The 276,580-nt window shown below is 39.3% G+C and overlaps 1 protein-coding gene and 1 long non-coding RNA gene across 2 annotated transcripts; both read left to right on the forward strand.

Moving 5' to 3' along the window:
• Positions 1 to 25,947: 25,947 nt before the first annotated feature.
• Positions 25,948 to 197,484, forward strand: grin2da (glutamate receptor, ionotropic, N-methyl D-aspartate 2D, a). The gene is made up of 19 exons (XM_067611993.1): positions 25,948 to 26,182; positions 28,313 to 28,386; positions 29,477 to 29,614; positions 35,658 to 35,924; positions 45,104 to 45,291; positions 59,412 to 59,552; positions 96,891 to 97,005; positions 111,891 to 112,096; positions 115,051 to 115,219; positions 122,909 to 123,062; positions 144,230 to 144,355; positions 149,028 to 149,140; positions 152,508 to 152,624; positions 153,241 to 153,401; positions 159,650 to 159,719; positions 164,411 to 164,528; positions 178,258 to 178,319; positions 180,478 to 180,648; positions 189,584 to 197,484. The coding sequence occupies exons 3-19, from the start codon at positions 29,534 to 29,536 to the stop codon at positions 192,761 to 192,763; spliced, it is 5,439 nt and encodes a 1,812-aa protein (XP_067468094.1). The 5' UTR covers positions 25,948 to 26,182; positions 28,313 to 28,386; positions 29,477 to 29,533; the 3' UTR covers positions 192,764 to 197,484.
• A 31,904-nt stretch (positions 197,485 to 229,388) lies between these two features.
• On the forward strand, positions 229,389 to 232,944 carry LOC137198124 (uncharacterized). The gene is made up of 3 exons (XR_010931584.1): positions 229,389 to 230,222; positions 230,586 to 230,635; positions 232,460 to 232,944. It is a non-coding gene; the product is annotated as an uncharacterized lncRNA (long non-coding RNA).
• Positions 232,945 to 276,580: the final 43,636 nt, after the last annotated feature.

Raw genomic sequence — 276,580 nt, forward strand, 5'->3', positions numbered from 1 at the left:
TTACAGTATTATGCTGTAGAATGTGAGGTTGAGGCCTGCAGTAACATGCTATATTTATTACAGTGTTACATTAACAGTTTCTTACTGTAAATGTTGCATATATATTAATGCATATTAATAAAAACAACTATAAATTGCAGACATACATGTACTGTAAATTAAATGTGTCTTCAATCTTAATGGTCCAGTTATGAGATCTAATGACATTGAGTAATGACTTCAGCTCAGTTTTAAATTTAAAAACGCATAACCCTTTAACATCTAGCACAAGAGGATGAGACAAGTGACAACTTTATGGAACTGAACATTTATTCAAAGGCTTTCAAATATGACATCGTGTTTGAAAAATTCATTCTAAAGGTTCACACCCTGTCACGGGGGGGAAGTGTAAACTGTTAAGTTGCTGTTTAGTCATGAGTTTAAACAGCAACTGCTTTGCAAACTACTGCTCAAAAAACATATAAATAACGAAACTTCTTCAAACTTCTTCAAATGTCCTCTGTTTTAATTGGTAGAAGGTTGACTTCTAGGCTCACAGCTCACTGAGTGAGAAAGAAACAAGAATGAAAACTGAGCACAGAGTGAGAGAAAGAGAAATGAAACAATTAAACAAGAAGGACACTTAAGGACACCTTCATGCAGTGACGTCAAGCTCTTGAGAAAAGTAGTGAAGAGGATTCACTGTGACCTTGCACGTCTTCTTAGGCAATACTTTTCTCTGGCATCTAACACTTGTATGAGTAATTGCTATTGCCTGGAAATCATCTATTATATCTCACATTTTAGTAGAGCTTGGCAACAAACTACAGCAACCTAGCCACAGCTTAGAAACACACTTGGGTTGAGCTGAGATAACAGATATAACCACTCTTTCTTTTGGGGCTCAGTAACCAACAGATCCAACTTGGTTACTTATTTGAATCAACTTAAATTGCTTTTGATAGGCTTTATTAATTATGAAAAGCAATCAATCAAGTTTATTTGTCACATGTAATCATACAAGGTACAATCACAGTGAAATGTAATCCTGCCAGTTCCTTCAGTTTGTGCATTAAAATGACATTAAATAGAATAGTGATAGTAATAAACATATGTGTATGACTGGGGGGGGGGTCTTAAGCTAGGTTTATGCTCAACGCAGTGTCTCCAGCATGAAGATGCACATGTCAAAAATTACATCGTTGCATCTTTCATGTTAAGTGCAAAGTCTCCACAAATTGTTGTGGCACTTGGTTTCGCACCTCTGAATTCTTGAAACTAGGCATACACTGCACACGGACACGCGGAAGTAGCTGAGGTGCATTTTTCTTGTCGATAGCACGCATCGGCCTCACAATATGGCCATCTCCTCTTGCGTCACCTTTGTAGTTTTAATAACCATAAGCAGATAAATTCTTCCTCAGCAACGATACGTTGTGTAGCCATGTTCTTTCGGTAATGCGCATTGACTTCTTGCTTATTCGCAGAATATTTGGAGTATTGAATATTGCAGAGAATACTGCAACAAGCAACGTGTTGAGCATTACACCTCTGTGCATGCTTGTAGCTTTTGCACCATCTGCCGAGGCCCTGCACCATGGTGTCTTGCACGAGTATAAACAAGACTTTAGGCAGTTATCTCATTTAGTGGCCTGAGGGTAGAAGCTCTCTCAAGTGGGATAAACACGGCGATCAGGCCGGTCTAACGTTAGCATTCACTGATACGTATCAAGAGAAAACATCCAAAATCCAAACTGATGCGCGAATTGTATGCTATGGGCATCAAGTGATGTGTGTCACATGACGTGATGGTCCACAACCCAACCGGTGTGTGTTGCACTTTCGTTTCATTTCATGCCATGTTATCATCATGTTTGTGTTAAGCTTCAGGCCTCAGCAGCACCTATGATGGTAACAGCACTCCCAATGGTAACCATGAAATCCATCCAAACCACTATTACCAGTATTACTATACCACTATTTTAAAACAGCATTGGCCAATGTCAGATGATATGGTTAGCAGCTGATGTAATCTCAGATTGTACTTTGGCACTAGTAAATGTAGATCATGATTGATATTTAGTAGTTTAACAAAATGTTGAGATTTTCTCATTCAGTGTAACTCTCATTTTACCCTCCATATACTTTTCTTGATCTACTTTTCTGCTTAAGTGTCATCAACAAGTTTTGGTCTTATATAAGTGACATAAGTTATCCTGAAACAAGAAAATAATATGCATAGTGTGCAGGTGGATCCAGAGTGGCTTTCCACTGGTGGCAAAATAGTAGCCGTGTTTAAATCATTTATACAATATCTAAAAATGTTTTCATGGTCATTTTAAACCATGTTAAGATTAGTTCCACCAGTTAACTGGGAGAAGTGTTACTATGGTTACCGTCAGTTTAATTTTTAAAATACTTGATACACAATTTCTGTGGACACCCAGCAGCTACAACAAAAACATGCATTCTCTGGTGTAGACAAAGACTAGAAAGTCATGCTCCTTGTCTTCTGTTGTTTTATTATTAAGTAAGTAGGGTCAATAAACTTACTGCACACTGAAAATGGCCACAGAGTGAAATATTTACACTACTACACAAGATGTCTGCTGATCCTCTGTAACTGCAGTTTAATGATGTAGAAAAGCAGAGTTGGATCAGTAGAAATTCATTTTTTACAGACATAAGTGTGGAAATGAAAAATGATAAAGGTCAGGTTGGGGAGATGTGGAAAGCCACACTGGGAATCCATGAATCACTGTGTTTATATAAAAATACAAGAAAAAAACTCTAAGGCGCTCTCTTTTAAAAGAATGAAAATGTCTTGGCATGGTCATGTTTGACTTTTAAACTTTGACACTTTTTATCATCAAGCCTTCATCAGGGAATCAGATCTCACGGAACACATGGCCCTTTTCTATTGGTGTTCCAACAATAGGAATCTTCCACTTGGACATGGTGTTGTGGCCTAGAGAGGTTGTAAACATGTACAAACTCCAGCAGATGGTGTCGTTTTGGCTCACAATATTCATCAAAACTGAATGAAAGAGCAAATAGTGAATACAAACTATGGTTTTGGCCCATAATATTCATCAAAACTGAGTTAAAGAGCAACATAGTGAATTCAAACTATGGCAATACTCACAAAAATAAATAAATGTTTATAAAACAGCAGTAAAATCTAGGTCCTCATTTAGGATGGGTGTTTAGTAGCCTGTAGTTTGTTGATCCAAAAGGCTTCCCATTGGTTAAGTTTCCTTTGTCTGTCACCTCAAATGGAAGATGGGATGTGGTCAATGCCAAAGGCTTGTAACATGGATGGGTTACTGTTATGGCAGTCCAGATAGTTTCTAGCTATAGAGTAGTTTACATTCCCTGTGCAAATGGCATATTTGTGTTCTGCTAGCCTGTCCTGTAAACATCTTTTTGTTCTTCCAATGCAAAAAACTTTGCAACTGGGACATTCTAGCCTATAGATAAACAAGCTTTTACAGTTAATGAAATGATTAATGGTGAACTCCTTCCAAGATGTAAAATCCATAAATGTTTTGGTCTGTATAGCTTTGTACAGCGGTTACAATAGTTACATTTGTAGGGTTGTATTTTTATATCCTCGTTCCTGAGCGTGTGACACCATTTCCTTCGATTTGGCCTCAAACTCCTTTTCTTGGTCACAAATCCTCCTCACTCATTGGAACTGGCCATAAGGCACATTCTCTTTGAGCCACTTCGGATGAAAGCTGCTGGCATGTAGTATCGTGTTTCTGTCTGTTGGTTTCTTAAATACAGATATATGCAAAGTCCCTCGATGGTCTTTAAAGATCATAAGATCTAAAAAATGTATGCTCTCCTTGTTGTAATCTAGAGACAGCTTGATGTTAAAGTTAATACTGTTGAAAAAAACATGGAAAGCTTGTAGCTCTGCCTCTGACCCAGACTAAAACAAACAGACATCATCAATGCACTGACCCCACCAGATAATAAAACTTTATTAACATAAAGTCTTCTTACCCAGGTATACATCTGCATAAGAAGGACTATAGCAAACCCTCATTGCACACCCCTTTGTCTGTTTAAATAGTTTGTCCTGAAAAATGAAAATGTTATTAGTCAAAGTCCATTCTGTCAGTGACAATAAGAAATCATTGGGTGGCATTTCAGATTCACTTATTAAAAGTGCTGCTAGGCCCTGTTTGTGTTCTATGGTTGTGAACAATGATTCAACATCCATAGTGCATAGACAAGTCTTTGTGCCTGTGTCTTCCAGTTGCTTGATCTTACTGTGCACATCAATAGTGTCCTGAACATAAGCAGAAACGGAGGTAAAAATGGTTCAATAAAATAGTCAATATACTTTGACACTGGTTCAGTAAGACTGTCAAGGCCTGATATCACAGGTCTACCTGAGGGATTAACCACACATTTTCGGAAGCATGTAGAAAGAAGCCATTCATGGATTTTCGTTATATAGTAATCCTAATTCAGCTTCAGAAATCCAACTATTTTCCTTTGCCTCTATGTGCATCTCTCTTCTATTTGGTTCTTTGAGAGACTTGGTTGGATTATATGTCAGAGGTTGGTAAAACTCAGTGTTATTTAGTTGACATATATGTCCAAACCACAATAGTGCCCCCTTGTCTGCTTTCTTGATGACAATTATTGGACAATGTTTTGGTGCATTTTTGTTCTTGAATAAGTATCAAAATCCACTTTTTTTTTTTTTACAAATGTATTTAATGCAGCACTTTGAACCGAGGGACAAAAGGTGGATTTTGGTTCACTGTGTTGATGCCTATTAACTTGCTTTTGTAATACCACTCCACCGCACACCGCTGGCAGTAATGAAAGGTATCTCATTTCGGCACAAGTTGGTGTATAAACATTTCCATTATAATATGTACAATGAGATCATCCATTGTGTGGCTTACGTGCTCAAACATGAAGGACGGAGTGCTCTCTACTGTACAAGACTCTCCGACAAACATTAGGCAGCAAACGATGTATAATGAAGAGAAAGCAGAGGCATGGATATGCTGCGTAGACTTAATTCCATGAGTTAATATTTCCGAAGTTGTCTCTGTACTTGGTTGCTGCCTCATGTAGAAGGACACACAGTATTTCTGCAGCATTTTTACAAAGCAGCACGCTTACAGTAAGAGATACTTCAACAGTATGAATGGGAAAATTGAACACTAGGATCATAAATCGCTTCTGTTTGGAGACATAGTCTACTGTGTTGGTGAGGACACACACACACACACACACACACACACACAAACACACACTCTTTTGCCATCTCCTCCCATCATAGCCTATGGCTGTGTGAGCCCTTTAATATCTGCCTGAATAATGCAGCAGCGTTTCACAAACCAGGAGTCGTTCCCGGCACATTCCAGGCCTCATCGCCTGAGCCCCGCCTGAGCGAGAGGTCTCAGGAATACCCCCCCCCCCCTTCTCGCCTCAATATCTCTTTTCTCCCCTTTTACTCTCTGCTCTCCACTTCCTATATCTGGTTCTTCTCCCCCTGCTGCTCAGCTCATTATATGCTGCACTTACTGTAGTTCATTACACGAGTCTCTTTCTTTCTGGCTCTTGGGCTCGTTCCTTCTCTCTGCGAAAAGGTGCGAATGTATATTTAGTCACGTGCACACGCTCACCATCACTCTGATTTCCCTTCTCAATCACCATCTCTCTCACTGGCTCAGGATGTATTAACCTTTTTTTTTTTTTGTGCGTGTGTGTGTGTTATAGTTCCACCAAAGCTACAGTGCATTTTTCCTCATCTGTTGAGGGCTAGCTCTTTTCATTTCCCGAAATGAACAGTTTTCATCATCTTAATCCCCCTGCCACATCTGTTTTCTCACTCTTAAGAATCCTCACAGACTGAACAAAAAAAAAAAAAAAAAAAAAAACAGGGACAGAGGGATGTGGAAATGGAATTAGAGGGAGACAACAAGAAAAAGGGAGATTGGAGAGTCGGAGAGGAGAAAGAGAAAGAGAGAGAGAGAGGGAGAGCAAACATTACGTCAGAAAGCATTCTGGCTCAAAGCAATAGCATTAGTAAATGATGTTTGGAAAAACGCAGCCAATCTGGGAAGAGGGTGATAGATATGAATTGTGTGTGTGTGTGTGTGTGAGAGAGAGTGAGAGAGAGAGGGAGAATTTGTAGGCATGTGAGTCTGCATACCCTCAGTGTTTCTTGTCTCTCCATGGTGGATGTACAACGTGTTTTGAACTGTAGTGCACCTTCTACAGACACTGGGCTGCATCCCAGCTCCCTAATGATATAAGATGCATGTCATGTGGTTGCAGTGTCCCTTGTTTGATTCAAGCTGGGTGCTTGTCGTACACTATCTCATTTGCTCTTTGCAACAACAACAACGAAAAAAAGAAAGGCTCTGTTTTCTTAAAATGAGTTCAGTAAGTAATTAGTAATTCTTAATTTTGACACAACTTGTTTGAAGAATGTCTTATCAGTCTTACCGCACTGCAAAAAAATTAATTTCTTCAAACAAGCAAATGTTGTGTACTAAAAGAATCTGAAAAACATAAAAATGACTTAAGCCTCTGACCTTAAAACTTCAGAAAGTCAAGATGAAGGTGCTTGAAGCGATGATTTGTGTTTGAATTCGGCTCCATTTAGGACTTAATAAGACATAAAATCTCGGGCTTTTTTTTACACCTGATAGCAAAAGGCTTTGCAAAGAAGCAGATGGGAGTCTGCAGTGTAGTCACGGCCACACTCCTTATTTCTTATTTCCTACTATAGAGTGCATTATATTTATTGTCTGCTATTTTGGGTGCCCAGATTGTACGTGTAATGTGATATAAGCACTATATGGAGCCCTTGAAAATTCCCATAATAGAATGAAAAACGTAGCGCTCAAGCAACAAGTACTACTTTCTAGTAACAATCCCGTAATGCAATGTATAGTATTCGATAGATGTGCAGCAATGGATTATGATTCATAAGTGTACAAAATGTTACTTTACCGCTAAAGATACTATAGTAGTGAAGCACTGAGAGTCTGTTATATAGGGAAAACTGAATGAGTGAGTGATATCGGACACAGGAAATGTCTCTACAGTAGTAGAGACATTTCTCTGAAAACATTCATTACACACACAAGCACCGCCCTCTTAATATAAATTGAATGATCTAATGTAAGTGGTGCTTGACAACATTATCTCGGATGACAGAAAATAAGATTTCAAACTTCCTAAAAGAAATATTGTGACTTTCTTATGTCTTTCCCTTTTGCAGTGTGATGATCATTTCTTCTTGAAACTGGTTGATCTGTATTTAAAATAGGTTTAAGTATCTCACTGCACTGGCAGAAATATTCACTTAAAACTTTCAGGAATGAAAAATCGACAAATGTATTTTATAAGATGTGACCAGAGATTTTTGCGATGTAGTGTGTGCAGGTGCGTACTTGTGTGTGTGAGCGCAAGTGCTATTTAGTAAGGAAAATGTGTGTGTTTCGGTGCTTTGGCATGCATTTGTGCAAGCCTGAGGGGAGAAGTGGGGAGGAGGGAGGGTTAATTAAAGAGAGTGAATGGAATGAGGGAGTGTGTAATGGAGGGTAGTGAAGGCAAGAGGAAGGAAAGATAGAGAGTGTGTGTCGGCAGTGGTTAGGAAGTGCATGTTTGTGTGTGTGTTGGTGTGTGCATGAGACATTTGGCGAGCTCAGTGACTTGAGGATGATACATTCACTTGCTCTGTTTACATCTCCTTACGTTCCTGTACGCCCAGTCAAGGCCTCAGTTGTATAACTTCCTCGCCGTGTGCACACACACACACCATCCTAAAACACAAGCAAATATCTATCTGCACAACATCCTTCAGTGTTTCCCCTAGGTTGAGTGAATTGGCCTAGCAGGGGTGAGGGCGGCGGGGGGGGGGGGTCGTCAGGTTAGGCTATCCCATTGTTGCTAATTCTGAAGCTAACCCCCAAGCTGCAGCATTTATTAACTGACACACTGTAGTCTGTATGGTAAAAAAGACGAGAGAGTGAATGGAGGATGACGGAGGGTGAATAAACACACCCACATCCCCCCCCCCACACACACCTCCACTCGACCCTACGGCTGAATGCCGCATCGCCTGATTCAGTCTCTGCTCCGCTCACATTCACCGTCACTTTTCTGACACTCGCTCACTCTTTCGCTTAACCGCTCACTTGCTTACGTACTGCCCTATTCTTTAAAAGGAAGGTTACGCTACCTGCGGTTGCCCAGGCAACGACGCAGACGTTGACTCGCGTTTCGAAACAATGCTCCCAAACGCTATTGATTTCTGAATGAATGGATATTTGGCGTTATTTTTGGCATTTAAAAAAAATATTTTTTGGCCTGGCGGGGGGTACTCATTGGTCTGTACTATTATAGGGGAGACATTGTCCTTGTAACTTACCTGTTGTGACGAGAACATAGATACCAAAATTATCCTCCTGTCTCTGGTGGATGATTCACTCCAAACCCTGACACTCAGCATACTGTATACGGTTTTGAGTTACACTGCCACTTGCATTATCCAGTGATAGATGACTGACCTTTAAATGAAAAATGGCTATTGGCTTATGGATTCATAATAAAAAATATAGTGTCAACGGGCCTTTCCCGTGGCTTACCCCAGCAGGAAAAGCACAGGTGTAACTTATAACACTAACAATGACTCTGATCCATGTAAGTGTTCCAGTAAGTCATGACTGCACAGTGGCTCGGTTCTGGAACCGGAACATATTAATGGAACGCAGCCACGGTTAATGTTATTAGCTACACTTGTGCTCCTCCAGATACGACAAGTAAAACTGTGCCGTAAGTAAGTTCTGCTCAGTCAGAATACTCTACAAAAGTGGGACAGGCATGCTTCCGACATGCTTTTTTAGTGAGAAATCCTCAGAGAGTCAAATCCACTTACATCTGAGGGGCACAGCTGCTACAGGGTAGGTAAGAGTGTGATGTGCTTCCATTGTACATATGCAAGTTAGTTACTTGCTAACCTTGAAGAGTCTAAGGAGAGGAAGGGTTTTTTTCTCTTTTTGTAGTTCATTGGTATGTAAAGCTCTAAACTTTGGTCACTTTCACACCTGTAGTTATATATAAGAGTAAAGTATTAGTCTTATTATGTGAGAGCTGTGTCCAAAATCCATTTGTTACTTTGTGCACTATATTTACTCTATGCCATTTTATTTTAATATTAATCAAATAGAAACTGTGAAATATATTCCCAATATAGTGACCTCAAGAACTTGCACAATGGAACGAACATAACATAACACTAACATCCCATTATGCAATGTGTTTCTTATGTGTAAGATGTGTAAACTACAGTTATGGGACACTGTACCTGTCAGCGGTGATGCAAAATGATGATGATTCATACAGTCTGTGTCAGAAATATTAATTTATTATCTAGTAAACTACTGAGTATTATGTTAGGAGGGAACATAGAGTGAGTAAATGAGGGAGTGAACAAAGCGGAGGTCACATGATCTGACAGGGAACTCCTTCTTTAGACACTTTTGGTTACACTTGATCATCAAAATGCCTGCCAGGAAGTCATGCTGCACTTCTGCATGCTTGACTCAAGTTACAAAAAGTTTACTCATGTATATTAAAACTAAAGTTAAAACCACTATCCAACGACCTCCCTGTGAAACACCTGCTTCTCCATCCAACAAGTGCATTAAATGAATTACACTTTCATATGTACTTATTTCAGTCAGAGACACTTCTGTCATGGAACTGACTGTTTACATCAAATTTAGGGAAAAAGGCTCTTCTTTCTGAGAACTAATCCACCATTAACAAACACAGTCTGAATATTTGGTCCCTTAAGTCAACGATATTATAAAGCATTGGCTCAGTAGGAGGAGGTTTGGGTGGTGGACGGAGCTGTTAGCATGAGGCTATCAGCAGAGGCAATAAGTAATACCGTTATAAAGGCCACCTCACACCTGTATGAATATGATTAGACGTTACTAGTCAGCTGGTGGCCAAGCAGCTGATGAACGAGCCCCTGATGGTAAAGCATGAATGAAGAGGCTGATACAAGCCAGCGCTCTGTTTGATATATATTATATGCCCGGCAAATTAAGCCACAAAATATTTGTGGGGGCACTGTATCTTCTTGAAAATTTCTCATCAACACCAGACATTTATGTCTTCTCCTTTCGCTGAGCATACATATACTGAAATTATATTCTATCCTAAATGTATTCGGCTGGTGCAAAGTTGTGCATACTGCATGCACTGCTGTATTTCTTAAAAGATATCCTTGATCTGTCTCCCTCTCCCTCTCACACTCGCACATAACCGCACACACACACACAAACACACACAGAGAAAAATCATTATTTGCAGAGGAGCTGTACAGTAAAGGGACCTTTAGCCCCCCTGCTTGTTATGAAGCCAGGAGTCGTTTGCCGCAAACATACAGAACAAGATGCACAGCAGGTTGCTGCCTGTAATGATGGTTCGCAGGGTGGACGCTGTACACACACTGCTGATGGCTTTTCTACATGTGTCTGTGTGATGTGTGGGTGTAATTGCCTGTTGTGCATGTGTATGAGTGTGTGTGTGTCGATGTTCACGCTCTGTTTCATGCACTATGTTCAGTTATCCATGTCTTTGATATGCTGATATGTATGCAGTGTAAATTTGTGTTGTTGTTGTGTGTGTGTACGTGCGTGTGTGCGTGCATGCGTGTGTGTAGTGGTAGCGTGTAGCTGCAGATTTATAGGCATGCCTCCATGCTCTCCAATGATGTGGGACTGAGCCATGAATCAGCTCAGCCTGTAATGAATTCTGATGGCCCACAGGAGAGGAAGAGGAGGAGAGAGGGGAGGAAGAGGGGAGGAAGATGGAAGAGGTGGCGTGGGGAAGGAGAGGAGAGATGAAAGAAAGGAGGAGAGGAGGCGAAGGAAAGAGGGCAGGAGCGGAGGAGAGGGGAAAGAAAGGAGGAGGAGGTTAGAAAATCGAGAGAAAGGGAGGGAAAGAGTGAGAGGGTGAGAGATGTGGGGAGGAAGGAGGCACATTGCGGAGCAGTGTGGGTTCATTGATTGATGAAAAAAACACAACTCAGTCCTCACACTCAGGGTTCTTTAAAGGAAAATACCTCAGTTTACTCTATTCCTTCTACAAATCGCACTGAAATATTTGTTATTACCTGAGAAACTGACATTGTGTAACTTTAAACATCTAAACTCCATGGTAGAGTAGTCTTTGAATCAATGGTGAAACTGCATCACATCTGCATTTTAAAACAAAAGAAAAGTAGTTCCTACCCACCATCGTTTTGAATGAATGCTCATATTCAGAAAGATCTCACAATCTGAAATCTAAAACAAATGTGTGTGATGTTGGGTGAAAAGTAACATACGACCATACCAATATTTGATGTAGAGCATCATATTTTCCTCATGTATTTTTGCTACCTTCCACAGTGTTTTCCATTCATTACCATACTATATCAAAATGAACTGGCAAGACTTTTAAAAAATTGCTACAGATGTGTAATCCATCACTTTGGACAAGTCTGTGTTACTTTTTTCTTTGACAAGAGTAAATGGGCTCTAACTTTCAAAGTCACTTTCTTTAATGTAAAAAAAACAAAAAAAAAACAACTTTTGTCACGGCGGACATTTTCACTTGTGACAGTAGGAAAAGCACAGGTGTAACTAGTAACATTAATGATGGTTTCTGCTCCATTTAGTTGTGTCAGTAAGTCAGGCCAGTGAGCCAGAATGCACCATATCAATACCAGCACCCTGGAAGTGGGACATCTAATTGAGTGCAACCTTGGTTAATGTTGCTAACCTTTCTGTGGTTTTCTGGCATTTTACCCTTTTACTCCGTAGAAGGGGCACGGGAGCATGACATACTCTCAATATGTTGTCATAATGTCCACCATAAGGAAGGTCTACTGTATAGTATTATAGCTGTACCATTAGAAAAATAAATGCCAGATCTTTAAAATAAAAACATAGCATGAACCTTGAACATCTCTAATTCTACTGGTCAGAGCATACACTTCATTATGTTATTCAAAGTCTAAACCTGGCAAAACACTCTCCCATGAAAACTGAAGATAAAGAACACTGCATCTAGAAAACAAACCAATCAGCAAAATGTTCAATGACTACATATTTGATTTGTTTTCCCTGCAATATCCACTAGAAGCAACAAGAGGATGCTTTTTATGGTTATATTTATGCACGACACATGGTTAAGGCTATAAGACTGTGAACTTCAAGTCATAAGTGACATAAAATAAGACACAAGACATATTTACTTTATTTAATTGTAATAAAACCACAATATTCCCCTACAATCTTAACCAAAGTGCTTGTGTTGCCCAAATCTAACAACCCATAAAAGTTAAGTACACCCACCATCCAACACAACCTCCTTTATGACTAGCTTGTGGTAAATTAACGTGGCGTTTCCTACACTAAAAAAAAAACATGAAATGAGTAAGATAATACAGTTACAATGCAATAATGCAAATGTTTCCCCTCCAAACATAATTGGCAAAACAAATAAGTATTGCATTATACAGTATACAGCCCACAGAATATCTAGCAGACAGGGTTGTGTCCCGATGAAGAAAACATCATCGTGATAAAAACATTTGTGAAATCCCTCAAGAGTAGCTGCACATCTTCAAAGAACAACCAAGAAAATTCAAACTAAAATAAAAAGCTGTAATCTCACAATGAATAAGAAAGCGAGAAAGCTTCATTCTCTCTATAGCATCCCTTTAAAAAAAAAAATCCTTCATGACAAACCTCAGAAATATAGGCTGAGTTGCAGCGCTCAGCGGGAGAAAGAGGACGGGCCGCTGTGCCGGCATGAGAGCAGCGAGTTTCATAAAAAAAAAAAAAAAAAAAAAACATTAAAAAAGAAAAACCTACAGTAACATGAAACTCCTGGGCACCATAAGTAGATGTAATTAATACGCAGGGGAGGGGGCACGCTCGCTCTGCCCTCGGAGTAGGAGGCTCAAAGCTCCCGAGGATGTGTACTGTACTCGGCTTTGTGGGTAAGCTGACCTAAATTGATGTTGATTGATCGTAGCGTAGACTCCCAACCGCTCCCATCTCCCCCCCCAACCTCATCTACCACCCGTCTACAGACATATTTCTGCCACTGCATCCCTACATATCTTCATCTCACACTATTATTATTCCTTTTAGGTTTCACTGTATCCCTTCTTTTCTTCCTTTTCCCTCCTATTTCTTTTTCCACTACGTCTATAAACCTCGTCTTTGTTGCCGAGGGAATGTTGATGGTGGGCATTATTTCCTTTAAGGCTCACAAAACATAAGTGCATCACATCATGCAAGCACAGAAAAAGAAACAGTCATGCATTCAAGCACACGTGCACCTGCGAAGCTTTGTTTGAGCCTTTGTTGTCGTTCATACAGTGAGTTTAAAAGCTTTAAAAGTATGTGCTTTGACAGTCTCTACAAAAGGATTCGGTGTTTGCTTTCACAGTTGCAGATGTTTAAAGTGCTCTAGGTCTGGTGCATCCCCCTGCGTCTCAGGCAGCAGAATACTGATTGATGATCAATCATGCATTAGCAGCCTTCACACAAGCACAGAAAAAAAAAAAAAATCCATCTCACAAGCCACAGCAATGTGCTAAACTCACAATATGCTCCAGTATCTACCCCACAAGCAGCCGTTCTGACAGCGCTCCTTGTTCTCATCCATCCAGAGGGCGTTTGTGTAGGATGCATTTTGTTTTTCCAACAACAGCTTAATTTGCATACGCAGGTTTCGACACGTTCGCTGCCACCACAGCTGTTCATTTCAGATTTTTTCCATACTGGTTTTTTATTAAGGCTCATTAAACATTCAGTTCAACAACCTGAACTCTAACCCTCGTACCAGTAGTGAACTGTCCCACGCTGTTAGGATCTTGAAACATTGGAGGCTGAGCCCAGTCCAGAAATCTGTAGATTTTCACCCGATAATTGCACCATTTTCAAGTTATTTCATAGTGAAATTTATATAAGATATGTGACACTGTGCTCTACCAGAAGGTTCCGGTCAGGTGTGTAGGCTGGCTTTCACAACATGAAATCAAAAATAAACTAAATGAGAGCAATCTGGGTTCTCATTAAACTTCATTATTATTTTTATTTTCAGCAGTAGGAGTAAAACCCTTAGAAATAATAAGAGCCTTGATGATTGTATGCTGCAGATGCTTTGTTCACTTCCGAAAATTGACCAATCCCGGTCTCATAGCTTCTGTTTCTATTGTGTGACAAGGACTCCTTATGAACTGTGACAAATTTGAACTGTGACAGACTGTGTTAACTCTGTGTCTTATCTGTCTGTCTGATACTTTCCTCTTCTTCACCTCTCCAGCACCTCTTTTGGTGTCTCATCTGTCTGTCGCACTCTTTATCTCCTCTGCTCTCTCTCTCCTCCTTCTGTTCTCCTCCTGTCCTCCTCATAAAAAGGATGCAATCAGCATATGCCAACCAAAATCTAACCGAATCTCTCATTTTTTTGGATTATAAAAATGGACTCAACCAATCATTTTAGCACACCAACCATTATCAGATTGTACAAAAGCAAACTATTAATGCACTGCTCCATTCCACGGGGGCTAAATAGTCATCAGTGCTCATTATTCCATAAGGGCCGACAGTCATAAAACACTACTGGATGCCAGCTACGGGCCCATATTTGATGCAGCAACAGATGTACATCAATCAACATTCTATTGCTATTTATTACTTACTGCAGTGTAATCACTGGATTATGTGCTCTCTCCATCTGATCATCCCTTCCTCTGTTGCACTGAGCTAGACTACCTCACCAGCTAAATAGTCCTCTTCTCACCAACCCCAGCTTGTAGATGAGGCAGCGGGACTCTCATGTCCTGACTCATCTGCTGCTACAGCAACAGATAAGTCTTCCTCCACCTTCTCTAGCCTTGCCTTTGCTTCATTGCCTTCATCCTTTTTCTTTTTGAAAAAGCTTCTTATATCCATAGCCTTCAAGTCTTGCCTTAGTGAATTAGCTAGCTAGCTAGCTACAACCAACAATGACAAGCCAGAGTGCTCTCTGACTCTCTTTCTTTCCTTCTCTTGAACTCACACGTGCCAAGAATTGTGAAGTAGATCTGCTGCTTGAATGACAGATAAGACCCAAAACATACTTGCGTTTTTGATCAACAATATCATACCATTTTTAAGGGCGTTAATGCATGATCTGGGACTATTGACTGTTGGCTGTTCATAAAATATTTGGGGCTGTAGCCTCAGACACCCAGGCCTAACAATGCCACTGGTCCCACCTCACCTTTAAAGTGACTACAGGTTAAACTCATAACTGTTATACTTATAAAGAAATGCAGTGATCAATAGACCTGATTGCAGGGGTGAAATAAATATGTGCAAATCTTTCTCATCATGTTCAACTTTTGCAGATTTTGACAAGCTAATTTGCGCTGTTGAACATTAGCAAACCATCTTTATTTGCAGATACACCAGCTAAGTGTCTGACTGTATATCCACTCAGGGTGTGTTTGCTGTACCTCGTGGTCATCATTAAAACACACTTGTCTTGTTATTACCATGAGTAAAGAGTAACCATGCATGTCACTCATTTAACCATGGATGCAGTCTTAAGGTGTATAACTAAAAGAACAATGAACATGTTTATGCTACAAGCGACAGTGTCACCAATTTCATTTTTTTTCTTACAAAACAAGCCTTTTTGGACATTCTACTGTGGTACATTTTATTCAATAGTTGTGTTTTGTAAGTACACAATGTACCAGTTCTGTAAAAGTCTCAAATTTCTCAACATCCTATCTCTGGAAGACAAAAAAAGATACACATTAAATGGGGATTTTTAGAGAATGGAACATGTGTTTTGGGGATCAATGGTAACCTTTACCTTTACCATTACCTTCATTTCCACCATTCACAACCTGTAAGATTGGAACAACCCCTCCACTAGTTGCTGTCAGTTTGAAGGGAGGTTTGTGACGGTATAAATCTCTGCTACATGCACAGACTGCTAAGAGGAAGAAAACCTGTTCGATAGTTCTCTTCTTCTTCTTCTTCACAACACAAGCAGACACAAATGTTCTGCAACATGTTAATCGATACAGAGAAGATAATCTTGTCCTCTGAAAAGATAAGACAACATGAAACAAGATGGGATTTTAATGATGCTGATGGGAAAGTGGGTCACGGCAGCAGCAGAGAACAAGATTTTGAAGAAAATATAACAACTAGAACATGCTGAAGATAGGAGAAAAGATAACAAGCAACCTTTATCATCATAAATCAAAGTGACGCTATCAGCCAAAAATTATTATTATTATTTTTTTCTTTTATTGTACTGGACAACTTATATACTACATTATGAAGAATCCTAAACCGAGCACAGGTGAGCTTGTTGCATCCTTGATTGCCTCCTCATTTGTGCCTCAGTGTTTCATCTAAAATGCTTTTCAAAACCAAGCAAACAGTCATTTGAATAATAATATCTGGACAGTCTTGGTTTCAGCATTTAACGTTTCCTCAAAATGTACATCCCACCACTGAAGACTGAGACCGTGCCAGTACCTTGCCAGCTGTCTGGCTCTACTGTTTGGCAGCCTGCGGCCCTCAGACTGCTTCATATTCTCAATGTATCCAAGGCTGATGAGTGTCAACAGCTTGAGCCTGCACAGACAGTACAGCCAAGGCCAACAACATGACTAATGGCTGGTATTAAGACCACGTAGCATAACAGGAATGATTCACATGCAGGTTTTTCTATGCACCCTTCAGCCTTCATTACATTTTCATCCACAGTGTGTCTGATACATGGCCACCCAAAAACAGTTGAACAAACTTTACATGAATTCTGTCATCATTAAGGCAATTACGGTATTCTGTCTCTCTTTATTTGGGGTTAAAATTTAAAATAACTGCTTTTGTTATAGTGCTCCATAGTGCCACAAAGGTGCCTCGGTGCAAGCAACCAACCAATTTGAGATGTGTTGAATTTGAGAGCATAAACAGTCAGCTAGCAAGAAATTTGGGATTTAAAAAAAAAAAAAAATAACCACAATAAACCTTTCATAAATTTCTTGTAGTGATTTCCAACCATCAGGGCACCCAATGTGCCTCTCCATTCAAATATTAGAATACCAATATACTTTATCTATGAATTCACAATCTACCAATCACAAACATAAACAGATCTAATCCCTGCAATATTTGAAAGACCTGGCATGTTATTTTTGAAACCTTGAATTTTGTTCTTGGCAAAAAATGCTTGCCAATTTTAACATTCACCAAAGTTTTCTTCATAAACTTATCCAACTCAACCAAAGTCAAATATCATGGTATGGTAATAAGGTTTTCTTAGAATTTGTCTTCTCAGGCAGCTCTTGTCCACAGGCTGTGATTTCTAATGTAATATAATATGTGGCCAAAAGTATGTAACATTACATCCATAAGTCTCTTGAACAAGACCATGGGCAATAATCTGCTACCACAACAGCCTGCACTCTTCTGGGAATGCTTTCCACAAAATTTTGGAACTTGGCTGCGGGGATTTGCTTCAGTTGAGCCACAAAAAAAAAACATCTGTGAGGTCAGAAACTAATGTTTTTGGTGATAAGGCCTGACTTGCATTTCCAGTTTATCCCAAAGGCGTTGGAGGGGGTTGAGGTCAGAGCTCTGTGCAGGCCAGTCAGGTTCTTCCACACCAAACTGTGAAAAACTATTTATTTATGGAGCTTTTTCGGCAGTGCTGCACTATGTGGCAAGAAGCACTGAGGTTATCATGAAGATTCTTTTCACGGGGTTAAGGTTACAGAAGCATATTCAAATTGCTGTTATGTGACTGTTCAGGCTACTGACCACCAAGGCTTGCAAACCTTCAGATACAATGCAGTTTTATTTTATTGTCAACAACAATGACCATCATTTCAGACTTGTAGTAAATAAATCTGAATCATGTGGACAATAAGTCTGTTTCATGAATGAGATATTGAAGTATGTGGTGCTGAATGGGAGATGGATATTTTTAGAGCATATGCTGTAGCTCGAGCTTCGGTGTATTACCTGGTCCTCTGCCAATCCACAACACGTCTTTACACAGTCTGCCTGAAGTTCACCTAGTTCATCCTCAGGAATTCAGCATCCTCTAGGCGAGCGAGAAGAGATCCATCTCCTTTCACAACTCGCAAAAATACTCAGCAGTTATAATCAGCAGTTATGGGAATAGCTGCTGAACCTTTCTCATCTTTTTTGGTTTTCTGCACTCATTCATATACAAATAATTGTTTCAGCTGCATCTTTGCATTGCATGAAGTCTGAGTCTGAAGTCTGTAGCTGCTCAGCTGCTTGATTCCTTGAGCAGTTTTGAGTGATTATATGCTTGCAGATATTATTATATACTATTCTACTATTATATACTTTTCACCCAAAGTTGAACCTAAACCTGAAAACAACAAAGCACTTTTACACCCTGACTGAAACTGAGGGAATCACAAAGTGAGGTCATGCTAATTTGAGAAGAAATTGGGTACACCCAAAAAGAAAAATACAGCACTAATCAACTATCGAACAGATTGTTGGTAGTAGACGGTGATCTCCTGCTGTTTTTTTTCTGTTAAAGATACAACTGGGACTAATCTGATTTCATTAGCTATCACTCAGGAAATCTGCTCTCAAAGACATTCTAGCAATCCAATAATGCACTAATGGAGACGTAACTTGACTGTGTCTTAATATGCACTGAAAGACGTAATCAACATAGACTGTACTCACAGTGAGGTTCATCAGAAGGTGATGTTAGTCAGATTAGTCACTTATAAGACTTAAAAGGTCACACAGGTTTTTGATTTTAATGTCCTCATATTGTTGTTCTACATGTATGATAATATAATACACAATATAATAACACTACGAATGATATATTAACATTTGGTTGAATTTCCTATGTGCCATTAATTTGTTGTTCTGGTACTTTCTATTATCATATTCTTGGATCTTTGAGCAATTTCTGGAGTAAAAACTGCTGCCGAATGGTGGTTTAACTGTGCAAAAGGTTTTCTGAACTAGATGCCTTTTCACAGATGAAAATTACAAGGGAAGATAAGAAGTTCAAAGACAAGACATCTATTTTTTTTTTTTACATTGCACTAGCACCAGATGAAATCACAAGGCCATCTTTGATGTTGTTGAAACCTAATTCCAGTGAACACTTGCTGCTAGAAAGAGCAACAACATACTTAAATATACTTTCAGTTTCTATAATGTATACTGTATAAGATAGCTGTGCCCGAAAGCACTGCCTTATTTACTCATTCACTACAAGATAAAAATAAAATGGTACACAGTAAATATAGTGCACTATATACACTGTAGTAAATAAATGATTTTGGACATAGCCAATATTTGATATATTGCAGACCTACGTAGATCATCTGTGTTGACTGTCAGTCCAGATGAAGTCTCTGATCTGTATTTTTCTTTGCTCATATTGCACATATCTTGTGTAAATCACCCTGTTATCCCTCCACCTGCCTCCAGTCACTAAGTGAATAGAAAAAGGGCTTTGGTGTCTCGCTCAGGAACTCTTTAATGAAACAAGGATGTTGGAGGACCTGCTGCAGGACTGTGTCTATATACTCTCCCAGCCACTAACTTCTACACAGAAATCTTAAGTAGAGTTGGACACAATACACACACAAACACACACACACAATGCAATCCAACAACTACTACCACCAACTGTAACATTTAGTCTCAGTGTATAAAGTGAGAAAAAAAGAGACTCTCTTTACTCCCTTCACAACTTCTGTTAAGGTGCCCTCAAGCAAGATGCTTAACCCTGACCTGCTAGCAGTCAATAAGTGTTTGTGTAAGTGCTGGGCAGCTCCCAGATGTGTGAATGTGTGGAACCCTTTAGGCTACTTGCCACTGCCTCGAATACCTCAGATACCGAATTGCTCATTATGATGATCTCCAGTGGTTGAACTTCTCACAATGCTGCAGTGACGTAGAAGTGAGTGCACTCAGGGTGTGTTCAGGACACTTTGACATCACCGGTACATGATGGTGTCGGTGATAATATTTTCATCATTATGTCATGCATACAAATACGCCAATTCATTAATATAAACCAGATCCAGAATGCAGCACATACATTTTTATGTTACTGCAATTGCAATAAACAGCTATTCCATGTTTTACCATCTGTACATGTGCAACAGACCTGAAGCTTTCAACCAGACAGTGTCACCAGCCTTCATACATGGTGTTAAGTTACTTTTTAAAGTCTTAGAGCTGTTGTTTTAATTGTATTTGTATACGTCTTGAACTAAGTGTCATGATTGTGATCTCTAATATCAACTGTAAATAAAATAGCATCAGCGGCATGGCAACATCTTCCTCTGAGAGAAAAGATTTGATAAAATCAAAGGATTTCATCCTTTACAAATTATGTTACATCTACTGATGATATTGTTGCAAAATAGACATTTATTTATTTGAAAAAGTGTCAGATTATGTTTATGTGAAGTGGTTGTCTTATCAAATAATTAACACAGTAAACATTCACTGATTCCTCTGTGTTGTAACATGGATTTTCAACCCTGTCTCCTTGAAATTACTTTCATATATGACTAAACCGCAGCAGAAAATATGTTTTGCTAGAAATGTAATGCTGGCTGAATTATATTTTCTCTCAACATAATGAGAAAATGTTAATTAACGCTTGGCAAGGTGCAAAAATGCTGAATGTCAGAATGAGATGTTCAGAGACGACCTTTTTTCTACCAAAATATCCAATCATGCAGACAATATCTGCTAGTAGAGACTAAAAGCAGCCGTAAAAATCCTGTTTGTGTTTTTATTATGCTTTTAATTTTAGAAAATTGTCAAAATAAGGGTTCTTGAATAAACTACCTTATGAAGGAGGTCCCCACACCGGGTGTCGAACTCGAATCTCCCAGATCATAGACGACTGTGCTGACTACTGACCTAAAACTCTGCTCATTGCCACTGCACATACAGACCTCTATGGATTTATACACCCATAACATGTAGTGAAAAACTTCAAAGGCGATAATTGCTTTGCAATTTTCATTTATTGCTTATTTTTTACAACCTAACTTTGGAGAAAGCGGAGGGGGAACAACAGTTTATGGAGAGTCCCTTGAAAACAGTTTGTGTGTGTCAGTAGCTCAGCTTTATCTCTGGGGAACACCCTCAACTCCGTGAGTGATGTTCAAATTAGGAAATGTGCGTCATGTAGCAGGTGGATGTGACTCCCCTCGTTGAATCCTGCTGATAGACATAACAGCAGAGCAGAGGAGAGAGACTGAGATGTAACCGACCTGCACGCCGATATTTGACATGTTTTTTTTTTCTTCCGAAAACAAATAATTTTAAAATATTTACGAAATATGTTAAAAACCCACTATTTGTGCTTTTTCGAATAATGTATTCGGATTTGGACCCACACCTTGTAGAAACTACAGCAATATTAAACTTTTCATGGTTATTTTTAGGCCCTGGCAGCACTTGGTTAAGGTTATTGAAAGATCATGGTCTTGGTTAAATAAATAGTCTGCAATGACTTGAAGCACAACATGTTAATTAACATGTAAGCAACGCCACAGTCTGTCACTAACCTGAACAACATGTGGGACTCAATTACTCACATCTTGTACACCTGCCATCCACCCCAACCTCCTCCCTCTGACTTCAAAGTGATATATAAAGTAAATGTAACATGTCATTTATTCGGAAAAAAAAAAGCCTGTGAACATTATCCCATCAGGGGGAAAACAATTTAGTGGTATATGAACATAATTTCCAGGGGACAGGGTCAAGATTTCACATCAAACAATCAAAATAAAGCAGAACCTGTAACATTTCATTTTAAACAGTTAGCTTAGGCTGTAAAGTACAGTGTGTAGTGTGCAATTATGTCACCAATACTTTTAGCAACCAGTACCAGAAAACTTGAAGATAAGAACCACAGTTTCCTCAAAGGATTATTGTGACAGAACTGTGTCAAAGTAGAGAGAAGTTGGGCAGCTGTAGAGTGAATTTTTCGCTTAAGTTTCTTTATTGTGGTGTTATTTTGTGTGAATTTTAAGCTCAGTAAGAACATTTGACTCAACCATTATGTTGAATCATGCACAGATTGCTTTCCAACGCCAGTAATCATGCTACAGGTCCTGAGCGGGGCCCCCGATGGACAGAATATGCCTTAACACAGCTGGAAAAAGTTGTTAAAAGTAGTGAGTGAATGCAACATGTTGTTCTAACAGTTTGCTTTATTTTCAATGCTTCTTCACACATCTTCCATGTTATTACAATTACATTTCAGGATAGATTGGTCTGGACTGGTATTCTATGCCGATAGTAGTTTGTTCTGTTAGTACAGAATGAGTTTCTGGAATTTAAAGCCGGACCTCTTGTAGACCACTAACCGGACATTTTTTACTGTTGTGCTGGGCATTTTAGTGCCGTTAAATGGGTCATTTTTACTGTGTTTTACTGTTTTAACTAAAGCCATGATCTACCATGAAACCTAACCATTTTAAGCCAAACCATGGGAAGGATTGGCGTATCACCTGCAATCAAAAACCTCCATTTTGAAACAATTCGAATTTGGTCACGTGATCGTGCGGAATCAATACCAATGTGCATGTGTAATAATTCCATACCAACAATAAACTGACACAGAGGAATCTGTACCAACAGCCACTTCTGAAGGAAAAACCCAGTACATAGACGACAACTTAGGGTACATGAAACAGGCAATTTAGCCCTTGTTTTTAATATCATTTAACAAGCTGTAACAACAAAACATTATACTCTGAGGGAACATGATTTTTAGAGACTGTGCATACCTACTCACCTGGAAAAAGCTGTAAACAGTAGGAATGAGTAAATGTCACATGTTGTTCCTTTTCAGCAACAGTTTGCCTTATGAATTCTAACGGCACCTACAAACTCCGGTCCCCAAAGGAATCACTGCTAAATACTACCACCTACTGACATAACAGAGCATAACAGGACATACTAATGTGGTGGTCGTAAATTTGTTTTTCTTTGTTTTAAGACAAACAGAAAATAACTTATGTGTATATGAATTATTTAACCCATAAAACCCTTTTTTGTGAGCATCACACATGCAGTGGAGTCTCATTGTTCAGACCCAGGTGCACTGCTTATCTTTTTTTCTCTCTGTTGCACATACAAATATATACACTCGCACTCTGTATACCTTCCTCACAGCCTCTGCTCATTCCTTTTCACTCTCATACATATGCAAGTCTCATTTTGCACCCTTTTGCTCTCCCGTATAAAACACACACTGCATCTGTCCTCCCACTGCAGCTGAATCCACAATCCTCTATCTAATCCTCTCTCTCTCTCTCTCCCTCCATCCCTGGCTTCATCTCCTGGCTTCATCACCTACAGGTCTTCCTCTGCTTCTTTATTCTGCTTGTACTCACCGTTTATTCTCTGCGGTCTTGCTCTTGCCTGTTCCTCTGGGTCCATCCACATGCTGGTATGTTGCGATGTTGACCTCGGTCCTTGCTGGATTGTGGAAAAACTAAATTGGTTAGAATTGAAAACCAATCTTCTGGACTGTCTGTCTCAGAGGAAATGACCTGACATACTGCATACTGTCCTTTTCCCCCCTTCTGCCAACATAATCAGCCAGAAACCCTCGCTGCGTCTCAATTCCATATAGATACTATAGCATACAGTTTGTAATATATATGTTACATACCATCTTATAGCATCCATTTGTGCTACTAGACAACTCTGACATTTTCCAGTAGCATCAACAGCAAGTACACGTCAACAGAATAAGCCCTCCAAGTACAAAATAATAATTATTTGCAATTAAAGGATAAGACTGGCGTTATATTTGACAAATCTCATGAAAAGATCAAAAACAGTTTGTCTCAATACTTTCCAACTCCCCTACCCCGTCGGTGGCACCCGTCCTCACATCCATTGGTTTCTGAAAATGTAAATCATTTAAAATGGGTCACAGGCACCGGGATAGTGCCTTTATTCATTGTAATGAAGGACACAGTGCCACCAATTAGATCATGTATTTGTTTATCATAGTTTTTGGAGCTCTATAGCACAATGGAGTAAGCTATGGGAATCCATATCAAAAGCGAGATGTAATAATCACTATCGAAGGTTTTGTTCTTTCAATCAGCACCAACTCTGACTTCTGTTTGGTTGTCTCTGTCCTCAGAACCAGCTGTCTGAGGACAAACTGCCTTAATTAGTTTTCATGTAGGCTCCACAGGAAGAAATAAGCATTGCTTTTTGAACAAGCTGCGTAATTTATTTTATTTTTAGCCGCTGTTACAACCTACAGTGAAACCTGCAAGCTCAAGGCCACAGATTTGTGTTATTTAAGCAGGTGTCTGTGGATTACGCTTCACCGAGGGCAGCAAAGACACAAGACATCTGGGATGATGCATGTCTCAAAAATGGAAGTGTATCTGTTCTGTGAGACAGGCAGGTGATGGACATCAGTTGCGGATTGGACGTTAGATCAGGGGAAGGCCAGTCATTTCCTATTATGACCTGAGATCTTGCTTTCAGTGGAGAGCGTGGCGCCACAATCTCCTTCCTGGTGTCAACATGATACCACAGTAAGTTGGGAAGAAGTCTGACAGAAGTTTAACTGGAATGCATTACGCTATGATTGGTGATCAATTCTGCTCAAACCTCTGAAAGTAATGTACTTCACTGCTTTGTACTAATAGTAAATGATAAACGACTCGTGCAGACAAAGTCAATTACACTGCAACTTTGGAGTGTGACTGCCAGTTAAACTTTTACAATGCAAAGCAAAATGTTTTACCAACTTTAACACACATTTTTATGTCCCTCTGGAGCAATATGCCATATGGAGATGGGACACAGTTCAGTAAAGTTCAATTATAGGTTGCAGGTTTTTAGAGCTGGAATAAAAGCTGCCATGTTGCTTGCTGAAAACTGTCACCCATCTTATATTTACAATATCACCAATGTATTTAAACTACCAATTCTCAAGATCCTCTTTTTGATTTAGGCAACATCTTTGGTGATAAACGGTAATCACTGTAGAGTTTTTGAAGTGCACTCTGACAAATCCTTGTCTTTCAACTTTTATTGTTGTCCTGTTTAATCCTAAATGTCAGCAGAATTTAATTATTAGGAATGTAAACAGAATGGGCACCATCGTGTTTACAGACTTCCAGGATGTCTGAGCAGGAGCAATAAGTACAAGGATGAGTAGGTGCAATGTGTGTCATTTATTTACATTGTTTACTGGCAAATAAGTGCTTCGCAACGACCACATAAATCACCTGTCCCACTTGAGATAACAACCCTCGCATGTATATATCAGAGAAAAGTGACTGAAATTCGACTTGTAGTTGAAGGCTTATGACAGCAGAGTGATGACAGTTTTTAAATTATCATCTCATTTTCTGTCTTCTTTCCAGGGTCTCCTCTCCTCATCAGGTGAAGCACTGTGAGCCGCCAACCCTTCCCACCCCCCCAACCCCTCTCTCTTCTCCTCCCCCCACAGACGTCACCCACTACCCCCAAATCCATAAACCTCACCCGGCCTCACCTGCCAAACCCCATCTGACAGCTGCCACTGGCCCTCCCTTTACCCCATGGTGGCCCCAAGGCCCGCCCTCTCACTGCTATTGGCTGTCCTGGCCTGCACGGGGCCCGTGCGCCCCTCGCCCCCCCTGCTGCTCCGGCCCCGGGAGAGAGAGAGGGACTCGGGTGGCGTCAACATAGCCGTGGTCCACTCGGGCTCCTCCCTGCTCCCGGAGACGGCGGTGGTGGGAGGCGCGGGGGTCGGTGAGTCAGGGCCGGGGCTGGGGCCCGGTGTGGGAAACGGTCCAGGTGGAGGTGGAGGAGGAGGAGGAGGAGGAGGGGGAGGAGGTGGAGGAGGAGGAGGAAGGGGAGTAACGGATACAGCTTCGTTGGCAGGAGCGGCTGCGATGGCCTCGCTTTCCTCCTCCTCCTCGGCATCCCTGTCGTTGGCAGCGCTCGTGGGGGAGACGGTGATGACGCCTTCGGGTCAGGCCAACGTCATCTACCTGGCTGTGAATGAGAGCAGCCCAGGCAGCCTGCTGCTGCAGCTGTGTGAGCTGCTGGCCACCACACCACTGCAGGTACACATACTGTATACACAAAACATAAAACAATCTGTCATTAATTTCTCTGAACATTTCCTTAACTATTGCACAAAGTTTAGAGAATGTTTCACATATGTTCCTGTACAACATAACATTTCCAAAACATTTCAGTCTGCATACAAAGTTGTCTTGGATAGAAAAATTTTAGTGTTTCCTTAAGTGCAAGAAACACCAGGCTGCAGCACATAGCATCACCTCTTGACCTCTACATACACTGGAGGGGTGTGATTTCAGGGTGTTGCCATTGTTTTTGTTACATTATTTTATATAGAGTTTAGAGGTTAGAAATAGATAGTCAGTAGAATTAAATTAAAGGGTACATATAACAGGTAAAGCCTACTTTACCTACTTAAGTTAATCAACCCTACGAGCAACCCCTTTCACATTAACATTACTTGTGGTCATTTGACTTACTCTTAATATAAAAATATCAATAAATGCAGCTTTAAGGCCAGAATTAAAACTTAAGATAAATGATCTGATAGTTAAAAACAACCCAACATTAATTGCAAACTCTTTGGCTTCACTTCTTCATATCACTCTAGCTATTCAGTTGGCATAGATAGAAGGCTTTTTACATTACTCTTCAACATTTCTTTAATTAAACCAGTTTAATTGATGTTCCTGTAACATTTTCAAATAATTTCAATCTGCATAAAAAGTTCTGACGAAACTATGAAAGAGTACAATGGTGTATCCTGACAGTGACATGTCAGTCCATGATGACACACATCTTGATGCCTCCGGTGTGCAGGCTTTCAGAAAATTTGCACAGATGTTTTGATGCAAGTCATATGCTGGCAACCCATTTTTGAGTAACTATTCCATATTTTCCTTTCAAAAACTTTTAAATACTATAGATCACTTGACATCTCATAAAGTTCTGAGTAATGGGTTCTCAACAACATAATATAACCAGAATGTTCTGTGAACTTAACTATTTTTTTTTTTCCAAACCTTGAATACCTTTACAAAATGTTCCATGAATATAATTGAAGACTTGCTATTACTAGTAAGGTTCAGCTAACATTTCAGTAACCAAAAAGAAATGTTCTGAGATGTTATGGAAGCTGGGAGCCATGCAGATTTACTCTGTCAGACCTTTAAAGGGGACCTATTATGCTTTTCCCTATTTTCAGTCATATATATAATGTTACAATGTTGGATGTTCATTTTAAACATGGCCTAAGTGTCAAATAATGAGGGAAACAAATGTAGACATTATCCCTTTGAATAAAAAGCACTGGCCGAAGCACTGTACTTTCAGCCCAAGCCGATATTGGCTCATGATGGATTTCTTTATATGGTCATCGGCTCCACACACAGTGTGCATGTTCACTGCTCCGCTCCACTAACATTATGGCATTTTTCCATTGTTTTGGGGGTAGTCGCGCCAAGCCATAACTGGAGTCGAGCTGGCACGCAGTGAGTGTTTTTCCATTACACAGCAGGGCAAAGTAAAATAAGCTGTTTACCTGTTGGAGTTGTGCTGGTTGTCTGCAGCTCTTCATCAAACATTACCACCACTGCGGTTGTTTCTGCTTATACTATTCTCCTTGTATTATTTCTAACTGGTCCGTGAACAATGAGGCTCCACTAATTCGGTGAGGAACATGTTTCATTTCCTGTAAATTCCTCACAATAAAAGTCTCCCATTATTGAGTCATTTAAAATATTTTAATTTGAAGCAGTGAAGCAGGAAATGTTGGGTTTTCATCGGAGGTAACTTAACACGACTGGCAGGCTTTCGGAAAGCTGGCCAATCAGAACAGAGTGGGCTCATCAGGAGGGGGGCCTTAAAGAGACAGGACTAAGAGTGCCTGTTAGAGACAGAGGCTGAACTGAGGGGCTGCATAAAGGGCCAGTATAAGATACATTTTTTGAACTGTGAATCATGCAAAGCTACTCTACTGGAGTCCCAGAATAAAAGTATAGAGCTGGAAATGAGCATAATAGGCCCCCTTTAACATGTTGCTGACACGTCCTTTTGTTTGTACCTTTGTTTATTCACTTGTTTCAGAGAAAATGCAAACGATTAGATCGTTCATATTCATGTTCATTGTGTGGTTTGTTCATCTTTTCATTCATTCATTCATTCATTCATAGTATGATACTTGTGGATGGGAGTCTGAGTCTGCAAGGTGAAACTCTGAAAGCTGCTTGCGATTATACTGACGGAGGTAATAAAATACTGCATGATTTAATCATCATTCATGCATTCATTCATTCATACTATGACAAATATACTGTACAGTATTTATGTATCTATTCATTTATGCGGTCAATGTCTAGCTGTCTATCTCTATATTGATTTCTGATGCCTGAGCAGTGGAAAGGCCTTGTTATAAACGCCTTACATTGAGTTATTAAGTCTACTTGCTACATTTCCAGGTCCTCTCTGTAGCCTATTTGCATATCAAATGCTTCCCTGTGAGAATTGGGCTGTCAGCTACACTTTACTTCAATTTGCTCCCCTGAATCGCTACAAGAAAACAAGCGTTAAGTCATCAAGCCAGCCTCAAATCACTATCACTCCTCCTTGTATCATTACGTAAAGTAATGGCTATTGCCAGAACTTCATGCATTTATCTCTAATTCATTAACACTGCTGACAGTTATTTCTTGAAGGGTAATCACAAAAAAACAACCCAAAAAACCTGATTGCCATAACATTTGTAAAACATGGCTTTCTTGCAGCAGTAGTTCAGCATGTATGCAACAGCCACACCTATTAGTAAGCCCTGTAGAAACTGAGGTGGCCCATAAGCCAGGAGCTTATCTGTTGTTTCTGTGGTGTGAAGCAGCTTAAGCTGTACAGGTACAACACATACTCTTCTCCTGACAGGATGCCAGTCCACTGCAGGGACTTAACTCTGATTTTATCTCTATGTGCATTGATTGCCAAGCAGAGCAGCAATGCAATCCCAATTTTAAAAGCCTTCAACATGTTTTTCATTTCTTCATTAAACTCTTTGGAAAGATTCTTAAGGTAGCAAGAAATTTGTCAGTAGGATAAGAAAAACTTGTTGTAGGGTATGAGCGCTTATCTTTAATAATTTGAACAGTGTGTAAACATACACATTGTTCTAATATATTTTAATCAACTTTTAATTCATTCTCAGGCATTGGTGCATAAGAATGAGAGAAATTACAGCTTTGATGAGTAAAAGCTTGATATGAAGCTTATGAAATTGTGTCTCAATGAAGGTGATGTAATGCGTTTTTATCTGATGTGCTTTATTTCATTGTGCAACCTTTGTTTTACTTCAGGGTTTGGTGTTTGAGGAGGAGAGACCGCCGCCGCCAAACCGCGCCCCTCTCGCCCCCATGCTGGAGTTTGTCTCCGCCCAGACGGGGGTTCCTGTGGTTGCTGTAGGGGGAGGGGCTAGCCTGGGACGAGAGCCACAGGTAAAAATGAATTACCTAGCATTGCATCATCAACCCAGCTAATTTCATTTGTACTAAATCAAAGACTGTCTGTGGCTTAGAAGATGAAACGCAGATACACGAGTGAAATGATTAAAGAATTACCTGTTGACCTGAACAGACCTTTTAGAGGTATTATTTTGGGGTGTTGCCATTGCTCTTGTTATGTAATTTTAATTAGAGATTAGAAAAATATATTCTGTAGAATTAAAAGTCAAAGTTAATCCCAAACTCTTTTGCTTCAATTTGTTGCATCTCAATTTAGCAAGCATGGATTTGACACAAAGTTTTTTCTCATACATCACTCTCCACAAAAAAATTACATTTTCACCTGTGGATGTTAAATCTCTAGGCTTGTGAATAATCTTGATGTACCAAACAACATCTATAACAGAGGGCTGAACCTCTTGGTTCTCATAATAGGAGCCGAGTAAAGAGTTTTTATTTCCCCTCGGACAACATTCCCTTGTAGGAGACATTTATTTTCCAAATGCTCTCTATTTTCAGAAAACATGCTGTTCTGACCTCATCTCAGAGCAGTAATGAAGAAGGGGGAAATTAAATTTTTGTCAGAATTGCTCTAGTTCTGTCAGTGCTCCTAAGCTCATCAGAATCAGAATTGCTCCTATTTACTGAGTACTGAAAATGTGCTAGTAATTGGATATTATTGAGTGCACACCATACAGTTCAATATTGCAGTAGTCTAGTGTACAACATATAGTATATATATACATACACACACATATATACACATTTTAGTACATTTTTAGTAATATGAATGTTTATGTTCTGATCATTTTAATTTTTTGGACAGCACAAAACCAGAGCTCCAGTGTCCAAATTCCATTTTGTTAATCACTGCTGTCTCACCTTGTTGTAAATGATGCTTGCATGGCCATTGTTACAGACTAATTAATGGGTGTCAGCTCTCCAACTGGATAATCCGTGTGTGACAAAAGGTTTTTTTTTTTTGGTTGGCAGATGTGATAACTTGATCAAACTAACAAAGCTGTTTTGCATAACAGGTGTGATATTTAATAATGTGGATTGTCTTTACAGTGGGATGCTGTTATTATGATTTTTACATGGTTGTAACATCAGCTACAATGGCAGTTGATGCTGCACAGTGCTGAACAGGTCCTAATCACAAGGGTTAAAGTTCTCAGGCAACATGCCTGATTTTAGGCATAGAGCAGTTTTAAATTCATATAATACATAATTCAATACATTGTACACATTTCCTCCTGGACAACTTTTCAAGCTCACAAATCTTGTCTTGCTTTAATCCCTGCCTATCAAAAAGCAGCTGTGTTTATGGTGGGAGGAAGGTGTAGAAACTACATTTGAAGATATTCGACTTAGTAAGCCTCTTTCATTACATTTGTAAAACTCTATGAGCTTCTGCCACCAGATGTTAATATAAATCCCAGAATTTTACTTAGCCTGATATGGTATTTACCTTTTAATATTCTGACACACACTGCAGATTCACTGAGTTTTACCCTTAAAGTTCTAGTTTCTCAATCAAAGATGGTGATAAAACTAAGTTAAGATGACGCTATTGAGTGCCAAAGTGAAACCAAAACTTTCAGATCCTATTCCAGACCTCATTTAAAAAATCACATTGACATTTATAATATCACTTACAACTAAACACTCCAACAGTATATCCCATACTTCCCATAAGCCCTTGACAATCATTGGTTACACGCCAACAGAAGAGGTTAGGTCATGGGTGAGTTTAGGGGCTGCAATGACTTCAGACATGTAATAACAGCAGGACAGAGAGGACAGAACAGTGTTGATGTTGTTATACAGCAAAGATTACAGCTAAAAAGTTGGAAAAATTACTTCAGAAGAAAGAGGGTGGAGGATTATTTAAATGGACAGAACTGAGATACGAAGACATAAGCTGCTGTGCTGATAAATGTTCGTGGGAGCTGTAGTTTTTTGTATTCTCAGCAAGTTATTTTGTAGTTAAAATTACAAAGGTTTCCATTTCTAACAGCAAGTGCTGTAGTGCAACAAGAATTTGTCTTATAATATATGTATAGTAAACCCTGGAAACACAATACATTTTTACAAAAAGACTGATGAAAGTTATAAAATCCTTTTGTAACCGAGGCTAACATGGACATGATGTTAGGACTGTGGCTCTCTTTTAATCTCCAGAAGAGAGAAATAGTATCTCATTGGTTGAGCACCAGTCAGCTAACTGCCAGTTTGACCAGCACAAAAGGAGCTTTAGTTATAGTGTATAAATACTTTATTTTTCATTCAGTCATAAACATGGCTGTTATTTTCTTGGAAGGCTACTTGATTGGCTTTTGGAAAAAGCTTCAGGCTAGTTTGAAATTGCAGAGTGAGGGTCTCTGGCACAACTTCACCTACTTCCAAGGTGCACGGAGAAGGGAGATAAGTCTAGAAAGATGAGAAATCCTGCAACGCTTGTAGTATGAAGAACAACTTTATTAGTTGGGGGTGGTACTTGGGTTATTTATATTGTTGTACTATGCATCTTTCTGCTCCCTCTATACACAGCACTTTATAAAGCCTGTATGCCATATCTAATAGGCACATTTTTGGATGAACCCAAGTACCACTCCCTAGTTGCACCTTTCTAGTTAAGGGACCAAATATGGTGTCACCCATGTCCCTTCTTGGACAACGATTGGCCTGAAACCACATGACCATATATCCAACCCATCTTTATAGATGTCCCATTGGCTGATATGTATATTTGTATATGATTGGTTGTCTTTTATATATATTTATATATATTTTTTTCATGCCCAACTTACTTTATTTAAACAGTGTTTGTAATGTGTTTTATGATGACCCTGATGAAGACCACAAGCCGAAACACGTCGGTCAACTAATAAAGTTGTTCTTCATACTACAAGTGTTGCAGGAGTTCTCATCTTTCTAGTTGGAAATTGCAGACAGAAAGGCTATAGCATAGAGAATTTAGCATGTATGAGTTCATTTATGAGTTAGTAGCAGAGTGCCAGGATTCAGTTGACTCTTCTTTTACCTCTCGCCTTTACACTGTGATTGAGACAAACATTAAAGGTTATGGCTCTTTAACCCTACCAACAGAGGATATAAAACACAATTGGGTATTTTTGTCCCCACAGCAGCTCTACCCTTTGATAAATGTTTGTATAATTAAACTCTAATCAGCTCTCAATTACCTTTGGGATGCTGAGTCATGCATGTTCCTAATACACGCCAAGAATCAATCAACCTTGTGTCAACAGTGCCTCTAAAACTGTGACTTGGGGACGCAGTGTCAGTCAGTCATTGTTTCTGGTGAGTGCTCACATGACAACAGTGCAAGTAGAGTATTTTATTTTAGCTCTAGCCTCCAAGGGGACACGGAAATTCATTTTTATGTTTCCTGCTACACCACCACTCACTCCCAGCATGTTCCCTGTGCGCGCGCCACTCTCAGTTGGGTTTAAGGAAAGTAGACAAGCTTACATCATAAATGAGACTGCTGGTTTGATACTTGACCTACTTCAGTGCGGCATAACCTCAGGTGAGCCCCGTCGACATGGGAAGGCAGTGTGATTTCCTCTTTGATCCGCTAAAGGTACACACAGACTGAGATTCCTGATGACTAATTTAAAAACATGTTTCACTGCCTCTTTGTTTAATGGTGAGAAAGCACTAAATAATTAATTGCTAACAACACTGCTGAAATCTTTGGGCCATGTCAGAAAGTTCATAGACATACGCATGAAAGGTCCTTCATTTTATTTCAGGGTTTCAGCTCGTATTCATTAAAACAAATAACAACAACAAATAGACAAATTTGACGGATGATTTATGTGTCGCGCTCTCAAGCACCACCACCGTTACTGTGGTGAGAGAATAGAGATGAACACATTCACACCGACAGTGAAAGCAGACGTGTTAAATGCAGTCGACAGTCTCTCCTTCCAGAAGATGAAGATAATCTGTGTGAACGTGGAAGTTATTCAGTCTCAAAGCACTAGTCTGACATTGGTTATGACACAAGCTTTTGTCTGACCTCCACCGTCTGGATGAGAAAGTGTTGTTGTGGAGTAGCTAATTAAACACAGCAGGAATATGTTGCTAGCTCATGATTTAAAATCATTAACCTCCATGATTTCTTGCATTGTAATCAGAAGTGCATCATTTAATAACAAAAAATTGGAAATGCACAATAATACTGTAAAAAAAAGTGGAATTTGAGCCAGGAAACATAGTACCAAGCTGGCTAAAGATCAGTGGGGTGGTGGCTCACCATTGGCCCCATGTTGGCAAGCAGTTCAGAATGTGAGTGAAAAAACAGGATTTAATGGAGATTTATCAAAGTAAAATTTCCATTGAGCAGCTGCTTTTGGCTTTCACTTCATGTTTATTCCAAAATAAGTTTATTATTGGAGCATCTGACAACAGCACAGCCCAGAAAAGACTAACTGTCTGTTAAAACTGGACTACCTCTTATTTAAAAGTCAGTTTGTATATTATATATACCTATTTTAATGGCATTTGATGACTATATTTTTACTGTATAGTCAGTTCTAAAAGATCTCCTGGAAAGTTTTCTTGGCAAAAGTGCTTAAAGTGAAATTGCTTGCATACATTAGAGAGATATATGCTGGTTTATGGCGGCTTGTCTACTTCAGACTACAACTTGCATGCGTCTATAGTAGCGGTGTAATGGTACGTATATTACAACCCCCTAGTCTACAGCGCATGGACTTTTCTTTCCATTCTGTTCTTTTGTTCTAGTTTAAAAAAAAAAAAACACAATAGATGGAAAGCCAAAAGAAATGACTTCCTCTTTCTGTCAGTGAGCAGCTCATCTCTTCAGATTAAATGTGACTGGAGCAGCAGGGAGGAAGGCTATCATTGTTTCATTCATCGACACTGAAAGCCTTATTCACAAGTCAAGGACTTTTTTGACAGAAAAGACTGTTATTCCTCTGTGTTCCCCTCTCACTAAAACTGAAGTCAGATGAAGTCAGTCAGCCACGAGGCAAAAAGGAAAAGAGCTGAAGTATGAGAACAGACAGAACTTAGATGACTACTGTATGGATACGCATATTCTTTCAAAATGTATGTGTTCGCCATCACAGCGTCCCTGAATTACAATATTAGTTTCATGACAGCTCAGCAGTCTGTGAGTTATGGCCAGTGGAGGAAATTGTCTAAGTAGTGGGAGAGAAAGTAAGGGTGTTGTCGGAGGGAAAGTGACAAGAACTTTTGTAATAGTTCTTATTATGGTGCTTTTACGTGTACAGAATGGCACGTGTACAATCCTCAATCCTTACTGAATAGTGAAAGTGAGACCTGTATCCCCTGTTTGTTAGTTATTTTTACTGTTTTATTTTTTAAAAATATGAGGAAAATATATGTGTGTTTAGTGCAGGTTTCTGGCTAGCCAATTAGTATTTTAGCCAGTTATCAGTAACTTCTCTCTTGGTCTCATTGTAGAGTTCAACTGTTTACTATCATTATTGATTAAATCTATGTTATCTCCAGATGAGCTCATGTTATCCTGTAAGGTCTGACAGTTATTTCAGAGATAATTTAGTTGTGAGGAGTTGTAGTTGTTGAATTTAATCCTCAGTATAGATCGAGTCAAAGTCTCCTCTCACCATTCCCCCTGTTTAAGGGCTCAAAAGAAATGACTGGTATGTGCCTGACTTTCATACTGGATACTGGAGTTTGCGTTCCATCATGATATGAGACTTTTTTACTTACCTTTAAAGGAAAACTACTTACTACAACTTTTATTTTCATAGCTGTTGCTATTGGCTTTATCAATGCAAATGCTGAAATCTCAAAATGCAGTGACCTCGCTTCCAACGAGGTTCAACGAGGCAACAAACATGACTGTTCAGAGTTGATAACAATGATAAGTTGTCCAATTTTCTTGTGGTTTATCTTCATCCATACTTTATAAACATGAATTCAAGGGCAATATCTATCCACCTCAATGCCCAAATGCACTTGTGGCTTCATGTTCTCTCTCCCTCCTTGCTTTCAGGAGAGCGGCTCCATCTACCTCCAGTTCACCTGCTCCACTTCCCTCCAGCTGGAAGTCATCTTTGAGGTGCTCGAAGAGTACGACTGGACCGCCTTCTCTGTGGTGACAACCCGTCACCATGGCTATGAGGACTTCCTGGCCATGGTGGAGGGTATGACAGATGGTTCCTTCATCGGCTGGGAGAAGAAGAGCGTGGTGACTCTAAACGTGACGGACGACCCTGGTGGGGCGCGAACCAAAAGGGTGCTCAAAGACAACGAAGCACAGGTGAGGCATGGACAGAAACATGAATGTTGATTTGATTCATCTCTTAAGTGTGAAAATAATTTCTATTCTATCAAGTCTTCTATCGAATTTTTGGCAGTGCTACAAAATTCAATTCTGCAACACTTCTCACCGTCTACCTTGAAGCTGCTTCTCCTGTAGTCTGAGGCTGAGGTGACTAACATCTGTAAAGGCTCTACAGGCCTTGAAGAGTCAGATGGTGAAAGCAGTCAATCTGCAGATAAAAAAAAAAAAAAGATCCCTTCCTCCATTATTACTATAACCTCCTTATTCTGCAGCAGCTAGCTTCAACTTAAAGGCCACAACTTGCCTACTGTTGGCCGTGCCCATAGAGAAGATTTTGCACAGCCTAAAAGTGCAAGGTTCTTAATATTTTAGTCATGAAGATTTTATGTACTCACAGAATCACTGACAGACTCTGATTGGTAACATTTTATGATCAATGCAAATAAAAATGGTGGAAACATACACTTTTTGAATGAATGGACAAATAAACAGAAAAATAAATATGAATGAAAACAATTGCACTCAAAACATTACTTAAAGTCCAACTGAAATCACAGAAGTCATCACTTTTTGCAGTCAAAAATAATTTCATTTCATTCATCATTTTTATTTAAAGAATCTTTGGAGATATGTCAGAAATGCTTCTTTAGCCTTCAAGTCTCTGATTGGGTGGGTCAATGTATATATGACTGACAGCAGACACAATGTAAACAAACTTGACCGAGGAGAAGGACGCATTTGGTTGCTGTTCAAGGCTCTTTAGGTGTTAGGTTGTCTTGTCAATAGCTTATGATAGAACAGTGAACTTTACCGCTTTATCTAAATACAGTTTAAGATGAAAGGACTTGATTGGCTATATGAAAGAAACAATGACAATCTGATGCACACACAAGGGACACAATTATGACTCACCTTATGTATAAAATACAAACTTTTTAGCCTTTTGGGTGCTGATCTTTCCTCTGTACGCTGTAGCAGAAAAAAAACCAACATGCAATTTAATTTCAACTGGCCTCTAAAAACTCTAAAAAAGGTTAATCATCTTATCCAGATCAATATATATGGAGTGCTCTCACTGACTCTATACCCAAAGTTATGAAATTAGAAGTTACTCAGGTGTTTTTAACCAGAGGCGAGCCATTGAACGAAGCTATAGCAGCTTACCTTTTAAAAACAGCCCGCTGCTTACAGCAAAAGCCTTACTTAAGGGGAGGTTGACTGAGGACAAGCTATTCATTTACACTGACATCCTAAGAGACTACTTCAAGGATTGAAGGAGCTTTATTTGTCACATGCACAGAGATACAAAGTAAAACATGCCGTGAAATGAAAGGGATGCTCAGTTACTGTGTAAGAATATCCAAGGGATCAACAAAAAAAAGTAAATATATAAAATAAGATAAATAGAATAAGGTAAAATAAAAAAAAATACTAGGATAAAACTATATAAATATATATACACTAATCTTAAAGTTAGGTAAAAAACTATATATACACATACAAATCTTACCAGTTTCCAGAATCTCACAGTATTTACAATTAAAGTGACCTGGTGTGCAAATAAAAGTAAAAGTGACAGTGGTAGTAACAAACAGTGTGTTCAGTATTGCAAGAGTGTCTGTGTGTGTGGCAGTTTTTGTTAAAATGAAGCTTGTTTGTTGAGGATCCAGATGGCCTGAGGATAGAAACTCCTCTTCAGTCTTTCGGTTTTGGCCATGTGACTGCACGGACGTCTGCCTGACCTCAGCAGTCTAAACAGTCCATTGTCGGGGTGTTAAGTGTCTCTTATGATATTTTGGGCTCTAAGCCTCAGTGTTGCACACACCTGGGAGCTTTGTAGTATGAACTATGAATCTAATTGTTGCTGATCTGAATTGAGCGGCTCTTCTCCAACAGCTGAGTGTTCAGTGCTTTGCTCTGGGGCACTTTGGTAGTGTCATCATTCATCAGAGAACAGATTTAATCAGATGTCCTCACAGTTACAAGTCCGACTCACTAACCTGTGGGCCTTTTTTCTTTATCCTCTTCATGATTAATTTGTGGTGTCTATGATTTGGGATTTGTCAGTGCAGAGTTCCAAACAAAGAAGTATCTCAAATCTACAGCTTTAATTTCTGTTGATATAACAAACATTTGTGTTCGAACATTTTTGTATTTTGTATTTTGTCATTAGACTATAAATGAATCTCACAGCATGACATTATGAAATGACCAGTAGGCAACTACAAACAATGATGGAAAGAAGATTAATGATGGTCAGCCGAGCTGTTTGTAGCGATCAGTGTTTGTGGTTTTTAAATCAATTTTTTTCAACCAACTCGTCCTAACACCTGAATGATAAAATAGACCTTTCATCAGTGCTTTCCTAAACCCCTATGAGTGCCCCAAAATTATGTATGAGTGTTTTCTGATCTGCAAACCCAGTGATTACAGTCTGGTGAAGTTTAGACAACTAAAAGAAAGGAAAAAGGGAAAAATTGGTTTCAGTCTTGCAGGTTAACCACCAGGAATTACCAGTTAATTTCCAGGAGTCTCTGAGTGCTTCTTTTTTGACAGTCAGACATTTTCTTTTTTTTTTTTTCCTTCTTTTCGTACTTGTCACTTTTTACAGCTTTTAGAGAGATATGCCATTCACTAAAACCTATTTTTGGGAAAATATGAAAACTTCAGGGTCTTGTTCAGCAGGAATAAAATGTTTTATTGTAGCTTTGTAAAAAAAAAAAGGCAGATATTTATACATGAAAAATTTTGGTGGAGCAAAAAAATGAGCCATTCTTTGAAGATCAGACTCAACAGTGAGCCAGTACCAAGAAACTTTTTCTAATATTTAGCCTGATAAAACCAATCTTTTTGAATCACTGTCGTTAAACAGCTACAGACAAACAACACCCAAGAGTAAGGTAATGGCCCTTTGCAGAGGTGACCTTAGCCGTGGTCTAACACATCTGATAGGGAGGAAGGAATTTCTGGGTGCCACAGGATCTTTTCTGTTTTTCCTCCCCAACCGCTGTCTTTGTATGAGCATAATATATCCTCCATCTCTATGTTTCACCATCTCTCCCTTTCACGCCATACCCTTTTTATTTGTATTCATTCCTTGCTCTCATCCTTTTACTGTTGTCAGCGTAAATGACCTTTGTCAAAATGAAGTCCATGAAAGGGATAAAGAAAGAAAGAAAGAAAGAAAGAAAGAAAGAGGCGGAGAATGGACCAAAAGTAAAGGGCCGGAGTGAACATGATGTAATGGAATGAAAGTGATATGAAATGTTGAATACTGAGGGAGTGAATGAACCCTCTGCTGGGTTTTACAATTTAGATGTACACATCTTTTTGAGAAGATATTGTAAAGGTTATTGAGAGGGTACTGTAGGAGATGGGTAATGGCACTTTAAAAATCTGTATTCAATCATAGAAACCAATGAAGTTTCAAGCAGCTTGTTGCTTGTTAAAGATTTTGAAAGTAAATACACTAATGATGGATAGATGGATGGATGGATAATGTTTCCATAACATGAGGTGAACATATGTAAAAAAAAAAAAAAAAATGCTGCCTGGAAGTCAAAAGCCAGGGCTTCAGCCTGCTCTGAAAGCTTAATTTGCAAAGTTACGTCAACATCCCCATCAAATGGATGTCAGATTGTTCACATATGCCCACAAACAGGTGTCCGTTCTGCAGTCTTTGTTGCTAAGGTTGCTGTTAAGGTTGTTCCACAAGTTGTTCCAATCAGAACAGAGTGGGCTCATCAGGAGGATGACCTTAAAGGGGAACTATTATGCTAATTTCCAGCTCTATATTTTTTGACTCCACTAGCTCTGCATGATTCACAGTACAAAAAACTCCTTATTTATCTTATACTGGCCCTTTATGCAGCCCCTCATTATAGTATATCTCCTTACAGGCAGTTTTAGCTTCGGTCTCTTTAAGGCCCCCTCCCACTGAGCTCGCTCTGTTGTGACTGGCCAGCTTTCTGGAAGGCAGCCGTATCGGACTGTGTTGTATTGTATCATGTTAAGTTACCATCGATGTAAACCCACCATTTCCTGCTTTACTGCTTTAAGTTAAAAGCTTTTAAATGACTAAATAACGGGAGACTTTTTATTGTGAAGAACTCCTCACGGAGTTAGCAGAGCTTCGTTAGTGGTGCAAAAAAACAGTTGAAACAACAATATATTGACATATGTGGAGCTCTTTGTTCAGTGTATCAGTTAGAATAATGCAGGTAGGAATAGTACAAGCAGAAACAGCCACAGTGATGATGATGTTTGATGACGACCAGCAAAAGGTAAACTACTTATATTACTTTGCCATGCGGTGTAATGGAGTCATGGCTCAGTGTGATTACCCCCAAAGCAATGGAAAAATGCCATAATCCGTCACGACATTGGCTCAGGCTGAAAGTAGAAAAAAAACGTTGGAAAGCGAATGTTTGGAGCAGTCTGAAACCTGTGCTTTCTGCTCACAGGAATTACTTCTACATATGTTTACCACATTATTTGACATGTTAGCCATTTTTAATATGAACAGTCAACACTGTAACGTTATATATAGATCTGAAAATAAGGAAAAACATAATAGGTCCCCTTTGACGAGGCAGAACCTAAAACAGCCTGTTTGAGAGGCTGAACTGAGGGGCTGCATAAAAAGGAGTTTTTAACTGTAAATCATGCAAAAATATTTCAGTAGAATAGGCCAGTAAAGGTGCAAGATACGTCCCCTTTATGGGTTGTTCTGAAGTTTGAACCTGCTGCATGTTTCAGATTATGCGTTTCAAAACACATTGGTGGTTTTCAAAAGGTCCAACATGTACTGGAAATGTAAGGTGGCACTTCAAACTACCTTAACACACTGGTTCTAAAATTCATTTGTCAGCTGATGTCGAAACAACTGCAGAGGCTGCTAAACTATTATTAAATGACCCCCTTAAAATGTCCACTTCCACACGAACAATAGTAAAACAAAGGGGAGTGATGCGCAGGGCAAGTGTTTGGACAGTCTCCAAGAAGGTGTTTTTCACTGCCACTTGGTTATTGTATTCCTGAGTTCCAAGGTCAGTGTCATCCATCTAAATTTGGTATTTTCAGCAGCAGTATATGGGCACATGTCCTTGAAAATAAAAGAAGTAAGACACAAGGAAAATGCAGAGATAATTAAGACAGGAAATATACACCATGTTCTGGTAGCGTGAAGTTTTAGGGTCCTGCTGAGCCTGTCTAATCCCTAGATTTGCTTTATACCAGTAGACAAGGTAAGACCGAAAATCTAGATCTAACTAGCGTTGGGTTGTGTTGGTTCCTTGGGGTCTCAGGAATGCAAGTCTGCCGCTAAATCTCTACAGCGAATTGTCCTCCACTGTAATATGATACTGTCTGTTTTTTCATTATTGTGCAGTGTTGCTCACACGCCGTCTTTGGCCTGTTTTGAAAAGCAGTAGGGTTGCATGCCAACTTCTGCATAATCCTCCCATGAAGCTCAGTCCTTTGATGGAAAACCAAAGGGTACTGCCTCATAATGTGTCTACAGTAGCATTACAGTGCAGGTTTAGTACTGAATGGTATTTGTGAATTGGACAAGCCCTGCACTGTGAGTGTATACTAAAATCCCCTCCTCTCTCTCTCTCTTTTTCCTCACACCCCCACATACCCACTTGTGATGTTGGAATCATTGATTAAATTCGGTTCAGCCTTGTCTGTGCTGCGATATGAATATAATTCAGAGAGAGAACTCTTTACCGCTGAGAGTTTTCTGCACTGCTCTCCCTGTCTCTCATCTCTCCTTCTCTAATCATCCCCTCTTTCTTCTGCCTCTCTTCCCTCCCTCTCTCGTCGTACATTAACATGTCTCGTAAGCAGACGGAATCTGGATGCAAACAATCTGTATTTCATTTACACCTGAAATTAAAATTAGCCTCCGGTACCCCCAAAGTATTCCCCTGCCCCTCGCGAAGCATAAATATGCCTCGGTGACCCGACAACTTTCTGTCGCAGCTAATGCAAAATTATTAATCTTACGTGTCTTTATGCATAATCTCGGAGGCACCGGGGAGGCTGCGGTGCTGCATGGGCCATTTATTTTACTTCAAAGCTTGCCTTCACCAATTAGCATACCGCAGGCATCAGCTGATCATGCACATCTCGGTGTTGTAACTGGTAAGCAAGATAGCAGGCATGTTGTTTTCCCTCTACACGTCTGAATCACTCACGTTTATCATTACAGGAGAACAAATTCATGATAAATCAAGCGGTGCAGCATCAGATAGCACTTGTGTGGTGCTATTTTTTTTCACTTTTCATTCAGACTTTAGTATTAAATATAAAAAAAAAACAATGTTATCATCTTCTATGGTGGTTTGGTCCAGTTTCACAGTCAGAGGAGGATCTTAAACCAGTGCTTTTCAAGACTCAGACTGAACTGCACATTTATCTGTGTGATATATTTTGGGGGGTTTTACAGTCTCAGGAATTATTAAATCAACGAATAAGTAAATAATATTACAAATGTAACCAAATATTTGGTGCCAAGTTTCTGTTCTTGACGATTTTCAGAACTCAACACATTTCAGCATTGAGGTTCAACACCCGACTATAGTTAGAAATCATTCTCAAGGTTTGCAAAGAAAAGGAAAGTTCTTTAAAAGAAATCAGAATTCAAAGAGCAATAGACAGAGACATTTTCATTTAGTCTTGCACAGTCTAGCACTAAACCTGTGCGCTCATACCACAGGCTGCTTGACCAGCTGACAATTGGATCAGTGCCTCCGTCTGGCAGTCACACTTTTTTGTGCCAAAGTTCAAGATATTGGTTACAGTCAAACTGTGGCGTTTATCCCAATAAATCAAGCCAGCATGCTGTCAAATGCTGCCTAACGTGGGCAGCAGCATTTATGTAAACACATGAAGCAGACACGAAGCAACATTAGCATTAATTTGGTGGCATATTTCTAGAAACTTTGTTAATGTAAGTCCAATATTCACTCTTCTTTCAGCTCAGATCGACTATCCACCAACTCTCTTTAGCAGCTACAGTAAAAGCTTCACTATATTCACCTGCTAGTTGCTAACTTTGTCTGTTTGGTGCTGTGCAGGTAGCGTACAGTTAGTGATAATTCTGTGTGGGTTTGTCACCATGAGCAACCTTATTTAATCAATTGATGGTATGAATATATTGATAATTGCAGCTTTCGGTGAGCTGTTCAATATATAAAGATTTGTTATGTTTCATTATGGACAACATGTTGACTTTTAGTTATGCTGTGTGTGTTTTGCAGTCAGACCACTGATGTTATATAAAATTCATGTTGAAAATGTTGCCTCTGATTTAGACTGCAGATTAAAACATTCATCCAAGATGCCTGAACGCTGGCTGTCAAGACTATTAACTGAAATGCTCCACAGTGAAATTAAATTACTTCCTGTTGACAACAAACAAAAATGATTATTGGGACAAAATTAAATTTAATTCTTTTTTTAAAAAAACATGTTTTCTGTATTTCACTTGGACATTCACACTTTTTGGGGAGAGACTTTTCCTTCATTTCAACCTGAATACTGATGCTGCTAACTTCTGTCACGATAAAATATGAAGACCCATGGGGATCTAGATGAAATGTTTTCTTCCAAAATGAAATGTCCAACATTTGAAAAATGAGACGTGTGTGCGAACAAAGTGATTGATGGCAGGAAATTATAACAAATTACTTCTCTTTCTGGGGGATTGCAGAAAACAGGGAACTCAGGATGAGAGGAGGAAAACACTTTGACAGACTGGATCCTCTTTATTTCAGGCATACACAGTAGAGTGACAAACTTTTGATCAAGCGATGCCAACACCATATGTAAAGACGTCTATACCATGACTGCTCAGAGGATGTGATTGACAGGGATTGAGCGCTAGCGTGGACCTCATGCTGACCCCGTTCCCGTCCGCTGTCAGCTGAGTGGGAGGGATCGGCGTCATCTCGCCATCCTCTCTGACGCGAGTAACAGGCAGTGAATGTGCAGCATGTGACAGCATCCACACAAAACGTGCCTGCTGCTGGTTTCAGTGTGTGTGTGTGTGTGTGTGTGTTAGTAAAAGCATGTCACGTTTTGATCTCGACTAATTGCGGTTTTATAACCTCGTGAATTGTCCTACAGAAAGTATGGCGTAAATTTTCCTCAAGTGCTTCCTCTAAGTAATCATCTAAAGTACCATCAGCATCAACTGCACACACATTACACAGCCTCTTTCTCACCCTCTTCTAGTTTCACACAGTTTTCACAGTTCTCTCACTTTGTCTGTTTAATCCACACACACACACACACACACACACACACACACACACACACACACACTTAATTCCTCCTCTTTAATAATGTATGAAGGGGAAATGAAAGCAGACCAAGAGGCACCATTTTTCAAGCATAGCCCATGTGTTACAAATAAATTAAAAAAGAGAAGCACTAATGTATAAGTGCACCGAGTGTATTGATGTATAAATGAATATAATCCATAATTGTAAAGGAAACATGAAAGGGCATTATGGGGCAAGGAACAAGAAACATGGAGGATGAGAAATGGGATGGAAATGTACTTTTTGCTTGTTTTTCTTCTTTCCTCACATTCACCCATACACCTTTTCTCTCTCTGTACTTTTCTCTTTTTTGATCCTCCCTCTGTCGCTTTTTTCATCCTCTCCTCCTGGTTCATTATTCCTCCTTTTCCTCCTTCCTTATGCTTGTGCTTTTTCCTCTTATTGCACTCTTCCTCCTTCTCTCCTCTCCTTTCCTTTCGTCTCCCAAATGTCTCTCTGTATCTTCCCTCCGTTCATCCCCTTCCTCTCCCTCTGATCTACTCTGTCATCCTTCCTCTTCTCCTCCTCTGCTTTCTTCCTTTGGATCCCTCCTTCCTAACCTTCTTCTTTTCTAATTACTTCTATAATCCCTCTCAAATATCTCTGTTTCCCTGTCCCTTTCTTTCTGGTGTGTTTTCCTTTCTCCCTCCTTCTTTCCTCTCTTTCTTTCCCAATTTTTTAAACCCTCTCCTCCTTATCTTGATCCATCTACTCCTCTCTTTTCCTCCTTACTGTCCCATCTTTCCCTTTCCATTCACCCCTTCTTCTTCCTTTCCTCCCTCCGCTAATTACCTCCCTTAATTACTCCCTCCCGTCTTTCTCCAGGTCCGTCTGCTCTACTGCTCCCTGGAGGAGGCTGAGGTGGTTTTCAAAGCAGCCTGGGCGGCAGGTCAGGCTGGGCCCAGTCACATGTGGTTCGCCGTGGGACCAGCCCTGTCTGGTTTGGGCCTGGAGGGGCTGCCCAAGGCCTTGTTCGCTATCCGGCCACAGGGCTGGAGGGACGAGCCACGCAGGTAAGAGCAGAGCAGAAAAAAAGTGAGACCTGCAAGGTATTAAGATGTGTTACATACATGTTCTCTATGCAGTGACAGTTGGTTTTATTGTGCTCACTGCCTACTGCTTTACTTAATTTACTTAAAGGATAGGTTCACAGTTTTTAAAGTCTGTCTTAAACCAAAGTAGGTGCCCAAATGAACAGTGAAAGAGGTTTTCTTCACTGATCATTCCCCCTGTTCATACTGGATATTAAAAGATCCTTCAAATGTGCTTTCAATGGAAGTGATGGAGGCCAAAATCTACAGTGTGTCCACACAGTCATTTAAAAGTTGATCTGAAGCTTTGATGAGTCTTCAGCAGTCTGAGTTAGTCATATCAAGTGGATATCTGATACATTTACAGTCTTTTTAGCATCGAATTCCCTCTTTGTTTCCTTGGACAGTGTTTCCTTGTTGAGCTGGAAGTGTAGGAACAAAAAGAGGGACTTTGGCACTAAAAAGACTGCAAAATACCTTATAATAAGACCGACTATGGTTTCTTTATTTTCAAGAAATTTTATCATTTTCTGGTGCAGTGTAAAGTGTACAGTGTGTTGAGCGACTACGATACTGAAAAGTTATGTAATTTTGTAATTTCCTCTATTTCTCCAGTTGAATTAGGAATTTACGTCTATTGAGTTTTGCACAGCCAGGCTTACTGTAGACACTTGTGAAAAACCCAACCCTTTTGATTTTAAAAATACATGAGGATTAGTGAGAAAAAATAAACATTCTCTCCTTCATCCCAGAGAAAATACACTTTGTGCAGATCCATATTTTTCCCTGCAGCAACGCACAGAGCTACACAGTGAAATTTTACAACCACTTGCTCTGTCCGTGATGTATTCTCTGCTGTGGGGGTGACCTGATTTCACCGCAGGGATCATTAAAGTTTTATCTAATCTAATCTAAATAGACTGACCAAGTAAATCCAGATGAAAGATACAATCCCTTATTGATTTGAATTATTAAACCCACCTCAGTCATAAAGGGAGGCATAGAGGGAGACAGGTTAGAAAGAATTTTTACACTTCATGAAGATATAAAGCAGTGAAATAATAATACAGTAATGGGAAAAGATGAACATTTATATATATACACACACACACTCATATTGAAAATCTCTAATATTTTCATGTAAACTTGGAAATAACCAGAAAGTTTGAGGATTCAAATACATTTAAAAATGCAAGTTATGACATAAATGAAGAAATATTTAAGATTCTTCACTATTTCTATGTCAGCAATCAAATTTGTGGCATTGACTGACTTTACTCCTTTGTAAAAAAGGTCAGATTTCCTTGAGTTGTATCCCCTCTATCGAAGCATGTGTTCACCTGTTATAAATATGGCTGTGTCTCAAGTTTCCAGCAGATCATTGCTTATTCAGTAGCATTGTGGTAGTGGGAAACACGGCATAAGAACTAAGTGAAAGTCAAATTGTCATTCTAAGCAAAGCGGGGCTTCCTCAGCGTCAAATCATGACAAGACTAAAGGATTTTAAGGGGGCAGTGCATGGAAGTCTAAAACACTACAGAAACTGGATCAGTTGTATCCAAAGCATGATCAGTCAGACTAAAAGTGACCACACCATCAGAAGATCAATACATCAAGCTTAGTTCCCTGAGAGATAGAAAAGCAACTTCATCACAGACACAGAATTTACTACATAAAGAACACAAGACTCCAATCTGTAAAAGTACTGTCAAAAGAAGGCTGTCTTGTAATGGTCTCAGAGGACGAGTAGCAGTTTCTAAACCATTTCTCAGGAGGGGAAACAAGGCCAAACACTTGGGATGGGATAAGACATGCCAGCATTTCACAGTGGATGACTGGAAAAAAAGTCCTATTAACTGATGAGTCCAAGTTTGAGATGCATGGCAGTAACAGAAGGGTGTATGTAAGGACATGAACAGGAGAAAATGATACATCAGTATATCAAAACTGACAGTGAAACATGGTGGTGGGAATATTGCCTACTTTGGAGTTGGACACCTACACTGAATTGACCAAGGAGTGCTGACTGTCATGGACTTTCCTCCACAGTCACCTGACCTGAACCCCATTGAACATTTATGAGGGACTACTTGAAGACTTTTGGATCCCACTTCATATGTATATTATAATAAATGTTGCTTGACAAAAACATCCATTGATAATACAAATCAGATGTTATTCCTAAACTTGACTAGATGCACCATGAATATTGCAGCATCATCAAACATTCACTGTAAACTGACCATTTTGAATCCACTTGAGATGCAGGAATCGGTCCAGCTTGCCAGGCAGCATTTCAAATGCATCATGATTTCTATGCTTGTAAAATTAGTGTCCATGCTAGAAAGAAAAGCCCAAGTGAGCAGCACACTTGTCACTACCAGGCAGAGCTTCACGGTTCATTCTGAAACACAGATGCTGTGTCCCATGACTGACGCTGGATACTTAGAAGGATGTGAACCATGCAGATGGGTCCTTCTGAAGACCTGATAATCAGGCTGATTAGATTAAAATATTTAGCATCATTTAGCATCACATAAACCAGAACTAACAGTGCATTCAAGCGTCATCAAGATGTAAAGTCAGACATTTACAGATTTATCGCCAGAAACTAAATAGCGGTGATAACTTCAAAGACTTGAGTTTACACTACAGAACTACAGCAACAACAGTGTACCATTTTCTGTTCATTACATTCATTATGTTACATTTAAACTGGCCTGACTCAGTTAAAACTGATTTACAGCAGGTTCCTGATCTGCAGCATATAAAAGAAATGTCACACAAACAAAAACAACAACAAAACAAACAGCTACACAGACACTACAGAGAAGAGGACTTCAGTGGAGTAAGATGATATGTGAGTTGGATCAGTGATTGCGGGTGTGTCCTTCAATCAGATAGTGCTTATATGCCTGTGAAGTGTGTAATAGAGGTTATTGCTGTTATGTAATATGGGATCTCAGTCCAGATTTTAGTGTATGTGTGTAAAAAATGATAAATGATCTCTGATCATAGTTGTTTTTGTAGGCCGGTACTGGAATAAGTGCATGTGAAATTGATCTAGTGATGTGTTCCTGTCTTGTGTTGTGTCTTGGAAGTAGACCAGTAAGTGTTGGAGGGGAATTATTATTTTGGATCTGAAAGTAAAATTTAATGGCTAGATTATCTGTGTAGTTCTGAAAAGTCAAGGCATTAGAGTGTGAAAGTGCAGTGCAGTGTTGAGTCCAAGGGGGAAGGTTGCCAGGGATCTTATAAACTCTATTGCTATTGGGTCAATGGTTTCCTCTGTGGTGAGGGATTAAATTGGGAGACAGTAAGATTTTGTTGAAAGAATGATTAGATGTAGATGTGTTTCTGAGGTTAGTGTTTGATTTGCAAAATGAATGGGGTCAGACATAGATTTCTTAGAGGAATAGAAATAGATACATTCTGTTTTCTTGACACTGATAACTAGATGATTAGATTTCAACCAGTCATGTAAATAATGAAGATCAGAAGAGAGTTTTGAGTTTATGAGATCAGGGTTTGAATCCGAAGGAAAAAATACAGTGTCATTGGCATATAGTAGACAATTAGAATATTTACACAAATTGGCAAGGTCATTATACAGAGGAAAGAGTAAAGGACCCAAATTGATGCCTTGTGGAACTCCCATATTACAAGTTATAGGGGGAGGTGTTACATGGCCAGTTTTAACCACTTGGGACCTGTTAGATAGATATGAGGAGAACATCATTACCACAGAAGAGGAAAGTTGAAATGAACTGAATTTGTTCAGCAGAATCTGATGATCCACTGTATCAAAGGCTTTATAAATATCAGTGACATGACCTTGTTGAGTGATGTATTTGGTCAGTAAATAATAATAATGCAGACATGGTTGATCGGGTAGGAGGAAACCATCCTGAAAGTCACTGAGGAGGTTATTGCTTTTAGAATGGTTAGAGATAATTTTTTCCAATAATTTTGATGTTACTGGGAGAATGGATATTGGTTTGTAGTTCGAAACAAGAGTTGGGTCCTCAGATTTAAAAATGGGAGTGATTTGAACAGTTTTCCAGCCAGAGGGAAAGATTGAAAAGCCTGATACACAGATTGATCAGATGGTGGTGGAGGAGAGACATAAAGCTGTCAGCATGAGTCCTTAAAAATGCATATTTAAACCATAAATATCACAGGTACGAGAATTTTTCAAATAGTTCAAAACATCAGACAGCTAATTCTGTGTAATCTCAGAGAAAGAGAACTGGCGGGATGTAGAAGAAGAAACATGTGGGGGATAGAAGGGAGTATCAAAGTTAGATGCTAGTTCTTTAACAGATGTAACAAAATAATCATTAAAAAAAGAGCTTGCAACCTTTTGGGCTTCAATGATAAAAGCACCTTGAAGAGAAATTTGAATATTGTCATTCTTTTTCTTCTCATTTTCACCAGTGATGACTTTAAGTGTCTGCCATGATATTTTAGGTTTAGAAGCAGTTTGGATAATTTGCTTTTGGAAATAGACCACCTTAGCCTTGCATAGTTCAATAGTGCATTCGCTTCTGATCATTGTATGAATTACTCCAGACAATGCATATTTAGAGGGTTGATTTGTAAATATAAAAAGGTCAAGGACTAAACTGCGAGTGTTCCCAATTGTAGTCGGCTCCTTGATTAATTGATAGAGACCAAGCTTTATCGCAGTAGCTTTCAATGATTTTGATGAGCTCTCATTCCGGTCCAGATTGATATCACCCAAGATAACAAGTTCCTTCATTTTTACTGATTTTATGACATCAGTGACAAAATAGACACTTGCACTGATACTTAGGTGCTTATAGGTGACAATAATTGTAATCGCATGTTCACAGGTGAAATTTACAATCAGTTGCAAGGTCTCAGTTTCCATTTATGTTGTTGAAGGCACATATTTCAGACTCGCATAAAAGGCAACTCCACTGCCAGTTTTATTAGTGTGGTGACCATGATATAGATAATTTTCTGGTGAGAGAAAAGGATCAAGAATAGTAGGAGTTAATGTCATGTGGGTGAGTTGAGCAGGTGGACCCAAACACAAGAGACGGCAGGCAGGCAAATTAGATGCAGAAATTTAATGAAAAAATTCAAAAGACACAGGAGACACAGGAACCAAGAACAATGACCATAACCACCAGACAAACACAGGGCATAAACACAGAACAAACACAGACAACTCGACAAACAATGAACAGAAAACCACAACTTAAAAAGTAACTGAACTAACGAGGAGATGAGGTGCAGGTGGGGAGTTGGGTGGAGAACTCAGGAGAGGGGGAATTGATTGGCTGGGGAAACACAGGGAGCAGGGCAGGGCTAATGACTCCAAATGCAGGGCAGGTGTGGAGGAGTACATGAGCACACAGGGGAAACACAGAGCAACAGAAAACCAAAACCCAGAAAATACAAACTCTCAACGCAACCTACACAAACCCATCCGAGAATACCCACGAACACAAACCTAAGTACACAACACAACAAGCAAGACATATGACCAGAGGGACTCAACAGAAGTTCAACACAGAAAACCCCAAAGAACACAAGAACACAAAAGAGTCCAAAAACTCACACAAAAGTCCATTCAGAATGTGACAGTTAACCATGATTCAGAAATTGCCATTATATATACTTTTGACTGCACAAGCATTATTTCAATTTCATCCATTTTGGGGGCAAGTTAGGACAGGGTAGATGGATTTTTTTCCGAACCGGATCAATCTTCCTTGTGGTTTAACTACTTTAGCTTCAGGACATGAAACAGATTTAGAGGAGGGAGGGGGGATTATTGTTATTATTGTCATGATTGGAAACATGTGCTATGGTTGTATTAATGACAGATGAGGCTGGTGGTGGGGGGACTCTGAAGTACCACCATAGACGGAGATGGAAACGGTCAATCATGTGGAGAGTACTGTATGGCGTGCTGCAAGTTGGCTGATAGCATTCGGCCGCCCAGCCTATTGGGGTGGTCTCCGTCAGTCCTGAAGAGGGAGAAAACAGATTAAAATTGTCAATAAAACCTACATTGTGAGCGCTGCAGGCGGATTACAGCCAAGTGTGGAGGCTGAATATTCTGCCTGAATGCCCAGCTCCACGGGCCAGTGTGGGAATAGGACTGGAAATAAAAACAGACTTTCCGCAACTACTTAGAAAGTTAAAAAAGGTTATTAAAATCATTTTTGGTCAGTTCAGACTGCTGATGAGCTGCCTTGTTTGTCCCCACATGAACTATTACTCATTTGGTAGAAGATGGGAGTGACTCCAGTGGCTCCAGGGGAGCAGTGTGTTGCTACACTGAAGAAACGGATGTTCCTGATTATGGAATACCCAACCATTAATGTGGTTGAAGAGAAGAGGGGACAAGGAGATGACGGCTGTGGGTTCTCATGGCAGAAGAGTGCACAAGCTGTTTCCACACTGTGTGTTGTAGTTGCCGATTGAGGATGGGGTGTCCGAGCAGGCGAGTGTTGTGGTGATACAGCGACATCAGACTTGAGAGAGAATTTCCTTGCTGGCTCGGGGTAAGGAAGACTTCCAGAGCATCTGATTACAGCCTCTTTCAAGATCTTACAACAGGAAGAGGAGGACATTACCTGAGATGAAGGCCATTGATTTAGCTTCACAGTGGAATGGGGAGCCACTTGAACACTGCTAGCCACCAGTGGTGAAGAAGCTGCAGTGTCAGCAGGCCCCATTCTCAGAGAGGTGTCCAGATCAGGACGAATCGGAACTGCAGGAGCATCAACTGGGTGGTGCTACCATGCTTAACAACTTAAACTTTTGTCTTTTTGGAGTTGGAGTTTATGCAGGAACTCTGCTATGTACATGCTGAAGTTGGAAAAACCTGAGTAAATAAGTAGAGAAACATCACTGAATGTGTATGAATATGGTGAATATCTACATGTAAACCATATGCTATGGAGTCACGAGATCTCAACCCAGTTGAACACCTATAGCTCCTACAGCTTGTCTCCAAGGTTTTGCATGACTAAAATTTCTTCTTCTACCCATGTCCGCAATGGTAGACAGCCCAAAATATATGTTTATGTGGACTATACGCAGCAGATATGTGAACACACGAACTGTACAAACACCCCAATGTAGTATTAGCAGAACTGCATACATGCCTGCTGTCTGCTTTCCACCATGTCTATGTCTTTTTTGGAATATAGGGCCTCATGAAAAATTTTGAAATGATTAACCACCACCATCAAAAACATACAGTAGAAAAACCACTCTAAAAATCCCTATAGTCGAGCTCCAGAGGCTTGTAGAAGTGATGTCAAAGAGTGTTGAAGCTGTCCTGGAAGCTTGTGGTGGCCTAACACTTTACTAAGACACTTTATGTTGGTTTTTACTTTAATTTGTGACCCATCTGTTCATGACCACTTGAAGGTGAATATCTGGTAAAAACATTGTGGTCACGAGACTTCATGATTAGATGAGGATTGACCGAATACACCATTAAGAGCTGACCAGTGCAGAAACAATTATTGCACACTGAGGGATGCAAATACACCAGCTGTGTCCTACAAATATTTCAAATGGATGTGACACAGTAATCCTCCTTCACCCCTCCAGTGGTATATAACAACGTAAGTGTGTACTGTAGCTCTCTGCTGCAGTGTTTTATGACTGCTGCTGCTGCTGATGGAACCTCCAGAGAGTCTCTCTAAACACACAAAAAAATGATACTTATGATTTGGACCAGTAGTTTTTCTAAACATATTAAAGAAACGGCACCGCACTTGCTAAGTTTCACCCCGCCGCACCGCTAACAGCTCTTTCAAGTCACATGTGAAATTGAATTGAACCTTGTTAACTGATTCAACCTATCATGACATGGAAGAGAATATTTATTTGAATTGATATCAAAAGCCCACTTAATATTTTATTAATCATTTGACCAGAACTTTTACCAGCAACATTACAACATTGGAAGTGACCTAGTAAAGATGTGAACATCCTGCCTCCTCTCCGGAGGACACCATGACTATGAATTAATTCTCAGTAAGAGGACAGAATTTGCTCAAATATATGCATGCAGCATATGAATCAGTAGTAGTTCATGTGGGGACAAATGATGCAGTTCGCCAGCAGTCTGAATTAATCAAAAAGGATTTTAACAATCTTTTTAACATTTTAAGCATTTGCGGAAAGTCTGTTTATATCTCCAGTCTTATTCCCTCACTGGCCGATGGAGCCGGGCGTTTCAGCAGAATCCTCAGCCTCCACACCTCCAGTCCGCCTGCAAATAGGTCACAATATAGGTTTTATTGACAGTTTTTTACTGTTTTGGGATCGTCCTCTTCAGGACTGATCGAGTCCACCCAAACTGGGCTCACGAGTGCTAACCGCTAACAAACAGCATGTGGTGCAGTCCTCTCCCCATGACTGACTGTTTAAACTCCACACATCTCCCCCAGATCCTACCTCTTTTCTCCGTTTTCATCTCAGGCCACTGTTTCCAGCACTAGCCCCCGCTACCGCCCTCCCCTGGCATTTCCACCTTCACTGATTCATTTCCCTATTCAGACCATTGTTAACCAGAGGGCCTCCCCCCCAGTAAGACATTCTGCTGTTCGCAATGAATCAGACCCTAGTTACCTGCACCCCTTGACTCGGACTTCTGCTGTTGCCAGCAGTGGGTCTGTGCCCCTCAGGATGGCGCTGATAAATGCTCGTTCCATTGCAAATAAGTCTTTCATACGGATTTTCTGTTTCTGACCGAGACTTGGCAGAGGAGCTTGGAATATGCCCCCCTAATCGAACTGTGCCTGCTGGATTATATACTTTTATTAGCACACCCAGGACCTCCGGTCGGGGTGGAGGACTCGCTGTGGTTTTCAGGAAGTGCTTTCAAAGTCAGACTGTGAGCACTAGGGCTTTCTCCTCGTTTGAACTGCAGATGAACAAAGTTGGTTGTTCAAATCCGTTTTATTGTATTTTAATTTACCAGCCCCCTGGTTATAGTAGTTCTTTTATGTATGAATTCAGTGATTTTTTTTTTATCCTCTATGGACAGAGTTATTATGGTTGGTGAATTTAATATTCACATAGATGATGCTTCTTGTAGCTTTGCTGCTATTTTTATAATTGTCCACCTGGTCCAAACAAATAGGGGGCAGCATATCACCCCCGTCCCCTCCACCCCCCCAAATGCCACCTCACCACCATTATCACTCACTGAATATAGTGCAAAGCTTACTGTTTACAGTGAATCTGTGCTATGGCGTTGTCAAGATATCAAAATGCTACGGAGACATTAGAGCCAGCAGTAAATTACAAATGAGCTGTACAGATCAGAAAGTGCCATTATTTAGATAAACTGACCACATATTAGGAGTCTACATGGTTACTTTCTTGCCTGAAAAAATATTAAAACTTAATAAAATATTAACAGTCCTATAGTGAAAATGTCAACAGCATTCAGCCTGGCTTCCACCATTACTGCCGGTGCTACTTCTTCTTCCTCTGATGTTGGACTGAGGGCAGACTGGACGCTACAGTGACTCAGTATCGCCCCTGAGGTACAAAGTGGTATTATGAGACAGTAGGGGCCTGAGCTAGCTGGTTAGCATGCTAGCTTCAGTAGATATCTCTGCACTACAATACATATAGGTCATTCTGTTGATAATTTTAGTTAATTTGGAAATGTTTTAAACTCAAATTCTGGCCAGTTCTTACACACTATACCTTTAATGTCACTGAGTCTTTTAATTTAATTCAACATGTGTCTGGTCCCACACACATTAGGGGTCATACCCAGGCCCTGGGTTTTACACTTGGTTTAAATACGAATTCTGTTTGCTCTGAGGTGCTGCATGTTGCTGACCATGAATGTGCTCTGTTCAAACTCTGTCTTTTAATTTAGATTCTTTGCCCAGTAAACGTGTGAATTGTTCTCACATCTCGAATCGTCTCTCAGCTGAGGAGTTTTCTGCAGCTTTTGATCTAGCAAAATGAGACTTGTTCCCTCTGTCAGTTCCTCCCCCTGGTTAAATCACACTATTTGTTGTTTCCAGCATTAATGTCAGAGGGTAGCATGACTGTGGAAATCCACCAATCTCCATGTGCACTGCCTCCATTACAAAGACCTTTTAACTGAGTTTAATAACATGGATAAAGATGTGAGGACTTCTTACTTTGCCAGCCTAATATCTTCCAGGAAACGCAACCCTAAAGTCCCATTTTACACCATCAACAACACTGTGACTCCTGCACCTCCTGATAAGCATGTTTTTTTCAAATAAGGATTGCAGCAACTTTCTCTCTTCCTTTGTGGATAAGATGTCAGGGCTAGCATCATCCCCTCCTCTACTCCCTTTTCTGCTTATCCAACTCAGCCATCGATTTTGGACTGCTTCTCTCCTATTTCCCTGCAAGATCCTCATTTATCTGGCGGGCAGTATGAAACCTTTCTTAAGTCCTGGAGATATTTTACCAACATCCATGCTTAAAAATGTACTTGGGTCTATTGGTCCATGCCTGGTCTCTATTATAAATAGCTCCCTGCAATCTGGTTGTGTCCCAGCCTATTTTAAACATACAGTTGTTCAGCCCCTTCTGAAAAATAGAAAATAAAAAAAAAATAACCTTCACCCATGATTTTCTAAAAACTACAGGCCTATATCTAAGCTGCCTTTTATCTCAAAAGTTAAGTTAGAGAAAGTTGTTGCAAAACAGCTCGCTGCTGTCTTGACTGCACACAACATTTTAGATAAATTCCAATCTGGTTTCCGTCAGAAGCATTCCACTGAAACAGCTCTTCCCAGAGTCTCCAATGACATAATGATGTCTTCTGATGTGGGTGAATGCTCTGTTTTGGTACAGCTGGATCTTAGTGCAGCTTTTGATACTGCAGATCACAGCATCCTGATTGAAAGGCTTAGGCAGTGGGTGGATGTCTCTGGGAGCGCCCTGGACTGGTTCTGTTCCTCCCACAGGGTTCTCTCTCGAGTCCTATAATATTTGCTCTATGTTTCCCTTAAGTCATATTATTAAAAAATTTAAAGGTATCGCTTATCATTGTTACGCTGATGATATTCAGCTGTATGTCTCTTTTAAGCTTGATGAGACTGGCTGGATGAGATCTGTTTTGCACAATTGTCTGACTACCATAAACTGACTGGATGGCTAACAACTTTTTACAACTAAATGCAAATAAGACTGAGGTCCTTATCATTGATTCACATAGCATAGCTTCCGAGTTTGCTCAGTGTATTGGTGTATTGGGTCTCTTTCTTCAGCTGCAATCTTAGAAATCTCAGGCTATGTACTCTGATTAACATATCAAATCATTAACCCATACATGTTTCTTCCATTGCAAAACTCAGATCTGTTGTATCACAACCTCAGCTAGAGATGATTCTTCAAGCTTTCATATCATCCCGGCTAGACTACTGCAGTTCCCTTTTCACCTGCCTCAGCAAGTCGTCTCTGGGCTGTTTACAGATGGTCCAGAACGCTGCTGCAAGGCTGTTGACCGGGTCCAGCAGGATGACTCACATCACACCCATCTTATCATCTTTACATTGGCTTCCCATCAAGTTTAGGATTCATTTTAAGGGAGCCCTGCATGTTCAGGCATCTGTGTACATCTCTGACCTGCTCCATCCTTATATCACCAGTAGGTCACTTAGGTCTTCTGACCAGGGCTTACTGGTTGTCTCTTGACTAAAAACAAAAGGTGATTGTGCCTTTGAAGTTGTGGCTCCGACACTGGAACGCTCCTCCTATAGTCGTACGATCTGCGGTCTTTGTTGACGCCTTTAAAAAGCAGCTGAAGACTCATTTATTCAACCAGGCCTTTGTCTCGCCTTGTGCTGTCTAGTGTTGTAATTTTGTGTGTTTTTAATGTCTTCCTGTTGCTTATATTTTATTGTTTGCTTTCTTTCTTTACTGCTTTTTATGGTCGTATTTTACTCTAGTGAAGCACTTTGTGACTTTGCTTTGTGAAAGGTGTTATACTAAATAAACTTTATTTACTTACCTACTTTCTGTTGAACTGTTGAACTCTCACTCACTTCACGTCCTGCCCCGCCAGCTTGTTTGAAATGGTAATACAATGAATTATGGAAGCAAGTCTCCATTGAAATGCCTTATGAATTTTGGATCATTAGATGGGGTTACCTACCTTATCAGCACAGAAAGTATGTATTTTACATGATAAATATTTGCATCTTACACAATAATATATGAGAAGGGTTAGGTGTTGTTTTAATGCTGTGAGTTACAAATCAGGGTTGACTTTACAGCCATTTCAAGAAGCTATGCTGTTTTAGTTTTTGCTGTGTGAAAGCTTCTTGCAGATAAAAGTCTGTTCTATTTTTAAATCATTCTGTGACAGATAGCAAATGAGTCTGCTAAGATTTATATAGGATCGGGGAATGCTTGATACAAAAACACATTTACAGGGGGTGCCCTGGTAGCTGAGAGGTTAAGGCATTTCCTGTCATCTCTCCACTACTGACTCACCAATAAAAGGCATAAAATGCCCCCCAAAAATACTTAAGAAAATTGACAATATCGAAAATTTACAAATAAACTAGGTGTAAATCAGTTTTGTAGAAGTTCAAATCTCACTGTATATCAGATCTCTTAGTTTTACATGTTCACTAATCCGAGGTGTAAATCAGATTTCATCATCCATGTTCACAGTATCATGTGAGTTGCCTGACTGTTAACTACTGTAAAATATTAAGCTGATCTAATACAAATGAAACACAATGACACTAAAAGTTAAGAAATCATTAAGTATTTTTGCTCTCACTGACCACGATATAATTATATTTATAACATATATAACATATAAAATCAAGAAGCAAAGACAAGAGAGTAGATGTGAACAGTTTCCTGTTGAACATGGAAAATGTTCCAACTTTTTGTCTTCATTTATCAATTATGTACAGAAACAAGACTCACTCCCTACATAACAGCCGTTCTGTATGTTGCTATCAGGCTACAGCTAACTTCTGTACAGTCAGTGCGTAGGCTGTTGGGGAATATAAACACAGACTGCAAATGCATGTAAAAACAACCATAAAATCCATGTAAACCTTAATGTTTCTACACTTTTTAAAGCAGTTCTTTGTTTCTTTGTTAAGTTTTAAACAAAAATGACGGCTCTAGAATGTCTTAGCAACTAGTCTGCAAGCTAATATGATGCAACATGTAAATAATTCAATTTTGGAACTGTTGGAAGGTGTAAATTTAGTCTTTTAAAGGAAGCCTATCTGTTATCTACCTGCAGGACAACAGTGCCTTAACAAGCCGTTACATAGAACTGTTTTCTGAACAGCCACAGTTACTGTAGTCACTACAGCCTCACTTGGACATGTGAGGCTGTAGTGAACAGCAGCCTCACATGTCCAAGTTAAATACTTTGTTGAACTTCCTCCCGAGATCCTAACGGTGAGGCTACTTTTGCCTGTATTCCTAACAGACGAGTCATAATTTGCATGTCCACTAGAAGTTTGTGTAAACAAATGTATTTCCCAGTATGTTGGAGTATCCCTTCAATACCCAGAAATCAAACAGCATATTCACTGCTCCTTGGTAGTCTGTGATAATTAATACAAAAACAAAGAAGAGAGATAAATGATCTAATAGTGATGAGTCAAGCTTTGAGCTGATGAAGAAACATTTTTGGATTTCGGTGAATCATCAGTCTTTCAGAGACACGCACACATCCGACAACAGAACCTCATTTACAGAAATCGGGAAATTCAACAGCGTCTGAGACAGTGGAGATGTAATTACTTTTAATTTTGTTGAAGTCACACATATTTAAACTGCTAAGATAGGGTGTCTTTAATTTTTTTTGCTCATTTCAGCTTTACGTCATGGAGGAGACAAGTTCATTCATTCTTCCTCATGAATTGAGTGCTATTAGGTTTGAGCTTTGTTGCATTTTCATTGTCATTGGCTATGTAGTTACTCAAGCAGTGACAACTGCCTTCCACCCAGACAGTCTCTCTACTCCCCTGTAGCCATTTCCCTGGGCTTCAGCAATGTCAGAAAAGACCTTTGAAAATGTCCCAGTGTCTGCAGCTCACATTGTTCTCTCCCTAATCCTGCAGGCGCATTGCCAAGGGCGTCTCTGTGCTCACCCACGGGGCGATGGCTCTGCGGAGAGACCAGGGGGCCACCAGCCGGTCGCAGTATGCCGGCAACTGCCAGAGCGACGGTAACCAGACCCACAGAGTGCCAGATAGAATCAGGTGAGCGGGACTCAGAGGAGGGGACCGGGGGGGGTGACTTTGAATTTTGATGTCATTCACACCGGCTTCTGACATACAGCAGAGCGAGCGAGCAAACAGCAGAACAGCACCGAAAAGTAAATAGTAGCCAGGAGCTTTAATGAAGCTTCTACATTCAGAGCAAAACCTGGATAGCTGAGTCATCCTGGCCTAAAAAAAAAAAACAAAACTGCTGTATTGCTTCAGTTGTTACGTTTCACAGGCGGCTACATGATGACTACTGATTGAAACCTGGATTGCTGTCCTGTGTTTGTGAATGCTGCAGCACAGGTTGTATTTGTCTTGCTTCGGCTTTATATATTAACTTTCTTTTGCACTTTTATATTGAAAGAACTTGACACTGAACGCTTACTGATTCTGCAACTTCAGGGTCACTTTCTGTGCTGCCAGTACATTGACAGATATTGTGGTGTGAGCACATCCTGTAGGAAACTATCAGTGCTAGTTGTTATTATGTCAGTGAATATATAGATTTGTCTGTGTCCTCGCACAATGAAAGTCATGTTTGAAAAAAAACAAAAGTTATTTCAGGGCTGTAACTTTATACATCACAACTTTTTTAATGAATGAATGTGTAGGTTTTTAGCACTGCCAATGCACAAACAGAAATGGCGGTGTGATCATGTTCAGTACATGAGGGATAATAGATTTCAAAAGTGGTTGCAAAATGTTGGGATATAAGCTCAGTCTAAACATCAGGTTCTGCTGCCTTTGAAGGATGTTTCCTCGTATGTCTTTCAGAGGACAGAAGGTGAGCTTGAACTTGCTCATCATCCGCAAATTAGTCTCACGGAAATGAAAACTAATAGTGTGTTTCGGTGGAATTTGTCCAAATGCAAATTGGCAGGAAGTCAAATAGCCAACCAGCGTAGCCCAAAAATGAGACGGGAATTTGGGCAAAACTGATGATAGAGTACAAGTTGTGACATCTTACTTAAACATATGATGGACAACCTGCAAATAATGTACCAGATTAATGGATAAATACTGTATGTGTCTATGTAAATGTATCCATATATCTTCCATTACTGTATTTGCACTATGTATCAATTATGAGCCCACTCCATGATCTGGATGTAAACCAAAGGGTGAAGACCAAAAATCAAAACACAAGATTTAAATCTATCTCTCAGACTGACTGTCTTTAAAATCTTAAAACACACAACAGCTAAATTGGATTATTTAAGAGTAACTTTATAAGATAATAATAAAAAGTAGCGTCCACTGTCTCTGGTTGAAAGATTCATAGTTCAGCATCACTGCATGCTCTGTTGCACCTGTAATCACACCCGACAGTGATGTCATGGTGTACTGTCACACCCTGGAGTACGCTTCTACATCACTGCAGCAAGGTGAGAAGTTAAACCACTGGAGAGCAAAAACAAGACTTTCAGCTGCTGTCGAAAGTTGTTTTTAAATGTTTTGTGATGCCCTTGAAGTTCAATAAAAATGGAAAAAAAGGGATAAAACAGATCAATATTTTAGTTATAATAAGAAAAAGTTAAGTTATGCAAAGTATCTGAATATAAAGTATTTTTGTCATGTGATATTTCCAGGCTACATTAGCTGACAACAACCAGAACGCATTCAATGGATTGTGGGATATTGAGGGACAAAAAGGATATACTTGTGTCCAAAATTAGTTTAAAAAAGGATTAATTTTTTGTTATGGCATATCTTAAAAGGTGGATTGGACTGTTCTGGGAGAAATCAGTGGAACAGGAAACATTCAACTATAAATGCATATCTATTTAATTGTTAGAAACCAGTGAGAACCACGTAACTACAAAAACATCACACCTTTGCATTTACATTTTAGACAATTTGCCCTTCTTTACCAGAGCAACTTTAAAAATGTTGAGGGAAAAGCAAGCAGAGGAGCAGAATAGTAGCAGTCCAACTTTTAACTACATGCTTGATAGACTGCTGCTGCTCTTTGGCACAATCCCCTCTGGGAACTGTTTGGGGAAGTCAGGTTTTGCTCTCTTTCTGGCTGTCAGGTTTACAGAAGCTGGGTGGTAACCTGCTGGTAGACTGGCTCTGGAGATTTGTGTTCACATTTACTAATAAGGTTGTACTGAATGAATACATTTACTGATGAATTGTCTGCAGTTTTAAATGCATGTTAAATGCAGAATATATGCATGAACATAGATTTGTACACTGGGTTTCTGTTAAGTCAATTTACAGAAAAAAACCCAAGTAAATGAGTGACTCAGACCTCAACAGATAATGAAAAAATGCCTTTGAGAAAAGCTCATGAACCATCCAGAGAAGATAGGAGTTGTGCTAGCTCTCAGACCTCACAATGAACTGAGCTGAAACTGAAGAGGTGTGCTGATGCAAGAACAAAAAAAGAAAAAAAACAACAAAAACAAAAAAAATTACCAGCAAACCTTCCCATAATAATTAGTTTTGACAACAATAGCAGTACAGGACATAATCTGGGGTTTTAATTTGAAAAACTGAAGCTGAAATCTCTCTTTCACTTATTTTACTTTATTTAAGCCACAAACCCTAATTGCTTTGCCTTGCCAAAATAGGCATGAGTTAAGACTTCATACACAGAATATGTTACAAGGTCATATCATTGTAAAATTAGTAGAACTGTTAATAAGAATCATAATATAGAAACAATCTAAAGTGGCACCTTACAGTAAAATAGGGCTGCAACTACCGATTATTTTCATTATCAATATATCTCTATTAATCAATTTATTGTTTATCTGTAAAATGTCACAAAATCAAAGATAACGTCTTCATATATCTTGTTTTGTTTGATCCACAGTCCCAAACCCAAAGATAATCAGTTCACTATCATGTTTGATAAAGAAAAGCATCAAATCACCACATTTGGGAAACTGAGCTGATTATCAAAGTAGTTGCCGATTAATCAGTTAATTGACTAATCACTCTATAGTAAATACAGCCTAACAGCTGTATACCATCATAATCTAGATTCAAATCTTTGTTTGGTAGATTTAGATTAATTTAAAACTACCAAATGAAAAATGTATCTGAATAAAATCTGATTGTTAAACACAGTAAAGGAAGCCAGAAGAGTTTGTCAAATGTTCAGCTGAAACCCAACAAGCCCAAGTGATGCCAACCACTGCAAAGCACGTATATGTTTTATGTTTCACCAGATGGAAACATTCAGAGCTTAATGGACCTGAGAACTGTGAGGACATTGGCCAGATGTCAGCAGTGTACCTTTCACTTCTGGGTTCATTTTGTTGTTTGTTGGTATAGTTTTTGGACTGATATGAATAGCTGTAAAAAAAGACAACAATGTAAAGGATTATTGACACATTTCCAGCAGCTACAACAGAGTTTTTGCAGAAAAACCAATAAATATCAGAGGGGAAGGCTTTTCTGGTTTGTGTAAAGGTGCATTTAGATACAAACTGAATGCTGGAGTGTGCAGTGCAGTCTGTATTTATTTTCCATAAATAGCTAACACACACAGACAGATGCTTTTGTGTGTCTTTCAGACTTAGAATAATCTCAAAACATACTTCCAGTTATTTCTTTTTTGTTGTTGTTGTTTTTCTCCAGACTCTCAAATGCACAGATGCATCTTTACCGCGAACGCTTCCATTTGACGTGAACTTGAATCTTTTCAGGTGAACTTTGCATCCTTCCTTCCACTTTGTATGCAGTCTGAATACACCTTGAAAGATGTGAATCTCACTTTATGTTTAACTGAGAAAACCACTTCAGGTGTTATTACTTCCTCTTCTACATGTTCACACCTCTTCCCCCTAAATGTATACTGAAAGACGTTCAGGGAAATGTTGCAAAGTTCATCCTGAAATAGATAAATTGAGGCAGATTAAGGAAGAAAAAAAAACTTAAATTACAACAGTTAATGCCAGAAAATAACAGATTGGTGCAGATATGACAGATTGATGACAGCATCTGAGAAACCGTCGGCGCACAGACAACAAGTCCGACCGCAGATGGATGGTTAACGCAGGCGGCCTGTCTGCGCTCTTTAATGAAGTGAGGAGGTTCATTTTAAACTCAGCAAAACATTTCATGCCCTTCAGAATCTGGCTTTTGAACGTTCTCAATCAGCGGCGGGGCTGTCTGTCACGCTGACAGGCGCCGGGGCCCCCCGTGGGAGTCTCATCGAGAGGCGGTGATCGTCCTCGCTACAGCGGCATGAATGACACCTGTAACATGTGAAGGGGTTCTACTCCCCAGGGAGATGTACACCTTTCCAAAAATGGCTCTGACTGAAGTTGCCGCTGACATAGAAACAAAACTCAGCCTGATGGTGTTCTTAACTATACTGCCTGGCCTTTCACGTGTAAATAGATTTATTTTGGGGACACTGAGAGCTTCTGAATTTAAGTAGGTACTCCACTGAAAATATATCTTTTTGAGTATCAGAGGCCTCATTTACACCGAACATTTTAGGTGTCACATATTCGGATAAAGCCCGGATGGGATTTAATACACCTCTATTTAGACTTAGTCAAACACTTCTATTATAATTTTACTATTTGGACAGTTACTGATTTTTCATTATTCAGGCTCTGTGCTCAATTTGAATGGATACTACATTAAAGTGCCACGTTTCAGATTTAATTATGTCAATATTGAAAGAACTGTGTGGGCGATAAAGCCCTTTTAATACAGCGCCCAAACAAAATCATCATATTTAATGTTTTGTGGAAAATCGTTAGCAGTCAATAACTGCCTGGATTCTTGGACCCAAAGACATCAGCAGATGCTTTGTATCTTCCCTGGTGATGCTTTCCCCGGCCTTCACTGCTGCTACCTTCAGCTCTTGCTTGATGTGGATTCTCTCTCTCTCGGCCTTTAGTCTGAGTTTTGATGCATTTGGCTGAATGTGAAATACTCCTGTATATCTCTGCATTCATCCTGTTGCTTCTGTCAACAGTGAAATCTTCAATAAATGCCAGCATGCCGGTTCCATTAGCGGTCATACATGCCCGAGCCATGACAGAATCAAAAAGGGGGTGCTACGCTTTGGGCCGTGAGCTGCTCACATCATAAATCCGATTACATCCATCTTGCATTTCCCCAGTTAAATGCAACAGATTGGCTCTACTCCAGTCCGGAGAGTTGCGGTTATGCACCTGAGCTTGTTCGCTAGCTTCCAAAAATGCCAGAAGAAACAGTTTACCCAAATAGCAACCAATTATCCATCAATTTACACAAACACACGGATAATTTGCATGGATGGATTAAATAATTGCACGCCGTCATCTGTATTCGTAGCAGCCTTTTACAGTTCATTCAGTGGTTGCACTGTTGGGGGATTAGATCAATCTTACACCATGTGGTTACACCGTCTGTATGACCGCATGTGTTGAAATCACTCAGCATGTGTTGCTTTAATGTGACAGGGACACAATGACCAATATCACAGGGGCAACACACTGATAAGTGGCTGCTTCCATAGACTGCGTAGTTATGACGTACGCAGCTTGAAAAGACGGATGCATTTACATCATCATCTCTACATCCGGCTTGAACGTGTCTACAGATAGTTTGAGGTGTGAAGCTCTGCTGGACGTGTGTTTATTCATTAATTGGCAAAGGAACAATTGAATTGATTGATTGGAATTTACTGAACATGAGAGGTTTAAGCATTTTGCTGTTGTTGTGAGTTTAATCCAGGCTGACTACAGTTGTTCTGCTGTGAAGAAGCAAGATACAAACATTTTAAAACCACCTTTTAAGCCTACAGGCGGTAATAGTTTGATACTCAAGAGACTTTCAGCGGTGTTTTCCTTTAAACTAATGTTGGCTTTGAGTTTTGTTCCAAATCGTGATTTTAAACATTTGAGAAAAAGAAATCTAATGTCACAACAAGCTTGTTATCATCAGACTAAAACTCCCTCCATCATTCACGTCACTGTCGTGAAGCTCCCATGCTCTTCTCTTTGTTTTTTTAAAAACCAAGGTTTGAATGTGAGATTATAAATCCATGACGTTGTTCTGTTTTCTGCTGAAGTAAACCTGAAAAAAGTGTTGATTAATGAAGCTGCACACTTGCCAACAGAACTCCTCTGTTTGAATGGATACTACTGGAATGAGTGGGAAGCAGAGTGAATGCACGCTCAGCAAATCTCCCCTGAATAATTCATCATTAAAAGACATTAAAACAACCTCGATATCATTAATTATCTTACAGATTTATGGACTTTATGCTTTAGAAATATTAAGATTGGAACACGAGATGACGTTCTTCTCTACGCTGTGTATGCACGCTGCAGCGCATAAATCATTCACACTCAGAGGGAGAGCAGTAACTTCACACAGACATCAAGTATTTTTTTTTTCAGAGAATGAAAGATATTTGAAAACAGCCAAAACCATAAGACAAGTCAGATGAAACAATACGCATTTTAGGGCTGTTTTCCTTCCTAAAGATCTCCATTAGTCAGTCTTTCTGCTCTCAGCATGTTCTGACAGCTCAGACAGATGTGTGTTTAACAAAAAACGATATACAACATCAGCATAGCTGCGTGACCGAATTCACTCAAAAGCTGAACAACCAGCTGCTCACGTACACAGACTTTGGCAACACAAATATCAGGATGTACAGACAGAAGAAAAAGGAGGAAACGTGTATTATGGGCTGGAAAGACAGGAAATGTGTGAGATGGAGGATTGGCAAGCAGAGCTGGAGGAGCGTTGAGAGGATGGAGGGATGAGGGAGGAGAGAGAAAGAGTAAATGGAAGATGGAGATGACAGGACGTAGAGGCAGAGATAACGATGATGCTGATGGTTATTTGGCTGTCTGCTTGGAAATCATTACGCCGCTTTCAGCCATCAGATTACAAACAACAGTGTAGCAGCAGAGCAAAATGTGAGCCAGTACAATGAAGTAAATGAACACAACCGAAACACACAGCGGCGCTCATAACGACGGCATAATGAACCTCAGTGCTGTACGGCGTGGTGGAGTTCACAGGAGACATGGTACAAAAGAAACAGAAAGAAACGTCGCTAATACTATAAATGTGTTTATTATAAGTAAACAGTAGTTTAACCTCTTTCTGCAGCAGCAGTTTTGAGCATATTACCACCTGATTTTACCTCCATCTGTTTAACGCTTAATAAACTTCTCATGTAAACATCACAGAACCATGGTTAATGGCTTAATCTGAAGGAAGCACTTGTGCCATTACATGTATACGCATAGATTACCACATTTATTAGTCTCCATAGAAATACAGAACATTGAATGTGCAATTTGTTTTAAAAATTAAAAATGTATATGATTTTTCTTTTTCTTTTTACCGTAAAACTACAAAAATATGGATTATAAAAATCTTTAACTTTACATTTCTGGTTTGCACACTTCTTATCCACAAATGTACCAAATTTCAGCTTGATATGTAAAAGTGTTATTAAGGTTTTACAGAATAATTAGTGAGCAGTGGACCACATCCCTCTGAAACATCTCCAATATGGCAACAATATGCTCTTCAATTTTGCAAGAAATATTCATTTTTAAAACAGATAATCTCTTACAGGTAATGATAAACATATAAGTACAAGCACTAACAACCACAAAATGTTGGAATTTTAATAATTTTAATAATTTTGAAAAGCCAAACCTCTCCAAACTATGATATGAAGCAGTATTGTTCATAACATTAGAGTTTGTTTGTTTGTTGTTTATCTGCTTGGCAAGGCTAAAATTCAGAATTTTATTTAAATGATGTGTATTTATATCTGTGTTACCTAAATGTGAATGTAAAACAGGTAAAAAAATATGAAAAAGATATTCCAAATCAGTGAGTATTAATCACTCTCCTCACTGAACTGGAACAGCAGCTTTGATAAGCTCGATTTACCAGTTTGTGCTGGTTTGCGTACAGCCAGTTGAACGCGAGCATGTGTCATTCTGGAGCGCATCGACTACCAAAATCACATATTTTGTTGTTTAATTTGATGGAGCTACAGGCCCGTCTACTACTCCAACCTAACATCCATAAACTTTACTTCCTGCCTCGCTACATATCGGACGGATGTAAATCTTGAGGTACAGAACCGTCCAATAAGGATCAAGATGAAATATAGCAGCCATTATATTATATTGATTAATGTTGTTTTTATCCAAATTCTAATTGAAGTGGTTTGACCTTGCTGATTGTTAACTTTTTCAAATGACAAACATAAGAATGTGTAGCCCACGATAATGTCCAATAATACAAGTTTCAAAGGAAAGTAATGCCAAACACAAAGACAGTCTGCTCTGCTAAACAGGTGAATCAAGGTCTCGTTCAGATTTGAATGATTAGAACCGTTTCATTCATCAAACATGCAGAGGCAGGACGGAGAGACAGATTTTAGGAGGATTTTAATGCCTTCAGACAACTGAGACACCGTGGTGCGTTGTAACTGAATAAGTAAAACGCACAAGTGTGCAACTGACAGAGAGGATGTCAGGAGGAAGATCGGACAGAAGGAGGACAGCGAGACAAGAGGACCAGAATAGGACAGCCAGGATGTAGTTCAGTCTGATACCAAGACATGAGGAGGAAATCTTGTTTTTAAAATTGCAGATTTAAAGTTCTCTCTGGATAGAAGATACAAAATGTAGTACAGAAGATGAAGGGAAAGAAAAGCAGATAGAAAGAAGGAAGTGAGGAGAGCCTGGACCGCCAGAGTGCTGGAATTGAGTCTGTTATTACTGTTAAATGTTAATTATAATATTGTATATAATTACTCACTCGGATGATAAAGCTGTAAATGTAAAAACGCAACGAGACAGAACAGAGGAGAAGGAGAGACACGAAGGGGGAGGTGAAGAAGAGGAGGAGACGAAAAAAAACAGGAGATGTCAAAGGAAGAGGAGAGAAATACCAAGAGGGTTGAAAAAAGAAAAAAAGGAGGGATACGACGAGGAGGGGGAAAAGAAGACGGAGAAAGAGAGAAGATAAGGCGGAAAGAGTTGGAAGAAAATGGGAGACGCTGCACTGGAGGAGGAGGAGGAAGAGGAGGAGGAGGAGGAGGAGGAGGAGAGTCAGACTGAAGCCGAGCCAGTCACCTCGAACCCTCAGGGGGACCGACTGCTCATCTGGAGCGGAGGAGTGTCACACCGCCTGTTCTCTCTGTCTCGCTTTTTTTTTTTTTTTTTTTTAAATAACCACACCACCGTGATCTTCGGTAGCCAACTTCAGTCAGGATAACCAGAAAAACCCGGCGTACTTCTATCTCTGAGCTCGCTGAAACTTTAAGCTCACAGCTGCTGCTATCTCATTTATTACAAGTTAAATGTTCTTTATTTAACTCTAATATAGATGATAAACATGTTGTAGCTTTGCCAATGTTCTCTCACAGTTACTCAGTTTATTTAGGAAGCTGGAGACTTTAGATTACATTTAAATAAATCGATCATTAATTAAATGTGATTGCATTTAACACAGTTGGAATTATTTTGCTCAATTTTAGTTTCTTCCATCCATCCTGTATGTTTTTTTTAACACTTATCATTATGCTGCAAAGGTGTCAGGACATTGCATTTGGTTAGAGCACTCGTCTGTCGTTCCCTCCTTCTTTCTTTCTTTCTTTCTTTCATTCGCACCTTCCCTCGTTGCTCATCAACATGTCTGCTTGTCATCCTCCCATCTGTCGCGTTTCCTGGCCTGGTATTAGCTTGTGTTCGCTCTCTCTCTCTCTGTCTCTCTCTGTGTCTCTCTATCACTCTGTTCTGGCTTATACATACATTCACTCTTTGTTTTCCTCATCGGGTGAGACACCTTTCCTCTTTCTCTCCTCTTGTTTTCTTCGCAGTTGTGTTTTCTCTTCCACTTTTAATCTTGCTATTTCTCCCGGCATCCACTCGGATCTTTCTATCTGTCTTTCTTTCTTTCTTTCTTTCAATACATGCATGTATAATGTACTATTTGGGACAGCAGTATGTATGTATGATTATTATTGTTATTATTATTATTATTATTATTATTATTATTATTATTATGTGTAAAGTAGATGTCAGAAAAAGGAAAATCTACCCAAAATCGATGTGCGTAATGCAATTTTCAAAAAGTGGGACCTAATCCGAGAGTCACCTGAGGACAGTCAAAAACGTTCAAAAATAGACCAGAGGATAATTGCACCTGATCCAGAACGCAGTCGACCTGAACGGACCTGAATAGAGAGAAACCAACACTGGCAGCACCTGATGCTTCAACATTTAATGAGCAGTTATGACCAGAAAGAGTGAAAATATATGTCCTAAAAACACAGTTCACACTATCTGTTTCACCTAAAGACAAGAACAGATCATGATGCTCTATGTGATCGTAGCCGCTAGCGTGTCTGCTTCAGATCCATTCAGGTATCAGACGTATTGATGTGTGGCGGTACAACATGACTTACACTCAGACAGATTTATAGAGAATATAAACTGGGCCTTACTGGGCTCAGGTTCCAGGCTGCATCTCAAGTCTATTTCATTTGTTTTTACGCAGGTAGCAGATTGTGTTTTAGGCTCTGAGCTCTACCGAAACATGACCAACACAGCAGTACTGTACCTCAATGCATCCTGTGTAGACACTGATGCTTTCACTACACAACCTGTAGATAAGGTGTCTCCTAGGAATTTTCTTTATATATTCGACTAATTTCAACAGCAAATATGTGTTTTGCTAGAAGCGTGATGCTGTCTGAATTATGTTTCCTTTCAATATAATGTATCCAAGGACGACTGAACTGAAGGCAACTGGACTCAGTTTAAGATACTTGACATTTCGCCTTTCATCCGAGAGGCTGTTTTCATCTAACTGACTGGTGGAACTGGAGTTCCAGGTATTTAACCTCTGCGGGGTCATTATCAAGGTCGTTGATACCACTCGGTTTGTTAGTGCTCCTGGCTGTTGTACCGACAGTCATTAAGAGTGATTGGAGTCGCCTGAGGCCAAGTGTAAATGGTTGTTAAGTCTTCTGGGAAGGGATGAAGGGACAGCGGTGTAGGTGGGTGATGAGTGGTATCGTAGACCTGCTCCCCTGCTGAGAGATGGTTTCTCTCAACAGGGGAGGATTATGGATTGTGTAAGGTCCATGTCTGATGGTGGGATGTGCCTCGGCTTTGGCTAAATATATACAGACTGTGGGACTGATTGCCTGACAGCTCATGAGTAGGTGTTCGCTATATCTGTCTCTGTTGTCAGAGTCCTGCGTCTTGTATGCCCCCCATCCACCCCAATGTCCTTGCTCCAACTTCATTCGATATATAAATGTAGCACTTAATTCATTTGAAAAACGTTGCCTGCCAACATAATCCAGGCAGCGATTATGTTTGCCAATGCAACGTAATTGGGAAAACAGTTTAGTTGTATATAAATGTAATTTCTAGAAGACAGGGTTGTGGTGTCGGAGGGAACTGAGTGGATCTGTACAGCTGAAAGTGAAACTGACCAAAAAATTAAGCCAAAAAAGTAAACTACACTTTTTTTGAAATGCCTACCGTCATTTTTGTTCTGCATGTCCAGTTTTAGCCTATAGGCTACTTAGCTGTTTCCCACATTTCCCAGAATGCCTTATGACAGCAGAGCATGTTGCATTTAGTACATGAAGTGTGAGAAAGCTTAAACAGCACTGCTGTAACAGCCAGAGAGTAACAGTAATAGAGTGTCCAGTGTTTCAGCCCTTAACTCATTCCTACACGTTGAGGCTGCAGAGCTTTCTGATCTCCTGAGGCTCTCACTGCCTCTCTCTCTCTCTCTCTCTCTCTCTCTCTGCTGTTGCCTCTCGTTGACTGTTGATGCAAAATATCTGATTCTGAGGAGCTGACACAGAAACTTACAGTTGATATTTTGGATCGGGAGTAGACAGACTTTGCTGCAAGCCGTGACGTACATCTGTCTCTCCCTCTGTCTCTCTCTGGCTGACAGCGCTGACCCATCATGTTGCGCCTCTCCCGCCTTAAACATACATGAGATGCATCCTCGGGAGTGGAGTTAAAGTTACATGACTCGTGTCCTCAACAATCAGGATAATTTATTGAGACGGTAAGAGCCAATGGGAGGGCAGGCTGAGAATGAGTTTGGTAATATGTGCTTGGGGGGTTTTAAAAAGGAGGGTCGACTTTACTGCGTAATTACGCCAAGGCTGTGTTAATGGTTCTACCGGGGGTAATGGCCACTCTAATGCGTTTTTTTTCCCCTCATCTGCTCTGACCAATTATGTGACGAGCCTCTAAAATACATGCCTCTCCATCTTCCCGCGGCACTCATTCTCCCTGTAAGTAGTAATTCTCTCAAACAGACCACATAAACATGCACAAAGTAGTTCAAAATTATAAAAAAAATACCATTTTCTCTCCAGCTTTTTTTTTTTTTAATTGCAATTATTTTGGTTTTAGGGCCTTTTTTTATAAACTTTCAAGGGCATTTTTCGCTCAGAGTGAACCACCTTTAATTCATGGCCCTGCTGCACACATAGACAGAGAGAAAACAATACAGATTAACATGCATAATAAGCACGGATGCCTGCGAGTTACACACTTTCACATAAAAGCAGGTCACTGCTCTCGGCTTCATTTTGCAGAGTTACCTCTGCAGCTCTTTCTCTATACAATCTGTGCTTTTTTTTTTTTTTTTTTTAATAGAATGCTCTCCCATCGTTCAATAAATCTAATCTCATTGCCTTTTTTCCCCTCTCCGCTTCCTGCCTGCTCATTTTTGTTCACCGACTCAATTCCAGTGTCTCTCAGAGCAGAGTTCCTTTGTCTGTGTGCTGCTATCTGCCTCCAGTGTTGGGTTTACTTATTTATTTATCAGTTTATTAAAGGATAGGTTCAGAATGGTACATTGGAAGAATTGGTGGATGCTGTACTCATCATTCATTATTCATCCTCTTCATACTGGCCGTGAGCTGATCCCTTTCTAGTGTGGCTCCGATGTAAGAGACCGGGGACAGAATCCTTGTTTCTTACATTAATACATTTTGAAGTTCAGCCAAAGCTAATGCAACGCTTCAGAAATCTGAGTTAACCAAATGAAGCGTGTTTCTAACAAAATTCTGGTCTTTTTGGAAATAGATTCCCTCGTTTCCTTGCTGTTTCCGTGGGATAGTAAGACGAGGAGGGAATTTAATCCAAAAAGTACTAAGCCTGGAATGCATTTTGTACAGAAAGAGTACTGTGAAGTTTGTTCCTCATCTCTTACACTGAAGTTACTCTACAAAGCATCACTTAACAGCCAGTTTGAAGAGGAGAAATTATTACAACAACCAAGAACTCTTTCAGTGTACATATGTGTGTTTTGTTGTAAAATAGACTTGAGAAAATCTGAAATATCCTTTAATGAAATGATGAATGAATTAAATGAATGACTCTTGGAGGCAAGGGCAAGGCAAATGTATTTGTATTGGACATTTCAACAACGAGGTAATTCAAAGTGCTTGGAGGAAGACTGACAGAAATATGATGTACACAGATGAAAGACACTTGAATTGAGTTGGTGCAGGCAGGAAGAAAGAGAACAAGACTGTATTTGTTATATTTACCATAAAGGCAAAAGTGCTTCATTTTGAAAAGACGCTTTACGCATGTAACATGAGGAAAATGACAGGAAGTTACACTGGCGACTGTGCACAGATCCTCAGTTCTCACGTAAATTTCACACGACACAAACAGGTATTATTTGGATAAACTGACCACATATTGGGAATCTAAATGGTTACTTTCTTGCCTGAAAAAAAATAAAACTTAATAAAATGACATATTGACAGTCCTACAGCACCTTGTTTACCAGTGGAAACATGAAATGCGACTGTGTCCACAGACCTTCTGCAGGCAGGGTTGCTTTCAGTGTCGGAGCCTCCGTGTGAGATACCTCGGTCAGTAAATGTGTGTATTTAAAACTTATTTGCTGGGCTACGCTCAGAGCTGCTACGCTCGGAGCTGCTGCACTCAGTCCCACTGAGAGGCTGATTGTCTGCAGACATGACTGTGGAAGTGCTGTAAACGCCCTTCCTGATGACGTCATAGAAAACTGTTTACGCTGAATCATTTTGAAAGAGCAGCAGCCAATGGGGAAACTCCAACACTCAGTCAGTGAGTCAGTCAGTGACGGACAGACATTCGGGGTTATAGGGCTGATCTGTGGCCGGCACAACCAAAAAGAGAGAGAGAGAGAGAGAGAAAGGGAATGACATTAGTCCATAAAAAACACATATTGTATAGAGAAAGAGCAGAAAAGACAACTCTGCAAAGGGAAGCTCAGAACAGCAGCGTGCTTTCAACATACAGTATGAGCATGTGAGTAATGTTATAAGATTTCAAAAAATACCAAACTATCCTTAAAGGGGGAACAACAAAGTCTTAAAACTTACTGGAGGTCTTAATTTTGCAGCTTTGGCCATCATTTCTATAACTTACATTAAACTACTCACCAAGTTATTTGCTGAGATCTGGTAACATGGTGATGATCAGACAGGTTGGAGAGAAGAAATTATTTTATACACTTTATTTAAAAGTAAAACCGAACGTAAGCACACCAGGAAAGTTTCTCATTGCACAGTAAATATGGAAACTACGGTAGTTCAAGTTTCAACCATGATGTCGTTATGTAAACTAGGATGTTACCAACTGACAGTTAGGATCATAAATTTACTATTTACCTTAATGGTCTTTTCCAAATAAGTTTCACTGTTCTGCCTGATTGTCAGACTGATCCTCGACAAAATGAAACAATCTCTCCAAAGCTACAAAAATAAGACCCAAGATTTTATGAAACCAGAAATAATTTGTCTTTAATTGATTGATTCATTCATTCAATCATCCATTTGCTCAGTCAGTTTACCGGTTATTTGTCTTTCAGTCTGTTATTCAATCATCCAGTCAGTCGTTCTCCATCAATTTCTCCCTCCCTCCTTCTCTCCCATTCATATACAAATCAGCCCCCCCCCCTTCCCTTTCCTGCTTTCCCCTCCACTTCTTCATCTCTCTCATTTTTCATTCCTCCCTTCTCGCTTATTAAATCAACCCCTCCTCCCCTTTCACTCTATCTAGCGTCCCTTCCATCCATCTACCTATCAGCTTTGCTCTCGTCCTGCCCATCTTTGTCTCCCATCTCGGCTCCTCCGGCTACCACGGTCACAAAGGCATCTGATGCATCGTTTTGCATGTAAATTGGATAATTGGATTCAGACACATAATGCGTGATGGCAGGCAGGAAGAAAGGAAAAGAAAGGAAGGGAGGAAGGAAGGAGGGAGGGAAGGTGGGATAGGGGGAACGAGAGGAGCGAGCAAGAGAGGTGGGATGATTGAAAGAGACAGGGAAAGTCAAAGATGTATGTTCACACAGTCAGGAAGGCATGCAAATGCATCTATAAGCAAGTGCAGATGCAGACGTAATTGATTCAGGCACATACACTCAAAGAAAGACATACAGATGTATCACAAACATATACTACAATTCAAATGCAGTGGAAGCTTATCAATTGATCATCTTCATGTAGCGCACTCTGCCAGGTGACCCAGAAGTAGTTCTGCACAAACAATGAAGTTCCCAGTTTGTGTTTAAGGTGACATCGAGCTCATTACCATTCAAACAAAGTAACCGAACAGGGACTGAGGGCGTGACCTCTGCTCTGTTTGAAGAGTGTGTCGACATGATCTGGGTCGTCATAGTTTTCCTCTATTGTGTCTCTGGTGTAGTTTCAGGGTTAGATGATCTCACAAATATTACTGAGAAGAATTTTTTGGTGTATTTCCATCTGAATATATTTCAGTTTTCTTACTTTCTGAGGCTGACAAACAGTGACTCGACTGACAATATATCCAGCTTATGAAAAATGTGCATTGTGTCTCAGCAACTCCTTGTAGTGTTTTACTTTTGGGTAGTTTAGCATGAGCACCATGACACCAGACTACCAGACTACAGACATGTGACAATAGAAAACGGTGACATTTTCACCTTTAACGCTTTAATGTAACAGTTGACTAAAAGTACACTCTTTGGTCGAGGTTGGCTCTTTTTTTTTGGTCTACTGAGGTGGTTTTATAGCTGCTAAATGCTCCTCTATGTTCACCAGCTTCATCTGTCTTCCATTTGGTGCTGGGCAGGTAGTGGTTCACTGTGACTTACTTGACTTAATCCTCTTTACCCCGTTGAGGGGCGTAGGGCGTCCACCAGAGCTCTCCATCTCACTCTCTTCTGGGCCCGGGCCTTTGCTTCTTGCCAGCTCACTCCGATGTTCTTCAGGTCTTGGAGTGTGGAACGTCTCCAGGTGTTTCTTGGCCTACCGGCTTTCCTCTTCCCCTGCAGGTTGTAATCCAGGGCCTGTCTAGTGATGTTGTTTGAGTCCTTCCTCAGGGTATGCCCTATCCAGTTCCACTTTCTCCTTTTGATGGTGGTAGCTATGCTTTCCTGATTTGTTATCCTCCACAGCCCCTCATTTGTTGTTTTGGTGGGCCACCAAAGCTTGAGGATGTTAACAAACACTTGGATCTTGCTTGTGAGGCCCTCGGTAGTCTTCCACATTTCGGAGCAATAGAGCAGGACAGTCTTCACATTGGTAGTGAAGATCCGTAGCTTGGTGTTGTTGGAGAGTTGTTTGGACAACCAGATTGGCCTGAGTATCTGAGTACACTGTACAGTGGGTTTATCACTGTAAGACATTGCAGTCAAACAGTAGTTGTGGGCTGTAAAACCAAAACAATGTTAGCTTAAACATGGCTCCATGGAGCTGAGGGGAACCGCTGAGTTGGGGGGGTTCATTCTTCTTGGGTTCATCACTATGAGCAGAACTTTTCCCATTTAGCTTTGTTGATCTCAACCACTGATCACTGCAGTTTGCTGAATGACAAAACTTAATGCACAAACATGGTGTGAGCTACGAATTAAAGTATTTCTTTATTAGTAATGTGATGCATGCAATTCCTGTTATGTTGGGGTGGGATATAACACAATGGTAGACTAAAGACAATATCAATAAAAGAGAGAAAGACTATTTTATTTGAAAGGATTTCATAAGAATGCCAATAATGGGAAGTAAAAGGAGCCTAAAAAGAAAGATTTGCCTTCGGGACTGCTAACTGTGTCAGACAGCTACGCCCCAACCCACAACCTCCAAAATTGTTTTTTTTGTAAACTCCACTGTGCAATTTCACAAACCGCTTCCTCTTTACAGACATTACATGTGATCTTTATCATGGCAGGGAAACACAATTTGCCTTTTACAGCTGTGCTCACCTCACAAAATTTCCACTGCCTGTGGAGGAAGGAGAACAAAAAGACGCCTTCTCCACCAGAAACAGCCGACAGTCACATCACCTGAGACGATATTTAATCAGTGAGGGTTTGCAACGCTCACTTGGATTCACCTGCTCGCTAGAGTTGAAGAGTAGAGAGCAGGTGCTCCTGATGCACAGTAGACTTGCTACATTTGCTGCATGTTAAATTACCAGTTGTCAACGACGGCGAGCGGATCTCCTCGGGCTCTGTGACTTCCGCTGCCGTTGCTGTGAAAGCTGTCAACCCTGTGAAACACACACACACACACTCACACAGATACAGTCACACATACACACACTCCCCCGGTATCCTTGCTGTGACCTGTCCTATCAGTGCTAATGAAGGCAGTCACATCAGTTGTGATGATGGGAGTGAAGTGCTAATATGAATGTGTGTGTGTGTGTGTGTGTGTCTGTTTGTGTGTGCATGTGTGTGTCTAATACAAGAGCTGCCACTCCTGCTTATAAACATGCAAATGGAGCTGTAAAAGGAACATTAAATTCCTCCCGATGTTGTTTGATGTTGAAATAGCTACTCTTCTCCTTCACCCAGCACCCCCCCTCCCCCCCTCCCTGCCTTGTTCCTTCCTCCTCCCCCATCATCTTGCTCATACTCTTTAATTGTCTCTCTACTGCCTCTCCATCACTTCTTGTTTCCTCTCTCTCTCTCTTCTCATTCTCTTGCTTCCTCCTCTGTTTCCTCTCTTTTCGCCCTCAGCTCCTCTTCTCCTCCCCCTTTCTGTCCTCCTCCCCTCGTTTTCCACCGTTTCTTCCTCTCTTCCCTTTTTCACAGCTTGCATCGCTCTCTCTCTCTTTTTCCAATTTTCTCAAGAACATTTACTTCCTGTCATCTTTCTCCTCACAAGTTAATGTTGCACACTTGACGTGTGCATCAAGTCTGACAAATTAAACAACAAAATACTTTGTTGGTCTATGCACTCCAGAACAACACAGAAGGGTTTTCTAATCTGATGCTCCTATCTGCAGTTATCAGCAGGACGATATCAGTTCTCTGTGCCGTCCAAAACCACAAATCACTGTTGAAAAATTTAAACAAAAGCACTTTCTTAAGGTTAGGCCGGGGCCTTTATTTACCTCAACTGCAGAGGCCTTTATTGGAAGCAGGCTTATATTAGAGAGAGGCCTTTATTCCTAATTCTCTCTATTTGATAAGTGTATCGTATATCGTAAGTATAAGTTAGTATAAGTATATAGTTACTGCATTATGCTATTAATAAAATTAAAAGCCTTCATTTCCCGACTATTTATTGTGAAACATTACACAAACATTTCAATATAACTTGTGTGAAGTTTGACTGGTCAAGTACCAGAGAGGAAATATGGCCAGTGTCAGTTAAAAACTAAACAAATCTGAGGTAACATTACGCTGGATATAAACATTAATAGCCAGTTAACAGTACAGTCAAATATTAAATATCTATCAGCTGTCTCTCTAGCTCCAAGCTAACTTTCTTCCTCCCACTTCCAGCTAGCCGTGCTCTCCTCTTGTCAGCTAACAGCAGCTTACCCCATTATTAGAGACCCGGCTTGAATACCGCCCACTATTAGAGAAAATACGGTAACTCACAGTTGGAAATGTAAAACTTGTGGTTAGAAACAGGAAAAGAACAGCGATTCCTGTGCCAAAGTCGATCCATTTGTCCACCCTGACCTCCTCCGTACACATACTTTGTGGCTATACATTTACATCATCTCCTCCTTTACTCTGGTCATAATAACAATGGTGGCTTTTGAGGTATTTGCATTTATGTCTGATCCTGACATTTGTCTTGGGAGGACAGTCGTGATGTTTGATGTATTTACTATTGAGTTTGGTATGCTAGCAGCTGAAAATACATTCTTTCATCATTAAACAACCTCGTCAAGAGGAATCAGAAACTAGCAAAAAGGAGAAAGTTGAAGCAGGCATCGAGCAAGAGAGTTTTAACAGGAAACCACCTGTGACATGCTGGAGTAGCTCCTCCTATGCTACTCCATCCTGTCCGTGCTGTTAGCGATGTTGGCTAGTTGGCAACCAGAGGAAGAACCCAGCACAACTTTTTCTGCAGGGAAAATAGATCCCCAAATTTTACTTACAATGTATAATATTGTATAGTAACAGACATAAGATGATACTTTCCTGATATGATGTGAGTAAAATATCACAGGGTCAGTCTTTGTGTCCTTTCTAGAGACTCTCCAGATACAAGGGAAGAGATCCGTTCACCAGTTGGCTGTCACAGGTGGTGGTGCACTTGACTAATCAAAGCTGAACACTGTATGTGGGATATTTTTATCACAGGAGCCCTAACCAGAAATTCAGCTCTATTGAAGCATCATTGGCTCTTTCCATTGGATTACCTTAACACTAGTGGTCTTTACAAATTTACTACATCCATAGCAACTATTACACATAACATAACTCATCCCGTCTCGGTTACATTCTTTCCATACCTCTCTACATCCCTCCATCTCCTTATTGTCCCTGTTAGGACAGATTCAAACATTCTGCCTCCGCTGCCTTGTCGAGGTTCAGCCCCAGCCATGTACGGCATTAACGAAAACACATGTAATGCCAAGCAGAACACATCACCATGACAACCCCGCTGGGATGAGAGACGAGAGATGGAACCGAAGACGGGGAGACGGAGATTGATGGATTCGTAGATGGAAAGAAGGGAGGAAGGGGAACTGGCCAAAGAGAAATCAAGAGATTCAATGAAGATGGAAAAGAGAAAATTAGGGAAAAAAAGGAGAGGAGTAAAAAGAAATGGAGTAGTGGGGAAAAGAGGAATAAGAGATGTAGGGAGAGGATGTGGACAACAGAGTAGATTCTGAGGTTCATAAATATAACAGAACAGCACACTTAATCGAGTGTTTCCATTGATACGCTGCCTATTTTCATCCTGTTTGAAAAAGCCAAATACTTTTGCCTTTGCCACTCAAGCCCCGGCCGGATGAATAATTTCTTATTTGTCAGCAGGATTTTTTTTTTTTTTTATCCCCCCCATCTCCTCTCAAGTCCAAAGCATGAAATAATTATTCTGCTACGGACCAGAGACCAAGGGCATTTTTTTTTCCTATTCTCTCTTATATTTTCTCCCTTTTAATTTCTTGAGTGCTGCCTCCTCTCAGCGCCTCCTTCCTCCTCTTTCATGAGACAGTGACGGCTCAAGTCATGAGCTGTACATCTTTGATCATATTGATTTTAATTCAGTGTCACACACCTTCAGTGTCGGTGCATCTCTCATGGGCTCATGACATACATCCATGCATCATTTGTGTAGAAGCTCAAGCTTTACACATCAATTTCCCCTCTTCCCCCCAGGCTGTCACCCAGCTGAACCTCACCAACCCCTCCCCCTCCTTTTTTTGCGCTGCTTTTGATGAGGTCCAAGTCTCATTTCATTACGCATGTGCTCTGTCTATGTCTAATGACAATAAAATTGGACTGAAATTGGATGAATTGAATCAATTATGCTCAAAAGGTTCAGTCAGGACGTAGGAATCCTTTAAAGTTTATGGATTTTGAAAAATGAAAGGATGACCTTGACAGTGTCTCACTGCTGTTTGTCCCGTGTTCATGTCTTGAGACAAAAACCTCAAGTTTGTGGTGACAGAGCAGAAGTTGTTGACTTCACAAGATCAGGAGTGAAAAATGAGACTTCAGTAATTCAGTTTGTGTTTTACCCAACACTGCGCCAATTTTCAGTCCTTAAATTTTTCCCATCAACACCTCTGGAGTAAGAAAGAAGTCCTTGAATATGTTTTCTGAAACCATACATGGCTCAATAGTAAGCACAGCAACAGAGTGTCTGGGGGAAAACCAGAATGCATCTATTTTAATTTATGGGATTTGCTGAGCTTTAGAGAGCAACACAGCAGACTTTCTTTCCTTAAACTTTGATGGATGCCCTGACTTTTCCTCTTTTCACACCCGTGATGGGCATTACTGCCCTCAGAAATGGGTGAAGACAGACTGTACTGAGGTGGATGTTTGTTTGTGTTTTTGACTGGACTTCAACTGTCCGAGTGTACACAGCCTAAAGGAATTGTGTTCTGCTGTTTACAAGTAAGGATGCTGTTAAAAAGATAGGTTCACAGTTTTCCAAGCCTGTCATAAATATTCGTCAGATGCTCATACAAACATTAGATCTTTACACCGGCTTCCTGTCTGTCAAAGAATTGACTTTAAGATATTACTGTTGGTTTATAAAGCACTAAATGGTTTAGAGCCAAAATACATCTCTGATCTGCTGCTACATTATGAACCATCCAGACCTCTCAGGTGGTCTGGGACAGGTCTGCTTTCTGTGCCCAAAGTAAAAACTAAACATGGTGAAGCAGCGTTCAGTTTTTGTGCTCCACATATCTGGAACAAAGTCCCAAAACCTGCAGGTCTGCTGCAACTCTCAGTTCTTGCCGCTGCCTTTCTTTAAACCACAGCTTCTTTTTATTTCCAAATTTAACACATTTTAATTGTTTTTATATGTCTTTTTACTTGTGTTGCTTTTATATTCTGTTTTAATGCCTTTTATGCTCTATGTAAAGCACTTTGAATTGCCTTGTTGTTGAAATGTGCTATACAAATAAACTTGCCTTGTCTTAGTCAAATCAGGTGGATATTATCCAAGGTTACATCCTTTTTAGTAACCCTTTAGATTTCCCTCTTTCTGTTACTCTCCCTACTGCCTCTCAGGGAAACACAAAGAGGAAATTTTGTTCTAAAAAGACTTTATTGTGATAGCAGTGAGCAGAAGGCTTACAGAGGAGATGGCTTTACTAGATGTGTGCTACTGAACAGGAAAAGACTACTAAGTCTCTCTCCAGCTTCCTTAACATCACTATCAACAATCAAGAAAAATACAAGCAGCCGATCGCAGTTCTTGTGGTCCCTGTGCGGCACCATTGCACCATTTAGGGCCAAATTCCCTTTTTTTGTTACAATGCTTCCACTGCAGCTGAACAGAAAAACACTGTCCGCCGAGACACAAAGACGGATTTCTTTGAAAAGACTGTAACTCTGTAAGATATCCTCTTTATATGACTAACTCAGACAACTGAAGCCTCATATAAGCTTCAGATAAACTTCTGAATACATTTTTGCTCCAAACAAGTGCTGTGGGTTTTGTCCTCCATCACTTACATTATAAGCACATTTAGAGGGGATCTTCTAATGGTCAGTAAGGACAGGAGGAATGATTACAGCAAGCAAAACCTCTTTCAGTGGTCATATGGGCACCTGACCACCACCTGTTTAATCCCACCAGTCACAATTGTGAACACATGTAGTTTTTTTTGTGTTGCTTTTTTTTCAATTTCTGGAAGCCCTAAAAGTGAAAGAGAAATTTAGATTTTAAATGACTGATTAAAATTTATCAGTGACATGTGACTAGTGCGAAGTGTCACATGACTAGATCAGTTTACTTCCTGCTTGCACCTCTGGAAGGAGATGTCTTCCTCCGACAAAAAGTAAAGTAAAAAAGAGTAAAAAGAAGAGAAGATAAAAAAGTAAAACACCTTAATTAACAGATAGAACTATCGTATTTTGTATATATATTCCTTAAAGGGTCTACTACTGATATATTTTGAGAATGATACTCCTGCATATATATTTTTCTCATAAATGGTAAATGGACTGTACTTGTTTTGCACCTTTCTAGTCTTCTGACCACTCAAAGCGCTTCTACACTACGAATCACATTCACCCATTCACACACATTCATACGCTGAATGGGTACAGGGGCTACCATGCAAGGTCCCAACCTGCCCATCAGAGGAAATCTAATCATTCACACATTGATGGTGCAGCCATCAGGAGCAATTTGGGGTTAAATATCTTGCCCAAGGACACATGGACATGCGGACTGGAGGAGCCGGGAATCGAACCACCGATCTTCCAATTAGTGGACAACCTGCTCTACCTCCTGAGCCAGAGCCATAAAATTTGTTAACGCTCACAATTGTGACCAATAGTACAACACTGTGTTTCAATTGAAAACACAGGTTTTGGCTGTTAATCGTAGTCATCATTTGTTTTTTTCTTTTTGTTTTTTGTTTTTTTTTAATACAGTTTAAAACTATCAGATGTGTTGGACCTCCTAGATGGACGTTACTCCCCAAGTGCTGTGTGCAGCATCACTGTCATTACTACACTTGAAAAAGAAGCAATTGAAAGTGACTGTGATAGTGATGGCTGAGATAGGGAGTACCAGGGTGAGACAGGCCATTTGCAAGGTAAACTATTGAATGGCGATGCAGAGGTGAACTATCTGGAGGATGAGGCACCTCCCACTCCTGCAGCAGTCGATGTTGAAACAAACTCACCACCACTGCCATATCTTGTTGAGTCTCCCACAGCGACCAGCTGAAGAAGATGCCCTGAAGGAAAATGAGACTCCATGATGCCACAAAAAAATGAAAACATCTCTTCAAAATATGCAAAATAGGGACAGGGTTTTTAAAAGATCAAAATGACTTGCTGTGTCCAAGATTCCAGATCCCGTGACCGCAACAGAGCACAGAAAGCAAACTAAACCTGATCCTGTGGATTTGTTCCTGTTGTTGTACCCTCCTACTCAGAGGGAGCTCACTGTTGAGATGTCAAACACCTATGCAATGCAAACCAAAGGGAAAATACTTGATCTGAACATGGATGAGTTGCTGACTTTCTTTCTTGTCACATCTGGCTACAGTTCTGTGCTGCGGCGGTACATGTTAAGGTCATATGACCCTGATGTCTACAATGAAGCCATCTCAAATGCAACGAGAAGGAATCGCTTTAATGAGATAATGGCCTCAATCCATCTGGTGGAAAACTCAAAGCCCACCAACGACCCTTTCTACAAAGTATGGCCCATCTTCAGTGCACTGTCTTACAAAATGATGCCATACTCAAAATCAGTTGACAAAAGCATGATACCTTATTACAGCAGGCATGGCTGCAAGCAATTCATCAGGAGCAAACGAATCTGGTTTGGGTATAAATCGTGGAGCTTTGCATCACCTACAGGGGACATGTATCATATGGAGCCCTATTGCAGAGTGCACACACCTCTCCCTGAAACTGGCTGAGGACAGGACCCAAGTGTAGTTGTTGGTTTAGCCAACAAGCAGAAGTTCCTCCAGGGTGTAACTTTGTACATGACGACCTTTTCACCTACTTAGCCTCCTTGATGAAATGACAAAACAAGGTTATGGATGCCTTGGCACCCTGAGACAGTGCTGCCGGCATGGGGGAAAAGGTACTGGTATGGTGGAAGGATAACAATATTGTAACCATGACAACCAGTGCTGCTGAGAAGTACTCTGAGGTGCCTGTAAACAGGTTGAACAAAGAGAAAAAAAGCCTGTGACATAGTTCTACAGCCAGGTGTCAAGATACACTGCTACAATAAGGTCAAAGAAGTGGTGGTGGCCAGTCTTTTTCTGGTTCCTTCACAGTGCAGTGGTGAATCGCTGGTTCTCCTTCAGAGATGTTGTTGATATTGTTGAGTGAATATGACTTCCTGGCCATTCAGCGATCTGTGTCTCCGGGTCTCCTAAAAAGATATGGAAAGTTACCTCTTGGCAATGGCAGAAGATCTTCGATTGCAACAACTGTCACTCAGGATTCTAAAGAGATGATAGAAAACCTCACTGGCCTCTAAACACAGGGAACCGTTTCCACAGATGCAGATGGTGTGACAAGCGTACAGTATATGCATGCGAGAAGTGTTATGCACCTCTCTACATTGAGAGCTTCGAGTGTTTCCATGGAGAGGGATGTGTATCCGATGAGCTGTGGTCTTCTGTTTAGCCTACTAAAATTTATTGAAACTACTTTATGAGACTGTGAAATAAGTACATCGTTGTCACTGATAGTACCCTACAGTATGCACTATCCTAATATGTTCTAGTATGTTAGTCACTGTTAGGTCAATCTAACTCAGTTACTTCTTCAAGTTGATGTTTTTGTAAATGACTTGGCACTTTTTATTTTAAAAGGAAAACACTTTTTCAAACACTTGTCAAATGTTAACCTCATGACAAGACAATGGATGTAGTGTTTAAAGTGTTGGATTCTACATGGTGTATAGTTTCCATGTCCAAGCTTCTGTTTGTCATAAATGAATGAGCCTACTACCTCAGATGTGTTTGCCAACAGCAGTGTTTGTATTATTGTACGTTCAAACATTGTGTTTCATGAACAATAATAATAAAGTTATGAGGTAAATTCTAACCATATCTCATTCTTATATGTTGCATATCTTACTGTTTAAGATTTAAGTGTGTAAATAGGTCTAATTGAAGAATCTGTATGAATTCTGACGATGCTGTTTCCCACCAGCCACTAAAAAGGGCATAAAGTTTGCGTGTTAAGGTCTAAGCTGTAAAATGCATGTACTCAAATTGCAACGAAGAATGTGGGATTAAATGGGTTAAAGACAGACTTGAAAAACTGTGAACCTGTCCCTTAATGCTCATGCTCTATCCTATACCATTTTGGTATTTACGCAACTCACTTGGAACATGGTATCCTTTTCTCAAAATACCGATTGCTATATGACTTTGTTGGAGAAAACAGCATCCTCCTCCTGTTTTTTTTTTTTTGCCTCAGAGCAGTTCAACAGATTTCCCTAAAAATCTTCCTCGGTTGCTAGAAAAATAAAATGCAGCCGAGGCTACTGTCTCTCACACTGAATCTGGTAATGATTTATGAATATTAAAGAGCCTCATGTAGCCCGGTTCAATAACACATAACAGATTCTGAGCTCCTCGGGTCTCCTTCCACCGCAGGATCTATGAGTCATGCAGGAGTCATGATAGCCTTTACATCTCAGGATGCCCCCCTCCCTTTGGTGTTCATGGTCATGAGCCTTTCATTTGTGTTGTGTGATTCAGACAAAGGCCTCTCTCTTTCTCATACGATGTAGGAGAGCGTGTGCATGCAATAGCATGAAATACAAACATTATTCTCGACTGTGTAAGAGAGCAGAGGCAGCTCTGGTGGTGCGTTCAGTTCCAGAGGACAAGACTCAGACCAGCAGCGGAAACTGACAAACTATGAATCATCTCAGTCAATAAGAGAACGTATGAGTGAGAGAGGCAGAGAGAGGAGGGAGGGAAGGAGGGAGAGAGGGATGCTGATGAAATCCCCATTGAGTATTTGCTGCAGAGGACTTCCATTCATTCTTCATTCATTCTTCATTCATTCATTCATTCATAGGGTGGCCTTGTTATAAATGATGGGGCAGAGGGAATGGGGTAAAATTGAAAAATGGAAGCTCAATTGTCTGTATCTGCTGCATCAGGAAAACAGACAGAAAGAAGAAGTAATGAAAGGAAGGGAGGATGTAGTGCCTTACAGCCGCTAGCATTATTAAATGCTAAGGAGCACAATTAGCACAAGAATCTGACCCAACCAAAAACAAAATGACCTGATCTATGGCAGAAAATACTGAAACACAACCTTTGTGACCCTAAAACACACCCGTTAAATAACATTACCCTACCAATATAGACAACAAAAAGCTGAGAGGAAGACCATGGCAATGAACAGACTAAGTGAACATAGATCGGCCATTTAAACAGGAATACAAAGACAAACCAGTTTACCAAAAGACATCATACTGTTTTCTCATCGTATGTTGTGAGCCACTGAGACAGGGCTTTTCTTCCTAATTTCTCCCTCATTATATATCCAGAAATCCCCCAACAAATTAGAATAAACCTCCTTATATTAAAGGAGAGATCAGTGAAACAGCTCTGTTAGCAAAACATGAATCTGCATCTCAAAACCACAGAGAAAAAAACACACGACCAGTCCTTTATTCCTCTTTGTTTTAATATCTTCTGTCATGGCAGCAGAGTCACAGACACCTAGACATGCCATGTTAGTGTCTTAACTGCAGAGCTACCTTTTTTGACAATTTATAAAGTAATCTAGATTTTGTTTATCAGGACATTGAATGCACTTTTGGAAGTTGCTTTGGAAAAACAAAAGCCAAATTAAGGTATTATGAGATGGGGACCCAAAAAATCCCCAAAAGCCACTGATGGCACAGGAGTAGGGTGTAAATATTGGATTTGCCGCTAAGTAGCGTATGCCTACAGCTCGCTTGAAACTAAAATTGAGATTAAAAGGTAGAAGATTCACCCTTGTGGAAGAAATCCAGGAAGAAACACAGGCGGCTCTGGACACAGTTGGACAAGTGTATCACATCTCAATGAGTGTAGTCTGAAGGAGATTAGAAAGGTACTACTGAAAGATTTATAATGAGTTTTTTATCAGTGCTGCAATTTTTAGGTTCCTCTTTATAACCGTTTGGATGGATTTTTGTCCAGTGCCAATTCAAAAAGTAGTGTAGCTACTTTTCTGTGCCATTTAATCAACCATAACCACAATCTTTCCATAACCTTACCCATACAATGATCGCCATGAGCAGATATTTAAAGTAATTGGACATAAAAAACAATGACGTCACTGAAAGTAAACCAGTGGTTCTGCAGATTCGTCCAATATGGTCTGGTGTTGGGTCGACTGCTGTTGTTCTCTAGAACCTTGTATTCACAACCACGTAAAGACATTTTATACTGTAGCTGTTTTTTTTTCAGGGGATCAGTTTTCAATATTTCAGAGAGGGATGGTAGACTGCGGGTTCTTCTTTCTTTGTGCCAGGTAATGAGCACACCTCCACACATCATCGAGGTAAACAACACGCTTTATTGTGATGTACTCAGTGAAGTCTGATTGTGACACAGGAGTCCCCTATCCTGAAAAAAAAAAAAAGATTTAACTGATCTGTTGCCTGAGTTCTACGCGTTTTTTTATACATATTTTGTCGCCATTCACAGTTTGAACTTGTTTAGCTTTTGAGATAACGAGGGTTTTTCATTCCAAGTGTCTTAGTTTTCACTTTATAAAATGTTCAATAGTCATAGTGATGTACTGCAGTAAAAAGTATATGAAGAAAGATGTTTATTCAGCATTTGAAAACCCCTGTGGGGCTTTAATTTCTTATATTCTGTGAACAGTAGATTCTTCTTTTGATAAAATATATTGTATGGTGTTCCATAAAATATAATTTATTTTTGGCGGTAATGTAACACCAACATTCCTGCAAATAAAAGCTTATTTGATTTTGAGAGTGACAGATAAGAGGATAGAAAAAATGAAGAGAGAGATGAAGAATAAATGCTGACAAATCCCAGACTTTCATTATATGAAGCATGAAATGTCTCTTGATCATTCAAGCTAACTTGCTCATCTCTCTCTCTCTCCCTCTTTCTTTTAATCTCTTCTCTCTCACTCTATCTCTCTCTACTCTACTTTTCTCTCTTCTTTTTTTTTTTTTTACTTTTGAAGAAGTTGTCATGGTTACAGAGAAAGCTTTCCTGTAACAGCTGGCAGAGAGGTTGAATGTTTCCACTGATGGAAAATCACAAGCTCCCTCTCTCTCTCCCTCTCTCTCTCTCTCTCTCTCTCTCACACACACACACACACACACACACAGCAGCCAAGATCTTTGGTGCTTATTAGAGCAGGACTGTAAACCATTAGAACACACTCCATATCAGACAAACAGGCAGGAACACACAAACACGCGTCTTTTCCAGTCTCTTTATCATCCTTCCTCCTGAATTGATTTGTTTTTCTGTATCTCTCTACTTTGCCACACAGCTTCTATATAAACACACGGATCTATAAACCCACCAAAGTCCAGATTTTCTGTTTCTCTGCTGCTGTTTTCCAACCTAAGAATGTTTTTTTTTGTACATTTTAATGTACAGAATTAGAGATTATGAACTGAAGTGGAAAATATATTTAATAATTGTCATTATTAATTGCTTCGGGTACAGTTTAAGCTTTTAAGAACATTTTGAACATTTTAACTTGTGATGAAATGCTTTTTTTTCATATGTTTGTGTTCTTTTTAAAAATGCTTACTTTGGATGAATTTTAAACAGAGGACCCTTGTTGCGTCAATTAAATTCATGGATGAACTCCAAATCTTTTAAAAAATGTAACCAGCAGTCAGATCATTAGTCATGTAGGGAATTAATGAGGCCAGTATAAATTTGTTTCTGTTTACACAGCACATCCATGGGACCTAATATAATGATGACCAGCCAGGCTCAGTGTTGCTGGCTCTAAACATTAGTCATTAGCACTTGTAAAAAAAAAAAAAGAAAAAAGAAAGAAAAAGACCCAGCTCAGTTTGTTTTATTTTGAAATTACCACTGAATTGAAGAATTTATACAGGATTGACAGATTGTTTTAAAGGTGCAATGTGTAAGATTTGGCCAGAATTATAGTTTAAAACATTCAAAAATTAACTAAAATTATCAACAGAACTTGAAGAAATAGCAGTTTTAACGTTATGTCAAAGGCCTGTATGTATTATGTTGCAGAGATACAGATGGGTGACAAATTTGTTTGGATCAGGTGGCCGATTCTTACACACGTCACATTTAACGAAAAAGATGAAACTGTTGCTTGCACAAGAAGAGCAGCAATCTTTTTGTTTTTGTCATGTAATCTGAAGTATCTGCAGCTCCACACACTTGTCAGGCTGAGATGGCTTTCAGTGTGATTGGTCAAAAAAAAAAGAAAAACACAACACAAGAGCCAGACAAGAGCCGGCCAGTGGCAGAGCAGTGAGGAATGCAGATGAGCAACACTGAGACATCATATTATTGACCATCAGGTTATCAGGTGCAGATCTAAAGTTTGTTATAATTTATGAAAAGTATTCAAATCAGCATCAATTAAATATTATATATGTTAAATTAAATAGTGTGTGTAAGATAAAAGAGATTTGATGAGATTAACACCCAACTCTGCTCAGCTTTTTGGTTTTACAGTGTATTTAGTTCATTCTCACCACTCTCATCAACCTGGTTTCCTGCAGCAGCAGCAGGCAGCTGTTTTCAACAAACAAGCTCTGATAAACCCACTGTACACTACCTGCTCAGCACCAAATGGCAGACAGAGAGAGCCGCCACTATCTGGTGAAGAAAGCGGAACATTAAGTAGCATAAGAGCCAGATAGCTCTGACAGAGACTGAAGCTAAAAGGAGAGTGAAAAGTGCAATGTTACATTCATCAGGTGGACAAAAACAGTAGGATACGGCGGTAGTCAGTGTCAGCCATTATAAGGTGATATTATATCAAGGTTGTGTATTATGAACTTCTTCAGACTCCTAGTGGCCAAACATGTATGCGAGCTCATACTGTCAAGCCATTCCAGGCAATGAACTGTATGTCTTCAGGATAAACTTTAGTATAAAGTCCAGGGATCTACAGTGCGAGTTTGTATGCACGAGTTGCTTTCACCGGTTACAATGACAAACATCACTGGTGGCTGATTATATTAGCTTTTGCTAATTAACCAAATTAACCAAAATTAACGTTGGCCTCTGTCAGGTTTGCACGCACTCTGCAGCTGGTCTGTACTTGACCAAAGATCATTTGTGAGGGATGAACCTCCAGCCTGTAACACTGCTGAACAATTATGAATAGACTGTTTCTGTAGTTCCACCGAGGAGCTAGCTCCGCTGTTCTGTAGGTATAATCTAGATGGAGAGCAGCATCTCCCTCTAAGGGCACTCTGCTCAACCTCCTGCCTCACTCTCTCACACCCTTTCACCCTGTATTTCTCTTCCTCCAGCAGGGTTTACCTCCTGGGTTACAGGCTACATTTAAAATAATAATTGTGACAATTCACATAAATGAATACCAGTTTTGTTGTTGACTGATTATAACATTGTGACCCCGGAAAAGTCAAGGATGCAGGACACCAAAAAGTGGATTGCTTGGCTTTTTACTAGCACATTGTATGGATCACAGACATAATGAGAATCACTTGCTATCACGTCCTGTATATAGACTTCCTGCCAGGTAACCCCCACCTGGAGCCTAGAGCTCCCTCTAGATAACACCAGAAGTCTCAGGATACTACACTGATGTAACACAGTAGTTATTTGACCTTAATGCAGCTTATGAAACCCTCTCTATGTGCTGTTGTAAGCATTCAGTGTCGAGGTTATTCCCTAGAAAAATCTTTGGTTGCACAGCAGGTGATGCAGTTTAATAGCCTTGTTCCAGACCCCTTGATCACCCTTTGAATGGGTCTGCTCATTGACTCATCTTCTTTACGCGTCATAGACAGACACATAGTGACAGAAAAAAGACCGTCCCAGTTGTATAAGGTTGACCTAAAGAAATAACAGCTCTTAAATTGGCATTTTTATGCAATTGTTGATAAAAACAATTAGTTAATTGGCTCTAACCATTGGCAACCATTACTTCAGCTCCCATGTGGACCAAAAATGGTTGCCTGGATGGATATGTAACGCATTACTGGTTGGTTAAGGTGAAACAAAACAAAATAACCCCCCCCCATCTCTGAAACAACAAATGGCTAAAAAGAACATGATGTCAGACTGAATTAATGAGGTGAAACAAAGAAGTAATTCAATCGGATTATCAGGCTAGTGTTTCATGTTCCTGCATCTTGAGAAAGACTGAACCACCTACATGCTGTGTCAGAGCCGGGTTATTATCAAGTAGGTGATTAAGCGTTACACAAGCTCTATAGACCTCTATAGATCTAAGTACCTATTCAGTGAGCTCCAGACACGAGGGCCTTTCTTGTAAAATTTGAATATCTCACAGGAAATGGGAGCTAAAGCTTGTCATCATACATTTGGGGATATTTATTGCAACATTTACACAAGATCCTGAACTACAGTCAAAAACTGATCAAAGACGGTACAGGATATAACGCCACAGGCAACAAGTGTTTAATATAATTGTTACAAAAACAAAAAGAAATCACAAGCATCTTTTCAAAGACAGCATAATGATACATTCACTAACCGTAAAAGCAAGAAACAGCTCGTTTGGTGACTTTTCAGACAGTATTTTTCCTGCAACTGCAACAGTAGTTTGCTTCAAAAGAGCAGAAGAATGGTCTGTATTGAGATAAAGTCCTAGAAACTCACATAGTTGTCACATTGTTCGATTAAAGAATAGGATGAGCAGGACAGAAATCGCACAGGGATGACAGCTTTCTATTTCGGTCAGTGGGTTAGCTCTTTAGCTGCTTTAGTCCTTTGGTGCTGAGCAGGTAGTGTACAGCTGCCTGCTGCGTCCGAAAACGACACTATGAGAGCGATGGGAGTGAAGCGAAATAGTAAAGTTGCAGCCGGACAGCTAAACAATGAGCTGAAACTCGCTACGAAGCTCCGTAAAGCTAAGGGAAGCTGCAGAGTCGCTGATAATTCTCTGTAGGTTTATCAGTACGAGCGATGCCTCACACAATACACATTTTCATTTGATACATTGTTATTACAAGCAATTATACAACACTGACACACCAGGTTCTCCAGTTTGAATCTTTCAGATTTAAAAAAAAACTCATTTGACATAAATCATGTTGCTTCCTCTAGTGCTATTGCTATAACAAATTAGTTGATCTATGCATATAATAACAGGTATTTCTTGCTAAATTAAACACCTGGACGTTTTATGCACCATAGAAAGTCTATTGTGCCGTAATTCCCTCAACATCTCTTCGGCATACGATGTAAAATAATGAATAGAACTTGCAGAAGCTAAATATCTTCTCAAGGGTGATCAGGTGTGTTTATAATAACTGTTCCGGTGATTTAACACTGATTTGATCGTGATCGGTTGCTGTTAAAGTGGTTTACCAGCTCCTCACACACACACACTGACATGCATATTTCTTCTTATGCATAACACAGCTATTGGATTGTGCCCGTAGCGAACCTATAGCCTGTTTGATGCTTCTCTTCTCAGTGAAGCAGATCATGTTTCTGTGCAATGCAGCACACTCTCAGCCTCTCTCATTTTCTGTATCGCACACTGTCTCCCTATCTGTCCCCCCTTCGTTTTCTGCTGTTGTTTTTACTCTCCAACTGTCTCTTTCCCTTACTCCTTTGCTCTTTTTTGTTCTCTCCTCCTCCTCCTCCTCCCTCTCCTTCTGTTTCTACGCACTTCCTCGTTGCTGTCACCTCTCTGCACTGTTCTGTACCCTCCACAGGGGAAAAAATCAAGATAATTTGAGATGGTAGACTGGAAGGAGGAAGCTGAGGCATGAAGGTAGCAAGGAGAACGAGGAGGAGAAGGTGGGATTGTAGTCGACACTCTGCCAGTGCCCAGCAGGATTTGTGGAGACTACTCTGAATTCTGCCACTCTGAACCTCAAGGCTGATATTTTTTTCCCTCCTCGCTGAGGTAAAAACACGTGAAAGAGAAATAGTCGAGTACTCAGGGACCTCCTGGATGTCAGGCAACATCACGTTCTCGTGGGTATAGTGTTGGGTTAGAGGTCTCCTCTTACAAAACTCCTGCCAGGGAGGACAAACACTTTCCAGTCACATAATGGACATGAATTCAGCAGCATAGTACCTTTTATGTCAAAGTGCCCTCAGAGATTGCATTAGTGTGTGAGGTTTTGTATATAGCTGATGTGCTGAAAATGCTCTGGATGGATTTTTATTTCAGCTACTGTGGGCCGACGTGATTACATGCACATTGATATTCTGATATCTCTGATATAATGGCCGCGGTGGCATTTATCATTGTCACCCACCAAACACTTGATGGGTTGTTGAGTTAAAGGAGGTTGCTGAAAAGCTGCGGCCAACAGCCTGATTATATGGTAAGGTAGGAATTCAGGCAGCGGCAATAGGCATCCTCTCAACTTTCTTGTTGATGTTGTATTTGCATGTGTTTTCCAAATTGAAAGCTGCAATTTCAGCACCCTTGGACTATTCGCTGGATAGTATTGTTTGTTTGTAATGACAAGCAGCTATTCAAATCTACCTTCATGCATTTTTCTTTAATCCATCGCATATAAACAATACAGTGGATTCTCAGTCTCGTATTTTATAAAGGGCTACATTAGCATACTCAACCAATTAGTGAACTGACCGTTTCTTCCCAACAATTCAGCCCAACAGGTCTCCTTTGGGAAATGGAGCCAAAGAGAATCAACCATCCAGTAAAGTGTCAGCTGCACTTACAGGAGCTGAATCTCATTTTACTTAAGCTTCAGCTTAATGGCTGAAATGGAAATACTCATATATACATCATATATAGGCTTTAGATGCACACATAATACTTGTAGGTAGGATGAGTTCATAGTTGATTTGGCTTTAACAAATCCTGTAACTGTATTTGCAGAATATCATCCGGTAAACCATTTTCAGAAGAAGTGGGCACAATGAGACGTTATTAAAAGAGTAGCAGTCAAACCGTAAATGGTGAAAAGTCTTCTCATTGGTCCACACAGATCTGACGTTTTTGTCTGCCACTATGTTGTGTGTCTTTTTTTCAGTGAAGTGGAAACGTAAGTGGATGTTTTAGTCACATGTACATCTTGATTTAATCGCTAAATCTGTTTCCATTGCACTTTGTTACATTTTGCTTTTATCAATATGTCAACTATTCAACCTCAGCATAATACTTTTTTTTTTTTTTTTGCATTATTTCAAGGTCCTTTGAAATTTTCTGCTTTTTCACTGAGATTTTTTTTTTTTAATGCGCAAATCGAAGATACAAATAAAAAGAGTTGGATGGAAACGCACACGCTGACATTTTTTTCTTGAAATTTCATAAGATTTTTGTTTTGTTTCATCATGGGGTGCACAAGCTGCCTCTAGACACGACACAACAGGCTTACTATAATACTGGTCAAATGATGTTATGATTATTTATATTATGTTCAAGTGAGATTTTCATTAAATAAAAACACAAAAGTAAATCCTTTGTAAATTTTTTAGTTATACACATAATTTCTAGCTGTTAGATTACAATACGGTATTCAAATCTTTCTTAATTAGATCATGTAATGTGGAAAAAGTGAGACAAAAGCTGTAGATGAAATATTGTTTAAAAGGCAGAAAAGAGTTAACAGAAAACCTTGTAATCACTAGTAACAGCCACAGATTCTTTCCACTCTTTGCTAAATGTTAGCTTCAAGGACTATTTTGCTGACTAAAATGCTGACTAAAAACTAACTACGCAATATGATGATTTAGTCACACTCTTGACGTAGGCCGTTATACTACAGGGTTAGAATCACATGATCTGTTCACCTGGGGATGTAGGTGATTTTACCAGAGGTGGCCGGCATCATGAGGAGATGATTTAGGCAAAAAAATTGTCAAAAAATGACTCTGGCCATTATTTTAGGAAGGTGACGATATCATATAAGTAAGAATATGTCGTTTGAGTTCTACTGTGTGAAAAGTTCCTATTTCTCTTTGCTGGAGCTGGTTTCTGCAGGGAGTATCTCTGTCTGATGTGAAGCCCAATTGCAGTTGAGTGTTATTTGAGTAGTTGTTGAGGTTTCCTGTGTGTGTGTTTGAGTGTGTGGGATGGTTTCATTACGATGCTTTGATGTGCTTTTCTTCCAGATGCTTTTAAGGTAGATGTTTCATTAAAAAACATCAAAGGTAAAAGCTACTACTCACTAGCACTCTTTGCTTTTGTCTTCTCTGGTCCTAAAAGTATTCTTAAGTATTTGTCCTCCGATGTTTACTCTCTTTCAGCTCTTTTCCCCCTCGTATTTCTTCTTTCTCTGCAAACCTCCCACTGTTGTGTGACACGAGAACGCAGCTGAAGATGGGGAAACATTTTGGTGAATTCTGCTCTTTATCTCGTCTCTCCTTCCCTGCGTCACCTCCTCTCGTCTCTTTGTTTCTGCCACCTCACGGTCTCTACACCTCAACAATGTGATTTCCTCTCATATCAACACAAATGTGTTTTATCTTTAGCGAAGGATCCCTGATGTTTGTTCCCCCGCAGTGATGGTCTCGGCTCTACCTCCGCAGCTTTGATTACTTTGCTTGATTTTCCTTTTTTTTCTCATCAGCTTCTGTCTTTCTCTTTTCTCATTTAATTTATCTTTTATTTTCTATTATTTTCATAAGGGCAGTAATTTCTTGATATTTTTTTTCTTTTGCTGTTCATTTTCGATTATATATTTTTACATTCCCTGGCCTATATTAAAAATATTACGCTTCTGTGTTGAAACAACCTTTTATTGTCAAATAGATCGAAACACTGCAGTGGTAATAGTGTTCCTCAAAGCTAAGGCATGTTTCCATAAAATGCTGTTTCTTTTTGTTTGATATACTTTGTGCATTTTTTATTAATCGTGTGTTGTGTTAACTCACAGTACATGTTTTAGTCGGCTGTTAATCCTACAACCTCTCTGTGCTCAGACTGTTCGTTTGATCAACCGGTCATGACGTGAGCGCTCAAACTGAACGTTTATGTAAAATCCCCGAATGGGTTCTTCTTCTTCTTCTTCATATGTATTTCCAGCAGACTACATGTGTTGTGGCACATCGCTGCCTCTCACAGAGGGAACGAACGGGTTTTTCCACTGACAATTCCAATGAAGTTCAATTCAATCAAGATGGACACATCCTCAAAGTTGCTGCCAACAAAGGCAACACTAAGCATTAGCATGCACATGTAGCCACTGAGCTCAAAGTACAGCTGAAGCTGTCAAAGTGCATTTTGTTTGACTGTTGTGTGAACAAAGCTGCAAAAAGTTAATTTAGAAGTTAGATTTTCACTTAATTGTGGGGAGATACAAAGCAACCCTGATGAATCATAACTACATGTAACTGAACTGCTTGATAACTTAGTACCAGCCTTTCACATGTTTTTTTTGTTTGACTTTTATGATTTCTTTTCTTATTTACGTGCAATTTTCTCATGCCGTTTCTTTGCTTAATGCAGACAGGTGTGTAGGAAAATGAAATTATGTAAAACTGTCAGTTCCAAGTTTATTGGAAGTTCAATTTGACAGCATTGTTTCTATTATTTCTTCTTTACTACAAGGTGTTTCTTAAATATCAGAACTTGTTAAGAATTTCACAGGTGATATAGAACAAATTATAAGTGACATGGTGACATGATAATTACACTAACATATTGACACACCTATTTCCTTTTCCCCAGACTGAGGCTGAGAAAAAATCCATCTCTTATTTCACTCGCCTACTCTCTCTCTCTCTCTCTCTCCTCTCACAGGTACTTTACCAACATATCCATCGGTGGGCGGGACTACTCCTTCAACAGTGACGGCTACCTGTCCAACCCGCTGCTCGATGTCATCTCCTACACCAATGGGAGAGGCTGGGAGGAGGTCAGTACATAGCTGTGCAAGTTGGCACTAATTATCATAACGCTGCGGCTAGGCAGACTAACCGCAATTTCACACCCCATCAAACATCCTAACTCATCACTGCTCAGTTTCACCTTTCTGCCATCTCACAGTCTCTGTCTTTTCTCCCAGATCTCATTAGATCTCCCATAAGCCCCATCCCCTCTCCCCTACTCCACCTCCTCTCTCCCTCTACTCTTTTGGTTTGTCAGCCTTGTTAGCCAGAGCTAACTCACAGTCCAATATCCTCTCCGTCAGGGGCCATGTGTAGCAATTGTACAATAATAGCAACCAATCCAAGGTCTGCCCTCCAAGGGCACTTTCAATTCCTCTTGACTCCCTTCGACCTGAGAAAAAAAACAAGTAAACCTTTTTGTTCTATCCCGCTGTGTTCCATTTGCTCCTGACCTTTTATGACTCAATATGTTTACCATCGAGTGCAGATTCAAGCTCAAGACCCCTCGCATTTTAAGGATGATAACCAAAAAGGAGAAATCAGCCTTTGAAAGAAAAAGTAAATGGGAAAAAAAAAAACATATTGCTCTCAGTACAGCATCAGCATCAGCCCTTGGATTTCAAAGTATTTGTAGTTCTTCACCTTTCTTATCAAAGCTTAACTTCCTCTTAAAGGTGCAGTGCAGTGCTACAGTATTTAGTTTGGCTCTATAGGAGAAGGATGAATATATGATTCAGATTAAAGTGGATTAAGCAGGATTTCATGAATAAGTACACTTAATTTATGTCAGAAGATGTAGCTGTACACCTGTCTTATCAGGCTGAATGACAATGTACACTATACAGCCAAAAGTATGTGGACACCACTGTCTGGGGCTGTTTTATATTATTTAGGTAGTACTAGTTAAGGGAAATCTTACTGCTAAAGCATTTATTTTAGACAACAATATGCTTCCAAATTTGGCGCTGCAGTTTGGGGAAGGCCTTTTTCCTGTTTAGGCAAGGCGAGTTTATTTGTAATGCACAAAGTCTTCAGCTGCGATTTAAAAGAACTTTGAGTCGCAGCAGATCTACAGTTTTCTGGGAGTTTGTTCCAGATATGTGGAGTATAAAAACTCAACGCTGCTTCACCATGTTTAGTTTTTACTCTGGGGACAGAAAGCAGACCTGTCCCAGACCACCTGAGAGGTCTGGATGGTTCATAACGTAGCAGCAGATCAGAGATGTATTTTGGCCCTAAAACATTTAGTGCTTTATAAACCAACAGCAATATCTTAAAGTCAATTCTTTGACAGACAGGAAGCCAGTGTAATGATCTGAGAACTGGAGTTATATGATCCACTTTCTTGGTCTTAGTGAGGACTTGAGCAGCAGCGTCTGAATCAGCTGCAGTTGTCTGATAGATTTTTTTTAGGGAGACCTGTAAAGACAGCGTTACAGTAGTCAGGTCTACTGGAGATAATTGCAGGACAAGTTTTTCCAAATTTTGCTGAGACATAAGTCCTTTAATTCTTGATATATTCCTCAGGTGATAGTAGGCTGACTTTGTAATTGTCTTAATGTGGCTGTTGAAATTCAGGTCTGAGTCCATGACTACACTAAGATTTCTGGCTTGGTTTGCGGTTTTTAACATTACTGATTGAAGCTGAGTGCTGACTTTTAATTGTTCTTCCTTGGCTCCAAAAACAATTACTTCAGTTTTGTCTTTGTTTAACTGAAGAAAATTCTGGCACATCCAATCATTGATTTGTTCGATGCACTTACTCAGTGCTTGTATTGGACCATAGTGCCCTGGTGATATGGTTATGTAAATTTGTGTGTTTAAACGTGACAATGCCCCCATGGACAAAAGCAAGTCCATGAAGAAATGGTTTTCCCAGTTTGGTGTGAACTTGACCGACCTGCACAGATCACTGACCTCAACCCCATCCAACACCTTTGGGATGAACTGGAACACAGACTATGACCCAGGTCTTATCACCCAACAACAGTGGCCGACCTCATTAATGCCCTTTTGGCTAAGTGGGAGCAAATCCCTGCAGCCTGGTTCCAAACCTGGTAGAAAACTTGAAGACTGGAGGCTGTTATAGCTGCAGATTAATGCTCATGGTTTTGGAACGACATGTTCAGCAATCAAATATGAATGTAAGGTTTATATATATACATACTGTTGATCTTGTATCTTTATCTGCCACATATAAGCCAGGTTATGAGTGAGTATGAAGCCTTATGTCTTGCTGAGATAAAAGGTAATGGCAAAAGGTTTTGATATTATTGTAGAGTAATGTTTCAGCATTGTGAATTAGCACATTGGATACCATTAATGTTGGCTGCGGTCACCAAAGGTTTAGCCTCACATCTGCTTATAACTTGGACATTATGAGGTACTGTACTTACAATGAGCAGACTCCGTTTCCTGTTGGACTTATTACATGATCTCATAAACTGCAGTGTTTTAAATTGTGTAATGTGAAGAAACTATCAATAAGAAACTAGTGAGAACACTTTTCATGTTAAATCGGCATGTGTAGAGTCTTATTCTGCTGTTCTTTTGTCACCAGTTTCAATTCTTTTCAGTGTCTCATGGTGAATCTTTGATCTTAACTGGCCTTTAAACCCTCTTTTTCAGTTGTCAACATTCATGATAAAACACATTAACTTGACGGTGCCGTATAATGTTTCTCCCTCTGGACTCTCTATAAAATTCTGTCTCACTATTAGCGATTTGCATGTGAAAAAAGCTTGGACTGAATGGTGGCGTTTGGGGAAGGATTGCAGAATTTTATACATCAAGAATGCTACGATCTGAAATTGACCTCAATCTTGTTTTGCAGAAGATAAGAAGCCTCAGAGCAAGATTTAAATCAGGGGAAATATTAAAGTTAGCGAAGATACTTAAAGTGTAAAACCTGACAAATAGGCAGGGCAGCACTCATGAAAAATAACAGTACAGGCTCTTATCATTTGATTGCTGAACAAAGGGCATTTATTTTTAGAGTGTCAGCTATTTTATTAATGTTTTTTAAGTCTTCTGTACTTCACTCTGTCTGTCTTTGGTTTTTGAGTTCAGTAAATTCAGCCTGTATTTCTTCTGGCAGTCGTTAATCTTATAGAAGAAAGCAGCATTGCCTGGTGCAAGAGGCAGCACAGTGAAGTACTACTCCATCCATGGGAATCATGGTAGAGTTTCCTGCCCTTTACTGATTCATCTCACCTTTACTGTATTGAATTTTTTGCTGAATGACGGCTGAGATACTGACAAAGGAGATAGGTTACTGTCTTGTACTCCGTGGCACTGGAAAAGATAGAGAAAAGAAAAACTGGCTACAGAAAGCAGAAAACTGACAGATAAGGGTTTACTTTGCACTGCTGCTCTCAAAAGATGGCTCCTGTGCTGCTCTTTTATATCTGATGTTCAGGTGGCTCTTGGAGGAAATCATCAGGATAGTCATGTCATGTTTCAAACAGGAACCCCCCCCCCTTAGGATATTACAATATGTAATAACTTGGAAATCCAAATTTAAAAATCTAAATTAAAACACACTTTTAAATGTGCTATAATCAATACCTTTGTGGTAACAATGGATGAAATGTTTATGAGTGGGTGAACGGGGTCATTCATAGTGACAAACCTACAATTATTACCCAATTCTGCAGTTCTTTTAAGCTCTTTGGAGTGTTTTAGCATCTTTCAGCTCATTGTTTTGGTTTCACAGCCAAACTTTACTGTTTTGGTTAATCTCGTAGCTCTAAAAACCTCACTGTACGCTACCTGCCCAGCACCAATCAGCATACAAAGTTAGCAACTAGCTGGTGAACTTAGTTGAGCATTTAAGCACCTAAAGAGTTAGATATTTTCCTCAGGAGTTGATGAAGAGCCAAACAGAGGTAAAAGAGAGTGAGTACTGGACTAACATTCACCAGGAGGCCAAACACACAACTCCACATGAATTCTTTACCAATAATTTTGCCATATCAACTAAAAAGGTGATAATATGATCATATTGTGTGTACAGCTCATTTCTGCTGCCACCAAGTGGACAAAAAAAGTTAATGCAGGTTTAAAACACACTGGCTTGTTATGATGCCAACTATCAGTGTTTTTTTTAGCTTTCCAACAAGTCTTTCAGTCAGAACTTTTGCATAAGTTTCAAAATGTGAGACAGCTACCAGTAATCATGGAAATTACTAGTTAATTGGTCAAACAGTAAAGATGTTTACTAGGGGTGTGGCTGAATACAAATACGCTATTTGGGAAGAAAGAAAAAAACATGTCAAATACCAGCGTCGGTTACATCGCTGCTCTGCTGTTACGTCTATCAGCAGGTCTCAACGAGAGGAGTCACATCCACCTGCTACGTGACACGCATTTCCTAATTTGGACATCACTCTCAGAGTTGGGGGTGTTCCCCAGAGATAAAGCTACTGACACAAGCGAAGTGCTTTCAAGGGACTCTCCATAACCTGTTGTTCTCCTTCTCCTTTCCACAAAGTTAGGTTGTAAAAAATAGGCAATAAATGAAAAGTGCAAAGCAAGAATCGCCTTTGAATTTCTTCCCTACATGATACATGCTGTGCTGTCTCTGTGTTATGGGTGTATAAATAAGTAGAGGTCTGTCTGTACATCTGCAATGCACTTGGTTTAGCTCATTAGTCTGCACAGTACAAGTTTGAGTTTGAGACTCAATGTGGGGACCTCCTTTGTAAGATAGTTTATTCATAAACATTTTTAACACTTTAATATCCTAAAAAACTGGATTCTTACACCTATTTCCCTTTTTATTCGAATACAAATATAAATAATTTTCCTGCTTCAACAAATACAGGTACAAATACAAATACTGAGCTCTCTGCACATCCTTAATGTTTACTTTGTAGGACAGTTGTAGGAATCTTGCACAAAAAAAAACTATTGACAAAGATGAACAGCAGACACAAATATCACAAACATATAGCCTAAAAGTTCTTTAATAAATATAGAATTCATCTCTTTTGAGACTTGAATGGATGCAAAAAAGTAAAGAAAATCAGGATTGTTAATGACAGATGACAGTTTGTAAATATTAAAGACAAAATGCGAAGTCACATTTATTATTGCTCATCACTTGCATGAATGATTGTGCATTTGCGTGGATGATTTATGGACAAAGGTCATAATTCTTGGTCTCCTGAAGTGAATGCTGTATGAGAGCTTTGACCTGAGGGCTCTCTCCAACCTCATTTGTCTGAACATCCCACTTTCCCGGGCGTATATTTGCTGAATTAACCTCTCCTGAACTGAATCATGGAGTATATTTGCCGAGCACAGCAAGCTTAGGGCGGCTGAATAAGTGTCAGTTGCACTGCTCCTAGAGAGATCTGGGACTGTATTTATCAAGAGTCTTGGAAAGTTCACAGAGTTGAATATTCTCTCTTGCTTTTAGGCAAAAACACATTTTGTGAACTTCCATAACATCTTCCTATCCGCCACTGGGAGAATTGTAGCTGTCCTTACCTGCTGCGATGCCCAGCAGGTGGTAAACAAACATACAGCACATATATTTTGGTATATTCCTACAGACCATATAGAATAGTTAACTTTTGATTCAAAATAACCTTATGTTGTGATTGCATGAAAATATTCTGTTAATTATTCTGTAACATCAGCTAAATGGTGCTATTTTTTCACAGCATATCTTAACACCAAGGTATCCACACTTAATTGGCAACGAGGAAATACAGTGATGAGAGCAATTAATTTACTTCCCAGCTGTGATACCGCACCTCAAACTCAAAGTAGCACACACATTATATAACTTCTTTTCCACTAAATGTAATAACAATAAGATTTTTACCCAAAACTGGTGTAATTTCTTGAATTTATTTAGCGTCTTGAATATCTTGGAATCCATACCACAGTATCCACATATGTACACATGTCCTTATGGATGAATGGCTATTGATGTCGGGGTCAAATGGTGTGTTTGCATGATGCATGGAAAAGTACAACCCATAACAGCACAGTCAGAACATTGGTATTATAATTCTAGCTGAGTCATTTTCACATTTAATGTTCCTGAAAAAAAAAAAGATGAAAAAGTGAATTTTCTTAGATAATTTTCCTTCTCTGGTCTTAAACTTCAAACAGCTTGTGAAATACTTTCAAGTAATGTTATTCCCACTATTTTAGGCTATGTCATTTTCTTTCGGCCTTCTCTGTGTTTTGAATTCATAGTGGAATTACGAGGAAGAGTTATGTCATCTTTAATTTTATATGGTCCAGAGATTAGGTACAGTAACATAATTTATTGCAACTGGAAAACTTGTACTTTTTGCTGAAAATGGCTGGAAGAATCTTTTATGTCCACATCAAACTTCTGGTGTGATGCTTTGCATGGGCCTGGAGCTCCACCTTCTAAATGAGCTTATCCATGTTTAAACGAGGCTTGAGGAGCCATTGTGTGTAGCATGCGTCAAGTTGCTTTGTGTGCTGATTTTGCATAGCAGACATGTTCAGCTTCAAACACTATATTGTTATTACATATGTGCCTCAGCATGGATCATGTTGGACATGAAAAGATTCTTTTCTTGTTTGTTTTTTTTTGTGTCTCTCTGCAGCCTACTGAGCCTTCTTCGGTACCAGCGTTTGAACATCTAGTTTTTATTGGTTTTATGATGTTAGGTGCATGCTTGAGTTTGTGTGTGTGTCATGTGATGCAACAATATAGCAAGTCATCTTACATTTGCTTGTTCTTTGAGGCAAAGTGCAAGCAGTGCCGTATATTGTGGATCAATGAGTGAATAAGACAAGAAAGCAAAGTACCTTTTTAGTCAACATGACAGAGGAGCTGGAGTCCTAAACCACACAAAGCTGAATCCCATTCCGGTTCAGATTAAAGGCGCAATAAGAGTTTTACAACCTCACAGCACAGAATGATCTCAATACATCTGTGGGATGGGTTTAATAGAGTTGTTCATTGATTACAGTGATTCAGCAGATATTTCACAAGGTAGTAGCCTTTAAAACTTTCTAATCTGCACTCAACCAAACAAATAACTTACAAAACAAGAAATCTCAACTAAAAAGTCTCATTCTCAGGCTAAAAATCATGGCGGTGTATTGTTACTGCAGTATTTTGCCGTTGATATCAATGCAGCATATCTGCTCTTTCTGTATAATTACTGTTTTGAAGGTAACACACCTTAATCGACTGATTGTTGGTCAGCCAGGGCTGCATGGGTAGGTACCAGATACTGTAGATTTAATCAGAAAATCAGGTCTCTAAAAATCAATATTTTTACCTTTTATTCATAAAAAAATATCATGTAGACCAAAAAAGGTGGCAATAAGAGCAGAAGATTGATCGGATAGATTGATAATGATCAATGATCAGATACATAATCAGCAGTGATCACACATTATTTAGTGCATTTATTAAATTGAGCAGCTTATCTTTTCACTATATCACCTTATTAAAGCTGCAGCGTAGGCAGGATTTTTAAATTGGTATTAAATGTGTAAATTTAATCCCCATAATAGACCACACTGGAGTATGCTAATTTGTCAAATCTCTACCATTGCTCCACTCTTTAGAGTAAATCCTGAGCTCAGCCTCAGGGTGTGATGTTGAATTTTTAAACCAACCGTGTTTATGTCTCCTGATGTCAAAGTTCAGGCCTCATTGAACTCATGTTTTCATATTTTATGAGACTTAAAAACACAGTAACTGTGTCTTGAGCCAGATGTTGACTGTGGCGACTCTGTAAGGACTTATTGACCAATCTGAGCAATAGCCTTTGAGTTAAACCAAACTTTTAATGAAACCTCATTTGTTCCGGTTCAGTCAATATCATTATTTGTCATTATTATTCGCTTTCAGAGTTGTTTCATTTCTGCAGCCAGTTGGAGTTTATAAGCTATTTTGCTCAGAGGCCAATTTTGTACTTCAGTTGTAAACTACAATTTACAGCTGTTTTGCACTCACATAATGGACTGGCAGAGTGAAAATAAAGCTAGAAATCACTTAAAAGTAGTAATGAATCCACTGCTGGCAGGACTCGCATGGATGAATGCATGCCCATCGACGCTTTAACGTCCATAAAATGGCTGCCAGTCCTACAATAATTATTACAAGCGAACATCAGCCGTATTTTCATTCTTTCTGTTGGATGGATTTCTGGGCTGCAGCTCCCCCCTGACATTTCAATATTGGAGTTAAGTGCAGTAACTTTTTAGCATTCAGAAGAACATAAAGACTCCAAGGCACTCTCTTTTAAAAGAATTAAAATGCCTTTATTGTCATTGCATGGTCATATTAGACTTTTAAAACAAAACTCAAATGCATTTCGGCATCAAGCCTTCATCAGGGGAGTCAAACAGATCTCATTGAACACCTGGCCCTTTTCTAGTGGTATTCCAACAATAGGAATCTTCCACTTGGACCTGGTGTTGTGGCCTAGAGAGGGTGTAAACATATACAAACTCCAGCAGATGGGGTCATTTTGGCCAATATTCATCAAAGCTGAAATGAAGAGCAACATAGTGAATACAAACAATGGTTTGGCCCATAATATTCATGAAAGCTGAGTTATAGAGTAACAACATGAATACAAACAATGGCAATGGTTACAAAAAACAAAAAAGTTTTGTTTTAAAAGTCTAATATGACCATGCCATGACAATAAAGCTATTTGAAGGCATTAAAAGAGAACGCCTTGGAGTTTTCTTGTATTTTTGTTTCTATTTGTATCCCTATCCAACGAGCACCTCAAACAAACCCAGGAAGCGCTCCTACCCAAACAATTTTTAAAGTAGAATATTAGTTGTGTTGGTACTTAAAGAGCCTTGACTCCTCTCTGGATGGGCGACATCATGGGGAAACAGAACAGGACAGTGCAAGTCGGACCAAAATATATAATCACACAACAGAAGAGAGACGATGCAACAATAATAATTTGAAGAACAAAATGTACAAATAAAAAAACCTGTAAAACTGTACACTCAAGTTAAGTAAGAAAAACTGAGGGCCCTATTTTAACAATCTAAGCGCATGGTCTGAAACGCATGGTGCAAGTGTATTTAGGGTGCGTCCAAATCCACTTTTGCCAGTTTAATGGTGGAAAAAATGGTTGCAGCGCCAGCCGCATGGTTCAAAAGGATTGTCCTTAGTCTCTTAATTAATCATGGGTGTGCTTTGGGTGAAACATGAAATAAACCAACCAGAGTGTCATCTCCCATTCCCTTTAAAAGTCAGGTGCACTTGCACCTTGGCAGATTGCTATTATAATGGTGCATTTGCCAAGTAGTAAGAGGTGGGAGAGGAAATGGATCTGCTTGTACACAAAGTGAAAGAGCATGATCCATTACAAGCACACTGGCCCCCGACGCTGCTCCTGGACCCTCCTGTGGCTGAGGAAGAAGTCCACCAATTTAAGATCCTGTTCATTCATTTCTTGCAAATTTCTTTTTGTTTGTTTTTTGAAAGTGTTTATTTCTTTAATTACAGCTTTGGTTTCTTTAAAATTGTTTTGTTCAGTCATGGAGTAACAAGTCAAATCAGCAGGGTTTTAATTGCTGAAAGTATGGGAACCTGATCACTGTACTCTCAAAAATATTAAAGAATATTTGTTAAATATTGTTCAAAAATTAAATCATTAATTTTAATCATGTAAAGAATCATCATACACATTGTCAGGACTTGAGCAGCTCTCCAAGGTTCTGATCCTGCCGCCGGCAGCAGCTCAGAGCTGTCCAGAGTTCTTTCCTTCTTTAGTTTAATCATTGTTTTCACCTCATTTATTTCCCCATGTGTCCCTCATGTCATCATGTATTGATGAAGCAGGAAAGTCAATCCATGTCTGATCCGTTGTTTGCTGGGTCTTGACAGACACCCTCAACCTGATGGGTCTGTTTAAATACCTACATGTATCGCCATGATTTGCTCAAATAATTAGACACTTTCATCCGTCATTACTGCGATTAGCTAATTCTAATAGCTAAGTAATAATATTATGACTAACCATTATGACATGCATTTTTAAAATATGTTGATGTACACAGTAATAATCTTTCACATTGTAATCCTTTTATCTGTAATCCTTTGCATGTGTGTGCGCTGCTGCACGTCCATGTGTGTGTAACAAGCAGAATGTATGTTGTGCAGCCGCCTGTGTAGGTGTATATTACAGTCTTGATAATGTGCCCTTAAAATAACAGTGAAACACTGCGCCATTGACTTCAGACCAGGTTTTTGTTGGTCAATCGTGCAATTGCTTTCCGCTGCCTCAAGATAGCAATGTGCTAATAATGTGCCTGACCACACCTCATTTTAAGATCTACACGCCCATGGGTGCTCAGTTGGGCGCAAGTGCATTTGCTATTTAAACAACATGGGTGCTGGACGGGAAAATGGCGACTGCGTCGGTCTTAAACTAGCAAAGCAAAACACTTGTGTCGCGCTTGGTGCCACTTTGCCCCGGGTGTAAGATAGGGCCCTGAAGGTTACAGTATAGGCGAAAAATGGGCATGATGACTCAGCTAAACGCCCAACAATGTGATCACTGCCTGTCATGGGGCTCACTTGTGAAGCAGTAGACTAGAATTAAGAAAAACAAACAAACACTGCAACACTGCATAATCTAACATGAGAGGAGGGCAAAGACTGCACTCCTGTTGTCATGTGTGATTAAATAAATAGTTTCTCCTCTTCGTCCTGCATTAGGTGATCATCATTATCTAATTAAATTCCCTCTCCAGCAAATGAATACTGTATTTTGATAAAGGCGGAGTAATTGTGAGAGACAAATAGAACAAAAACTCATTAAGATTTGATACAGCAGAGGCTGATATTTAGTTGCTAGTAATGATCGACAGGTATTCTGTTCTGTTATACATTTGACATTTCCAAGTAACTGATCATCACAATCACATCACATCATAATGACATCATCAGGGTTATTTCCTCAGACTCTCCATAGCTCCTCCAAAAATAGTGCCACGAAAAAGTTAAATACAACTGAAATAGATCAAAAAAATCACATAAATAAATAAATTAAATTAAATTAAATAAGGTCAAATGGAAAATTGACATCCGTTCAGTAACATTTCATATTGTAAAAATTGACATGCACAATAAGTACACCCATCCCTCATTTATAAAATGTTTCACCATTTCCATGTGAATGAAAGTGTGCTGCTACATTCTAATAGCGGTCTGATATAACAGTGATTCAGCCCTCCCAGGATAGGACGGCTTTTACAATTGCTATTCTCATCACTGACTGTTTGGTCTTTGTATGAAAATGTCCTCTGGTGCTCAAATAGTGATGAGTTTTACCTTTACAGCAGCAGCAGCTGCAGTGATTTGTTTGTAACAAATAGAAGAAGAGTTGTGTTGCAATGAGCCATCAAGCCGCTGTGGCTGAACAGACAAAGAAAAATATACAGAACATCAAATATTTCCCTCCAAGTGATTGTCTGTGCTGCAGTTATTTATTAGTTTGGGATCATTTATGTCAAATTATTGACAGAAGGAGGAAAGTAGATCAGATTAGTCATCGTTCAGAGCAGTTTGGGAGCAATGACTGTAAAATGATAGATTCTTCATGTCGTATCAGAGTCAAGTGCATATCAGAGTCTTGATTTTGGACGTAATACACCCCAAACTCTCGAGTCATGTGAGCAGTACACCTCAGATTATTAATTGTAATGGAAAGACGGAGATATACAATACGACTGAAATGACTGACTCAAATTCAGGTAATACAAAGAGAGTTCTGATAGATATGAAAATGATATGTCTTTGCAAGTGCTGGATTTCTAACTTGTATTTTATCACAACATTTTCTGTCTGAGCTCCATCATAACCGAAACCCACAAAATACCAAATCACGCTCTATCCCTGCCTTCTGCTGGCAATCCAGGGATTCAACCCCTGTCTGGGCAGTGTGTGTGTGTGTGTATGTGCATATAAATGTGTGTCTTTTTTGTATTTAAAGAGCCGTGGAAAGCATTTATTTCAGGTAATGCAAAACATATCTGTGAACTCGAGGACAAATAAGTATAGAGGAGCAAATTATTATGTTGCTCCATAATGAACTATTGGACCTGTCTATTATTATTTATGCAGCAGAGAGGGTGAGTGAGAAGAGCAGAAACATTGTGAAAAAGAGACAGACAGAAAGTGCATAAAAGATACAGTGAGTGAGGTTGGTCCAAAGTGCCAGGTGCAAATTAGCTATTTACATGGTTTATTGTATTAATGTGTTAAAGTGGCCAAAATGAATAACTATGAATAACAATGCGTATTTGTGTCGGTGCATATATTTGTATGTGTTCCTAGTTGTTTTTATTGGTATTTTTGGTTCCTATATGTGGGATTATGTGTTTTTATGGATTGTTTATGTTTGTATGTGTCTCTGTTTATATGCATTTCTGATGGTATAGTGTAGAATATTATACTTGTACCAGTTCTTTTGTGTGTGTGTGTGGAATTACTTATATATGTGACATTATGGGGACATTTGTTTCCATAGTACATTATGGGGACTGATATCCCATGTGGGGACAAAAAGCTGGATCCCATTTCATCAGCTGCATGTAGATTCAAACTTAGTCTTGCCATAATGTATACTCACTAAGTATGCTCACCGTATCTGTCCAGACACCTTATCTGACGTGTACACTTAGTCATATGGTTGAGACTTAAATCTATCCACCTAATCACTTTGTGGGAACTCACATCACATCAAAAAAGCTGGTCAAGGTTAAGCTTTTGTTTTAAGATAGAGATTTGGATTCAGTATTAGATTACTTAGACTAAGGTTTGGGTTTAGGCATTTTGCTTAAAGTAAACCAGTATATAATGTCCTCACAAGTGATACAAACCCGTTTATGTGTGTAGGGGCTTTGCAGGGTTTTTTTTGTCAGCACAATCAGGGAGAGCCACTGGAGAACTGGATATATGCAAATAACATCTAAATATATGACACCACAGCTCCAAAGGCTGACAGTTTTGCTTTGTTGTGGTTGCACATTCATCCAGTAATCCATCCAGTAACATCCTCAATCGATGTAAACACATTTGTTTACACATGTAGGTCACTGTGACACAAACTGTCTCGTCCTTAGTCTCAGTCTGTACTGCAAAACACCATGTTGCAGCATGAAAACAGCTCAGCTCAGATGACATGAACAAACCATGCTCATTTGATAGCACAACCGATACAAAGACATACTTTGTGGTTGCGTTACTTCTCCCCCACAACTGAAAATGTCCTCCCCAGTCACCAAGGAAAAAGAGAGGGAAAGAGAAACACAAAACTAAATGCTTGATCTGACAGGAGCATCATACTTTCATATTATGCAACCAATTCAGCAGACAGATGGGCTGAAGTACCTGCAGTCTTCATGTAACACATTTTACTAAGTTGTAATCAGAGTTGTCAGGTCCCTTTTATTCTGTGATTATAGTGACATTGTCCCTTGGGGCTTGCTGTACAGAGGTGAGGCTATATAAATCCCCAATAGAGACAGCAAGACCAGAATAATATAGACCTGACAACATTAACTTCAATTTAGAAAACTATTACAATGATGTCATCTTGAGTGAGGACTCAACTGAATAAACATTCAAAGAAAGCCAGTAAGCAGCTGCTAGTGTGTGGCTTCAGGGAAGGGGATGCAATGTAGTGTGCCAGGAAGGAGTCATTTTTAGTCTTAAAATACAGTGTACTTGGCTTCGTACAACCCAGACCTTAACTGAAATGCAATTAAGGTCTCTGGATACATCCAGACTGGGGATTTTGCAGTTACATACTATGTGTCTTTGACAACTGAGACACTAAGACGCCCCAGTTTCCTTAAGGGTGGACCAAATCAATGTGAAGTTGCTGGTTGCAACCACTGAGAAGAATTCTGGGCCCAAATCAAGGAGTGTCACTTTAAGTTGCAAAGTATAAGCTAGTTTATGCTAGACAGTTCAGTTTCCACTGAGCGTCTATTTGTTGGTTCACAGATCTGACTGTTAAAAATTATAATTAAATTAATAAAAAGTTGGCTAATATGGTTAATTCTAACAAGACATTCTCAAAACACAAAACTGATCAGATATATCATTAAAGGTTCTATATGTAAGAATTCTAAAGCAATTTACATTTATTAATTGTTTTTCATTACCAATGAGTGAACGGGTTGTAACGGAACTTAAAAAATGAGACCTTCCCCAACTTTGTCCATTGGTTATATCAGCTGGTGGACTGATTTCTATGTGAGGGACCTGGGCTAAATTTTCCATGAAAATCCAACGGATGTGACATTTTTGCATGCTCCCAAGTGCCTTGCCTTTCTCCTGCTAACATCAACAAACGACCGGCATCTACCACAACAAAAACAGTGGTATTCAACACCCTGCAGATATTAGCTGTCCAGCTAATGCGACAGCTAGCTGCCTCCGTCAACTACTACACATTCACAACAAAACCGCAGCATGTTACTCCCTGGCCGCAGTAAGTTGCTCCCCAGCCACAGCTTGCTGAGCCTATGCCGGTGTTTGGGGGGGGGGGGGGGGGGCTGGGGTTGACTGACTGGAGAATGACAGATGCTCTGCACAAACACGGTGCAAAACACAATGTTAGAGATCTTTCGCTCTGTGAGTGAGCAGCAGTGTGAACAAGAGCAACAGGATGCTGACTGCAGCTCACTTAACGGCCACCGGTGTCACTAATGAGAAGGAATTTCTGATTCCTACATATAGAACCTTTAATGCAATCAAATGTTTTGGATATTTACAGTAGTAAAGACATTTACCTATGTTTCTTTTACTTTGAATGCAAACACATTTTATATGTATGAAACTTCTCTTCTTAGCTACTCTTCCCTAATAACTGAAGGCCTACAGTAAGCATAGTGTTTGTGTTTGTTTATACCTATCCAGGTTGGCTGGTGGGAGAACGGCCACCTGCGTCTGCGTTACCATCCTTGGTCCCGTTACGGCTCCTTCCTGAAGCCCCTGGATGACTCCCAGCACCTCCGAGTGGTCACACTGGAGGAGAGGCCCTTTGTGATTGTGGAACCCGCTGACCCGGGCACCAGCTCCTGCATCCGTGACTCTGTCCCCTGCCGCATGCCCGTCAACTCCAGGTAACACACGACAACCCCTGGATATCAAACACCCCCATTATTATTGGAGGAAACTGTGCCAGAGTCATTTCTCCACGTATATATTCACTTAATGCACAAAAATAATGACAAATGAATATGATATTGTTTCCTGATGTTTTAACCTGTGTAACTAATGAATGTATAAGTCATGAATTTAATAGCTGATAATATCCAGTTACCATTTATCCATTTAGTGACAGCTGCCCATTATGGCTGTTAAAATAAAATGTCACTTGCACATTTCCTTCATCATAGCAGTGGCAAGCTGTCAGTTTTCTGGTTGTGTAATTTGACTCTGTGAGGGGATGATGAGAGGTTTAAAATTAATCTCTCACCATTACAAAAGCAAAAACTAGAGGAAAACAAAAACAACTGTAATGAAAGTAAGCGAACAGAGTTGAAATGTTTTTGTTACTCTCTAAAGAAGGTAGCAGGTCAGGATGACCTCCAGTTTATTATGGCCACAAGGATAAAGAAACAGAATTATATTGATGTCACATTTTTCCAGCTGGGAATGGACTGAAACCATTTTATACACGACAGGATTCACTTTAGTATATAACAGCTGATTTCTAACATTGATGTCTTGTAGCGGTTTCTCTTATAAACCCATATCAGCCTATAAACCTTACTGAAAAGTGGGCGAGAAGTTTCAAAAAGTGGTTAACTAGATTCCATCCTGTAACCAGAAGGTTTCAGGCTCTGTTCCCTTGTGAAACTATAATGTTGGCCAACCGCCCATGACCAAGACAGTAAATCTTTACCATCTGCAGGTGCTGTGTACAGGGAGGGAGAGACTTAGCAAAAGACTTTCATTCTGGGATCAATAGATTAAAACATCAGAAAATAACCTAATTATCTCAGAGAGGAAATTAAGATGCCTAACAGCACCTACATGGTTTAAAAGTCACACCAAAGCAGGCAATTAAGAACAAGGCATTATTTTGTTACAGTTTCTTATTAAAACCAAAACAGGAACTTGAAACCACACAGCGACTTAAGGTGAATTTTCTTTTAATCAATCCCGATGATGAGCAGAAGTCATAACTTCAATAGCTTTTTAATCCTGGAACAAGAGAGCCCTGTTGCATCCGTATCAACACCTAGAAAGAAGTAAAGATGTAAGTGAATCATGGTGCATGTGGAGCCGCTAAACTCAGATCACAGTAACCTACTGCACTGTAAAATTATTAGCAGCACTAAATAGAAAACAACAAAACAATACAGATTCTTTATATTGAGGTGTTGGTTAACAGAAGCCAGGGAATTATTAATAACTGAGCAGAACTTTATTATTCTACAGTATAAAGCAGGAGTTACAGTCAGAATCGTTTATATATATGGTTCCTTTCAGGCAAAAGTAAGTCAGAGGAGAAAAAGCAAGACAGTGTGTGTTGGTGTGTGTGTGTGTGTGTGTCTTCAGGCTCCTGGTCTATCCCAGATAAGCTTCCTTCCTGCCATCACACAACCAGGCCAATAGGAAGATAAGTTCATCCTCCATCAATTTTATTGGCTAAAAGAGAAGTTTGCTCTTGTTAATCAACCGACTTTGACCTAGGGTTTTTCCCTTAAACGATTTTTGCCTAACTCGCTTGTCTTTACTCCCTATTTATTTATTTTTCCTTACCAATATGTTTGTATTTGTGAACTGTTTAACTGATTTATCTTTCTTTATCTGACACAGCTTAAGCTTATTTCCTCTGATCTTGTTGCAGTGCACTGGCTAAGATGTTTTATGCTTTTATTTTTTCCTGCCATCACCACTAAGGTCATGATGCTTTGTGCTTAAAATGAACACACATAAATGACTGGGCGTACAACCAGGTACTTAAAATAACAACATAACATACAGCATAACTCCCTCTTACTTTCCCACCTGTGGTGACGGCCACTTCATGCATGTCCTATTTCTAAATGCTCAACAGTCTCTGACCACATAATAACATAGGCAAGGCAAGTTTATTTATATAGCACATTTCATCAACAAGGCAATTCAAAGTGCTTTACATAAAATGTTAAAAGTATCAAGACAAAGTGCAAAAGAAACACACCATAAAAGGATATTTAAATACAACCAAAGACAATCATTAAAAAGCCAAGAGAAAAGAAAAGAAAATAAGCTAAAATAGAATAAGACAGATATAAAATACAAAAATAATTATTTGAAGACAGAAAAGTTTTCACAATGAAACAACTTTTTATTTACCATTATTTCTGCTCAGTTATCATCAGACCTAATTTGAGGGAAAATACTTTTTTTTACAACACTTGTGGTACTGAGCAATCATGTCCCACCCTCATAAAATTGACCTTATATTGGCTTCTAGTGAAAATAATTATCCAAATACGCAAGTTGTATTGCTAGGTAACAGAGCTGATAGGTTACCATAGCTAAGTATCTGAGGGGCCATTGAATGGGCACTTTGTATGGAGAGCTGATGGAGGGCACTGCAGCTGCTTGACTGATAGTGATCTAAATGTACTTGGATTCCCATATGTGACCTGCTCATGATGCTCTCAACAGGCTGGATGACGCCTCAGAGGAAAGAAGCAATCGGAGGCCTTTGCAGAATTTTGTTTCTTTTAGATAGCATCCAAGAGCACCAAATGGAGTTTAATTCCTTCTTAATAATGCAGTTCCTCCTGAGCTGTCTGACCCGTCAAGCAACGCCTCTCTGAACAGCCCAAACTGTCAGTATTGATCCTCGCCTTCCTCAGTCTCCTGTTCTTCCTCTGTTACCTTCTCAACCATGTGTCTTTTGTGCTCATCTGTCCGTTCTCTCACACCCTGAGCAGCTCAGTTTCCTTCGCTTTCAATTTCCACAACAGCCAAGCCGCCCATTCAGGTCGGAGCATCCTTGATAAAACATCCTAAAATCTTATAGAAAAACATGTTCACTATCTTACTTTTTTCCCTCTCACATTCTCCTCAGTTTGGTGGTGGACAGCACGGGGCCTATGAAGCACTGTTGCAAAGGCTTCTGCATCGATGTCCTGAAGCGATTGGCCAAAATTGTGGGCTTTACCTATGACCTTTATCTGGTGACCAATGGAAGGCACGGGAAGAACATCGATGGGGAGTGGAACGGCATGGTCGGAGAGGTGAGAATTTTCTGATATTAATTGTAAAATACCTCTACAGTTTTTTGGGTGTTTTGGGGATACAAGCCGACAGATATCCCCATATTCAAACAATGTTGCGTCTTTCCCACTCCATCACAACAACTATAAACACATGTGGTGGTTTCCAACGTGGTCGGATGGCACGTAGTAAGTGTGGTGGAAATAAACCGAATAAAGGAGACCAAGAAAGAGAAATTTGTCTTTTGTATATTTATTTATCTTTTGTGCAAAAGGACCGAAACTTACAGAGTGACAATCAGCATCTGCCGAGGAATCGATCCCGAATGCATCGTCATCAGAGTTTTTATATGCATAGGAACAAAGACTCAATCGTTGCACTCGACGAGAAAAACACATCAATGATTGATTAAGGCCGTTTCTCAATTGAAGGCTCAACCTTGTCTCAAATTGTCATGGGGGACAGTTAATGATCAAGCTAGGCTATATTTCAACCTTACATCATTTTGCACGTAAAAGTGGTACAAGTCAGGCATTGTATGAGGGAAAGACAGTTCATGTGCAGTATCAGAAGTTCGAGCAAAGTTCAGTGGAAAGGAGCCAGTCCTGCTTTCCACAAACCAGTAACACGGGAAATCATACTTGGATTAGGTTATGTATTATATGATTATTGCATATTCAAGGGTTATATATTAAATGACAGGTTATGTATTATATGAGGTAGGTTATATATTATATGATACTTCAATTTTTTCCTCTACAGGAAGAACCAGTTCTGATCAACCATAAATGGAGGTTTAGCAAGCAGCAAGTGTAGCAAGTACTGTTTCTATGGTTGCCTGCAGTTTAATTTACCTCATGCACTGATTTGGTAATAATGGCAGTAATGGTAATTTAACTTTTGGCTGGCTCTGAATTTTAATACCTGCAATACAATCAGAAATAGGTATTCAAACCACCTTCTCAGCTTTGATAATGGATAGATTGACATAAGGGATAATTTCTGCATTCTAGGTCTCTTAAAGTAACAATGATATGAGAACATTAAGTAAGTTAGGGTAGTAGTAAGTACTAGGGGTGTGCCCGAATTCAAACACATTATTCAGCAAAGCACAAATAGTGTTTTTTTTTTTACGAATATTTGTTTCATACAAATATTTCAAGAATTATTTGTTTTCAGGAAGAAAAATAAACCATGACAAATACCAGAGTGCAGGTCGGTTACATCACTATCTCAGTGTCTCTCCTCTGCTCCGCTGTGACGTCTATCAGCAGGTCTCAGTGAGGGGAGTCACATCCACCTGCTACATGACGCATATTTCCTAATTTGGACATCAATCCCAGAGTTGGGGGTGTTCCCCAGAGATAAAGCTGAGCTACTGACACAAGCTTCATGAACACTTATTGTAACACTTTAATTTTCTAAAATTAAGTTAAATTGTCCACATTTATTCGAATACAAATACAAATAATTTTGCTTCCTCAACAAATACAGATACAAATACAAATACTGGGCTCTCTGCACATCCCTAGTAAGTACAGAGCTGGACTCAAGCAGTGGGGAAGCAGCTATCCTGGACCCGTTTAAATTGAAAGAATACACCTGCCAACATCTGTGCAGCTGTGTTATCTACGTGTTTTATCTTTTTGTTAAACCTAAACTAAAAGCTAAACACGAAAGATAGGGATATTTACTAAAATGTTGAACAAATCCAGACAAAATGGCTCCATCTAAAACATCCAGAAGCAATACAGAACTCAAAGCAAACAAATAACCAAGTGATATCATGGGTGAGAGATTAAATTTACAAGTTTATAAAAATGTTTGTTCAGTTGGGACTTGAAAGAAGACACAGCTTGCAGGCTGCATTTCCTCTGGGAGTTTATTCTAAAGTTTAGCAGCCCACATCACAAACACGCCGTGACCTTTCTTTGTGTGTGTGTCACTGAGATATTGTAGCCATATTTTTTAATTCTCAAATGTTCCTGTACAGTAGCACTGTCGTTTTTCTTATTCGGTTTGATTTTTTCTTTTGTTGTGTTTACAAAAAAGGGGGGTTTGATTCGAGGGCTCCCATGAAATTCTTTTTATCCTGCTTCAAATCCTTTAAAACGTGACCCAGCGAGAGAGGATTGGACCGGAATCGAAGAAGAAGGAGAGAAAATATGGAGGAAGGCTGTCAGAAAGATTAGTGCTGGAGGAAGTGAGAGAGAGCGAGAGAGAGAGAGAGAGGACAACACAGACTGTGAGCCTGTACATGACTCTGTGTGTGTGTGTTTGTGTGTGTGTGTAAGTGTGTGTGTGTGTTGGCAGATACTCTACTGCTGTTTCTATGATGCCAATCCCTCTCTTGTGGCTGGATTAATGAAGTTGGTTTTAACATGGAGTTAGACAGGGGATGCAAATCATCAGACAGAGTGTATGTTTGTGTGCATGTCTATGTTTATGTGCATATATGTGTGTGTATGTGTGGTCTAGTACTTCTATCTTTGTGAGGACCAGTTGCAGTTCTAGATATTAACCCTGTAACATCCACCCTTTTTATAGAGTTTTTGCCTATTTGGCAAATGGAAAAGCTTATAACAGAAGAACTGTAAGGCCATGATGCATGTATGAGGCTTCATGTGACAAGTGACATCTTCTAGTTTCTGGAAATGTGTTTGTTTAGCATGTGGCTAAAACACAACCAAAATTATGTCAGTTCAAATAAGGCTCAAAAAAGTGTTTTTGGTCCTTGTCTATCACGAGTCATATTTGAATAACAATAATTAGGACATGCGTTATGCCAGAACTATGCAGAACACCATAAACCTTCTACATCAACCTGTATAAAACTCCAGACCTCCAGGTCTAACCTTATGGGAGCTCGGGAGTTTTTAGTTTGTGGTGTCACTGGTGTCCCCGAACCTCTCCACTCATCTCCAATTGGCCAACTTGTGCCGATTGCTTTTACTCATTACTGGGTGATGCTGCCGCTAACAACTGGCTTAAGCGGGTCGCTGGCGACCAAACGGATTTTAAAAGGTTAAGAGTGGGGAGATTATTTGGAAAGTAGGGACATGTTGTTGCTCCTTACTCCTTCAAATGTTTAAGGTTTTAGACTTGATTTCAGGACCAAGGTTAGGATTCATTTTAGGCTGTGCTAATAGCTCTGATTTCTGCAGTTTCTACCAGCGAATATTTTACTGCAAGATCAGATATTCTAGTAGAGAAAAAAAAGAACTATGTTGTCTCTAAACATTTTACTCAAACGTTCAATATCAACATTTTTGCAATTTGACAAACACAATTAAAGATATTTTGTCATCATGTGGAGAGAAAATGTAATTTAGCCAGCATTATATTTCTAGTAAAACATATTTGCTGTTGCAGTTCAGTCGTATATGAGCGTTAAGTTATAGGAGAGACAGGTTTGCACTGAAAGACATTTAACAAAATATTACAAGAAGCAGCTTGTTTGTGGAGTCACATGCTCTCATGGTCTCTCTCTGTTCATCCTCCAAATACTCAAACAAACCTTACAAGGTGGGAGTGTAGTGGCCTCACACAGATTTCATGCACTGAATCCTGCAAGAACAAAAGAATCCTGCAGACTCAAAGCATCTGATTAGTTCCCGAGTCAGAGTTATACTGTATACTGTATATATGGCTCAGATGCTGTTTGACAGATGAATTTCACCTGATGAAGGCTTGAAGTACAGTACAGAGGATTCTTTGGTTCATGGCGTTAATGGCGTTCAAGATCTTTGTCAAAATTGGATGCAGGAATGTCCAAATATCAGCCATGTTTGATGGGAAGGGATTCTCCCTCAGGCTCTCCCGCAGTTGCGTCACACGGGCACAGCGGGGCACCAACCTTCTCACAGCGGGGTGAAGATGAGGCGCTGCTGCCGCCAGATGTGACTGTTTGATTGTAGCCCATCAGGACACAAACCAGTCATGTCTGTTAATGTGATCTGTATTGCCTCACTTACGACTGAAAACGAAACTATTGCTGTGTCATTAATAGCCAAAGTGATGGTGTTTACTTATTTTCATTCACTATAACGGAGGGTGGCAATCAGGAGGTTTAGAGAAAGATTGTAAAACACAGGAGATTTGCAATGATTGGTAGATTAATTGATAAGTAGATCAATGGAAAATGAATCAGCAATAGTCAATTTTTCTGGTTTCTTTAGTCTTCTATCATAGTAAAGCTATACCAAGAAGATATTTTGGGTTTTGGGAAATGGTGATCGATATTTTTCCCATTTTTCACAATTTTCTGACATTTTACAGATAAAACTAGAGAACAATCAATTAATCAAGACAATAATCAATAATGACATGCCTGGTTTTACTGTAAAGGAGAAGGTTACTGAGCCTGTCTCCAACTATTTGCTATTTGTTATTACTCAAACAATCTCCACCAGCGTCAGAGACAAGCAGTGTCTGTGTGACTTAAGTGTGTACGTGTAACAGCGACAAAAAAAACAAGTAAAAGTATCACTATTTGCTAACGGTCCTGATGTTGTTTACAAGGCTTCTGTGTCAGATAGGCAATAGAGATGCAGGTGGTCTCTCTTTCTTTCTACGTCCCCAGCTGCTTTCTCCCCAGCTTCTGTCAGTAACTCATTAAGTTGCCTAATTATGGCGGCAGACGAACACGTGTGCACAGGGACAGCTGAGTCTATGTGAAACTGTCATATATCACGGTGTCTTGTCCTTGGTTGTTTCCTGTTACCTGCGGCAGTAATTGTTTTTTAACCAAACCAGACTGTTGTGAATATACAAAAAAAAAAAAAGAAGAAGAAGAAGAAAAAAAGAAAAATGCACCATTTTTGTTTTTCTCTCACTTTTTCCATTTTTATCCCCGTCTGCCCTGCTCTTTGTCTCCGTAATTACACTGTATTATTTTCTATTAACTAAACTCCTCTTACATCCTGGATAACTTATATTCCATCAAGGCTGCAACGTGTCTGCCATCCTCAGACGTTGTTCTGTGTCCTTGTGCCAGTGAAAGCCTGGCATCAAATGTGTAAAACGTGCGTCATCACACTCTTGTAGGAATGTACTTTATAGTGTATTCAAAGGCTTCAAAGACAAACTATTGATTTTTATAAAGTGAACTTTGTTCAACTGTTTCCTCCTGTGCTTATCCAGACAAGGTTGTCTGTGCACACATTTATTCTGCAGTGTTCTATCAATTTCATAACACTATCATGGTATAGTATGGTTCATTATAATATGAATAACATATAATGATAATGATATAAAAAAGACTTCATATACTGTAGGTATTAGGGATGTGCAGAGGGCCCAGTATTTGTATTTGTATCTGTATTTGTTGAGGCAGCAAAATTATTTGTATCTGTAGTTGTATTTGAATAAAAGTGGAAAGAGGCTTAAAAATCCTGTTTTTGTTTTTATGACACTTTTAATTTTAGAAAATTAAAGTTGTACAATAAGTGTTCATGAATAAACTACCTTATGAAGGTAAGGTACACTGGGTTTTGAACTGGAGTCTCCCAGATGATAGACGACTGCGCTGACTACTGAGCTAAAACTTTACTCATCGCCTCATTGCAGACAGACCTCTACCTATTTATACACCCATAACTCAGAGACAGCAGTATAGTGGGTAGAGTTTCCAATAATATAATCTATGAATGCAGCACTTTTCAGCAGACACTTGGATGTGTGTCTCAGTGAACTGAATTTGAATTGTGAGAAGTGAATCTGGAAATATGTGCAGCAGAGAGTTGAATGAATGAATTCAATTTCACAATATTACATTCAGTTTCAGGTTTATTGGAATTCAGTTCCAAACTAATAAATTCAGTTTCAAATGATGCTATCAGTGCAGTTATTCAAGTTAAACAATACAAATTCAAATTACATGATTCAAATTCAGTTTTTTAATGCAATTATTCAAGTTGAGCATTTCAAATTCAGATATAAATGATTCATATTCGGTTTCTAGTGACACATGTGTATTTCTGCTCAACACCTGACCTACTGAATATGGATCGCAGGAGTCTGGAACCAGGCTAGTTTTAAGTCTCTGACAGTATCCTGTATTTTTGCAGAGCAGTTGGTTGCACTCCAGGAAGAATTCTCTGTTGACCAGGAGATTATGTGTTTTATGAGTGTCTGGCAATGTTTTGAATACACAGAAGACAAAGAAATGGGTAATTATAGAGAGCCGAAGTCTTGACTTCAACTCCAGGCTAGCTGTTGTTCTGCTAGTGTCTGTAATTAAATGCTACAGTATACAGTCTAATAAATTTCTCAGCATTTCGTATATTACTGGGGTTTACTATCCATACTCTAATAAAACTGAGTATGTAGTACTTGCTTTTACAAGTTGAAATATTTTTGATCTTCTTCCATCTTAAACAACCATTATCGCGTGGTAGTTCAGGTACTCATGTCATCGTACTTATCTCATCTTAACTGTTGGCTTCTTCTATATCCCAGATAACGTCCTTTAATGTCCATCTTTCCAGCTTTTTACCTGTAATCTCAGCTGTCTAAAAACATCTATTGCATTTGTTCTTTTCCGTCCTGCAGTTAAATTTACTTGCTTCATTCTGTCAAACTGGGGACATTTAACCCACAGTTGTCCAGGGCTTATGGGAAATGATGTTCATTAAAGGCTGCTGGAAACAGAAATATTAAGTAAACAACAATATCAGATCATTTTTTTAAAAAGTTATGATTGAAACATGTCACAGTTATGTTCCATCGCTGAATTTTTACTGTATCTGTAAATCTGCGAATGTCAATGTGATTTTGTCACAATGGTTGAACAAAACAAACTGCATCTCCTACAAAATGCTTCAACAGAAAAATCCAAAGATAAACACATCTCACTGTACAGCCACAACTCTTTGATTGACAGTGATTTGAGTGCAGAAACACCACAATGAATCGATGAGTGATGAGCGCTCAGCAGAGACAACGGAGGAGGATTTTAAGGATTGTGACTTTTAGAGCATGGTGAAAGCCTCGGTGGTATCTGCTGGTGAAGGACAACAGAGCCTTTTGTCTTTCACAGACTTTTGGTGCCAGGCCAAGACTTAGACTAATGAACTTCTGGTCTGGAGCCAGCTCCTTTAACCTCCACAGTCCCTCCACTTTTAGTCAAGTAACCTCTGTTTCCCGCCAGGTGAAACACAACAGAGCTGTGAATCCCTTCACTTTCTCACCTTCTGACCAGCTGAACCTCATTTACAGCTGTCAGAGGAGCTGTGATGATGAACGCACCTCAGCTTCGTGTCGCATGCCGTGACAAAAGCAAACTCTGAAAAGCACTTGAACCTACATCCAGTTCATTGACAAAACCTGTGAAGTTTTTTTTTTTATTTTTTTTTTTTCTCCTCAACACTATTGAGGAAGAGTGCTTTGGATTTTTATTTTCAAAGAGGTCTGTCAGTTCATTTTTTCCTCTTTGTGCTTCCATGAACAGCACAGTCTTCAGGCGACGCTTTGTACGAGGGCGTAGAGTTCACAAATGTTATGATGTTTTTCAGCAATTAAATACAAATGATACAGAAAGAGACACATAAAAGAGAGAAGAGGCAATGTTGAACTCATGACATCATATTTAAATGAACAGTTTATCGTCATGTAAGATTAAAAAAAAATATCCCTTTTAAACTTTTAACTTTTTATTCACACTTTGAATCACTCACAATCATTCTAACTTCAGGCTTCCTGTTTTCTAGGTGGTGTCCAACAGGGCCGACATGGCCATCGGCTCTCTCACCATTAACGAAGAGAGGTCAGAGGTCGTGGAATTTTCTGTTCCGTTCGTGGAGACCGGCATCAGCGTCATGGTCTCCCGTAGCAACGGCACTGTATCGCCTTCTGCGTTTCTTGGTGAGTTGCATTCATGTTCCGTTTTGTCAAGCACATGTTAATTTACAATATAAAATTGTTAAGTGACTGTTCACGTGGCATACTAACAAAAAGTATTCAGTTAATCGCAGCCTTGAAAATATGCCACGTGTTATAGGAAGTAAAGAAAACCTTACATTGTTATTCAAAGAATAAGTATATTCCCCTACAAAGTTCTAGAAATATAAAATCAAGTAATTTCAGGTCCAGTTTTTTCAGCTTCATCACCAACAGAGAAAAACTTGACAGAAGCTCAACAGAAAGACAAAAGGAAAACATGAGTCAAGAGTTGTTGTATCTGAAAACCCTGGATAATATGTGTGCTTATGAATATTTATTCTTCATGTACACATTTCAAAAAGGTATGAAAAACTAAATTATCTTAAAAAATGTACTTATTTTAACCACAATGTACCATATAGATGCACATCGACAAACTCCCCCAAAGACCTTACTACATAAGGAAAAAAGGGGAAATCCTAGAAGAATTAAACAGATTAGGGCTGCGATTAATGATTATTTTCATTATCGATTAACTGAGGTGTCAGAAAATGGTGAAAATGAGGCACACTGGGCTTTTCCCAAAGCTCAAATGTCCTCAGATGTCTTCTTTAATCCCGACCAACAGACAACAACCCAGTTTAAGTTTACTGTCATAGAAGATTAAAGAAACCAGAAAATAATCACATTTTAGAAGCTTGAACCAGAGAATTTGAACCTTTTTTTTTCTTAAAAAACAACTCAGAACGATTGATCAACACACACAGTTATCAAAATATTTGGCACTTAATTCAATTGTTGGCAACCAATCGATTAAGCGAATGAATTAGTCGTTGCAGCCAAACAAGAGGAACAAGAGGAACAATAGTCATGTTTTACAGTAACAGATATATAAAGTGGAAGAACAGGCTTATGAATATGTCCAGTGAAAGGCGTAAAATATACACCTGGAACAGTCAAGGTGTATATTTCAGATGTAATAACCCGTTGGGCTTTTGCAGCTAGTTGATTTACATGTTGTGCTCTCTCTCTCTCTCTCTCTCTCTCTCTGTCCTACTTAATATGTTTGTGTTTGTGAATCAAACCAAAAGGGAATTTCACAGTTTTATTTGAGTCATTATTGTGATCTTATTCTCTCATTCTCATGTTTTATAATCAAAGCTCGCTCTAACCAAATCAAACTAAAGTGATGGAATATCTCACACACACATATATTGCCAAAACGGGGACGGCTTTAGTGAAACAGCAGAATGCCGTCTGAGTGTACTAAAGCCTTATCAAGTGATGTAGTGGCAGTTATTGCAGAGAGATAATGTTCAAGAAGACACAGCTCTCAAAGTATTGACCTGCTGTTATTTTACTGCTGGTGTGAAAAATCTTTCTAAATCCGCTTTATTGCCCGAGTGTTTGATGACACACAGAAAATAAGATCTATTCACAACCTTTGACAATATCTGCAAAAACAGATATTATCGTTAGAAACATAAACAAGTTGCAAAATACCCAGAATGCATAGAGTTATATGTAAACTTGCATCATTTAAAAAACCCCTGTGGAGCGACCAGCTGTAAAGGTTAGAGTTTTAATGAAGTGATCATTTTATGTCTTAAGGTTTGAGGCAGAACAGATTTGAGTTAATACTCATGCATTATTCCATTAAATTACTATCGATGAGGGTTTATGTCGTGTAAAACTGGCGAGTCAGGCCTGCCATCGCTCTTGGAAAAAAAGAGGAGAAAAAAAGAGGAGCAGCATTGGATTGTGGTCTTTGTTCTGCCACTGGTTGTAAAAATTGGCCTCTGATTTTACAATGGACCGTAGATTTGTTGAATGCTGTTGCACAAAGAGGCACTGCTCTTTGATTCTGAGGGTAAAGCCTTAAAATCACTAAAACTTATTTATTGTGGTTGCAACTATCTTATAAAGAAAAAAAATTGTGAAATCTGTAATATTTTAAATGTGAAATGTCCAAAATCCATGTGTGTTGTGTCACTATGTGTGAAATTTCAAGACCGTTCTCCCAAAAAAAACAATGGGTTGTAACGTCAGTCAACAAAAAATGACATACAGTTACGTTTGAGTGACAGATGCTGTCTAGCGGCTGTAGTAATTATGACCCGGAGCAGTGGTGCAGTTCAGCTGACGTATATGCAAATATCCTCATTTGTAGGAGAAGGAGTGAATGGAGGCTGTTACAAACCTGGCTCCTCCACTCAGAGAGTCCACACTGAATAATGGTGCAAAAAGGATATTTATTTAACTAAACATAACTCATACTTAAATATGGGACTTGTTGTATCGGTGGTGTAAGGTGGGTGTATGGATGCATGAAATGTTGAGTGCAAAAGTAAAGAAACAAGTTCAAAACAACTTAATCTAATGTGCAGGCCATGTGGATGGGGTACTGGTGTTCAGCAGAAGAAGAGAGAGAGAGACAGCCTTTTATATCCTTTGGGCCACTCCCTCCTCCTCTGACAGACCTCTTACCCTCCCACTCCTGGAAGAAAAACAACAAGAGTAGAGTGGAGAGAACTAAAGGGCAAATAAAGAAAGAGGGAAAGAGAGAAAGAAAGCAAGAGAGGGAAACAAGAGAGGGCTGTCACAAGGCATTAACCCAAAAGTGGACTTTGCCACAGGAGACGATGTTTTGTTCATTTTCTGTTTCCAACTGCGAGTCGGGACAGTTTTTTAAAAACCGTAACTACGATCGTTCCCCAACTTTAACCCTGTGGTTATTATTGTCGCCATGACAATGAAGGTCGTTTAACTTTAAGGAAGTATTAACTGTAACCCACACCACATGTTTCTCTAACTTTAACAAAGTGATCATTTTAACCTAAACCATCTTTCCCCAAACCCTAACCTTTAACCCTAACCCTAAACCTAACCAGACCTTAACCACAGCGTTGTCACACCATAAAACAGCATTATTTTTTAAAAGCGATTTGTAACGGCTTTGGAAAGCACAGATGAATGATGTTGTCCTGCTGATTACTGCCGATAGGGGCGCCAGATTAGGAAACGGTGCTATGTGTCATTCTGGAGTCACATGATCAAACAATGTATTTGGTCGTTTAATGTGGAGGACTTGTTTGAAAAAAAAAAAGAAGTGAAATATGACATATTTAAATATGTGACATTTCATGTGAAATATCAGAAAAATTGCATGTGGCTATGTGAAAATGTTCACATTTGAAACGGTCTTTCAGATGTAATATAATGTAATTTCTTTAAGGGTGAAAATACACTTGCAGGAAATATGTGAATGTGATGTCGATCATGTTTACATGACCAGTTAAACATGAGAAGAAGTCATGGAGTAAACATCACTTATAGCTGTTAACCAGCAGAGTGATTTACTACAACAACCCTGATAACTTACATAACACTGTACATTATGTTGTGAACGATCTTAATTATATAAGAGGCCTTCGTTTCTAACGTGCTTTTGTCTCCCACTTAAAAAAAAAAAGCTTCACACTCGTGGCTTTGCATGTTAAAGCAAAGCTGCCAACCCAGACTTTCGATTTGATATTCTCAACATTCAAATGAGCTCCCGGAGTGCAGCAGGATGATTTTTTTTCTTCTTCTTCTTCTTCTTCTCTTTTAACATAAAGTATATATCTCACTCAAAGTTGGCCTCTCGTGAGATAACACCTCTTAATTTACAAATCTTCTTAGACTAATTCCAGACATTTCCATGCATGAAGAGATGGAAAGATGAAGGAGAGAGCTGGAGGCAGAGAGAGAAATGGAAAAATAAAGAAAGAGAGATGGATAAAGAATGCGAGAAAGAGAGAGAGAGAGAGAAAGAGAGAGAGAGTCGTGTAATGTACCAATATAAACCAAACACAAAAGAGTGAAAGAGAGAGAGAGAGGTTGAGTGGCTTTGATGAAGAGTGTGATAGAGCTGCTTCAGATATTTTCAGATGTTCTCAGATGCTTTAATCTAAGCAGTGGCTGGTTGACATGCTGTTTTGTGTGTGTGTGTGTGTGTGTGTGTGTGTTGTGCAGGCTAGATGAGATGATACCTGCAGCAAAGATGACTTGTTAGCACAGAGCAGCGTTTTGTTTCAGGCGACTACTTTTTAAATTCTCCGTCTGTGCTGTAAACCTGCTCGTGCTCATCCTGCTACAGTACATACTGTATGCAATATGAAATGTTTTAATTTCTATATAGACTTTATTTATTTTGCTCTTATGTAGTTGTGTTGCTTTAACTTCTCTGTACAGCAACTTGAATCTACATCTGTGTATGAAATGTATATTTCTAAAAGTAGATTATCAACATTTACCCAAATATATTAAAGTATTTGTGGTCTTTCTTCCTCTCCCTCCCTGCTCTTTCCTGAAAAAATCAATTTCTGATGGTGATTCCAATGAATACGGTAAAAGATTAGGGACATAATTCACAGTCTGTGATAGACAAATCAAAGTGGGGATCTTCAAAAATTAGTCTTTTTGATGTGAAATTTCATATGTGCGTTACTATCCCTCGATAGCCCGCGAAGGAAACTCTGACCGAAATGAGAATTTAAAACTAAAATGATGTTAACTTTGGAAAATAACCACTTTATTTGTCTAATTCAGACTGGTGAAGACTCATATTAGCTTAAACTAAGCTATAGATTACATTTTTAAACATTTCTTCTCCCCTTAAAAGTATCCCTTCACAGCCAGCAGGGACAGGAGAAATGATTACAGCCTCCAAATATTATTAAATATGTGGTGGAAAAATTGCTTTTATCAATCATGAAAACACACAGATACAAAGAGCACTGGCAGATGAAATACTGTAATCAAAAATACAATCAAAAATACAACGCATTATATTTCCAGAGAGAGAAACAAACTCACCTTCACTTACTAAGATCACCGTCTCTCTCTCCGCTGAACACAGTCGGACCTTAAATACCCTCGAACAGGAACAAGACTAATTGCAGTCGCCCTCAAAGGTCAATAAACAACTTTCAAAATAAAACAAGGGTCAGAGTTCAGGTAGTCACAGGAGTACAGTGTCTGTTTTAAAACTCAGAGATAAACACAAATATGCATGTTTCAAACCCACACAGTTTCTGAGGCGAGTCAGATTAACACAATAACAGAGACGTGCAGTAATAATAGAAATACAAAGCAAATAAATGATAAAGCTCATCGTTTCATGTTACAGTTTACTTTCACAAATCGATGGCCAAAGAGCAAAACCTCCAATCTGCATCAGCACCAGACCGAGTTGAATTCTGACCCTAGTGTACTACCATGTAGTAACTATTACATTTATTACACTGGCCCATCTTTTTACCTGAAAGCTTAATTTTATTCTTAATTTAATTCTAATTATTAACTTAATTTAGAGCATCGTTTTGTAGAACATCTTCCAACTTGCACCAAGTGCAAAAGCTCCTATCTGCAAAATGATCCAGGAAAAGTGGGGAAAAACCTGCTATCTGCACTTTGCGAGGCACTAATACCTAGTCGGTGTTGTTAACACGTAATATATTATGTATTTGGTATCCTTAACAAATAGCATTCTGCAAGAAAACAACACATTTTTTTTTGTTCTCTCAAAAAAGCGCATTTTTCAGACGGGAGGTTTTGCTCATTGGCCATCGTAATATACATACAGTATGGCCATGTGAGAATGGTATTAAGATAGACTTCCATCTAATAATATACCAAAACCCCATTTAATTAATGAACACCGTCTATCTTTTTTTATTTAAAAGCAGATTTCAACTAATTAAAAGCAGTTACATTTACCATCCACCCAGCAGCATACTGGATGTACAACAGTAAGATTTCTGCTTATTCAACAAGCAAAGGTTTAGTACTGTTAATTAATTTCATGTACGATCAATTACATGTATGATCACACACTTTGAGTGTCCTGTCTAATGAAAATATGCTCACAGAACTATAGAATCAATCAATTTACTGATTGAATTGGCTGCTGAATAACTCTAGATAAATATATAAAAAAACATGCAGCCAAACTGTATAAAAGGCTGGTGTTTTATTTGAATTGGAAATATAATAATAATGAGAAAATCAAAGCATCAAGATCAGAACTGTAATTACAGTTATGTGAACAAAAAAAGCTGTTTAAAAGCCGACATACAAATCTCAAGTCCAGTACGACGTTGAATTAAACTCAATTAAGAAGAAGAAATAAAACCAACCTTCAAAACTTCTATTCAGTCAGTGTGTTTATTGATAAATAAAAGTAAATAATGTCTGAAGGCAACTGCAGTAAAAGCTGTTAGTTTTCATATCAGTGCAGTTATTATCAGATGCAACAGCTTATAAAAATGTTGTATGTTAAATGTTTTGCTTATTTTCAGCACCTGAAATAAAGCACAATTTAGTAGATTAATGTTTTTATATAAAGAATTCTTTCATTATTCCACATTTAGGTTTATTTCATCCCAAAACAGAAAACCTGGAAGCTCCACCTGCAACCAAATCTAAGCCAAGATTTCAGTATTTTTTGCCTTTTTTAAGGGGAGAAGACGTGATTTAAAGCACGACTAGGCTACTCTAGTCAACTCATATTCTCCCTTCATAAACCTGATCTTTCCCTCTACTCCTTAAGGGATCTATTTCATACTTACACAACTGCAGTAGTACATCTATCCATCTGTCAGAGGAGATTTAGGAGACAATCTGAAACACGTCACGGTTGGACAGAGGTGCAGGGCTCCCAGGGCCGTTTTATCTTAAGACTGCTGGGCAACGGAGCTGGAAGTGACTCTGTACTGTACCGTAGCTTTGCATGCTTGTGTGTATGTGTGTGTGGGTGTAGATGGGTTGTTAGGAATAAAAAAAAGAAACGGAAAAAGGTGAGAACAAGCAAGGCCAGAGGGAGGTAAGAGCCCACATCAACATGTGAGGAAAGGTCAAAGGTGAAAGAAACAATCATGTGAGAATGGAGAAGTGAAGCAATTGAGAAGAACAGACAACTGTTTCCTATAAAGGTGCATCTGAAAAGGAACCTCCCAGCAGTTTCAATTGAACTGGTTACAGTGTGGGAGGAAGAGAGGGAAGACGAGACGAAAGAAATATAAGAGAGAGACAGACGAGGAATTAAAGAAAGCCTGAATGAATGAGGAGTTCAATCAATTTAAGTAGGAACGCCGCATTTTTGTAGGAATTGATAGGCGTCAAGAAGGGTGAAGCAAGGAGGAGAGAAATCATAGTTAATATTCTAAATATTAGGCTGGTATTCATCCCAAAGTGGCTTTAGAAAAAACATGAGCATATAGAAGCATCCTTGATGCGAGGCCCAGATTACTGAAGGAGCTTTCAGAAGCCACTTACAACCGAAGTGTTAGTCGTCCGAGCCAGAAGATACATATTTTGGGAAACAGAGTGCGGCATCAGTGAGGCTTTCCTGGAACAACCAACACGTCTTCAGGTGGTTCTGTATGTTGAACTGGCGGCACAGTGCCTCATCACGCTGTTAAATAGAGCGGGTTGTGACTTGATTTAGAGGAAGTGGTGGGCAGTTCTAACTAATGGAGCCTCGAAGTAGCGTAGGCAGGCATGGAAGTCAGTTTCTAGTCACATGCTCCATAAAACCTCCAATCGTGTATGACCGTGACCTACTTCCCTCAGTAGGCGGTCTATATAAACATGTAGTGTTCATTCAGGTCTGCCCCCACATCCTCCTCCTGTATTAACATTCGGTTGTTTGTGATCTGTTGAATGTTTCTCTTCATTGAGCTTTCTGTACATCATTCGGGAAACTCAGATAGTAGTTTCTGTAGTTGCTATGGTCACACAGCGAGTCACGGTGCCAAGTTGAAAAAGTTGAATCATCATGAACTCGGATGGCAGCAACAAAGAGTTGTGTGCATTCATGAGAACTGCAGCCACCTCCCTCCTTCTCCTCGCTGCAGTCACCCCCCCGACCTCGGCCTCGGCAGCACGGCTTCCGTCGCGTTTACACTGAAAACAACGGAGGCGGCAGCGGCTCGCTGCCTGAAAGCACTTTCATGGTGTATTCACACATACTGTACAGAAGGGGAAAAAAAAGCAGGCGGCCCTTTTCTCTCTCTCTCTCTCTCTTAACTTCCCAACATTGTGCCACCGGAAGCCTTCTTTGAGTCTTTGAGTGGTGGGTGGAACCAGCATGTTTTTCAAGGTTCAGCTCACAATGACAGACACGCTGTCACGTCTATGCAGTGTTTGAGTCTGTATGCATGAATGGATCATTAGTGTTATACTCTCAGACAGTGGAGTAACAAACAGATATATCATATTGGCTTGATTATGGGACAACCCCCCCTTTCCTTGGCAGATATACCATGCATAGCGGTCACTACAGTGGACAGCTCTTATATATGCATGGGGTTTTAATGGTATAGTTGCACATCAGCCAACACAGTGGACTCTAGTGTGTCATCCCATACGCTGCCATCCATTGGCCAGCCTTTGTAAGTGCAACACAAATTTCTCAAAACCCTGATGGCCGCCTGCCGGCCGGAAACATCTTTCCATTCTTTCTATAGTAATAGACCCTTGCAGGTACATAAAATTTTGTAACATCAAGTAACGACTAAGGAGTAATACAATTGTTAAAATTTCCAAGTATTGATTTTATGTTGGGAGAAAATGACAATTAATCATCTGTCCACTAAATTGGACAAACTCCTTGAAAAATGAGTGTTTAAAAAAAAATGAGGTTCAATTTTTTTTTTCATGCCTAAAGAGGAATAAAAACACGTTGACTGAGGTTATCATAATTCATGCATGAAAGAGTTAAATGCAAACATAAAAGAAGTAAATATAATTTAATTAACATGACAAACTATAATCTCTTGGCCTATAAGCTAATGTTAGCATCTCAAAAAGAATCAGTATTTTAATCTGGTAACAAGCGCTCCTTCATTCTGTTTTTCAGTAATCTCCGGTCAAGCTCTTGGAAGTGGTCAGTTTCGGGAGCATGGAAACATTTTCTAGGACTGTTAAAATATTTAACACCGTCTCCTCAGGGCTCCCTAGCTTCTAACATGACATCCTGTGACACTGGACAGTTGCATGATGACTCTTTCTGCTCCATTTCTGCAGTTGAGACTCTTAACCGATGTGACGTTCTACCTCCATGGCAGCAAAACATGCAATGTTAGATGCAGATTATTCCTGCAGATTGAACTGGGTTTACTGGAATTTTTTATGAAGTTGACTAATTATAGCACACCCACATGGAAGTGTCAAAGTTTTCATCTTATCTTCACTCTGTCTAGAAAAAAGTAATGCTAAAGTAATGACTATGATTTATTCCTAAATGTCAGACTTATTTTCACCTCCTTCTAGTCTGTCAGTCCTGTTTCATTTCACTTTCACTATTTCATCAAGTCAGTCTTTGTTCATTTTTTGGTCAATAAAAGTATTTTGAAATACTGGAACATGAATGCTCTGAGTAACTTCTACGACCCCCGACGCTTCATACAAGCCATTCAGAAGTTTCCCCATTCAGTATTCAGAAAATAAGGTGAAAAATATAGATTTATCCCAAGTCCACCCATATACTGTGTGTTTACTCTGCTGCATCATGCATCAGCAGAGTCCTCAGCTGGCCTAAACCTTGGATCATATATAGGTGGTTCATACCTTCAGTGTGTTTAAGATACTGTATGTTTGCTGCAGTGTAATACATACTAATGCAGTGTCAGAAATATTAAGATGTTTGTTCTTTAACTGAATATTTATATATTGAAACATTATAAATCCCTAAAATAATAACTAAATCTCCTTTTAATTAGTAGCTGTAATTCCAGCTCAGTCAATCCTGTAACACCTTGATATACTCGAATGAGAAAATGTGACAGTAAGAGAGAGACCTTGTTACAAAAACAGAGACCCAGACAGAGCAGGGAGCTGGTGAGCGAGGCAGGACACAGTCTCTAAGCCTGGATGATAACAAATACTTAAACTGTAAAGGGACCCAGTTAAGAGGGAGGTGGAAATTGAAGGCAGTGTGTGTGTGTGTGTGTGTGTGTGTTGGAAGAGATGGTAACTTGCAGTAGCAGGGATGTCACTCTATTGGCAACTGAGAGATATAAGCCTTTACAAAAAATAAAAAAAATGATGCAGCAAACTTCTCAAACCAAACCACCAACCTGTGCTGAGGTCAATATATAAAAATATATATCACACTTTTACTAGTCAATAACTCTGTGGTAGAAATAAAGGTACTGTCTAACTGTCTATGTTAGGTGCAGCATGGAGCATTGGATCAAACGCCAATGTCTCTTCCAATTATTGAATGCTGGTTTTCCATTTTAGGAACCGTCACCTGAAACATTGCATTACCTGCAGCTCAATTCGGCTTTATGGTGCTTTCATAGTGAGTTTCAGCTCGTTATTTAGCTGTCCGGCTGCAACTTTACTGTTTTGGTTCACACTCAGCGCTCTCTTGGTGTTGTTTTGTTCTGCAGCAGGCTGCTGTTTTCAGAGAAAAAGCCCTAAAAAGCCACCGTACACTACCTGCTCAGCAGCAAACAGCAAACAGACACAGTTAGCTGTAGACTAGCTGGTGAACATAGTGGAGCATTTAGCAGATAAAGAGCCAGATATTTCCCTCAGGAGTTGGTAGAGAGCGAAAACAGAGCTATAAGAGAGTGAATATTGGACTTACATTCACCAGGTGGACAGAAACACGACTCCAAATGAATGATGATGTTGCTCCGTAACTGCTGGATGTGTGAAGAAGCAACATTTTAGCTTAAAAGGATATGTCAGTGTTGTGTTTCCGCTGCTCCTGAAGTCAGCTAATGCAGGTTCAAACTTGTGAACAAGTTCCTCTTAGTACTTTTTATACATTTTTAAATCAAGATGTTTAGGAAGTACAAGCAGCACTTTGTTGTTATGCAGTTTGTTCTGCTCCACACAATGTGGTCCTTGATAATAATATTAATATTGTTTCACTTTCTTAATCTTTTCCTTGCATCATTTTGCTACGTGCTTTATTCCACCTTCTCATTTCATCTCTTACAGCTGATTCCAGCTCGCTCTTCTCCCCAAAAACATACAAAGGCTCAGCCATCATTGCTTGTCCAACATGTACATTTCACACTGGACACTTGTTTCACTGTGTCCTTGCATATGTGCAGTACTAAACTTTGTTTATTCATGTTATTCTTGTGATGTAGCAACATTTACTCGACTAGCCATGCTTGACAGCTCCGCTAGCATTGCCTGGAAGAACCTGGAACTTGGACTTAAGGGTTAACTTCCCAAAGGAGAAATGAAGGGAGCATAACAGAAATAAAAGCAAAACGTGTGACAATGGCTACATGTTCCATTAGTAGATACTCAAGCGATTTATTAGTGGATTTAAGGGACTGAAGACAGATTTAAAAAATGGTCAAAATCAATACAGTAGAAGCTCTGATATCCTGACTCAAGCTCCAGAAATACTACATGTGACATTTCCCCGTAATGCACTTTAATAATACATAATGCAATATGTTCTTACACTTTCCATAAATGGCAACATATTTCAAACTCTTTTTATAGTCCCCTGCCCAAGCTGAGATAATCCTGATGACATCATTAAGTGTTTTCACAGGCTGAGTAGAAATCCTCATGACGAGTAAACTTACTTAGATGTGTAAAATCAGCCCGTTTAAACCCCTGTTGTGAAAAAAAAGGGGGGGGGAATCATTACATCCTAAATCCAATTTGGTAAATTTGAGTCTTATTTTAATGTATTTACATCTATGGTGCTCCAATGTTGGAGACACTCAAAATTCAAAACAAGTCTTGAAAACGCTGCATCACATACAATATGTCAACAAATATCATATTGTTTTTGTCCTTTCAGGTCAAAATATGCCAGAATACTATATCTCTACTATATTCTTTTTGTCGTGCTCTTTTATTATATATATTTTATATTTATGATTATTACATTTCCCCTCATTCCCTCATGTAATCATCCTGACGTCTGTCGGCTCTCGTCAGGCTGCGACTGTAAAAGCACATTTGTTCTTAATGGACTCGCCTTGTGAAATAAGAATCAAACTGATAAGTAAGATTATTCCGCCGGACCTTTAATCTCACAGGTACTCATGTGATTCAACATGAATATATTCAGAACAACAGAGGAGGCAGACGGCTCGCTCTGCATCACTATCAACTCCTGCTCCCACCGGCTGTTAGTGCATTGTGGTCCCTGTAGTGCGCACCATACGGGTATTCAGATGTTGGGTCGTAGTTATAAAACATGAGGTGATTAAGACTGACATTGTTAAGTCTTTTTGTGAAGTCTTTACCAGAATATCTTTAACAAGTAACCCTCCAATCAGGATGGGCTCCTCTGGGAAAAAAAGCCAATTAATAACCAATTTATTTAAAAAAAGAAAGTAACCTAAGAGAAAAACCAAACCTAGCCAAAAGGTGTCTCAGGGAGGAGAGAACACCAGCAACCGCGCTCCAAAGGGTTTTTGAAGAGGCACCCAGAGTCCCAGGTGTTGCCAGTGTTCCTGATGACGCTGCCACACCCACCTCCAGTACCTGCAGAAACAACAGAAAGCAGCCACACAAATTGAAGCCAAAGGCAGACTGGGCAGAGAGGGTCGTAACACCTTAGAACTGTAATCAAAGGTTCCCAGATGTGAAAATGATGAAAATACGTCCTACAGAGTCAAGTTGGTGGTTCATTAGTGATCCTAAGATGTAAATATATTCAGATCTGTCATTCAAATACTCTGATGTTGATCATTATTCTCTGTGTTTGGGATTAACAAACATATTAATGAATGAAATGAGGGCTTTGTCTCATGATAAGCATTAAGAACATGGTTATCAAGTGTGTCATATTTAGTGCTGATTGTTAGAATTGAAGTTGTTTTTAGTTGGGAATAGTTCTGTTTGAAAGAGTGGTTTGCTTACATGCACACTAATAATTCAGTCAGAATGTTTCAAGGAGTACTACAAGTAAAGTGAAGGCCAAGTAAACATACCTATGCTCATATAGGCTCATAGTAAGAGTTCACAAAAGGGCATTTCTATTCATGTTAAATCTCTTAACTTAACTCTGACACAATCAATTTTCACCACATTGTGCACCACACACATCAGTCAGACTGTGTTACAACACTGCCTCCTCCATTGTTTTGTCATTTAAGAGTGCATTTCTAAGCTACAAACATATATCTTGTGCTTGAAGCAGCAGTACTGGCATTAAAACAAGTGAAGAGTCTTTCTCTGGGTAAACACCTTTGTACATGCTGTGCACGGTTAGAGCTACCTTAAAAAACAGTCGTACTCGTATTGCAATATTTGTAATGCCAGAGTGGTCGACTCCCTCGCGCTTCCAGAACAAAAACCATCAAAGAAGCGACGTTTCGGTGGTTCCATCAATGCCTCGTAAAACGCTATGACCGAAACACACAGAGAGCGAGATTCCATTCTCCTGTGCACTTGTCTTACAGGTGTGCATTAGATTACATAATATATGCGCATTGTATTTGCATAATGAAGTCTACAAGCACATACCGTGGAAGCACTGTGACCGAAAGAGGAGGGAGACTCCATATGGGAAAATTCAGGTTGTCATAGGTTCCATATGGAAACTAGAATATTCATAGAATCTATGTGAACTTCTTAATTGAAAAATACATCAAACTAATTACTATCCATAATCGTATGTTAATGTAAATGTCATTCATACTATGTCCTTGTAACTGTAAAGTTCTGGCTCTCACTGCAGACATCAACTAAACCTGCATTAAAAATTCAGGATGTGGTGGTCTCTCTCTCTTTAAAAGGATTAATGAACATGAGATGATTTTTTTTTTTTTGGGGTTACTGCTGCTCTCAGTGTTCAGAGAACTAAGGTCATCCGTTTGAATCCCTGGGCCTGCTGGGAACATGTTGGCAAGCAAAATGAATAAATAATGTTGTCACTTAACTCAAGCTACTGCTGCTAAAATGCCCTTGAGGAAGGGCACATAAACCTCATTAACCCCAACCTTAACCCCATCTGCTCCAGTGGATCTGCTCATTGGCTCCAGTACCAGACTATAGTTGTACCTGGCAGCTCCCGGGTGTGAATTTTAAAGAGCATATGTCTCTTCTCGACTTTGCCTGGTTAAATACGGGTATAAAAATAGATCAGTTGTTGTCCTAAAATTGATATATAGCTGCTGGAAACCAAACACTAGAGCTCCATGAGAGAGTGCTTTGCTTGAATGCAAAATAAAACAATAAAGCTCTTCACGTCTTAACTCAAGGATGACAGCTCTTTGAAAGCGACACGCAGCTGCTTTACATTCCTCACCCACCGGAGTAATAGAAAATAAATCAAACGCAACCTTCGGTGTTTGCAGAGCACTACGTAATTATTTACACACTTAGTCTGCCAAGGCAATTTTGATTGAACCAAAGGGATATACAGTATGTGACTGGATTAAATCCAACAGACGGTGCAAAATTATAAACTCACTTGTCGAGACAATTGAAAACGAGCAGACTCGTACAGCATACATGCAAATAAATCAAGTGCTATGTACACTGCTTGACAGCACAGATAACTGAAAACAATTATAAAAATAATAAAGGAAATAACAATTATTACCTCCTCAAGCTAAGCAGATGCTTTTAGTTGTGGGAAAAAAAGAACTTGTTGGGTAAAAAACAACTATTTTCATTGCTTGGTCCCTCCTCTCTTGTTGATGTGCTATTCAGTAAATTCAGCTGGTGTTGTCTTTGGTTAGAAAAAGACTACATACCAATGAACACATCAAGCATTTTAAAATCACTTTTAAATGACTTCCCTCAGGCTGCACTGAACAAATGTTATGTGACAGAGAAGCTCAGCATTACACTCTGAATGTTTTACACAACAACACATTTCACACAAGTTTCAAACAACATAAAAAGATCACGAAAATATTCACAATACAAAGTTGAGGAAAATTACTGAGTCATAAAAGGTCTAATAACATAGTTCAACTTTTTATGTCTCCATTATGTCTAATAAAAATCAAGTACAGGTCATAAAAATGTTAAAATTTCCTAGTAGTGAACTGCTGCAGTTGTGTTCCCTTTGGCGAACAAATTCCCTTCCTTTTGTGAAGAGTTTAACAGAGTTTACGAGTTTGTTTTATAAAGTGCTGGATACCAAGGATGAAGCTTTTTAAATTTTTCTATTCATTATTTTTGTTGTAGACACAGTTTTTGTTCATAACGTGAGACTGAAATGCAGATGACACAAAGGTTGTGTTCAAAATCACTCCCTCATTCACTACGACTACTCTGTATAATAGACATAGTTTACTCAATATTGAGCAGCAAATTGAGATCTCAAACTCGATCATCAGAAAATAATGCATCGTAATTATGAATGAAGCAATCTCTGCTGTGATAAAATGAACACTTGGGCTGTAATCCCTTTTGTCTGATGCACTGCTGTCTGCCTGGTCACCATATTAAAACTGTTAAATTAAACTGTAGATTATGTTACATAACGTTAGCTAATGGGTTCGGAATTAAACCTCCAGTGCAGAACTTTTACATATAAATGAGCCCTAGCCACATGAGTTCACACAAGGCTGATTGAGCATTGCCAGATAAATCTCTCTGTATTTCACGGTATACAGAGCTTTAAATCTGGTCTTGGTTTTGACATTCCTGTGCTGGCCGGATGAATGCACACTAGAGACTTCCGCTAGCTGAGCGGCTAACCGGTTAGCTCTCCACTAACTAGAATGGTGATAAAATAATTTAACCATGCGGCTCCTCTAGACTTTCCAAATGTTATTGGACCTAATAGATCAAATTCTTATAGTGAAACGAGTCATTTTGCTGGGGTTGTGTGACACTCAAAACAATTTATCCACCATTTTACAGCCGCAACAGTAGCGCCACAGTAGGCTACAGCAGAGCCTATGACATAAGCATGTGTCTACAGTAATTTTGTAATAACTCTCACTGCCAGAAGGGGGAGACAAAAGTCCTGCACTCCAGCTTTACCTTACTAACGTTAGTCTGTTATAACTTCAGTCACATATGCATAGGAAGCTCCAGTCTGTTATAAATCTAGCATAACATTAACATTATGCTAACTTGCTTGCAAATAAGTTATTGAATTAACCTAAAAATCAAATGAAATGTACCTTGAAAACACATGAAATATTAGCTAAATAACAACACACCAAAAAATACCGGTGCCTCCATCACCCAACCAAGTGGAGAGAACAGTCTACACATTCACTGCTACGCTATACTGCGCCCGGAGCTTTCAAGCGTGGCACCGATGTGCGTTCACACGCTACACAGTGAAGTAATGACCCTTCCTTCCTTTTATAGTTTCCTTGTGCCAAAAATAAGACCTTACAATTCCCAATTTTAAAGCAGCATTAATTTATGTAGATGAAATCACAACAACACAAGCTCCCACAGCTGCTGTTTACTTTTTGTTCACAGTACTAATAGTTTTCACTGTTGATCATAAATGGTGCATGTGTGCAGTGAATCACCAAAACGCATTAAAAGGGGATTTTGCATAATCATTAAAGTAAAATGACTGCCAAAATATTCATTTTCATCAAAATACTTCAATATTGATTGCTGGGAATCATGCTTTTCGGCCAAAACCCACCATCTGTGAGCTGATAACAAGGACTTTTTTCCCTTTTTTCCCTCCTTTTTTCTTCTTGTCTTCTCCTACTGTGATATTAATATCATATTGGTATTGAAGTTTGTTTGATTCAGCTTTTTATGGTTCAGAAAATATCTCATTTTGGCTTTTCAGGTAAATAATTTGCATGATTACTTGATTTTTATACAGTATATGTTTACCAAATCTCATTAGATATCTATCTAAATCTAATTTTAAATAGCTTAAGGTTGATGGAAATTACTTCATTTTCTAAACCTGTGATATTGCCACTGCAACCAGCCAAGGTGGAGAAAACCTGCAGCCTCACAGCCCTCCATGGCACACACTTTGACAGGCCAGCCTTAAAAGCATATTAACTCTGTCTGGCAGTAAGTTTAATGGATAAATCCTGAGCCTCTCCACCTGCTCCCTCACCGTACAGTACGTCACTCTGCAGGGGAGCATCAGCTAAAAGCCTTAAATTTTAAACAGTGCTTGTTGCTCTTTGGTATGTCAGCACAGCGTCGAGTTTGATTTAACGTCTCTTCCTGGATGTAATACAGAGAGACGGAGGTGTTGATGAGTCGACCCAGCAGCTCAGTCCGTCTCTCCGGTGCTGTTTGATTAGCGTTACAGCTGCCACAGCTGCTGTAGTCAGTGTTGGCAGCAAATCCCTCACTAATTTAGCGAATCTCAGAAGTATCTGCTGGTTTCCTCGGTAGATACTTCTGAGGTTACACTGACACCCATCTCTTAAGAAGGACAAGATGAGGGGAGACAACTCCCCTCCTTTATAGTATAAGACTGCTCATTTTCTTTGTCATGCAGTCAAGGAATGTCAGTCTTTTCTTAAAGGAGAAGGAGAAGTTAACAGTATGTTTTATAAGCTCTAGACTTAAAACCTCTCCCTGGACACATCAGTGTGTAGTAGGGGTGTGCCCGAATACAAATACATTATTCGGCAAAGCACAAATAGTGGGTTTTATACGAATATTTGTTTCATACAAATATTTTAAAAGTTATTTGTTTTTTGGGGAAAAAAAACATGTCAAATACCAGCGCGCAGGTCAGTTCGATCATTATCTGAGGCTTTCTCCTCTGCTCCACTGTTACGTCTATCAGGGGTAAGTCCCAAGGGATTCTCCATAACCTGTTGTCCCCCTTCTCCCTTCCACAAAGTTAGGTTGTAAAAAATAGGCAATAAATGAAGAGTGCAAAGCAAGAATCGCCTTTGAAGTTCTCAGTAGTCAGCGCAGTCGTCTATGATCTGGGAGACTCCCGTTCGAGACCCAGTGTGAGGACCTCCTTCGTAAGATAGTTTATTCATAAACACTTATTGTATTACTTTATTTTTCTAAAATTAAAAGCATAATAAAAACAAAAACAGGATTTTTAAGCCTCTTTCCACTTTTATTCAAATACGAATACAAATAATTTTGCTGCCTCAACAAATATAGATACAAATACAAATACTGGGCTCTCCGCACATCCCTAGTGTGCAGTGTTTTTATAATCTAAATCATTTCAATTTATAAGCATTAATCTGTACTTTCAATTATGTTACCACCTCTCTTCTTCACTTTGTACTATTTTGCACGCCCACGCCTGCATTTAATAAATAATAACTAATAATCTATGACCTTTTTCTGTACATTTACTTGGGATGAAATTCAAAATCACATTAGAAACACTCCCTTTTTTAACCATTTGAATATTTATACAGAAATTTCCTTCCTCCAAATCAAAATTGTATCCACTATCAAAATGTTTCAATACTCTATTACTTATTGTTTCCTTTGAATTCTGTGTAACCTGTCTATATATGTTTAGGTTTTTTTATTCTTTCTTGCTGTTTTCTGCCAAACGCTGTATTCTTTTAGTGAGTATTCACTCTAAAAAATAGGCCTGTTGTTCAGCCCATATATGTGAAAAATGTTTTTTGTCCAATTTGTCAATTTGTTATTGTTTCTCTGTTTGTCTTGTTTTTATGCTATTTTATTCCTCTTTGTACTCACTGTGGGAAGGCAGGGAAAAACCTGCTGGACAGTTTCTAAACTGAGTCATTTCCACAGCTGGTAACGTTTTAAAACCTGTTTTTAAGTTGCACTCAACACATCTCAGGTACGCGAGCTCAGAGTGTTGCAGTAAATGTTAATGTTTCTTGTTAAATGTTAGTGTTTCTTCTATATGGTGTTATCTTAATCCTGAGGAATCGCTCTCTCATTCTGCCTTGCACAGAGATGTATGGTAAAATGACAATAAACTTGATTTGATTGACATTGCTCTGCTGTTTTTCCTGCTAATGAAATAAAGTTCAGCAAAAAGCCACAATGAAACAAGCATCCTATTCTTACAATGGTTACAATTTAAAATGATTCTGGTGGTGTGAATTGTTTTTATTAGAGAAAACAATCATGGTGTACATTGGTGCAGAAATGCCATGAATGTTTTTTTTTTTTGTTGTTCTGACTCCTGTGTTGAGACATGTTTTGTCTCTGATAACCACAAACACAAGAAGAGTTTTCTCTTGTCGGCAGATGGTATTTATTGTGTATCTGATCTGAGCACAGTGAGACCAACAGCTGAGAGCATCTCTGTACACAGAATCGAACTTGTTTGTTTTCAGCTCTCTCTGCCTCATAGCGTGTTCCTTTCATTGTCTCATTGCCTTTGTTCAACCTCACTTTAATGCATGAAAATAACTTTTTCTGCACATCTGCCAAAGGGCTTATAAACTCGAGCAGTTATAGGAGAAAACTGATGAGGTGGAGGTGAAAAAAACACCAAAATACAAAGCGTAATGATGTATTATTGTTATTTTCTATAACAGGATGCCTTGGAATGTATTATCAAGCTTATAGTGTATCACGGCCATTACTGCAGGCAAAAAGAAAGCAATTTTTATAAAGTCATATTGTTTTATAGTTCTCTTGTAGTCAGTTTAACCTAATTTAAGGTCACTGTCAGAGTCACTAGTGAGAGTTAACTGTAGAAAGTTCTGTTGCTATAGAAACTTGCATTTAATTATCTCCGGGGCACTAAACATGAACAGTGAGCAGAAGTACAGTACTGCGTGAAAGGTTTCTAAAAGTAAAGAGTGGATGCTTTTAAAAATAATGTCATGAATAGCTTTTTATTCAATAAACCTCATACAAAGTGCAGTAAATAGAAGAAACCTGAATGAAATCAATATTTGGTGTGAGCAGCATTTAGGCGTCTCAGCTGCTTCTGTCTCTTCATGTTAGTCCCAGACTGACTCCATGATGTTGAGATCAGGGCTCTGTGGGAGCCAGACCATCTGCTGCAGGACTCCTTGTTCTTCTTGTCACTGAAGATAGTTCTTTATGACTCCGGCTGGATGCTTGGGATCATTTCTCATACTGCAGAATAAATTTGGGATCGATCATATGCTTCCCTGATTGTATTGCGCTATGGATAAGAATCTAAACATCTAAAATGCAGACAATGTTTGCACAGTACTGTATGCTCAAGGTGTCTGGTTTGGTCACAACTATTTTCTGTGGTCATGGTTTAAGTATAGAGCACAGAAACACAGTAATGGGCAGACAGGGGTAATATTTTACTAATGTCCCTCTTACCAAAGAATGAATATATATACAGACGGGTGACAAATCAAAGGAAAAACAGGTCTGAATGCTTTTGCTGGCATGGTTTGGGTCCACTTGTCCCCTTAGAGGGAAAGGTCACTACAAATCAATACAAAGTTGTTGTGAGACATCACCTTTATCCTATGATGAAACCTTTCTATCCTGATGGGAGTGGTGTCTTCCAGGATGACAATGCCCCAGTTCACAGGACATGAGGGGTCACCGAATGGTTTGATGAGTATAAAAATGATGTGAATCATATGCTATGACCTTCACAGTCACCAGATCTCAACCAAACTGAACACCTATGGGAGATTTTGGACTGTTGTGTTGGACAGTGCTCTCCACCACCATCTTCAAAATACCAAATGAGGGAATATGAGGGAAAAACACACTTGAGCTGCAGTGTCTTTTGTGCGGAAAGACACATGGTTGGAAGTGGGAAATGAACAGTAGTCTCCAGTGGCAAATCTTTTTCTTTTTGTCGTCTTGCCAACTAGCTAGCCATCCCCCAAACCTGCCTCCTCCTGATAAGGAAGTCACCTTATATTGACGTCACCTGAACAGCATCACTTCCCCGAGTCGTCTTTGCTGGCCTGAATTTTAGACCTATACTGTCGTTTTTCTGTGAAGATGGGCTGAACCAAATCACTGAATTATTCTCAACAGCTATCTTGTCTCATCTGTGATACTGTTATTTTATTTTTCTTTTTAATATACTTGCAGAGAGACTGCAAAGTAAGGAGTATAGTGTAACCTGTTGCTTTGTGCGTATGAAAGTAAAGTCTTTGAATCATGAGTCTTATCCACTGTTAAAAAGTTTTTTGTCCACAGCCCAGCTATGAGAAACAGTTTTCTATTTATTAAAGATGAGAGGCAAACTTCTGAAACTTTATCTGATATTTGCATGTGTGTGTTTGTGTGTGTTACAGAGCCCTACAGCCCGGCAGTGTGGGTGATGATGTTTGTGATGTGCCTGTCGGTGGTGGCTGTCACCGTCTTCATCTTTGAGTTCTTCAGCCCCGTGGGATACAACCGCAGCCTGCAGAGCGCCAAAAGTAAGAGACGGAGTGACTCCGGCGTCGGCACGCCAATCAACCCGCCGCCACTGCTCATTTCACATTATTACCAACTTGTCACTTCGTCAGTTATGTAAGCGAAGGGGGGCTGATTTGAGGAGGGCATTTGCTCAAATTATACAAAGGGTCCCACTTTTTTTCCACTGCATATGAATCAAAACAATCACCTCACGCCCACGATCCAGCTTATTTATTTTTAACGAAACAAACACTGACAGCAGGGTGGTGGTTGATTTTGACATTTTTACAGTACTTGTCAGTTCATCTTCTATTCCAACTGTTTACTGGCTGAGCCTTTGTGCTGCTACTTTCATTTTAAATAATCATCTGGAAATGTTGTTCATTACTTTCTAATAAATTGACACATTTGGAATTACACTGAATTGGAGTGACAGGAAGGTTTGTTCATTACAAACCATTACAAATTACTGGCAGCTGTGGCTCAGAGGTGGAGCGGGTTACCCACTAATCAGAAGATCAGCGATTTGATCCCTGTCTCTTCCAGTCCACATGTCAAAGTGTCCTTGGGCAAGATACTGAACCCCAAATTGCTCCTGAAGGCTGTATCATCAGTGTATGAGTGTATGAGCATTAGAAACTTGTCCTGATGAGCAGGTTGGCATCTTGCATGGCAGCCTCTTCCATCAGCATATGAATGTGTGTGTGTGAATGGATGAATGTTGGCATTTAGTATGATTTCTGTATGATTTTTTTCCCCCACACATTGTTTTTAATCTTACACTTTCTACCTCATAAATATAATTTCTCCTCCCACTGTATTTCATTTCTCTCATTCTACAAAACTTCTAGAAACTGTATATGGTAAAGAGTTTCTAAGTTCAAAGGTCCATTTATTAGATTGCACCAATATCATACATCACTTTTGTTGGGACCCCTGTTTTTAGAGTGTATCAGCCATTATCTCAACATATTGAATGGTTCAACATCTTAAGTTCTAAGACAACCTGGGAAAGATTGAGGAGGCCACTTGTGCCAGACACGAAAGACCATCCTTGAACTGAGAAATGGGGAAATCTCCCCTTAAAGGATAAGGCTGGCAATTTTCTTATTGTCAAGAAATCTCATGTGCAAAGCCACACCGACAATGAACTGATCTACTTACAAGTATTGTGTGTGTATCCAAAGCCTGATATATCTTATTCCTTTGTGCTGTAGACCTCTGTTGTCCAAAAACCTATTAAAAATGTCAATGAGTCACACCGTTACACTGGGTTTCATGTTCCTTCACCACAAAGAGTTTGGGCTTGTTAGTTCGTTTAGAAATGGTTCCATTTACAGTGCTTTGCTAGCTTGTTGTGCTACATATCAAAACCTGTTGACTTTGTACTAGCTAGCTGCTATGTGAACAGAATTGAGTTCCCTCACATGGCAGTGGCATCTGCATTACAAGGATCTACCCTCTAGGAACTGAAAATGTGACCCATTTCTAAATAAACAACCAAGCCCAAACTCATTCTGGCAAAGGAACATGTCACCCAGTGCAATGGTTTGACTCACTGATGTGTTTTTAATAGTTTTTGGACAAAAACGGAGGTCTACAACACAGAGAAATAAGATAGATCAGGTTTAGGATGCACACACAATAAATGTAAGTAGATCAATTTATTGTTGGTTTGGCTCTTCACATTATATAGAAAAATATAGAAAAATGCCTACCATATCCTTAAATATGACCACTTTTTATCATGTGACTTCCATATGAAGACCACCAAGATGCAGCTGAAAGCGGTGGACTTTTGAGTTTAGATTATCTTTACAATAAACATCCTAGACATAGAGACTGTTGTTGGCCACAATCTTGAATGCTTTAAAATGACAAATCATTTCTTTAAAGTATATTTTGTCAAAGCTTTGAGATATCCATCTAAGACCCAAATACAATAGAGGTGAATTGAGTTTTCATTGATGGCGCCCAAAACATCAGACAGTTTTCTAAGGGACTACTTTTAACTGAGGAATAATTCCACTTTGACCAGCCTTTTGCTTCTGGAAAGACATAGTGCTGTTGATGTTTAGAAATTTAAATCACCTCTGTTTTGTTGTAATGGTAGAAGAAAGTACGGCAGTAATTATCAACCAAATTAAATTAGAACTATCTACTAGGGGTGTGCCCGAATACAAATACATTATTCGGTAAAGCACAAATAGTGGGCTTTTTTTTTCAAATATTTGTGTCATACAAATATTTTTAAAATTATTTGGTTTTTTGGGGAAAAAAAGCCCATGTTAAATACCAGTGCGCAGGTTGGTAACATCACTATCTCCGTCTCTCTCCTCTGCTCCGCTGCTACATTTATCAGCTGGTCTCAACGAGGGGAGTCACATCCACCTGATACATGATGCACATTTCCTAATTTGGACATCACTTCTGGAGTTGGGGGTGTTCCCCAGAGATAAAGCTGAGCTACTGATACATGCAAAGTGTTCCCGATGGACTCTCCATAACCTGTTGATCCCCTTCTCCTCTCCACAAAATTAGGTTGTAAAAGATAGTCAATAAATGAAAAGTGCAAAGCAATAATTGCCTTTGAAGTTCTTCCCTACACGTTACACACTGTGTTGTGTTATGGGTGTATAAATAGGTAGAGGTCTGCCTGCAATGAGGTGATGATTAAAGATATAGCTCAGTAGTCAGCGCAGTCGTCTATGATCTGGGAGACTCCAGTTCGAGACCCAGTGTGGGGACCTCCTTTGAGAGGTAGTTCATTTATGAACATTTATTGTATAACTTTGATTTTCTAAAATTAAAAGCATAATAACAACAAAAACAGGATTTTTAAGCTTCTTTCCACTTTTATTCGAATACAGATACAAATACAAATATTATCAACAAATATAGATACAAATACAAATACAAATACTGGCCTCTCTGCACATCCCTACTATCTATATGACAACATAGCTTTAAGCATAGTTTTAAGTAAGATGATTTGGGTGAACTGACCTTTTAATAAATGGTTTCTCTTCTTTTCTCCTCCAGCTTTCAAAGTTTTAATGAGCTGTAAAGCAATATGAAGTCTGCTATGGACCTTGATAGATTATTCTCTTCCTTCTTTTCATCACATTCATTTCATTTTCTTGCATACATTCAGTTCTATTTCCCTTTCAGTGCAGGGAAGTTGACAACTCAGTAGATTCTTCATACTGTCATATTCGCTCTTTCTTTACCTTCCCATCTGTACTTTCAGAGAGCCATATGTCTCTTCTTCCAGTAGAAAGAAATGCATGGCGACATTTCATCTTAAATTACCAACTACATTCCTCTCTGTTTTTTCTATTTTGTCTCTCATTCTTCTCTCCCGTCTGAAACATTGAAACTTCACAGTGTGATAATTCTAGTGCCAGGTTTAATCTTTAATAACTCTATATAGGTCTTTCCACTACCTCCACTTTGACTCAATCTCCCCTGTTTGAACTTCCAACATCACACAGTTCTTAGATCACTGTAGGGAAATGTGTCCCTGCAATCACTGCAACCCAAGATTATAATGAATGTACTGTACACTATAAGTCCAAAAGTATGTGGACACTGCTGTTTACATGCTTATGTGTCCTAGCTACTGTTGTTGTTCATGGTTTGGATGAGGTTTCTGTAGTTCCAATGAAGGGAGATCTTAATGCTACGGCATACAATTATATTTTACACAATATTATAAATTATGTCTTGGGGAATACCATTTCCTGTTTATACATGACAATATTCCACTGCAAAAAATGCATCTATAAAGAAAAGGTTTTCTGAGTTTCTCCTATGCAGAGCCCTTAAGTCAAGTCAAGTCAATTTCATTTGTATAGCCCAATATCACAAATCACAAATTTGCCTCAAGGAGCTTTACAATCTGTACAGCAATACAACATCCTCTCCTTAGACTCTCAGTTTCGGACAAGTTAAAACTCCCCCAAAAAACGGGGGAAAAAAATATGGAAGAACCCTCAGGGAGAGCAACAGGGGAGGAATTTCTCTTCCAGGACAGGCAGACATGTAATAGATGTCATGTGAAGCATTGACCTCAACCCCAGTCAACACCTTTGGGATGAACTGAAGAGATACCCAAACATGTTTTAGGGCATATAAAATCCACTGCTTGGAATAATAAAATGTGTCTGACATGTTTTTTCACAAAAATCCTTAAAATAGCATCCTTTCCTTCTACCTCATTTAAAATCTAGAATCTAAAAATATGCATATGTTTCATTTCAAAAGTTGAAATGCTGGACACAACTTGTCTCCTACTTCACTGAAAAGTCCATTCTCAGTGTTCAAGGCTTCAAGTTTCCACATCACACTTTCGTAAGTTGCATACTGGACCACGATTGGCTCCAAACTAGTTGTGATGTCACAAATCATGTTCATAGACCCCTTAAACTCCGATTTAAGGTGAGCACAGAGACACTTTCTTTCTTCAGCAGATGAATGTGAAACTCTGCACATACTCTGCACTCTGCATCATTCTGCACAGTGAAGCTCAAACATCCAACTGAAGGAACAAGAAGAAAAGTACATTTTTGACTGGAGGGGGACTGTAAGCAAATGACATAATGAGGAGACAGGAATATATTTGGTATGAGTGATCTGAATCTCCTAAAAGAAACTGTTCTCTCTTGAACCCTGTCCTCCTCTCTTTCTCAGAGTCGGGTGGATCTAAGTTCACTATAGGGAAGTCGGTCTGGCTGCTGTGGGCTTTGGTCTTTAACAACTCTGTGCCTGTGGAGAATCCCAGAGGAACCACCAGCAAGATCATGGTAATCACTCCACCTCACTCACTCACTGACTGACTGACTGCCTGACTAATCAGTGGATTGATTTGCTGATTGCTCCATTGTTTAATTTATTTAGTGGTTAAATCACTGGTAAACACCTAGCCAGCAGCAATTTGATGATTTGCATTTAAAAAAAAAACAAAAACAAAACCTGTGTGAGTCTAGGTTTTTTAGATGTCTAATAATCTTTGTTTCAACAGCATTTAAAGGACAATATGTTTGGCATATACCTTCATTGCATTAAAATATAGCTATAAAGTTCTCTTGTACGTAATCTAGATGTCTAAAAACATAATTTTCCACTATATTCAGCCTCGTTTTGACATCTAGGTGTCTTTTTAACTAGATCTTTTTTAACTCATCAATGCTTCCTGGATAGCATTAGTTGTCAATTAAGTTTTTTAGTTACTTTAATAAACTATATGACTATTTGATTGGTTTATTGACTTCATACGTTTACTGACAGGTAAAAATATAATATACCACCACTTCATCTACAACTTTTAATTAGTTTCAGGTGTTTCTGTCCCACACACACCAACATTAATTTGCATCATAAAGACACAGACTAAAACTCACAAGCTTCATAAGCCGGTGCAATCAGTTTGAGAGTGTTTTTTTTTTCTTGTTCATTTAATACCTGCTGTTTACTCTCTGCCCTCACGACATGAAAAGAAAAATCAGTTGAACGCCTCCTCCCTAGTTTTGTGTAGACCCCAGGAAGAGTAGCTGAAGTTTTCTGCATCAGCTAATGGGGTTCCTTATAAAATCAAATCAAATCTTCTACTGCAGAGTTAAGAGCCACAGGAGGTGAACAACTCGAGGTGTCTTCCTCTTTTCTGCCTGTCTGCTTGAGTTCTTTTCACAACAACCCTAATCATCTCAAGAGCTCATTAACTGCTCAATAGGCTTTTACAAGAGGGGGTCAGAAGAGAGAAGAAAAAGCTGATTCTTTTTTAGTTCTCTTTTCTTTGCAAATGTTGTAGTTTTTAGTTAAACTGCTGGTTTGTAGGCTGTGTGCAACTCTGCAGTTGGAGCACAACTAACGGTCCTGTAGCACATCCAACCTTTTCCCCTTCATTCAACTATAGAAGAGTTTTTTTTTAAAATACACTGAAGAGACAACTGTGTGAATATTTTGATTTGACAGCAGCATCACTCCAAATCTGATCTATTGCCAGTTAAAATATCTGCAGGTAATTACTTGCAAAAAACTCCCAAAAAACAAAAACAAAACAAAATAAATCTAACCTTTATAATAAAGGCTTATTCTCCAAATGACCTCCATTCATTAGTTCATTTTTCATACCTGCTTAAACCTATTCCAGGTCATCAGTGTCTATCCCAGCATGCATTAGATGGATAATTGACAACCGTGTATTACTGATATTATACATTAAAGTTTTAATAGGTCTTACATTGCTCCAAGGGTCATAAAACACACCAGGGAACCATTGTAAACCAGGAAACCGTCCTTCAACCCTCACGTTAGGACGAATCCTCCTGCTGAAGTGGGGTCGTGTGAGGTACTTATCCATAGTCAGTGTATTACCTGCAGTAGATTTGCGTCGGCATGCTCCCAGTTTGGAGAAACACACAGGAGTATTAGCATGGAAGCTAAGCAATGTACTGCTGTGGATGGGGACAGCAGCCAACTAAATAAAGATGCACCTAAAAATCAGTTTTAGTGTTCACTATATTTAGAATATTTTCACCTCCTTACCTCACTGACAGACAGTCTTTTACTTTGGCATTATATCTTCTCCAAATCTATACAACCCTTCTTCAAAAAATACAAACTATTCCTTTAATCCTCATACTTTTTTTTCAAAATTACACCTCAGTTGCCTGAGCTAAGAGTGTACATTTTTCATTTTATTCATTAAGAAAATTATGCAAATGAATTGTTGGCATAAACACAGAGTACTGTGGAAGCAAATAGCCCCTTTCATCACTGACTGCAAGTATAAATTTGATGTTAGTACTAATCCATATTTCTCACTTGCTTCCTGGCTGGATGTGTTAACAGTGCAGCATCTTAGAGAAATAAAAGCAGCACTTATGAACAGTGAAATGTCTCGACACCAAACCTTTCAAAGGATCTTTTATCTGTGCTACAGAAATGCGTGCACCCAGATCCTTTACGAAGAGGCAATACCACAATGTAAAAAATACCACATTACAGATGATGGTCCTGTATTCAAACATTTTCTTAGGTACAAATAAGTTATGAAAACTGTACTCAAAGGACAAGGATGGAGATATTTTACATTTTGGTTATCATCATGAAATGTGTTGGAGTGAGCTGACCTTGCTGTTCACCTGGGTTTCCAACCTTCATGCTTTACGAAGCATCAAATATTTTCATATTTTTTTTGCAATGTACAAGTAACTACAGCTGTCAGATACTGTAAACGTAATGGAGTATAAAGTATTTTCTAAGGCAGCGTATTGCCGTCATCATGGGAAAAAATATTGTTTCTTCTTATAACGAGAAACTTTCCTTTCATGTTATAACAAGATATTTTTTATATTATTCTGAGATATTTTCTCATTATTAATAGGTACCAAATTATTTAGTTTTTACAAGAAACTTGTAATAACAACGCATCACTTTATTTTGTTATATCACAAAATATTCTCATTATCTTACAAAATGGACATTCCTCATTAAAATAAAGTTTTCTTGTTATAACATAATAAGTTGTTAAGTTGTTATAACATTATTCCCAATAATAATAATGTTATCATTGTGAATAACATGAAAAATATCTTGTTTTAACGTGAAAAGTATCTCATTAAAACAAGAAAAGTTTCTTGTTATAACAAGAGACTGAGCAGTAGTATAAAGTAGTATAAAATGGAAATACTCCAATAAAGGACAAGAACCTTACATATGCACTTTATTTATGTATTTTTTATTTATTTATTTATTACTTTGAGTGCAATGTTTAAATGCATGTGCTTTTTCACTTTCCACCACTAGTGTTGATTACATTTTTGACATGAATATAATATTCATATGAATGACTGTGACGATAACGCTATGGCATGAAGATGTCAGGAGGGGAGTGCAAGAAAAAGAGAATTTCCTGGTAAAGTGTGACTTTATCATCATTATACATTTAAGTTCAAGTAGAGAAGGACAAATGCTGAAGTTGTATTGACATTTTTTTAAAGGCTGAAGTGTCATTCTGACAAATAAGACTCTACCCTCCAGGCAAGACAGAGCTTCAGCAGAGCTATGAAATGCCAAGAAGTGAAAATAATGTCACTGGAATCTTAAAATACTTCCATACCTGACAGACTCAGTCCTCATTGATCTTACTCTACCTCACTCCTCCTTCAGGTGCTGGTGTGGGCCTTCTTCGCTGTCATCTTCCTGGCCTCCTACACTGCCAACCTGGCTGCCTTCATGATCCAGGAGGAGTACATCGATACAGTGTCGGGACTGTCAGATAAGAAGGTAGGGAGGGAAGGAGGGAGGGGTGGAAAGATGGATGTGATGGGGTTGATTGATGGATGTATTCATAAACAGGTGGATGGCCAGACAGACTGATAGATGAGCAAGGAATTTAGCTTAGTTAGGAGTGACTTTAAAGTTTCCATAATGTCAAACTCTGAAAATAAGAACATTCAAGGCTTTTGTTAACCTTTAAAAGCAAACAGAAACAGACGAGAGAGGGAACAGAAATGAAATCTTCCAACAAAGGTTGTTTTGTTTCTTCCAAAACGGGTGGATAACTTCAGAATAGCTTGAGTTCACAGAAAAGAAGTGAAATACTGTATATACTCCCTCAAACTCGTCCCTCTGCTTGTTGCCTACTCTTTTATTTCTCAGTGCAGTTTCAGCAGAACTCACAAAACTGTATCCTGCTGCACTGACACTTTAAAAGCTCATCTGTTTTATCAGACTACCCCTGTAGCAGAGAGGCCCCTCTTTGAAAGTGAAGACTTTGAATCTTTGTAGCAGTTCATCCTGCGGCAGTGTTCAGCTCATCTCCACCCTTTTCGTCAACCGCTCATTCACTTCTCTTTCCTTTTATCACTTAAATCTTCGCCCACCTTCTCTTCTCGTACAGTTCCAGCAGCCGACAGAGCAGTACCCGCCGCTTCGTTTCGGCACAGTGCCAAACGGCAGCACAGAGGAGAACATCCGCTCCAACTACCCCAACATGCATCAGTACATGATCCGCAACAACCAGAAGGGTGTGGAGGAGGCCATTGACAACCTCAAGACAGGGTAAGGCGAAGAGTGAATCGAGCCAGTGGCGGTGAAATACTGATGAGTTTCAAAACAACTATAGCAAAGAGAAGTAAAAGAAATGAGGAAGCTTAAAGTTATCATCCTTACGATTTTCGTGAAATCTGATTTTTGATATTGTTTATGGTCAGCAGTTTTTCTGCAATAGCCATTCAGTGTATGTAGTAATATAGTAGTCAGTAATTAAATGCATAATAACAACAAAAACAGGATTTTTAAGCCTCTTTCCACTTTTACTCGAATACAAATACAAATAATTTTGCTGCTTCAACAAATACAGATACAAATACAAATACTGGGCTCTTTGCACATCCCTAATATGCACTTTATTTATGTATTATTATTTAATAATACAAATACTGGACTAAGAAAAGTAAAGGAAATGAGGAAGCTTAAAGTTATAATCCTTAAGATTTTCGTGAAATCAAACCTGATTTTTGATATTGTTTATGGTCGGCAGTTTTTCTGCAATAGCCATTCAATGTATGTAGTAATACAGTAGTCAGTAATTAAAAGCATAATGACAACAAAAACAGGATTTTTAAGCCTCTTTCCACTTTTACTCGAATACAAATACAAATACAGATAATTTTGCTGCCTTAACAAATACAAATACAAATACAAATACAAATACTGGGCTCTCGGCACATCCCTACTATGCACTTTGTTTACATATTATTACTTAATAATACAAATACTGGACTAAGAAAAGTAAAGGAAATGAGGAAGCTTAAAGATATTATCCTTGAGATTTTCATGAAATCAAACCTGATTTTTTATACTGTTTATGGTCAGCAGTTTTTCCTGCAATAATCATTCAATGTGTTTAGTAATATAGTAGTCAGTATTTACCTCTCTATATAGCAGGTTTTATTGGTAGTGACATAGACCGCCATTCCCACGCCGGATTCAGTTTGAATTTGTGCACACAGAAAAACAGGAAAACATCCACAGGAAATGAAGCATGTGTGTCATTCAAAAATGCAAATGTATCTAATTGTTATCCACCTCAGTGTTTATTGTTCACTCTCTTCACACTGTGTCACAAATGTAAACAGAACATCCCACTGCTTCATATTAAAAGAGTTCAACTGCCCAGATATGTGGAGGCACCCACAAGAAACACAGTGTACAGTATTTGTCACTGTGATCGCAATTGTTCTTCAAAAGGGCATCAACAAAACATGACAAAGGTCATTTTCAGTATTTGTTTTTTGTCAGCTGTTAGACTAAGAGCTGCAGACAACAAGCTACATACTTCTAACTTCTCAGCAAGATAATCTAACTTTATGTACCCTGCTGTTGTGTAGAAACTACATGCTGCTGTGTGCAGCATGAAATTATTTCTGACTGAACAACGTTCATCTGTTTGGTTGCAGTGTAAACAGATTCACCAGTTTATCTTCTGCTGTATTTATGATGAAGTAGCTGTTGCTCAGGGAGTGTTTGCTGTATGAAACAGCATTTGTTTTTACTGTTGCCAAATCGTCCAGAACTGTAATTTTCAGGATTACAATTTAAAATGATGCACCACTGGAGGACAGACTTTATTGCAATTTAAAAGGAAACATAAGGATCATCTGTTTTAACTTTTCATAAGAAATGTCCTTTACAGTTAAATGTCTGATATTTCTGCTTCTACTTATTTTTGCTTTTCTTCTTATTACATCATATATTTATACTTTTAATACTTCTTAAATTTTTACTGGTATAGGAGATGAAAACCGCTAATTACCCTCACAGGTTTTTTCACGTCACTTCCCTGATTAGACGTCTTCACAGGAGTATGTACTCATCTTGATTGACATCTGTCTGACTTTCCTGTTTTTGTTGCAATGTTCACTGCAGGAAAACCTGCGCATTTCATTTTCTTTAGCGTCACATGGAGTCTTTTGACCTCCTGTACAGTAATTACTGGCATATAGCTCCTTCAACCTGAGCATAGGACTAATTAGCCTGAATAATTGAAAACACCTGTGGTGCTGTTCAGATCGCTATCAAGAGGGACCTGATAACACATATCTCTGTGTACAGATATGCGGGTTAAACTGGGGCATGAAAATGGTTTTGTTCATAGCTCTATATGCTCACAGTGAAACAAAGTGAATGACAGCAGATGCTATACAGTCATCCATCTCTTAAAGGAAGAGTCACTGCAAATTAAAGTTATTCTGAGTAAATGATATTTATCCTGTGATGACACATTTCTATCTGAAATCCGAGTGGTCTTTTCCAGGATGATAATGCCCCCAATAATGCCATTTACAGGCCTCAACGGCTCACTGAACACCTACAATATGGGAAATTATGGATCGATGTGTTAGACTAAACTCTCCACAGTCTTCATTTAATATCAATGAGGCATTATCTGTTAGAAGAAGTTCCACATGTTTGTAGAATCCATGCAGAGGAGCACTGAAGCTGTTCTGGAGGCCTATGGTGACTTATAACATGTTTATGGACACTTTATATCACCCATGTAGTTCACAACATGAAAAGAAGGAGATCTGACTTCCAGTAGAGATTACGGTTCAGTAGGCACATAAACAGCTGGAGGTGCATGTTGCATGTGGACTGATACATTTGTAGAGATGGAAGTATATCCACTGAACAGGCACTTAACAGGCACACTGGTGGTGTGGATTCCCCAGTAGAGAAAATATAGAATATTGTACAGCAGGCTAAAGTCCAACAAAGTGAAATACAGTATTTTACAAACAACATATTACTACAGATCTACTTCTACTATCATCCACTGTGAAGTCTTCTTCTTCAATCCTCCTGTAATTCACAAGTCAAAAACTGCAAGTCAACTGCAGCCACCCATCTGACAACAGCACTTACTTTAAATGAATATAGTGTGTGTCATCCTCTCTCCTCTGCTTTTATATATATATTTTTTACTTTTAACTTGAGGCAACGTTGTTGTCCGCAGCTCATTTCAATTACAGAACCCCCCCTTGTCTGACTCAACCTGTTAGCGCATCGATCCGCCTCGCCTCAGGAGCCCAGCTGACTGTTGTAACCTGTGTCACCCTATCAGGATCATAGCTACTAAATTAGGAACGAAGAGAAGAGAAGATAGAAAAAAAGTACCCTAAATAATACATGCTACCAGCAACCGCAGTGCAGGGGGGGGGGGGGGGGGGGGGGTCCTGCCATCTCAGCACCGGCTGCCACTCAGGCGCCTCTTGTCTTCAACAGGGGGGGTTTATTATCTGCCTGTGGGACCACAAAATACACAAAGCACTTGCCATAAAATATACACTAGCTCATCTTGTTTGAAGTGGGAGGGGGAGGGAGGTGAGGAGGAGGAGGAGGAGGAGGAGGAGGGGGTAGGGGGGAGTGATGTTAGTTGATGCAGATGAGAGTTCAAATGTTTAATGGGACAAACAAACCCACACTCAGTTTGGAATGCTGACAAGCAGCAGCCGCAGTCCTTAGCAGATTTGACGTACCGTGTTATTAAAACTCCCATGATGCATTCTCCTTTTTATCATCTTTACTCATCCTCCTCGTTTCTCTTACATCAGTTTCTACCTCTCTCGATCTCATTTCAATCCCCTCGTCTCTATCATTACCTGCGCCGCTTATCTCTCTTTCGTTATCTTTTCTCTCTACCTCTCTCCGTCCTGACGTTGTTTATGGAGGAAACATTAGTTTGCGCCGTCAAAAGCAAAGCGGTGAGATTTCTGTTTGATTTAGCTGTCGAGGCGCCGATCATGACCACTCAATCTCTGTCTTATCTTTCCTCTTCGATTCCTCTCCTCTCTTTCTCTCCTCTGACTAACTCTTTCGTTCTTTTTCCCTAATCCTTTTTCCTCTCCTCTCTCCGGCCTCTCCCTCATACCTCATTAACTCCTTGCTCCCAGCTCGTCAACCTTTTTGCTTCTACTTTGCTCTTCCTTCTCTCCTCCTCATCCTTCCCTCAAATCGTTATTTCTAACCCCCCGTTTTCTCTCTTTTTCCTCTCACTCATCTCCTCCCTTCCTGCTCTATCTGCCCCTGCTGTTCACCTCTTTTCAATCTTCCATCCTTCAGCACAGTTTTCCTCTCCTCTCCTCTCCCCTCCCTTCCTCTCCTCCTCCTCCTCTTCTCCTCCTCTTACTTGGGTTGTTCTGTGCAGCTCCCAAGTGCGAATATAAATGGCTATGAAAAAGAAGAGCAGGTGTAGTTACGTATCCATCATCAGATACTCTGATATACATCATCAGTCTGAGCTGTTACATTCATTCCATTATTTTATGATGAAGTGTCGCAGCCCACTTGTGGTGTACACCCATCTTTCCTCAATCTGCCTTTTCTGCCTCTACTTCAGTGAGTAATTTCTAGGGATGCTACTTTTTCTCTTTTGATATAGTTTCATCTATTGATTATTTTTTCTTCAATTAATCAGTTAATCGTTTCATCGATAAAATGTCAGAAAACAGTGAAAAATGTCCCTTTACAAGCAGCATAGTCATGTCTCTGATTGCTTGTTTTGTCCAGCTGTATAGACTGTAAATATGAGTAAATCCCCGTTTTAACAGCCTCGTAGTTAAAAGTAAAGAATTTCTGATGGCTATGACGTCTCCAGCTTGACAGAGGGGATGCTTGGCTATACTTTAATATCATCATTTCAATCAGGAGAGACAAGTCTTTGGTGCTTAGACTCTACAGGGAGATTTTGCATCGAGGGACATCAGTCCAGCAAAATAAATCCCCCCCATGGAGTCCAGACACTGGTGGTGGTGGCTGATGACTTCTGAGACTGATAAAGCTGATGAAGTTGATGCACTGATGAATCTGCGAAGAATTGGCGGTGATGGGGAGGCGGTGGAGTGCACAAAATGGCACAATGAAAGCACTCAGGCAGAGAGAGAGAGAGAAAACATATTTAAAAAGACAGCCGCAATACGATAGGCTGACGATGAAGGTGTGTCACCGTGATGTTGGTTAGATGTGAACAGCTGATGTCTTAATTGATGCTCAGGGGAATGACAGCAAGGAAATTATGAATTAGCATGCATGAGAGACAGGAATGACAGATGGTTTGAGAAATAAAACAAAAGATAGTGTTCCTGACTGAACTTTGGCTACGCTTCATTTCATAGACTTTCAGCATATTTATATCATAATAATATGAACATGTTTCAATTTTTACTACATTGCATTTTTCAAATCAGTATTTCTTTTTTTGATTTTCAATTGATAAAAAAAGAGTTATTTATTGTCATAGCATTGTTGTAGAATCTTGTCTGATGCTGTGCTGCAGTCTTATATGTTCTATATGTGATTTTTCCTACATTTGCTATATTGCAATAGATGCCAATACTTTAAAAAAAAAAACATTTTTTCTTTTGATTTCAACCATATTGTTCAGTCCTACTGCAGAACCACCACCATCTGCAGTTCAATGAAAGTGACATCTGACTACACAGTTTCATATTATACCTGGTTTAACTTGATAACAAGCAGACGTGTATGTGAGAAAACAGATAACATTGGTAACTGTCTTCCATGATATGACTACAGGGCAGAAATGTTGGTAGCCATCTTGAAATAACACAAGATGTTTTTCTGTTTCTGCCTACATGGAGTTGCAAGAGGAAGAAATATATACTGATCTGATGTGAAAAATATATCCTGGAGATCTTAAAAGTGGCTTCTTCACAGTATTTCGTGTTTTATTAAATCTGTGTGCATCAACCTTGTGCTGCTGGACCTTTTTTTGTAAAGGCATTCATAAAAATTCAAGAGAACGACTACTGAGTCCCACACAGTAAGACTAACATTGTGACTTTTACAGAAGTGAATCTAAGTGAGTCTAATTTAGACATGACATCCACTTGTAAAACCGCCAGCACATTAACGTAACAATGTGCATTTCTGAAAGATGCTGTAGATGGAGATTACAGCAACAATGAGAATAACTGTGAGAATTTTCCAGCAGAGAAAAAGTGAGATTCACACACACTTCACTTGACTCACAGCTTTTCTTGTTGCTGCAGTGCTAGTTCCGGTCTATTGAGGCTATTGTAGGTGGATAAAACTGACATCCCTGCCTCCAATATGAAGAATATTTCATTGTGAGATTATCAAATCCCTTTTCATTGCCCACATCATTGTCTCAGTGCTGATTTATCCGTTATCTGTGTCATTTTGCACTTCCTCTGTTGTCATTTAGCTCCAAGTCAGTGATTTCCATTCCTTTACTCTATTTTTTCTCCTTCCTTTCTTCCCTGCAGGAAACTGGATGCCTTCATTTATGACGCTGCGGTGTTGAACTATATGGCCAGAAAGGACGAGGGCTGCAAGGTAAGAAATAGATCTGTCAAAATCTGTCATTTTGTGAGTTGTTCCGGTTGTGCTGCAGTGCACACGTGTTTTCCTCAGCTCTCTGCTTGCTATATGCTTTGCACTTTCTTCTTGCATTTTCTGATTTCCTAAATATTCTTCAAAGAGAGCTACTACCAGTTACACTGGAAAGTTTCAGAGCCTTACTACAGACTCAGCTGCTAGCCTAGCTTAGCCTAGCATACAAAGCTTCTCCATCCAGCAAATGACAACATAAAAGCTATGACTCCAAACCCAGCAAAATCAGTAAGCTGCGACTGATTGAGAGGATAACATAGCTTGAAATGAAGATTGAAACGCTGCATTAAATAAATGAGGGTGAGCAAGACATTGACTCTGTGGCAGCTACTGCACAAGGTAAAGATCTGCCAAATGCTAATGGATGGACAGACTATTATACACAGGATTGCATTGGATGTAGGGCAACCCGTCGCAGACTTGGCTGACATACTCCCTTGGATATGTCCTAACACCACTGGATTAGCTGCAGAGGCTCCCAAACTAGCGCTCCCTAATGACACTTCTTACTGGCACTGCATTGGCGCTAGACTGAAAGCATCAACTCCAGCCAGGACTTGGTCTGATGTCGTGTGCTGCCCTGGATTAATTGCAGAGGCTCCCAAACCAGCCTCCCCTGATACTTCTCACTGGAACAGCACCGGCGCTAGACTGAAAGCAACTCTAGCCAGGACTTGGTCTGACGTCTGCGGCTGCAGAGGCAAATCCGGCAAGAAGCTCACTCCACCACCTGAACTTTCATTGCACAACAAGTACGATCCTTTGACTAATACTAACTATGTTGAACACAGGGAAGCTAATCACATCACTAGCATTAAGGCTAACCAAATCCTAAGAAATAGCCCCAAAACCATGCACTGCTAGACCGAGGGCCAGAGGAGACACTGCTAACCTCATACCTGAGCCAGACACCATTCTGATTGGAGACTGTGAATAACACATCTGTCAGGGAGTTAACAGAGATGTTGCCTACTATCCTCTCTACACATCCAAGTGATATGAACATTATTATCCACACTGGATCCCTCGACATTCTGTGGAAATGTCCAAGAAAACTGGGTCTGAGATCCTGAAAAAAGACCTCTCCCTGCTACTGGAAAAACTGATCGACAGTCGACTGCAACATGTACACATTTCTGGACCAATACCAAATTTTGGGAAAAGAATTGGATCTTTTTAGCAGACTCCTTGGCCTGAATACATGGCTGGCATCAGGGTGCTTCACCCATGGGATAAAAATTATTGGCAATTTCAGTTTTGGAACTGTAAAGACCGCTTTAAACCTGATAAGGTTCATCCAAATATCATTGGATCCAGACTCCTTAGCACCAATCTACATCATGCCCTTGGGATGTTAAACCCAAAAAAGAATGTGTGGATAAGTGCAAAGGACAGTGTATACATACAGAGAGCCTGTATCTCTCTCCCCTCCCCTGAAGCTCTGCTGCACATCACCCAAGGCATTCAGAGGATGTCTCTGAATGCTCAGTCCCAATCAGGGACCCAATGACACCCACCTCGACCCATTTTCTCCACACAGTTAATGTGTAATGGCATTGACTTGGGTGAACTGACATTGTTTGAATATCTTCCTCTGGAACTCAATGCAGAATCATCAGCACTTCATTACATTATGTCACCCACCAGGATATTCATCACTATTTCTGCAGGAATTCTCAGGGCTGATCTCTTTTGGTGTCACTAGATATGATAGGTTGATCCTGAATAGAGACTCGGACATTCATATTAATAAAAAGAAAAAAGAAAAAAGATTGACTCCAAAGCTTTGAAGCTTATGAATTTACTGGACAACTTTGAACTCACCCAATATGCAAATGAAGCCACTCATCAGCATGGTAACACTCTAGATTTTGTAATAACAAAAGGGTTAAACATAATATTCCAGTATTTGAACTACCTATATCAGACCATCACTGTGTGTCTTTTGATGCCAACCTAACCTTAACAAAGACTAAAAGGGAATATTTGGTTCAAAAGAGATTCCTACATGGCGAAGCTGAAGCAAAGTTCTCTAATATTATGAGATCATGTGAGCCATACAGTCATGACTGCTCTTTAAATGACATGATTGAAAATTTCAACCGTATCTTGTCATCTGCTTTAAGGACTGTTGCTCCACTAAAAGTTAATAAGAGGTCAACTGACAGAATCTCCTCATGGTTAAAATATAACAGTATTAATGAGATCAAGAGAATCTGTCAGGCAGCTGAAAGAAAATGGAGGAAAACTAGTTCACTGTAATGTATAAAAAGAAGCCATGACTGTCTATAACAAAGCAATATGTCAATTAGAGCCAGTGTTGCTGCTGATGTAAACACAGAAGATCTCAGCAAATCCTGTAAAAATCATGTAACCATGGGAAAATTCACTTGTATTACATTAATTGAGCTTTGCGAGACTGTCACTGAGTGTTGCTCCACCAACCTCATGTATTGACCCTGCACCTACAGCATTTTTAAGCGGGTGTTCAACAGTGTTTCAAGTCATGTCCTGAAGATTATAAATGCATCTCTTCAAACAAGCACTATCCCAGATGCCTTCAAAACAGCTGTTGTCAAACCACTACTAAAGAAATCCAACTTAGATGGTAATGCACTGACCAGCTACAGGCCAATAGCCAACCTTCCTTTCATTACATACCTGAAAAGATAGTTTCAGTGCAAATAAACTCCTTTCTTAAAGAAAACAATATCCTAGAGGACTGCAGCACTGAAACTGCTCTTACTAAAGCGACCTCAGACTGAACTCTGATGACAATAAGGTCTCAATTCTTATCCTCTTAGACCTAATCGCAGCATTTGCTATGGCTGACCATGATATCCTAATCGATCGTCTGGGTTGGTCTTTCTGACTGTGTGTTAAACTGGTTCAAAACATACATGAAAGGGAGAAAGTTTTACGTCAGTCTTGGAGATCATGTGTCTGAGGAGCATGACAACTACTTTGAGGTTGCACAAAGGAGCTGCCTTGGCCTATTATTATTATTCACTATACATGCTGCCACTCGGTGACATCATCAGAGAGTTAAATGTATGTTTCCATAGTTACGCAGATGACACACAACTGTACATCTTCGCTGAACCAAATGATGCTGCAGCTATAAACTCCATTACTACCTGTCTTCTGGCAATGAATAAATGGATGAGCAATATTTTCTTGAAGTTAAACGAGGATAAAACTGAAATCTTACCAGTTGGCCCTAAAACAAAAACAGAACTGCTGTTTATTAATCTGGAAATTATCTTAGAATCAGATCTAAGCTTCAGGTCCCACATTAACAAGGTGTTGTCATTTTTCCACCTTAGAAACATAGCCAAAGTACAACCATTTATAAATCAAACAGATGCTGAAAAACAGATTTGTACCTTCATTTCAAGCCAACTTGATTACTGTAAAGCACTTTTTACTGGCCTCCTGGAAAAACCACTGAGACACTTCGGCTAATTCAAAACTCTGCGGCTCAGCTATTAACCAGAAGCAAGAGGAGAGAACATATTAGTCTAGTTTTAACTGCTCTGCACTGACTTCTTGTAACATTTAGAATTGATTTTAAGGTCCCCCTCCTTACATACAAAGCCCTTAATGGGCTAGGACCAAGCTACATTGCTAACTGCCTTGTTAACTATCTGCCATCAAGAACACTGCGATCATCTGCTGCTGGTTTATTGGAGATTCCCAGCAACAGCGAAAGACAATCGGGGATGCAACGCCCCAAAGCTATGGAGCACACTACCGATAGATATCAGGGAAGCCAGCTGACTAAATATTTTAAAAGAAAGCTAAAAACTCTTCACTTTAGCCTTTAACTAGCTACGACTTTCCCGATACAGCCGGAAATTCTTTTTTGCACTGCTGCTTCTTTTAAAATTGTATTTTACTTAATTTCATGCATTCTATGTATTCTATTCTTTTACCATTATTATTATTATTATTATTATTATTATTATTATTATTATTATTATTATTTTTATTTCATAGCTCTGCATAGTGGCACACTCATACATATGGCAGCTATTCTTGAAGTCCCTTTACCCTGCAGCTACTGTATGCTACAAAACAACCGCAACAGATTCACAATAAGCATGCCAAATGAGCACTTCTACAAGAGCTACATCTGCATTAAATAAATCAAAACACATCCATTGCATTTATATTTGTCCCTCGTGGCATGTAGCTAGTTAATATTGTCGTTTTTTTGGACAGTGCTGTTGTTGATTTATTTATAAGTTTGCATTTGATATGGCTCCCACAGTGAGAATGAAAATCCAGCCCAGTGATCATTTGTAATAAGGTCTGTGGGAGGCCTGAGCTCCCAGCAGACTCATACAACAGCAACTGCTGCAGTAATTATTACAACTGATGTGAATCTATATTAATTCCTCCACTGAAATAATATCCCGCACTCCAGCTTTGGGATGTTTGGGGATGTCGATATTAGAGCTAAGCCAACTGTTTTGCATTTATGTTACAGTCACAGTACACAAAAAAAATATTACAGCGGAAATTAGGCTAATTTTCCATTGCTCATTACCATCTGTCTCTTTGAATCTGACTCTGTCTATGGATTTGTGTGTGTGTGTGTGTGTGGATGTTTTTGTGTTTTATTCCACAAGGTGATGACCATCGGCTCTGGTAAGGTGTTCGCCACAACAGGCTACGGCATCGCCCTGCACAAGAACTCCCGCTGGAAACGGCCCCTGGACCTGGCGCTGCTGCAGCTGGTTGGAGACGGTACGGCAGAAGGGAGAGGGTGGTGCATTGGGAAGGATGGGGATGACAGATGTAGTATTTGAGTCACAAGACATTTCCAGAGCAGAAAGTTACAAACATTTTCAGCTATTTGTTGCTCGGAAACGTCGGCTAGTCATGAGGTTGATGCAAGTAAAACATAATGATCAAGTTTCAGTCATTGAAATCTTGAAAATGAAAACTTTTGTCAAGGTTAAGAAAATAATTTGCTGTGTAGGGACACTTTGTGATCATGCAGTTAATGCGTCCCTTCCCTCAGTAACAACAGAATTACTGATTTTATATCATTGTTGCAAAATCCCTTCAGGTCAGGTCAGAGTGAAGTCATGCGACTTTGACACCAAAACCTCTGATTAAAGGGGCCCTGTGGACAGGGGCGGAGCTAGACTCTCAGCACAGAGGGGGTGAAGCATTCTCAAGGGGTCTTTCTAAAACAGTCATTTTAAAATGCGCAACTGTAAAATAGCTGATATATCCTACTCAGAATCACAAATTGTTATTGAACCATGCAAGACTATGTCTCAGGAAACATACAGTGAAGCCACTTTGAGACAAGTTTGTTCTGAAGAACAAAAAAGAAAACAGGTTGCCAGCCGCGTTCAAATGTTTCAGCACTGACAACCGCATGTTGTGCTCTACGTACACCGACTGACCAACAGTTCAGCACCACCACCAATAGACAGCGACGAGCCAGGTGCTCTGTCTCTGTACCATGTCTTTCTAACACAGGAATAACATAAACATAAAATAGGCACAGCGGTCTACAACACTACAAGGCCTATTCAAATACAAAGTGGATCCGCTCAACACACAGCAAAGTGAGGTTGGATAGTGGCCTCATCCACACACGAACGCAAACAGCTCTTAATGAACCTCAGAAGGCTGAAACTTTGTGTGGCAAGTTCCATTCACCATAAACATAAAAAGACATGAATATCTCATATTTTGGATAAAGTTTTCAGCAAAGTTAGTCATAAACTTTGAATCACTGCTTCTGCGGTCTTCACTTCCCGCAGAGTTAACGAGCAGAAATACGGACAGCGCCGCTCCGCCATTGCAACCCACATTGTGGTGGGAGGGGGTATTACACCCATAGTGATAAGAACTACCATAGAGAATGAATAGAAGAAGCTGAGAGAGTTTAGTTTTCCTATTCCTGCTGCATAAGCTGGGTCGAGTGCCACGTCCCCAGCGTGGGCCCTGATAAACAAGCACAAGTTAATTACTCACCAAAACACATTGTGTGTATCCTTGAGGTGTAACAGGTGTTGAATGCTTGTCCTTCCTCATAAAACATTAGCAAAGCTGATTTTTAAAAGTATTTTAAATCCTGCACTGTTTACGTCAAACAAACAATTGGCAGGAATATGTACCGCCTACATGTGCATCCTCATGTGCATGTGCAAAAGACAAATAAAAGGAAGAGTGAAAAACTGCTCCATAGCACTACTAGAGGTCAGAAACTCCAAGGGGTACCTTTAAGTACAAATTATACTTTCTACATCTGCATAGCTGCAAGAGTCAGTTTTCTAATCCAATTTTTTACTGGGAATTTAATTCAGACTCAATATATATCATATATTGGATGATGGCTTATAAAAATACATTTGTACTTCATGTTTAAATTCCTGTTCAAGTCACAAAACATCAAACATAAAGCTGCTGGCTGAGGTGGTCTATGTGTGCCCAACAGATATACATGTTTTCTATTGCTTTGGCATTTCAACTTCGGGAAAACAACCATAAAACTTGAACAGCATTTTCCAATCTATCAATATAAATGTGGCTGCAGCCTCAGAGGGTTACAGTAGGTTTTATCAGTGGATGTTAGATACAATTAATGGTCGGGATAAAGGAGGAGAAAGTTCAAAGTTAGACAGGAATAGAGAAGGAGTGAACGGCAGAAAGAAGGGGAGAAATGAAGTTATGAGGGATGAGGAGGGGGGAAAGGTGTGATGAGGTCGGTGAGGGTCAGTGGAGAGAAATCAATGCAGAAGGTTAAAGGGAGGAAGAGCTAAAAAAGAAAAAAAGAAGAAGGGAGGTGTGATTTCTGTTGAAGCTGTCAGATAACACACTTTTTCTCTTTGTTCACACGCTCATTAGCACATCATAGATTCTCTGTCTCACTCCCTCTTCATTTATTTCACTTATTTGTTATTTATGCATGTTTTATAGCAGTCACCTTCTATTTGAGAGATGTAACTCGTGTCAGGTTTTCACCCTGATTTTTCTTTCTGTGAAGCTGTGAGATATATTTAAAAAGTTCCTCAGAGATTTATTTTTATTTTTTATTTTCTCATTTTTCTCCCCATCTTCTGACTTATTATCTGTACATGCTAATCTTGGTTGCAGGCTGTAAAGACCTTTATTAAGTTGAACTTTCTTTTCACATTTCTCTCTTGAATTATGAGTTGGTTTTTAATTCTGTAAAAGTTCTACAATTTGTCTGTATCCATTAAAATAAATTAGACATTAAATTCACTAGAAAGGTTGCCTGTTGTCTAGAAAATGCAGTTCAAATTTGATTATTTTCTTAAAATAACGCTGCAAAACGCCATCATCCAAACACCGAGTTTGATGCTTAGAATTCCTGGCAAAAAAAAAAAAATGTATTGAAAAACACAGTACAGCTTTTGAGCAGTGATAATTCTGTTGCTCTAAATGAGAAAATAAAGTATCTGGTATCAAAAAGAAGCAGCAGTTGATCCTGAACAACAGCTAACAATATGCTACACACATACACACACACACAGCTACACTGCATATTATCTTGGTAGCTCACATATGTCTGCTTTTTTTTTTTAAAACATTTTCTCAGATGCAAAAAAAACACATTAACTGTTCCAAAGCCATCACTGAAAGATGACAGCAACAACAATGACTGTGGAAAAAAAAAATAACAGACAAACATTAAGTTATTTTTTTAACAACCAACGTTTTCGAACAAAAAAAACCACCATCTTGGGTGAAAAAGGGTAGCGCAGAAGAGAGAGGAAGACAGGCAGATGAGATGAGTCAGAGAAAGAAGAAAGAGGAGAGAAAAGATGAAGAACAGCATGGCGGAGACAGATGTGAGTAAAAAGAAAAGAAGATTGGAGGTGTTCACAGCTCCTTCTGCTACTTTTAACAGCACAATTACCTGGCTGGCATTGTTAATCGTTCTGTTTATGCCTGTTTGTGTCAATCATTCTCTCTCTCTCGCCGTTTCACGGTTCTGCATCTGATCTGTGTGTGAGTATCTATGGAGGAGGAAAAGTGAAAGATGGAAAGGTAGAAAAAAATATTTAAGGAAAAGCTTGAAGCCTTCAGCATTTACAGTTACGCAGGGAAGCATTGTCTAAATTAAAACTCTCCAACTGTACCGTCATTAAAAATCATGGATGCTCAGAGAGATGAGATTACAACACTGTGGACATCAAGAGAAACATCCAAAATGAGATGCAAATACTCAACGAATCTCAAAAATACAGTATGTACAAGATTTTCCTCTTGGTAGATAAGTTTGTTTCTGCAACAACGACAGACGTATCAGTCTTCTTTCTTCTTCTAAAACAAATGTAATGTTTCTTGTTGATGCACTGAAATGTTTTGGCTTTATTTTTGCTCTCCTCTATTCATGCAAGTTGCATTTAATTGAACAGAACAGGGTGAAGAAAGGAGGCTTATGAGAGAGATAGAGAATTACTTTTACACAGTGACCTTGACAGATTCCTTTAATTTGGTTTGCAGCAGTCAGAGGGACTCTCAGTATTAAAATAATAACTTTTCTCTTGTATTTTTATAATGGATGGAAAGCCTTTTAGCTTCTGATGGTGTCAGTTCTCAGTGAGGAGGCAGAAATCTGCACTCAGACAGAAACAATCACCATAGCAGGACTAGTAATGAGAACAACTGTAATGCAACAGAAGGACACATTAGACGTGAATGTGAAGACAACAATCAGGACTATCGCTATGGTTACATTCACATGCACACAAGTGTCCTGTTACTGCATCCAAATGTCATATCCACAAACCTGGATTGACACATGCTAGGAGTCCAGGTTTCTGATCTCTGTCTACTAAATGAGCAGGTTTCTCTTTGATTTAAAAATATAAATACTGTATATATTTTACCTTTCTTTAACCATGGTCATCTCTTGAGATCTCAGAGTCTGTAGCTAAAGTGCCAGCACAATTACATTACATTACACTGAAGCTGCTTTTCCACTATGGGAACATAATGACTCATCACCTGGAGCTTCCCACTCCCTAAACCTGCTGAACCTTTAAAAGCTACGGTGCTTGGTTCTGTGTTGGTGTTACACTGTATTTTATAAACCGGGTTGAAATTACAATCAAGTCCTGTGAAAGACAAACAGCAATGACAGTAAGAGGAAGAGAATAAAACATGTTAGTAACATAGGACAGAACAGCCAGTATTTTCAGTCAGGTTCAGTTGGTCGTAGGAACATATAAGGTGAAAATCAAAATTAACCATTTTCATTTTTGTGCCCTTTGTTAAACGTTCACTTTGAGAAAATGAAGACTGTGATAATTAGTCATGTGACTCAGATGTATTTATCACAGCTGTGAGTACTCAGCAGTCGTACTAAGCGAACCTGAAGAAGCTACAGGCGAAACGCTTTGTTCGCTCTTAATAAAGTCACAGTGTAATTTTGATTTTCATGGTTATAACATATTTTAAACGTAAAAGACACTAAGATTGATTTCATTGTAAATGTAATGGTCATAATTGGATTTTTTTTTTAAATTACCAAATGTTTTTCAAAAAGATTACCGTTTTTTTTCTATTTTCAAAATATCTCTAAAATTTCCTCAAAACAAAAAGAGTACATGCATTAACATCTTTAATATAAAGTTTAAAATTCTGCTTATGTTGGAAATGACAACTAAACTCTGACCAAAATTTAGCTATAAGGCTTCAACTGAAAAAGTGTTGAATGAGTGAATTGTTGTCTTTATTCTTCCTCTGGAAACCTGGAAGTTGATTTAGTACCGCCTCCTTAAGGGTGCGTAAATTTAGCTCCAGGAAGTTGTCTCCAAAGCAGTCAGAGGACAGTGGGAACAAAAACATAATCCAGGACAACAGGTACAAGTTCAGTTCTGGGTAGGTAAACTCTTGTAGTAGAAAAGGCTTATAAGGGTGTAGATGAGAGGGAAAAAGAGGATGAAAAGGGGTGAAACTAAACTTCTGACAGTGGAAAGGCTGAGTATCACTTGTTTCTCTTATATTTATTGGTGGTTAAAACGGAGAAGCCTAATCCAGCAGACAGAGTTAAAATGCAACCATGTTCAGGCAGCCATAAAGCAAATTTGGTTCAACCTGAACTGTGGAGATAATTCAGTGGGTGCAGAAATGACAGAGTGGATGAAAACATCAGAAACGCACCTGCACAGACAGCAGACAGTAATCATAAACTTGGATAATGTTCTCATAATTTATCCTGAGATGTGAATAACCTCCATGTTTCATGCCATAGTACAAAATTTGATTAAAAAATTATTCATCTGAACAACAGTGAAGGACCTGCTATGGACTGCATTTTAGGTTTTGGCTTATATTTTAGCTCATTGTTCTCTGTAAATGTGCATGCAGGAAGTTGACGGTGAGCCAAAGCAACCTCACGACCAACCTCAAAGACTTCACATGAATTCATTATCCGCCGCACACGCACCGCTGTCCTCTACAGGTTCTGTAATTGTTCCTCGTAATACATCTCTTTGTTAGAGTATAGTTGGGTCTTTTTTTAGCACATGACTGGTCAGTCACCAAATTGGCTTCTCTGGGGAGCAATTTAGCCTGTTCACAATTAGCGAGCTCAAGAGCTGGAAAATGCCTCAGTGCTGGCAGTGACAACTGCTCCCAGGGGCAGCAAACACTGGAGGCTAGACGCTACGCTGATACTGAAAGTGCTCAAACTGCAAAGTGTGAAATCATCCCTTAAAATGAGATATCTGACTATATGAAAACACACACACAATGACATAATTGTTTATACACTAAATTATAACTAATTGTACTTTTAAAGAATAGATTTTACATATTTTACATTACATGCATTCTCAAATTCACCTTAATTTACTTCAACTACAGAGAGAACCGGTTCTTTATCTGACAGAGTCCTATAGAGGCAGATTCTCACTCTTAATTTGACCTTTTTCTAAGTACAGTTGATCAGTTTTTTAATAATATGCACAAAAAATCCTCAAAGGGGCACTCTCCAATGCATACCTTACTCCATTAGAAACCAAAAGGATGAGAAAGCAAAAAAAATTAAAGCTGCAAACAGCGATGAACGGGCCCTCGCGCCCCATGCACGTTGGGCTGTGACGTGGTCGGTGGGTGTGCACATGGACTTCTTCATACGTAGGACAGTGCATGAAGTGGTGAAGCTATTTGGAGCTAGAAAACATCCACAAAGTAACAAACACACCTGTGAAATAAAGGCATGTTGTAGTTTATGTTGTTGAGAACATACTATGTAATATCATGCAAACCTGATGATGTGTGTTGTAAGGTAGACTTCCTGTGCACAGTAGGTGACGCTATGAGAAACAGACTATATGGAAGCATAGTGAGATTGTGTCTAAAACAAATTAATTTCCTAATTTTCATTTCAATTTTCTTTTAACCCACATGACCTGGTGAAAGTTTGATTGACATGTGTACTGTCAGGTGTGTAGAGACAATAAGTAACTGCAGCTGGACACAGAAAAAATACTCATATATTTGAATGGAGTGTGTGAGCGAACCTGCACTTTTTTGAACATTTACTGTTTCCACATAATTTTAGATACAAACTTCATTTTAACTTTAAATGAGTCATGAGACTTTGACCTACAAATCTTGAATTTACATGTTGGACATGTAGATGTCTTCAGACCTGTGTTCACTTCCTTTGTCCACTATTTTGCCTGCTGCTGGGGCTGCTTCGCTGAAATTTCGTAGCTAATCAGTCATTTTGCATCACTGATATGAATATTGTCATGTAGACGTGTTCAGGCTGGGAGATGATTGCACACACTAGCAGCCATCCATATACACAATTATACAAAGTAATTCAAATAAAATTAAAATGACTAATTACTAGCGGGCAGTTTACGAAGATAATCCATAAGGGTAACGCTGCAGAGATTAAAAAAACAAACCTTTTACAGCTTTCTTAAACTGTGCAGGTGCTAAATTTAAAATATAAGATGGCAGGGCTTCAATTAATCATTGAACCTCTATAAATTAAACCAAACTGTAATTCAGATGTTCAACAGATGGTAGGCTGGAGTTTACAGTTATTTTGAGTGGAATAATGGTATTCCATGATAAACTATAGTGTTTTCTTAGTTACTACCCGTGGTACGACACTTGGGAATGCTGCTTACTCCCCATTTACTGAAACAGGAAGAAGAGATCCAGTTGAAAGTAGATGCACTGCCGTACAGCTGATAAAAAAAAAAACTTCAGAAGATGAGGCTATGGAGCTATGTGTCAAGTCCCACTTGACATGAACAGACAAAGTGAGGCAGCAAAGGACCGAGATGCAGGAATATGTACTGTTTCAACTGCTGACGTTGCACCTGAGCTCAAATCCCACAGCAGCACGTATCTAAAGTTCACCTCTGCTCCGCTACTCCTTTGTGTCACTCACATCGATTCACGCTGACTGAGCAAAGCCAATAAAAAAAACACCTCACGCACAAAAGAATGATAAAAAAGAAAATGTTAATGTGAACAGCTTTTGGCACTGAGGGTGGAACGTACGGTAGCAGCACTATACCTTCGGGACATTGATTTTTTTTTCCTCATATTCTTTTTTTTGTTCTGATGGCTTTGAGTCTTCAGAGACCCGGATGTTGATTTTAATTTTATAGACTGAGAATAGAGTTGGAGATATCTCCCTGAACATGCAATTTTGTTTTTTTTGTTTTTTTTTATGTTGAATTAAATTCCACAGTCAAAGAAAAGCTGCAGATCATTTGGGATCGACATCTAAAAAAAAAAACAAATAAAAGAACAAATAAACAAACACTAGAAATGGAAAGAATTATCCTTGAAAGAACTCCAAAGCCTGACACATTACATTATTTTCTTTTTTTTAATTCTATTCCAACAAAGAACCTTACAAACATTACCTCACACAACAAAGACATCTTAAACATGTCGCTCTCATTTGGTTATAAATAAGTAATCAATTTTTCGTCACTCTGCTTGACTCGGGTCTGCTCACAGTGTATTTTATTTGGATGAAGAGTGGAAAGAATAAAGGATGAGGATGGTTGAAATTGTTCTAGCCGTTAGACATAAATGCACCAGCTTGTTGGAAGTTTGATTCTGCCATAACTCCGAGCGTCTTGCAGAAATACCTTTAAAAAGATTTATATTTGTAGGGATCCGTCTCCCTCGTCTGCTCCACCCTGAAAACATGTTCCGTCTCTCAGGCTGTTTGTCTAATCATTATTTGTGCTTTTAACACTTTAGCTGATGAAAAAGCACTTCAAGTTTTCACAAAACCATTTCTTTCCGAGATAGAGGAACTGTAAACTGACTCGACGGCAGGAACAACTGCGGCTCGTATGATTTACTGTCAGTCATAAAGAAGCTGTTTCAGTAACTTCAAATGATGTGCTGTGTGTTTTCCTCTCCTGACCAATATTTCTCTAAACAAAGTTCACTTTCTCTTCATCCTCAATTATTCATACGCTGAATATCACTGCTGTCTAGAGTGTCACAGAGAATAAAATGTAATCCGATCTATAAATATGACAGGTAAAAAAAAACCAAAGAAACTTTAAAAAATGAAAAAGGACCGGACCAAAACAATGTTTTTGTTTTAACAAGCTGGCTTCCGTTTCCATTATAGAGAATGAAAACATTCCCGATAGATTTTATCTAGATGTCTCCCTTTGCTCTGATCTGTTTTAATTTGTTGTTGTTGTTGTTGCAAACTCAACACTTCCTCCATGTTTTCCTGCTGCCTTGATAGCTGGCTTCTGTTTCCTTTATACAGGAAGACATTCTTCAATAAAGTAAAAGCATGTACCAATCATTCCTAACATTTGCAGATCGTGTATCTTGCTTGATACAAAATGCTTTGAATTGGTGTTACATGATTTAAAATGGAGAAGAAACCCGTAGTGGAAAATAAAGTTCCGTTGTTGAAAATAGTTTGTAAGTTCAGGATCATGTCTGCGGCTTTTTGATGATGATGAAGTTCTTTTAGTTTCATCGCCCAGTCAGCCAAGTGTGGTAGGAATAAAGTCATTGGTATGATTGATCAGTACTCTGCTGGAAAATAGTGCATCGCCCCCCTTCAGGTAGGAAACTTGTTGCTGCCCCCTATGAAGGAGTTCAGGTATCTGAGTGAGTTCATGCACAAGTAGCCCAAAACTCTCTTGTGTGTTATTTGCAGTTAACTGTCAGAGGAGCTGCAGTTTTGTGCTGTTAAATCTATTCATTAGTTCATTATTTGTTTTGTATCATAACTCCTGCCGGAACATTTTGCCTGGAGGATCTGTGGGTGACAGCTGCCATTTTATTTCCTCATATTTTTCTCCCGTTTGTTTGTGTAGCTGGGGAGATGGATTTAATGTTGAAACTTTAATTTTATTTTGGGTTGTTTATTTAGTATCGTGGTTTTATTCTTAGCCTGCATCATGTCAGCCTGAGGTTCAATTTAAGTGTTTATATTTAGCAATAAAATATTTAGAAATTGAACAATCTATCTAATTTTCTTCATCTGGTTTTATATTTAACTTTGTGAAAACATGGACACTGTACCAAGCTGTCATGGTGAAGAGGATGTTGAGCCTGAGGGCAAGGTCTTGGTTAATCAATATATATAAGGTTATGAGAGATCATCACACTGATCCTTATTAGAGGCTTTTACAGACATAAAACAATGTCACGCTATGCTTGCTACTTTCCTAGAGAGGACAGTCATTAGTCAAATGAGCAGAAGAGGTCACCGTCACAAGAACGTACACATAGGTCATTTTAAGTGTTTGAACAAATATTTTTTTATGTTCTAGTGAGGACAGTCTAAAAATGAGATTGTGGATTCATGCATCAAAGGCACTGTATGTTTCTTTGGGTGTCTGGGTTCGACCTTAAGGGCAACACCCACACAAATTGTTTTCTATTTAAGACCACACACCACAGGGGTGTCTTGATGTACAGACAGGGGGACAAATTAAAGGAAAAACCAACATAAAGTGTCTTAGTAAGGTGTTGGACCACCACCAGAACAGCGTCAATGCACCTGGCTTTGATTCTACAAGTCTGAACTCTTCTGGAGGGATGAACACCGTTCTTCCAAAAGATATTCCCTCATTTGGTGTTTTGATGATGGCGCTGTCTAACACGTCAGTCCAAAATCTTCCATTGGTGTTCACTTGGGTTGAGATCTGGTGACTGTGAAGGCCATAGCATATGATTCTTATCATTTTCATACTCATCAAACCATTCAGTGACCCCTCGTGCCCTATGGATGGAAGCACTGTCGTCCTGGAAGAGACCACTCCCATCAGGATAGAAATGTTTCATCATAGGATATGATTTGTATTGATTTGCAGTGACCCTTCCCTCTAAAGGCGACAAGTCGACCCGAACCATGCCAGCATAATGCCCCCCATAGCATAACAGAGCCACCAGATCCCTTCCTATAGGGATTAAGCATTCAGCCACACATGCCCTCGCCCACTTGTCATGAATAAGGTGAAGGATGACTCATCTGACCGTATCACTTTTGTCCACATCTCTGTAGACCGGCGCCTATGCTTTTTGCACCACTGAACTCTCAAATGTGCATTCATCTTTGTAATGAGGGGTTTATGCACTGCAACCGTACTATAACATCCCTCTCTATATAATTGTCGACGGACTGTTCTTGCTGACAGTCTGATCACGTCCTGCAGTGACATTCTCAGTCACCTGAGGAAGAGTTTCTCCTCTGTTTTTCCTTACATATCGCACCAATGCACAAGCGTCATGGTTATCAAATGTGCATTGTCGACTATAATCCTATTTACTGATGTCTTTCCCATAGATCTAAGTACAGATGTCACTTTAGTCACTGTTCCTATTGAAACACCAGCCAGTTGAGGAGTCTTTGTAACTGAAGCTCCTGCCATTCGTGCCCCAAAAATGAACCTTCTTTCAAAGTCACTCAGATCTTTTCCTCTTGCCATTCTTGATACAAAATCAGACTCAACCGGTGCTGCTCAGCATTTTTACACATGCCACAGAGTATATGATTGGATGTTAATTGCTTGATTGTACCATGCAGTGCACCTGTGTGGGATCATCTGCAGTCGTTATGTTTCTCCACACATCTATTCAGGTTTCTCCTTTAATTTGTCTCCCGTCTGTATGTCGTAGACCATTTCCTTTTTTTGTAGTTTCAATCTGACAGCTCTTCAAAACAGATTGACACATCCAGACTACTGGATCTTAATTTCTGTCTGTGTTTGGTGTGTGTTCTGGGTCTCAGATGATGCAATGCTCTGTGATGGCCGATGTGTGTTGCACTTTAGGGACAGAATAAGAAGCTCAGAGTATAAAAATTTCTCCTTTGCATTGAAAAGATCTGACTGCGGTGCTTCTGGTGTCTGGTTAGGATACGAAATCTATAAAACTGCTTCCAGGTTGTAATAATCTCCCCCTTAATGTATTTTTTGTACAGATTGGATAGAGGATGTATGTTTTATAATATCACTGAGAGGACTGAAGATTGTCAGGTCTTAAATCCTCACTGCTGACCAATTTAAAGCTATTAAAGGGAGACAGGCACTTTCACAGGGTTAGAATAGAACTGAATCAACTTGAATTGTTCCCAAATCACGACTAAACTGTCGAAAATCAACAGAATGAAACATGAAATGTATTTTAAGCTCCAGCTTTTACTCTTTTCTGTTTGCACGTCTGCTCTTTTCATTCGTGCAGATGATTCCCCCTCTCTCTCTCTCTCTGCTCTGTGGCATTTCCCTCCCTCAAAGCAGGTGAGAGAGGATACAGCTGAAATTCTGCCTGTCTGTCAGCTCTTTGTGGAGAAGATTCCTCTCAAAGAGCAGCTTTATGCGCTACTGACTGCCATGATTAACGTATTTACAGGGAGATAAAGGGGGAGAGGCGGAGAGCCGGACAGGGAGAGAGAAATCAGCTGAGCACTCTTTGAAACTCGAATTATATTATGTGAGCAAGCCGCACACGGAATGAACATGCGTATTAACATCTATTGTCAGGATCTGTGTGGGGAGCCTGGGTGAGAGGAGGCAGGGTCGATCGAGTTGAGCCCGGCTTAATTCAGCTGTCAAGGAATGTTTGAATTCCCACAACATGACTGTTGGGGGGGAAGCGAAATGTGGTACACAGCGATACATGTTGGAGGGAGATTTGCGTTTTGTTTTTAGCGGATTTGACGTTTCAGTCAACACGGCCAAGTCTTGGTGGTCTAATCCTTACAGGGCTTTACGGAGGGGTTTCCAAACTGTGTTAATTAACCCGGAGGTCAATTAATATTGCAAGCATTGGGAATTGGGACCTCCTTTGACTGGGACATCTTCAGCATGTGTGCATAAAAGTGCGTTTGCTAGTTTTCGAAAGTCCTGCGTGACCGGGTCGGTGCACATCTGTCTACATAAGTCTCTCTCTACATTTGATCCTACTTTTCCTTCGCACCGCCTCATTCTTTTTGATTAACGCATTAATGGCTAGCGCTGAGAGTCCCATTACGCCGAGGCTCCAAGTGTGTATTTCATGTGTATATGTGTGTGCACCGCTGACAGTTTGAGCAGTAATGTTTGCGAGCATCCCCCCCCCCCCCACTTTCATCTCCCATGCGCTGTCGCGTCACTCTGCCCTCGGTGTGCCCGCCTCAGACGCCAGGCTATTTCACAACCCGCTTCAAAGGGCTCCTCTCTCTTCCACCCACTGTCTGTAATGTAATTCCCAGTTTCTCTTCGCATAACTTCCTCTGCAAATGGCCTCTTAATTCATCCTTTTTGCTGCTTTTTCCTCTCCCATTTTCTTAGCCTTTCCTCTTTCCTTTCATATTTCTATGCTTCTAATTTGTAACACGAATCCACCTTTTTGTTGGACTTTATTAATTGCTGTAATACCGAGCACCTTGGTCACAGAAATGTATCTACTTTATCCTTTCTGTACGTTATCTTTCCCCGGTTTGCTCTCTATAATCAGTCTAAATTTTCTCTCACCTCCTTTTAACATCATACAAATAAGGTTTCACTCTTCCACACATTTCTCTCTCCCATGCTGCATTTCATCATCTGTCCCTCCTCTGTCTAACACAATAGACTTCATTCCTTTTCCTTCTCCTTCTACTCTCTCCAGCTATTTCCTTCTCTTGCTTCTTCCCTTTCCCTCTGGTGATCAAACACCTTGTTCTCAGAACAAAGGGGTGGTAATTCCCTTTTTTGAAATGTTTTTCTCTTTTATTTTCTCCTCTACTGTTCTACTGTAGGTCTTTCTCCCCTAGTGTATCTTCCTTCCCTAATTCCTCATCTTCCTTCCCATTTGCTCACCTTATCTTCCTCTCATGCCTTTTTTGCCCATTCTTCTTCCCCGCTATCTTACTCATTCTCTTTCCTCTGAACCTTGAACCTTCTTTTCTCTTCCATCTGTCTCATCTTATTTCATTTTCTCTCATCTTCCCCTATTTTTGACCTTCTTGTTCTCCCCCCACCTTTTCTTCTTACAGATGAGATCGATATGTTGGAGCGTCTCTGGCTGTCGGGTATCTGCCACAACGATAAGATCGAGGTATGAAGTCTTACACCTTTTCTTCATCAGCTTGGGACACAGTCAACCTCCATGCTGTTTTCAGAATAAACTAAAACCAATCAAACCTAAATGCTGATTAGGTACTCAGTAAGATTTTCAAGTGAGCTGATACATGGAGTTAATCCTAGTGAGAGCCCCAGAGCAGACACAAGCATTTCCTTAGTAACACGCCAGTTCTCTTTGGTAGCCAGGTATCACCACAACCAATCACCATGGACAAACTCAAGTTTCCAGTGTCATCCTATTAAAGAGATAGTTCGGATATTTTGAAGTGAGGTTGTATGAGGTAGTTATCCATAGTCAGTGTATTACTTGCAGTATATTTGAGTCAGCACACTCCCAGTTTGGAGAAGCAGACAGGAGTACTGGCACGGAAGCTAAGCAATGTACCGCTGTGGACGGGGCCAACAGCAAAATGTATTTTAGCCACCTAAAAAAAGGCCCACCTAAGAAAATCTATAGCTGTAATCTGTAGCTAAAATACAGTTTGCTGCTGGCCCCGTCCACAGCAGTACATTGCTTAGCTTCTATACCAGTACTTCTTCCTGCGTCTCCAAACTGGGAGTGTGCCAACCCAGATATACTGCAGGTAATACACTGACTAAGGATAACTACCTCATACAACCCCCACTTTAAATAATCTGAAGTATTCCTTTAATATGCACACCCCATATAACGTCTATGTCTTCTCAGACTGTTTATTCTTCAAAAACCTGCTGTGTATTGAAAACAGAGACTTTAAAATAAGAGTTACATCTATAAACCCACTTTTTCAGGCCCTTATTACCTTAGTTGTATATTATTTTCGACAACATTCTCCTGAATTATATGCTGCTGTATATATGAGACTGTCAGGCAGTGTTCCAACCTTTAAACTACTTAAAGAAAGAGAAAAGAAAAAAGAAGGGGTTGAACCACATGTTAGGTTGTTAAAGACTAAAAGACTTTCCCGAGTTACGAATCTTACAATCATGCTGTGCAATTATTCCTATAGTTTGATTTGGTTGCTTTAGACTGAGTAAAGCTCCCTGTTTTAGCATTTTTTGCATTTCATTTCAGTGTCCACTGCTAAATAATAAGCAAACAAAAATAGCCAAGCGAAATTTACATGAAGCCAAACATGTTTTGTTTCTTGGACAGATTGGTTGCCTATCATCTTGCCGCCAGGATAGACTCTTTTCACAGGAGACATTTTGACTAGTCAAAGCAGGTGGAATTAATAACATAATTATAGCTGCATTGCATTTAGGTGAGTCAGTTCTGGGGCTCTGGTATTGTGCATGCTCACTGACATGGCTTACTGGGACACTTAACAGAATGGAATAATTGTCAGTGTTATCATTTACACCTGTACTTTTCCTGTTTTGGCAAGTCAAAATGTCGACCGTGAAAAGGGTCTTTCAAGATTTGTCCGCACCTGTTAGGAACACATGTCTAAAACAGCTGACTGTGATTATCAATCCCTTCTGCGTTCTTGCCTTCAATTTATTTTGTTCCGCATACACAAGAATGTCTCCCTGCATTTAAGTGTTATTCCCTGTCATTGGTTTAGTTTATAGTCTCTCTGTGCCATCGAAGTTCAAATTATATTGTTCTCAGTTGGCTAAACAGCCCAAACTAAAGCTGTAAACACTCCTGAATAAATATCTGCAAGCATGTAAGGTGTGAATGCCCCCATGTGAACCCAAATCTTTGATATAAAGCCTTAATAATTATTGATTCATCAGTGAATGAAGGCTGTTTGCAGACGAGAGCTGTGAAACTGAATAAATTAAATTGCCTGAAAACCTCTTTGTTAAATGCTAACCAGATATTTAGTGGTGACTGACATGTTTTGATCTTTGCATCAGTATTGTGAGTGCAGCGGCTCTAAAATATCACAGATGGGTGCTCTGACATCCAGTGACAGCAAAGGATTCTCTATTGTACTGCTGGTTGTAATTAACTTTTTATCTGCTGTCTGGGAGACAAATTGGCCCTCGTTAGTAATAAATACACTCTCCCTCCTCCTTTCTCCACTCCCTTTTCATATGCTTTCCTTTTACCTCTTATGCCTTTTACTTTCCCCTTTCATCCCTTCTGTCTCCTCTCACCTCCCATAACCTTTCCCATTCCTCGCCTTCCCTCCTTTCTCCAGGTGATGAGCAGTAAGCTGGACATAGACAACATGGCAGGGGTCTTCTACATGCTTCTGGTGGCCATGGGTCTCAGCCTCCTGGTTTTTGCCTGGGAGCATCTTGTGTACTGGAAACTACGGCACTGTGTGAAGCGATCTGGTGGGATGGACTTCCTCCTGGCTCTTAGCAGGGTGAGAGAGGGTGGCAAAGATACCCTTTACATCTTACCCCAACAAGCATCCTGGTTTATTGGGTTATAATTGGGTAACATATCAGCAAATAAAACAGACAAAACATGTATTTCTAGATTGGATTATATAAACAACCATAAAAGGTGGTCAGAGACACATTCAGCCCCATCAACAACAAAGTTGTGTAGTCTAATCTACATATATTTCATGCAAGAAGGTGCAATTCAGTGTGACTAACAAACAATGAAAGTAAACATGGCAAAACTGTTGAGACATTAATAACAAAATCCGAAAGGAAAAAATAAGAGACAAGACAAACAAAAGAAACATTTAAATTATTAAATGGTCTCACTTTTGGCTTCTTCCCAACAACCATAACCTCTGTTTCGTCCATTTCTCTCTGACATGCAATTAACTTGGGTGTAGAAATGTAGAATTGTTTGTCATCTGCATATCAACCAAAACAGATGCCATTGTGAAACCAACAGTGACATGTACATTCAGCAAATAATTGATGTTGGGACACACCACCACCGCACCATAATGTACTGTCTCTGAACAGACCTCTCCAGAGGAAACAAAACAGTAAGTAAGTAATTACAGATAGACTGTAACGCATGAAAACACAGTACAATAAAATACAATAAAAATTCAAGACAGAACAGAAACCAGAATTAAGGAAAGTACAGGGATTAATTATTAAACTGTAGGCGAGTGAAAATAGATTGTCTTAGATCTTGATTTAAAGGTCTCAGTGGTGTTTGCCTCTCTGGTCGACTGTGGAAAATAATTCTACAGTAGTGGAGCTCAGGATGAAAATGCCGCCGATGGATTGCTTGGTAATCCTTGGGGTGGTTAGGTAGCCTGCATCCTGTGATCTGAGATTACATGAGGGAATATAGGGACTGAGAGGTTCTGCCTTGGGTTTGTGAAACTCCTTCTGCTTTGGGGTCGATCCTGGACGGCAGGATTGTAAATTAGGACATATGTGACTTCGAGAAATGGATGCTTTTGTATAACAATTGCCTAGAATGCATCTCCTTATGAAGTGGTCTGCAGTTATTTATCTAAAATATACATATCCTCAAGACAGATGAAACCAACAGAGACACATTTTAACCAACAGCAAGAATACAACCTGCAAGAGATATAAAAACAAATAAATCAAAAGTCCTGCCAGGTGGTGAGAGAACCAAAGGAAATGAAAGGCACTACTAGGCATGAGAGTTTAAAAAAAAACAACCAGATACTCCAGCAGCTGATCTCGCTGATTTGCACATACTCAACCTGAGAGGGGATAACTAATCAGTGAAGAAAGCTGCAGTGACATGATACAGTACTTGAGGGGTATTGATAAATGATTTATGCCGAAGCAGATGCTATGATAGCCTGAAAAGTGTAGAAACCATTACAACTCCCTGCCCTCTACATGGAAGAGACTGACCAAGTGAAAAAATTAAGGATGGCTTACTGATTCCAGGCATTAAGTCCACTTCATTCAGGAAAATAGAGATATAGATGAAGGAAGGTTAACAGTTTTTTTAAGGGCCTTTTCACACCTGAAAGTCCAAACCAAGGTTCATGTTTTTGTTACATTGTGTACATTTGCATACATTGCAATTATGTGAGTGCACTAAAGAACTTTACATGACATACCTACATCCTGTCGTCATCACCTACGTGGGCTGCGTCTCCCTATACTTGACATTGACTGGTTTGTAGACAGGCGTGTGTCTGACGTAGGCATGTTGTCAATTCAGCAGGTTGACTTCCATCGCCATTTGAATTAATGGAGAAAAATGAATGACTGTATTATATTATTATACTATATATACTACAGTTTCTTTATCTTCAGGTGGCATTGCTCTCCCGTCCTCTCATATCCTGTCTCTCTTATCCTCTCTGAAATAACTGGAAAGTGTCAGCATTTTTATGAATTTTCTCCAGCTAACTTTTTTATAATGTCATCAGACCATATTTCAATTAAAAACTTGGTCTCATTTTTACTTTTTACAGTTCTGCCTTTTTATAGCCTGCCAGGAACTTCCTGTAATTGGTCTGAAAGTCTGAACCATCCAAAAAATGTTCTCACACTAGAAACAAACCAAACCATGGTTCAGTTTGATCTGGACCGAGACACTTTTTTTCATTGGACCAAGGTTCAGCTGTTTGGTCTGGAACGTGGTCCAGGGAAGGTTTGGATCAAACTGAAAAGTCTGAAAGTCTGGACCAAATGAGGTAGGTGAGAAAGGTCCCTAAAACATTATTAAGATACAGATTGCACAAAAGTAGGTGCCACTCAATATTGGTACTTGTTTCTGGCACTCTGGGACAAAGACATGGAGCCAAGAAGAGAAACATCAATGGTATTTATCCTTGGCTTCATACCTAAGGGAGCCCGAGGGGTCCAGGGCAGAGTGATCACTTAGCTATTGCACAGCTATTTTCTTATAGAGTCAAGGCAGTTCTTGTAAGTTCAGTCCAGCCTGGGGTCATGGAAATTATTTACAGGCCCTGACAAAGACTTACAGGGGTTGGAGGGAAATAGTTTAGTAATGAGGGAAGACTGGAAAGAAAAGAATGAAGAAGAAGAGGTATCAAGAAAAGGGATGTGAAAGAGATGAATAGTGTGATAGGGGAGGGAAAGTTAGAAGAAGTGGGAAGGTATTGGAGGGAAACTTTGAGATAAGAGAGCAGAGCCAACTGAGGAGACAGCGGGGGCTTTCGATGGCAGAGGTAGCGGTATATAGCAGGTGTTGGAGGGAGGCCAGAGGGAGGTGAAGGAGGCATAGAAATGGCAGGGACAAAAAGGAGGAGGGAGGATGGAGGCGAGGTGGAGGGGAGTGGAGACTGTTGAAGTGGGAAATGGGCTTCATAGAGCTCTGGGGAGATATTCTTGTTTGTCAGAGGACACTGTGATGGAATGCTTGGTGTGTAAGTACCTGTGGTTGTAAGGGTGACACCACCATGCTGAAGTGACAAAAAAAGATTGTGATTTATTACCTCCTCCTCTCTGACAAAGCAGAGAAAATGGATAATTTATTTGCAGTATAAAAATGGAGGGAAAGAACAAAGCATTACAGATATGGCATATGCTTCCAACATATTGGAAATCTTTAAAGTCTTGTCAAGGCATAGACTGTATATAAAGATGGACGTAATGAGGTGTGACGTCACCCACTGGTTTGCACTGGATCCAGTTTGAAGCCCACCATTTTTTCTGTTTACAGCCAACCTACCTCGGACCCAAGCTAATGTAAGCTTGGACTAATGTTAGCTACTTTAGCTAAATTATACTAACAGGTCAGGTACTGTAATCCAGTAACATTAAACTCACAGAAACATTGTGACAATAGTCAGACTCGACAGTGCGAGTCCTAGAGCCGGGGAGGGCAGCAGGTGAGCCGACTGTCAATCACAGCTGTCATCAGCGCCCACACGGCAGACATCAAAGCTACCATAAGTCTTCAAATCTTATTAACGGAGCAATAATTCCCAAAATGACCACCAGCACACTTATTACAGGGCCTGAATTTAGCGATTGAGATCATAATTACTTGTCAAAAAAAAATGATTGACTTAGTATTTCTGGAGAGAAGTTGACACTTTCTGAATAGGAGTCACTTGGAGCAAGGGCTTTTTGTAGCCAGCATCTAGTGACTGTCAATGGCATTGCACTTTATGATACTTCCACACTGGCTTAAGCCTCAAGTTGTGATAGTTGCAGCTTGAGTCTAAGTAAATACTGAGTAAATTCTCTATAAAGACTATTTTCTGTGCTCTAGCACAAACAGATAAAACAGAAGAAAGAGGTAGATCCAAAGGGATTGCAGTGATCAAGAATCAAGACAGAAAGGCAAATAGTACAAAGAGTAAATGAGAGTTAAATTGATAAAAAAAAAAATTGATGGTGAACATCTAGCTTAATGTGTGTATGACATCAAGTGCAACTTTAAAATTGACTGCAAGTTTGCAAGTTAATTGGATACAATTTAAAATATCTATAGAGAACAGAAAGACAAATTTACATAGTTGGTGAATAAAAAGATGTCACTTGATCCATGCTAATCAAACATTCAAATCATCCCATACAGAAACAAAACAATATCAGAAACAAAAACAATACAGAAAATGGGACATTCTGCTCAGGTGATGTATGGATGTGTACAGTTAATGTGTGGTGGTCACTGCGAGGGTTATTAGTCCTACAGAGGCCTGAGCCCACCCTGGACCAATTCATTCAGACCCAAGTCAGGCCAAAGTTAGACAGCTAGCAACATTTGTCAGCACAGACAAATAAGCCCAAGTCAATATTTTAACATCAAAACACTTGATACTCTTGCTTTGCATCCAAAGCAACATTTCCTGCGTGAGGTCACATGTGAATAGAAGCAGGCATTGATATTCAGGGAAAACTATACCACCAATTGCCCACCTCAAGACCTAGTCACATTTCTGGCAAAAATGCTGGTACAGCTGTGTTGTGAGTGAAAGCAGTAACGTTGCAGGGAAGGGTTACGTCCGTCTGAAGAAAGACGCTTTCACGTGGAACGAGTGAACCAATCACAAGACTCCACTGAATAGAGGACACATCGCTATTTTGTGAATGTTTAAATATTTTAAATAAAATGTTCACACTCTATTGTAAATGTTTATTTGTGTAACTTTAACAGTATTGCTTTCATAAAGCCATATCGATTATTCAAAGCTCCATCAGACACTCGGCCACGCTTTAAGTGATTATTCAAAATCTTCAGTCTGACAGAGCTTTGAATAATCGATATGGCTTTATGAAAGCAGTACAGTTAGTTACGTGAAGAAACATTCACAAAAGAGTGTGAACTTTTATTTAAAATATTTAAACACAACACAAAAAATAGCAATCTCTCCTCTATTCAAGCTCCCTTTTAAAAGTCTGTGTGTCTGAGCTTGGTGCAACAATATCACAGTATCATGTTCTGTTTAACATTATTATCTTAAAGTTATCTATAATATCAAAATTCAAATCATATCCATAACATTAACTACACTTATGGAGCGCAGAGCAAAGTTTTGGTGAGCAGGCATATGGAGAACAGAGATGTGGGGTGTCAGATCCGTGGAAAAGAGACGGCAAACTGTTTTGTAATTAAGGATTTAAAATTCACTCATCACTCTTGCAGATTAACGGGACTCAGCGGGTGGACATGCTGTTCCACCAGAAACATCTCTAAATGTAACTACAGTTGGAGCATTTACTCACTGACAAATAGCCTAAACTGTACACACATTGCACTGACGTTCACAGCTAACATTATACTGCTAATTACACACTCTCTGCTCTGATCTGGCAGCCACGGTTACACACCTGCTCTCTCTCTCTCTCTCTCGACCACGCTCGCTATACACACATTAACCTACGCCCCCCCCCACAACCCCTTGCCCCATCTATTCCGGCATTGCCATGGCATGTGTGAAAAGGCGCAAGATGGAAATGTTCCTGAATGTGGCTGCATGAGTGAATAGTGAAAATCACTAGCAGTGCCTTAAAGGTTATCCCAGTAATTTACCAGGAATTATGTGTGAAAGAGGCTTAAATTGCCTCTTCTCTCTCTCTGTTCGCAGTCTTGCTGCCATAAGTTATCACCCAATTCATCATGAAGCATTACATAACAAGTGATTCAACAGTGAGTAGTAGTAACCTCGATGCAATGCACTCATCTTTATAATAATAAAGCAGAGGACAACTGCTTTATAAATCAAAAGCAACTCAGTACATTTCGTCTATGTATGAAGAACACAGTGACAAAAATTCTTAAAGTTTATAGATAAATCTTGAAACGCTTGAAAGTAATTTTTACTTTAACCTTTATTTTGTCCCAAACCCAATCTGAACATGCACATGAACCTGTCCTGAGTTTGTGGAGCCTATCAGATTCCATCAGGCTTGAGTTGGGTGATAGACCTCTAGGTGCTGTGTATGTACTGATATATGGCTGAAGTGCCATTTACTGAACACGCTCTACTATTTTACTGATAATATATATTGACCATGTGGGTGAAGAGCCATTGTGTCCCCTTGCAGTCTCTGATAGCCACGCAGATATTCCCTGACGGTCTTCCCTGCAGACCCTTTGGAGTGCAATTTCACCTGTCTTCATACATTCAGAGCGTACCAATATATTTTCTTGCATGAGCGAACTCAACTCTTATCTGTAGCATTCCTCATTCTGAGAATAAAATCATCATATCCATGCAAAGGGCACTCCCAAGACCAGTTAGTGTCTATCTACCCAAGCTGTATCATGTGCTTGCTTTAAAGCCTCTGCAGCTGGCCTCTGTGGCTTGCTTTAACCCAATCAGTGACTCACCCAAGTTTCAATTTCACAGTGTGTTGCGCCCCATGCTCTGGGGACTGTGATAGCACTTCTGCCACTGGGACTGTTGATTCATGTGTCTGGAAGGGCCATTATTACAGTCTCTCCATCAGATTTGTGTCCCAGCGGGGAACAGAGATTTACAGGAGGCCCCACATATTTTGTCATTAAGATGTGACAGATATCGATGGATATTACGAATTATCTTCATGAATGAGGAATAATAGAGTCTTTGTTATTTACATAGCCCTCCTTGTTATTGCTAATTGAGTGTCATCTATCTACAGTGAGGTGTAAATATATAAAGGTAGGAAAGAAAGAGCACCCGGGTGCAGTAGAGATAGAGTTGCTCATCTGACACGATTTTATAATTGATAGATTCTGCTTGGGCTCTGAAACGTAAAAAGATGTCATGAGGAACTAGTAATTAACACATATTCCAGACTATTTGATTTCATGTTTTATTCATATCAAGCATTGTTGAATATTGCTACTGAGATGGAAAAAGACAGAATCGTGATTTAAAGAGTGTTGCCACCAAACACGTTTGGAGTCGTTCATTAAAACCGAGTGAGAACAATCGTGTTTGAGCTCAAGTGGCAACAGATAACAGCACCTAGACACATGAAAATGAGCGTCCTGATATGTCTATGACTACAGGAAATGACTGCAAAATATACAATTTAACATGACTGATAAGATCAGTTCCTTCTGCATCATGAGGCTGATACTCATATTCAACTTTTTCATTTCAAAAATCCTCCTTTCAGATCATTTGTATCTGTAATGTTGTCTTTTAAGTCTTATTTTCTTTAAAAGAATTTAATTTCTATTGGAAACAGGGTGAAATAATCTCACCGCTGGCACTTGTTAAAGAAAATAAGTTTTTTAGGATTTGACTAATCACAGATGTCACTTGACTCTTCGTGAACACTAAAGAAGAGGTTTGAAGTCAACAATGTTTAGCTAAAGTTATAGGGACTAGAGTCAGATCTATTTTGACTCCCTGCTGCCACGTAATTGTTTTTACTATAGTTAAAACAAAACAAAAAAAAAAGCCTGCATATTTTAATCTAGATGCTTTTGTGCTCTGGGAAAAGACGGAAAGAGGACACATGGTGCAATCTGTTTCAGTTAAGGAAGCATGCTGGCAGCTCAGAGAAAAGGTGATTCTCTTAAAATGCAGCATCTGTCACCCATTTGTTTCATTTGCAAAATGACAAAATAGGTTTTGTTGCTTTGGCTCTCTCCCATTGTTTTGACTCATCTCCAGAAGCTGTATATTCCTTACAGATACTTCTCTCTACAATTGTTTTTCACCGTGCATTTGGAGAAAACCTGGTCCTGTTAAAGCTGAGTGATGCTTTGTTTGCTGAAAGCTTTGTTTGGTTTGATAGTGTGGAAATTGACACTCACAGAGCCTTGGTAAACTCAGTCCAAAGTTTCTCCAAAACTCATTAATATTTAATGGTCAGTTCGCGCTGTTGTCTGCCTTTACTGGAGATGCGGTGACACAGTGAACCCGAGGTTGAGGGAAACCACCTAGAGCAATTTCACAGCGTGTTGAGAGAGAGAATAAAGATTGATCATTTTCTTTTTCAAAATAGAATCTGTTTTTGTGAATCGTGTTGAGCCAATGAAGTAACTCAGTAGTTATACAAAGCGCTGAATAAAGGGAAATAGGGTGGGTATAGGATGAATAAAAATACATAAGTTGTAGCCCAGACAAGTTTAAAATCTGTCTTGATGCAACAACCTGTCACAGGTTTAACTGATTCCTCTGCAAGGTATTTATAGCAGCTATTTAACAGAAACAAAATATGCAGCTGTAGTGACTGTCTGTGGCACACATGCTGTTTGTTATCAAGACATGCCAATAGAAAATAAAGCTAGTTATAATGTTGGGTTATTGTTAGGATCTGTCGTATAATGCCATAACCACAATCTCTTTCCCTGGACCAGATGAATCCAGGTGTTTTTAGACATTTTAGGGAAAAAGACTGACAATAAAGTTGTTTCTCAGTTGCTAATTCTCACTGTTTTAAATGAAAGGGTAACATGTAACAACAATCTAGGTGAAAATCATATTTTAAAATACCATTCGTAGCTCAAACATGCTGTAGTTAACTGTGTCTCTGTTGTTTTTTTTTAACTTACTTATTTTGATGGACTCTAGTGTATAATGACCAGCTAATCTGTACTTCCTCTCCATTCCTATCACCTATGAATGTAGAGCAGGACATGTAAACTGTTACTCAACTATCAGTGAATTTTTGTAGGTATCATAACAACTAGTGTCTGCAGACATAAAACCCATAAAAGCTAAAACAATGAGCTGTATGTGCTGTATATCATGCATTCAACGTTTTCTGAAGAGAACTTCAATATGGTACGTGTACTGTAGATGTCAATTCACAGGTGTCCTGTAGGTTCCCTGATTTCCTGTGGAAGTGGAGATGTATGTCTCTCTCTCTCTTTCTGTGTCTCCCTGTCTCTGACACATAAACACACAGTGCCTCCTTATCATTCTTGGCAGCCTGCTGGTCTAATTACAATCTGTCTTTTATCTTTCCACCCAGGGGATGTACAGTTGCTGCCAGTTTGAGGATGAGACAGCACCAGGAGGCAGCAAAAGCTCTTTGCCCCAGTACCACACCGTAACCACCATGCCTGCTGCACCCCAACAACACCTTGTTACAGCCACAGTAAACAACACAACTGCCATTGCCATGGTGCAGCAGCAACAGCAGCAGAAGCACCACCAAAAACAGCAACAAGGGCAGACCTATACCACCATGCTACCTGGATCTCCACCAACTACGGGACATTCAGCAATGGCTCTGGGACCCTCAAATAGCCCCCTACTTGAAGGCCCCATGCCCTGCTCAACCTTTTTGCCTCGCCATGATCGCCGACTGGCTGTGGTCGATCGCTGGAATTGGGCAAAGCCAGAGAAAGTCATGAGTGCAGGCAGTAGTACAGGCGTGGGTGTCGGGGGAATAGCAGGCGGGATCACTGAACTCCAGGCCCAGCAGCAATATCAGCAGAACCTTGGACAACACTGGAAGCTGCAAGGAGGAGTTGCAAGTGGAGCAGGGGGAGGAGGTGACACTGGGCTAGATGAGTATAAGCGCTACTATGGTCCTATAGATCCAGAGGGGCTAGGAGCTAACTCAGACCAACAGGCAGGAGGCCCACAACAGACTCCCAAAGCTAATCCTCGAGGCCCCAAAGCCTCAGGGATGCCACGACTGCCTCCCAAAGGCCCCCAACAAGGCCCAGCGCACTTAATCTCTAAGCCTCCTCCACCAATCCCGTCTTCACCACGAAGGCCTCCCTTCTGGCGACGAGGAAGCCTAGCTCAGACAAGGAGAAAGGGCTCAGGAGGTCCCCTGTATGAGAATATACTCCCTCTGGGGAGGCGAGGAGGTGGCAGATATGGAGCAAGCGATGGAGGTGGGAGGAGAGGGCGACGTCCTCCTCCACCTCCTCCTCTGCCTGTCCCCCTTTCCTCCCCAACACACACCCCTACGACTCCGTCGTCCCCATGCCGTTTCTACTCCACCTGCTCCAGTGCGTCGTCCTCTTCCTCTTCCTCAACGTCGTCCTCATCCTCTTCTTCATCCTCTGTCTCACTCTCTCGGTCAAATTCCCCCTCTTCCTGCTCCAGTGACAGCTCCTACAACTCCTCGCTGAGTTTCCGGTATCGAGCAGGCGACCGGGATTTTATGGTGGATGACGACTATGAGTCAGATCTGCTCACAGAGGAGTCCAGCCTCCTTTTGGGGTCACGGCGAAAGATTCGTTCTCGCCGCATGTCATCGCGATCACTGCCATGCAGCCCGCCACCTCCACCCGTCCCGCCTCGGAAGCCACGCCCTCAGAGAGATTATGGTAGAGAGAGGACAGGCAGCCAGCTGGCCCAATTACAGGAGTGGTGGGCATCGTGGGGTGACAGAGAACGAGGGAGGGGAGGGACGACAGGTCGGGGAGATGGAGGAGTGGGTAGAGAGGAGAAGAGGCACCACAAAGAGAGGGAGCATGAGAGGAAGAGGAGGAAGAAGGGCCGAAAAAAGAAGAAGAGGGAAGAGAGGGAGAGAGAAAGGGAGCGAAAGAGGCGCAAAGCAAAGAAGAAGAGAAAGAAAGATGATAAGATGAGGAAGAGAGAGCGGAAGAGGTCAGAGCAGGAGGGAGGAGATGCTGATAAAAGAGAGGAAGCCAAATCAGGGACACCAGACTACCCGTCATACCCACCCCTGAGGCGAGAGTCCTTTCGGAAAAAGAGTGAGAGCTCAATCAGAAGCTATGGATGGAACATCCCAGGTGATGATGAGAGGAAGGAAAGAGAAGAGAAAGAGAGGGATGATGGGGAAGACAGCAGAGGGAAGGAAAGACACCATAGGCGAAGGAACAGCAAGCACTATCACAGCTCAAGCAGTAAGCCTTCGACATCTGTCAAGTTCTGGGGAGGGGGCAACCCATCCTCAGACAACATTCCATCCGCTTTCCTGCCCTTGTTGCCTGTCTCCTCTAAAAGGAGGAAGAGTAAAAGCTCAGACAGGGATACTGTAGGAATGGAAGGAGAGAGGAAGCCATTGCTGGGACGGAACGGGAGAGGTGAGATGCACTCCAAGGAGGGGTTGTCCTTCCACGAGTGGGGGTCCGAAGTAGAAGATGACGAAGAAGATTCTGAGCAGGAGAGGAGGAAAGCAGAGCGTGGTAAGAGGCGTGGAGGAGGAAGGACAATGTCAGATGAGGAGAGGGAACGTGATAAGGTAGCTGGGATATATTCTGATGATGACGGTTCTTCGGGAGAGTTTGGGAAGTTTGAGAGGTACTGGGAAGATCACGAAGGCAGGGCGGTGGGAGGGATCGGAGGGGGAGGTTGGTTTTTTAGCACCTACCCCTCCAGGGATAAAGCGGGCAGCATCAACAGTAGAGATGACCTATTCCTGGAGAGAGGAGAGAGGTGGGGGACAGGAGAAAGTGGATGGGGATCTAGTGGAGGTGGTGGAGGAAGAGGAGATGGAGGAGAAAGAGGATGGGGATCAGGATCGCAATGGCCCCCGCCTCCTCTCACGCCACCACCTCCTCGACGATACTGGTCAGTGGACAAACTCCACATTCAGGATGAGAAGAAGAGTAAACGTAAGTCAAAGGACAAGGGGAGAGGGCACACAGCTTGTTCCTCCTGTCATTCCCCCCGACACCATCCGCACCCCCATTCCGCCAAATGGGCCCGCATAACCTCACGAAGCCAGGAAGAGCTGTACCACCACTGCCAGAGTTTTGGTGGTCCCCTAAAGCCTAAACATGACTCCTCATCCTCCTCCAAACAGGATCGCTCACAGAATCCATCCAAATCTGGCAGCCAGTCAAACCTTAGTATCCAGCAGCGGACACAGAGAACAGATAGGGATCGAGATCGAGGAAGGCTACCATCCCCACCTTCAGCCCTCATACCTAATTTGCCACCCCCGCTTCCTGCCCTTCCAGCTCCTCCATCCTCATCTCATCCCATCCACGTTCCTCCCCCTACCTCTTCCTCTTCTGTGTCCTCTCCGTCTGTGGTCTCATCCACACCAGGGGCACCCCAGCCCTCCATGGCTTCGGCAAGTGCCAAACTGCAGTACCAGAGATTGCGCTCTGTACCCCAGCCCCAGAGGTTTCCTCAGTCCCCTCACTTACCCCTAAAAGCCAAAAGCCTCTGCTCGCGAAGAGGCTCAGCCCATTTCTCCAGTGTGGAGAGTGAGGTCTGAAGTTCAACAATGTATCAAGCATCATAAGAGAGTCCTGCAAGGCTGACACTAAGCAGGTGATTTGGATCTGATTCTGCCCGGCAGCAAACATGGCTGTACAGCCAAGCCAGTACAGTATACGCACTGAGCCCTTTCCTAAAGTTCTGCACAAACAAACAAACCAGAAAGCCAAACAAATCCAGTAGGGGTAAGTCAAAGGAAAACAGGAGCAATCTTGTGTTGACTGTTGTTTCCTTTCATTCCTCTCAGTATGTGAAAGACTACAACCTACAGCAACAACTTGCATTCTGAACTGGGTTAACCAATACACTAAAAGCAAATCAGACATTCAAAGTGGTACAACTGAAGGAGACTCCTTTGCTATAGACAGTAAAGGGCTTTGGATGTTGAGGCAGAGCAGTAGTTTGTATTCAGAGGATTCTTAATGCTTACTGAGGGCTCAGGAACTTTGTAGTACTGTATGCCTGCTGCTCTTGGAAGCCTTTAACACAGAACAGTTTTCTTATTTTTTTCCCTTAAACAAATTGCTTACCCCTATTTTCCTTTTTCCTTAACAAACTGTTTACACCCCCGCAGAACTGTGACGCCCGCCAGAGGCACCTTTGTTGTGTATGATCAATACCCTCTTGTTTAGAGGGAGAGGAGGGTGATAACCACCTTGTCTTCTCTGTGTTATCCATGAAACCTCTCTTGTTCTCTTCTCTTTTGTTCTTTCCTATCTTTTTCCCCCTTTCTTCTCTCTTCTCACATCTTCTTCCCCCTTTCTCTTTCTAATTTTCTCTGCTTTCTACTTTCTTTTCCACCTTATTCACGTGTCTATTTTCTCCTCATCTCCTCTCCTGTCCTCCCCTCTTGGCTCCTCTCCTTGATGTGATTATTCTGTGCGTCTGTGCTTTTCTGTGTTTGTATTCTTGACAACAGGGTAAGTCAACTGTGACTGATATTCTACTGGCTTAATGAAAAGCTGAGTGCCAAACTTAAGCAGAGCTCGACATCAATCTGTACGTTAGATGCTGTGTTTCCTTTTATCTCGCAGAGTATTCCACCATCTTGCAAATATACACATATACATGCACACATACACCCGCAGACACACAAACTCAAACAAGTCAATTCATCGATTCTCTTTCTTGAGCAATACATTATTCACATTATGTTCATGTTCCTATTTTATATTTTGAAACATTTACTTTACTTCTGTGTTGTTGTTGATGTTGTTGTTGTTATTGATGGTGTTCTATATATATCAAGACATGTATTAAGTGTAATACAATGTAAGCACTGTGCCATACTACTCAAGCTTGGGTGCACATGAAACGTTCTCTCAACTACCTAACTATGACAGTAGAAGCAGTGTCTGTTCCCTCCCTGTATCTGACTGAATGTAAAGTCAGCCACCAACAAGTGCGCTGCAACAACAATTAAGACACTTGAAGATGGAAATTGTAGCATTTCTAACGGTTAGCATTTGCGACTAATTGAAGAGATAGGAACAGAGTTGAATTCAGGTCATCGTTGACGCAGCCTGACATAAGCAACCGTATGCTAACCTTGCAGGGAGTCAACAGTAGTTGCTGAGGGGTGAGATCTGCAATGGTTTCCAGTTTTAAAATGATTTCATCTTTCTGTTTGCTTTCTCCTGCAAGTGGTCCAATTGACACCATGGCTAGAATACAGCAAACATTTTAGAAAACTGAAACGAATCAACCCAGGTTTGCTTGCTACTAAGCAGGAAATATGTGTCTAACATGCTAGGTGGTGCTACACAGTTTTGTGTACAAGGTGACAGATTGTTGCAGGGATAGTATATACTTATAGCCTTATGCTAATTGCTCCTGCCATATGTTTTGTGTGGAGTATGAGTATGAAGGTATGTATTTTAATCAACCTGGGGTTAGCCTCATGCTACCAAGACAGTAGCCTATCAGGAGGATTTTGATTGGTGCCAAATTAGATCTAGTGCGAGTGCCGTTTTGATGTCAAAGAGACTGTGCCTATGTTGGATGCTAGCTAGCGGATGAGATGGTTTTAAATAAGTGCTGGATCTGAGTGATAGTGTATGAAAGACACAGTAGCACCTCCTGTGCGATTTTTTAAAAGTATTTCTCACCTTGTAAATGAGTAACCAAGAGCTATAGCTTTTTAATCCATGAGCAAGCTGACACCAGCAGTTACACTCCGATGTCAAGCACTTGGCTAGAGCCAGTTATATCCATCAACATTAGAATTTAGCATCAGGACAGTGGACATCAGCGGAGTTTTAATGGAGAGGCAAGAGCCACTGGCACAACGCCGTTTGTGTTTTTCAGTTGGTCATAATGCCTGAGCCATCTTTCCCATAACTGTCTGGTCAGCTCATGTTGTTTGTCTGGAACTGCATCTGAGCCATAATTTACTTCAGCAGAAGAGAACAAAAAGAGTACTTAAGTTTTTTAACATAAACTTGTTGTGTAGAGTTTGTTCTGCCTTTCTTTAAGAAAAAAAATCTATCTATATATATATATATCATATATATATACTTTATATATATAGATATATGTATAGTATATATATATTTTTTGGTGGTGGGTAGCGTTATAGAAAATTGTTGTTTAGCATCTTGATATTTGGGGTTATTGTTTGTCCATCAGTCCATCACAATAATAATAGAAATATTATGTGTTAAAAACACATATATTCCCTCATATTCACTGACAACAGGAAATTCTTTAGTTCGAATTATCAGTTTACTTTCCTCAAAAAGGCTGTATTAAATCCAATTAGAGACAGTTCAGTGCTTTGCTTATTACAATCAGCAATCAATCAAGCTTTCAAATATCACTGAAACCAGGAAAAGCGTGGAGAAAGTGTTACATGTTTCTGTGCATTCACACTGCAAGCAACTCAAGTCAGCCTCAAATACACATCTCTTTCACCTGAGAAACAAGCTGAAATCAGCTTACTTTTTGCCAATTAAAAACTGGCTGCAGGTAAACCATTTGATCTCATTTGGCTCGCTGTGTGTCGGACATGTTGCTGAAACACTACGACATCAGTGAGTTGGCATAAACAGGTAATTGAACATTAGTGCAGCACTGCAGCTTTCTAGCGGTGTGAATGCACAGCTGGGGTGTTTCTTCAGAGAAATGAGCCACCAATCTTTCCTTCTTTCCCCTCACCTCTTTTTCCTCATGTCTATCCATTGTGTTGGTGAGTGTCTGCAATTGTAAAGCTGGTCTGTTTTTAAAAAAGAAGAGTATCTGTGGATATATTTATTTCATCTAAAAAAAAATAGCCTATCTAAATATATATGATAGTATATTTCAAGACTCTAAGATCTATGTTATATAAGTTTGTCTACTAAATTTACAGTATTATCTCAATGAATATGTCTTTTTTGTCTAATTGTCTGTCTCTCCTTGTCTCAAACCTCCTGCCCAGCACCCTACACCCCAGCGAAAACAGAGACCAGTATGTAACTGTGTTTTTGCTCACTTAAGACCAACCATCCGCCTCCATTAGCTATCTACCGTAGCTAACCCTAGGATTTCAACAAAGTGACAACGTGGAGGGGTGCGCGAGTGTCTTATGACCGTGTCACTGTAGCAGTGGTGGCGTGTGTTTGTCTACCTAGAGGGGCCTTTATTTTTGGTTTGGGCTACAGATTAACGACTAATTAAATCTTTTATGGATACAGCAGCTTTTACCACAACTCTCACTTGTGTGGGGGCCACATTCTCGACCCTGTTTCGGGTTTACATCAGACCCTGGAATTTATACCACAGTGTACAGTGAGGTGACCTCTTTGAAACACAACGTAGCGAGCAGCACAGGCTTTTTTTGCATCTCTTAGTAGCTGTATTACTATACAAAAACATGCACAGCTAACCCTGCCAACCAACCTATACGGTATATATAAGGACTTTGATATACGTACATAGTGTGTTGTTCTGCCAAGCTGCTGTGCTGTAAAACAAAAGAGAAAAAAAAAAAGAATTATACACTACAAACACACTGTTTCTTTCTTAATTTTACAAAACTGGTAAAGCTAATATGACACATTATGTCAGGGGCAGGGCTAAGTCTGCTCATTAGTGTGGTTTCCACTAAGGCCAAAAATGGCAAAACCAGGGCTTTCTTTTTATAATCACATCTTCAAACAACAAAAAAAGTCAGTGTTCCCACTTTTTGCTAGCAAGGAAGGATTCCGCAATGATTAACTATGATCCTGCACACATTATTGGGTAGAACATGGAAACACCACTGCCTGAAATAGGAGATCCCTTCTCCTGGCCAACTTATGATACATGATAAGTCAGTATATTTGAAGGTAAATCAATTTTCAACGCTGCATTCAGAAATATTTGAAGCATTTACTGGCCCTGAGCCCTGGCAAGCCCAGTTTAGCCTGCAGTGGAAACACATCCACAGTTTCTGCCTGTACACCTCTGAACAATGTCTCAAGGCCTTGTATTAATACAGCTGTATTGATTGACTGTATGGTATGATGGCTAGTTGTGCTACACTTTATTGTCAGCACCTCACACACACACACATAAACACACATTATGCACACACTTTCAGACTCACATCAGTACAGACACACAAACACACACACACACACACACACACACAGACAAACACAATGAGGGTGGTACCTCCACTCTGCTTCAGCCACATCTGCCACCAGTGGGGACAATGACAATACTGCTGTGCTACAAGCAGGACAGAAATAAAAAGATGATTTTAATAAAGAACTGAAACAAATGTCTGGCTTTTATTTTGCTGGTTGGATGAGTGGGAAAAAGAGTTTGGACATGTTTGAGTTAGGCATCTTTGCATTTGAGCCAAGTGGAAACAAGAAACTACTGATCACTACTGAATTCAACACACAATGTCATGAAAGCAAATCCTTGTTTCTTATTAAAAAGGAATAAAATGATAGTAATAATTGGTCCAACTCTCTCTAGGTTGGGTTTTTTGTTTATATTTTACATACACTCACATTTTGGTTTGTTCCCAATGGAGATGTCTTGTAAGTGAGCAAAAGCAAACAACAAACTGTACTATATTGTACCAAATTGTTCAATGTCCAAATTACAATTTAAACAGAGAGAGAAAAGCATATTTTTTACCATCCATACTGGCTTACAACTGAATGGAGACCATGTCACATCTCTCTCAGGATCTCTGTTCACCTGAAGGTCAATGCTGTCAAGACAGTTTGGAATTTGTCAACAAATTTGAGTGTCAAAGTTGATTTTTTGGTTTCTATGATAAATTCTGCGACCAAGCCATAATACACAGGGGCCAAAATAAAAGCTGTCCTTCACTTTTTAGTCCTTTTTCACCAATTTCAATCTGTAAAGCCACACACTCGAGAAAAACATCATCACATCGTCATCATTAAAATACTTGTCAAAGGTTTTTTTAGGTCCAATGACAGGAATTAAAACACTGAATCTATGGCTTCATTAGTGATAATGAACCTCTTTTCATTTAATTTATTTATAACACATACACACAGTTTTCAAGTCCTTTGGCAAGATATTTGAAAACAAATTATATTATAGTTAAGAAATGCAAAAATAAGGCAATCTGACGTCACAATGACAAACAAAAGCAACAAAATCAACAAGCATAAGACAGTGCAGAAGCTAATTAGTGTATTTAAAGATACACCCAATAAAAATATTCTTAATGAGCTTTAAAACTTTGTAACTTGTGAAAGAAGAAATGACACATTCTTCCCTCTACAAATGAGCAATAAAAGACTCAGTTCAGTCCACTCTCCTTAACGTGGTCTGGTATGACCAGCAGCCTATTGTGGATTGTGTTACCAAACTTATTTCTGTGTAACTGACATTACAGTCAGTTTGCTGAGTTTATTACACTTTTACACTTACACCGCATTTTAGGATTTACCTTTACAGTGGCTTTAACATCCAACATTACCAATATCATACTTAAAAAGCAGCGAGAAGTTAAATAATCAAAACATGTAGGAACTACTGCTACTGTGTCTTCATATATCATTGTAATGCTAGGTAAAGAAATGATAAGGCTGAAAATCAAGAGGAAATAGAGGGAGACTAAAGCTCAGGCTGCTAAAGAAGACAGAGTAATTGGAAACGAGCGAACCAAAAGCCAGGAAAGAGTAAGTAAGATAAAGAAGAGCGAGCAAGTGACAGAGAGAGGAGGTGGAGAGAAAAAAAGGGAATAGCCAGTTTAAAGACAGTGACACTGATAGAATAAGGACTGAAAAGAGACAGAAAAAGAAAAGAAAAGAAGTTAGGAAAGAAAGTGAGAGGAGACAGTGCTTAGTTTTTGTGCTGTCTGCAGGGCAAGATAGAGCCGGTTGTCATTTTTGCCAACAATAGGCCACCACTGAGCGCTGCCTGTATTAGGAACACTGCCGATACGGATAAATCTCACACACATATACAGACATTTTCTTTCTTTCTTTCTCTTGCTCTCCTTCACTCAAACATATTGCGGACATATAATTCGCCACACACAAACACACTGTCTCTCTCACACAGCACGAATTACCTTCTAATACTCCCTCTACCTTCTGTTTTACAGTCCTATCATTAAACGGCAGGTTCAGGGGTTCAAACATGTTGACTCTGAATGAGTTTTTACAACAGACACACTATAAAAGGCAGCACACTGTATTTTTACTGTCTTATATGTGTAGGGTTTGATTAATGTCTCCTCTTAATGTCTCTCCTGGGGTGTATACCTGCGTACATGTGCATCTACATGAAACCTGCAACTCAATACCTCCTTATGTGAAGGGTAGTGAAATGTCAGGGTTATAGTGCACCAGGATGGAGCTTTTTCACAGAAGCACTCAGTGTCACATTTACGAGAGTCAGTGTTAAACTGCTTAATGGACGTGTGTGACAGTCATTTTAAACTGCACATACAGTTAATGCCAACATGTGATAATGCATTCACTGCTGACCTTAGTGGATGATTAGTGACATACACATAGAGAAAATTTACATATATGTAACCTTTTTTTAATCAGGTTAACATGGTAAGGTCTCATTTAAATATAAATTATCATACATCTACATAATTTACTGGATGCAGAAAACAATAAACAATATACCACTGAAAAGGAGTTGATACGGTATTAGATGTATAAAAATATTACCTAAAAAGGTATAATCTTTAAGATTTCAGTCCTGATTTGGCATCACCTGTGGTCACTAGTGGTAACAGAAAGTGTGGTTCAATTCTACAGGTCTCACATTTCTGGGAGCAGCAAATACTCCTTTGGCAGCTGAAATACAACAGAAGGACAACTGGTGTTTCTGTTTACAGTGCAGCCAAACAAACATTGTTTTGATAAAGAAGTTGGTCAATAACTAGCCAGTTGGCTACCTCATCCAGCACCTGTGGGACAAAGAGCATTGCTGGGATGACACTTTACTCCCAAACACCTCACTACAAGAATGGAACTGCTGAGAAGCAGAACTTCCAAGACCTTCCCAAAATAACCCTGCCCAGGTGCTACCACTCCAGTGATGGTAGATACCAAATTCACATCTTCTGTGATGCCTCAGAGCACGCTTATGGCTCTGTAGCATATCTTCACTCAGAGGATAACAATGGGAAGATACATGTCGGCCCATTCTAGAGTGACTCCTAAGCACCAGTTATCTATACCCAGACTGGAGCTCAGTGCAGCCCTGACTGGAGCCCAGGTTGCTGACTTACTACACAAGATATTAATATTGCCCACAGAAAAAACTGCCCTGTGGTCATACTCCACCATCATTTTGCACTGGATCAAATCAGGCTCCTGTAGATATAAAGTATTTGTCGGCACCAGAGTGGCTGAAATCCAGGACTTCACCTCTCAGCATACCTGACATTATGTTAATTCCTCCACTAACCCAGTGGACAAGATAACAAAGGGCAAGTCTCTCCAGGGATTGGTCTTTCCCAGTAGATGGCATGATGGCCTGTTGTTTCTCCATCACCCTTCCAATCAGTGGCCCCGATAGGAATAGAAACAGAGTTAATAGAGGAACTACACAAATCTGCCTTTTGCGCACTAACTCAAACCACTACCAGTGTCGTGTGTCATGATGTCCACCAGTTTCCCACTTCCCAAGCCATGCTGGAAGCTACAGCGCAGAGAGTTCATAGGGCAGCAGATCCAGCCAGGGCCGCTACTGGAGATGACTTCAAAGAAGCTGAAAGGATCATCCTGCAACTTGAAGACAGGTAAACAGATTCACAAACCAGCCGACCCAGCTGCCTCACTCCTGCGTTTGCCAGTACAACGCAGAGTAGGAGGACACCTTCGAGTCACTCAGCTGGGCACATACACTCTACACCCTATAATCCTAGACCCGAAACATCCAGTCACTCAGCTCCTTATCCAGCATACTGACAATAAATTATGTCACCCTGGACCAGAGAGGGTCTTTTCAGTGCTATGTGGAAGACAGCAGTCCATTACTACCAACATAACTGCCAGGAATGTAGACAATGTCGTGCTAAGGGCATATATACTGGTCCATATACTGTGAAACTGGGCCGCAAAGTTAAAAAAGATAGGGCATCATATTGAAATATCTGACAACTAGAGCAGTATATCTGGATCTCCTTCCCAATTCAGATTCAGACTCCTTTTTGATGGCACAACAGCACTTCATTATAAGAAGAGGGAAGCTATTTGAACTCATTAGTGACGAGGGGGACCAATTTCAGAGGATTAGAAAGGGAGCTACACAAGATCTTCTCCAACCTGGCTCCAGACCTTCAGGCAGAGCTTACTAAGCAGCAAATCCATTTTCAGTTTAACCCACCTAGTGCACCACATTTTGGAGGGACTTGGGAGTGTGAAATACACACCCTAAAAAATGATCTGCAAGACACACTGGGCGCCCAATCAGAGTGAAGAGGTGCTTAGGATTGTTTTGATTGAGGGGCCTATCATTCCTGCTTATTGTGACTAGTGGTGCTATTATATTGTTATTCTTGGTTTACAGAATTTATCTTCCCCGCTTTGTTATTATGAACAGTAGTAATACCATTATTATTTTATTGTATTATAATTATTGCCAGTAATTTGTTAGTGGCCTTGTTATTGTGGAGATTCACAGCTTAAATTCTTATTCTATTCTATTTCCTGTAGACCACAACTACCCATGATGCACCTTCCTGTAACCTTTGTATCAGAGTTCCTGCCATACATAGAAAGAATGAGAATAGAATGAGAAAGAAATACCGGCTTCCCGTGTCATGTTCAACACCCCACAGACAGTCACATAGTGTTTCCTAAGCCAGCTACCTAACAAACCCCAACGTAAAGAATAAAAATGTAACTACATAATTAACAATTTACAAGATTCTAAAAACCAATGGAGTACAGAAAAAAGCACGTATGTTACTTTTAATCGCATGTACTTATGTGCATACATTTGCATGTAACATACCTTAGGTGACAGTGCAGCAAAAGTTGTTGACTCTTCTTTTTTTGTTCAACACATGCGCAAACATGCACACATCTAAATGATGTCATGTACTGTATGAACTGTATGTTAGGGATGTGCAGAAAGCCCAGTATTTGTATTTGTATCTGTATTTGTTGAGGCAGCAAAATCATTTGTATTTGTATTCGAATAAAAGTGGAAAGAGGCTTAAAAATCCTGTTTTTGTTTTTATGACACGTTTAATTTTAGAAAATTAAAGTGTTACAATAAGTGTTCATAAATAAACTACCTTATGAAGGAGGTCCCCACACTGGGTGTTGAACCGGAGTCTCCCAGATCATAGACGACTGCGCTGACAACTGAGCTAAAACTTTACTCATGGCCTCATTGCAGACAGACCTCTAACTAACAAATATTTCAAAAAATATTTGTATGAAACAAATGTTTGTAAAAAACCCATTATTTGTGGATTAATAATGGAATTGTATTCGGGCACACCACAACTGTATATACACCTATATTATTACTATTATTAATGTAACATCTATTATTTGATCAACTTCCTGCATTTGTACACACTCCAAAATACATGAATTGAACAGAAATGTTATTTTTCCAGTTTGGTGTGGAAGAACTTGACTGAGCCCTGACCTCAACCCCATCCAACACTTTTGGGATGAACTGAAACACTGACTGTGAGCCAGGCCTGACTGACCAAACTCATTGGCCGACCTCACAAAATCTGTCGTGGCCTGAATGGGAATACATTTCTGCAGCCAGGTTCCAACATCTGATGGAAAGCCTTCTCAGCAGAGTGATGACTATTATAGCAACATTATAACTGCCAGTTTTGACCTTGTAGTATGATCAGTCTTGCTTAACAAATGTTCACTTCCACACTGTTATCATGCATAACATCAATATACTTCACACACACACACACACACACACACGCATGATATCCCTGTACTGACCTTGGTCACCAGCATTTTGCACCATATGCACTCACAGTCATAAAGGGGGCGTTTTTCCCATCAGCCATCAGTGCCAGGAGGTTTGGTTATCACAGAGTCCGTTAAAATGAAGAAATGCTCATAAAGACACTAGTACAGAAGAAGCACTTGGATAAATGACTTCACACGTGTTCACAGATACCTTGATGTATGAAATACCACTCAGGGCATCATGCATTAGAAGGCCTCTATGCCTGATTTATGGGTGAAAGCTCTGGGTCATATTAAATTACTGCTGTGTGAGCTGAGTCCAGGTTCAGTTCTCTGAGGACACATGCGCGTGTGCACACATGCTCATCTGACCTGAACATACTACAGTAGCCCTTTCATGTTATTAGTAGGACTATATTATTGAGATGGATGATATTCTGGGTTACATGTGTAAAGTTTTACATTAATAAAGGTTTTATAATAAATTAACTTTTATAGGAAATACTGATAAATATGCTCTGTGTTATGCCCTCTTTTGCACGGTCCATGTTTCAGCTGGCTCAACATTAAAAGATGCTTGATATGGAACAGCTTTTAATTAATTTAACACTAATATCAGCTGTCTTCTGCCCTCACTATGTGTGTATACTGGTGCAACTATGAACTAGCTGGCAGCTTCAGTTTTAAGTTAAAATTATGTAGACAAGACCGATATTTCACTTGCTGCTGATGCCATTAATGAAGTGAAATGAAATGGTAATTCAGTCTGATTATCAGACTGCAATAACAATAAATATGGATTTACAAAACTGTCAGGAGTTACTTTGCCCCTCATGACAGGAAGAGACGAAGTAGGTGACCAGTGAAAGAGTAACATGAAATCTCCACAAGAAGTACAACACAGTAATTAATCTAGTAAACATACACAAGGTCAAGAGTAAAAATAAAAAGAGTTAAGATGTATAGTCACCTATCTAGAATATTCTATTAGCAACACATTAGCCTCACAGGTATGGGTTGCTTGGTTAGGAGTAAAGCAATCCCAGAAAAACTGAATTAACGAGTCACACATCAATGACAAATCGATGACATCACTTATGTGTCACCTGAAGGAGATGTCTGTCATATGATGTCAGATGTCTCAGTCATCAAGGTCATGGTAATCTAAAGAGGGTTGAATCAAGGGCATCTGGACTTGGTTGTAGATACTTGCAGACATTTTCCCTCTCATCCAAAGGGTCGTCTGTGGGGTAGTTATCAAGGTCATCTGGGTCTAATGTGTAGTGTTAGATATTTGTTACTGTTAACCGGCACATATTGAATCATTGATAATGATTTCAAGACTGCCAAAAACTCTAACTGGTCAATGTGGTCTACTCAGTTGCTTTGTCACCATCAGAAATATAATCAGCCTAGTAGGGGTGTGCCTGAATACAAATACATTATTTGGCAAAGCACAAATAGTAGTTTTTTTTGTTTTGTTTTTTTTTTATGAATATTTGTTTCATACAAATATTTCAAAAATTATTTGTTTTCAGGAAGAAAAATAAACCATGTCAAATACCAGAGTGCAGGTCGGTTACATCACTATCTCAGTGTCTCTCCTCTGCTCCGCTGTGACGTCTATCAGTAGGTCTCAGTGAGGGGAGTCACATCCGCCTGCTACATGATGCATATTTCCTAATTTGGACATCACTCCCAGAGTTGGGAGTGTTCCCCAGAGATAAAGCTGAGCTACTGACACACGCTTCATGAACACTTATTGTAACACTTTAATTTTCTAAAATTAAAAGCGTAATAAAAACAAAAACAAAAACAGGATTTTTAAGCCTCTGTCCACTTTTATTCAAATATAAATTATTTTGCTGCCTCAACAAATACAGATACAAATACAAATACTGGGCTCTCTGCACATCCCTACAGCCTAGTACTCTTTACTGTATTTTCGTTCATTTATAACCTATTTTCATCCCCCCGCTGAAGTGGAAGACTGGTTAAATTCTCTGTGCTGCACTGTTAACTGCAGTGTAGAGGCTACTAGGTTTTGACAGTGTTTGTGATGATGGTTTTATGCATTCTCATTAATCTTACTAACTCCTAATAATTATTCTGGTAATGATTAATTTATGTTGAAATGCCACATGTAGCACCTTTACAAATCCATCTTTACCCTTTCTCCTCCCTTTCATCTGCATCTCCCTTAATGTCCCCATGAGGCTTAATAAACTGTTATCTTCTCTTAATAGGTGCAATCACATAACAGCACACACTTTGATCATTCGTTTGATGGAAACAGCATATGTTACATTATACTGCCACTGTGTTGCCAGCTGTTTGAAAATGCAGCTATCTCATTAAGCGTTTGCATAGGCATTCATAATCTACAGGGGTTTTTTTTTTTTCTTCAAATGTCCTCGCACCACTTGTGATAATTATCTAAATGTCTTCACACTGTCACTGCTTCTACTTCTTACTGGTATATGAGAAATACTTTATACTTACACACATTATGTACTTGTCATTTCCATTGGTTATAGTTCTTTACCACAGATTTTTTTTTACTTTTTAAACCCCACTGAACTGCCGGGGGATAAGTCATTAAAGCTCATGTGGTGCAGCCAGATCCATAGCACTGTATTTTAAATCCAAGTGAAGATTCTAATGTTTCCAAAGATACCTAACATGTGAGGCTGGATTTTGGGGGGAAATGTGTATGACATGATGCACAATACATCTTAAAACACTTACATTGTTTGAATGATTCAGCCATAAAAAAATGGATTTTTGGGTTTGAATATTTAATTTAACATCATGGAACAAAGATTCTTGGAGGATGGCGCTGGGGCTCGTAATGGCGACAGGCAGTTGTGAGGTGTGCTGTGCGTGCTTTGGTTTTTAACTTGTTTGACTCGTCTTATCGTTACTACTAATTCATTTTTTTTTACTTATCTGCGTGAGACAGAAGCAACAATGAGTCACCTTAGTTTGACGGGGCTTCCTCCTCATTTTAATGTTTTTATGCCACTTTTTGAGTAGACTTTGTGAGCACCAGGAGCCTCTCCAGTATAGCTGTGAGTTACTCCTGCTTCTCCACAACTCCGGTGTGGGAACTGTAGATCCCTCCACAGCCCTTCCCCTGGAGATTACCCGGCTGGATCCTGCTGTGGGGGACCGGAGCAGGTATCCAAGCTGATGGGTGTGAGGAAAAGGGGGGAGACATGGCGGTGTGCGCCAGAGGCTCAAGAGACAAGGCCACTGTTGGAAACCCCTTCCCACAGTGATCCTTGCCAATATCCAGTCGCTCTGCAACAAAGTTGACAAGCTTCAGGCAAATGTCAAGTTCCTGACGGAGTATAACAGCGCTTGTCTTCTTGCTTTGACGGAAATATGCTCAAAGAACAAGACTCACAGTCTGGTTTGGAAATCAAGGGCTTTGGACTACCATTTCACCTTGACAGAGACTCCTAAGTGATCGGTAAATCAGTTGGTGGAAGCTTGTGTCTCTATGTTAACAAAAACTGGTGTAACACTGTGGTTGTTAAAGAGACACTGTGCACCTCTGACACTGAACTCTTGTCCATATCCCTATATCCCTTTTATTTATCCAGGGAATTTCCACAGTTACTCATCACGCTTGTTTATATTCACCCGAAGGCTAATGTTGACACGGCTATGGTTAAAACAGCACAACGGCTTCCAGGGATAGTGCCAGATGCACCAAACTTTTTTTGCCGATTACAACTCACAAACAGCCTGGACCTCTGTTATGGATCTGTGAAGGGAGCTTACAAATCCCATCGTAGAGCATGTCAGATCATAACATTGTTTATTTAGTTCTGTTCTACTAACCAGTCCTGAAGAGAAACAAGTTTTGGTCTGGTCTGAGGAGTCTGTACAATGCCTACAGGACTGTTACAGCTGTACCTACTGGGACTTGTTTAAGATTGTTAGTGTTGATTTGGATGAACTGACAGAGTCCGCATATATAACTTTTTTGGAGGACTTGGTCATTCCCCAGAAAACAATTTCCATTTATCAAAATAATAAACCATGGTGTCTCCATATCTGTCAAAAACACAATTATCCACAGGAATATTAGTTTGAACCAGGGTGATGTGACTCAGTACAGGGAACTTCACAAACAAGACAAAAAGGAACTTAAGATTTTAATTATAAATAAAGATTAAGAAGAGAAATTGCTCAGCACTGGAAATTCACGCCCTGCTTGGGATGGAGTGAAATCCATGATGGGGATGCAGTCCAAGAAGTGTCTAATGTCCCTTAACAGCAAGCCTGATCGTGACCTTTCAAATGAACTGAACATTTTTTTATAATTGTTTTAATGTCCATGATTTTAGCGAAGAGCTGTAAGTTTTTAAAAGCTGTTTCCGAGCAGAACAGTGAGCGCTTTGAAAGGGGTAGGGTCCTTAAACTTTTACAGGGGATTAAGCAAAGGAAAACTCCCGGCCCTGATGGTACTGGAGGTTGTATCCTTAAATATTGTGGCAAATAGTTGGCAGATATATTCTGTTTTATTTTTAAGTTGTTTCTCCAACTCCATAGGCTTCCTTGTGTTTGGAAGTATTCCATTATTGTACTTGGGCCAAATAACAATTCCAAAAACAACTCCAAAGTCACTAAATGACTACAGGCCCGAGGCGCTTACATCTCTGGTTATGAAATCACTTGAGAAGATTGTGAAGGATGAGCTTCTGAACACAGTGCAGGCAAATTTGGATCTGCTTCAACTTGCCTATAGGTCTGGCAGTGGTGTTGATGATGCGACAAGTACCCTACTTAACACGATTCTGTCACACCTTGAGGGTGCAAAGACTTTTGTACATCTAGTTTTTTTATTGATTTCTCCTCAGCTTTTAATTGTATCCAACCATATATTTTAGCCGAAAGGTTAAGGAGCATCCACAGCACTGATGCTGGCCTGATATGTTGGCTGATTGACTTTTTAATTAGAGAGTTTGCAACGTGTGATGGTTAACAGTGTTTTATGTGATATTATCCTCAAATTCTCTGATGATTTGGTGATCATGTCTGTCCTCAGCAGTGACGACCCGGATCATGGCCCTGTGGTGGCAGCATTCACAGAACTGGTGCAGGATGTCCTTCTGAAATATCAATGTGTCCAAAACTAAACAATAGATTTCAAGAAGAATCCTACAGTCATCTCCCCCTGTGTTAAATAACGATCAGACTGTTGAGTTTGTGCAGCAGTACATATATCTTGGCAAGTATCTTTGATAATAAGCTGATCTTCGAGCTTCAGGTGGAAGCTGTATGCAAAAAAGCAACCCAGTGGATGTATTTTTATTGTAAACTTCATAGTTTCAATGTTGACAATGATTTTATGAAAATGTTTCATTCTTGTTTCATTAACTGTCTTGACTTTCTCCTTCATCAGCTGTTATGGGTCACTTGACTCTTTTGTATCAGGTTAGGACCTTGAAGAAGACTCAGTCAGTCCTGCCACAGTCGGCCTACATGCAGGACTAATAGGCTTAAGGCCATTAGCCTTTTAAACAACGCATTATCATATTGTATGTTATGTTGTATTTATTGCCTTTAATACTTAACATGTTTTGTTGTATTTATTGTTTGGTCTGATGGTTGTGTGGTACTGCTGGCTGTACAACAAATTGCCCCTCGAGGAATAATAAAGATTCCTTGATCCTTGATCCTTGATCCTTGAAGATTTTGAACAAGCTGACTATGTACTGTATATGATACTGTCAGACAGACTGGAAACTCTTACTTAATGATTTTCTTTATTCATTTTTTCTATTAAATACAAAACTTTTTACATTTTTTACCTAATTTTATCCACCAAAGTGGATACAAACAAATATACTACATGTTTTTACCTTCATAACACACTTCCTGCCACTGAAATCTACACAACCCTTCATTGTTGCTGCTCTTTGCTTTCAACTTCCTAAAAACTCACACACACATATGCACACATAAAATAAGTGTATGCTATTGTGCACTCGTGCCCTGCGGTTTGTGATTCCAACCACAATCCAGCATTTCGTACACATGTTGTTTGTACATCAACTATTCATGTTCTGGGATCTCAGCAGTTACAGCTACTACAGTAGTTCTGTGTAGTGCATTGATATGCACACACACACACACATACACACACACACACACACATTCTGCCCTTATCTAATTCTAGTTAACTTCAGTGGTTTATAGTTTCAGGAGGGAGCATTGATTGTTCTGAGGCAACAACCTGAGAGTCTCGGCAATGTGTGTGTGTGACCAAATTCATGTTCTCCTACTATATGTGTGTGTGCTTTTCCCTTGTGTTCATGTGAGTGTATGTATTTAATCGTATGTGTGTGTGCGTGTCTACATGAGTGTCTCTCTGTCGTCTCTCTGTATGTGATTCTCCTCTCGCTGTGTTTGTGTGTGAACACCCTTGACTGCCACACACACACACACACACACACACACTCCCCTGCTGCGTGCCTGGAATACAAGGCAGGGCATGATGGGATGAGAAGAAGAGAGATCGCTCCCGTATCCAGGGGCAACGCAGGTAACAGGAGGATAAGCGACTGTGACTCAGAGGACGCCTTTGCTGCGTTCCATAAGCCTCGGGACACGCTGGAAGACTTTCACAGCCCTGACAGATTCTTGAAAACACATTGCATCACACACGTAATGAAGAGGTTTATTTGTCAGTCAGATTTGCATATAATCACAGCGGAAAATGGTTACCTACGCACAGTCTGCAGATTTTCATGCCATACCACACACAACAGCAGTTGATTTCACTGATTAGTTTGTCCTGTCAGGTTGATGGTGCATTAATCAGTGAAATCACCTGGTGTCTTGATTGGTTGGAGGTTTAAACCTGCAGATTTTTTGGCACTTCATAGCACATGATTGCTCCATCATAAACAATCTGGTAATGACACTTTATCACAAATTACACTAATACTCACTGAGGAATTTTTCACAGGTTTCTGAGGAGACTTCAAGACAAGCAGATTGGGAGGGTATTAAGAATAGCGTTTATGGTACTAAAAAGAACACGAGGTACGGTGACAATTATTGAAATAATGTCAGAAAAATATTTTGTCTCTTCAGCTTTGACAATTTCCTGTTATCTGCAGCAGCTGTCTTTTGGAATGTCAGAAGACAGCTGCAACTTGGCCTTTTTCCACTTGTGTTCAGCTCTCCTGCGTTTTCGTCTGAAAGCACCAGTGGTGTCATTCAACCGTGGTTCAGATTTAGGTTTGGAACACATGATTTTATGTGGAGCGACATTATCCAGGACTACTTTATACTTCCACTCCACTACATTTCAGAGGGAAATATTGTACTTTCTACTCCACTACATTTATTTGACAGCTTTAGTTATCTTTCAGATGAAGATTTGACACAATGGATAATATAACAAGCTTTTAAAATACAACACATTGTTAAAGATGAAACCAGTGGTTTCCAACCTTTTTTGGCTTTTGACGTCTTACAAAAAGCAGCGTGTAGTCGGGGTCACATTTCAGATGTCTATGAGTTGTCAGCAGCTCCACCAAATAGTGATTTTTCCCTCTAAACTTCTCACATGCTTTCATTTCAATAAATGTTCAAATGATCCAATATTTCAGCAAAAATCAAAGATTAGAGAAAAAGTCCAAAAACTGAAAACAGATTTGTGTATCAGAACTTTGTTTTTTCTTCTTTCCTCTCCCATTAATCATCTCACGACCCCTCAGATTTATCTGCTGACCCTTTGGAGGGGCCCGACCCCTAGGTTGGAAACCACTGGACTAAACTAGCTAACTGTATATAAAGTAGTTGAAACTAGCTCCACCTCCAGCAGCTACAACAGTAACATGCTGCTCTAACACTGATGCTTCACTATTAATAATCTAATGATGTCATATATAATAATATATCAGTCAGAGGGACCAAACCACTACTTTTACTGCAATACTTTAACTACATCAAGCTCATAATACTTAAGTAGGATTTTTCATGCAGGACTTTTACTTGTAATGGACTACATTGATGTATTGGTAAATTCACTTAAGTAAAGGATCTGAGTACTTCTTCCACCACTGGTTTACCTCCTTAGTATTAGAACAAAGGGGGGACCCTGAGTGAACATTTTTAAAAGCAGTAGAGAACTGTACAGCAGTGAAAGGGTTAAACACCTGACAACACCGAGCTAGCGATATGACAAGGGAGAGAGATCTCAAAACAGGCATGTGATCAGAGAAAACTGCAATACCTTCAATATTAAAAAACAGGAAGACCACATGATAAAACAAGATCTAGTGGGTCTGAACTGGAAAATCTGCAGAAAATAATTCTCAGAATATTCCAGTGTGCCCCCAGAGTAAAGAAACAGAAATGTTCTCTCCCTTTTTTTCTACATTTCCATTTCTTCTTTGATGCAGAGGACAGCTGGTGCAGTCTCAGATGAAAAATATATTTGAATTGTTCTTTTCTGCCTTTCATCCTCATCTCTCAGATTCGAATTTTACCTTCTTGTTGAAGCTCATTAGTTCAATTTTTATGGGAGCAGAAAAAGTGATTAGTGACCCTAAGTGAACCTGATCAGACCTTTTTCTTTCTGTCCAAAAATGTGCTGAGAATTTATTGAGGACAGAACACATCACTGGATCACATTACAACTCAATTTAAACTCCTCAGCACCTCCTGGCCGTTACATTTAGGCCCCAATTACTGCGTCTCATATCTGGATTGTTTCTAAACTTAGTGTAACCAGAATTTAATAACTGATATTCAGATGTCTGTACCTAGAGGTGCATCCAATATACTGAAATTTAATTAAAGTACAGAAACAAAAACTTTTACTCCTCATCTTATGTTCAATTGTGTTTCACAAAAACATTCTGATATCAGTTGATTTAATGCAGCATCTCACGTTTTCTTCACTGCCTGCACATCTAAAAGGTCATGAAATGCATCTTAAAGCATTAGTTGGGCTTTTTTTCCTTCTTTTAGTTGCTTGTGTTGCTCATCCATCACTGCAAAGTGGTTGCCCATCATATTAAATCTCAAGATATGGATGTTTTCTCAGGCTTTGTATAAAAATTATATTAAAAAATAGTGATTTGTATATAAATGTTGTGTTTGATGGGGAGGAAGAGTGTATTTTCAATGGTCTAAAGTGTTCATATTGTTCATATCAAAAATGCTTGAGGAAATTGTAAGTGTAATGCTTTATATTCTCAGCTATAAACAGTTTAAGGTTTGCTTTGGATGGGGTTTGATAGGGTTGCTTGTGCAACAATATAAAGCTTTATCATATTTACCTGTTTACACTGTCTGCTGTCCAGCCCTCACCTCCATTTCATGCTCTTGAAATGACCCGGTGTCCCCCCAGGGATAAATAAACTAAGCTATACATTGCCCAGTGTGATTTCTTCATGGTATTTTATTCAAAAAGTTGCCCATGCCCTCCAGAACAACAGTTTTTTTTTGTTTTTTTTTTCTGATCTGACACCCCTATCAGCAATTATCAGCAGAATGAAATGGTTACAAATCACTGCTGAAAAATAAATACATTTTAGGATGTGACTATGACTCGGATAAGTTTAGGAAAAGTACACAGTTTATGTCAATATAATTACTTTGTTAAGGTTAGGGAAGCATCATGGTTTGGGTTACAATAACTACTTCCTTAAGGTTAGGAGTCCTTCATCATCAATACTAACCATGTGGTTAGTATTAGGTTAGGGGACAATCATGGAATTGATTTAAAAAAAAATAATGTTGACTCCAGCTATGCAGACTTTGTTGCTCTATGATAACGTACTATAGCCACTAGAAGGTCACTTGAATGTAAATATGTCATTTTGGGGCACTTGTATGAATGACTAATCCTGTCATTTTTCCTGAGAGGAGAGTCTCGAGGAAACAGGTGCATTTCTCCCGTACAGTTGAGTGTTCTGCCAAAAAAAAAACAGGTGAAAAAAAGCAAAGGTGTCCCCTCATGTCTTGTTTTGAGGTGTGAATTTCATTTACAATTAATGGACTGAGGAAACTGCTAGAACACATGCTGCCTTCTTCAGAGCATATATTATGACAGCAGTGAGCTCTCTTTTTGGATACATTATGCAATCAACAGGAAACTCAGGGGCGGCCCGCGGCATATAGACCACATAAGGAGTCACCTAGGGCGCCAAATGAGGCGGGGGGCAACAAATGAGTGGGACGTTTTTTATTGACAGGTGTGCTTGTATACAACTTTTGGAAACATGCACTTGTTCATCCTTCTTAGTGTTTTTTCCTCTTTTTTCCCCATTGACTTTTATGGATTTTGATCTTGTTTTGGTTTTCAAAGCCTTACTGGCAGGTGAGTTTTCACCTGACAGCCACCATCCACCATCATGTGCTACCTCAGGCCAGGTCACCACACAATCATTGAATGGCGCCTTGACCCCCACTTGCCTTTTTGTCTGAAGGACCGGGAGGACTTTGTCTGGGCTGGAGGTACCATTGTTGCACTTCATTTTAATGTGAATTCATATTTGAAGTTCTTGTACTATTGTTACATTTTGGGGGGGGGCTTCAATCTAAAATCTTGCCTAGGGCACCAACATAGTCAGGGCCAGCCCTGAGGAAACTCATTGCACTTGTGCACCTGCAGTACCATCCACATGACAGGAAAGAAAAAAACAAAACAAAACAACAAGAAAAACAAAATGACTTAAATCTTGCAGTAGTGTATATTCAACCCTGTCTCCTGGAAATTACCTTTATATACTACTAACTTGCAGCAGCATATATGTTTTAGAGGAAAATTCCAGTGACTTGAAGCAGAAGACCCAAGACACTTCAACCGACTGAAACTTGACTCAATCTTGAAGAAAATGAGCAACCAACTGATAGTGAAGCAAAGTAGTGGTAGCAAGCGTAGGCGCCAATGCCATGGGGAATATTGAGCACCCATAGGGAAATTGGGTGACCATATGTGGAGATAGGGCATAGCAGAGAATAAGCAAAGCAGATTTTTATCTTTAACTTTGTGTTCTTTCCTATATTAAACCTTTCTGGTATCCTGGTTTTGACCACTCAAGTCTTTCTTACAGTACATTGATGTAAAAAATGTTTGTGGACCACTGCCATCTGACGTTAATACGTACACAATAACTCTCAAACTGAGGCTGTTGCAGCCAGTATTACGCATCCAATCCATCATATCTGGTCCACTAACTACTACACCTTTTATATAACACAAGGCAGAGTTCCCCTTTGGCACCAAAACATCCGGGGCCACAAGTGAATATCCTGTTGCCACAGTTGGTTGAAGTCTGTACTTGTATTGTTGCAAGATTTCTGAGAATCTATAAATTTGGCAGCTAGGTGCAGTAGTTTAAAAAAACGAGTTGAGACTGAAGGAAGCCATTTGGGAAAGTTTATTTTTATTTAACCTGATAGTAATTCCTGAAATAATTCCCCTTTAATCTTAGTAAACTGGAAGTAGGAGACCATTGTCTCAAAAATACATTAAAATCTGTTGTTCTGCCATGATCTTGATGAAAGAGGCATTTAACCACATTTGAATAGAGAGCAATGCTGCTGCAATCACTAGGGGTGTGTCCAAATACAAATACATTATTCAGCAAAGCACAAATAGTGGGTTTTATACGAATATTTGTTTCATACAAATGTTTTAAAAATTATTTGTTTTTTTTTTACCAGTTTGCAGGTCGGTTACATCATTATCCACTGTTACATCTATCAGGGGTAAGTGCTAAGGAACTCTCCTTTCCACAAAGTTAGGTTGTAAAAAATAGGCAATAAATGAAAAGTGCAAAGCAAGAATCACATTTGAAGTTCTTCTACATGTTACATGGTGTGTTGTCTCTGTGTTATGGGTGTATAAATAGGTAGAGGTCTGTCTGCAATGAGTCGATGAGTAAAGTTTTATCTCAGTAGTCAGCACAGTCGTCTATGATCTGGGAGACTTTATTCATGAACACTTATTGTAACACTTTAATTTTCTAAAATGAAAAGCATTATAAAAACAGGATTTTTAAGCCTCTTTCCACTTTTATTTAAATACAAATACAAATAATTTTGCAGCCTCAACAAATACAGATACAAATACAAATACTGGGCTCTCTGCACATCCCTAGAAATCACAATAATTTAAAACTTGGAAAGTAAAGCATTCAGTGTTTTAGATGCAGACAAAAAAACTTTAGAGATGTACAAGGTAAAGTAAAGTCAAACTTTCTGCTGGATGGAAATAAAGTTATTGGAGATCCAATTACTTGCAAGCCAAGTGTGATGGCCATAAAAACTGTAACGATCCTGCCTTTCACTTCAATTGCAGCTCAGGATGTAGCAGATTTGCTGGATCCCTGGTGCCCGATTTCTCCTTTAACAGTTTTAATTCTGCTTAACTCTCCCTTTGGTTTCCACATTAAATATATTCAAAATGATATTACAGTATCAGTAATAAATTAAAACTTGAGAAGCCAGGTTTTATGATTGAGTCATTAGTTTAATTAAAAACTGTAACTCTTGAGTAACTCCGCTTCCACCGGATTTAATTTCTTGTCATGACCTTATTGTGAAATGTCCACAGATCCACAGGTGCTCATAAACCAGAATATTACATTTTTAAGAGTAGAATTAAAATATTCAGTTGTGGCTCAACTTACATATCAACTTCTCTGTGTCACAAGAGGACAGGGACATTTTCACCTTCCAAGAGGTGTTCACTTTCATCATCCAGATGCCTACATTTGTTAATTTTTAAGTTATACAAAGATTTCTTGAAGCTAGAGCTTATTTATTGAGTTGGTGTAAATCTAAATAGGCAGAGGCAAAGAATACATGTAGTCATAACTTTGCGCTGAACTATTTTCTGCACACTGAGCCTGTCTAAGTGGTCAACTGTAGTCACATGGTGTGCTCTTCTCACTGCCTTGAAACTAACATACCCTTTGTCATCGTGGCGGTGTACTTAACATTGCTCTGCTCACTCTCTTTCTGCCACACAGTTCATCTTCCTGCCACCACTGCTGCTACAAACCTGTCTTCTAGAAATTACAAAAAAGATGATTTGGAAATTACTTTTTGATGGGGAACATAATTGCTGCCTAGATTATATTCACTGACAGCATTTTTTTTCCCAGCGGTGAAAGTGCTACATTTTTGTGCCACACACAAATCATTTGGGACTTGATTGGAGTGGTTATGTGGCCACAGCGCTGGGCTTTGACATTGAAGATTGGGTTTCATATCTTGAGTATCATTTGTGGTTAGATGATGTTCATTTTGTAAATTATGGTCCCATTTAGATGAAAACAGATGATAAAGCAGGGTATGCTGTAGGGCTGCTGTAGGGCTGCTGTAGGGCGTGGCTAAGTTGTGATTGACAAGTCGCTACCACGGTGACAACGTTGGTTAGGAAACGTAAACATGGTGTAACCCCAGATTCACACAGCTTTAGCCGTCGCTATTTCAGTGCATTTTCAGTTCATGAACGTTAATTGTAACATTTTGGTCACTTAAAAAAGTCTTGTTCGAGGTTTGGTTGTGGTAAAAGACCCTCTAAGGAGTCAGATATTCAGTTTTTGTGGAAAGTATATTTTGTTTTAATGATTTAAGCCTGTTTTTTGCTAGCAAAAATTAGCATTAGCATTATCACAGTTAACCATAGACTGTAAATGCACCGTGCTAACCAAGCTAGCAGCTAGCGCTAGGGTCAGCTCCAACCTCTCGTCCAAATATGGTCACTTCTGGCTCCAAAAATCCAAGATGACGATGGTCAAAATGCAAACACGAGGCTTCAAAACAGGAGTCCTCAAACCAATGGGTGATGTCACGGTGGCTACATCCATTATTTTTTTCTATGGGTGCATCCCAAGTCTCTTAAATTGCATCCACATTTCCCTCACTTGCGTCTTTTCCTTGCGTCTTAGTCCCTCCCACCGTGGATGCATAGAGAGACGCAAGGAAACCAAGCAAGGAGAGAGGAAACGAGGAAATTTGTTTTTAGAGACATGAGACATCTGTCTCTGATGACACAGCTGGATCAGCTGTCAGTTGGCTTTAACTGCTGTAGAAACTCTTATGGATTTTTGTGTCTGCACACATGTGCACTGTGCTGACACAAATAAAGGTGCACAGTCATCACTGCCAGAGCAGCCTTTTCCTCTCTGCAGCCTGTTACCTGTTTAACAAACACCTGCATTTATACTATTTATCGATTATTTGCATCTGTATTTTTTGATAATCCTGATAGTGAATTCATTATTTAATAACCCAGAATATGATCAGAGTGTCTTCTGAACACTGGAAAATATGTATTTTGGCTAAATGTTTCAGGGCAAATGGAAATGATGCAACTCATATCAGCCTCACATGTGACTGAATGGAAATGATGATAAATGACATAAAATATAAATGTGTTTAACTGTTATTACAGATAAAATTAAAGTCAGGAAGAGTCTGTCTGTCAGCAAGAAACAGTTTATTGGGGGAAATAACAGATAATGAAAAGAAAAATCTTTCTAATTAATGAAGAAAGTTGTTTATGGTTCTTCTGTTGATCAGACCGACAATTAACAGATTTTTAACTAGATGATGAATCAGAAAACAAATAAAACTTAAAACTTGGGAGTGATACACTTAAATTTAATCTGTAATCTGTCTCCAGTTTGGTATGAAACTGCAGTGATGTATCAGATCGGTCTGATCAGCTGCAGCGTCCAATCAATAACTGATATCCAATAAGGGGGGCGCGTCGGCTGCTCTTGTGTTTCCTCGCTCCTTGATCCTCGGAGCAGAAATAAGAGACTTGGGATGCCTGTCAAAATGGTGCACCAGGAACAACTTCCGGTTCAGACGAGGGGCGAGTAGCGAGGAGCGAGGAAAGATCAAACAAGAGACTTGAGATGTACCCTATTTCTGTCATGTTAATTGTAACATAATCTGAACTTATTAACCGTATCAATGAATCAATAAATACAAACACTTTTGATTTCTTCCTGTGGAGCCGACATGCAAACTATTTTGGTTCAGTAAATTTCAGCCTGGTGAAGGCAGTTTGTCCGGCCGCCGTCCTCTCGGCTCCACAGGAGCTGCAGCTGACAGACGGCCGCTTCTGTGGACAGAGACGCTGAACGCAGGTGAGAAGTGAGGAGGCTGCAGAGAGGCGAAGAGTGTGAATGGACTGTTATGCTCACATGAGACAATTTTTTTTTTCTGCTTGTGGTAAAGTGTTTGGGTGTGAGAGGAACAGAAGTGACTCTTTGGCCATATTTTTCTTTAGGTCGTTGCGTTCTGAGCTTCTGAAGGAGCACGAAGGGGAAGGGAGGAGTATATTTGTTTGAGTGTCTAGTTCAAATATCACCAATCTTTCTCCAGAATGACTGACTCTACCTTTAACTAAACAGTGCCTAAACATTTAGTCGTTAAAAGCAGATATTATATTGCTAGAACAGATATCATCAAACAAATTAAATATGTTTCAGTGAATATTTACTGCAGTAGATTAATTGATTAGCACATCTGTCAACTTGAACTTGACAGATGTGCTAATTAACAATATTTATGTTGCATTGACATATTCCTTACATTTTCAACTAATTGTATTTACTGTTGCAAGTTAGTAAGATATGAATGCAATTAGTATGAGATACGGTTGGCTGCTGCTCATATAACATTTCAAAAGCCCCATCATGGTCTACCTTCACCTACGGGGGACGTTATTATCTTCACTCCCCACTCCCTGCTGTGCTATAAGCTTGGTGTTTCCTTTTGGGGCTTGACAAGGTCAGAGTCTGCATATCAGTGTTGCATATCTACATTCACATAATCATTTCATTTCTGACTGAAATAAAGATTATTTCTCCCTCAGGCAGCTTTGTACAGAGGGTCATAAATGAAGTTATTTTGGGGTTTTTTCCCGCAATGAATAATCAGCTTTCCCTGTTTCACAAAGTAACTTTTACATCATGAGGAAATGTATTCTGTGTTTAGAAGAAAACAGTAAACAAGTGGGTAATTTTCAGAACACAATTATTCTGCAGTCTCAAGAAAACAATCATATGCAGTATTGTCAAGATCCCAAAAGGACTTTCTCATGAATCAAAACAAAACAAACTAATCCAAGAGTCATACTGAACTACTCAACTCGTACTGTACACCGGCTGTGACAGTGACTATATCATCTTAGTAAACCATTGTCAAATAGGATTGTCAGTTTTGTCACATACTCTCTGACAAAAGACTCCCGCCACTGTGTGTGTACCTGCCAACGACAACGCATGCCACTAAAAAAACAGATGACACGTACTGTGCCGTGCTTTTCTCTCCGCAAGCATGAATGCTATTTGAGGTTGTATTCCTGGCAAATATATATTTATATGTTCTTTGTATATGTTCTGGTTTAGGATAAAACACAAAGAAAACACGCTGTTCTTTGCTTCTGACACTGCGAGACAAAGTGGAATGGAAATCAGGCCAAGGCAGAGACGGAGAGAGACTCATTGAGATAGATTGAAGGTAGAAAAAGGGAATAACAGAAATATAAAAAGACCAAGATAGACCTGGAGAGTTAGAGGGTAGTGAGAGATATTTTTGATTGTGAGAAATGACTGATAGACAGATAGGCTGAGGCTAAGTGACAGGGAAGACGTGGAGAGAAAGAAAAAGAGGACAACGAATAGAAAAAGGAAAAGACTAATAGATTGAGACGTGTTTCTTCAAACCTCTCATCATCTTTCAAAGCCCACTCTCGCTATTACTTGTCCTTATCTTTGCTCTTTTGCTTATCATCTTCCTTTTGCTTTTGTCTATTTGTCTTTACTGTTAATGAGATGTCAAGTTTGACTTTGCAAATAACCACTGTTTGTGTGACAAATGAGGCGAGAACTTCAAAGGCTTTTTCACAACCTGGTTATCATATTTTTTTTTACTTTTCATTCCTATTGGTTTTCATAACATTTACTCACCAAGTTAATTACTGACATCTCGGGATGCTGCAACACAGTCAACACCCTGTTTCTCCTTATTAACCAGTGGTTCCCAATCTGGAAGGAAAAGATAAAATTTAAGGGTCAGGACATAACTAAAGAGATAAATGGAGCTAGGAATAAACATTGCAATCAGGCTTCTAAAAATTATTCAAATAAACTGGAAAAAATGACAATGCAAACATATTCAACCATGTGACATTAGGTCATAAGTAGAATGCTGCTTTGTTTTAGGGGTCAAGAACCAAAAACAATGGGAACCACTGATCTAAAACACTTATTTGAAGGTGTAACTCAATGTAAGCACATCCACAAATCTGTGATACTGATCTGAAGGACACTTATAGACATACACATACGTTGGGTTAAAAGAAAACAAAAGCAAACAGTGAGTAATCAGTAATCATGTAATATTTTATATTAAGTGAAACCAGCATCCAGGGACTTTGGCAGAAAGATCATTTCTTTCATTGTGTCTGATTCCTGGTTGCAATACATCAGTTAACTTACCATGAGACTGGTGGAGACTTAAAATTAACACGTAATGAATCAAGGATGTAAAATTCGACTCAAAAAACAGGTTTGAATGGAAACGGCGAGCGAGATTAGAAATGTACTGAACTTATCGCTGCCCTTTTTATCAAAAAGGGCAGGGAGGGCTGCACTGTAGGTCTGGCAAAGGAGATGAGTCGAGCAAAGAAAACTGGATGAGATGAAAGAAGGAATGAGAAGGTGAAAAGGTGTAAATCTGAAGAGAGAGATGCTCTCTTTCAGCCTCTTTGGGGTTTTCATCTTTTTTTTTCTTTTTTTTCTATTAGTCTCTATGGTAACTCTCACAACCGAAACATGATCTGAACATTAAACAGCACCATGGACAGCGTCAAACATCCACCTACAACTCAGCCATCTCTGGAAGCGACATTCATGACTTCAAATAGTGCAATCTGAATATCCAAACTATATCCCCGACTTCAGAACAGCATGATACTTATAGTTCAGATCATTTAAATCTGTATCAAGTCATATTTTTTCATATAAAAAGGGAATCATATGACATAGTGTTATTGCACTCAACCTGCCGCCTAGAAAAGGCAAAGAAGGAAAAATAGAAAAATTGCAGTTTTAGAACCAGATGTATTTTTATATACTATGTTATGTTTGTGGAAACCAAGCAGAAAGGAAAGAGAGAATATCGTACTTGAGCTCCCCTCAGCTTTACAAAGCATTTTAGCATCTTTCAGCTAATTTTTTTGGTTTTATGGCCTACAACTTTACTGTTTTAGTTCATCAGCGTTGTTTTGATACAGCAAAAAATCTCAGATAAACTCTCCTGGCCAGCACCAAACAGCAGACAGACTGTAACTATGTATTTCTGATGATCCGAATAGAGTGAGACACACAAAGAAGCATAAGTTGAATACGGCTTTATTTCCGGCCAGGGTTCTGTCACATGCAAATACAATGAACAACAATCCCAGCTCAAGCCAACTTGAGCTAGGATCTTTTATACTTTGCCACTTCTTCAACATATGTTTTCTATTATCAGTTGACTTCTCCTTTGTATGATGATTTATGATATGGACCTGTCAATATGTCAGACATCTTGGCGTCGTTCCTATCAAGCTACTGAATTTACACCTAAGGGCCCCGCGCTAGATGTTGTTCCAGTTTGTCTTATTGACACATGAACATGGTGCCTCAACTAAAGGTTTCTTACATTCCTTAAGATGCATGCAACACAAAGAAAATACCTAATATCACAGATAAAGTTAACATGTAGCTGGTGAACATGTTTAGCAGCAAAAGAGCCTAATATTTTTATCAGAGAGGAGCCAGAAGAGGCCAAAACAGAGCTGAAAAGCAGAACTAAAGTAGAGTTACATTCATCAGGTGGCCAGACACATGATTTCAAATGAAGGTTAATTTGTTCCATGTTTGCTGAATAAAATAAATAAATATATAAAGTAGAAACACAGCCTTGCGGTTGTAAATCTCCACCAACTAGTCGAGTTGCAGTTTACATCCATGTCTGTCCAGACTCATATAATATTTTTAGTGAGGACTTTGAGGGAATTTAATAAAAGGCATTAAGTGGCTTGAGTATGGCCAAAAATGTGTTTTGTGGGGTCACAGTGACCTTGACCTTTGACCTTTGACCATGAAAATCTAATAATTTCATCTTTGACTACAAGTGGACGTTTGTGCCACATTTGAAGAAATTCCCTCAACATGTTCTTGAGATATTCTATTCATGAAAATGGGAGCAAATATTTTTGTCAATATATAACTTTACAAAAATTAATTTATCATAAAATAAAACTTAACACAGCTTTATAATATATTTTGTCAGTGTTGTGCTGCCACCAAGCTGCTCATAAAATCACTGAATGCAGATGTGATTCTTCGACATGGCTGACAGGTGTAGCTACTTTTTCATCACTTTCATTTTAATTTATTTACTGACACCTTTCATATTTACGTTGTATGTGTTGCTAAATATTTTACAGATAGTGTCATGGAAAATGACACACTTATTGACTTCTAACACCTTTCCTCCAAAAGACAGAAAAAAAATGTGAGAAGTGATGTCCAACAAACATTTTTTCATCTAAATTTGTTCCATGTTGTTCATATTTTTCAAGCAACCTTGGTTTATTTATTATTTTCACAGGAAATGGTGCAGATTGTATGTATTCAACATTGTGTTTTCACAGCGTTGTGTAAATTCTTCACTGTAATTCAATTTAAAACTTAATTTGCTGGCCACTGTCGGTATTTTGTTCCCACCTGAAAACGATGACTACAGTATGAAAGCATCTTAAAAGAAAAAGACTCAGAATCTTTGATGTGTCAACTGTAGAGCTCCTCTGAGGGCTGAATAACTGGAACTCAGTGCAACTGACAGGAGAGCAGAGACGTATTAGTTATTTGACATCAGAGCACAATACATGGCGAGGCAACGGGATGACAGGACCTTATGTGGTTGCCACGGGCTGGTGATGAGAGGAGGAGATTATAAATCAGCCACTGAACAGGAGAGGTACATGGTCAAACAAAGGTGTTGTCATCCTGTGAATGCTGAGTTTTTGTTTGTTTGTTTGTTTTTTTCTTGTGGTGTCTGAAGGGACATAGACCATCAGGGCTGAGAGAAGGCATACACTGAAAATTGACATGTCAGACACACCGTTATACCGTGTTTTAAATGCATTACAAGAATTATTTGGTTGCAGGTGGGAAATCATTCTCCTATGATGGATGTCTCAATATTGAATGTCCTTAGAAAAGAAACCTTCATTTTTATTTTTAAGGTTCTGTCTCTAAAGATGATTTTTAGTGAAGATCTCTAATGCATTTTTATTTATTTATTTTTGCTATTAAACTCAAATGTAGCTGTTTGGAAATATCTCACTTTCATATCACATTATTTGAGTTCCTCCTTTTGGGAATCCAAAAACTATAAACAGAGAATGTATATGCACATACAAATGTTAATGTTTTAGGGTGTGTTTGTCCTTTAACTCCCTCTCTCTCTGCCCCTCTTAATGGTATTAGTTCAAGTATAGGGATCCTTCAACTGGTGTTCAAAGCTTCCAGATACAGAACAGATAAATATGTACCCTGTTGAAATTTCTGACTGGTATTGCCCGCTGTATTTTGACTCTATGCTGACGTCCTACAGTGATTTTAATTCCTGCCAAATGCACATCTGGTATTTCATGCAGCTGAACACCTAGCCTGATTACACAAGTCATATAATTTTAAAAGGGAAGTGACCTTGTGTCACTAGATTACTGCCTTCGTCTAGTAAATTATTTTATTGTCCAGATGACGGTTTGCAATTTTTAATATGCATGACCCAAACTAAATGGCTGACCCCTTCTGCTAATACAAATGATGCAGGAGAGTGTTTTAGTCGGTACAGACTCTACCTGAGTCTATTAGTACTATAACACTGTAAACCCAGCAAATGAAGGCTCTCATTTTCTAAATGTTTTACAACAGCTGATTTCATTTTCATTCCTACTTTCAGGTTGAAGTTGTTCTCAGCAGGGACACAAATTGCAATTTGCAGTTTAAATGAGAGTCTGCAGACTCTCAAGACGGTGACAAATAACTAACTACTGTGCGATGAAGTCACAAGACTTTCCTCAGATACCAGCTGTTTGATTAGCACTCAAGCTAAAATAATCTGTTAGTAGCATTGGTGATTCTGAAGTCAGTTTTCTTAGCATTTAAGAAACTGGTTATTAACATGTTTTCTCTCTATATATACAAATAAAGCACTTTGATACCAGAGATCTTATTTCTCAGTTGGACCTTTTGCTTCGGCTCTGACTGGGTGCTCTCCATGGTGCTGAACTAACACATCTCACCCACAGACTGTCTATAAAGATGGACGTGGTGAGGTGTGATGTCACTCATTGGTTTGCACTGGACCCGGTTTGAAGCCCACAGTTGCAGCTTATGGTCGGCGCCATCTTTTCTGTTTGGAGTGAGGAGCTTCCAAATAAGGGAATCAACGCCCACGCAGTGAACGTCAAAGTTACTATAAGTCTTCAAATCTTATTAACAGAGCAATATTTCCCACATACTTATTAGAGGGATTTATTTTGTCTATATAAAAATAAAGCCCACATCTTTGTCAGAGGCTGGACAGGCAGACTTTCACTTTGAGACCTGAGATCTTATTTCTCAGTTGGACCTTTTGCCTCAGCTCTGACTGGGTGCTCTCCATGGTGCTGAACTAACACATCTCACCCACAGACTGTCTATAAAGATGGATGCGGTGAGGTGTGATGTTATCCGTTGGTTTGCACTGGACCCGGTTTGAAGCCCATAGTTGCAGCTTATGGTCGGCGCCATCTTTTCTGTTTGGAGTGAGGAGCTTCCAAATAAGGGAACGCCCACACAGCAAACGTCAAAGTTACTATAAGTCTTCAAATCTTATTAACGGAGCAATAATTTCCACATACTTATTAGAAGGCCCGAATTCAGCGATTGAATCCATAATGACTCGTTTCGAATGGGAGTCAGTTGGAGCCAGCATCTAGCAGCTGTCGGTGGGATTGCACCTTAAGTTACTTCCTTATTAGTAGGTGCCACTTGATCTTAGCACTGTATCACAGTTAGCTTTAAAGTTGTTCTTAACTCTTTTTTTAAAATCTCTTTTTATCAATTATCATTAACCTTTTTACTCCAACTGATCCAGGTCACAGCATGAAGTTTTGATTTTTTTTTTCCTGTTTAAAAGTCAATATTTGAAACATTTTTTAATTAATTTATTTTTTTACATGTGTAGATGAAGAACATAAAGATACTTGGACATGTAATTTATGCCTTAACAACTCTGATTGGCTGATTCTTGGTCTGCTATGTCCTTTACTAGAAATTAAATTATAAATAAATACCAAATCACTTTATTTTAAAGCAAGTTTAAAAGATAATAATAACAAAGGCTTTTATTCTGAAGGCCGGACTCTCATTTTGGTTTATCTCATATTTAATCTTGTCTACCATTATTCAAGAACAGATCTTTACTGAACACTCTTTGCTCCAAAATGAATATTTTTCTCATATTCCATCAATGTGTGGTTTGATTCAATAAACAGAAGATTAGAAAAAAGGTCAATGGAAACAGATTTTTGGAATAAAACCATTAATGATATTGCTGGACATGCTTCCATTCGTGTGTTTAATCATAGCAACAGCTTCCTCACCCAAAACTCTATCGATCGACTACAGTCTGTACAGAACTCAGCTGCCAGGCTTTTAACCAGAACTAAGAGGTGTGACCGTATCACATCTGTTTTGGCCTTCTTGCACTGGCTCCCAGTTTTCTATGTGTTAGAATTGATTTTAATAACTTTTTGAATAATTTTAAGTTGCTCCTTGCTAAATTTCTGACCTCTTTGTACCAGATGAACCAGCTTAAAACTGGAGGGGACAGAACATTTTCACTAAGGCCAGAATTCATTTGATTAGACTTTATACTTTGCACTTTGTAACTTTGCTTTATAAATATAGGTTATTATTATTATTATTAAATATTCATCTCCATCAGCATAGACACCTGCATCTGTATATAGCTGCCAATGACTGTTGTATCTCACATTGTGTAAGACCAATTGTTAAAATATTTACTCCATCAAACTTATTACCAGGTAAGTCATAAACACACAAAAAGGTCGTCCAAGATTGACTCTGACCTTTAGCAACCTGAAAAATACTATATAAATTTGGTGGGTGGACACAAGAAACAAATCAGGTCATGAATTGGTTGTGTCGTCATAGCGACAGTCACATAACACTTCTGCACTTTTATGTCCATTTCCCATCGCTGCCAGTTTCTAACATATTCTGTTGTGTTACTGAGGTTCCTGTCATTTCCAATTTGTTGCCACCAGTTCCAGCCACCCATGCCTGATCCCCCACACCCACCTGCACACCCATAGTATATATACCAGCCCCCTGCCAGGTCTATTGGAACCTTTTATCCATAGCATTATAGTATCTAGTTGCATGTTTTTTAGTTTTTTCATGTCTGCAAGCTTCTTCCCTTTTTGGATTTGTTTGCCTTTGCAGCTTGACTGTATGTTACCGTTGCCTTGAACCTCGAAGTAAGCTAGGTAATATTAAGCTTAGGCTACTTGTTGTTGTACTGTTGCCCCTGAGCCTTGCTTTTGAGGTCAGACATGAAAAACAGAAACTGTGAGCAGCAACTAAATCAAAAGATGTACCAGGATTTCAGGTGCTCGCAGCTCCAAACATAGTGATTCATATTTTCTGCTTTTGATAACTTTTGTAGGAAATGTACTTAAAATGTTCATAATACAAAAACATAGCATGGTGTTAAAATGACAAATGTCCAAATGTTTTATATGACAAGTAATGAATTCAGTTCAACAGGAATATTTAATAAAGAAACTCAATGATAGTTTTGTTTACATTTCAACACAGACAGTAAACCAAACCAGGCAGTTTAAAAGCCACAACTCTTCGAATCCACTGAATCATTTGTAATGATCAATAAACCTATCAAGCTGCTGCAGATATGATATTATGGTCACTGTGAGCTGTGGGGCAGTGAGGACCTTACTTATTGCCCCTTCAAATGGACACTCCAGATAATAATCCCCCCACTGACCAGAGGAGGGCAGTCTGGTGGGAGTTCATGCTCCCCATCAGCTCCTCGCTGGCCTCCTGGTGACCGCACACAGCTGCAGGCAGAGACATAAAATGAAAGACAGCATCAAGTGACAGTCTCATCATTTACCACACACACACACACACACACACACACACACACACACACACACACACACCTGCACATGTGCTGTATATGATTAAAAACCTCATACGTGACATGTGACACCTACAAACGCTGACATACCTATAATTGAAATCCTATCATGATGAACTTCTACATGCACACTCACATCAATAAAATCCTTTCACGCTTCATACTTCATCATACACGCGCAACACCTATCCCACAGGTATGATTGAAAACCTTATATTGTACTGAGCTCGGTTTGACCCACGACCCCTCTCACTCCTGTGAAAGCTATGAGCTGATTTAACATTGATTGAAGTATCATACAGCTGATGGGATGCGGTATTTCTGAGATGTACTGCAAATGTACCATGAATGATCCAGCTCTAATTACAGTGAGGAGAAGTGAAAGAGAGGTGTGATGATGGACAGCCAGCCAGCAGCAGGTAAACAAAAACTTCAGAAATATAGGAAGGCATGCCCTGCTGTGACAGGCTCCAATTTTCTGGGAAGAATTTTCATCAGATGTTGGATCCAGGCTGCAGGGATTTGCTTCCATTCAGCCACAAGAGCATTAGTCAGGTCGGCCGCTGATGTTGGATGATAAGGTCTGCGCTCCAGTTCATCCCAAAGGTGTTGGATGAAGATGAGGTCAAGACTAGACATGTTCTCCCACACCAAACTGGGAAAACCATTCCTTTATGGACCTGACTTTATGCGAGGGGGCATGTCATGATTTTTTTTGTTTTCTTTTTCTTTTTTTGTGACAGAGTGCAGTTAAACCTTATCTGTGCTTTTGCCAGATGAGAATCTTGTGGTTTCCCATTTATTCCAGTAGAGGGTCACCATCTCTTGACTGCTAAGGAAATGTGTCGGACCTTCATCATGACAAGACTTAAATAGGAACTCTTCATATTTTGTCTTTCAGTAACAAAGAAAAAAAGAATAAAGCAGAGTGCTGTTTTTTTCAACGAAGTGATCCTGTCTGTTTTTATACGTTTTATTGGATTCATGGAAGATGCTTGAGAGCGATAGAAAAACACATAAATATTGTATCCAGTGGTGGAGGAAGTACACAGATTCTTAAGTAAAAGTAGCAAAACAATGTGAAAAAATATTCTCTTACAAGTAAAAGTTTTGGATTCAAAATCTGATGTAAGGAAAAAGTATTATATTATAAATGTACCTAAAATATCAATACCCTATCTGTACCCTATTAGTTTTTATTTGTATTACTAATACACTGCATTATTAACACAGCTGAATTACTATTTAAATAGAATTTGAATGTTGTAGCTGGTTAAGGTGGAGCTAATTTCAACCACTTGGGTCATTTAATGTACAACAATGATTCATATTTGATAAACTGATCGTATGTCTTGTGTGTAAAATCTCAATCTGCAGATTAACTATAGCTATCAATTAAATCACAGAGTAAAAAGTATAAAATTTACCTCTGAAATACAGTGGAGTAGAAGTTTAAAGTTATATAAAATGGAAATACTAAAGTAAAATACCTCAAAATTGTACTTAAGTAAATGCATTTGTTTCTGCTATCAGAGCCAAATTATGAAACTGGTCACTTAAAATTCTCACTGGGAGAGGCTGGTGCCATCTGTAACAAAATAGTGCTTTCTCTTATATGTATTTTTTCTACTGTTTTAATGATTTATTGATCCACTAGTCTGTTTTTTTTCCATCAGTGAGTTGTCACGTCCCAGAGGTCCTCTGAGCATTTGTTGATGTATAATTTGCATGTGTGCTTTAATTCTATGCATGTGTTGTGGATCCCCCCCCCCCCCTCTCTCTGGTGATCCTGCTGTGGTGCCCGTGTGTGATGGGCTGCAGGTGGGCTGTGCTAATTGAATGATTGTGACTGTGCGAGTGTGTAGGTTGTTCCAGGGAGCTGATTGTTTCCAGCCACTGAGCTTGCAGTTTTAAGGCCAGCTTCCTCCAGCTCCCGTGGGCTCTCCTCTCTCTGCTTCCAGCCAACATGTTTCAGTGTGAAATGTTGTATGTAGATTTGCTAATGTGATATACCAAGTTTGGTAGGGGTGTGTAGCAAGTTTAATTGTAATTTCTCCTGTTTTTGTGATGCTAGGAGTTAGGTTAGTGGTTTGTCTTACTGTTCTTTTTGTTTGAATAGCTCAGGTTGCTTAGCTTTAGTTCCCTTCTGTTTGTTTTACTGTTACCCCACCCTGAAGCTTTAAAGACTTTAAATAAAACCTTTAAAGGGCTGCAAATCCCTTGTTGCTGGCAGTTCTTGAGAGCTGGGAAGAGGGGAGTCTCATTCTTTTCATGTTGCGCCGGGGTTTCCCCTAGGCTGAGTCGTAACAGTCTGACAGTGTTTGCTGCTGCTGCTGCAGGACTCATCTTCTTTATTGAGATCAGTAATTTGTTGAGCTTCATGTTATCTCACCTAACCTAACAAGTTTAATCTCAGTTACTGGCAGCAGATGAGGTGTATTTTATGACTGTGTGCTCCAGTATTGAGACACAGGATGCACTTCACTGTTCTCTCCACTAGAGAGTGCCAGATGCAGTGATTTTTTTTTTCCCCCAGTCAGGGAGGGAAGGAGGGAGGGGAATCCCTTCCTTCACCGCTTTTCTGACTACCTGCCTGAGTGACTTACTCACTGCTTCAGCTTGACCTAATAAATCACATTACTGAGGCCAGCAGTGTAATTACTGGCCAGCTGTCGCGCCTCTTCTTTAACTCTGGGCTGGATTGTGTGAACCGGACTGGACTGCGGGAGAGTCAGCAGAGTGGAATGGACAGAAATCCAATGGAGAGGACTGAACTGGACTCAGGTGAGTTATAATGAAGGGGAGAATGAGATGGGAAGTGCCACGATCCAGGTCAGCACTATCACAGCTCCACCACCGAGATGACAACCCTACTGTGCTGTCAGAGGCTGTTAGGTCTCTGTGTGTGTGTGTCAGACAGTAACACATACCTGCAGCACTGTATTTCACCTGCTACAGAGAAAAACTGTAGCTTTGTATGAATTTATATATCAGTATCTCACATTAAAGATTTAAAGAACTACTTTAAGCCGTCAGATGACCCCTTTAAAGATTTAATCAGAATGATTTTCACTTTCCCACATCAGAGAATGAGGCTTTGACAGCTTGGTCGAGACTTCTTATATGTTTTATTGTATTTTATTTCAGTTATAATGATGCAGCTTCCCATAAACCCACAGATGAAGATACAGAGACAGGTTAAAAAAAAATGATGAATTGATCTGCCATCACTTCCTGCTTTCATGTGTTGAGTAAGAAGACGGATAAAGGTGAATTTTCCTGCTACATGGATGGAAATTTAATGCTTCTGATGCTTATTTCTGCAGCAAAAACAAAAAAAAAAAGTGTGGGTGGAACAGCAGGAGCTCAACCCAGAAATGTGTGAAGTTCAAAGAACAGACCAGAGTGAGTTACCTTGTAGAAGCTGTGAGTCACAGCAACGAGCACAAAATAACATCAAAACCTTTTGATCCTCATGCTTCAAATTTAACAAGAAATATAATTACGTTTTTTTTCACAATTGCTAACACACTTCTGTATACGTTTTCAAAACTGGTCACACAGGTAATCTCACATCCAAAATGTACCAATTCAACCAAAACACTTCAACTTCCACAACATCCATATTTCAGGATCAACTCTGACGAAATTCGGCTCCCGACTAGTCACTTACCAGACAAAAAACACAAACAACTGGTAGCATTACAATATGTATCAGTATTGTCTTTGAAGTAGCTTTTATTTATATTAAAAATGACACTTCTTTATCACATGGATGCTACCTTACAGTATATGTCATGGAAAAGAATCAGAAATGCTGCAATATGCTTCAGTAATCCCGGTATATACTATATCATCACATCTTCTTATGTCCTCTCTTGTATTACACACCTGGGAAAGAATCTTTCTGCAAGCCAGATTGATCTCTGGCAACCAGACAAACCTGCACATATGTCCGTGCATCCAGCGTTTACTGCATCCAGGAGAGACATCTGATCATCTGATAAATGTTTCACCTCCATGAGGAAAATAATTCCTTTATAAGATGTAGAACAATGTATTAAATTGCAGTCTGATTTACAGTAATCTGTGTTGTTTTTTAATGTAAATGTAACAGTTTTGACAGTAGAGTTTTGTTGGTGGTTGAACTTGAATGAGAAAACATTTCATGAATATTTAAAGATGAGTTCACTGAACGCGTTTTATGTCAAAGCAAAGATAAGTGATCCACAGTTTACTCCACATTGACTGTGCTGCACTGACTGTGTGAAGATGTTTAAACAATTGAACTCAGTAATGAGAAATGTGTGTCAGCAATTGTAAAAAAAAAAAAAAAAATGTAAATATGTAGAAGTCAGCATTTATGCAGAAGTATTTTATTGATAGAAAACAAAGCTCGTCATGTTTGAACATTATGTTTTAAACCTTTTAATAGAACACACAAACAGCACTTCTTCTACCTCTTGTTGATTGGCTGATTGTTCAGAGAAATGTAATTGGAAATGTTTGGTGAATATGACAACATAGCTATAAAACACATCCATGATTTCAGTTAGAAAATCGAAAGCAAAGATCAATAACAGGTGAGGATGAGGTGCCTTTATCTGATCAGGTGTTCGATGGCCTCCTGCTGACCTGTCCGATAGGCCTACTTGAGATGATGTCAGTCCACGATAGATGTCCATGAGTCCATGAATGAGTAAAGAGAGTCTAGCATTGTAAGGCCTTTATTATAAGAAACTACTGTCATTTTGCAAACTCATTTTTATCTGTAACTGAAAGTCAAACTGAGATCAGGACTTCAAAGACCTTGAAGAGAGAAGGACAATAAACTTCCTTTAATCTAATCTCATGGTGTGGTAATAAAGTCTGAGCTGGCTGCCTAATATTGGCATCTGCAGGAGGTGTGTGTGTGTGTGTGTGTGTGACATCCATAGTTGTCTGTAAGTGCATGGATGTGTGTGCTGGATATAGACATTCCATCTGTGTGTGTGTGTGTGTGTGTGTGTGTGTAGGTGTAGGTGAAGCTGTGGTTGATGACAGCCAGCAGGAGATCTGGCGCCCCCTCTGAGCCCGACTCCATCAGTGAGAGAAGAGGAGACGATCAGCAATGACAACGACGGAGGGGGGGCATAAATCTGATTCTGTGACACTGTGTGTGTGTGTGTGAGAGAGAGAGAGAGAGAAGTAGAGAGAATAAATGTCAGTCATTATTCTCTCACCATAACAGTGTACATACAGCCCCTATTGGCCATAGATATATATACACGTTGATGCCACGTTGTGCGTTGCTAGTCGTATCGATGTGCCAACACGACCGCAATAATAGAACGAGGCAGTGACCCCTCTGAAAACATACGAGGTCTATCTGCTCTTACAGTCATAACTCATTGAATTGTCAATCAATTTCTCATGTTTATACTAGGGATGTGCCCATTATTTGTATTTGTATCAGTATTTGTTGAGGCAGCAAAATTATTTGTATTTGTATTCGAATTAAAGTGGAAAGAGGCTTCAAAATCCTGTTTTGTTTTTATTATGCTTTTAATTTTAGAAAATTAAAATGTTACAATAATTGTTCATGAATAAACTACCTTGCGAAGGAGGTCCACACACTGGATAATATTTTATTCATTGCAGACAGACCTCTACCTATTTATACACCCATAACACAGAGACAGCACAGCATGTAACATGTAGGGAGGAACTTCAAAGGAGATTACTGCTTTGCACTTTTCATTTATTGACTATTTTTTTACAACCTAATTTTGTGGAAAGGAGAAGGGGAACAACAGGTTATGGAGAGCCCATCGGGAGCACTTTGCTTGTGTCAGTAGCTCAACTTTATCTCTGGGGAACACCCCCAACTCCAGAAGTGATGTCCAAATAAGGAAATGTGCGTCATGTAGCAGGTGGATGTGACTCCCCTCGTTGAGACCTGCTGATAGACGTAACAGCAGAGCAGAGATACCAATGTAACTGACCTGCAAGCTGGTATTTGACATGTTTTTTTTTCTTCCCGAAAACAAATAATTTAAAAAATATTTGTATGAAACAAATATTTGTAAAAAAAAACCCACTATTTGTGCTTTGCCAAATAATGTATTTGTATTCAGGCACACTCCTAGTTTATACTTAAGTTGATCAAATGTAATGGCTTTCATACCAGAATATTTCTGCAAGGTAACAGTAAGCTGATATTACTGCTATAAATCAAAGTTGTGCCTTCTTTTTGTAATTATTTTATTATTTAATATGTTACTATGATGATTTTGAAGTACGTTTTTTTATATTAAATTCAACATATTCGTTACAGTCGAATGTTGTAAATGAAATGTTATTCCTTGTTTCTTTGTTCAGCCGTTCTTGTCCGAACGCAGCACAAAAGTCTGGCATTTTCTACAGTGTAAAGCAGAAAGATCCCCACTGCAACATGAAGTATCTGCGTGTACTGTATACATCGTCTATTGGGAGGATGATTTCATATGTCAGTGCCTTCCAAAATCATTTCAAACCACCGTTTGATCTCACCCAGCCATGGTTAATGTTTGATAGCTGGAGGCCATAAACTAAAAAAAAAATAGAAGATGAATCAAAACCTCAGCTGACAACTGTACAGTTTAGCAATTTTTATTCCAACTTCACATCCAGTTATTTCATTAGCAGCAACAAAAATGTTCAACAAATATATTTTGGGATTAAATCAGTATTTGACTGAGTTACATATAAAGGTAGATAACAGCATGTATTTGTATTGAATCTGTTGATTTATTATACTGATATTCAATGTTTGTGCCAAAAATATTCAAACATCCAGATGAATAAAAACCTTGAAGCTTCAATCTGAAATTTAATTATAAGTTGAACATGATGATGATGATGATGATGATGATGATATCTCAGTGTGTTCACTTTTCTGTGTGTCTGGCAGGAAATGCTGATGCTACCCTCACGTCATATCATATCATACAGACTGTAATCATGAGCAGCTGAGAAGGACAAAACTTTCATGTCAGCGATGATTTACAAGTCAAATTTCAAAGTCAAACTGCTGCCAAACTGCTGCAACACCATTACATTTTAATTCAATCTAGAGGATGTACGTTACATGAAGCTTAATGAATGATCTTAATTATTCATTCATTCATAATTTCACTCTTCTCTCTCAGCTCCTCCCGCTTTCACATCAGCTGTTAGTCGCTTCACTTCTAGTTGACAAATCAGATTCCTCCACGATCCCTAAACAGCCAATCACGGCCTAGCTGTCAAACTTTAAAACCGTTACCCTCTCTGTCAGCTGTCAGCTGTCATTTCAGGCAATAATCGCGTCCACCTCCACCCCATCCACCTCCACAGCCGCAACACCGGAGCTCGCTCCTCGCCTCTCCATCTCGGATCATCATTCGTTGTTCCGTCAAGGCCCCAAGTCTCCAGGAGCCGGTACCACAATACCTCGATCCACGCCTCTCCATCACTGCCACCAGTTTCTAGACTCCATCGGGGGGGGTTATCCTATTCATGCATGCATCGCCTCCTCCATATTAGGCCTAATCGCCAAAGACTTTTACATTCATTATCATGCTGTTCAATAAACACCATTCACTAGATAATACTGAGTCTCTCCTGATTGAAATATATATTCAGCCGATTTAAAAAGGGGCTGACTATGTCTGTATCTGGTTTAAAAAAAACAACTATGTGGACAACAAAAACAGCTAATTTATCATTTCTATGAATGAATAATGAATGAAATCCAGTTTGAGTTAGCTCGGTTAGCAATAACGCCGCAGTGGGAATAATAATCACAGTGAAATCGAGACGAACTGAAGCTTTTAGAGTTTTTGTCTTCTAGTAAAAACTTGAAGACAAAAACATTGACTTTTGGATGACAAGCTACCTTGAAATTCTATACAAAAAAAAAAAAATCCACCTCCAAATGTTTGCCAGACAAAGATTTCAAACTGCTGTGAAGTTGAAGCGGTATTTAATCGATACCACTTTGTGTTCGCTATAATGTTTTTATTGTACAAGACTTTGTGAGAATGAAACTGAGTGCTGTGAAAACGGTGGATGGAAAAAGTCATTCCAGTGTTTTTATTCTTCTCAGTGAACACAAAGATGCCAATTTTAAGCAACACTAACAACAACAGCAGCACCCGAGTGCGACAGACGACTCATCATCGGCTGGGCTGTTCAAAAAAAAAAAAAAAAGCACCATATAGCAGCTTTAACTCATAAATAAATGTTCCCTTGAAAGAAAATTAATCATCACAAAGAGCGGGCTTGACGTTTTTACGGGTGTGACACTGCTATACATCACTACGGTAATTAAAACATGTTAGTTAATGGACGGGTTAACAAGCTCAGAGTTTCACAACAGGGTCGTTAACTGACCTCGGGTGGTGAAAAACTAACAGAGCGAATATTTCCCTGTCTCATCTCTGAGATTACTGTTTTAATGTGTGTGTGTGTGTTAAAGGTTGTAAAGGTTGTTATTTGAGATAAGATTGCCACCTTGTACACACATGATCATACATGATTACCCCTCACCTGGAGCAGCAGATGGTGGGAGCTCATAGTGACACCTGACAGACGGTAAAGTGTCGTGGGCTCCGTCCACCCGGGGGACACAACCGCCAATATATAAACATATATAAAGTGTCTGCTGCTGCATATTTCAAAAATTCAAAATAAAAAAAGATAACAAGGAGTGTTTAACCTTCCTGACGTGAACTTTAAAGTATCATTAAATCAATTGAAATTAAAATGAGGCTGAAGACTTGTATTTGGGTCCAGGTCCGGTATTATATCAGTGTCAGCGCTTCAGTCAGGACTTAAGCTACATTTCTTTGCAAATCATCATGACAATCATTCTTCATACAGGTGCTTTCATACACAAGAACCCAGTTATTAAAGATATTTATGTGTTTTCCTGGATCCTGGAAAGCTGACTCACCACAAAGTCCATTAAAGCCGGAGCTTTCGGTCATATCACATAAACAGATGGCGTTTCTCCAGTTGTATACATAAACAACATAGGGCATTGCATCACATTAATGCTAAGGTTTGTCAGAATACCCCCTCTTTATTATGTTATATATTATTATTGTTTTCTGCTTTATTGATTTCTGGCTTTTTGCTTGTCTTCATTGCTGTAAAGTTAGAGGCATGACACTCCAGTACACCAGTGATTAATGATGGGCTACACTGTCTATGACAGATGTGATTTATCCTTAGAGAAATATGAGAAAGAAATACTGATACTGTACTGGATGAGCACATAAATAAGAAAATAGTTTGCTGCTACCTGGTGGTCACATGCTGCCACTGCACCTTTATTTTTCAGTCTTCCTTTCATTTAATGCTTTTTTCCCCCCTCCTGTGCTGTTCTTATGAATGTTGAATGGCAGTGCTTGTTATTAACTGCAAGGCCAAACACACACACACACACACTTCTACACAAATTAATATGTCAGATGTTTTAAAACATGCAAACAAACGTGCCTAATTATTTTCAATATTTACATAAGTGAATGTTCACATAAGTCACATAAGTTCAAGTTCAGATCATCAACACACACACGCACATACACACACAGACTCGAGGTCCAGCCTCCAGTCCAGCAGTCTGTCACAGATGTGCCGGAGCTGAGTGGCCGACGGCTAAAAAACATTCAGACATTCAGTCTCTCATCTGGCTGAGCAGGAGGTCCTAAATGGGTCAGAGGCATCATAGACCTGAACACACACACACAGTAAAGCAACCGTGTTTTAGTATTCACAGGTCATATTTCAGATATTTCAAAATATTTGTAATTGTCATTTTGTCATCAGAAAGTTTGAATTTAAAACTCTGACACATTAATTTGCTAAAACACCCCATGAGTCCATTATGTAATGAAAGGTAATAGTAAGTCATAATGTGCTTTAGTGTGGCTGTTAGCAGTAGCAAGCATAGCTTTTCTTATGCTTATGTGTCTGAATGAGCATGTGAATAGATTATGTTTCTGTCTTTCTGTGTTTGACTCTGTACATACTTCACTGAGTGTGCACGTGTGTGTGTGTGCATGAATGAGGGGTAACTGTAGTCAGTGTGGAGGGCAGGACTCACTTCAGAGCTCCAGGTCCCTTCAGGCCTTGGCAGCGTCTGCCGAGTCAACATGGCTCCCGGCGCTGGAAGCGGCGACAAAGAGGAAGCTGCTGTTTATCTGACTTCTAATTTCATGGAAATCTAAACACTTCCACTAATGTAAATAAAAACAAGGCCATCTGTTTAGTTTTTTTTTTTTTTTTTTTTTGCTTTTGCTTATAAGGAATTACAGTTTTCTGAGATGGACTTGTTTGCAAATTTAATTAAGGATCTAGGGTGTTTTATCACAGAGCACAGAGTTGATTTCATTCATTTGAGGTTATTGCATTGCTGCTGCTTTATCAGTGTTACTGGCTTCTTGTTAGATATTTTTATCATTTATCTTTAGTTTATTATGTTATATGGTGAGCAACAATATATTTACTGCTGTGCACTGATTATTAACTTTACAAAGTTTCCTATTACTCATTTTCATCACTTATAGAGAGTTTAATTTAATTCACTCAACATGCTGCCTGCTTATGTCACCATATGGATCCTGATCGATTGAATATATGTGTGTGAAACATTGTAGACGATACAGGGTCAATCATGTTTTGTCATTTTAAAGATATACTGTCTAGTATACATTAGGGGTGTGCATGAATACAAATATATTATCCGGCAAAGCACAAATAGTGGGTTTTATACGAATATTTGTTTCATGCAAATATTTTTAAAAGTATTTGTTGGGGGTGTTCCCCAGAGATAAAGCTGAGCTACTGACACAAGCAAAGTGCTCCCAATGGTATCTCCATAACCTGTTGTTCCCCTTCTCCTTTCCACAAAGTTAGGTTGTAAAAAATAGGCAATAAATGAAAAATGCAAAGCAATAATTGCCTTTGAAGTTCCCCCCTACATGTTACACGCTGTGCTGTCTCTGTGTTATGGGTGTACAAATAGATAGATTTGGCTGCAATGAGGCAGTGATCATAATAATTTTCTACAATTAAAAGTATAATAAAAACAAAAAACAGGATTTTTAACTTTCCACTTTTATTCGAATACAAATACAAATAATTTTGCTGCATCAACGAATACAGGTACAAATACAAATACTGGGATCTCTGCACATCCCCAGAATACATGACTTTGTTATGGTACTCAGTACTCAGGTACCCCAAATAAAACCCAAAAATGTTTTCCCAGTCCACTATTGATGGTCTGAAATACAACAGTGTACAGCTGAGAACTTTTACAACTTTGTTGTAAAAAGAGAATCAGGAATATATCATCAAAGTAATAAAACCCTAAGCAAAAATAAATAAATAAATGAATAAATAATTGGATATGTCATGATTTTTGTATGATTTTTTTGTTGTTTAGATAACCTTAAAGTTTTATTTGACAAACTTAAGAAATTAAGTTGAGCCAATAATTATTATATTTAATTTTACAGGTAAAGCAGCTTCCCACACACCCCACTGTCTAATATTTATATGAATAATAATTTGATGTACTACTTAGAGTCACATCCAAATCATCCATTGGATCGGTGCATTGTGGTTTGTAATATGTGACTATGATAAATTTGAGAGAAAGAGATTCAATGTGGACAGTTCATCTTCATCATGGTTTGCATTGTTTTATTTTTGATCAGAGAGAAGACCGTGTGACTTATCTGAGATGTGTGTACAGTACAAAAAGACACATGACAAACCTTATTCATGACTTTCCTTAAATTAGTAAAAAAGGACTTTCTGGAGAATTTTAACCCAAATGTAATGCATCTGACAATGTTTCTAAAGTCTCAACAGAACTTTCATTTTGTAAAGATTGTTGTTGAAGCAAGAGATTGCCTTAGTTTGTTCCTACAACTGAAATATTTACTTTAAATGCTAATAATCGCCTTGTAATTGTTATTTATTTCAAAGATTGTAAGCCTGTGTTTTTACAGTGTATTTATGATTCACATCACAAGGCTACAATTGGTACTTTTACTGCTAAAGCCGGAATCATGCTTCACCAAAGATCAACATAAAACGTCTATGCAAACCTCTACATAGAGGGGTGTTATGGGTCACAGAGGCTAGCAGAGAAGTTGACGTGCTCACCTTCCAAATCTCAACAATGCGTCATGCAGACATGCGTGTCAAGCAAGTTGTTTAGTTGACTCAGCTCTTGTCTGGAGGCGGGTCCGAAACATTCATGTATAAAAGAGACAGCCATGCAGGTGAACAGGTGCAAGTGAACCCCATGCACGTTCGCCTACATGCAGCCTACATGCAGCCTACATGCAGCCTACATGCAGCGTAATTCCATCTTTATACTTCCAAGTCATTGAAAACACTTGAGGACAGGGGTAGTGTCACATCTTATGTAACTAAGACCACGTCAGTGCGCCTCATCTCAGCCTCCAGTCTGATCGCTGCCATATTTCACTTCAAGTGTTTGCAAGCTCTTGGACAGAGGAAGCCTGAGGCGGGTGCTGCTGTCTCTGACAACATTTTCTCACACAAACACACATTCCACAAAGTTCAAATCGGTTTGCGCATTGAAGTTTGGTATTTTATTGGCATTGGTATTTTACATGCTACACACATAGGCTTTACAACATCTCAGCCTTTTTCTCCTATTAACACTTTTCCTAATTAATCGTCACTTTGGCTGCTTAATCAGTGAAGCTTCAAACTTACATGATAAGAGGTACTGACGCCATAGTGGGAATAAATTAAGAGGATCTTCACTGTTGTTTCTGCAGAGACTTCCCCTGCTGTGATACAGTACATGGAAGTTGGAAGGATTAAGAGAAAGAGAAAAGCCTGAGCCAAGACATAATGCCTCTTTGAAATCCTCCGCACCCCCTGCAGACGACTAATTTTCCTCTCTACTTAAATCCACTCTCTCTCCCTCTGTGTCTCCCTCCCTCTCTCAATATCTCTCTTTCTCCCACAGAGGGTCCCTCCCTTTGCCTTCCTGTCTCTTTGCATCTCTGTGCGCTGCTCTTAATGTCAATGCTAAATCGTGTTGACATCATGTATGTGATGTTTGTGTTCCTGTGACTAAGCTGATCTTGCCGGATGATTTCCTTCTATTAAACTGTACAGAAAATGTTCTTCTCAGTGAATTTATCTTGTGACATTGGTGCAGAAACAGTCTGACAGCTAAGAAAGTTACATCTTTACATATAGGTACATATAGTGTATTTTATTTGTAGATTGTAGACTGTTGTAGACTGTTTTTTTACATCTTTTTTCCTTCCTTTCCATATGACAAAATACACTCTTGGCTAACTTGAATGGGGACAAAATAATTTAATTGTGCGGCTCTTCTAGACTTTCAAATGTTTGGACCAAATGGATCAAATTCTGATAGTGAAACGACTCATTTTGCAGGGGTTGTGTGGCGCTCGAAAAAATGTATCAACTGTTTTACAGCCACAACAGTAGCAACAGAGTAGTCTGCCGCAGAGCCTATGTAAGCAAGTGTCGGCCATGTTTTTGTAATTACTCTCACTACTAGAAGGGGGAGACAAAAGTCCCACAGTTGGGCTTTAACTGTACGAATCCATGATATTTTTGAAGGTATATCAACTGTGTACAATCTATTACAATTATTGCATTGATTGATTCAACTGTACTTAGAAGAGCCCTTGCTTGTGGGTTGTCTTGTTGAACTGTGGAGTGACTGAAGCCATGCAGTGAGGGTTCATGTTCAGTATTAAAATTATTATTTTAATTAGGTAATTTTAAGGTATTTCATTTTTTTGTGCAGATTTAGACATTTGTTTAACATTCTAGCAACATTTTATAATGTTTTTTTTTTAATTTCACAATAGTTGGACTGTAAAAATGCAGATGTCTACAGTAAATATCTGTATTTTTAAAAAAAAAATTCTCTGTAGAATTACTAAAGGTTTTTTTTTACTGTTATTTGACAGTAATTGCCAGACTTTTTACCAATTTTTTTTAAACTTTTTTTTTGTTTTGTTTTTACATTTTTTTACATTAAATTTAAAGTTTTGTTGTAAAAAACAGAAAGTTGCTTTGACTTTACATTAAGTAATAGGATGTGTATTTTTTGTATTTTTACATAGAATTCAATGTAATTTAACATTCAACACCATTAAGTAATTGAATAATCCTGTTAAATAAACTATAATATTCCATTATATTAATTTACAGATTACAGCCTTTATTTTATGGTGAATATTTTTAATAAAAATAATTTACTGTGTTTTTATGGCATTTACACTCAATGTAGAAAAAACAACAAAAAACAAACTGTAAAATTACACAGTAAATTTCAGTGAAATAACTTTTTTCAACAGTGCAATTATCATTCAAAAGATTTTTGAAACTTTTCTGATCTGTCAAACCGTCATATCCTTAATCTGCTTTGACACAAACTGAGAATTTCACATCAAAAAGAATTTCTAGACGCAGTGAAAAAATGACTATTCTGCCAGTGTGAAAAACTGATTTTTGGAGGGTTTATCCTCCACTTCGTCTCTGCCTTCTCTCTTGGCAACCAGTCTACCGTGTGTTCTTATTGTTCTCTCTGTCCTTCGCTACCTCCTTTCCCTCTCTCCTCTCGTTCACCTCCCCTTCATCCTCCCTCCTCTCCTGTCCTCTCCTTCACTCCACAGCAACAATCATAACTGGCGCAGAGACGTACAATACGGTATTGACAGCTCACAGCAGTAACAACAATGCATATGCTGACACACATTTTTCAAGGACAGCCAAGCCTCTCACACGCAGAGCGACAGTACATATCACTGTATCCATATATTTAATATTCAATAAAGGGGATGATAAGTATAGTATTTACTTTCCTGTGTCCATAAAATGATTGTGAACAAAATTGATTTTCTTTAGTTTCTTCCAGCAGATGTTGATAAAGGTCATATACGTCACTCTGTGCCACTGCTCCACTAGCTTCTGTAAGTCAATGCAATCCTTACTGTAGAATCTGTAGAAGTTTCATGCATTATTTGTGAGAGTTGACAAAACAATGTCACCTCAAGATCTATTTAGTAACTGTTTTGGAGCTTTTGATCGTCTCAGCAGGTGCTAAGTTGTCATGGAATTGCAGATGTTCAAAGTTATGAGACTTCAAAGACTTTTCATGCATGTTGTCTTAAAAATTGATTCTTGAAATTAAAAACTGATACTAAATGGACGTTGAGTTGAGATTTCCGAGGTCAAAAATGAACCTTGAACCTCAATGACTCAACAGTTTTTCCTCTCTGTGACTAATATTAGTCTTCCAGATAACAGGATCATTTCAAACGATTATCATTTACGCTTTTTATGGTAATCTTTGGACCGCATTTTTTCACAGAACGGTGGATTTTCACCCCCATTTCAGTTCATTGCTTCATGGCTAGTATGAAAAATAATTACAGCAACTCATCACTCTTTCACTATACAGTACATATGGTATGGGAATATTGTATTAGGATAGACTTCAAAACATCCCATCTTATCCTTTAAGTAGCTCTTTGTGGCTCTGAGAGTCATTCATTTGTGTTGAGAGATGCTGCCAGTGTGGTGGATAAATCCTGGACAAATGCACCTCTATTGTAATATATGCCTGGCAGGCACAAGGACTTATTAAAATGCATACATTTTAATAAGTCCCCCTGAGGAAGACCTGTACTGGTCGAAACACTGTCATGTCCATGTGGACTTAAAGAAGATCTTGGAACAATATAGCGATGTGCAGGTACTTTTTGTTCTTTTCTGTAGATTATTGTTACCCAGCATCTGCAAAAATGTATGGATGCATGTGTGCCCACTGATATTTACATCAAAGTCCTCCTACACTTTCAACTTTCAACTAAACTTTTAAAATGAACAATATTTGCATATTCATATATTCTGGATTTTGCAATGAAGGAGTAGATGTAATTTTAACAAGTTACTTGAGGGGGGGGGGGGGGTCTTTGAGGAACATTTGACTGGGGCTCAAGCCAGTATATGAATATGAGTGATTCCATCACAAATAGTTCACTATGTTTGATTGTGTATGTTTCTAACCAACTTTGAAGAAAGGTTTGTGACTGAATGTCATTCTTACAATCAGTTATGATGTCATTTTCCCTACCAGCACTGCCTTGTTTTGATTAATGGCAGTAAAAGTGTAATATTCCACATTCTGTGTGTCCCTGACTGATCCAGCTGTGAGCAATCATTATATTCCTAATCAAGTTACTATACTATTTTATGTGTAAACAAGGTCAAGTATAATCTACATACATCCCACCGCAGCCCTTTTCTCTCTTTCCTCCTTCCTGTTTCTTGTCTTTTTTCCCCGACTGTCCTCTGAAGATGCTGACCTTCCTGTCTGATAGTGTCGAAGCAGCAAAATCACTCTGTTTTCTCCTTCAGTCAATCTGCCTCCTGACATCCCCTCCTTCCCTTGATCCTCTCCTTTAGCTCAGCCCAGTTCACTTTGTTTGCCAGTTCATAAAGTACAGTGCAAGACCAAAGGTATCTTATTGTCACATTGGTTTTTAATTATCTGATATGATATCATAGCGGTGCTATTGTTAGTGTTGATGCTTCAATATGCTTTGAACATGTTGTCTAAGCCCTTAAGAGCAAAAGTGTTTAAACTGCATCTAAGAGGCAGACTAATAGGCAAACTAAAAGGCAGGGGAAAAAGCTGCCATAATAGAGAGGTTAGTGATACAATTCACTGTACAAATGGGGGTAATGACACTTTGATACATCTCTGTTATACCGTCGCCACTACCTGTCATCAATCAATGCATAAAACCACTTAAGTAACAAAACTTACAGCAGCGTTTTACAGCCACCATGACAAAAAACATAGTGAGAAAGTATTACGTTATAACAAAAAGGTTATCTCATTATAACAAGATATTTTTTCTCATTAGAACAAGAAAAACTACTTGTTATCACAAGATGCTTATACATGTTAAAACAAGTACATTTTCCTTGTTATAATGAGAATAAATACTTATTATAACGAGCATCTCATAAAAACAGCAGTGTTTCAGCTGCTGAAATTGATACACGTGAATGTTTGAGTTGATAAAGTCTTACTTTCTTTTAGGGAGGGCACTCTAGATGTGGTAGTGTCTGCTCTGTGTTTCATATTAGAGAAAGAAGCAAAATGGCATTCTAGATGAATTTTTATAAGCCCATTATAATTTGTAACGAGAATGGTATGTTGTAATAATGACATTCATTTTCATATATGTCTTTCAAACCTTGACTAAAATGACAAATTCAATTTTTTACTTACTTACTCTTACCTGTTTCCTTTTGTAAAGAGATTGCTGCTTCCTTGAAGGTTTTCACTTTATTCTATACAGGGTAGGGGTGTGCCCAAATACAAATACTTTATTCGGCAAAGCACAAATAATGGGTTTTACACGAATATTTGTTTCATACAAATATTTTAAAAATTATTTGTTGGGGGTGTTCACTGGAGATAAAGCTGAGCTACTGACACAAGCGAAGTGCTCCTAAAGGATTTTCCATAACCTGTTGTTCCTCTTCTCCTTTCCACAAAGTTAGGTTGTAAAAAATAGGCAATAAATGAAAAGTGCAAAGCATTAATTGCCTTTGAAATTCCTCCGTAGACGTTACACGCTGTGCTGTCTCTGTGTTATGGGTGTACAAATAGATAGGTCTGGCTACAATGAAGCGATGAGTAATTTTCTAAAATTAAAAGTATATATTCGAATACAAATACAGATACAAATAGTTTTGCTGCCTCAACAAATACAGATACAAATACAAATACTGGGATCTCTGCACATCCCTAATACAGGGTACTAGCTTTAAGCACTGGCATTTTTTTCTTTATTCCAATTCAAACTTTGCTGAAGAGAATAAACATGTTGAGTAATTTTTCCTCCATTACTTTAATCTTTGAAAGCTTTAGATGTGTGTCCTCTGGGACGACACCACCCTCCCTTTCTTTTGTGGTAACGGCAACTCAGCAGATTTCCCTCCCAAACTAACCCTGTGGCTCACAGTGGAAAATGTACAGTAGCATAGAGACTGCTACAAGCTATTAGTTTTAATCAGGTTTATGGTAATTAATGAATATTCAACTATAATATAAACTAAAATACCTCAAAGTGGTTAGTTGCTAATCTATACATATTAAATTGCTATTATCCTAATACCATTTTTGCACAGGAAAAACATTTTTTATGATATTTTTCTCCAGTTCTTCATCTCTCTCTCTCTCAGCCGGTGATTGTCTGCCTGAATCATGTCTAATAAACATAATTAATTCATCTGTTTGTATTTGACTCATGTTTTTATCTCAGCGTTTTGTTGAACATTTTTCCTCTCCCATCCCGCTGCTCTTATCTCCGCTCCAACAGCTCCTCATCAGCCTCCTCTTGTCCTCGCCTCACCCCAACTTCCTTTCTTTCATTTGTACATATTTCCCTTATTTTGATTCCTCTCCCCCTCCCTCTTTCCTCTATTCTCCCTTCCTTGTTATCTATCTTCCCCTCTCTCCTGCCTCATCCTTCTCTCTCACTTCCTGACTCCCCTCTTTGTCTTCCTATAATCTACCTTTCTTTGTCTCTCCCCTTCACTTTTAGCTTTATCTTCTTTACTTTTTCCCTCATTTTTTTCCATTTTCTTCCTTTCCACACCTTCTCCTATCCCTGCTCCATCCCTCCAACTGCCTCCTTCCTTCTCTTTTTAACATCCTCCTTTGCTTACTTCCTCACCTCCTTCATTGTTTTCTTCCTCTTCTGCATTTTCTTACCTCATTCCCTTCTATCCCTCACCCCATCCACTTCTTTTTGTGCTTCCTGTTCTCCCCCCTCCCCTCTCCTAATCACATCAACACCTCATTCGCTCACTGTCAGACCTCTCCTATGATTTGAATACATTTTTATAATCTCTCGGCTTCCTTCCTTCCCTTCATACTTCACCTCTTCCGCCTCATGTTATTTTCCTGGTGGAATTTCTCTGAAATCACTGTTGTCACAGCAACCAGATAATGACTCTGAAAGTATTCAAAACAAGGTTGCACACAGAAGCAAAGGCGGCTGTTTGCAACCAGGTTTACTCCTCAACAATACATCACTATTCTTACATATATTTCACATGCAGCATCACCATTGTTGGGTAACACATTACCTAGTAAAAGTACCTATATGTGATTCATATATTGAATATATTGAATAATGTGAGTCATTACAGTTGCTGATTTGGAAGACTGTCCTCCCAAGAAAAGCCAAACAATAGGTCTTAATGTTGCCTAAAAACAACATATAGTTACGTTTGGGTGACAGATGCCATCTAGTGGCTGTAGTAATTATGACCTGGAGCAGTGCTGCAGTTCAGATGGCCTATATATACAGTACCAATCAAAAGTTTGGACACACCTTCCCATTCACTTGAACAAGAAAGTGTGTCCAAACTTTTGACTGGTACTGTAAGTTGACAATTTTCCTCATTCGGAGGAGGACGAGGGGTGGTGGGAGGTTATAACCCAGCAGTGGACAGGGTTTGTTTCCCATTTCTGACAGCAAGTCGGGACAATTTTTTCAAAAAACATAACTACGATACTCTAATCTTAACAAAGTGATCATTTTAACCCAAACCATGATCTTTCCCTAAACCTAACTAGACCTTAACCACAGCGTTGTCCTGCCGATAACTACCGATAGGGGGCACCAGATTGGAAAATGTTCTGGAGTGTACAAGTTCAATCAACATGTTTAGTCATTTCATTTGGACTTGTTGTGATTTTGTGGCCTGGGGATTTTATGGATGATTGATATGAGTTTGCTCTCTCAGGGTTCAGTGGACAAATTGATCCTGTATAGCAAGAAAGCTAGCCTCTACCCACTATTTAGGTGTTCCGTCTTATTATCATGCTTGCTAACATTAGCCGCTGGTAAACTACATTCAGGAATCACTTTAGGTCAGAGTTAAGTGCTTCAACGTTTTTTTTTTTCTAATTCTATGTTAAATACAGAAGATGTAACATTTGGGTGTGGAGGCGTTTAAAAGCACCTTTGACAGAGCTGCGTTATGCTAAGTAACCAAAGTAGTGTCAAGAGTAATTACTAAAGGAGGCTAAAAAGTTCTGTGGACCTGCAAAGTTATCTGCAAAATCAGATCTGTTCAAGATTCAAGATTCATTTTAATTGTCATTACACATTACGCAGATTTGCACAATGAAATTCAGTTGTAGCCCCCTCCATGCCGCACACAAAGACAATGCATTTAGAAATGTAAATGGTAAATGGACTGTACTTGTATAGCGCCTTTCTAGTCTTCCGACCACTCAAAGCGCTTTTTACACTATGAATCACATTCACCCATTCACACGCATTCATACACTGAATGGGTACAGGGGCTACCATGCAAGGTCCCAACCTGCCCATCAGAGGAAATCTAATCATTCACACACTGATGGCACAGCCATCGGGAGCAATTTGGGGTTCCGTATCTTGCCCAAGGACACTTCAACATGTGGAGTGGAGGAGCCGGGAATCGAACCGCCAATCTTCCAATTAGTGGACGACCCGCTCTACCTCCTGAGCCACAGCTGCCCAAATATTAAACTATTTTAAATTAGAATAGAATAAAACAGTTTGGCAATAAAATAGACTGTTGTTATTATAAAACACATTGATTAGTGCCATTTTGCATGGATAGTCAAGAATCACATGAGGAGATTCACTGGAGAAGAGGCAGCCTCAATATACCAGCATGCAATGCAGCCACGAGACAGGGCGGGGGTTTTGTGTGACAGGTTTTGCTCTTGTTTTCATTCAATTGGAAAAACTCACTATTATTATTATTTTTTGTCTTCTTTACTTTTTCTAAATACACTCTGCATGATGTCTGGCAGAAGTAGAAGCATATACAAGGCAGGGCAGTTTTACATATGGATTTAATGTGTTTTGTTCCACTTGAATACAGTCAGATCACCCAGGGTGCATGTTAAAGCACACGTGCTGAGGCAGCCAAACACATGCACACAAAAAAAAATTGTACATGAACAAACACAAATAAATGTACACACCAAGCAGTATGTACACAAGCAGATTACACACATGCATGAACACATGCAAACATAAACACAAACACACTTGAGTCATTTGACATTTAAGCAGTTCATACAAATGTTATTGTGGAATTCATTTGCTGTCACATCTTAGTTATAGATGTTTCTGTGTACAGGCCTGTGTTTGGTTTGACTCATTATTATTGTAACCATGACAACGAAGGTGGCCTAACTTTAAAGGTATAATATGTAATTATTCCTCATTAAAATGTCTAAAAACACCTAGACCTATGTTATTTATGTTGTTGAGTTGTGTACTTACATTATCTCAAATGTTTCCAACAAGATAATACATTGGTGTTGTGGTTGTTCCACAGAAACTGTTATAAATGGACTTTTATTCAGTTTTAAGCCACATTTTCATGATAAATTTAAGTCATTTTTATCTATATCTTTTAGCCGGAAGAAGGATTTTAGTCGTTGGACGTCTAGATTTTAAGTTATCAGATAAATAAACTGGGCAAACGTTAGCAGCAGCTCGGCTAGCAGCCCCTCCAGGAAGTCCGGTGGTCACCAAACATCGTCAGAGAAACACTGAATTTTTAGGTAAAACAGCTTAAATTAGTATTTTAACAATTTTAATCTGCCTGTACGTTTCTTCTGGAGAGGAGGAGACCTCTGCGGGTAATTCGGCTCCTGGTAAAAACATCCTGAATGATTAACACTGGCGTAATCCTATCCTGGTGAAGCTGGTTATTTAACAATGAAGACAACAACTCCCATGATCCCTTGCTACTTCACACCATCATCACAGTCCGTCTTCTGTTATTGTTTTGATTGAGAGACCCCTAGCAGCTGAAATTACATATTGTGTGTTTAAGGAAGTAGTAATTTTATCCCACACCATGTTTCTCTAACCTTAACAAAGTTATCATTTAAACCCAAACCATGATCTTCTCCTAACCCTAACCAAGTGGTTTTTGTGCCTAAACTTAACTAGACCTTAACCACAGCGTCACATCATAACATCACTATTTTTTTGCAGTGGTTTTGGAAAGCACAGATAAATGATGAAGCCGATAGGGGCGCCAGATTAGAAAATGCTCCTATGTGTCATTCTGGAGTCACATAGTAAAAACGACGTTTAATTTTGAGGACTTGTTGGGAATTTTCTTCTTTCTTTAATGCAAATTTTCCAAATGTTTAACACTTTGCACATAAGAAGGATGCCACATAATGATTTAAACAATATCACATCACATTCAATTTACAAATGAATACATAAAGTTGAACTGGATGCAAGCTTAATTGAAGAGAGGACATATAGAATAAAGCATAAAAGTGATATTCCATTTATATTTACTCCAAGAGGATTGGATTTGCAACAAAATTTAAGATTAAAGCTTCATTGTGTTGGCATCATTTGAATCCACAATCACAATAAAATGTTTACTGATGGAAAATGTGGCTGGAATAGAGATATAAGTCAATCATAAGCGGTGATGAAACTGTTCATTTCAAAATCTTTTTCATTCTCTTGATAAGTCAATGTACATTAGCGCAAATATTATATTTCAAGAACAGATATATAGTATTTCTATAACAATTCATTAAGTACATACACACAGTACTGTACACCAGTAATGTGCCAGAAATAGCTCACTATCCCTCATTACCACACCACCAGCATCCGCAGTCCATTGATGTAGAATCCCCTCATTTTCTATGCTTTTGCTCACATGTATAGATCAATGTACAGCAGGCTATATATAGCGCTGCTCGTGTATTGGATTTCCCTGGCAGGGAGCTATAAATAGAGTGAGGGGTGAGGAAAGAGGGGGCGAGAGGGACCCCAAAGGAATAAGATAAACAGAGAAGGATGAAGGGAGGAGCAGGAGATAGAGGGTCTACAGTATATGGGCTCTGCTTGCTATACTTGCAATGCAGAATGTTTTGCTGTTGTTACATTCCTGTTTTCCAGGTATTTTGTCCTTTTTTTTATAGATGAAAGTGCTGTAAAATCACCCTGTTTTTATCATCTCACTATTATAGTTTTTGCAGTGTTTCTTTGTGTAACAAAAAAAAAATCTTAATGACACTGCTGTGTGACAGCAGCTGTTAAACCCTTTAAAAAAAAAAGGACATAGTTACATTTGTGTATCAGTGCCCACTTATGCCTTTAGCACCTTGGTGTCGAGGGAATTTTACTTCTGTTACTCCACAGTGGAGCTCTTAAAGGATGCCTCGGGCAGAAGTAGTGGGTTCTGTGTCCACTGGGAGGTTTTTTTACGAGCTGTGCTAAGCAGAAGCTTGTGTTTGGCGCTGATCGAGCTGCTTCTGCTGCACGGAGGCTCTCAGCCCGCGAGCCGAGGCAAGTCACAGCCATTTAACTTCATCTTATAGATCTGAACATCAGGATGACTGGCATTCAGAAAAGGTGGTTGTCATCCTCATATCATTACTTTGAGATAAATTGTTTTGTTAAGAGTTGACACATTGGAAATACATGTTGAGATTAAAGCTGCTGCTAATTATTTTCAGTATCAATTAAACTGCACATTCCTTTTTGATACATTTAGTCTATAAAATATCAGAAAAAGACTGAAAATGCCCATCACAATTTCTTCAGTCTTCAAATCACCTGTTTTGCTGAAACCCAAGGATACCCAATATGCAATTATGAAATAGTGACGTAGAACTTTGTATTTGAAAAGCTGGAACCAGAAAGTCTTTATTTGATAAATGACTTAAATGATTCATCATTTTGTTGATTAATTTTTTGTTAATTGACTGAACAATTCATTGACTAATCATGAGAACGGCTTATCAAATCTATTGTGTACTATACTGTACGTACAGTAATTTCATCAGGGTTGTATAAACTTTCCATCAACCTGTCTTACCTATCTCTACTACAGTAAATGACCTATATGGTCCTACATTACCCAGAATGCCTTACTGAACACCTATACAGAATTTGACAGAAGTGGAAACAAGATAGAGTGAATCTGAAGACAGTTACCCTTCTTATGTTATATGTTTGAGCAGCTTTCCAATTGTCGTGTTTCAGTTTGAAGCAGATTCTAACAATTTGTTGAAATTTAGTCATTGAAATGCTGTTAAAAGTACGATAACATGTAACCAAGACATTCAAAAGACCTCCCTTTGAAAATAAATAATTGTTGACGTCTTTTGACATACAAATAATAAAAATTATTGTTTACTGCAATGGGTTTCTTAAAAACTCAAAAAGACAATTGAAAGACTTTTTTTTTGGTATACTGTAATTATTGGATTTATCAATGCTAATCATTTACTAATGTTTTATTGATCCCCAGAGATGAAATTCACAGCTGTTACAGCAGTGCAGGAAAAAAGGAAATAGATAAGAACTATAGGAGTAATAAACACAACAAAATACAAAGTCATTCAAATAGGATTCAGTCTATATACATTATAATCTTTACAATACTTAGGCTATGTACATGACGTAATGGTTCTGGAGATGTAGCTATAGTTATATATGTATATATTATAAAGGTGAAGTAATGAATACAAAATAAATTAAATATGCAGTAGTGTTACCTACATATGTATTTATAAAACCAATCAAAAGTCTGGAGAAAACCCCCCCACTCACTTGAATGAAGAAATGTGTCCGAACCTCCAACTGGCATCATACATACAAACATACAGACGGATGACAAATTAAAGGAAAAACTGGTCCAGGTCTGAATGCTGGACCCCTACAGTGAGGGGATCCGGTGCCTCTGTTATGCTTTGGGGGGCATTTTGCTGGCATGGTTTGGGTCCACTTCTTCTTGTTCTGACACCTTTATCCTATGATGAAACATTTCTATCCTGATGGGAGTGGTCTCTTCCAGGATGACAATGCCCCATAGTTCACAGGGCATTAGGGGTCACTGAATGGTTTGATCATCTTTTCTACTGGATAATAATGCAGTCATAAATGTTGGTAATGCGTTAATAAATGGGCACGGGTTTCTAATAAGCCATCACATGATTAGGTCATCTTCTTACCAGAAATCAGTTCCTCAAATGCTGATGTGTTAGTTACCTCGCTCATGTAACATTCCCCGTTTCATAGATTTGAATCAATAATCATATTGATTGTGAATTACCATGTCAAGATTCCCCCCTGAGCCAATGCATTGTCCTCTTCTGAACTCTACCCTTAGTATAATTATTGATTATCACTCTGTCTTTTAAAATAGACTTCTGACTGTCGGAAGGGATATCAGTATTGATTCAGTGATATTTACTGTTTCTCTTAGCAGAACACCTTTTCTTTAACTACACAATAGAAAGCCTGAGGGAAGTACTGTAGTGAGGAAACATTTTACAGTACCAGGGCCTTCACTCCAGTGTTGAAATAGAAAAGAAGACTAAAGATGCCAGTTCTCTCATTTTCAGAAGATCTGTGGCAAAGACCCAACAACAAACAACAAACATCCTCTTTAATTTCATTGTTTTGACTTTCATATCAAATTTATCTTCAGGACTTTGTTTTCCTTTCTGTCCACAGAGTTAGAAGGACACTGCAAATATTGCCGTCTTGCATCTTTCCTGCATTAGCACTGCAGCAGCCAAGAATTAACATACTGTATGTGTTGGTTTTTTTGCTGCTGCTGCTGCTGCTGCTGTGTGTTGTACATATTCGGAGTCACTGACATCAAATTTGTACAAGTCACAGTGTAATTTCCCATTAGATAATGACTTATCAGGTGAAATTTTCCTTTTTTTTAAAAAAATTCATTTTCTTTTGACCTTTCTTTCTCCCTTTCAGAAGTACACTGAATTGTTTTCTTTCCAGGTGTTAGATTTAAAGATCGATACAACTTTGATGTGGCTGAAGTACAGAGCTAGAGCCAGGAGGCGATTAGCTTAGCTTAGCATAAAGACTGGAATCACGGGAATACAGTTCTCCCTCTGTCCGTAGTTCAAAAATCTGCCTGGCAGCACATCTAAACATCACTAATTAACATTTTGTATCTTGAAACTATACCTTGGATAATGACAACACTTCCTGGACTTTTTTTTCTCTTCACTGTTAAATATTGCCTGGAAAAGGCTACATCACACAACTTCCCTCCTGAGTCAGTAAATAGAGTGTGCTTTTTGAACTTGGTCCTAAAAAGCAAGAGAGCACTCAGTCCAAGGACAGGTAGCTCACTGCCAACAGCTGGAACTGCACCATCCCCACTAGACATAAAAAAAGAGGTCTTTTATAACACACAATTTAATCACATTAACCTCTATTATTACTATAGTGTATTTAAGTCCTCAACATTCAAACCGTACTCACTTCTCTTTGTGGCTGCCTAATTGTTGCTGAAAAATTTGAAATTCTCTAAGCAGTTACTTTGGGTTTGGAGCTGTTGTGAAGCAGTAAGACTGCAGCAAAGTTATTTTTTTCCTGATCTGTGCGGCAGGAAGAAGGCAGTTTGACTCAGGACCAGTTGGCCTGACTCGGGAATAACCAGTAAAATAGGCCATGTGCTCCCTCGCTATTACTATGTTTGTGATTATGAGTCACACATTACTCCATAAATGGCAGAAGGTTCCTTAACCCTCTGCTGTTCTGGGCCTCATTAGTGTTATCGCTTGGAAGCTGAGTTTCACTTGATATTCAACTGTGTTTGAGCTTTTCCACCATGATGAAGAAGAAAATTAGTCATTTAAAACTCTGTATTACATTGAGTTTTACATGGTTTATATTTATCTACCGCCTTTGTTCAAAGCAGCCTTCAATGGCAGGAAAATAAACTAGATTTCTTTAGCCGACGCCAGAAGCGAACAAGAAAACAAGTTGTATTTTCATTTCTTGACTGACATTGCTTCATTAATCCAATCAAGTAAATTCATTGTAATATGACTAATCTTGACCAATATATAGGGGGCTGCTGTGACTCAGGAGGTAGAGCGGGTCGTCCACTGATCGAAAGACGGCGGTTCGATTCACTCCTCTAGTCCACATGCCGATGTGTCCTTGGGCAAGATACTTAACCCCAAATTGCTCCTGATGGCTGTGCCATCAGTGTATGAATGTGTGTGAATGGTTAGTTTCCTCTGATGGGCAGGTTCGGACCTTGCATGGTAGCCCCTGTACCCATTCAGCGTATGAATGTGTGTGAATGGGGGAATGTGATTTGTAGTGTAAAAGCGTTTTGAGTGGTCGGAAGACTAGAAAGGCGCTATACAAGTACAGTCCATTTACCATTATACAAAGAAGATACAATCTCATTCACATTATTTTAAATGGCAACAAACATGGTGGGTGCAGAGAAAGTGACTTTAATTTCTTTGAGACTTTTGGTTTTTTTGGTCGTCCAAAGAACCTGAGAGTTAAAACAGAATTAGAAAGGCAAAATCATCACCAACAAATCATTGGTCAAACTAAATAAAACACTTTAATAATAAAAAACAACACTTTCCATACAGCCTGAGGCGTACAGATGATTAAACCATTTTCCCTCCAGCTCACACACTTTTTCAGTCTTGGATAAGAAGTTTATAGTTTTCCCCTGGGAACGGGACTTATGGAAGTAGATTGCCTGTTCTGTAACACTGAGGGATGAGAGCCCACCTGAAGTGGGGACGACCCATTTTGAGACTGAAAAAAAAAAATAAATCATTTTTTCTGAAGACAGATCCTACTGAAACGTGTGTGTGAATGTAGGCCAGTAGCTGTGAACCGTCAAACTGAAGGATGTGATTACCACTGACTTTGTACCCTATAGAGACCACGCGGCACATGTCAGATCGCATCAGGCTCTCATTGCACTTGAAAGGATGATAACAGACTAGACATGTACAATTTTTTTTTAAGATGATATAGATCTTTCCTCATGGTGTTTGCCACTGCATCACAGGGTGCAGTATTTCAACTGGATGTCACTGCAGGAGTCCTCAAACTGCAGTAGTCCTGCAGGAAATATTCTTCATAGTGTTTGAACACCAATGTGGAAGCAGTGCACCAAAATAGATGACTATTTTAATGTCTAATGCAAATTAAATATAATTAAAGCTTATATTTGCATACATTTTGTTGTTTGATCTCATATTCCTGTACATAACCAGGTCAGATTTACATCAAGTGTCAACATTCATTGCCAATGTAGGAAGTAATGTGTCCTTTATCGAGCAAGGTGGAAAGTATGCGTGTGGATGTTGCAGTGGTAGATGTAACCACGGTCTTTCCTTAAAGGATAAGGCTGGTGATTCTCTATATTTTTCTTATTGTCAACTAATCTAATGTGCAAAGCCAGACCGACAATGAACAGATCCAATTATAAGTATTGTGTGTGTATCCAAAGCCTGATATATCTTATTCCTCTGTGTTGTAGATCTCCGTTGTTCTCCAAAAACTATTAAAAACACGTCAATGAGCCACACCACTGCTAGATTACTCACTAAATGTAGAGAGTGTCACAATTTGACTTTCTATGTAGTGCAGCAACAATAAAGTTTAATAACAGTAAAATGTTGCAGGTATAAATTATCAACGGTCCACATCAAATCTTCGTGTGTGGGTCATATTTTATTCTATCAAGACCTTACAAATTTAGACTTTCTGTAAAACAACTATAAAATGACCATGACACCTGTGTGGTTATCTTTTGGGCCAGTTATGTTTTTTGGATTAGGGCTAGGTTACAATTATGACACATCAAAAACACTTGACTGTGAAAAAGAAACAAAAAATCCTGCACAGTGTTGACCGCTTACTCACTAACGGCTACTGTTAATGCATGTAATGTCAGATTTATTTGGTTACTGTTAGGATAAAGACCACATGGTCCCCATTATCTAGCCATTATGGGCTATCAATTACAAAAAAAGTGCATATGTCAACACGTTCTCACTCCCAACTCGTCACATATCGAAGCTTGGTCAGGACCCCGTAGCGTCACTTTTTAACAGCCTGGTGGCCAGAATAAAACGTTGGTAATTTACGTTTCCGCAAACCACAGAAACATTGAATATGTACGTTTCAACACATGTAATATGTAGCATATTAACATTTCAACAAAACGTATCATCTCAACATTTCTAAAGTGACGTAGTTCACATGCGATCTATATGAGCTGCCTTTCCTATTAGAATGAGGATGGGTCAGTGGATGGTTAGTAAGTTTCTTGGCAGCAAGTTGGAAATCAGCAGAGAGTATGGTTCGACACCACCTCAAAACCAATGTCCGCTTCCAGTTTCAACTGATAAAACAGGGTGTTTTTAGTGAGACATCAGCCGTTTTTACTTTATTCATTATTTCTATTTTAACCCAAACCATGATCTTTCCCCAACCCTAACCAAGTGGTTTTTGTGCCTAAACCTAACCAGACCTTAAACGTTGTCACACCATAAAACATTATTATTCAACGGGTAGAAATGTTAATATGCTATGTTTGTAGAAATGTTGATATGATACCAAACCTTAACCACTGTGTTGTCTCAACATAAAATATAATTATTTTTAACAGTAACTGCCGTGATACTGCGCATTGAAAAATGTGTTGAAACGTATATATTCAATGTTTCTGTGGTCGGGCTGCATATGTACATAATTTAATACTAAAAATTGTAAAAGATACGTATTTAACATCCTATTTTGGAATTGGAGTGATGGTGCTTCAGTAAAACATAATTATTACTGTGTGCTATAACCAGAGTTTTAGCCAAAGATGCTGCTTAAATTTGCAAAAACAAACAAACCAACAAACATCTTTGTCTACATGGGCACATCAGTGGTGGAAAGTAACTAAGTACATTTAATCTAGTACTTCATTTCTGTACAGTTCTCAAGTACTTTTAGTCAAGTATTTCAATTTAATGCTACTTTATACTTCTACTCCACTACATTTAATTGACTGCCATTAATAGTTACTTTTCTGATTAAGATTTTACATTAACATTACATAAAATAGTGGTTCCTAATCTTTTTGGCTTGTGGTATTGTTAGTAGTTCCACCAAAGACACGTTTCCCCTCTGAGGAGGTCTCATTCAAATAACTGACGCCAAAGAAGTAAAATCATCCGATATTTCACAAGAAGAAAAGATTACAGAAAAATCCAGCAGAACTTTGTTTTTTCCATTTTCCCACGCCATTGACTACTCAGCTTTATCTTGTGACCTTTTGGAGGGGCCCAACCCTTAGACCACTGGACTAAACTACCTAACTGTATATAAAGTCAGCCCTCTACAGCATTGTGGTAATGGTGTTTTAAGTAAAGGATCTAACTACTTCTTCCATAGCTGGGGTTTAAACAGTAGGCCCTTTTGTGTGTGTATGTGTGTGTGTGTGTGTGTGTGTGTGTGTGTGTGTGTGTGTGTGTGTGGTTAGTGTTGGCAGGTGGGATGAAATCCCTTGTTGCCCACACATGTCCCCATGCATTTACACAAACACACACACACACACACACACACACACACACACACAGAGAGAGAGAGAGAAACACACACACAGAGTGAGTCACAGGGCAACACAGCCTACTGTATCAGTCTGTGGGTCGCCAGAGGCTGATGGGGCCACTCAACCATGAAAGAGGGTATGGAGGCATAAGAAGCACACACACAGGCAAACTCGCACACACACACACACACACACATACGCAAAATATCACATGCAAAAGCACAGGGAGACACATGCACACAAATCTTTTTTTCTCACAAGCAAATGTGTGACGTCTTGTTCTCTCTCTGTCTATCTATCACATGTGTGTTTTTGAGATTGTATCTTAACAGGATGACAGAATTATAGATAAGTTGTACATATATATGGAGAATATGATCAGGAGAATGTCAAGCAAGTATTAATAAAACATTTAAAGGGGAACTGCACCAATTTTACACATTTGAAGTCTGCTTACAGGTCTTGGGGAGTGCTACTGCCCTTCTGAAAAAAAGTTGTACAAAGCCTTTTTTGGCTCCAGGAAGCTGCACTAAGTCTTAATTATAGACTTCAGTAGTAATACATTGCCTTAAGTGATGTCACTTGAGTCAGTGTCTGTTGGGGTTGAAGACTACAAGTTTGGAAATGAAAATAATCTGTCTGTGTGGTGTTAGAAAGAAGTGAGGTTACCAGACCTCTGTAGCCCGCTCCTCATCTGTGCATGAGGCTAGCAGCTCAATGCTACATTAGCCACTACTAGCATAACACACCCAAAACTGTACAGGTGAGTTCATTGAGTCAATTTGCATTGTGGGTAATGTAGTCGCCAGGTTTTGACGAGGAAGAGGAATGCATGGAATTAAAAGAAAGATCATATTTCTGATTCTGCAGCATCAGTTCTGATACTTTCTGTTAGAATCTGTCCAGCATGAGTCCAAAATGATGGATTACTCCTTTAATAGAGAGCAGACAGCAGAGCAACTGATAACTTGATGACTTCTGCAAAATAACTTGTCCACAATATAAAATATTACTTTAAATCAATTTGACATCCCTTAAATTCAAGATAATGCAATAATTGTCGATTATTCCCTCATACTTCACATTTAACAAGGACATTTACTGTCAGTTATTACTTTCCTCTTATTTTAACCCAATATTATTATATTATCATATATTGTAATCTCAAAACCATCCAGACCACTTTAAATCCATTTACATGGAAATCAAAGTCCATAATTTCCCAGATCATTAACAATTATTCATTTTAACTGATCGTATAATAATAACATTCATTGGTTATTGCATTTCTTATTGATGTACAATTTTACATCATTTGTAACTATATTATTACATCATCATACGTTACATCACTTATTAACTATTACAAGTAAATTTAACTTGATGGTGTCACATTATTCACGCACATAGAACCGTTTTTATTACATTTTTAACTCATGCGGAGGGATATTTTCTAACATTATGACAACTTTACCAATGGCGCCATTCAGAAACAAAACTGCTCCAAATCAAACCATCTGGGCTCCTTTCATTATTCTACTGAAGATTTATTCCCTGCTGTCAATCATTTCCCTCAGTTATTATGTAGAAGAGATGAATGCACGCTCACACAACTACAGATCCATGTTTGGCTGATTTGTTCATTAATGAGTTACACGATGCTAATTGTTGCTGTATGTATGAATCAGTCATACCGTCAGCGTGCACGATGAGTCCTCAATTCATAGCCTGCACGCTCTTATACCATGCTGTCCTTAAGGCGTGCGTGTGTGTGTGTGTGTGCGCGCGCGCGTGTGTCTTCTTCTCCCTTTAGCCTTCATCACTGTAAAAACCCCCTCCCCTCCTCTCTTTCACACACACACACACACACACACCAGTCCCACCTCCCTATACCCAAACTACAGTGAAGCCCATTCAACCGATTCTCCGCAGTGCTGAAAGAGCAGAGTGAAGTAAAGAAGGAGAAGGAGGGGGGAGTGGGGGAGCAAAGAGAGGAGAACAGGGGAGATACGGTCACACACGAGTAAGAGAGAGAAGGGGAGAGAGAGTGCGGAGAGAGCGAGAGAGAGAGAGAGAGAGAGAGAGAGAGAGAGAGAGAGAGAGAGCGATAAGGGGAAAACTGCAAATTTGGTGCCCAGGCTTCCCAGTGCGCACGGATCTCTCGTCGGCTGCACCGTCCGACCAGCTCTCCGCTCTGCAGGGTGAGTAAAGCTTCTGCTGCCTTATTTTTTCAACTGCGCCGAGCTCTTACCAAACCCTTTCCTCCACCACCCAATTATAACTCATCATTTCACCTCACCTCACTCTAACCTCCCCCCCCCTCCTCCTCCTCTTCCTCACCATCTCACATCTGTGTTTTTTTTTTAAAAACCACTCGCACTCTTTTGGCTCATTGAGCCGCTTCTTCGGTTGCGCACGTCAGGACTTCTGTTTTCGGCTGTAGAGCTGAGAGATGATGCTCATGCATGTGACTGTGCACTGTGTGTGTTAACATACAAATTTCAGCTTCCCTCATCCTCTTAAAAAAAAAAAAAAAAAAAGACAGGGGTGTTGTATAAGAGAGGGTTGCCTCAAGTCGAGAGAGAGGAGATGTGCGCTGTTGTGTTGACAGCCGCTGATGAGTGTGTCTGCACGGCTGTTTGGTCGCCTGTTAGCGGAGGAATGTACTGTACAGTGATTAGTGTGGCGCATTTGGAAGGAGCGCGCTGTAACACTGTACAATCAGTCTGAATACAGTCTGGAGGAAGAAAAAGCACAATAAAGCGGCTTCGCGTGGAGGAGAGAGAGAGAGAGAGAGGGGGAGTGTGGGGGTGAGGCAAACTGTGTGAGGATGATGTGATTGTGGTGATTGTGTCACTGTATGTGTTAGTGTGTGTGTGTGTGTGTGTGTGTGTGTGTGTGTGTGTGTCAGGGCGGGAGAGAGATGAGAATAGGGAGGAGAGACCAGGAGTGAGGCGAACATGTGTGAGACTATGTGCACATGTGTGTGTGTGTGTGTGTCCATGTGTGTGCGTGTGCTCTAAAAACTCTTGGCTCCTTCTTGGGGAACCCATCCTGTGATACTGTTCCAGCAGACTGCAGCACTTCTTATTGGGTCCATCTCTCCCTCTCTCTCTCTCCTCTCTCTCTCTCTCTCTACTTACATACATATGCATAATGTGTGTGTATTGTAGCGGAGGAAAAGAGATGAAGAGCAGGCAGGAGTGAGAGACTAAGGAAAGCTTCTTGCGTGTGTGTGTGTGTGTGTGTGTGTGTGTGTTCATTTAATTTTCTGCTATTTCCAGTCTGCATTCTGGTAATTAAAGTGAAGTACTTGTACAGTATATTACTCTGTTAAAAGACAGAGGAGATCTGCGGTGAAGTCGTCCTGAAAGGGAAAAACAGAGCAACATATAATGATGGAACAATTTTCTCCACTGTAATATAACCGCTATACAGCATAGTAGACAGCATATTGACACGTCTGTAGAAATATGTCTCACAGATTTCTATCAAAAAGGAGTGATTTTGTCTTTAGCTAGTATGAGAAAGCTTTTATACTTGCTCTTCTAACGCTGCGTTCATGTCATGTGAGATGGAGGGCGGTGATGGAAAAATTTGCAACATGCAAGCATTCAAACCATCAGACGTTTAACATGGTCATCGCTTGAGTGTTTTACTAGTTGGCCTGAGTTAGGGTTCAATGACGGGCAGAGTTGGTCACGAGAAAGACAAAAAGTAGTGTGCATTTACCAGATTTGCATTAAATATGGTGATTGATTGTCTTTAGAAGTCAAAGACTGTTAAATACTGTGAATTCTATGAGACATGAATGCAGCACAAACACCCACCTTTTGGGAAAAATACTCTACTGCACAATGACTGTATTGATTTTTGTCTTCATTGAGGATTCTCTAGACTTGTTTTGTGTCTTGTCTTGTGTTAAGATCTGTTGACTTTCTTTTTAAAATCAAATCCCCATCAGAGAGGAAGACCTTATTTGTGTGGCCTTGGTTGAAAACTACTCGCATTCAATAGTTAGTTTCTGTCATGTGTTTTATGTTTTTGGCAGCAGCAACATGAGTTTGTTTGGAATAAGCAGAACTGAGCTGGTGATAGCGACCAACCACAGCTGAATATGTCACACTGTTGGGAGGTGAAAGTTTTGTAAATACCATGGTGACCGAAATGAATACCTGTTTACTCTTAACTGCAGAATATGTCTGGTAGAAAAGGGTTCAGCCCATCTGATCATGATCAGTCCATCAGAGTCTTTCAGCCGTCCAACAGGAAGAAATCCACCTGAGATGAAGAACCAAAGAGACCAACTTTGACTTTTACTTGACTTGATGACACAAGATCAAGTTGTTCTGTGCATTAAAGCATTTTAGGAACTGTTGGAAACAATTCGCTTCAGTAGAATTAGACGAGCCAGTTTGAGGGAGGGTTTGCATTTAAAACACATGCTTACGATATTAGTTCTGAATTACAGTAAATTATGAGATCCTCTTGTATCTCATAATTTAATATAAGTGCTGAATTGATTAACTGCCTCTTCCAGTGCTTTAGAAGGTCAGACATAATAACCATTTAGTTCACTGCGGAGATGTTTACAGATCTGGACGCTGGTAGTGAAGTATCAGCATTGTCTGATGGCATGCTGCTCTCTGAAGTGAAGGGAAATGAATCACATGCTAACTTCAGTTGTTTAAATGGTTGATTGATGGTATGAGTCACTGACTATGGCAGGGTCAGTGCTTCATTTCCCACTGGGGTTACTCAAGGGACTGCAAAGTGCTTTGGATGTATTTATCCACCAGAGAGATAACATGTCACTGCTGTCATGTTAATACCTTATTTCAGATTTTGTTTTACAGTAATTTCCAATACAGGAAAAGGCTACAAGTTCAGTTTGTGGTTGTGTCAAACTATGAATCTCAAGCTGATTAAACTATATTCAAAACGTTTAAAATAAATTGGGCTTATAACTGTACGTGAATGAGTAAGGATTCTGTTTTGAATCTCATATAACCAGACCTCACCAAGATCAAGGAGATATTTAGCACACCTCATTAAAAAAATAAATTACAAACTAGTCTTAAATCCGGCTACGACTAGTTTGAACTTGACCCGAGCCTGAAACATATTAAAATCCAAACTTTCACCTCAATCTTGACTTGCCACTGAAAAATCTGTTAGATCTCATATTTCTGATTATTGAGAGCCTCATTTTTAACATCCTTTAATGTTAAAAATGAGACTTAGGTGAGGAAAGCCTTCACGATCAAATTATATCACTGTCAAATGTGACTTTTCAAAACAGAAACAAACATGTTTGATGTGCTTTCATGTCTCAAAATGAAGAGCTGTGACTCAACTGTCAATGTCACCTGCTGACAGATGAAAAAACAAAAACATAGCTCATAATTTGTGGTTTATTAACAGTGTTATGGACTACAGTAGGCAATGAGAAGGGACTTCTAGAGCTATACAGCAATGCAGAAATGGCTGATTTATTAAGCTCTGTTCATCTCCATGGAGATGATGCTGGGGGCTGTTGCTCTGTTGGTCATGTCTTTTATTTCCAAGAGTCTTAAATTACGCATCAGAATATCAGCATTTAAAAATTTAACACAACCTTTTGTATTTTTGTATGTTTCCTGACCAGTGACCTCTTGTGGCTGAATGTATAATGACTGAAGGCAGAAGTAGCGTTACAGAGACTGCTGTTCGCATCCTCTAAGTCAACATTTGTTTCTTTTAACCATGACTATGATCTTTCCTTAACCTTAAAGAAGACATTTTATGCACATTTCCATATCTATATGTTTATTCTGGGGCTCTACTGGAATATCTTTGCATGATTTACAGTTCAAAAAACTCCTCTACTGGCCCATCATGCAGCCCCTCAGTTCAGCCTCTGTCTCAAACAGGCCGTTTTAGCTCCTGTCTCTTTAAGGCCCGCCTCCTGATGAGCCCACTCTGTTCTGATTGGTTAACTCCTAGAAGTTGGCCCTCGGTAGACTTCCACCAGTTCTGTAGGCTACGTAAACACACAGTAGTAGTTGTATTTCACTTCTTTTTCCACATCTCCAATACATCTGTACATGTTCAAGCCCAAATCTGATCCAAAACATGTGAGCAGACAACGTGAACAGCCCATTCTGTAGCAACAAAGGCTACAGAACGGACGGTCGTTTGTGGTACATATGCGAATGATCTGATGACGGGGGAGTAGAGGTAGCTTTTGACTTGATGGCGGCATGTTTTTTTTGCAAGGGTTTTGCAAAGGCGACGATAAATGCTGTCATGCTAAGAAGGGTGCATGATCATAAAATGTTCACATGGGTCCTTTTGGAAGCCAGTGACAACCTCTTCTGCCATTTAGGTTGGAGGACTCGTTGGAATTAGTCCCACTAAAGCCTATTAGATTGACCATTTGTTAGATGCAAGCAATAGTTGAGGCCCCGATCACCTTATTAGATCAGACTGAGAATCAAGACTTAAATGGAAAAATGGCAGTGGTATTCATCAAGCAAAAAACAAATCTGCTTTTCCTGACATGCAGTCATTTTGGAGATGCTAGCTTAGTTTTCACCCAGCAGCAGTGATACATTTTCAGTATTTGTACAATGCAGTTAAGGTTGATTCCCCCTCAGGCTGCTAAAAAGCCAAACGTGACCTCAAACTCAAATTATACGACATTGAAACTGAGTGAAGGTGAAACACAGAACTTGTGTGACTGAATGGTGGAGGGTTTGTCTTTCTGAATGCTGCTTTGCACATGAACAGGCATATAGGATGTGTCACACCATCACCTGCCTGCCAGATCTGGTGAATGTGTATGTGTGTGTGTACAGTACAGTATGTGTGTATAAGGACTTCTCTCAGTTTCTGGGCCAAGGTCTTTCCTTGTAAGCCCCCTTCCCCTTTTTTTCTTCCTGTATCTCTGCATACAGTATCTCTCCCTTTCTCTTTATCTACCTCTCCTCAGCATATTAACAGACTGTCTCTCACAGGCCCCTCTCTCCTTTTCTCCAGCGTGTGCCTGTGTGTGTGTGTGTTTTCTTACCCGCCGCATAAGCTAATTATCTTTATCAGTCCAGCAGTCGTTCCACAGACTACAGAACGAGGGTTTGTTTCCCAAAGCTTTCATCGTCTCAAGTACTGCTTTGAGAAATGAGAGTCTTCTCGCGGCTCTCAGAGACTTGAACGTGGTTCAGCGTCATTCCTAGAAATGTCTCGTCTGGAGAATTTTGATGCTATTTTTAAAAAAAACAAGTTGTTTTTTTCGGCATTTTAGAAGCAAAAGCTTCTTCTCGAGGAGCACTCGCTTCCTCTTTCACTCTTCCTTCTCTCCATCTTTCTACTTCTTCCCTTTTTTCTTCCTTCCAAATTTAACTGATCTCAGTATTCAATTAATTTCCCAATTTTATTTTATCTTTATTTCCTTCCTTAATCTCTTCGACCCATGTCTACCTTTTACTTCAGATGCATTCCTTGTCCTCCAGGCCGGTTACTGTCCTCCCCTTCTTCCCCCATCCAGTCTTTCCTTCTTTTCTTAGTGTCTTTTATTGAATGACTTTTATTTAAATGAATTTGGAGTTGTTTCATCCCAACTGTGTGTGACCGTCTACTCTTCCTTGTTCCCTCCTTCTTCATGACTCCTCTCCTCTTTCCATCGTCTTTCCTATTCATCCCATCTTTAAATATCCATCTCTCCTCCTGCCAGTTGGCACTAGTCCCTCATTGCTGACAGAGGGACATATTGCCTTCTCAACAGAAAACAACCCCCCGCCCCCTCCCCAAACGATAGCAAGCTAACCTGGAAACGCCATCTGTGGAGCCCAGCCCGGCACCATGGGACATGTAGTTTCGTGGTGCTCAGCAGTTGCTTTGCCCTGCTCCGTATTGACCTATCGGTGCTGCAGAGTCTTTCATCTTTGTTTCATCTGATTCCTCCTTTTATTTATTCGCCGCCTCTTAATTTTGGGAGCCAAGACTGCAGTCCCCCTGGGGTGTATGTTGTTATAAGTTTCCTAAAAGTCATAGAGGATGTGCTTAAATTCAGATTCATTTTGATGTCACTTTTAGCAAATACTTGCATTTGGTAAATATTCCCCAAATACCCCTTTCTCTCTTTTTTTGACTGATTCTCCTTGAATTTGCAGCAGGGTAGCCAGGATTTGAAATTATACTGAGGTCATGAGTCCAAATTCACTGAGCACAACCTTGCACACCTAAGACAGTTTCAACTATCAAAAAATGCTGTAAAAAAGTATTTAGAAAATAAGTTTTATGAACTCAATTAAACGTTCAGTTACATTTTTTGTAATTTTATGGTCTAAATATTGTTCTAAAAGTTTCTCTGCATTACCAGCTATGTAATTTATTAAATCCCTTTTTAATTTAAACAAGGTATTTTCCAAAAATAGTCACATTTTCTCCTCTTCATGTCACAAAATTCACAGAAATATTACCAAAAACATGACCTCTGTGTCTTCATTGGTAGCTACAAACTTGCTTTGGAGCTCTGTTGTTCGTCATAATGTTGCTTTGATATCATGCTTAAAAGTGTTGATTACTTAACCTTTTTCATAGCAAACATAATTTGCCTTCAACTTAATTTGATCAACCATTACAGCAGAATTTGTCACCAAACGTGGCTTCAAGTGTTTCTCCATAACATTAAATGTTAATGAATAAATAAGCAACAATCAAAGATCAAATATCTTTAGGTGGTTTTTATAAAGGCTTTAACACTCAAAAACTAGAAAATAGACTGTGGTTGTCATTTGATCAAGTACGACTGACAGAACTACTACAACTACTACAACTCAGATTCTGATTCAGATATGACTAAATCATCTTCCCATTTTATTTTTGATTCAAGATTTTCACCTTGGTTGTGTTTTTGTGCCTCAGACAGTGTTACATTTAGACTTTATTCATAAATTGAAAAGCACAATTACGAGCACAAACAGAACAGCTCAATAATCACCAATTAAAAGGCTTGTTGATAGAAGATAAATACCATCTCTCAAACTGTAAAGCACAATGGGCTCTTTATTAAGTAAATGGCCTATTTCCGGAATTTAATTCATATGTACAAAGCTCCTGATTAAGGGAACTTATTATCACTCCTACACTGACAATCCTGCTTTAATGCCTTAATTAGCAACGCACACTCATTCATTAAGTTAGACTTCATTGAGGAGGCTTTTAAGCCTCCAATAAAATTGAACAGAATAAAGAATTAATAATGAAGCCAAATATAAGCTTAAATTGTGCTGTTGGAATATTGTGTGGAGCCCTCGGCACAACCCAGTCACGCTCCAGTTTGGGAAATAGTCACGAAATTCAATCTATAGATTCGTGTATATGGACACGAATTTTTCCATTTTTTTCGTGACACTCAGCACAACTTTCCAACTGATGTTTTCAACTGGAAATATCTTTCATGCCCGCACCACGCATCTAAATGATCTATGTTAAAAAAAAAAAGTAAAAGAAAGTAAAGATGTTGGTTTATTTCAGATGTTTAAAAACTAAAACAGGAGTTGAATGCACCAAATCGACCCACAACACAATATACCCTGTTCACATGGTGGCCATTTCCCTCTGATGTCACACTCTGGATGAGAACCACAAAGCTCCTCCATCAGGACTGATGCTAATGCAACACCACTTACACACTGTTAGCTTAACCTGTTAGCACCTGCCATCACCAATGTCACTGAGAAAAATACATTGAACAGCTCGCAAGTTAATCAAATCTGTATCTACGGAGCTGTGTGAAAGTTAATCAGGGATCCTTTCTAAGAAAAAGGAACAAAAACCAGCTGATGCAATCATGGCAGACAGGCTGGAAATAAAGCTGCTAAAGCTGTTAAACTGTCACATTCAGTCGGTCCGTTAGTTAAACTGTCAGGTTTTATCATGTTTTATGTGAGCAGTCCGCTTTCAGAAAAGGACAGCAATATTAAAACATCTTTGAATGGAGTTCTGCACACAGCAAGTCAGCAGGTCCTCCGGTCCTCTCACCGGGCTGACGCAGACCATTGACTGTACTGATGAAGTTAAAATAAAGATAACAATAATAATAATAATAATAATAATAATAATAATAATAATAAGTTTATTTAGTATAGCACCTTTCACAGAAATGAAATCCACAACTCAAGAAGACACAGAAGCCAATTTAAAAAGATGAGTCTTCGATAGTTTTTGAGTGACCTACTGGCGACGTAGGGATGGATGAGTTCCATGATGTACTCTGGAGCCTGTCCATGCAGGGCTCTATATGTAATAGTAAGAACCTTAAAATGAATCCTAAAACGAATGGACAACCAGTGCAAAGATCTTAAAATAGGAGTGATGTGAGTCATCCTGCTGGACCTGGTTAGCAGTCTTGCAGCCGCATTTTGGACCGTTTGTAGCCGGTTCACAGACGCTTTGCTGAGACAAGTGAAAATGGAATTATAGTAGTCCAAACGGGATGATATGAACACATGGATGATCATTTCTAGTTCCGGTTGTGAGACGATGGACTTGATATAAAAACAATGATAAAATCTTGTGATTAATGTTGAGTAATGTAGCAGTTATAATTTAAAAAATGAATAACAAATGAGAAAAAACAATACAGCCTCTGTGCTCCTGAGCCCCACCTGAGAGAAAAAAAAAAAGTGGTGCAGGCATGAAAAATACTGAAAAACCTTGGTTTGAAAGTCATGCTGAGGGTCACAAAAAAAAGAAAAATACGTGTCCATGTACACAAATCTACAGATTAAATATCGTGACTATTTCTCAAACTGCCATGAGACTGGGTTGCTCGGTAATGTTTATTTTTACTTCCTCTGTGTGAAATTCACTATGGGTGCTGACGGGGTGCAGCAGGCTGCATATTAATGCTTCAGGTCTGTGATTATGTAAAGTTCAGTTTAACATTTTATAGTCAGCAAGGACAGACAAATGTGAAGATGCTGACATACAACAAGATGACAGCCAGCAGGAAGAATAAAGATAAGTAAAAAAAATTAAATCAGTAACAGTGAGCATCCGCCCTGCTTAAGTGCCCTTGAGCAAGAAAGATAAGCACTGCAGCTGACCCTGACCTTTGAACTTTGTCCTCTCTGAAGGTTCCCTCCTAGAGGAAAAAATTGCCTTCAGGACATTTTGTGGTGATATAATATCATGCGTATTAGAAAAAACAGTGATTATTCACCAATAGAGATCCTTCTCAATGAATGTAAGCACTTATTAATTGACCAGTGATGTCTTTTTTCAAGGGAGGACAGTTTTAACAACTTACAACCTACAGAAACTGGGTCAAGGAAATGTTGGGGCAAGACATTTTCAAAGCAGATACGCTTTTAAGATCCCAAATAGTGATCAGTTGACCGACGCCTGGCCTTGTGTGTCAAAATACAAAAATGACCCAATCAGGCAAACTAAAGAGAAGGACGTGCCTGGCCCTAGTAGAGATAAAGAGAGACAGAATGGAAAAGAGGCAGTGTGTTTCGCCAGGGGAGAGGAGAATCAGGGCAGCCGGGTGTAGTGACGATTTCAGCACCACAGCGGTGGACAGCTCCCCGACCTGCTGCTCGCTGCTGGACTCTCCTGAAAATGTTCTTTCATTCACATGTTTTACAGTGATTTTTTTGAATATGAACAAAACAGAGACTTCACGGAAATTAACCAAAATAACAAAGAAATTAAATATGGCAAAAAAAAGAGACAGCAGCTGCAGTCAATTAAATGCCTCTGCTCTACCACAAGCATGTAAACAGAGGAGGATTTATGAAACTATGATCTAGACAGGTAACAAAAGTTCCAGTTTCTTTCTGAATTATATAATCTAATTATATAATCTTGTAATCACAGTTAATAATGAAAAAAACAAATTTGATTTTCATTTAAATCTACAATAAAAATGTACCACCCTAATGTCTGTCAGCACTGAAACAATTATCTCCTCTAATTTCTAAAATTAGAGGAGATAACAGTTCTTAATCATAACCCTTCCACACTTTTCTTCCTTCTTCTAATCCTTCTCTCTCCATTTTCCCCTTCTCTCCTCCTTCTTTCCCTACCTCCTCCTCCTCCTCCACCTCCTCTGTTCTCCTTCTCTCGCTTTCTTCTTTCTTCCCTTAATTCCTCCCTCACTCCTACTTTCTTCCCTGCTTCTGACCCTCACTTCCAATCTGCTATCTGTCCTATTTTCGCCTTTTTCCTTCCCTCCTTTTATGATCCTTTCTGCCCAAATCCTACTTTTCCTCCCCCCCCCCCAATCCTCCTCCTTTTTTTTCTCCCTACATCCTCTCTCACAAGCATCCACCTTCATCTCCTCCTCTGCTTTCCTTTTCCACACCTTCCCTTCTTTCCCCACATCATTACCTCTGATTGTTTGTTCCTAAGCACGCTGCTCCATTCATCTGTAATTCATTACATTGCCTCTGCACGTGGATTCTCCCAGCACACACACAGAGTTAGTTAGCGGCTGTTGCGACCTGGGAATTGTGGTTATATTCTCTGCTTAAACTACAAAGAGAACCTCATCCTTGCCCATTTGTTGTCAGCTATCTCAGCAAATACAGGCCTGGTTCAATTTTGTGTGTGTGTGTGTGTGCGTTTGTGTTTAGTGCATGTTTGTGTATGTGTGTGTGTCTCTAAAATACTCACTGACCCATTACAACAGTTCTTGTCCTCCAAACCCACATTTTCTTCAGGCATCCGACTCTGTAATTTTAAAGCCACAGTTCACAGCTCATGAAAAAAAATTATTGTTCAAAGCATTAAGATGACCAAAACTAACTAGTAATAACTGTTTATTTATACAAGAAAAATACATCATGTTGAGAATTTTATTTTAGCATATTTTGCAGTTTGTATACTGTATGTCTTACACATCAGGTACAAAAATAGAAATGAATTGTCAATAATGAATTTATCATTTTTACATTGCCTACCAAAACCAAAATGTAGAAACCGCATTTAAATTTGAGTTGAAGACTTATCTGACTTTTTGTCATTTGTTTTAACACATTAAAAACATCTGTTGTTACATATTAAATAAGCCACATAGAATTGTAACACCAAAATGCAGAAATCGCATATTTAGCTAAAATTGAGTTAAGACTTGTGACTGTTTCAACATCTGTTTTAATGCATAAAAAACACAATATTGTAATTAGCCATAGAAATGTATAATATCCATAAAACAGCATGTGAAATTTTCAGCAAGTGATGAGTTAATCACTGCTAGCCTTAGCCTTAGCCTTAGCTAAAAGTAAAACTACATTTACTTTTCTTTTCCTTGCTTTTGTATGTAATGGAAAAAATATACATTTTAATGAAAAGAAATCTTTATAATTCAGTTTTAGCAGAAACTAAATCCAGTCATGATGGAAAAAATAACCCTCAAAGCTCTAATTGTAGCTAAACTTCTAAACTCATGCTAAAGCTAACTAGCTTAGCAGAGTAGCAGCACCACAGTCTTAGCTTTTGACTTTTGAGTGTAATTCATGTGATTTGGGGATGTGTAGGCTACTTTTAATCATATATTTGAATCAATTAAATTCTATATTGATTTATTATGTTGATTTTCATATAAATAGTAATAGTACACAGACATACAGACACCTAGCAAAACAGAGATGGATCTACATTAATTCCTATGAACTCTGGGTTGTAAATAATCAAGAAAGCAAAAGGAACACATTTTGTTTCTTGTACCTTGCATCCTCTAAACATTATCCTAAAGCACAATGCAGTATTGTCATTTTATTGTGCAGGTTATATGGTCAGTTTTTGGGGGTAAAACTATCAGCCTCAAAAGAAAATTCAAGTATCACAGACTTTTTATCTGCCAACCAGCCTGAAACTATAGTTTCTCAACTTCACTCCCTGTGTAGTTTCTATCTTTTGTCTTTGCAGGACAGTTTTGCTCATTTAAGAAAAGCAGCATGCTTATGTAAATAAACTTGAATCTCAAAATATCATCTGTAGTGCCCTTTCATAAGTCTGAAAGTTATTATAGAATATATTTTTTAGTCAAGAGAATGAATGAAACAGCCTAAATGAAGCGATCTCACCAGGTGAGACAGTTATCTGTATCCTGCAGGTACTCAGCTCTGTCTCTTCTGTTCTAAGTGGAGGATGGATTTGTGTGTTTTGACTCAGCAGTGCCGAGCGTCAGACTGCCTCTCGTGTTGAGTCTGACATTTCCAGCACTAAGACTGATGCTTATTTACACAAGCCCAGCACAAATCACCTTTGTCTTATTCAGACTTTCTGTGGCGTTGACGTCTGTGAAAGTGTCGGACGTCTTTCAGTGACGTCTCCATGTTTGACTCTGCATGTAACGACACTCTCTCTCCTTCCTTTGACTTGCTCACCAGGCAAAAGTTACAACAGTCTGACTGTATGTTTTGCTGCTGCAGTTTTGATGTATTTTTGGGGATTTGTATCGAGCTGTATGCCCTGCTTTAAAATTCATGTGTTGCCTGAAAAAATAATACAAGTTGTACCGTCTGGCTCCCACCACGAACACATCCATAGCCTTCATATGAGTTTTAAAAATTCATGACTTATCCTCAAGCTCAAGTATTTGAGACTTTTAGGTAGTCCTTGATGGAGGTCATACCAGGAAGCTCAACTATTTAATGACCTTCAGAGGTTGCGTATGCTTCACGTGTTTCATATGTGCACTATAGTTTTTGCACGTACACCTCTGCATACCTGGCGAGTCTGCCATCGTCTCTGCAGGGGGACTTCTGATCGGACGGGTTCACCCGAGGCAAAGAGTGTTTTACCATATCAAATATTTGTAACTGGTGACTCATGTCTGAGTGAGTGAATCCTTTCTGACACTGCTGAATGTGCTCTGCAGCGTCTCGCTTGAGTGATGAGGTCACTCCTCACTCTTTTCCTGCCTGACTGCAACTTTTCTTTTTTGCTTCTTATCTGTTTGCTTCTGATCTTGTCTCCTGAGTTCATTTTGTTCTCTTATCGGCTCCTCTCTTTTCTTCTCCCTCCTCAGCCTCATAAACATCATCTTACGAGTCTGAATATCCTTTAACATCCTGTTTTGAACGTGCATTATTGCAAGTAGAACATGAGAATTAGTCTGTTTTACTTTAAATATCTTTTCGCACAGGCTGCCGTAAGAAAAGGAAGTTAACAACCATCCTATACTGTATGCAGACTGTATATCTTGGATTTACATATTTATTGTTAATCCATCAACAGAGATGTAAATTTGTGTGCAACGGGAGAATTCTTACGACCTCGGAGAAAATTTGTTTATGCATCATCAACTTCAGGAATCTGCCCTAAACCTATAAATGTATTTCTACACGGTAGCAGGTTTCTCTCCAAAGTTACATCATGTAAGTCATGACCTGCAGCACATGTTTCTCCAACTCCGACTCCTCTCACACACATTGACCTGTGTGCTCTATCCGGAGGTTTTTTTCTTGAAAATAACTCTTTTTTCACTGTTGTTTTTTTAAGCTCTATTGTATAGAGACTATACCAGAGGTGCTCAGGTACAAGTCTAAGAGGTCCACTTAAAACATTTCGTGTACATTACATGATAATATTTCAGGACAAAAACATGAACAGCATTTCTGTATTTAATGGGAGAAGTGACCTTCGTTGTGTCCTTAAACTTGAGTATAAAAAGGTGCGATGGCCGGGCAGAGACGCTGCTCTCATGATGTTCATTAGTGAGTTTTTAGTGAGACAAACAGACAAAAGGTCTGAATTTGCGCCTGAAGCTCGATGATGTTTGACAATAAACACGTGTGTGTGTGCTGCCTGGAGATCACACTGGATAAAGAAACACATTTAACATTTTAACAACACTGTTTTATCATTTATATTGATTATGATATTAATAATAAACCGCATTTCTAAAGCACAATTTATGCTGAAAATGCAAAACAAAGTGCATTACATAAAAGTGAATAATCATATTTACAATAAAGCAAGGACAAATATAATGAAATAGGTTCATTTGGAATAGAAATAAAATAATTGAGAGGTAAAACACTGTTATAAAAAGATTTGTTTTAAGATTTTGTTTTATTTTTGTAAAGTATCCACAGATGTAGAGATCTAAAACATCCCCATAAACCATGTGCGACTCTACAATTTTCCACCAACACTTCATCTATACATTTCATTTATATGTCAGCGTCAGCTTCTGTATGAAACACTGCATGAGGCGAAGAAATGCAAAAACAGAAAAAAAGTAAATGCAGTTACAGCTCAGCTCGAGCATATTATATCAAAGTAGAGCTCGTACATGCATATCTCCGACTGTATATGCATCGCTATCTTGTTTACAGACTGCATTGCAGACTATTCATATTTTATAAATGCACATAAAGCCCACAGCATGTTGTATTGAACTGTGTTAACATGGTTCAACTTCAGTTTTAATTACTAGTTCGCTGTGCCTGCAGGTGATGTGAACTGCAGGTGGCTCGGCTATTAATATAATTTTATGCTGGTTTACAGCAGAGACAGACAGGTCGTATCTGACAGTCAGGAGAGGCTTTCAGTCATTTATGTGCATATGAACACAGTTTTATCGGACACAGATGTCAGAGAGGACGGACTGAGAGGAGAGATTTGGGATTTGAAGTGTGATCCTGGTTTGACTAGAGAAGAAGCTGCGTTTTGTTGTTGTGTGTTTACAGTTTTAGAGAAGCTGTTAGCGTTGGAGCAGTTCACTGACAGCCTGGTTGAATGAGACCTCCATTTTGACTGGATGGATGAAGCTGTGTGTGTGTGTGTGTGTGTGTGTGTGTGTTTGTGAGAGAGAGAGAGGGAAGATGTTTCTCAGAGTGTCAACAGCTGAAATGATGCATGGCAGAGGCAGCGTTTCTGCCACCTAGTGAGTGTCAAACTGCACTGCATGTTACCTGGAAGCCTGACAAACCGGCCTCGCCTGCTGAATAGCTGAATTCCAGCAGGGGCTCATTAGATGATCACCACAAGACACCAGAGCTGTTACATCACCAAAATCACAATTATTCCAGCAATTTAAAATTTACAGGAAAAGCACTCCTAAAAAAATGTTTAAACATTTATCACCACACCAGAATTCATTCATAATTTATCCGTTTTAATGGAAATTCTGTAAACTTAACATTACTGTTAATCATTTGCCAAAGTTTTTTGTTTTTTTAGTGGGTTTTTTCCCACCTTCCAAGCCAACATTTGCATATTGATTTGCATTCAAATTTGACAAACATCCTTGAGACTCAGTCAAAATTATGCCTCCTTTTATTTTCTTCTGTCTGGATTTTTTTAAACCATAAGCATTGTCATCATTTCAAAGGCTATTGCTCAGTTGCCAGTGTCGATTTGTCAGAATAGAAAATAATGTATTCAGACCAGCCACAAACAAGAGACACAAAGAAAACAATTTCATTAGGTTCATTATCTGCAGATAATTAGTGGGGGGGAAAAAAACCCTTCACAGTCCACAAAACACTGGCCCTCCTCCATTTTCCTGGAGAGGAGAAAAAAAAACAGATCAACAGACCGACAGACCATAATCAGAAATACTAAATGTTAATGAAGTTAGAAAGTAAACATCCCCGTCTTTGGAACAGATTAAAATTAAAGCAGAGAAATTTTAAAGGCAAAATGCACCCCTTCTTCTTAAAGGGTCAAGCAGGTCGAGGAATTAAAGTCCTCTTACAGGAAACCTGTGTGAGCAAAAAGACCGGACCAGCAAACATCACAAGTTCATGACTGATATGTTGATTGAATGAGCGGCGAGAGGAATGTGCACCTTCCTCTCAGCGTAGATACCAACACTGACTCAATTACATTTTAGGAACGGAGAAGGTAGACACGGGCTAAAGATGATTGCTTATTGATCGCTGATTGCATCCAGAGTTCACTAAGCGCCGGGTGCAGTGAACTCTGAAATGTCTCTAAACGTGATTTTGAGTCCTGCTCTTTCATTCTTGCAGTAAATGACTATTATTTAGTGTAGGTATGTGGTAAATACGCATTTTCCATCTTTCTGTCATTCATGTCAATCACACATTTGTACGATTTAATTCTTAAACAATTCATCCTCGCTGTTGGTATTTAAATCCTTCTTCTTGTCCACCATCTTTTTCTTCTACCGTGGTTTGAAGCTGTTTCTCTTGTCTCACCTCTTGTGTATTTTTTTGTCAGCTGAAGAATTTTTTATGTCTTGCAGATTTTTCAGACCTCCCGAAGTTGTTGTTGTTGAGCGTCGTGCTCGCTGCCTCGTGGCCTCTTTTTCTTCTCAAAACTTTTTCTTGAGTTTGTGATTTTGTTATTTGCAGGAGCACCATTCTTCATCTCATGGCCTCTTTCTCTGTTCATGTACAGGTCTACTGTTGGTGTTAGCAAAGTCCTCCATCTCACAGTCCTTGAATCATACCAGCACCTCATGCTTTTTGCAAAATCTTTCAACAGTGGTGCCCCGATATGTTAAAAAAAAAAAAAAAAAAAAGAAGAAGAATCACCTTGAAACTACAGGATTTAAATTATTTTTGAAGAGGTGTTCAATACTCTCAGACTTTAAAGAATATGATGATTAGAAATAGGAGGTATTTTTGATAGATGGAGCGAATTTG

Source organism: Thunnus thynnus, chromosome 15, assembly GCF_963924715.1.
Source record: "Thunnus thynnus chromosome 15, fThuThy2.1, whole genome shotgun sequence".
Taxonomy (NCBI): domain Eukaryota; kingdom Metazoa; phylum Chordata; class Actinopteri; order Scombriformes; family Scombridae; genus Thunnus; species Thunnus thynnus.

What these genes read in the sequence shown, in the direction of transcription:
- grin2da (XM_067611993.1), top strand. Translation starts at nt 29,534, where the DNA reads ATGCTGGAGTTTGTCTCCGCCCAGACGGGGGTTCCTGTGGTTGCTGTA. An exon ending in AGAGTGCCAGATAGAATCAG is followed by an intron (nt 59,553 to 96,890) that starts GTGAGCGGGACT and finishes CTCCTCTCACAG; the next exon opens with GTACTTTACCAACATATCCA. An exon ending in GAACCACCAGCAAGATCATG is followed by an intron (nt 149,141 to 152,507) that starts GTAATCACTCCA and finishes CTCCTCCTTCAG; the next exon opens with GTGCTGGTGTGGGCCTTCTT.